Below are 288358 nucleotides of genomic sequence, written 5' to 3'. Positions count from 1 at the left end.
AGCTGGTAAGCGAGATGGGTCGATAACTGGGCGGCAAATGCTTGTCCGTCCGCGGCCTTAGGAATCTGTACAACAATAGACTCGCGCCAGCATGCGGGAACATGTCCCTCAATCCAGATGCGATTATAAGTACAAAGAAGGAAACCTTTACCCACAGGAGAAAGGTTCTTCAGCATCTGAATATGAATAGAATCAGGCCCTGGAGCGGAGGACCGTGACCAGGCAAGTGCATTTTCGAGTTCCCGCATGGTGAATGGGGCATTATAATTTTCACGTTTCGAGGAGCGGAAGTTAGGTGGCCTAGTCTCCTCTGCCTGTTTTCGGAGGAGGAAGGCAGGGTGGTAATGAGCGGAGCTCGAAACCTCTGCGAAAAAGCGGCCGAAGGCATTGGAGACATCCTCAGGGGCCACAAGGACGTCATTAGCTACCGTCAAGCCAGAAACTGGTGAGTGGACCTTAGTGCTAGATAGCCGGCGCAGGCTACCCCAAACACCAGGAGGAGTGAAACTGTTGAAGATGTTTGTGAAAGCAGCCCAACTGGCTTTCTTGCTTTCTTTAATAATACGACGACACTAAGCACATAATCGTTTATAATTGATACAATTCGCCGTGGCGTTTAAAGATGCGTAAAGCACGTCGACGAGCACGTAAAGCGTCTCTACATGCTGCGGTCCACCAGGGGACCGGAACGCGACGTGGAGAAGAAGTAGTGTGAGGGATGGAATATTCAGCAGCAGTGAGAATGACTTCCATGAGGTGTGCGGCCTGACTATCGCAGCTTGTGAGGGTTTGATCCTGAAAGGTTGCCCTGCAACAGAAGAGCCCCCAGTCTGCTTTGGAGATGTTCCAACTAGTTGAGCACGTAGTGGGGGTATCATGCAGGAGATGGATAACACACGGGAAGTGGTCGCTCGAATATGTATCAGAAAGTGCATACCACTCAAACCGGCACACAAGTTGGGTAGTACATATAGAGGTATAAATGGGAATAGGTGTGAGATGTGTCTGAAAGAAAAGTAGGGGCGCCAGTATTGAGGCAGACGAGTGAGCTGGTTGAAAAGGTCTGCTAACAGGGAGCCCCTCGGACAGGATGCTGGAAACCCCGAAAGGGATGGTGGGCACTGAAGTCTCCAGTTAACAAAAATGGTGCAGGGAGCTGAGCAATAATTTGCAGCATGTCTGCCCTGGTAACGGCAGACGACGATGGAGTGTAAACGGTGCAAATGGAAAATGTAAAAGTGGGGAGAGTAATTCGGAAGGCAACTGCCTGCAGGCCAGTGTGCAATGTGATGGGATCATAGTAGATATCATCCCGGACCAGCAACATAACCCCTCCATGAGCCGGAATACCTGCGACAGGGGTAGGTCAAAACACACAGAGGTGTAGTGTGCCAAGGCAATGTGATCGCATGGGCGTAGCTTCGTTTCCTGGAGGACTACGACGAGCAAACGGTGCAAACGGAGCAGCAACGTCAAGTCCTCTCGGTTGGAGCGAATGCTGCGAATATTCCAGTGAATAAGTGCCATCGTGAGACGAAAAAGGAAAAGAAGATGCAAGAAGGGGTCACCTCTAAGGCCGCTGAGGGCCTGGCTTTGAGAGAGCATTGCCACCGCTATCAGTAGGCGGACAGTCATCGTCCATTGGTTCTATAGGTTCATCGGCCATCTTGTTAAGATGGCTGAGAGGGAGAGCTTCCTCCGCCAGTGAACGGCCAGATGCTCGGCTACCAGCGGTGCGACCAGGTGAAATGGATGACGGCCTGGGGCGGCAACCGCTGGGTGGCATAGGAGAAGAAATGCGCCGTGGCGGAGAAGGAGAACTGTGCTTCCTATGAGCCTTCTTGGAAGGTAGTTTTGTGGAAGTACTGGTCGATGGTTGGGAGTTCGATGTACGTAGGAAGTCTGCAGGGGACGGTTCCTTCTTCAAGGCCCGTGCATCTCACTTCTGCATCTTCATCTTGGCAGAAGCTGTTTGTGTTTGAGGGGTGACGGGAGGAAGAGGAGACGCCGACTGGGCGATCTTAGCACTGGCCAAACGGACGACCGTAGTGCTGAAGGTCAGATCGCATGTCTGTGTCGCCACCTCCCTGGTAGTCTGAGGACAGGCGAGGACAGTACTGTATTTCCCCGCGTGGGCTTCCTACTTGCAAATAGCTTTCGAGCAGCCGAGATGGACACTTTCTCTTTGACCCGAATTTCCTGTATACAGCGTTCTTCCTTGTAGATGCGACAGTCGCGGGAGGACGCTGCATTGTCACCCTGACAGTTCACACAACGAGGAGACGGAGGTGGACAGTCACCCTCATGGGCTTCCCTGCCACAAATGACACATTTAGCCGCATTGGAACAAGACTGGCAAGTGTGATTAAAACGCTGACACTGGTAGCATCGCGTAGGTGTCGGGACATAGGGGCGAACAGAAATAACCTTGTAGCCCGCTTTGATGCACGACAGCAGCCAAGAAAAGTGTCCGGCTCGGTACAAGGTCATTGTTGACCTTTTTCATGACCCTATGGGCAGCCGTCATGCCCTGCTCACTGAGGAAAGACTGATTCTCCTCGTCAGTCAATCCGTCGAGTGATGTAGTATATACCACACCACGAGACGAATTTAAAGTGTGGTGAGCCTCCACCCGGACAGGGAACGTGTACAGGAGCGTGGCCCGAAGCAGTTTTTGTGCCTGAAAGGCGCTCTCAGTTTCTAGTAACAAGGTACCATTATGCAACCTGGTACAAGACTTGACAGATGTGGCTATGGCATATACGCCCTTCTGGATAACAAAAGGGTCGACAGAGGAAAAATCCTTTCCGTCCTCAGATCGAGAAACTACGAGGAACTGTGGCTGGTCAAGTTTCCGTTTTTGGGCAGAAGTCGAGAGAAGAAGAGAAATCCATTGCGGAGGAATCCCCCATGATTGCCAGCATCTCCGATGCTGCGCTCCTTCCTTGTGGGGAACCTCTCAGAGGGCACTCCCGCCTTAAGTGAATGTTTACACCTCAGGTCACACCTCCCGAGAAACAGACGGAGGGACCAATCGGCATGGTCGTAAGGTGTCAGCTCAGGCAATCACCCCTCCCTGGGCCTGGCCTTTACCAGGGGGTACGTGCATGCCTTACTTGTCTACCCAGGTCGTGGAATTACGCGTTACCCCGGCCTTTGCTAACGAGTGGGTCGGCCTTCAGGCACGCACAGGGAGGAAGGAAGAAGTGGAAAATGAAGAGAGAGAGGGAGAGAGAGGACAGACTGTCTCAAACGCCGATGCAGGGGATAGGAGGCGGGAGAAAGGAGGCAGGGGAAAGGAGGCGGTGGAAAGGAGGCGGGGGAAAGGAGGCGGGGGAAAGGAGGCGGGGGAAAGGAGGCGGGGGAAAGGAGGCGGGGGAAAGGAGGCGGGGGAAAGGAGGCGGGGGAAAGGAGGCTCGACCCTGAGGAGAGTGGGACGTAGTAATGCCCACATTGCTACCTCACTGACACTACCAGATGCCAGTGTCCCCAGTGGTGACTCCTCCGACGAGTACTGCCACCACCCGTCACTCAAAGTACGCACAGTTAAAATGTGGCCAGTTTAACAGCTTCGCTCTCTTTCCACCTTTTGCTACTATACCACACTACGTCATAAATGCTCTTTCGCCATCCGACAGCATTCGTCTCAGAGCTAGCGCCTTTGATCTACTACTGAGCTTCATTTTGCGATTACTCTGTTCGGCTCAATTGTTTCGCCAGATATTGTACTTATGGTGTCAATAAATAAGTTTTTAACTACTTTTCAGGTTGTTCCCTGCCAGCTGAGACAAAGATATTGGCATGTGTGTTGCAATGCAGGGTGCAAAGTAGTTTCTCCACAAAAGTACATATTGTTCTGTTAGTAGCACTCTGGCAGAGTGTGAAGCAATGATCAATGTAATATAAAGGGATTTAACAAGTACAGGCACATAAGATTATTATGATGGTAATGGTACACAATGACTTAGAAAGTTCCCAGGGAATTTTAGAAGACATCTAAAATATGAGCAGCAGCACAAATCCTCACTGCAGATAACATCTGAATATATGATTTTGGAGATAAGAGGCTGGAAAAGTAGCTTCAACGATGGACAAGTTGGAAAACAATCCACGGAACTGAGAGCTATATTGTTCCTACAGCACTGCCTGCATTCATAAATACATCTGCATCTGCGTCTATTCAGCCTTGTGAGTCAACATGTGTAAACAGATTTGATTTGCAGATGTACAGTTGAGAAAGCTGGTAGCAAATCTGAGTCCTCAGCAGTGGTTTACCTGTGGGGAAGGTAGTGGTGATAATCAACAAATCATAATAAAGGACTTGCCACATCCTGGGACAGCATGACTGTGTGAAACCCCGAAACGCACAGGAAATAACAGTTCCTGTGACAGTTTAATCTCTAGGGATGAAGCAAAATGTTCATGGGCGAGTGAAGTCAGCAGAAAATAAATGTTCTCTCTGATGTCAACATTTCAAACTATGCAATATTCGACAACTTTTCCTCCACTTTCGAAGAGCAAAATTTCTAAACATGAGCCTAAGAAAAGATCTGTGGTTACCAAACAGAAACAGGAGGCAAAGTGCTTGCATATCACGACACCTTCCCACTCAGAAGGGAAAAGTATTGTCACGCGCTAATTACTCTAGGCCCTAGTTGCTAACCAAATATGTCTTCTCTCGTTTTGTTTCTGTAAGCAAATTTCTTTCTGAGGTTAACACTTTAAAATATTTTCTTCATGAAAATGAAGGTAAAGTATACAAAGATAATAAAGGAATCTATTTCAAGATCAGGCAAACAACAGGAAAAAAGGAACAGTCAGAGACCACAGTCTGATACACAAAGTGGGGAAGTGTTCCCATAAGAAATATGTGGAATTTGCCACTAAAAATTTTAAACTGTAGCCAGATGATTATGGCTAGGGCAAAACAACTTGCACATCAGCAAAGGAAATCTTTCAGCAGCTTGGTGCGATTATTTGCAACAAAACATATATAAGGTGTTCATAAATTTCATTTTAGAGGATATTTGCAACAAGTTTGCATAGTGATTAGTAACTTCTCAATTTACAGAGATTTCACACCAGGCTATCTTCAGCACTAATCAGTTCACATTCAATGCTCTATTCACTAATGCTACAGCATCCTCACAGTATTATGAATATTTCCTTTGTTTATTATGACTGAAATAGAGTCTACCACCAGCAAAATCTGAGGGTTGAATATACACTTACATATGTGTACCATAATTGCTGATTTGGGCTATAAACCAAAGTACCCGAGTATTTGTTGCATTAGGCGTACTTTGTCCGATTCATTTTCAATGGAATGACGTTTCCTCCTCACTATTTACGTTAATACATGTAACAGTAATATCACTTAACCCACGCTGTGAAGAAGTTTACACCAGTGCGTACTAACACCACTGTCCAGTATTTTACTGAATGAATTAACAGTTTTGGATTAAATTCGGTTAACTGGAGATTGTCAATTATGAAACTTTGATATCAATCACATAGCTTATGACAGTACTCAGCAGAGAATGATAAGTACTACCTCTGCACATGGCTTTTATGGAGATAACTGCAGTGTGTGTGTTTATGTGTGTGTGTTTTTAGGCGAGCTAGTCGTGCCCACCATTTTGATGACATCACAGATCAGTGCTGATGCCCAATACCAAATGGATCACTATATCCATCCAATTTGGAAGAGACAGAGGATCTAGCAGCAGGAATACCAATAATGAAATCAGAAGCTAATCATAGCACAGACGTGTGATGTTAACAGGGGAAATTTACTCAATTTTATGTAACTCAAATGAGAGAGAACAAAACAGTCAGAAAGTTCTTTTCAATTTGAGTTCAATCCAAACAAATACCAGCAAAAAAACTTCTCTATAATCTCAACAAATCCTTTGATATGTTTCACAAATATGCATCATGAAGTTGGAAGAAGGTCAACATAGCACAACCTCAATCTACGTCCCCTACTAGTGTACATGTAATGTCCACTGACATAGAAAAAAATACAACACAAAAAAAATAATTAGAGTAACAAAATTTTGTGAAAAAATTTGTCCAAGTAACATATTTAAATGATTAACATTGCAAGATCACAAGTTAGTGTAAGCACGAGATAAGTGATTGCAAATGTAAAATGCTGGTACATTAATAACCAGTGTAACCACCAGATTGTTGAAATCAGTCATGCAAACACACATGTGATGTGTTGTGCAGGTGCTAGACACCAGATTGTGGAATCAAGTTCCGTACCTGTAGCATTTGGTCAGCAATACTTGGACTGTTAATGTTGTTTGTGGATGACACTGGAAATGTCGTCCAATGATATCCAATACATGCTCGATTGGAGGCAGATTTGTTGATCGAGCAGGCCAAGGCAACATGCCGACACTCAATAGAGCATGTTGTGTAACAACAGTCGTATGTGGCAGAGAATTATCCTGCTGGAAAAACCCCCGTAACGCTTTTTTTGTTATGGTTTTAGGGCGCAAAGCTGCTATGGACATTGGTGCCCGGCCCTGTAACGCTGTTCATCAATGGCAATACAACAGGTTGAATCACAGATTGAGGTACAATTTTGCAGTCAGGGTGAGTTGGATAACCACGAAAGCATGCCTGCTGTCAAACAAAATCGCAAACCGGACCATAACTCCAGGCGCAAGTCCAGCAAGTCTAGTACGCAGGCAGATTGGTTGACGGCCTCAACTTCGCTGCTTCTAACAAACACATGGCCGTCACTGAGACAGAACAAGCTTTCATCAGGAAACACAACAGGCCTCCACCCTGCCCTCTAATGACCTCTCGCTTGACACCACTGAAGTCATAAATGGCAGTGGTTTGGGATCAGTGGATTGCATACTACAGGGCATCTGGCTGTGAGTCATCCTTTGAGTACCTGATTTTTAACAGTTAGTTGTCACTGTGGTGCCAACTGCTGCTCAAATGGCTTTTGCAGATGCAGCATGATGCACCAGAGCCGTAAGCTGAACATGAGGATCTTCCCTACCAGCAGTGCCTCGCGACCTCCACGCTCGCGACCATTACTGCCAGCAATCAAGTACAGTGGCTACATTACTTTCAAGTCATTCTGCAGTACTGGATTACGAACATCCTGCTTCTCGTTGCCCTATTGCACAACCTCTTTCAAACTCACAAAAGCGTTGATAATTACTTCTTTGTTGTCTTAAAGGCATTCTTGACATCAATTTACCATGTTCAATCTGGGGGGTAACTAACACTCACAACCATTACAGCATGTATTTAGAGCAAACCTGATTTGCATCATCTTAGTGTCACTACTAGTGCCACTCTTGTGCAACTGGCACGAAATTGGAGAATAATCGTTTTTGAGATGTAGCAACAAGCCTACCAACTTTCATTTATGTTGCAAAAGTCTTTCTTGGTGTTGTAATTTTGCTTTTCCGTCATTGTGTGTACATTCCAAGCGTTGCGAAGTTCAGAAAATAGACACACACAGGTAAAATGTCTTCTCGTATTCTGGACAGGTTTTTGTTTCACAAATTTCCACAAACAAAATTATCACTAAATAAAATTTTCTCTGCTCACCCTCAGTTGCCTGTTTCAACAAACTGGAGTGATTTTACAGTTGCTTGCAGATAATTTCACCATTGGGCAGCCTACTCACGACTTCGGCAGGTGCCCGGCATTCCCTGATGCTCTGTTTACAGTACATACGTCATCACTAGTTGATGCACATGCTGGGAATGAGGTTCACGTACTACTGTCAGGACGCAATGTCGCAGCCACTAGATGTCACCAAGTAGCATAAATATCTGACCACTTGCAACAAAAGATACCATAGTTAACACTATCTGGGGAAACGGAGGAGGAGATTCAGGAACAACTGGATGCTTGTGAAGAAACTGTGAGAGAGTATGGAATGAACTTTAATAAACGAATGTGGGATCGGGTTACAACAAGAAACAAAAATAGGCCAACTAGCACACTAGGGATTGAAGGCAAACCGTTGCAGAAGGTGGAAAATCTCAAGTACTTGGGAAATGTGACATGTGAAAATGGAAGAAATGAGGAGGAGATCAGGGAACATAGAAGTCAGGTAGAAGTAACACTGCTATGTGTTAGGAGCCTTGTTTGGAACAAAGGCATCACACAAAAAAAGCAAAGAAGTAACATATAGAAGTTACTGACCTTTGCATCTGAACTTTGGTACTAAAGATGTACATAGAATTACAGGCTTGTGAAATGAAGTTCCTCAGAAATAGGAAAGGAGTAACAAAGAGAGAGAGGATGAGGAATGAAAGAGTAATGGAAACAGTGGAAGAGGAACCCTTACACAGCAGGATAGAAACATCAGGCTAAGATGGTATGTGCAGTCAAAGAGAATGGAAAACAAGAGGATTTCCAAGAAGATACACAAAATGCAGACACAAAGGAAATGATCAAGAGGAATACTAAGGGATAGATGGTTGAGGACTGGATCACAGTGGACACAGACAGTGGGAAAACAAAACTACATGTTGCAGGTTGTGTTCTAAACAGACCTGGCCTGGGCCTGTAAACTGTTCAAGTTGTTGTTGTTGATGAATATGCAGGGATTTCATGAACGCAGATTATGGAAAATTTCTGGGAGTCCATGAATTTCAATATCTTGGTGAGCTAATACAGAAGAATGGTTGTGACAGGAAGGCTAATAAACTTAGATCACAGAAGATAGAAGCTGCCTCTCAGTTTCGTAAAGACATGCATAATGAGACCTAACTCCTCTCAATAAAGCTACGGCTTTATATTCTAAATCAGTGGATTACTTCTGTTTCTTTTCTTATGTACTGTTGTGACCTGCACAACTTTCCAATTGAGTGGGTGACTGCATAGGATTGCTAAATATGTAGAATATTCTCAGTATTATTCTGAAAGAAAACAACCTAATTGGCATACAGTGTGGTTTTAACTGAAGTTCCACTACTTGCCCCAGTGCAGACTGAAAACTGTCTACTGTAAGGGTACCCCACTTTGTAAGAATGGTTTTCAGACTGCACTGCACGATTTGTGTTAGTAGTTTTAGTGCCCCGACTTGCCATTAGACGCCGCTACTGGTACGGCTAAGTATGGTTAAAACACGCATTAGTGTGCATTACAGTTGCAGGCAGTCAACATGGGTCTGGACAAGGTGAGTACGTCTTTAGTCGTAAAGCTGTTTCATCAAAACAGCAACAACAAAAAAAATGGTTCCAATGGGACTTAACTTCTGAGGTCATCAGTCCCCTAGAACTTAGAACTACTTAAACCTAACTAACGTAAGGACATCAAACACATCCATGCCCGTGGCAGGATTCGAACCTGCGACCGTAGCGGTCGCGCAGCTCCAGACTGTAGCGCCTAGAACCGCTCGGCCACTTCGGCCAGCAAAACAGCAACAGTGTTACAGCTGCTCTCCTCTACTATCGATATGTATAGAGAGGTTCCCTTCCGTAATGGGGTTGAAGAACAAGATCGGCAGTTTGAATTAATTCACAATTTGGGGATTGCTCCTGTGAGAGTCAGAGGACCAACTGTGACAAAAATTGTTCAAGATGTTCCTGAGAGTGCGGGATGCGATGTCTGATCTCCATGCAGTTCATGAGCTGTGTCACAACAGCTGAATATTCCACGGCTCACAGTTTGAAAAGCACTGTTAACAGCTGTGAAATGGCATCTACACAGAGTGCACATAACTCACAGAACCAGGTGGTCACCACACTGAGCAACGGTTGTAACCTGGAATGTTAATGTGGTACACAATGAACAGATATTACTGTCTCATGTGGAAATCAAAATATGTCCCCTTCGGTGTTTCATCCTTTCTCTAAATCAGGTCCTCAAAGACGTTTCCACTAAGTGTCATTGTCCTACGACCATTCAGAGTTTAATTATAACGACCCTGTAAAATCTGAACCAGAAGACAACAGCAGTAATGTAAATGTCTATACACAGTCAAATGGCTGGATTTGACTAAGACAGGAGAAACAAGAAACATGGAAAACAGCTACATCTGAAGACTAACATCTGACAACACAATTGAACAACTATGTGTCACAAAAAGAGAATGTAGAGTAACAGATACACGAGAATTTTTGAACATGTCAGCCAGAAAAAAATCTCCCTGGTGCAAGCTGCTCCAAGCCATGGCAGAGGCATTTCTACTCAGGAGATTCATGTGACGAGACTGATATGATTATGGCCATAGGACAGAAACTAATAGACTGAACACAGAGTGGTAGTTGGAGCTAGAAGTAAGCGACATTTCGTTTTGGAAATCATTACGGAATTCAATATTCCAAGACCCACAATGTCAAGAGCATGCTCAGAAAACCCTATTTCAAGCAATACCTCTTACCACAGACAACGCAGTGACAGACGGCATTCACTTAGCAACCGAGAGCAGCGGTGTTTACGTAGAGTTGTCAGTGCTTATAGACAAGCAACACTGTGTGAATTAACAGCAGAAATCAATGTGGGACGTATGACGAACGTATCTGATAGGGTAATGCGGTGAAATTTGGTGTTAATGGCTACAAACAACCAGCATTATTGCCTTCGCTAACGACACATTATCGCCTGCAGTACCTCTGGCTGAACTCTTGTCCATTTTGATTGGACCATAGACGACTGGGAAACTGTGGCCTTTTAAGACGAGTCCCGATCTCAGCTGGTAAGGGCTGACGGAAGGATTGGTGTGTAGCGCCGACCCCACAAATCCACGGATCCAAGTTGTCAAGGATGCACTGCAGAAGCTGGCAGTGGCTCCATAATGGTGTGCCCTGTGCTTACACGGAATGGAATGGGCCCTCTGGTCCTAATGAACCTATCATTGACTGCAAATGGTCATATTTGTATACTTTGAGACCATCTGTAGCCATTCATACGCTTCACGTTCCCAACAACGATGTCATGTCACCAGACCACAAAGGTTCACGATTGGTTCGAAGAACATTTTGGACAACTCGAGCAAAAGATTTGGCCACCCAGCTTTCACAACATGAATCCCATTGAAAATTTATGCAACGTAATAGAGAGGTCAGTTCGTGCACAAAATCTTGCACTGGCAACACTTTCACAATTACGGGCAACTACTACGGGGGCAGCACGGCTCAATACCTCTGCCGGGACTTCCGACGACTTCTTGCGTTCGTGCCATGCCGAGCATCTGCACTACGCCTTGCAAAGGGAGGTCCGACACCGTATCCGTGACTTGCCGTCACAGTGTATCAGAACAGTTAACACAGTGAAATGTGAGAAGACCCAATATGCAGCCTCAGACAAAGAGGAATATGCAGTGTGAGTTGTAGACTTCGACCAGTGATGTAGCAAACACGTGAGAAGCAGGGTAAACAACAAGGTGACTATTGTGACACCAGCGGAAATTTTTCAAATGAGATATGTTATACAACAGTGTTGTCACAACCAATCTTTTGCTTCCACATCCATTGGCTCTGGCAACTAACAACAAAACTCAATATACGCACCAAAATGTGACTTAACAGCAGCTATTAACATTATGTCACTGGTCAAAGCCAATAACTCATATCGAATATACCTTTTGTCCCACAATCTCCCATAATACTACGCAATGTACCATAATCAACCTCATTCCACTTGGTTCAGCCAGAACAAACCCTTATGCTGCAATGTCTTGAAATTTCTTTATGGTAGTGGTTCTTGTCAGATACACAGGATATGGGAGTAAAGACTGTTTCAAGTCTGATAGAAAAGAATGCTGAAAGATCACCCAATGCAACGCAAATGGAAACTTTTTAAAAAGACTATCAACTGAACAAAATGTCAATGTTTCCTAGGAAAAAAGTTTTGATGTTGAAATTTCTGTGGGGAGAGCCACATTGTCTACTGCTGTCAGACGCTCTAACAAACTGCCACCTTCAAGCATAACCTAGACCTCTGGCTAAAATACAGATCAGTGTGTCACAAGATCTAGTCTTTTTCCCTAATTCATTGCCTTCGTCGACTAACAACAGAACTGAATACATGCACCAAAGGGCATACCACAACAGCGATTACACCCTAGCCAAAGCTGATGGCTCATACTGAACATTCCTCTTGACCCAAAAAGATCTATCAAATGAAAAAAATACAATTAGTTCTTACGTTATCTGGCTACAAAAAACAAAGCATCACAGGATAAATGGGGGGTTTCTTTTTGTAACAGTAGTATATACACTACTGGCCATTAAAATTGCTACACCACGAAGATGACGTGCTACAGACACGAAATTTAACCGACAGGAAGGAGATGCTGTGACATGCAAATCATTAGCTTTTCAGAGCATTCACACAAGGTTGGCACTGGTGGCGTCACCTACAACGTGCTGACTTGAGGAAAGTTTCCAACCGATTTCTCATGCACAAACAGTAGTTGACCGGCGTGCCTGGAGAAACGTTGTTGTGATGCCTCGTATAAGGATGAGAAGTGCTTACCATCACATTTCCGACTTTCATAAAGGTCGGATTGTAGCGTATCGTGATTGCAGTTTACCGTATCGCGACATTGCTGCTCACATTGGTCGATATCCAATTACTGTTAGCAGCAAATGGAATCGGTGGGTTCAGGAGGGTAATACGGAACGCCGCCCCAACGGCCTCATATCACCATCAGTCTAGATGACAGACATCTTATCCGCATGGCTGTGGATCGTGCAGCCACGCCTCGATCCCTGAGTCAACATATGCGGACATTTGCAAGACAAAAACCATCTGCACGAACAGTTCGATGACATTTGCAGCAGCATGGACTATCAGCTCGGAGACCATGGCTGCGGTTACCCTTGACGCTGCATCACAGACAGGAACACCTGCGATGGTGTACTCATCGACGAACCTGGGTGCACAAATGGCAAAATGTCATTTTTTCGGATGAATCCAGGTTCTGTTTACAGCAACCCGATGGTCGCATCCGTATGTGGCAACATCGCTGTGAACGCACATTGGAAGCGTGTATTCGTCATCACCATACTGGCGTATCACCCGGCGTGATGGCATGGGGTGCCATTGGTTACACGTCTCGGTCACCTCTTGTTTGCAATGACGGCACTTTGAACAGTAGACGTTACATTTCAGATGTGTTACGACCCGTGGCTCTACCCTTCATTCGATCCCTGTGAAACGCTACATTCCAGCAGGATAATGTAGGACCACATGTTGCAGGTCCTGTACAGGCCTTTCTGGATACAGAAAATGTTCGACTGCTGCCCTGGCCAGCACATTTTCCAGATCTCACCAATTGCAAACGTCTGGTCAATGGTGGGCGAGCAACTGGCTCGTCACAATACACCAGTCACTACTCTTGATGAACTGTGGTATCGTGATGATGCTGCATGGGCAGCTGTACATGTACACGCCATCCAAGCTCTGACTCAATGCCCAGGCGTATCAAGGACGTTATTGCGGCCAGAGGTGGTTGTTCTGGGTACTGATTTCTCAGGATCTATGCACCCAAATTGTGTGAAAATGTAATCACATGTCAGTTCTAGTATAATATATGTCTCCAATGAATATCCGTTTAGCTTCTGCCTTTCTTCTTGGTGTAGCAATTTTAATGACCAGTAGTGTATTTACTCCAGCACACAAATATTGATGTTCTGAAATAGTCAGATGGCATTTTTTCTTTTCTTTCACTTCTCAGCAATGTGGAAAATTTACCGTACAACCTTTGTGAAGAACATCGATCAAGAGTATTGTTTTGGCCTATTATAATCTTTATCACTGTTACATCCTTAATTCTGATACTGTATTCAGCTTCCTGTATCACATCTTTTATTATAAACTGTACTTTCACCATTCGGTACTGGGCTAAGTGAAGTGTGTGTTTATGTTCTGCTCAGTGTGAAAACATCACCATTTGACAGTGATGCTCCTTTCAGAGTGAATTGACCTTAAAAGTGCACAAATGTTAGCATCAAATTAGGCAAACACTCACTTCATGTGACACTAGAAACTGGTTACAAAGTGACAGAATGACTTGACAGCAGATACCTACTCAGCTTCAGAAGGCAGGATTCCATGTACTGTTGATACATACATTTAGAAGTAGGGAAAAACTATTAGGTATCTTTTGGAAATGTTAGTTCATTCTTCAAGGAGGGACGGTTGAGAGGGAGCCAGCTGTTGTAAGGACAAGTCGAACAAAGTTGTTGGAGGAAGAAAACACCTACTTCCCATGTACAGTCTCAAACTCTGAACTTTCTCGTATGTTGAAAGCATTAGTAACAAGAACACTCCAACTGAAATCCTGATGTTCACATTCCTGCAAAAGTCCCGATAATTGTACATAAAATACATGTGACAGATTTGTGGCAGTCACCATCTTTATGAAGTGGTCACAAATGCAGTCTCGACACTGCCACTGGTCAAAGCTGATGGTCCTGCGGGCAAAAAAGGCTGTTGAATATTGGAGGGCAAAACACTGTGCTGAAACTTAATTTTAGTTACCTCCAACAAAGTACTTTGCACACAAAAGAAGAAACAGTACATCTACTTATCCGCACCGCAAAGCCGTAAAGCAAAGGAACTTAAGAAGATGTGTAACATGCAGCTTCCCAGGTAACTTCTTATCAATATAAATGGCACCATATATCTATCATACCTGCACTGTGACTGTGGAAGGTGAAATTCATGATAGTGTTACAAGGCAAAGCTGGCGTTTCTTGACGGGACTCAATTTCTACCCACATGGAAAGAAAATACAGTGAAGTCATAATGGTGGGAGAGGGAAGGTATAATTTCATGGCTAATCTTCAAAAGAAAAATGTAAAAGTGTCTTTTTAATGTTCATAGGACACGCACATCTGTTGCTTCTAATATGTTAATAACTTTTACCTTGTGTTGAACTGTGTACAACTGAATATACACAAATTACATTTTGGTGGACATGTTTCCCCTTAATTTATACGACAAAATTAGTCCAGGAAAATAAAACTGTACACACAAAGATATCTGGAAATGTTAAGTCACCAGTAATTTAGATACCATAATTAACACCACAACAATTATATTTAATTTTAACCCTTCATGACAGGAAATTTTTTCTTTATGTGGCAATGTGACTTTTTAATGATTTAAGATGCAAGATTTAAACAAAGAGAAGTACCCATTTTCAAAACACATTTTGTACACTTGGCTTCATTTTATGGAATGAAGTATAGTGAAAACGCACTTTTGTAATTTTCAAAAGACTTCAAAAAATGCTGAAAAATGCGGGGAAAATGTAAAATGTGGGTAATGACGTTTTAAGGTGTACAAGTTACATATAGGACACCCCCTTACATTGTCACACCTTATCTATGATATATGTACGTAACAAGCATAAAAAGACTTGTCATACACTTGTTTATCACCTAATGAAGGTTTATTATCTAATAAAAACTGCTGATGTAACGAACAGATAGCTGTCTGGGAAGTAGGAACATTTGACTCAATTTATACATAATAGATCCAGAATGAGATTTTCACTCTGCAGCGGACGTGCGCTGATATGAAACTTTCTGGCGGATTGAAACTGTGTGCCGGACCGAGCTCGAACTCAGGACCTTTGCATTTCACGGGCAAGTGCTCTACCAACTGAGCTACTCAAGCATGACTCACGCCCCGTCCTCACAGCTTTATTTCTGCCAGTACCTTGTTTCCTACCTTCCAAACTTTACAGAAGCTTTCCTGGTAGAGCACTTGCCCGCGAAAGGCAAAGGTCCCGAGTTCGAGTCTCGGCCAGGCACACGGTTTTAATCTTCCAGAAAGTTTCGTAATAGATGTTTCTGCAAGCTTGCAGCTGTCATTCATTATTTAAAGAAATATTGCACAAGTTACACATTTTTTTTTTGTTCTTAATACAACGTGTTTCAAGATTTTCTCTCATTAAGTGCAAATATGTACATAAATATTTTGTGTCATGTTTTAATGTGTGTTATTCTGAGTCTCTTCCACTGTAGTCATCTTTTTGAGGTTATCATTGACTGTTAACATCACAAAAAATACATATGTAAATACTGCATCTGACAAGAATAAATTTTCTGTAAAGGAGAGCTTCAATTTTAAGTTGGACACATTTTATTTCAAAAAATAATTTTTTTTAACTTTCAATGATAATGTTTGTCTTCAATAAAGTTGTTTCGAATCAATTTCTTTGTTACAATGTTTATTTCTATTGTCTTTGTTGCAGTTACTTCTTACACTTTGTTGTAGTTTCATCTCAGTTTCTTTGTCGTAGTTGTTCATTGCTGGTTTCTGTAATGTAGCTCTCCAATGCTAATTTTTTATTGAAGAGGCTTCTAAGAAATCTGAGACCATCCAGCAAGTTCTGTGTTTTCGTGACGAATTTGCCAGTTGACACAGTTACAGTGTGTTTTATGAAAAGGACTGTTTGAAATGTCTTCTGACTGGGGCCACCAGGGAAGTGTGCTAACTGTTTGCATATCCATAACAGAGTGATAGATAAGACAAACAAAAAACAGACTTCGTTCAGGCTGGGAATAAGTGTCTTCATTTTCAAAGTGAATAGATTCCCAGTGATGACTGTGCTAAATGTTTTGACAGAATAACAACAATGATAGTATCTGAACAAGGTGAAGCATCGCATGGTGCAGATTTTCCATCAATAGAGGAAGAATTGAATACCCTGAATCAGTCTACTACAGAGGTAGGTGTTAGCCCTGTTGAGAAACCACGGTCAATGAAGTCGAGTCATAAGCTCTATGCATCAAGAATACGCACAGAAATTACTAAAGCTATGGATGAATACACAACAGCAAAACTGAACACACTCTTCGAATTAGAAATTCGATCTTCAGAAGAAAATTAACCAAAGCACTCTTTCCAGGAATTTTTCACAAATATCAATTCAGCTGTTGAATATTGCGCATCCTACAGTGAAAAGGTACAAGTTTTAACTATTATTCCAGGGACACTTGGAAAGAAAATAATTTCGAACCACATTGCATCAATATCAAAAGTACACGGTAGACAAATCAAGAAACGTGGGGTCTGTAAAAGGAGTCTTTGGAAGACCAGATCCCTATTACGGTCATCCTGTAGAAGCAGTTCAAGTTCAAATAGCACAGTCACTTTCTCTGGGATGATAAATGGGATTGTTCTCACCAGAGTGCCAACAAAAAAAAAACCACTATAACTGTAACAGTTGAAGATCAAGAAGTTGTGAAAGTGAAGTGGTAACTGACTTTCAGTATTAAAGAAAGTTTTGCAATTTCTAAGTGCAATACAACTCCACATATTGGAAGATCAAACTCCTATGCACTACGACTTAAGTGGGTAGTTCCACAGCCACCTAGAGATGTCCGTTTATGTGTGTACTGCGCTATTTTTGAACTTTGTGTGGTAACTTCGAAGAACTTACTGGAGCATGTGACATGACACCTTGTTGGACGTGTGAAGTAAAGTGAGATACTTGTTTGTTTCCAGAATGTGGTGACTGCCCAGGAAAGGGAGGACTGTGTTTATGGACACTTTGCACGAAAGACGTAGCGGATAACTCTGCAGAAATTACGTATGCGACATGTGAGGAAAATAAACTAATTAAGATAACTGTTGCGTTTGACAGTTTCATTGATGAACTTGGTAAATGGTCAGTGAAAGCTGTAACACACCAGCATCTGAAGAACTTTCAACAACAACATATTGCAGAAATTAAAGTGTGTATAGAGACTGAAGAACTATGTTTAGTGCTTCACTCTAATTTTACTGAGAACTGGTCTGTAATTCCCCCACAAGTACAAGGGAATCATTGGAAGGTGGCTAGGTTTCAATTTTTACATAAGTGACATTTTCAAAACAAGGCCACACGTGTTGCAGTTATAAGTGATGACATAGGACATTACTCAGCAAATGCTTTGCTAGCAATGCGCAAAATAGTTGAACTGCAAACAAGGGCAGAAAAGGTTATTTTTGATTGTGCTCCTAGTCATTTTAAAAATCGTTACCAGCTGTTTGAATTGAGAAAGTCGCCTGTGCCAACTGACTGAGTATACAGTGCTACTGGTCATGGGAAGGTGCATTGTGACAGTGTAGGAGGCCTGTTGAAGCACCACGCTACAAAGCATAATCTTTCCAGACCAAATACAGCTGTGATTCAGAATGCTGAGGATTTTATGAGAGTCATGAAATCTTACATATCTCCAGCCATCATTCTTTTGTCCAAAGAGGAAATCTAAGAACTCCATGAGCAGAAAGAAGAAGAATGGCCCCAACAAACTACTCTTGTGAAAGGAATTCAGAAGACACATTTTTGAACTCAAAGTGATGGGCGAACTCATACTGTACGCACTTCAGAGAGCAAGAAAGAAGAAACTTCGTTCATTCAGCCAACATCTCAGAAATAGCAGTAAAATATTCAGGTACACAACCTGAGAAGGGAGATGTTTGTGACGTGGGACTGACTGGTGGTTTGTACAGATTATTGACACCAGTTATAAATTAAACGAAATTGTAGTGAACTTTATGCTACTACATGGACCAGCTACTGGATATAGGTTTCCAGATGAAAGATAGCAACAATGCCATCAGTGCTCACTTGCCGTATACAGTGTGATGCAGTTCCTATTGGTTCAACAGGAAGGCTATATCAAAGGAAGATACGGAAGCAGTGGCACACATTTTTAGTTCACTGACTTGCTAATTTCAGTACAAAACAAAGCGCACAGAAGTTGTATAAACTGAACCTTTAGGTCTTTGGACCGTTTACATACATTTTGGAACCAATTAAAAAGCTTAAAAATGAGTTACTCATCTTTCAAAACTACAATTATGTTAAACAAGGATAGGTTTTGATTTTTATGAGCATGTTATGTGATAATAAAACAGGTTTTACGCATGGCAAAAATTTCAGTTGTTTATAACAAAATGTTCAACCTAAAAGTGGAAGCTCACCTTTTCAGGGAATGTAGAACTATGTGACACTAATCAACAGAAAGAAGAAAAAAACAAGGAAAAATCAATTTCACGGATTGGCAACTGTAAATTTTTTTTTCCATAAATTATTAAAAAGTTCAGAATGTTATGGTAAAAACTTTGACAGGTAAGACTACACAGAGGATTTCTTTGTAATCATAAAGCAATTATCTTTTAAATAAAAACAACAAAATATCTGGAACTGTGCTAGAGATAGAGCATTTTAATTTTTTTTCCAAAATTTGCATCTTCAAATTGGTATGCAGTCTCATCTTTGGAGGGCTGTATCACCGAGCAGAAACTTTTTGGAGTAAACAAAAACTGATACTTGTTCCTTACTTAGTTCTTAACTTTAACATATGCTATATTCAATAACATCTGAGACCTTGAAAGTAAGATTGTTTTTCCTAGCCTGCCTGGACTGATATGAACTACGCTTTATAAATATGTCACTTAAACAATAATTTTATGAAGACCTCTTTTTCTATCCACACAAGATTAAAGCTAATACATAAGCAGTTTAATCCAGAAGGCACAAAGGTCAACATAGGCTAAACAAGCTATCAATAAACTGAGGTCCATTCTTTGGTCAGATAAAATAAACAAAAAGACAAGATTTAATGAATCAATAATACATAGCAGTTGTTTACATGGGGCGCGATCCTGGGAAACAACAACAAGATTGAAGAAGCCAAAGACATACAAATGGATTTTTTGAGAAGTTGTAGAGTTTCAATGCGAGAGAAGATAACAAATAAAATTGTGAAGCAAAAGAAAACTCGCATGCGCGTCACTGAAGAGGTGAAAAAACGGAGTTTCAAATGGTATGGGCATGTGATGTGGTTAGGTGATGAACGGCTGGGGAATACACAGTTAAGATGTAGAAACTGAACTTCATGAAATCGATTAACGTTGGCTAAGTTACATGAAAACACAGCTAACTGTGGAAGTCACTCAAAAATTTGGTCTTTAATATACTGACAATGAAGAAAGTTACGTCACACAATATACCACCTGTCAGAGCAACCGATTAATAGTAGGCAATAAATTTTAATTTATTCCACCAAGTTTCATATAACCGATCATGACAGCACTAAATGCTGTCAACACTCTAAAAAAAAATATTTATTAGAAACAGATTCATTTTACTTTTAATGCGAAATATTTTAGATTTTACAAAATGGTCAATTAAAATCTACCGGTACGGGTGTTATTAAGCAATGAATGTCACACTGAGGTAATTACTTTTTTCTCATAAATTATTAAACCACATTTATTTTCATGTAGAACAGATCGTCAAAGTCTGGCTATACTGTTACCACAAACACAGCTTGCGGGATGTGTCGATAAAATAAAATTATGTACTGTAGACAGTACACTTACCTACAGCAGCGAACGACTGTTTCAACTCTGTCAAATGAAACACAGAACCCCGCCACGCCCTTCGTGTTCATACCACGTGACCAGCGGGTTCACACCACTGGTCCACATTGACTTTAAATAAGTGAATATCGTAATCAAAATAAGAACGATGCCGCGAAACTAAATGTCACGCACGTATTTTATAAATGAAACTCTAAATATGAGATGGAATCAATGAAATAATCTCAATGAGAAATAACTCTACTATGACACTGTAGTAGCATAAAAATATCTATTGCCCAATTCACAAAAAAAAAGTTGTCACTAGTTCAGAATCGCTATACGGTGTTCATCATAAGAATAAACCTGATGTAAACGTTACACTATGTATTCTTCAGCGTTTCCCGTGATCTCATTGGATTACGTTCCACGTGAAGCGTAAGCCAAGCTGTCTCGAGTATAATCAAACTCAATAGTAAGTATTAGTTCTATTTTGTGCGTTACACGCTCATCGATACGGCGATAATGTCAACAGCTTTACCGGCGCATTTAAACTACATCTACATCTACATGACTACTCTGCAATTCACATTTAAGTGCTTGGCAGACGGTTCATCGAACCACAATCATACTATCTCTCTACTATTCCACTCCCGAAAAGCGAGCGGGAAAAACGAACACCTAAACCTTTCTGTTCGAGCTCTGATTTCTCTTATTTTATTTTGATGATCATTCCTACCTATGTAGGTTGGGCTCAACAAAATATTTTCGCATTCGGAAGAGAAAGTTGGTGACTGAAATTTCGTAAAAAGGTCTCGCCGCGATGAAAAACGTCTATGCTGTAATGACTTCCATCCCAACTCGTGTATCATATCTGCCACACTCTCTCCCCTATAACGTGATAATACGAAACGAGCTGCCCTTTTTTGCACCCTTTCGATGTCCTCCGTCAATCCCACCTGGTAAGGATCCCACACCGCGCAGCAATATTCTAATAGAGGACGAACGAGTGTAGTTAAGCTCTCTCTTTAGTGGACTTGTTGCATCTTCTAAGTGTCCTGCCAATGAAACACAACATTTGACTCGCCTTCCCGACGATATTATCTATGTGGTCCTTCCAACTGAAGTTGTTCGTAATTTAACACCCAGGTACTTAGTTGAATTGACAGCCTTGAGAATTGTACTATTTATCGAATTCCAACGGATTTCTTTTGGAACTCATGTGGATCATCTCAGACTTTTCGTTATTTAGCGTCAACTGCCACCTGACACACCATACAGCAATCTTTTCTAAATCGCTTTGCAACTGATACTGGTCTTCGGATGACCTTACTAGACGGTAAATTACAGCACCATCTGCGAACAACCTAAGAGAACTGCTCAGATTGTCACCCAGGTCATTTATATAGATCAGGAACAGCAAAGGTCCCAGGACGCTTCCCTGGGGAACACCTGATATCACTTCAGTTTTACTCGATGATCTGCCGTCTATTACTACGAACTGCGACCTTCCTGACAGGAAATCACGAATCCAGTCGCACAACTGAGACGATACCCCATAGCTCCGCAGCTTGATTAGAAGTCGCTTGTGAGGAACGGTGTCAAAAGCTTTCCGGAAATCTAGAAATACGGAATCAACTTGAGATCCCCTGTCGATAGCGGCCATTACTTCGTGCGAATAAAGAGCTAGCTGCGTTGCACAAGAGCGATGTTTTCTGAAACCATGCTGATTACGTGTCAATAGATCGTTCCCTTCGAGGTGATTCATAATGTTTGAATACAGTATATGCTCCAAAACCCTACTGCAACCCGACGTCAATGATATAGGTCTGTAGTTAAATGGATTACTCCTACTACCCTTCTTGAACACTAGTGCGACCTGCGCAATTTTCCAATCTGTAGGTACAGATCTATCGGTGAGCGAGCGGTTGTATATGAGTGCTAAGCAGGGAGTTATAGTATCAGCGTAATCTGAAAGGAACCTAATCGGTATACAATCTGGACCTGAAGACTTGCCCGTATCAAGCGATTTGAGTTGCTTCGCAACCCCTAAGGTATCTATTTCTAAGAAACTCATGCTAGCAAATGTTCGTGTTTCAAATTCTGGAATATTCCATTCGTCTTCCCTGGTGAAGGAATTTCGGAAAACTGCGTTCAATAACTCCGCTTTAGCGGCACAGTCGTCGATAACAGTACCATCGGCACTGCGCAGCGACGGTATTGACTGCTTCTTGCCGCTTGTGTACTTTACATACGACCAGAATTTCTTCGGATTTTCTATAAAATTTCGAGACAATGTTTCGTTGTGGAACCTATTAAAGGCATCTCGCATCGAAGTGCGTGCCAAATTTTGCGCGTCTGTAAATTTTAGCCCATCTTCGGGATTTCGCGTTCTTCTGAACTTCGCATACTTTTTCCGTTGCCTCTGCAACAGCGTTCGGACCTTTTTTGTGTACCACGGGGGATCCGTTCCATCTCTTACCAATTTATGAGGTATGAATATCTCAATTGCTGTTGCTACTATATCTTTGAATTTGAGCCACATCTCGTCTACATTCGCATAGTCAGTTCGGAAGGAACGGAAATTGTCTTTTAGGAAGGCTTCTAGTGACACTTTATCCGCTTTTTTAAATAAAATTATTTTGCGTTTGTTTCTGATGGATTTGGAAGAAATGGTATTGAGCCTAGCTACAACGACCTTGTGATCACTAATCCCTGTATCAGTCATGATGCTCTCTATCAGCTCTGGATTGTTTGTGGCTACGAGATCAAGTGTGTTTTCGCAACCATTTACAATTCGCGTGGGTTCGTGGACTAACTGCTCGAAATAATTTTCGGAGAAAGCATTTAGGACAATCTCGGAAGACGTCTTCTGCCTACCACCGGTTTTGAACAAGTATTTTTGCCAACATAACCGTATGAGTGGGGTATTTATTTGTTACAAGACTCAAACTTTATCTGAACTGTTCCGCAACTGTATCATCGGAGTCGGGGGGTCGGTAGAAGGAGCCAATTAGTAACTTAATTCGGCCTCCACGCATACCAATTCGCACGGAGTATCTGCTTCGACTTCACTACAAGATAAACCACTACTGACAGACACAAACACTCCACCACCAATTCTGCCTAATCTATCTTTCCTGAACACCGTCTGAGACTTCGTAAAATTTCTGCAGAACTTATTTCAGGCTTTAGCCAGCTTTCTGTACCTATAACTATATCAGCTTCTGTGCTTTCTATTAGCACTTGAAGCTCAGGGACTTTTCCAGCGCAACTACAACAATTTACAACTACAATTCCGACTGTTCCTTGATCCAAGCACGTCCTGTAATTGCCATGCACCCTTTGACATTGCAGCCCACCCCGTACTTTCCCGAGACCTTCTAACCTAAAAAACCGCCCAGTCCATGCCACACAGCCACCGCTATCCGTGTAGCCGTCAGCTGAGTGTAGTGAACTCCTGACCTATTCAGCGGAACCCGAAACCCCACCACCCTATGGCGCAAGTCAAGGAATCTGCAGCCAATACGGTCGCAAAACCGTCTGAGCCTCTGATTAAGACCCTCCACCCGGCTCTGCACCAAAGGTCCGCAGTCGGTTCTGTCAACGATACTGCAGATGGTGAGCTCTGCCTTCATCTCGTAAGCAAGACCGGCAGCCTTCACCAAATCAGGTAGCCGCTGGAATCCAGAGAGAATTTCCTCAGATCCAAAGCGACACACGTCATTAGTGCCGACATGTGCCACCACCTGCAGCTGGCTGCAACCTGTGCTCTTCATGGCATCCGGAAGGACCCTTTCCACATCAGGAATGACTCCTCCCGGAATGCACACGGAGTGCACACTGGATTTCTTCCCCTCCTTAGCCGCCGTATCCTTAAGGGGCCCCATTACGCGCCTAACATTGGAGCTCCCAACTACCAGTAAGCCCACCCTCTGCGATTGCCCAGACCTTGAAGGCTGAGATTGATCCTCTGAAACAGGGCAGGCAGCTGCATCTGGCTCAGCCAGAGACAGTGCCTGAAACCGGTTTGTCAGACGCACCGGGGAGGCTTTCTGATCAGCCGCCGGGGACGCCTTTCGTTGCGTGCCACGCCTTGGAACGACCTCCCAATCAACCACAGGCGACGGCTCAGCCCCACTGCGGGCAGCAACCGGGACAACCACAGCGGCAGACCGATCTGGGGACAGACGGGACGAGGTTGACATCCCCGTGATACCCAAGTTCGGCTCCCCACAGTGGTGCCCATTGGCAACAGCCTCAAGCTGCGCGACCGAAGTCAGCGCCGATTGCAGCTGTGAGCGAAGGGATGCCAAGTCAGCCCTCATCCGAACACAGCAATCGCAGTCCCTGTCCATTCTAATCGATGTTGAACAACAGGTACTGAAACACGAGTCCGTGCCTAGATAACGCAAGCGAAACACTCAAAGAATCTATCAACTAACCTGTACAAATGCCTAACGACTGCGCTACAATCTGCTGAATTTACGATTACAGTAACTAAAACTCGAAATTGCACCTCCTATACGAAACTCACACGCAATTTAAATAAGAATCTACGAAGTAAACACTAAAGCGCGATGCTACAACTGTCAAATACTATAATACGCCCGAAATATATGAATTAAACAATGCAAGCACCCAAAAACACGCAAAGAAATTAATTAAACTATCTAACAAATAAGTAAGCTAGGGTTATACGACTTGCTGCTGCAGCTGCTTATCCAACGGCGGCAGGGAGCACAATGGCTGTGACCAACCGACACTGGCTGTTCAAAACAAAAACAGAAGACAGACGACTACGCGAATTTGCACTATTCAGGTTCTAAGGCGCGATGCTACAACCCTCAAATACTATAATACGCCCGAAATATATGAATTAAACAATGCAAGTACCCAAAAACACGCAAAGAAATTAATTAAACTATCTAACAAATAAGTAAGCTAGGGTTATACGACTTGCTGCTGCAGCTGCTTATCCAACGGCGGCAGGGAGCACAATGGCTGTGACCAACCGACACTGGCTGTTCAAAACAAAAACAGAAGACAGACGACTACGCGAATTTGCACTATTCAGGTACTAAGGCGCAATGCTACAACCCTCAAATACTATAATACGCCCGAAATATATGAATTAAACAATGCAAGTACCCAAAAACACGCAAAGAAATTAATTAAACTATCTAACAAATAAGTAAGCTAGGGTTATACGACTTGCTGCTGCAGCTGCTTATCCAACGGCGGCAGGGAGCACAATGGCTGTGACCAACCGACACTGGCTGTTCAAAACAAAAACAGAAGACAGACGACTACGCGAATTTGCACTATTCAGGTACTAAGGCGCGATGCTACAACCCTCAAATACTATAATACGCCCGAAATATATGAATTAAACAATGCAAGTACCTAAAAACACGCAAAGAAATTAATTAAACTATCTAACAAATAAGTAAGCTAGGGTTATACGAGTTGCTGCTGCAGCTGCTTATCCAACGGCGGCAGGGAGCACTAGGACAGCACTGGCCAATCAGTTAGTCTGGCTAACCTGCAGTTGTAAATAGAGACGAGCACACAAATAATACAGCTTCGAATATCGTTTAATGTTTAAATAGAATGAAATAATGTAAGGGAAAACTCCGGCAGTATACTCCGGAGGAGACATACGGAAACTTCCCACAGAAATGTAATGTAATACAAGAGTGATGAAAATTGCCAACTTAAGCACAGGGTAACTTTTCTGCGTAAGCTAGGTGTGACGAAAAAGCGTATTGCAGATATTTCAGCGCATAGTTAAATACTGAGGCCAGTGAAGGTATTATTTATAGTCAGTCGTTAGGTAATCTCTGAACTCCTTCCATATCTGAATCCGGGGAATCCATTTCAGCACTGGAAGCGTCATCTGCAATGTTGATAACGAGGCGATCAACAACATATTTCATGTAGCCAGCCAGGTGTTACGTCTTCTCCTCTATTTTTATGACTTGCACACCTCCAGCGTTTGGCAGTGACGACTGACGAAGGTTCGTACATTAGTTCCAGCTTAAACGTCTAGTTATTTGTCGCCACAAATCCGTTAGCTTGGCTCCAGATAATTTCTGACCGGTTCAAATTGCAAATGATAAGGCGGCAAGGGTAAAAATGCAGCATTTGAACGGTGTGTTCGATGCTGTGACAATTATTGTTTTTCGTATTTCTACGATGCTTAGTGTGGTGTCATTTGCTAGGTGGTAGCCCTTTAAATCGGGCGCGGTCCGTTAGTATACGTCGGACCCGTGTGTCGCCACTATCAGTGATTGCAGACCGCGCGCCACCACACGGCAGGTCTAGTCTAGAGAGACTCCCTAGCACTCGCCCCACTTGTACAGCCGACTTTGCTAGCGATGGTTCACTGACTACTTACGCTCTCATTTGCAGAGACGATAGTTTAACATAGCCTTCAGCTACGTCATTTGCTACGACCTAGCAAGGCGCTATATTCAGTTACTATAAGTACTATGTGAACAGATAATATTGTGACTCATGTACCATCAAGAGCGAAGTTCATCATTAATGGATTAAAGTTAAGTATCAAACTAGCTACGTCTGCTTTCTGAATTCTAATTCCTTATCATGTTCCAGACGTCACCTCAGTATAGTTCTTCCTTCCTCACGCCAGCCTGCGTGAGCTAAAACGCGTGCATTTCTGCCTCTTCTAGTAACACGGTGTTGGCTTTTCGGCCAACACAACATTTAGCACGCTGGATCGCGTGTAACCATACATGTGGTAAAAACAGTGGATAGAGTCCAAACAAAGAGTCTTTAAATTTTCATTTGTGTCTCAGAAATTTTGTTTGTAAAACTTTCTTAATTTAACCATTCTAAATTAACAATCTTTTATAAAATATCGATAACTAATAAATTATATTTGCAATTAAAACTGGAATTTTCCGATCAATATGTAATTAACAAAGACAAGAATTCCATGCAAATGCATGTTTTTATAGAATCATTGAGCATAGCTCAAACTTTGTAGTTACTTTCTGATTCCAAATAGGAACACTTCCCATTCATATTTTGACCTTTTTGGGAATAAAAACATAAAAGGATTGAAGAAAAAAGGTGGAACGGGAGGGTGGAGGGGGTGGGGTGCTTAGTTACAGGATCAGATATCTAAGATTCTCACGATAGACCGACAGCCCTATGCTGAATGTGTCATAAACAGCTGCAAGCGGTCTTGTGGAACCTCACTAGCAAATTTCGATTCTTAAACAAAAATCATTCTGTAAACTGGTGCAAGTCTTTCGATGTGACACCTCTGCTGCGACTTTCGCGTCAATCGGGATGAAGCGGAGAAAATCTCTGACCCAGCTGGGAATCAAACCTGGGCCCTTAGGATTCGAAGCCTTTCGTGCTGACCACTCAGCTACCGGGGGATGCTAGTATTGGGGCAAGGGGGTTCTGCCCCAAAGTACCGTTATCCAAGATGGCGGCGATGACATCATCCAAGATGGCGGCTGTTACGTCAGTTAATGACAACATCTAAGATGGTGGCCTGATGTTATTCAAGATGGCGGATTTTGATGGGGAGATAGGTCATTTGGGCTACCTCCACTAACTTAACCCCCTCCCACAGAAAATGGTGGGAAGTTCAAATTCCATCAGGACAATCAACTCACCTCTACTATCCTAAGAAAATGGCTTGAAGATAGGTCTCTTGGGCCACCCCCACTAACCTAAGTCACCCAACCGCCACCTCCTCCTAGTAGGGATTGGTTGGGGAGAGGACTCGACCAGTGCTGGACGTAAGTATTTATTTAAACTATTTATTGCAGTACAGCCATCCAGTGTGTTCACCATGAGGTCCGGACTCCAACTGTCCCAGTATACAGTACTGCCACCAGAGGGCGCTCTCATCCATGACATAATCCAAGATGGCTGCCATGATGTCAGCTGATGACACGAGTACTGTTATCCAAGACGGTGGGAAACAGTGTGTTTGCCTAGAGGTCTAGTACACAGTACCACAACCAGAGAGTACTGTTGTCCATTCTGTGATGTAATCCAAGATGGTGGGGGAAAATGGTGGGAGCCAATAGGAGCCCTTAATCCTGTCACATGTTAGATTTCAACCAGTAGGATGGCAGTATCTGGTGACGTCATTGGAGGGGGTATAGGGGAGGCTCAGCAGCTCTGGGACCTCAGTCTTGTTCAGTCAGTCAACAGCAGCAGCAGAAGAAGAAGAAGGAGAAGGAGAAGGAGAACAACAATGGAGCATCAACAGCAGTTGCACTCCAGCACAGCCATGCAGAACAGGAGGAAAAGGAAAAGTAAGCATCCCATATTACATCTTTCTCCCTGGTTAGCCTTATTATTTTTATTATCATTATTCATTGTTTCCTCGTATTGGTCCATGTCTAATGCTTCCTTGTCTTTGTCCAGTAGTAACCATCGACGTGTCCAAGTGAGGAGGGTCGAGCCCCAACTTGCCAATCTCTGCCATGTCCAGACCTGTAGCAACCTCACCTACCATCCTGTCAAGACCTGCAGTGACCTCTAGGCCTGTGGTGGTAACAACCTCCAGCACGTCTGAACCAGTAGCGGCCACGTGGGATCCGGTAGCCCACATAGCCCACTTGATGGAGCAGGGAAAGGACTGCTGTTGTCCATCCCATTCATTGATTTGTGTGATGAGGACGCGCAATCTGCCCCCAACACTTCGAATGCTGTCACTGGCGGTGGTCCTAAACAACAAGATGCAGGTCAGTACTGGTCACCCATCCCACCAGAACATCCCTGTGATAGTGCAACCACAGAATGCAGATACTGTAGATAAGAAGGCGTCGAGTGCACCTATGCTTTTCATCTCCACATACAATTTAACTCCCAGTGGATCGCAACTTGTGAACATTGCTATAGAAGCACATAATGTCTGGGGCTTGCAAGTGAGAATAGAGAGTGGAAATGTGTCAAAATGTATTAAAGTGCCAATTCCCAACTTCGACTGGGATGAAATATGTCGTACAGAGTGCTACTTCATTCAGGAGATGACTACAGAGTATTATCCAATTCTTTCTCGCCCAGGCATTGGCCTTACTGGTGTGACACTTTCTATTGCAACTGTATTTGATGACTGTGCATTATGTGTGAAACCGGGGGACAACTGTGTTTATCTAAGGCATGCTTCAGTTATGAAGTTATATGATCTGGACACTGCCATGTGTCTTGCGTTGGAGAAACTGGACCGTTAGTTGCCTAGCATAGACTGTGCATGCAATTATGTAAACTCCCTACGTGTGCATAGTGTACATGTTGATGATTTGAAGCAGCACCTTCGTTTGCACATGAAGGCTGACCCAAAAGAGAAACAGATTAAATGTGTGTGTGAAAAACCTGAGTACTGTGAGGCATCTATTGGCTTGAGGGAGATATGTACTGAATTTATTGCATGTCAAAAAGCTTTATTTGGCAAATACTGTACAGGTGCAAAAGAGAAGATACATACGAATTGCAATGATATTCCTGAAATACTACACCCCATGTATGATATTTAAATAAATAAATAATTTATGTATACATAATCTCAAACTGTGTTTGTGTTTTATTTCATACCTCTCTCATTATAGTCAAAGTATGAAAATTATTAATTTTTTTCCAATGTTCTACGAGTTAATTGAGATGATGATTAATCAAGTTACTCTTCATGAGTAAAATACATAGTTGTTTTCTCTGTGTAGTCAATATAGCTCAGTCAGTTAAGTGATGGAATTATAGTGGCTACACATACTATTATTATCCTTTCCAATGTATCATGGCGTAGTTAGTATCATGGCAGCGTGGGTGAAATATTCTCATCACAAGGTCTTTGTTATCAGTGACTGGTCCTGTGAATATGCGAAAGAAGACCTGAAGGAGAACAAGAAGAACGGAATTCTCTTTCCTGATAATATACTAGCAATTATTGTAGGTCCATCCAATTGGGGGAAGATTAATGTCCTCATGACTCTGCTGACACATGTAGATGGAGAACGATTTGAGCATTTCTTTTTTAATTCTTAAAAACACTGTTTCAACCCAAGTATCAGCTATTGCAGGGGATATTGCACGGTGTAGAACGTGTTACATACACGGTATTCAGTGAAAGTGGTGAAATCCCTCCAGCTGAAAAAGCAAAACCAAACACTATCTTCACATTTGACAACGTTGCTGTGGAAAACCAAGACCAAATTCCAAAATATTTCTGTTTCGGTCGTCATATGGCTGCTGTTGTATTGTTTATAAACCGAACATATTCCAGAATCCCCAAACAGTTGGTTACAGATAACGCAAACCTCTTCGAACAAGACAATCTGAATTTAAAAAAAAACATTTACCAGGCACATGTCGGAACTGACACATCGTTCAATGATTTTGTAAAGATATGTGCTGATTGATGGAATCATTCACAATATGGGTTTCTCGTTATTGATAAAAGAAGAAAACTGAGTGATGGTAGGTAAAAGCGAAACTACCAAGAGTTTTTGCATACATATCACGGTAAGAGAGGTTAGTGCATCAGTATACGCTGCACCATGGACAAATTCCCGCGTATGTCTAGCTCTCAACCTGAGAGAATGGGTGTACACAGACAGGACATTCGCCTGTACATCGATGCGAAACTTCAGGCTATTGTGCATAAAGTTGGAGGTATACGCAGGGAACTAGAAACATATTACCAGACTCTTTTGAGAATGGTGAATGCGTCAAATGAGTTAGTTAATGAAGTTGGTAATAAAGCAGCTGACTTAACGGAAAAGGTCGAGGCTATTGAGGGGGAAATAGATGTAGATTTCCTTGTTGTTGAGAAGGGGGAGCATGTACATAGTAAGAGGAAGAAGAAAATGGCCGGATATATAAAGCCTCACACTGTAAAGATGTCTGATTAGTATACATCGAGATGTCAATGTAGCAGAAAGTGATTCAATCACGGAAAGCAGATCCTGAGAAATTATGGTTGCTGAGGTTAGAGCATATGGATCGACAGCAGACACTAAGAGAGACCTTTAAGCCGGTTACTGAATCTCTCTTACAGCTCTCAGCTAAAACAAAAACACACGATAACAAGGGTGTTGACAGTGGCGAATTCATTATCTGTCATACCCCCGGTCAGATAGATAGAACATTTGGCGTTAGCAGGGAAAGACCATACGTGTTGGGTACGCATCCTATAACTGTAACTGATGACACAATACAGATTGGTGATAGACGGTTTGAGAGAACACCCAGCTTAATGAATCTTATTTTCTTAAGACGTACCAAAAAACTTATAAATTATTTAGTTAATGACAGGGAAACATACTGTGAAATACAGCACATGACTGGTGTACATACGATCACGAGAAACCTGAGCAACAAGAAATATAAAACCATTATAAAAGAAATACTTGAAGGCAGAAACAGCAACAACAGGAGCAGCATCAGTGGTGATGGTATCGATATTGAGCATAAAGCAGTGAACAATCGAATCCCACAGTATATACAGCTCACTCGAATGAAGTTGTTTCAGTAATCTCTGAGCTTAGAGAGAGAGGAATCATCGAATAAGTATGGAGACAAGTAGTTTGAGAACTGCACAAACTAGCACACAAAACGTACCCTCATAGCATATTGTGATTAAAGATTTGGATAACTTGTGGCAAGCTGATCTTGTAGATATGAGGGGATATTCACATGAGAGTAATGGATTCAAATATATTTTAATGGTTATTGATACATACTCAAAATTTGCCTGGAAATTACCTGGCAAAACAAAAACAAGTAGAAATGTCACGGATGTTTCTGAGCATCTGCCACATACAGGGACTAATCGCTGCCCAGACAACCTCCAAACCGATCACGGTGGGGAGTTCTACGATAGGTATTTCAAGACCGTGATGCAGCGGTACGGAATACATCACTGCTCAACATTTACTCACCTGAAGGCAAATATCGTGGAGTGACTGAAAAGAATAATAAAAGGTCGAATGTGGGTGCGTTTTAACCTTCGTGTCTCATACAAATGGACAAATATCCCCCCAGAAATAATTGCTCAGTATAATCGAACCAAACATACCACAATAAAAATGAGACCAATCGATGTTCATGATAATGGACTCATGGATACGATTTACTGTCGCATTAAGATGCTGGATCCACACAGACAGAAATTTAATGTATGTGATTTGGTGTGAATCTCAAAACATGAGACAGCATTTGAGAAATCATACCTACCGAATTGGTCAACTGAGATATTTATAGTTTCAAAGGCGCAACAAACGAATCCTAGAATTTATATACCGAAGGATAGTAAAGGTTAAGAAATTGCAGGCTGGTTCTACATCGAGGAGTTTCAGAAAAGCTCAGAACCGGATATTTTTCCGTGGAGAGAGTCATAAGATATCGTGGAAATAAAGCACTAGTCAAATGGCTTGGTTTTCCTACTTCACAAAACAGTTGGATTGATGCCGGCGATTTGCTATATAATGGGCGTGCATAGTCCACAACCATCACAGTAGCATAACATCCGTGCTAGGAGACGCATTAGAGGAGGTGGTGGTATTATAGACAAACTGCCAGTGGAATTGCACATCCCTGGGTATAGCTGCTGTGGACCTGGGACAAAGCTTCAGAAACGCTTGACACAAGGTGATAAGGGGGTTAATCTGCTCGACGAAGCGTGTGTGGAACACGACATTGCACATACGGTTCACGTCCACGCTGTCGCGGCATGCTACCAGTGTTAAAGACTGCGATGGAGCTCCGAATGAAACGGCAAACTGGCTGACACTGACGGCGGCCGCGCACAAATGCTGCGCAGCTAGCGCCATTCGACGACCAACACTGCGGTTCCTGGTGTGTCCGCTGTGCCGTGTGTGTGATCATTGCTTGTACAGCCCTCTCGCAGTGTCCGGAGCAAGTATGGTGGGTGACACACCGGTGTCAATGTGTTCTTTTTTCCATTTCCAGGAGTGTATATTCATGCATATTCTTCACTCACACAAACACGCACACATATTCATACATAATTTCTACACTCTCACACACACACACACACACACACACACACACACACACACAAACACACACACACACACAAACCATGTAACACACACAAACAATAAGTACACTATGATAAAAGATATATTTAATAGATATTTTAATAGATAAAATCCCCAACCCACTCACTCACTCATTCTCTCTCATCTCTCAGTCACAGCCCCAACCCCTACTTTCACATCAAGTAAATAGTGTGAGGATAGGAGGATTTCTACCCCATACTCACAAATAACTCTTTTATCATCATGAGGAGACAATCAGATTTTAGATTGCAGTACAGTGTATACCTTGTGACCTCGTGATCAAGTACTAGTTAGCCAAATGATGTGGAGAGGAGCGTCCTGAACGCTGCGACCATACAAACAATGCAAATAGTCTTACACAGTGAGGGCAGGTGATGCCGCCCGTCGAACACCCTTTGCCAGCCTCTGGGTGTCCCCGACTGTTGTACAATATGCATACATTTTGGACCTCAGTCCCACAAACTCTACAATCGGTAAACAATATGCCTCAAATCCGCCGACGTTTCTATGGTACTGAGGCGATAACGGTAATCAACTGAAACCTCTACTGAGCAAAAAGAAAAACTTGTAACCGATGCACTTTTGCCTGTTTACTCTAGCCTTGGCACCTTCATATTGAGGATTGGGCACAGAAATTGATTCGCCACTGCATACTACAGGGTGTGCGCTGACGTTTCACTGGTTTGGGGGCGATAACGGTAAGCAAATAAAACTTCTCACGAGTACAAATAAATTGTAAGCGAGGCATTTCTGAATGTTTATTTTACTCTTGGCGCCCTCACATTGACGATGGAACACAGAAATTGCATCGCTATCGCATAATACAGTCTCCGACGAGGTTTCTATGGTACTGAGGCGATTACGGTAAGCAAATTACACATCTCCTGAGTATAAATAACTTGCAATTGATGCACTTTTGCATGCTTGTACTAGCCTTGGGACCCTCACATTGACGATAGGACATAGAAATTGCTTCGCCGTTGCACACTACAGGGTCTACGCCGACGTTTCTGTGGTACTGAGGCGATAATGTTCAGCGCAAGAAACCTCTCCTGAGTATAAATAACTTGTAACCGATGCACGTTTGCATGTTTATTCCAGGCTTGACACCCTCACATTGATGATGGGACACAGAAATTGCTTCGACACTGCGTACTACAGAGTCTCCGTCAACTCTTCTATGGTACTGATATGATTACGTTGATCAAATGAAACCTTATAATGTTACTTAAAAACCGTCTTGATTGCAATTTTTTTTTATTCATATGACCGGTTTCGGTTCATTCAGAACCATCTTCAGAGCTGTAAAAATAATGATACTAATTTGCTATTTCACGGAAGCAAATCTTTTTCATCCTATCTAATGAACATCAAATGTACCAGAGCGTACCTGATATTTCAGTTACAGGAGTAACCCGTCCAAATCCAGCAGTTTTCATATGCTACGTCACATAAAATTGGTTGGCAGAGTGCACGTCATTTATATTAATTATAACACTATTACCGACAGGTGGCGTCTGGTACATTTGTTACATTCCATTTGCACATACTATATTCAGTAGATCTTTTTTTATTAATTAAAAATACTTAATTAAAATATGTAGATGTCCAGGTTAAAATCTGTACTTGTCAGCATTAATAAAAAAACAGTAAAATTATCATTTTTATACGATCTAAAAACATAGGGCGATTTATATATCTATGGTGATGGTGTGAGAGATGGTGCGCGGTGGAGAAGCCGGAAGACGCGTGCAGCGCCTGGCGTCGTTGACGGGGCCCTCCTGTGCGGCCCTCTTCCCCGCGGCGATGGACATCAGACGACTGAGCGGACCGCGGCACAACACCGAAATGGCGGGAAATACGGAAGCAGACCGTAAAGGAAAACTGAGACTTAATACCTTGTAAACGATGCGCTTTTGTATGTTTATTCTAGCTTTGGTACCCTCACATTGTCGATGGCACACAGAAATTGCTTTGCCATTCCATACTACAGGGTCTGCGACGGCCTTTCTATGGAGCTGAGGCGATTACGGTGAGCAAATGAAGCCTCATCTGAGTATTAATAACTTGTAATCGATGCTCTTTTGCATGTTTATTTTAACCTTGGCACCCTCACATTGATGATGCGACACAGAAGGTGCTTCGCCATTACTTACTACAGGGTCTCCGCCCACGGTTCTATGGTACTGACGCGATAACGGTAAGCAACTGAAATGTCTCCTGAGTATAAATAACTAATAATCGTTGCATTTTTGTATGTTTAAAACACCCCCTCACATTACGGTCCCAGTCGACTTTCCATGGTACTGAAGCGAAATCAATAAGGAAATGAGACCTCTCCTGATTATAAATAACTTGTAGCCAATGAACTTTTTCATGTTCATTCTAGCCCTGGCACCCTCTCATTGACAATGTGACAGAGAAATTGATCCGCTATTTCGTACTACGGAGTCTGTTCAAATGTGATTGAATTCCTAAGGGACCAAACTGCTGAGGTCACGCTACTTAAACGAACTTAAACTAGCTTATAACGCCAAGGACAACATACACACCCACGCCTGAGGGAGGACTCCAACCTATGGTGGGTGAGGCCTGCAGAGTCTCCGCCCCCGTTTCGATGGTACTTAGGCGATAATGGTAAGTAAATGAAATCTGTCCTGAAAATAAATAAACTTGTAACCGATGCAGTTTTTCGTATTTATTCTAACCCTCGCACCCTCAAATTCACGATGTGACACAGAAATTTGCTTCGCCATTGTATACTACAGGGTCTCCACCGACGTTTCTACGGCACTGAGGCGATAACGCTAAGATAATAAAACCTCTCCAGATTATAAATAACTTATAGCCGATGACCGTTTTCATACTTATTCGAGCCTTGGCACAGAAATTGCTTCGCCATAGCATATTACAGTGTCTCCAAAGTCGTTTCCATGGTGCTGAGGCGTTAGCGGTAACCAAATGAAACCTCTCCAGACTTTAAATAACTTATAACCGATGTACTTTTGATGCTTATTGTAGCCGATGGACCATGACATAGACGTAGGGACACACAAATTGCTTCGCTATTGAATACTACGTGGTGTCCACCGACCACTCTATGGTATTGAGGCGATAACAGGAAGCAAATGAAACCTCTCCTTAGTATAAATAACTTGTAACCGATGCACTTTTGCATGTTTATTTATGTTTTGAACCCTCACATTGAGGATAGAACTACAGGGTCCCCGCCGACGTTTCTATGGTACTGGGACAATTGCGGTAAGCAAATGAAACCTCTCATGACTATAAATAATTGTAACTGATGCACCTTTGCATGTTTATTTTAGTTTTTCTCCCTCACCTTGACGACGGAACAACACGGTCCCAATCGACATTTACATGGTACTGAAGCGAAATCAATAAGGAAATGAAACCTCTTCTGATTATAAATAACTTGTAGGCGATGAACTTTTTCATGTTCATTCTAGCCCTGGCACCCTCACATTGACGATGTGACACAGAAATTGCTTCGCCATTGTGTACTACAGGGTACCCGCCGACGTTTCTATGGTACTGACGCTATAACGGTAAGCAGATGAAAGCTCCCCTCAGTGTAAAGAACGTGTAAACGATGCGCTTTTGCGTGTTTATTGTAGCCTTAGTACTCTCATATTGACGATGTGACATAGAAAATGTGTCGCCATTACATACCACTGGGTCTGTTCAAATGTGTGTGAATTCCTAACTACCAGCGGAGGTAGCAAGCGGTTCTGGCGCTTCAGTCTCGAACCGCGCGACGGCTACGCTCGCAGGTTCGAATCCTGCCTCGGGCATGGTTGTGTGTGAGGTTCTTAGGTTAGTTAGGTTTAAGTAGTTCTAAGTTCTACGCGACTGATGACCTCAGATGTGCTCAGGACCATTTGAACCATTTTTGAATTCCTAACTGTCCAAACTGCTGGGGTCATTGGTACCCAGACTTACACACTGCTTAAAGGAACTTAAACTAAATTACGCTAAGGACAACATAGACACCCATGCCCGTTGGAGGACTCGAACCTCCAGCTGGAGGGGACAACATTGTCCCCACTAACGTTTCTATCGTACTGAGGCGATGACGGAGAGCAAAAGAGATCACTAATTGGTATAAATAACTTGTAAACGATGCTCTTCTTCATGTTTATACAAGCCTTGGAACCCTCACATTGACGATCTGACAAAGAAATTACTTCGCCACTGCATACTACAGGGATCCCGCCAAAGTTTCTATGGTACTGATTCGATAACAGTTAGCAACTGAAGAGAAACTGAGCATAAATAACTTGTAACTGATGCACTTTTGCATGTTTATTCTAGCCTTGGAACCCTCACATTGACGATGGAATACACAAGTTTCTTGCCATTGCATACCACACTGTCTCCACTGAAGTTTCTGTGGTACTGAGGCGATAATGGTAAACAGATGAAACGTCTCCTGAGTATAAATAACTCGTAGCCGATGAACTGTTGCATGTTTCTTTTAGTTTTGGCAGCCTCACATTGACTATGGTACACAGGAATTGCTGCACCATTGCATTCTAAAGGGTCTCTGGCGACATATCTATGTTACTGAGTCAATAACAGTAAGTGTTGTGTACATAGTTCCGCATAGTCAGCGCGTACACAACTTTCCACTAGAGCGCGCCCCGCTAAGCACAACAGCACAGGCGCAGCGCTTGTCCGTCTCTGCACTACTAGATGGCGCTGCCTTAGAGACGGACCAAATTCTGCTTCCGCCGATCCGCATATTAATATATAACGCAGCCAATGAGATTGCTGCTAACGTAGAACCTTTTCTCCTCGCAGATCACACTCGCGCAGTGATACCTGAACGTGCGAGGTATTATAACGAGTGTACAGACCTCCAATCAGTCAGTCTGCATTACTCTGCATATAACTGCACCTGTCTGTACCAGGCTACATTAGTCTGTACCAGTCTATAGTCAAGTTTTAGTCTGCGCCTAATAAGATTACCATATTCCTGTACATAGCCATGACGATAAATGTGTAGACACTTTTGTCAAGTATCAGAGATATATGTGAGAATAAGATTAACGTACCAATACAAAAGGAGTTTCAGATTGTCAGTTGTAAACAGCATCCAGAATCAAGTTACATAATGTCTATGCTTTTTATTATTTTAATAAATGTGTGTGAAAATTAATCAAGTTCTGTTTAAAGTTGGTCACCGTCAATATGCTACTCTAAGTGTGCAAGTGGCATTTCTATCGTCTGACTTAACGGCAGAAGATAAACACGCCACGATAAGACCACGAGACATATTGCTGACACTCGCCTACTTCGTTAGAGTGACAAGTCAAATAATCTGATGGTGTGTGTACCGAAGGTCTTACAGTACGCACACCACAGTAAGCAAATAAAACCTTTGCAGGCAATAAATAATTTGTAACCGATGCACTTTTGCATGTTAATTTTATCCTCACCACCCTCAAATTGACGATGGGACACATAAATCGCTTCGCCATTGGATACTGCAGGGCCTCCACCGACGTTTGAATGGTACTGAGGCGATATCAGTAAGCAAATGAAACCTCTCGTAAGTACAAATAACTCGTAACCGATGATCTTTTGCATGTTTATTCTAGCCTCTGCACCCTCACATTGACGTTGGGACACAGAAATTGTTCGCCACTGCATACTAAGCCAATGTCTCAATGTACTGAGCTGTAAGCAAATGAAACCACTCCTGAATGTAAATAACTTGTAACCGATGCAACTTCTGCATGTTTATTCTAGCCTTGGCACCCTGACATTGATGATGGGACACAGAAATTGCTTGCGTCGGCGATTCTGTGGTACTGAGGCACTTACGGTAAGCAACTGAAACCTCCCCTGAGTATAAAGAATTTGTAACCGATGCACTTTTGTATGTTTATTCTAGCCTTGGCAAACTCACATTAACGATGGGACTCAGCCATTTGATACTACTGGGACTGTTCACTGTGTGTGAATTTCTAAGGGACCAAACCGCTGAGGTGTTTGGTCCCAATTCTTACACACTACTTAAAGGATCGTAAACTAATTTACACTAAGGACAACATACACATCCATGCCTGAGGGAGGACTCCAACCTCTGGCGGTATGGTACTACATGGTCTCCACTCACGTTTCTATAGTACTGATGGTAAGTAAATGAGACCTCTCCTTAGTGTGAATAACTTGAAACCGATGCACTTTTTCATGTTTATTCTAGCCTTGGCACCCTCACATTAACGATGGGACACAGAAACTGCTTCGTCATTGCATAGTATAGGGTCTCCACCGACGTTTCCATGGTACTGAGGCCATAACGGTAAGCAAATGTAAGATTTCCTGTGTATAGATAAGTTGCAACAGATGGACTTTTGCATTTGTATTCTAGTCTTGACGCCCTCAGATTGACGACGGGGTACGGAAATTGTTTGGCCATTTCATACTACAGTGTCTGTTCAAATGTGTTTGATTTCCTAAGGGTCCAAAGTGCTCAGATTTTCGGTCCCTAGACTTGCACACTACTTAAACTTCAACTAAGTTACACTGAGGATAACACACATACCCATACCCGGGAGAGGACTCCAAACTCCAGCGAGAGAGACCTAAAATGTCTCCGCCCACGTTTCTACTGTACTGATGTGATAACGGTAAGATAACGGTAAGCAAATGAACCTCTGCAGGGTGTAAATAACTTATGACCGATTCACTTTTGAATGTTTATTGTAGCCTATGCACCCTGACATAGACGATGGGACACACAAATTGCTTCGCCACGGCATAGTACAGGGTCTCCGCCGACGTTTCTATGGTACTGAGGCGACAACGATAAGCAAATGAAGCCTCTCCTGAGCATAAATTACTTGTAACCGATGCACTTATGCATGTTTATTTTTGTTTTATCACCCTCACATTGACGATGGAACTACAAGGTCCCAGCCGACGTTTCTGTGGTACTGAGGCAATTACGTTAAGCAGATGAAACCTCTCCTGATTATGAATGACTTGTATCCGATGAACTTTTTAAAGTTTATAGTATCCTTGGGTCAGGATGTCCGCCCCCTTTTCTATGGTGCTGACGCGATTACGGACAGCATATGAAACCTCTTCTGATTATAAATAACTTGAGACCCATGAACTTTTTCATGTTTATTCTAGCCATGGAACCCTCACATTGATAATGGAACACCGAAATAGCTTCATCATTGCATTCTACAGGGTTTCTGCCGACGTTTCTATGGTACTGAGTTGATAATGGTAAGCAAATGAAACCTATCCTGATCATGAATAACTTGTAACCGATGCACTTTTGCGTGTTTATTCTAGTTTTGGCACCCTCACATTGACGATGTGATACAGAAATATCTTTGCCATTGTGTACGACAGGGTATCCGCCGACTTTTCTTTGGTACTGAGGCGATAACGGTAAGCAAATGAAACCTATCCTGATCATAAGTAATTTGTAACCATTGCACTTTTTCACGTTTATTGTAGCGCTGGCACCCTCACATTGACGATGTGATACAGAAATATCTTTGCCATTGTGTACGACAGGGTATCCGCCGACTTTTCTTTGGTACTGAGGCGATAACGGTAAGCAAATGAAACCTATCCTGATCATAAGTAATTTGTAACCATTGCACTTTTTCACGTTTATTGTAGCGCTGGCACCATCACATTGACGATGTGACAAGGAAATATCTTTGCCATTGCATACTACAGTGTCTCCGCCGGCGTTTCTATGGTACTGAGGCGATAATGGTAAGCAAATGAAACCTATCCTGAGTATAAATAACTTGTAACCGATTCACTTTTGAAGGGAGGATTCGAACCTCCAACGGGGGAAGCCGCGCAAACCGTGACAAGGAGCCTGAGACCGTACGTTTACCCCGCGTGGCGAATATAGATTTAAGTGTTAGGAAGTCTTTTCTGAAAGTATTTGTCTGGAGCGAAGCCATGTATGGAAGTGGAACATGGACGATAAGAATTTTAGACAATGCGTCGTGCTGCAGAAGAATGTTGAAGTTTAGATGGTTCGTTCACGTAACTAATGAGGAAGTAATTAATAAAATTGGGGAGACAAGAAATTTGTGGCAGAACTTGAAAAGAGGAAGGGGTGGCTTATAGAAAGCGTCTGAGATATCAAGGGATCACTAATTTACTACTGGAAGGATGTGTGGGGGTAAAAATCGTAGAGGGAGGCCAGGAGATGAATATAGTAAGCAGATTTAGAGGGATGGACGTTGCAGTAGTTATTCAGAGATGATAAGGCTCTCGCAGGATAGAGCAGCGTGTAGAGCTGCAACAAACCAATCCTCAAAATGTAGAGCACAACAACAATTATATGAAATAATGAAACTTAGATTATTGTTGCCCTTAGAAGCCGTGAGGTGGGCAACCTGCTACTGGGATTGTGCACCATGAACCATGAACCGGGTTAACTGTTTAGTGGTATTGACACCAGTTAGTACTTCGAACATCACGAAGCCGTTTAAGTACGTCAGTGCAGTGTGGAGCATGCTGTTACATAGAGGGAAATTGTTATATTATGGTGTGTGTGGTACAGGAAATGAAAACAGGAGTAGAAAAGAGAACTTAGGTGAAGCGGGACAGATAACAGCACATTCAGGCAGAAGACATACCGCTCTGAGAATATTTGTACCAGAAACTCGGCCTTTGAGAGAGACAGGTCACTATGCACCTGTTAGGGCGAGTACTGACATACAGCGACGTCACAGGATAGCTGCAGCAGAGAGGCAGTCCTGCATTCTCTGGAATGCTCAGCGAATGCCAGTGCACGGAGATTAACTTCACGCTGTCAAGTGTCATAGCAGTCTAGGTGGAGAACAGGACATCCTTATTTTCAACGTGCTACAATATTCTACGATTAGCTGCTAAACCAACACATCTAGTAAATTTCTGGCAACGGACGAAGGAACATTTACTAGGAATGACACTTTCAGTCGGTACAATTACCATGTTAGGGTTAATGAAGATTCACACACCATCTTGGAGGTGTATACCCATCACAAGTCCTCCATCGTTTGGGCAAGAATCGTTGGTGATTACATACTTGAACATCCCGAACGACTACGAGACATCAACTACTTGCAGCTTCTTCAGACTGTTCTTCCTGATCTAATGGAGAGTGTTCCTCTGGCAATGTGACAGAGCACGCGGCCGCTTCACGGCGGAGCCCCTACACGATATCAGCGTACTGAATGGGCACAATACCCTGTGACTCAAGGTTGTGGGCGACATGGAAGCGTTTGCGCACACCCTACGGCAATAGCACAAGAAGAAACCAGAAGAATGCAGCTGTGGCTGTCCCAAGTGTGGTCTACGGCATAACACAAACTTTTCAATGCACACGACAGCCATGGGGTAGAAGGGCAGGGCTGTGTTCTGGATGTAATCGTGGATAGTTTGAACATCTCAGTAGACGCTTTCAGCATCCTGTAAATCTGGAATGTGATCTGTCGGTACGAAGAATAAATTACCTTCCCTTTCTTAGCTTTCTTGGCTATAGATTGCCATACCTATTATGATGACGCCTTTAGTTTATATCTTGCTTTCGATTCCACTTTATCATTCAGTAGGTTTATTCACTCTATGGAAGAATCGAATGAAACTAGTGCCTGGTGCCAGGTAAGCTATGTGAGTGTTTTCGCTCACTGTCTGTTTCTGAGTGTTTTCAAAGTGAGATAACCGACTGACTTTAGTCTCTGAAATTTATATCACCTTTTATGAATGTTTTCACTCAATCTCCAGATTTGAGTTATTTTACAAAATGCTTTCCAGACTTTTCGGTTATACATGATCCATGACCGGGATTCTCAAGCTTTTTAGACACAAATACTGCTTCTCATTTTAAGGAGAGGTGAATAAAAAGCGTATTTATAAAAATGAAATATTTTGAAATTTTAAGTATTTATTTAATTAAAGTTTTTGGTTGCTTTTAAAAGGTTAATAATAGGTGCTACATTTTAAATTTACCAACAAATCCCTGACTCTTTAAAGAGCAAAGCTCCCATGTTCGTAACGGCTTCAGACTTTTAATTACTTCACAATGCCTTCATTTATTAAATATTTGACGTATAAGCGAGAAAACTGGAAAAGATTTCAAATTATATAAAGAATTCTTCTTGTGGGGTGGTTGCAAATATATAAGCCCATTTTGTAAAATGAAGAAACAGCACAACCGTTGTTCAATCCGTAATCTTTTACTGTGTTCACAACCGGTTTAGGAACGTGCAAAGTTCCATCACCTGGTGTATACTGTAATAACGAAACTATTCCGTTACACGTCAATGAGAGGCGATCCTCAAATATCAAATGTCAGATAAGGAACTATGCGGCTAAAATGTCTAAAATGAATTACAGATAATTAAAAGAGAGAACAGAAGTTACTTACAAATAAAATCACGTATCCACCTGAGATTATCCTCACCCCAATGTTGTCATCGAATCGAAGGCTCCGTGTCAAAAAGGTAAAAGGGTACTAATTCCAGGTCAACTCTGACAAAGCATTTGACTGACAACCAGCATCACCTGCAACAGCCTGGTGATAACTGTCTTCCATATTGCAGACAAAGGTCAGATACGCAATGTCTTGGAATAAATTGTAATCTTAAGAGGCATTCTCGATACAATTAATGAATCCACTGATCTGCATCACAAAAATATTTTAGTTACTTATGACATTATATAGCCACGATAAGATGACCATACGATGTAAAACAAGTCAATGTGCTATAATAAACTGAAATCTTAAGAAGTGTTCCCAATACCATTAATGAACGCATTCTCCTGTATAAAAAAATGTTTTGTTTAGTTATGACATTATTTGGGCAGGTTAAGGTGCCTATATGACTTAAAATTACTCGGGGTGCTTGAAGAAATTGAAATCTTAAGAAATCTTCAGATGCATTTAATTAACGCATTGACCTGTGTCACAAAAATATTTTAGTTAATCTTGACATTATTCAGGCAGGTTAAGGTGTCCATATAAGATAATATTTTTTCTTTATTTTATTTTTGTAAAGTGCAGGTCCTCTTCTCTCTTAATGATGCGATGGTTTCGTCTCATTTTCGCTGTTACTTCCCGCTTTTCCAATGTAAAGAGTACACCAGTCACATATGTTTCCCCTCCCTCCCTCCTCTCCCCCCCCCCCCCCACCCCAGGATGTCACTGTTCTTTTGTGAGTACGCGCCTTGCTACCATGGGTTCCTAGCCTTTGTAGTACTACTTACCGTTACGTGCTGCCGGCCTATACTTCCACTCTCCCTTTCCTCTATTTGTTTTCCATTGGATGGTCTGGTGTAGACCCCACTTGGATCTGGTATGTGATTAAGAGCCTGATTTTCCGTTTCACTTCCTGTGCTCTCTACACCTTTTCATTAATAAATACATGGTCCCCATTGTTGGGTTTTCCAAATTTCTCAAAAGCGCGGATCGTTGAGTGAAGGTCACCCAATGCGGTTACTGTTCCATCTTTCTGCCTTTCCATCTACGCACCCTTCCTACCAATAAGGTTGTACGCCATCCTGTTGTGTATGATTGGGGAGAGGGGATGTGGTGAAGTACCTGCATGGTAGTAGCCCCCTGATCCCCTGTTCAGCAGGTATTGCGGTGTGGGGGCCTGAGCTGGTACTTCCCCATGTATTATGAGGATTATGTGCCCATCATGACCAGGACTCTGAGCAACAGATTACCGGCCAGTTGCTCATTGGTGAGGCTGGGCGTTGCCCGTGAGGGGAGCTCCTGTTCAGGGTGGGTGGCACCGTGGTGGATGACTTGCATATAAAGCGGATGAAGCTTTCAGCGGCTGGTGGTCACACAGCCCTAGCAGTCTCTTCAGAAGGAAGGAACATGTTCATAGCACAGAGATGTGGCCCTGAAGTCTTTCCTTCCTTGGCTATGCCATGGGAAGCATGTCGAGTTATGTGACCAGCAGAGAAATACACTCCTGGAAATGGAAAAAAGAACACATTGACACCGGTGTGTCAGACCCACCATACTTGCTCCGGACACTGCGAGAGGGCTGTACAAGCAATGATCACACGTACGGCACAGCGGACACACCAGGAACCGCGGTGTTGGCCGTCGAATGGCGCTAGCTGCGCAGCATTTGTGCACCGCCACCGTCAGTGTCAGCCAGTTTGCCGTGTCATACGGAGCTCCATCGCAGTCTTTAACACTGGTAGCATGCCGCGACAGCGTGGACGTGAACCGTATGTGCAGTTGAAGGACTTTGAGCGAGGGCGTATAGTGGGCATGCGGGAAGCCGGGTGGACGTACCGCCGAATTGCTCAACACGTGGGGCGTGAGGTCTCCACAGTACATCGATGTTGTCGCCAGTGGTCGGCGGAAGGTGCACGTGCCCGTCGACCTGGGACCGGACCGCAGCGACGCACGGATGCACGCCAAGACCGTAGGATCCTACGCAGTGCCGTAGGGGACCGCACCGCCACTTCCCAGCAAATTAGGGACACTGTTGCTCCTGGGGTATCGGCGAGGACCATTCGCAACCGTCTCCATGAAGCTGGGCTACGGTCCCGCACACCGTTAGGCCGTCTTCCGTTCACGCCCCCACATCGTGCAGCCCGCCTCCAGTGGTGTCGCGACAGGCTTGAATGGAGGGACAAATGGAGACCTGTCGTCTTCAGCGATGAGAGTCGCTTCTGCCTTGGCGCCGATGATGGTCGTATGCGTGTTTGGCACCGTGCAGGTGAGCGCCACAATCAGGACTGCATACGACCGAGGCACACAGGGCCAACACCCGGCATCATGGTGTGGGGAGCGATCTCTTACACTGGCCGTACACCTCTGGTGATCGTCGAGAGGACACTGAATGGTGCACGGTACATCCAAACCGTCATCGAACCCATCGTTCTACCATTCCTAGACCGGCAAGGGAACTTGCTGTTCCAACAGGACAATGCACGTCCGCATGTATCCCGTGCCACCTAACGTGCTCTAGAAGGTGTAAGTCAACTACCCTGGCCAGCAAGATCTCCGGATCTGTCCCCCATTGAGTATGTTTGGGACTGGATGAAGCGTCGTCTCACGCGGTCTGCACGTCCAGCACGAACGCTGGTCCAACTGAGGCGCCAGGTGGAAATGGCATGGCAAGACGTTCCACAGGACTACATCCAGCATCTCTACGATCGTCTCCATGGGAGAATAGCAGCCTGCATTGCTGCGAAAGGTGGATATACACTGTACTAGTGCCGACATTGTGCATGCTCTTTTGCCTGTGTCTATGTGCCTGTGGTTCTGTCAGTGTGATCATGTGATGTATCTGACCCCAGGAATGTGTCAATAAAGTTTCCCCTTCCTGGGACAATGAATTCACGGTGTTCTTATTTCAATTTCCAGGAGTGTACTTCCCCAAATAAATGGTTTTTGCAACGGCAGATGGGGATTCTTCTTTGGCAACAAAGGCTTTATTACTTGTGGAAAATATAGAGGACAAATTTGAAGAAGTTGTAGCCATCTCAAAAATGAAGAGTTTGTCACTTTTGATTTAAACAGCATCCTCTGCCCAGTCATGGGCGTTGTTTGCTAGTGACACGATGAGAAACATTCTGGAGACTAATACTCCCCACAATAGTGTAAACATGGCTTAAGGCATGATTTTCAACGGTGACCTCCTCTTGTAGTCGGATGATGAGCTATTCGCCCACTTGGAGTGACAGGGTGTATATTTTGTCCGTTGTGTCCATAGGGGACCATAGGCCAATAGGGTTGCGACCCTGGACTTCATCTTGTCCTTTGAGGACGATTCGTTGCGTTCCTTGTATCGCTGCGGAGAGCACAATTCTCCCTGTTCACCAGACTTCATTGTCTTTCAGGGAGAGAAAAAAGCATGCCAAATTTAAACGAACGTCAATTCTCCAAGACTGGCGATGTTTCACAGAAGCTCGAAATTTAGCGCAGAGATCATGCGAGATGGTTCTGATAGTTTCCACAACGAAACATTAACTCGAAACTGGGCAGAAAATCTAAAGAGATTCTGGTCGTATGTAAAGTATGCTGACAGCAACACACAGTCAATGTCTTCTCTGCGCGATAGCAATGGAAATACTATCGACGACAGTGCTGGGAAAGCAGCTACTAAACACAGCCTTTCGAAATTCCTTCACCAAATAATACGAAGTAAATGTTCCAGAACTGGAACCAAGAACAGCTGCGAACATGAGTAACTTCGACAATGCCGGAGTAGTGAACCAACTTATCACTTCATGAAAGCAAGTCTTCAGGTCCAGACTGTATACGAATTAGCTTCCTTTCAGAGCATGCTGGTGCAATACCTCCATATTTAACAATCATATACAACCGCTCTCTTGACGAAAGATTTGTACCCAAAGACTGGAAAGTTGCACAGTACTCAACAAAGGTAGTAGGCGGGATCCACTAAATTACAAACTCATATTATTAATGTCGATATGCAGCAGCATTCTGGAACATACATTATGCTCGAAAATTATGAATTACCTCGAAGAGAATGGTTTATTGATACACTGTCTACACGGGTTTAGAAAACATAGTTCTTGAGAAACACAACAAGTTCCTTCCTTGTCTATATAAGCAATCTGAGACAATCTGAGCAGCCGTTTTAGGGTGTTTGCAGATGACGCTACGTTTATCGACTAGTAAAGTCATCAAAAGATCAAAACAAATAGCAAAACGATTTAGAAAAGATAATTGACAGTTGACAATTGACCCTAAATAACAAAAAGTGTGAGGACATCCATATGACTGCTGAAAGTAATCAATTAAACTTCGGATACAGGATAAATCAGTCAGACCTAAAGGCCGTAAATTCAACTAAATACCTAGGAATTACAATTACTGAAATTTGAAAGAACACGTAGAAAATGTTGTGGGGAAGGCTTACCAAAGACTGCGTTTTATTGGCAGGACACTTAGGAAATGTAACAGATCTACTAAAGATACTACCAACACTACGCTTGTCCGTCCTCTTTTAGAAGACTGCTACCCAGTGTGGGATCCTTATCAAATAGGATTGACGGAGTACATAGAAAAAGTTCAAAGAAGGGCAGCACGTTTTGTATTATGGCGAAATAGGGAAGAGAGTATCACTGAAATGTTACAGGATTTGGAATGGACATCATTAAAACAAAGGCGTTTTTTGCTGTGGCAGAATCTTCTCACAAAATTTCAATCACCAACTTTATCCTCCGAATGCGAAAATATTTTGTTGGCGCCGACCTGCAAAGGGAGAATCGATCACCATAATAAAATAAGGGAAATCAGAGCTCGCACGGAAAGGCGGAGGTGTTTGTTTTTTCCAGGCGCTGTTCGAGACTGCAATAATACAAAATTATTATGAACGTGGTTCCGTGAACACTCTGCCTGGCACTTGAGTGTCATTTGCAGCGTATTGATGTAGATGTAGCTCTAGAGAAAACATACGAGACTCTGCACAGACAGATAAACAAAGGGGGCAAGGAAAACAACGAGCGTCTATATTCCATGCACATGACAATGCTGTATGCTACAGCTACGACGACGACGCCCTCTCCACTGACGGTACTTCCCTCCATCCTACAGCAAGCCCTCACGGCTGCTTGACCGTGTGTGCCACCCTGATGGATGGAGGCTCTCCTCTTGCTGCTTCACCCACACCCACTTTGGGAGCAATGACTTCTTGTACACTGGGGACGCCGATCCTCATTCCCCAGCCAGAGATGCATCACCCTCGTTTCTCACAGCAGGAGGGAGTCCCTTGGGACACTGTCCCCCAAGGTTTTTGTCGGTCTGCTACGAGACACAAGCTAGTGGCTGAGGGAGCCACAGGCTGTTGGTCTTAGGCGTCCATGATCTTCTTCAGCCTCACAAACTAATTCAGGGAAGCCCTTTCAAACACCATAAAGAAAAGAAAGACAAAAAAGAACTCTTCCAAGACAAAGAAAATTCGAGTGGTCTCCATGCCACCAGATTCCGTATGTTCTGCTTGTGTGATTACGGCAGTGATCCCGGTGGCCACCACAGGTTACCAACACCATGATTCTCCAGTGAAAATGTAGTGTGTTTTTGCACCATCTGCTGAGCTACAACATCTGTTAAGCTCCTCCCTTGCTCTGTGCACTGCCCTTCAGGAAACTTAGTTTCCAAGAACAGGGAACTCTGCTCTTCATGGATACCAGGGATATTTTAAGAATCATGCAAATTATGATAGGGTGTCAGATGGAGTTTGCACATATGTTATGAACTCTATATATAGTTGACCAGTGACTCTTGATACAACTCTGGAGGCTGTGGCTGCTTGGTAAGGGTATTTCTGGATTTAACCATCTGTAATGTTTATTCCTCTCTCGATGGTGGAGTGTCTCAGAATGTATTGTCTGCATTGGTTTCTCAGCTCCCTTCACGTTTCCAGATCTTGGGTGACTTCACTGCCCAAAACCTTTGTTGGGTGGAACCACAATGACTGGCTATGGTAGAGACATCAGTAACTTCCTCGCAGACCTCGATCTCTGTCGCTTGAATACATTCTTCAGCGTGGCACAAGGAACTTACTTGGCCATTAATGTTTCTACTTGCAGCAGTGGGATTCTCCCATCCACCCATTGAAGGGTCCATGATGAATGACCACTTCCCAGTCTTTCAGTCCTCCATTAGTGTCAGTCCTCTGGGTGCCTATCTAGATGGGCTCTCCACAATTCTGACTAGAATGTTTCACCTCCACCACTGTGCTGAGCTCTCCACTAAATAAGAGGCAGTGATGAGGTTGTCCAGAATGCGCCAGCAGCCATTCTATTTGCTGCTGACTTAGCCATCTCCTGTTCTTCAAGAACTTCCCATCAGAAGGTTGGACCTCAGAAGTCACTAAGGCCATTAGAGACTGTAGGCAGGATCTCCAATGCCACAACCAGCATCCACCAATTGAGCACCTCAGTGCCTTTAAATGACTTTGTTCCCAGATCTGCCACTTAATAAAATAATGAAAACAAGAATGCTGGGAACAATATTTTGCAACCATTGGATCATATATGCCCTCCTTCACAGGTTTGGAAAATGATCAGACATCTCTATGGGTGCCATTCCTCTGCAGGTATACTTGGTATTTCCTTGAATAGTGCTGTTGTCACTGACGCAAATGCCAAGGTGAACATTTTGCTCTGAATTATGCTTAAGCCTCGGCATCTAAGAACTATCAACCTCTTTTGTGTCATTAAACAGCAGATTAAGTGATCTTTCACTGCACACCATATGGAGCCCTATAATTTCCATTCGGTGAGTGGAAATTGTTCAGCGTGCTAATCCTTTACCTTGATATAGCCCCAGGACCAGACCGAATCCATAACAAAATGCTCAAACACATATCATTGGATTGTCAACGTCATCTCCTTACCATCTTTAAGGGTGAGCTCCTACCTCAATGGCTGGAGAGCATCATCGTCCCATTGCTAAAACAGGTGACTATAGAGATGGTGAACTGTCACCCAGTTAGTCTAACCAATTATCTCTGTAATTTGCTCAAACACATTGTGATCCAGTGGCTGTGTTGACTCCTTGAGTCTCGGGGCCTTCTAACTATATCTCAGGCTGGTTTTTGCCAAGGCTGTTGCACTACTGATAATTTGGTATACGTGGAGTCTGCCAACCAGACAGCTTTTGAATAATGTCAACAGCATATTGCTGTTTTCTTCCACGTACAAAAGGTTTACAAGGTCACATGGAGACATCACATGTCGCCACCTTACGTGAGTGGGGTCTCTGGGGTCTCCTTCCCATTTTTGTCCAGGGCTTCTTGTTGTACCATACTTTCCACTATCAGGTTGGTGCTTCCCAAAGTACCCCCCCCCCCCCATATCCAAGAGAATGAGGTCCTACTAGACCTCTAGTGTGGGTGTCGCGTAATGCTGACTGCTGGGCGCCATTTTATAGAGGCAGTGTGAACAGCCTACTCACAGACGGTGGGGTCCCTCCGCTACAGATCATGTGCCAACAACAGCTACTCAGCTACACTATGTGTGTTCACATCTCCCCTAAGCGTCCTTTTTCTAGTAGGGAGGTCCATCTCCCACAACATCGACCCACAGCTATCATCACAATTGCAATTTGACTAAGGGTCTCTGCTCCTAACTCCAACCTCCTCCACAGTCACAATCGCCGATACCCCTATGATGTATACACCAACCTTGCATCTATTTCCATTTATGCATTGGACCGAAAGATTCAGTTGATCCCACCTGTTCCTGATTATTCTCAATGCATTTCAAGGCTTGGAGTGTAGTATCAACGTTCGATACCACACTTGTTAGGGGTTGCAGTTATCAACTGCAGTCCTTATTAGTATCGTTGGACCCGTGAGTCGCGACCAGCGCCGCTCCGCATCTCGTATCAGGTTTCTAGCGAGCTCTCGTCCACTCTTGCTTGGGATGTCAAGTAGTAAAGTAGCATAGCCTTCAGCTGATAGGAAGCAACCTCTAACAAGGCGCTTAGTAATGTATGGCCTAAGTGAGGCCTCAATAGCTATCTGTTTATAATTATATGTATGCAGCCAAGAAGAATCATGTACAACCAGTTAAGTACAATATATATTATTTTTTTACCAACGACTTCTAATTATTTTAGTCGTTGCAGATCCAGACCATGCAGCCAGCATCTTATTGACGATACTGTGATTTATAAGTATCTATTTAGGATTGGCCACCAGTCAACATTGGCTACGACTCGTTCGTTGTCATCATAACATGGAATGGTGTACACTAATGGCTCAATGATCGATGAATGAATCGTTTTTGCACACAAATGTACAAGTTGGAGTGAACTACACTCCTTGCTGAATGGATGAATTGTCTTCAGTGCTGAATTGGTAGCCATCAAACGAGTTCTTAGCCATTCTCATTCCTTCACTGACAACATACTTATAATCTGCAGTGCTACAGCAACTCTCTGAGCAGCCTTCAGGCTGTGGACCAGTGCTACTCTGGTCGCCCATTACTGACAACTATCCAAGATCTTTTTTCTGACCTCCATCAAGCTGGATGGCCAGCCATTTTTGTTTGGATCTCTGGACATATTGTGACCTCAGGGAACGAACATGCTGATCACTTGGCTTCCATGATGGCTATTTTAAAAATTTGGGTCCCAGAACTGGACCTTTGATCGACTCTACGCCATCAATTCTTGGATGTCTGAAACTCACAGTGTTTCGCCCTGGGCTCCCTAAACAAACTAAGGACAATAACCGCAACCACGACAATGTGGCAGCTTCCCTTCGCCCTTCTTGCTGTAAATCCCCTGTCCTTTGTTGGCTGCACATTGTCCACATTTGGCTGACCCACACCCAAGTTCTCCCACGTGAGGACTCACCCTACTGCGATATGATGCCCACCTGATAGTGGGCCGCATCCTACTAGGCTGCCCAAATTTGGATGCTTTGTGGTATACCTTAAACTTCCTGACACCCTACCTCTGCTGCTAGCACACGACGCCAAAGCAGCTCACCTGGTTTTACATTTCACTCGAGAAGATCGTTTCCACTTGTCTCTGTCATATGGGGCACATTGGCCTCATTGACAGTCTGAGAATTGGAGGGGCACCCTCGCTTGCCCATGGTGGGCACCCATGGCAGTCTGCTCTGGCCCCTACGCTTCCAAACTTCATAATCTCTTCTACCTTAGAAGTTTTCAATGTTTTATCTTTCCTAAACTTTTATCATCTTGTCTGTAATGCTCATTTCCTTGGGGTACAGATGGTGAGGTGATGCTGGTTGGACGCAGAGGGAGCATCTCCCACTGCATACCATGCTCCATGGAGCTCCAACTGCATTCTGGCCAGAGAAGCTCGCACACCTAATCCCCACTCACTCGCCTTCTCCTTGATTTTAACTTCTCTTGTTGTGTCTTGCATACAGCCGGGCTGCCAAGGATTTGCCTTTCTATCCTTCTTAGGGCTATTTCTGGTTCTATAGATACAAGATGAAGGGACTGGTGACATCGCAGTTTGGTCCCTTGAACTCCAACGACGAACCAATCAACATATCTGTTTCACACTGTGCCTACACTATGGCTCATGTGCTGCCTCAGTGCTCACTGCTAATATTTACCGTCACGTAATTTTCGTTTTTGCTTTCCCAGTCACGCAGCACAGGAAAACAGTTTGTATGGAATTTTGTGGGAGTACTAGAACGCAGTATGTGATCTCTCTCCCATCCCCCTTTGATTGAATTTACATATCTCAAGAATATGGTGACTTTTGCTGTCCAATTGTGATATACGTTTTTTCGGGTTCTTCTGGGTCCCTTTTGTCCTTTTGACACCACTGGGGTGAGAATGATCTCATATGCTTCAGTGATTTTATTTGTAATTAACGTCCTGTACTCTCTTTTCATTTGCTTCATTTTAGAAATTTTCGCCGCCTAGTTCCTTATCTGACATTTTAGACTTGAGGATCGTTCCCCGCTGTCATATAACGCAATATTTTCGTTATTACAGTTTGCACCAATGATGGAGCTTTAAGTTTTCAGGAACCCATCGAGTACACAATAAAAGATAGTGATTTAAGCAACTGTTGTACGGTTTCTTAATTTTACAAAATGGGCCATCTGCTCTCATTATTAAACATTGAATGATTATACACTACTGGCCATTAAAATCACTACACCACGAAGACAACGTGCTGCAGACGTGAAATTTAACCCACAGGAAGAAGATGCTGTGATATGCAAATGATTAACTTTTCAGAGCATTCACACAAGGTTGGCGATGGTGGCGACACCTGCAACGTGCTGACATGAGGAAAGTCTCCACCCGATTTCTCATACACAAACACCAGTTGACCGGCGTTGCCTGGTGAAACGTTGTTGAGATGCCTCGTGTAAGGAGGAGAAATACGTACCATCACGTTTCCGACTTTGATAAAGGTCAGATTGTATAGCCTATCGCGATTGCGGTTTATCGTATCGCCACATTGCTGCTCGCGTTGGTCGAGATCTAATGACTGTTAGCAGGATATGGAATCAGTGGGTTCAGGATGTTAATACGGTACGCTGTGCTGGATCCCAACAGCCTCGTATCACTAGCAGTCGAGATGACAGGCATCTTATCCGCATGGCTGTAACGGATCGTGCAGCCACGTCTCGATCCCTGAGTCAACAGATGGGGACGTTTGCAAGACAACAACCATCTGCACGAACAGTTCAACGAAGTTTTCAGCAGCATGTACTATCAGCTCGTAGACCACGGCTGCGGTTAGCCTTGACGCTGCATCACAGACAGGAGCGCCTGCAATGTTGTACTCAACGACGAAGCTGGGTGCACGAATGGCAAAACGTCATTTTTACGGATGAATCCAGGTTCGTTCTGTTTACAGCATCATGATGGTCGCATCCGTATTTGGCGACATCGCGGTGAACACATATTGGAAGCGTGTACTCGTCATCGCCATACTGGCGTATCACCCGGCATGATGGTATGGGGTGCCATTGGTTACACGTCTCGGTCACCTCTTGTTCGCATTGACGGCACTTTGAACAGTGGACGTTACATTTCAGATGTGTTACGACCCGTGGCTCTACCCTTCATTCGATCCCTGCGAAACTCTACATTTCACCAGGACAATGCAGATCGTGTACGGGCCTTTCTGGATACAGACAATGTGCGACTGCTGCCCTGGCCAGCACATTCTCCAAATCTCTCACCAATTGGAAACGGCCGGTCAATGGTGGCCGAGCAACTGGCTCGTCACAATACGCCAATCACTGCTCTTGATGAACTGTGGCATCGTGTTGAAGCTGCACGGGCAGCTGTACCTGTACACGCCATCCAAGCTCTGTTTGACTGAGGTGGTAGTTCTGGGTACTGATTTCTCAGGATCTATGCATCCAAATTGCGTGAAAATGTAATCACATGTCAGTTATAGTATAATATATTTGTCCAATTAATACCCGTTTATCATCTGCATTTCTTCTTGGTGCAGCAATTTTAATGGCCAGTAGTGTAGTATGGGTGATTTGCTCTCCGTCTTAACTAGAAGGTAATTTTTCACGCATCTTAATATTTGGGATGTCATACCTCCTAAACTATGCGCCGTGCAGCGATATAATTTTGCTTCTAAATTCCTTGATATTTGTTGTTACTGTGTGGAAAATTGTGTTGAATGTGGTAGTAATAGATTAAAACAACAGACCTGATGCAACAGTTTTCAGCAGCTGAAATGTAATACGGTATTTATTTTTCTCCTTTCATGATTTTGGGAGGAGAGGGAAGAGGGCGTTTATAGCGAGAAGAAGTTTCATAAATGTTTGAAATTATGTGCAGAGTTTGCTGCAAGTCACCAAGCGCTCGCCCTCTGAAGTACTGGATGAATATAATCTGTATATTTGCGCATGATGAGTTGCACTGCCTCAATACAGACGTACGGTCTCTAAATGTAGTACACTATTGTTTGTAAAAAGTGGAACCCTCAAAAGTAACGGTCTGCAACACGCCACAACAGGCCATGTAGAACAGGGGAACCATACTAAGCGACTTAAATGGAACAAAGGTGGGGTGCACGTAGACCTAACTGCGCCGTATCTTGTGTGACCCGGCAGGTCAGTGTTACGCAACAGTGAGGCGTATGTGGATCCGGTAGAGAGAAGAGGGCAGCACACAGCGCCGGCAGAAGTACTGGGCGACAAGATGTGACTACACCGCGAGAGATGACTGCCATCTTGTCCGCCTGGCCCTAACGGACAGAGCAGCGCCGTCCACTGTATTGTTGCGACGTCAGAGCAATGCGAAAGGTGTGGACTTGTCTGCGACGAGGGTATGACGCCACAATCTATGGGCTTGGCTGGTGCCATTGCGTAGGCTTCCACTGACCACAACCCATCGATGCTGCAGTCTGCAATGGGCACGTGAACGCCAACGCTGGCGTGCTGAGTGGCAAAATGCAGTCTTCTTGGACGAGTCCCACTTCAGCTTGTCCTACAGTGATGGCCAGACGTGCGTTCGGCGCTGCCTAGATGAACGCAGTCGTGCAACCGTATTGGTGAGTAGCATAGTGGAGGAATACCAAGCGTAATGGTTTGGGACGAAATTGCCTGTAACACGTGATCTCGCCTCGTTCGCCTTGAGGGCAGTCTGAACAGCTACCACTACATCAGGCAAGTTTTACAGTCCGAGGCCGCTCCTGCGATTCGTTCCACATGCCATATTTCAGGAGTACAATGCACAGCCGCATGTGGCGAAGGATCTGCATGCCACGTTGAAAGAACGATGGTCTTTCAGGTCATCCTGTAGCCACTGTGGACGCATTGTGGACGCGCCCACAAACCGCGTAGCAGAGTATTCCCTGGCAACATATTCAGACGCCCTTACATTCCATGCCCAACATCTAACGGCTCTGCATGCAGTACGTGGTGGCGCTATTCCGTTCTGAATTTCCACAGCCAAAGTACATGTACAGGCCTGTAATGCAATCATTAGTGTGGTGTCATGTCCTTAATCAATGGAATACATTTCCATGTGATCCCATCTCTCGGGCTTTGTGTTTCACTTTCTCCAACCATTAGTGTACTTGTCTTACTGTTTTAAACCTATAATGCCAGACTATACCTCTTAATAAATAGTTTACAATAGCATTTTAAATTCTTAAATATGGTCAACAATTATATGACTTATTGAAAATCAAAATTCTGCTGTCCCTGGGTGATGTTAGGCAGACAACCTGCCACTCAGACAGAGTTAGCTATTTAGTGACAAAATTGTTCAAATAGAAGGATAACTACTGTTTATTCAAAATTCTCTTCCTATTCATTTGCAACCATCACCGAGGATTCTGTTACTGTAAATGCCGAAATGACTTGAGGAAAAAGAATATAATATACTTTTTTTAATTTATCGGAGACTTCTTTTTAAGCATATAAACGAATGGAAAAACTGGTAGAAGTTGATCTCAGGGAAGATCAGTTTGGATTCCGTAGAAATGTTGGAATACTCGAGGCAATATTGACCATACGACTTATCGTAGAAGATAGGTTAAGGAAAGGGAAACCTACGTTTCTAACATTTGTAAACTTAGAAAAAGCTTTTAACAATGTTGACTGGAATACTCTCTTTCAAATTCTGAAGGTGGCAGGGGCCAAATATAGTTAGCGAAAGGCTATTTACAATTTGCTCAGAAACTACATGGCAGTCATAAGAGTCGAAAGGCATGAAAGGGAAGCAGTGGTTGGGAAGGAAGTGAGACAGGGTTGTAGCCTCTCCCTGATGTTATTCAATCTGTATACTGAGCAAGCAGTGAAGGAAACAAAAGACAAATTCGGTGTAGGTATTAAAATCCATGGAGAAGAAATAAAAACTTTGAGGCTTGCCGATGACACTGTTATTCTGTCAGAGACAGCAAAGGACTTGGAAGAGCAGCTGAACGGAATGGATAGTGTCTTGAATGGAGGATATAAGATGAACATCAACAAAATCAAAACGAGGATAATGGAATTTAGTCGAATTAAGTCGGGTGATGCTGAGGGAATTAGATTACGAAATGAGACACTTAAAATAGTAAATGAGTTTTGCTATTTGGGAAGCAAAATAACTGATAATAGTCGAAGTAGAGAGTATAGAAAATGTAGAATGGCTATGTAAAGGTAAGCGTTTCTGAAGAAGAGAAATTTGCTAACATTGAGTATACATTTAAATGTGAGGAAGTCTTATGAAAGTATTTGTATGAAGTGTAGCCATGTATGGAAGTGAACTTGGACGGTAAACAGTTTAGACAAAAAGAGAATAGAAGCTTTCGAAATGTGGTGCTACAGAAGAATGCTGAAGATTAAATGGGCAGAGTACGTGACTAACTAGGACGTAATTAATAGAATTGGGAAGAAGAGAAATTTGTGACATAACATGATTAGAAGAAGGGATCGGTTACCAGGGTACGTTCTGAGGCGTCAAGGGATCACCAGTTTAGTACTGAAGGAGAGCGTGGAGAGTAAAAAATCGTAGAAGGAGACCAAGAGATGAATACACTAAGCAGATTCAGAAGGATGTAGGTTGCAGTAATTATCTGGAGATGAAGAGACTTGCATAGGATAGAGTAGCATGGAGAACTGCATCAAACTGGCCTCTGAACTGAAGACCACAACAGCATTGGTACTTGTCGCAGGTTGTTTTTTTGAGAAATATTTCTCATCATTCGTTAATTTCCTTTAATTACTTTAGTTAGTACATTCTCAGAATATTAATCATCCTTGCAGGTACTGTACATCACGCTAAATTTATCTTGAGCATCTCCTTCAGTGATAATTCTGATTTCTTGCAGTCCCATGCCACTGTGTGTTTCGACATTCTGAGCCAGAACTTGGTGGTTGTGGGCAGTAAGATACATTCGGAGGACGACGGTTCAATCCCGCTTCCGGCCATACTGATTTGGGTTTTCCGTGATTTCCTTAAATCGCTCCAGGCAAATGCTGGGATGGTTCCTTTGAAAGAGCACGGCCGACTTCCTTCCCCGTCCTTCCCTAATCCGATGAGACCGATGACCTCTCTGTCTGGTCACTTTCCCAAACAACCCAACCCAGCAGTAAGATAAAGGGGCAAAGTCGATTGATTGAATTTTAATTTCCAAACTAATAATTACAAGTGCATTTTCAACACAAGGAACACAAAAAAGATATCACAGTTTTCAGGCACAGATTTTAACTTGATCTCATATGACCAAACTAGCAAGGTGTTCCTGTTAACAAGAATTAAAATACCATATTTAGAAACAGCATGCTATTAATAAAAATAAAAAGGAGCTAAATAATGATGCAGCAAAGTTACAAAACAGACCTCAGAAATTCTCATTCTAGTACGGGGATCAAATGTTTAACATGGAGAAATGTAAAAGAACAGAAGCTTTCCTTATGGAAAAATCATCGACGTTTGCCTTTTCTGTTGGCTGTCATTAACATACGCTTTGGTACAAGACAGGCTGCCTGCATTCTCACATAGAGCTTATATGAAAGTTAACAATGGAATGATTTACATGAAACAGTTTAATGTGAAGCATAGTAGACAGCAACCCTTTATCAGCATCCATAACGTGAATAGTGAATCATGAACTATGGCCAGTGTTTTTAAAACACTGGGAAAAGTCTGCATTCAAGAATTTGCGAAATATGCCCTAATGTCTCATATCAAAAATTATAGAAACCACAGGACAGCTGAAACCTAACGTCCACCACTGTGTCCACTTGGCCACTAGTGACCTGTCCACCATCGACGAGCCAGCACCCGGCTCGCTGCAGACTCTACAGTGAGCAGACAAGCAGTTCGGTTCACTTTGGCCTCCCCACTTCCCCACCCCACTCGGCGAGGCCAGACATTAGAGCTTCCAGCTTCCACCATCTAGGGCATATCATTGCTTCCAGTGGCTTCTCTGTATACATTTAGTATTCGTAAGTTTATTTTAATATCCTGTGTCATATATGTACATTCATGGCATGCACTACACATTTTCTGTAATGACTAATACTGTATGGTGGCTTAAACAATTTTAACCCCCATCCATGAAGATGGTCCAAGACCGAAACCGGTAGATACGAGGCGTGAAAAAAAGACATGCTAAGATATCTCAATAATTTTATTTTTACATGAAAGCCTGTACCTTATTCTACTTTACCACATAATTTCCGTATATATTGAGGCACTTGTCATAACGTTGAATCAGTTTTTGAATACCCTCCTGATAGAAGTCTGCTGCCTGACTTGTCAACCACTGCATCACCACTGTTTTGACTTCGTCATCGTCTTGAAGACGCTGACCGCCCAGGTGGTAGTCATTGGGTGCAAGATCGGGACTGTACGGAGTATGATCTAGAGGTTCCCATCGAAAAGATGTGATGGTATCTTTTGTCTGATTCGCCACATGCGGACGGGCGTTGTTGTCTTGGAGCAAAACGATGCCCTTGCTCAACTTCCATGGACTGGTGTGACGTAGGCCACCCATGTTTCATCACCCGTAACAATTTGGCTTAAGAAATCATCACCGTCGATGTGGTACCGCTCAAGGAAAGTCAATGCACTGTCTAAACGTTGGGTTTTGTGCACATTCCTCAACATTTTCGGTACCCAACGTGAGCACAAATTTCGGTAATTCAAGTGCTCGGTCACAATGCCATACAAAACACTACGAGAAACATTAGGAAACTCATCCCGCAAGGAGTAAATCGTAAAGCGTCTGTTTTCTCTCACCTTATTGTCCACTTCCTGCACCAAACTTTCATTAACGACCGAAGGACGCCCACTCCGTTGTTCATCATCCACATTTGTGCGGCCATCTTTAAATGCTCTCACCCACTTTCTTACCATTCCATCACTCATAATGTTTTCTCCGTAAACTACACAGATCTCACGATGCATATCGATCGCTTTTAGGCCTTTAGCACTAAGAAATCTTATAACAGTTGGCGGGCCTCACGATTATCGGAGGCATCTTAAACACTCACAACGAAACAAGGAAGAATCAGACTGTAATGGCGTCAGTGCGTAGATCAAGGTACAGGCTTTCGTGTAAAAATAAAATTATTGATATATCTTAACACGTCTTTTTTTAATTTCAGAATGATACGCCTCATATTTGGGTTCAAAATAATATTTGGGTTTAAAACAAGAACAGCTGATGGTTCAGACATGCATTTTATGCAAATGATTGTCTTCAGATTCAATATTTGTTCAGAATGTGGACCGCCCTTTTTAAAACCACCTTGATATTCACCTAAATTGCTCTCCAGAGCTGTTTCTGTCCTGTTAAGAACAATAATGGAAAATATGTTATATGCAACTGGCTACAAGAAAATTCTTCTGTTTTGTTACATTCTTGTATTACCTTTCTTACGTAGTGTATCAAGGCCATCTTCCGCTCTCCGGAGAGTTTTTCCGTTTTCCAAGTTTACTCAAAGATTAATTTTAACTCTCTTTTTTTTAATTTATGGTAGAGACCATTTAGAAAGTTCTCCTGTAACAGGGTTCTCCATTAGCTTTATAAGGTTTTCATAATTTCTTCAATGTCTTAGATAGTTTGGGTAAATTTTCCTCTAGAATTTCATGAGTGTTTAAATATTCGAGCTTATGAATTGATTTTGGACAACTGAGAAGCTGATCAAAATATTTCGGTGCGCCTGGTCCCGTGGCTTGTATTATATTTGAAGTACATCTACCCAACTCTCTAAATTACAATTTCTCATCCACAGACGTAATTGAGAAAAGCCTCTTTATCAGATCATCTAAAGGAAACAGTTTCCTAATAAACTTAGTTGTATAATCGTTTGTTTTATCACCATGTAATCTATAGCCTTTTTACTTTCAAGGGTAGTAACCGTCACTAAAACGAATCAATTAATTTTACATCTGTAAACTGAACTTTAAATTTTGTAATAAACACTTCAACATACTGAGGAAAAAAACAAAATACAAAGTAACTGCTATCAGCGAGAACTGAACATTTTAAGGTTACATGCCCCAATGGGCAAAAACGGAATCTTTATAGGACAGCATTGTTTACGTTTGTCCGTCCGACCGTTGGAAACTCCTTTTCGCAGGAACTGGTGGACGTTTCGTGTTGAAATTTATGTCACATACTGATGTCTATGGTCCCTCGGTGATGTACAAAATTCAAGCTTCTAAGTCGGTGCAGTCAAAAGACACGGCCATGCATGTCACATGTTTTGAAACTCGCAAACTCACACATCAAAACCTATAGGATACTGCCCCTTGGCCTAGTGTCATGAAATTTGGCAAAAGGAAGGTTTCGCAGTACAAGTAAAGGGGAAAAATCCGAAAATTGTTAATATATAATTACATCAGACGAAAAAAAATTCTTTTTACATTTGTCAGCAGAGATCAAACTTGAAATTAAAACGGTCAGTAGTTCTGTATTCAGGCTGACTGGGTCGCAATACTAAGGATCAGATATCAGGTAAAGAATGACTTTATTGCTCATATGACGCGTTTCGGAAGTTATCCATCGTCAGCTATCCAGGAGCGATTACTGCACGCAGACATGGCGTTTCGAGTTTTACGTGACACAAACATTCGCATACTACTCTGCAGAGTAGTCTGAGAATGTTCGTTTCACATAAAACTTGAAACGCCATATCTGCTGTGAGCAACGTAGCACACATCAGAACACGCGCAGTGGAAAACAGGCGGCTGCGTCGCTTCTCTCTGATTCAATTGTAGCTCGGCCAGCCATCATTTTAGCGCTCGAGACTGGTTTCCAGTTGTCGTGGAGAGAGCGCTACGAAACGTGTTTTCGTCCGTTTTATTTGCAGACCAGTACACATTTGAGGAGAGTGGCCATAATTTTAACGCGATCTCTGCCTCGCATTGCAAGAAAATCGCTCATATGGCTCTAAGGACTATGGGACATAACATCTGACGTCATCAGTCCCCTAGATTTCTTAATGGGACCGCACCCTGCCTATCTAACCCATGTTAATTTAGGCAAGTATCTGACCCATTTCTGAAAAAAACTATTTGATGCAAGACCCTAATATTTTTACTGTATGTTACATGATGCTAATAGAGTCAACTGTACTAAAATCTACTTTATCCATTTTATAGTTTTAAGAAATACTTTTTAAAATTTATTAACAAACAATTTTAAGTTTTTTTCTACAGAAAATATTTTTTGTGACCTTTCTAATGCAGGAATATTAATAAATTTAGTACCAGAGGTGGCTTTTTATGTTATGGAGAGTCTCTGAAAATTTCATTCATTTACCTATAATAGTTTCTGATATAATGGGGCACATGTACTGAAAATTGACTTTAAAGAAACACTTTTGAAATTCTTTACTTACAATTGATTAAAACTTTCCTGTTGCATATGATGGTCTTCTTTGGCCTCTAGCAGGTGTTTCAGCTTCTTATTCACCTTCCTGGATGTTTGTCTTGCTTTCTTGGCCATATTAGATGCAGACCTGTCTGCATCGGCTATCCTCATTCATTTTATTGTAGTGTTGCAGCTGAGTGATAATATTTTCACCAGGATTAATTCCCAGCTTTTTCAGTACCCAACACTTTCCAATATTGCCACAATTGAATGTAATAACAGTATCATGAACTCCTAGTTTCATAGTATACATGCCTACAAATACAGTTTTAGGAAGGCGGTTCGAAATTATGCTGTTGAAACATTCATTTGGGTTCTGTGTCTGCCCATGCAGACCTTGCCTTAGAAGGTCAGGATGAGCCAAGTCTCTGTTAACAGGTTTATTTGCTGTAATAACAGCAGCGGGAAGAGAATGCTGATGGGAATAAGATTCTCCGCTGCCTGAGCCCTATTGTATTTGCACCACGAATTTTCTCCTGATGGACGCAATCTATGACATGGCTTATCGTCGGTAGGGGACTTATGGAAGAATATGGTCCAAACATCTCTCTTCATTGCCTCCAGATTTTCTTTATTTCTCCTAATTGCCTGCCCATAGTATACCTGCAAGTTTTCTGTAACAACTACTCGCAATCACACTTGAACAAAACTAACCGCATGTTTGAAAGTGTGTTGTTTACACACAAGAGAAACAAAAGAATACCGACTGTTGCATTCCACGGATAGGCAACACACTCGGGAGTAAAAAAAAAAAAAACCAAACGTGCAATGTCGGGGATATAAAGATCTAAAATATATGCAGAAAAGTGGGTGACAGAAAAGTGGGCGTGGCACATAAACACACGTGGTAGGAAAATGCTCTTTAAATGCTAGAAAAAAATTATTTCAGCAAAATACTTTTCAGAGTACTTAAATAAAACCTTAATCTATCGAAATATGATGAGAATCGAAAATCGATTTTTTTTTACTTGAACCACGGTGTGGCCCCCTTAAACCTAACTAACCTAAGGACATCACACACATCCATGTCCGAGGCTGGATTAGAACCAGCTATCGTAGCAAGCGCGCGGTTCCGGACTGAGGCGCCTAGAACCGCTCGCCCACAGCGGCCGGCGCATTGCAAGAGAAATAGCATAATTTTAGTGCGATTTAAGCCCCGTATTCGAAGCGAAATGCCATACTTTAGTACGATATTGCCAGTGTGCCACAACGCATTAGCACATGATAACCAGCCGCCGCTGATGCCAAATCTCTGCACTGAAATGAAACGTACTGCTACACTTGGCACAAGATACGATGGTCAGCAGTAAGAAAACGTCTCCTCAATAAACATGGACAGAACACTGAACTAAAAGCTAGTTATTGGCGCTCAGTGAAAAGCAAAGACTGAACCGAGAATAGCAGCGAATACAAGTGGTAACAGAGAGCAGTCAGCAATAATGATTAAACAATGCCAAAATGACCGAATGTGTCTGGACTGCATCCGGTGCTTCCGTTCAGCTGTTCCCACGACTTGCTTCACATAAAAGAAATTACCTAATAATTCAGCGTGCACATAAAACTGCGACCTAATTAAGCGACTGTCTTCTTTTGGATTTTCCCACTACCGTATCACACGTCCCTTGAGCAGACTACTTCCAGTTTTAACCAAGGTCGCCATCACCTGTGTAACAGCCAATACGTAACAGGCAAGGTCAAGGCTGGGACTACATCTTGCAACATTGTGGCACGCTGCGGAATTGTGGCGTGCGTCGTCTTGTCTATGCTACAAAAGGCAACATCATGCGGGCTACGCTGCATACGGTAGGTTAATTTATATCAAAGCAACAGAATTTGTGCTGAACTGAGTTAGTCTCGCATGAGAATGGGCGATGAAAGTGATTGCAGCGGCTGTTTACTTGGTCATCGCACGTGCCACTAACAACAGAAATGAAAATAAACGGAAAAGGAAACGGTGGTGGAAGACAAGAATATTTGAAGAAGGCCGACGAACGAGTATACTAGTACGTCTAGTACCAGACGATGGTGTGTTATTTATAAATTTTACGAGAATGTCCACAGAAGACTTCAATTATTTACTACAGTTAACTACACCTCTTATTCCAAAGAAAGATACCAACTGCCAAGACAGTATTTCGTAATTCAGTAATTACATAAAGTCAAGTACACAACATTCAATACTCACTTTATGTAAATAATTTTTTATTTTCGTTTTTAAGTAAGTTATAACAGAAATTAAATAATTCGTACAAATTATTTCACTTACTTTTTAAATTGCAAAAAATGTTGGGCTCTTGTGATGTACCTGGTACTTCAATGAATTCTTCACTCTCACCAGTATCGCTGTCAACGGAAATAATTTCACAATTAGCTTATGGATAGCTTATTTCTGCACTGTCTTCCAATATGACAACCGATAACGATTTGTCGCTGGAAGTTCGTTTCTCATATTCCACCAATGCTCCTTTGAAAAGCACATTTGTAGTGATGTGATTCACATACGTTTATGTTGCTGGGGGAAATTTTCTAACCTAATTGGCGATGAACTCCAACATCTCTCTCCGTTTCCTGAGCAGTTCTTTTTTTTGGTTTAGTAATTCTTTTCTCCCCACCATGAACCATAGACCTTGCTGTTGGTGGGGAGGCTTGCATGCCTCAGCGATACAGATAGCTCTACCCAAGGTGCAATCACAATGGAGGGGTGTCTGTTGAGAGGTCAGACAAACATATGGTTCCTGAAGAGGGGCAGCAGCCTTTTCAGTAGTTGCAGGGACAACAGTCTGGATGATTGACTGATATGGCCTTGTAACATTAACCAAAACAGCCTTGCTGTGCTGGTACTGCGAATGGCTGAAAGCAAGGGAAAACTACGGCCGTAACTTTTTCCCTAGGGCATGCAGCTTTACTGTATGGATAAATGATGATGGCGTCCTCTTGGGTAAAATATTCCCGGAGGTAAAATAGTCCCTCATTCGGATCACTGGGCGGGGACTACTCAAGAGCATGTCGTTATTAGGAGAAAGAAACCTGGCGTTCTATGGGTCGGAGCGTGGAATGTCAGATCCCTTAATTGGGCAGGTAGATTAGAAAACTTAAAAAGGGAAATGGATAGGTTAAAGTTAGATATAGTGGGAATTAGCGAAGTTCGATGGCAGGGTTATAAATACAAAATCAAATAGGGGTAATGCAGGAGTAGGTTTAATAATGAGTAAAAAAATAGGAGTTCGGGTAAGCTACTACAAACAGCATAGTGAACGCATTATAGTGACCAAGATAAACACGTAGCCCATGCCTAAGACAATAGTACAAGATGCGTGTTAACCACCAAAACGCGCGGGGTTTCTTCGTCCACCAGTATTTGCAAGTACGCATTTGCTAGGTCCAACTTCGAAAACTATGTGCCTGGGCACAGTTTGTCAAAAAGATCTTCCGGGCGGGGTAAAGGAAAAGTTGCAGTCACTAGTTGTGGATTCACTGTTGCCTTGAAGTCCACACAAAGTCTCAATTTTCCCGAATGTTTTGGCAAGATTACTAAGGCATCACGCCCAGAGAGAAGCCTGCACATGTTAAATTACACCTTGTGATTCCAAATCGTGTAATGTTTTTGCGACCTCATCACACAATGCGTGTGGAACATTGCGCGCTCTGAAAAATTTCGGTTGCGCGTGTCCTTTCAGTTCCAAATGTGCTTTATAGTTCTTAGCGCAACCGAGGTCCGCTGTAGAAATGTCTGCAAATTATTCACATAGACGAGAAACACTGTCTGAAGGCACAGTCTGGTTCACTGTTAGAGAGAGTGGCACTGGGCGGAGTGGAAGGAGCGTCATGACTTTCCATGGTCGAAGTTTCGCGAGCCTGAGTATCCTTGGTTCGATTCTGATTCCGGAGCGAAACAAAGGGCCTGGAATGGTTTTGAGGTTCCGATCTGAGCTTTTTCTGGCAAACACTATGAACATGTCATTTTTTATTACAGTGAAAGCAAATATCTTGGCGTGACGGGCAATTCTCATGCGAATGTTTAGTAGCGCACCGCGGGCATGATTTGAGCAGTGTATTTGCTTGCCGGCGCTGCACACATGGCTCAGAGCCTGGCGGCAGCGGCGCGGCCGGGCGCGAGGGCTGTTTACTGCCCCGTGCAGCTCGCGCGGCGGGCCGGTTAACCTGACACACTACTGGCGAAGTTCCAAATGATTCCTGAGCAAAGTCAAGTGTGTCCTGCCGATCCAATATGTCCATCACTTGTTGAAGGGAGGAATTGACTAGTTTCAAAATCTGTTCCCTTTTACGAACATCAGAAATGTTCTGTGCAATTGCATCACGTAGCAAAATATCTCAATATGAGAGTCCACATTGACACTTAAAAGCACAATCCCTAGTAATGGCTTGCAAGGTTGCAACCCACTCTCGATTAGTCTGACCTGCTGTACGTTTTGTACGAAAGAAGGTATGCCGCTTCGCAACTACATTGACTGATTGTTTGAAATATGCATCTAATGCAGACAAAATATCTTCGTAGGACAGAGTTGCTACGTCGCGTCGGGGAAATAAATTGACTACCACATGGTAGGTTTGCACACCGATGGACGACAAAAGAAAAGGCTGCCGCTCGTTACCTTGAATTCTGTAGGCGGCGAGATGGAATCCAAATTGGCGTGAAGGCCTGAAGGTCGATGCAACTGCGTGTTGTTGCTGATTAGCGGTGGAGCGGCGGCTGCCGCATCGTTTTCCATTGCACGTTGACCCTGGACGATCTGTCCAAGGGCATCCAGTATTGCCTGCGTCTGCTGCTTCTGTAAGCGATAACATTCTGACAGTACATCTGGCGATTGTGGTAAAGCTGAAATGTGAATACCAAAACAATTTATTAACCCACTCATCAGGAATGCAAACTAACCAAACAGAGTTGTTGTGGTGTCACCACCAGACACCACACTTGCTAGGTGCTAGCCTTTAAATCGGCCGCAGTCCGTTAGTATACGTCGGACCCGCGTGTCGCCACTATCAGTGATTGCAGGCCGAGCGCCGCCACACGGCAGGTCTAATCTAGAGAGATTCCCTAGCACACGCCGCAGTTGTACAGCCAGCCGACTTTGCTAGCGATGCTTCACTGTCTACATACGCTCTCATTTGCCGAGACGACTGTTTAGCATAGCCTTCAGCTACATCATTTGCTGCGACCTAGCAAGGCGCCATATTCAGTTACTATAACTCTGAACAGATAATATTGTGAATCATGTACCGTCAAGAGCGACGTTCATCATTAATGGATTAAAGTTAAGTATCAAACTAATTACGTCCGCTTTCTGGATTCTAATTCCTTGTCATGTTCCAGACCTCACGTCAGTAGAGTCCTTCGCTCCTCACGCCAGCCTGCGTGAGCTAAAACGCGTGCATTTTAGCCCCCACTAGTAACACGTTGTTGGTTCTTCTGTCAACACAACAGTTGTCAACCGATTTTCCTTTAAAAAGAATATCATTACGAACTAAATAAAACTGTCTACTCGCGACGCTTTCCTTTCTTCTCCAATTCTCCTTAATGTCCTTCCAGAGTGGATCCTCGTTTTGATCCTTAGCGATGTCCTGGAACGAAGACGAAATGAAATTTTCAAACGCAACACCTTGAATATACATCAAACAGTAATTGTATTCTTTTCAGTCTTCCTCAGCACTTTGTTTCAAACCCACACGTGCACGTGATAAAGCATTAGCAATAATATTAGAAAAACCCTGTATGTAAACAATACTAAAATTAAATTCCTATAGGTGTAGTGCCCATAGTGATAATCTTCCATGTGTTAATTTTGTTGACATAAGAAATTCCAGAGCTCGATGATCGGTGTAAACCTTAGTATGTCTGCCATACAAAAAGATGCGAAATTTTGTGAAAGCCCAAACAACAGCCAATGCTTCAAGCTCTGTAATCTAATAATTCTTTTCTGATTTAGAGAGAACACGTCTTCCAAATGCAGTAGTTTTCTGTACTGCAACGCCGTTTTCTTGTATCTCTTGAAATAAGTGTGCACCTAGGCCTTTGTATGATGAGTCCGTTACCAAATAAAAATCTTTAGATAAATCCGGGTGTGAAAGAAGTGGAGCAGCAACTAAAGCATCACGAAGTTGTTCAAATTTTAGTTGAGCTTCCTCATCCCAACACCAATTATAATTCTTTCCAGAAAGTTCACATAAACGAGGTGTGGCCAAATTGTCCAACCTAACAAAGCGTCTAAGAAAACTACAGACACCAAGGAAACTACGAACATCTCGTTTTGTAGTAGGAACAGCATAAATACGAATAGCGTCTCGTTTCTCTGGATCAGGAAGAATACCTTGTGCTAAAATAATATGACCAAGAAATTTCGCCTGAGAACGACCAAGTTCGGATTTTTTCAAGTTCACTGTAATGCCAACTCTTGCAAAAATACGTAATAATAAATCCAAAATTCTGTTATGCTCATTCCAAGAACGTTTAGCAATAAGAATATCGTGAACATGTGAAGTAATATTGTTACGAAGATAAACAGGTAAAATTTCATTTAAACCACGAATGAATGCTGCTGAAGATACAGCAAGACCCATCGGTAATTTCCGAAATTGATAACAGTTACCAATGGCTAAAAAAGCCGTCTATTTTCTACAATCAGAGTGGAGTTCTATTTGCCAAAAACTTGCACGGAGATCAATTGTGGATAAAACTTCAACTCCATGGAAATGTTGAAGAAGTTCATCTAAATTTTGTGGACGGTCAGTTTCAGGAATGATGATATTATTTATCTGTCTGGAATCCAGAACCAAACGAATTGTCCCATCCTTTTTAAGAATGACTTGTAATGGACTGGTATTAGGACTGACTGCTGGCTCAATAATGCCTTGATCTAACATGGATTGAAGTTCATTCTTAGCCTTGTCTCTATAAGCCAAAGGAATAGCGTACGTTTTTCCCCCAAATGGCGTGTGTTCTTTTACTTTAAATAAATATTGTAGGCCTTGTATAGTCCCTGTGTGATGACTAAATACTATAGCATGTGAAGTCAAAATCTGATGTAATTCTTCTCTTGCAACGTCATCTGTCACTTCAGCTTTGTTAACCTTTTCATTAATTAATTCTTCACTATTAATCATATCATCCATCGCGTCTCTGTATCTATTGTCGTTGTCATGAATGAACACATTGTCGTCATAATACTCAGCGGAAACATCAGAAGCAAGAAACCTTAAACAATTTGTGTCTGATTCAGATTTCGTTACACACTAGAAAAATTTCAAACATCTCGGCATTCCGGCAACAGTCAAGTTCGCACTTCCTTCCTCAAAGCTTAAAATTGTTTTATATGTGTTAAGAATACTGTACTGAGTAATGGAAAACTAATAAAATTAGCAAAAAAATAGCTCTGAGCACTATGGGACTTAACATCTATGGTCATCAGTCCCCTAGAACAACTTAAACCTAACTAACCTAAGGACATCACACAACACCCAGCCATCACCAGGCAGAGAAAATCCCTAACCCCGCCGGGAATCGAACCCGGGAACCCGGGCGTGGGAAGCGAGAACGCTACCGCACGACCACGAGATGCGGGCAATAATATTAGCAGAATAATTGATATCCTTGACAAATGAAATTTAAGTTGGCCTGTTGTTTGTTTTCCACACTTTTTCCAGAAACAGCTTCTCGAATTGTGGTTTTAGGAACAGGGGATGCCAATTAGGTCCCTCCTGTTTGTTAGGTGTAAATTCTTGGTTGTGTCTGTTATTAAAATTTCAATTTTCATGGCTATCTGCATGAATACTTCTTGTGTAATTTCGACTGTGACTTCTGAAATTATTGTTAGGTCTACAACCCTGGTTATTTCTGTAGTAAGAATTTCTATTATTGTATGAATAATTTCTGTCTTGACTGTACCGATTGCTGTTTCCGTATGATTGATCATTCCGGTAAGAGTTTCTGTTATTATAATTGTCTATGTAATTTCTGTTAGAACGTCTGTTTTTGTCATAAGGCTGGTATCTATTGTACTGTCTGATTCGTCTGTCATTTCCAAAATTGCCGTTATAACGTCCGTTCCGATCATTATCCCTTTTCTCTGAAAATCTATTGCGATTATCGTTACTGAAAAAATTACAAGAAGTTCCGTCGTCGTTGTCATACTCAAGTTCTTGTAGCAAAGTCTTAAAAGTTTCAATGTCGTCTTTACATCTTCCGGCTAAAGCAATGTACCTTACTGATTGTAGCAGCTTAGTTAAACAAATACGAATTATTTCAGTCGGGATTCTTTCGAATCATGTCTTCAAAGTATTCTGCCGGCGTGTGGAGCTCAAGACTGTTTAAAATTACGCTGCATATGTTTGACTCTGTCTTGCGTGTTTTCGGACCAATATGTGATAAAAATAATTTAAATTATTACAATCTCTAATAAATGCGCGCAAGCGCGTCGCCGGTTCGTTTTCTAAATATCCGCACATAAATTCCAGTTTGTGACTTAGTGGCCAATTCGGCGAAAGTGTGTACATAAATTTATCTAACCATGAACATGGATGTATGTCATTATTAGAATTGCGAAAGATTTTAAATTTCTGAACAGTTAAGAAGTGTTTATAGTCAAAGTTTTCGCCTCGTGGCGACAAAAACCTACCGCGTCTGTCCCAGTCCGAATGTTGATTATTGTCAAGTTCGCGCGCCTGGCGCTCTCTTGTTGCATCTCGTAAATGAAATAAATTATTTTCTTCAGAACCCCCGCTATCGGTGATTCTAAATTTCTTCTACTGTCTTTTCCTGCTATTTCGCTTTCAATTTGTTTAACTTGCTTTCGTAAAGCCTCAAATTCCCTTTTAGCGCATTCACTAAATTTTCCCTGATTTTCAAGTTTTTTTCGTATATTCTGATACTCTTCTGTTTTTGCAAATGACAATGGAGCTGTATCATCTGAATCTCTTTTCCCATTTAAACTAAGACTTGTCCATTTATCTGAAATTCCTCAACTTTTTCCGTTAAGTCACCTATTTGTTCTTTCTGTTTATTTACGTCTTCCGTAAGTGTAGCGACTCGGGTTTCAATATTGACACTTTTAGTACTTAACTGTTCATATTGTTGTGTTAGGTTATTTACCCTGTCATTTGGTACGGATTCCTCGATTCTTTTAAATTTTTCTTCCTTATCGTGTAAATTAACACTAAAATTTTTTGTACTATCACGCGACTCTTTCTCCCTGTTCTCTATCCTGTTCCTTTTGTCGATTTTCTATTGAAGTCAATGAATTATTGTGCGAATTCAAAATCTGTCGTACTTCTCTACTTTCTTTCTTTAATTCATCTTTTATGTTTTCAATATATGTCCCTACTCGTGAGTCTAACCGTGTTGCCATTGTTCTCATCTCTGTTTTAAATTCAGATCCTAACTGTGTTTCCATTGTTCCCATATCAGTTTTAATTGTTCTATTAGTGATCCCAAATTTAATATTGCACCCATCAACTGCTCCATATTAACTGGTTCGAAATTCCTTTCGCCCCTAACATTCCCCGTAAAACTAACTTCCTTTGTCATAGCCGTAAAGCTATCTGTGTTCGATACTATTCCAGAATCTTCTATCGTTAATCTCGTATTCTGAAAATTTTCCGATTGTGAAAAAATTCGTACTGGTTCCGGACTATTTTCCCGGCTTATTAAATTGTTTTCTACTTCATTATTCACCATGCTGTTCTCCTGTGTTGGTGAGTTCGCCATGTTAACAATTTCATTATTCTGACTATCTATCATTCTTGCCTTTTTCATCGATCGCGTAATCATTTACAAAACATGCAAAACTCGTCACTATACGAAAATTACACACAATATAACACTTTATCCCCAACAATACCATTCACAAGAAATGCTTCCCGCCTAACACGATTAACAAACAATTAAGACCTTCACAATTGCACAAAATTGTCAAACCCGTATACGACACATCAAAAATTAAATTCTGCAAAAATACCATTAGAAGAATGACAAGACAACTACAAATGTTCAATTACAAAATCTACACATGCAGTATAGACTACAATTACTAAACTACAAATTACTATAGCAATACTACTGTTTACTATTTTTACTATGAAAAGAGTTCCAAGGGACGATCCGAAGCAGCGGTCGCCACGTGCATGGGGGCCCTGACTATTATTAGCACGCAATCTGACTGCGTAAAATAAAAATAAAGAATGACAAGGAATTTCCATTGATTAATTGATTAAGTAAGTCCCCTGCAACTATAAAAGCTACGAAACTACAAAGCACAAGTGTAACTGTTCTGTGTGTGGTAGTGTGACTCAACGTACATGTATCTGGCTCGGTTCTTTCTCAATACGACAAAATATTTTAAACACCATTTACAATGAACTAATTGAAAACCCATAAATACTATAATTGCACATAGAAACCAGAATTACAAGTCTAATAAATGAACACGAGCCAGATGCTTTGTTGACTGTACCTGTGAGCAAGGGGGATTGTTATTAAAGAAAACTGTAATACCTTTTCTCCTCATTATATATCGACAAAAATATCCATTACCCCAGCATCATAAATCAAAAACCCATCTCCTTTCTCAAACATATTCTGACAATTGCATCTTCTTCTATCTACACATTACACCAACCGAACAGTACAACATTTCAGTCAGATCGTCTACTCCCTCGCCCAACAGAACAACTGCTGCTGTTGACACCCTCTGAACTACTACTGCACCCAGTGGAGGCGGCGGAATAATAATCTTTGGCGCAATCTCTGGCGCTGTGACTCAGTGTAGCCACCTTTCAGCAGTTCTGAAGCGAATGCCGTGAAGTGTTTCCTTCAGTTTAGAAATCGAGGTGAACTTACGAGGGCTTAAGTCAGGGGTGTGCAGTAGGCGGTATAGCACTTAGCAACCCCATCCGTCAAATAAATCAGTAACAGCTTGCACTATACATGCTTGATCATTGTCCTGCAAAATGATGGTAAGGTCCTGCAGAAAGCGTCATCACTTCTGTCTCTATGCTGTTCATTTTTGGAACACAACCTACGACCAGCTTAGAGACAGAAGTGATGACACTTTCTGCAGGACCTTACCATCATTTTGCAGGACAATGCTCAAGCATCTACAGTGGAAGCTGTTACTGATTTGTTTGACTGATGGGACTGCTAAGTGCTATACCACCTCCTGAAGTCCCCTGAATTAAGCCCTTGTAAGTTCAACTCGATTTCTAAACCGAAGGAAAGAATTTGCGGCATTCTCTTCAGAACTGCTACAAATTCGGCGGGCAACAGAGCGCACCGCTCGAACTCTCAACACAACTGGCACTGCTAAGGGTATCCTACAACTTCCACACCGCTGGCAACGGCTTATACATAATGCTGGTGACTACTTTGAAGGTCAGTAAAACTTTGAAACAAGTATTTTTTTACGAGCTGTAAATAAATAGTTGCCACTATTAAAGTTCCAACCCTCGTAAACACGAGCCCAGTGAAGTTATTTTATCCACGCAAGTAAGAGAACTGGAAAGGAAATGCAGGGGAGAGATAGTCTGTCTGTAAACCGAGAAGCGAGCAGCGTTCCTAGTAGGCAAGTTGCCTTTCCCCTAACAACGCTACAGCTGCTGTACAGCATGACTAAGAATCAATATGTCTTCTGGTAGTGTAGAACAGTGAGCAAAAATTTGTGCATTTTCTGTCGATATGCGTTAATTGCGTTATTTTAGGTGTACCATGTAATAAAACTGAATAAACTCTAATAAATATATTGAATTTTCCTCTGTTTTGTATATATTTTCTCAGGGCTCAAAATAGCATACATCACAAAACAGTATCCCAAAGAATTCAGTCCTTACACGTTGGTGCCACAAGCTATTCATAACCGCAATCAAATCGATTCCGCCACGTTAGTCGCTCCGCGTCCTTGTGCAGTAGCTGGTCTAACAATATACATAGAAACAGAATGCAAATTACAAATTTCAAGAAATGTTTGTAAGAATAGGTGCCCCTGATACTTTGGCTACTGACATACAATATTTCTACCTAACCGAGTTTGAATAACACGTGGTAGATTTACTTTTAAAGGAGTTTGATGTACACTACTGGTTAACATGGAACAGTTCCCAAGTTGCTATCGCAACTTTACGCGATCAGTTGTAACCGCATCTGGTTTGCCGTTCCTTTGAATCATAAATACCTTGTCGTCACGCTTTAGGACCCTGAAAGAGCCCGAATAGTGAGGGGTACGGAGAAATCTGATACCATCATCACATAACCAAAAATAGTGACACGTGTTCAAGTCCTTATGTACAAAAACAAGTTTTGTCCAAGTAGTGTTCCTGGGAACCAGACATTGCACAAGTTTTCGTAGTTTGTTTATAAAATCGGCAAGCTCCCCATACTGCAACGAAGAAAGTTTAGATGGCGGAAAAAATGAGCAGGTACCTTTATTGGTTCACCATAAACCAGCTGTGCAGGGTTGCATTGGGTGCCCTCCTTAATACTAGTAGGTAACCCCAAGAAAACTAAAGGCACTGACAAAACCCTAGATGCTGGACGGCATGCCAACACTGTCTTGAAGGTCCAGTGCAAACCCTCTACCATCCCGCTACTGGGGGAATGGTGGCTCGTAGTACAGACATGCTTACAACCAGAAATATGCAATGGTTCTGTGTATAACTGGCATTCAAATTGGCGTCCCTGTCTGACGTAATGACCTGTGGGGTAACAAAACCGGCGAACGACACAGATACTGTATCAAAATGCGAGCAATAGATGCTGCAGAAATATCCTGAGCAGATACAGCCTCTGGCCAAGGAATAAATTGCTCGATCATCCTTCAGAATGAGTAGGGGCCCAGCTGCGTCGACGTGCAAGTGAGAAAATCTCCTGCATGGGTGGGAAAATCAGCAGTAGGAGCATCCAATTGTCTGATAATGTTGCATGTTTGACACTTGATACATTCCCTCCCTTCGAAATAGATAGTTTCGGGAACTAATCTTTTATTCTGCTTTCCGGTCATCGATATCTTGGTATTGCCATGGAATCGATGTAAAATATTAAGCAAAAGAATCTCATACTTCCACACCTACTTAATTACTTCTTAGACCTGCTGATTGTATACGTCGTAATGCACTATCAAACAATGTATCACCAAATCCCATATTTAATTCTGACAGAATTGTTTAACACACATCATGCTGTAACTAACAACTGATATTGTGCAATTGAGTTGAATATCTATAGCTGTAGTTGCAATTCGCAACTTGTTTGAAAGAGTACCAAAAGTACATTGAATCATTCTTTCTTGTGTAAGTCGTCTTTTTAAATATGTTGTTGCACAGATAAGTTGCTATTCGGATACGGGCTTATAACATGTCTAGATAAATACAAATGCCCTTAGTTTTCTGTTCGGATCATTACGTAGTTTTCTCGGTTCTGGTAAACTGAATTGCCCCAATTCCAGTCTCCTGTTAAACGAAGCATTTTTAAATACATTTGGGTCAGCGGAAACACCATATGCTCCTACTTTAATGCAAGGAAAGCAACAGTTTGCATTGCAAATTGCCATTAAATTAATAGAAAAGTAATTCTAACAATTGTAGCACAGGGAACTAATTAGACCGGGCTTTGTATTCCAATTAGTTTGCCGTCTACAGGCCTGAGCACATTAGAAAAATTACTGTTGTGATAAATGTCTTCCGAAATTTTTAAAGGTCATCCTTGTTTTTTTTCAGCTTATACTTAGTCATTAAGTAATACAATATTGCGCCACAAACTTGCTTACCAACAGAATGTATGGCAGACACTCCATGTAGAAACTTAATGTAAATGTTGTCTGAGACTATAAATCTGTAACAAATCAAATTCAGCTACGAGTAGGTAAATAAATAGTCTCAGTTTTTTACATTTACTCAAAGACATTCAAGCAAAGTTGAAACACACAAGAGACAATTTTCAGCGCATCAAGCCCAGAAAGCTGTTACATCGGGAAATGGTGCAAAGAAGAGAAAAAATTAGAGATATTACGACGAATTGCTATTTCTTGTTCCACATGTCAAAGATGCCGAAACTTTCGCAAACTACAACACTCCAGGAAGTCAACACATCGAAGTGCTGAAAACTACGTATGGGTATCGCAAAGTTCTGGAAATTCACTAGATTGCCATCCACTTTCTTTATTAAGGTTCAAGAACTACAATTAATAAGAAAAAGAAAATGTTTACGTCTTTTGAAGACGAGGTTATAAAAACTATAATAAATGACGCGGCATCATCTGATGAAAAGGGAATATTTCGTCTCCCCTTCATCAAATCGCCGAAAAAGATGGATGATGGCTCTGAAGTGCCAGAAAAAACGGATACATTACATTCAATTTGAGCATCCAGTATGGTTGGAGACGTGCGCGCAAGTACCGACATGGCCAGCAAGGGTGCGAGACTCAGTCCTCTTCTGGCAGCCGTGGGCAGTCGGTGGACGGTGAGCGAGCGTGGCTGTGTGTGCGTATGCGTGATCGGAAGGTTTTTTTCTGCCAGGTATGTTTGGCTGGGCTAGAAGCGTTGGAGCAAGGTGCTAGTGTTCTCAAACGTCAGTGCATAGAAGACCTTGGATAGATTAGCGCTAAGATCTATTTATGGCGCAAATTTATATTTAGATGTGATTCACAAACGTTGAAAATATGTTTTATTATGAAGAAGAGTCTCCATAAGGTGATGGTGAATGTCTTAAGCTATCTATTTGTCTTTTGTAAATTGTTAAACAATTAATCTGATAAGATAGTGCAAGTTTATTTGCAGCCATTTTCGATATTGCAATTGCTACGATCTTGCAGTCGGGAGCTTGTGGAGTCACGCGTTATGTATTTATAACGCATTTCACTTAGCTCTCTTTTGCTTACTATTAGCGACAGGCTAGATCACACCTGAAGAACTGGTATCTCTAGCTACCGGACGACGAGCAGGAGGGAGCAGGGGAGGTAGGCTGGGACGTGAAGCCGTCGGCACACGGAGCGTCCTGTCGAACGTTAACGTTGAACGTGCCAAGATCAACGTGCTGCTGAACGCTCAGGAACGATCCGACTTGTGCATACGGTACGTGGGCCACAACGTGGTATACGCGATCGCAACACACTCCAGCGGCAGTCGAGGGATTTTTTTAGTTTGTAAATCACACTGTTTACTCAACGGCCGCGCGTACAAATCCCACGTTAGCTGTATTAAAACGCACATTTCCTCCATCGTCCACGAAAAGGAAAGTACCATGTCCAATCAGTACAAACAGTGCAGTACAAATTTGGAATACTTCTCCGCAAAAGATAAACATTATTTCATCTTTCCCACATTTTAGTAAAACCCCAAGGTCAGTCTTACTTGATCACTGTTCCTACCCAGTAGCAGAATCTTTGCAACAAGTGAATTACGAAGCGTAAAAGGAAAAGGAGAAAAATATCTTTGTACAAGCAGCGAAAGCTGTCCTGTAGATTAAGCCAATCGAACAAAGTCACCCCTCAAAAACATGTGACCTTATATTTACATAACATTAAATATTATAGCATACACTTATATTAAACTAATAATAAAGTATGAGAACCTAAAAATACGCGAATGTTAGGAAAAAAATTTGGTAGTGTTCAGATGTGAATCACCGCCCCAATAAAGGTCTTATCAGCAGTCAGCGACCTATCTATTTTTGTTTTAATTCTCGTTTTGTTCGTTTTCGTTCGTTGTATGTGCTCGGGAAGGACGTCGCAAGACACCCGTTTCAGTTCGTCGGTGATCCATTAACTCAGTTTTTTTTATTATAGAGGGTAGCTAACACTCTGACCGAACACGCTGAGTTACCGTGTCGGCAATTTCATTTTGTTCGTTTTCGTTCGTTGCATTTGCTCGGGGCGGACGCCGCAAGGTACCCGTTTCACTTCGTCGTTGATACATTAAATCAGTTTTTTTATTACAGATGGCAGGGAAACCCCTGACCGAACACGCTGAGTTACCGTGCCGGCTATTCATCACGCTAAACCAACAACATACAGTCTTTATCTAATCATATTATGTTACCCTACGTTAATCGTAGATGATTATGTTACGAACTGAAATTTAATTATAACAAATTGTACCGTGAACAATGCGTTATGGGTGGATCTTCAGTGTGTCTCTGCCTTCAAATAGCCTGCTCTCATAATACGCAAGTTACAATAATTCTATTGCCACTAATAGGATGTTTCTCATTATTTTATTGGAACGAATCACATAGTTAACAACGGGTTTTCCAGTGATTCTCAGTTTGCTGGTGCTCAGAAACGGCATATATACATATAGGCTTGAAATGATTGCCAATATGGCGCCTCACGACTCTGTACTGAAGGGAGACGGCGTGCGTGTGAGGTAGGTGGCGCTGTGCCATCTCATTGGTCAACGCTCAGACGTACGCTCAGAATATCTGACATGCCAGATATTGCTCTGCACGTTCGGAAAGACTCCCTAACGTGCTATTCCACGCTATGACGTCAGAAACTCGGCACGCTCAACGCTCAACGTTCGGATGCACGGTCCGTGTGCCGACAGCGTAAGTGTGAGTTATAGTCTGTAAACTCAAGAGTGAGCAGCGCTTTTGGTGGGGGGAGTGGCCTTTCCCGGAAGAACGCTGCCATCGGACTACAGGGGCACCCAAAATCTGTTGCCCTTTACCTGTTTAGCGGTTTAGATCGGCGTGCAGTGATATACGTCGTTTCTGTTCGTGCTATCTTAGTTGCCAGTGATGGATAATCGTCTAGCATAGCAAGAAAATGTGCAGAATACGCACAAGAGCAGGTATTTGCGGAGTAACGAGCGTTCGATCGTCACTAAAGTTATTACAGCGGGAATTAAAGAGGCGACACAAAAAGAACTGTTGGCTAATATTACCAGAGCCAATCAAAGGGTTGCAATTTATGCAAACGTGAGCCTCGCTCAATAGGACGCATAAGGAAGGAACGCGAAAATAAGCCGCATGGTTTACTGGCATCGTCACGAATGATATCTAATAACTTTGGGAGGACACCCATCGTTACAGACAGTTTCAAAATCACGTAAAACCTTTATGCTTCTGGAACACTAAATCTCTATCTCGGCCACTGTTCACCTGATACTAAGACATATTGCTTAAAACATGTGCGCAATAGCTAGTCTAGAAACTGCTGAAATTTCCTTCGAAACACGTACCCCGATTCTGAACTTCTAAGCAGATAGCTTGACATATGATGTGTGTTTACATACTAATTTTTATTTTTTGGTTGAACTTTATTTGTTAATCTACAGCAATGTTATATTCTTCAAAATATTCCGCATTACATAATATACACCTATGCCAATGCTTTTTCCAGTTCCCGAAACACTTTAGGAACTGTTTCTTCGTGATAGTTTATAGGTCTTTTAACTGCGCATTTTTAATCTCGTCCATACTTGTAAGACCGCTGCCCTTTAAGGCCTGCTTTGACATGTTTATACCACTTATGTCCTTAGTTTTCTCATCGCAATTCTAAAAATTTCATACACTTTATTCCATGCTTACAACAAAATTTAATACAGATTCTCTAATCTATTTCTATACAAAACAAATAATCGTTGATGCTAGAAAAACACTTGTAACCTTTTTGACAGCTCACAACAGAGTGAAAACCAAATATGCATAACATTGTACACATTCTTTTGAGACATGTTTACGAAGACAGTGACAAAAACGTAGAGAAAATCGGACTACTACAACATATAAAATTATAAATTTCTGCTTACGTTTTAAACACTCTTCGTGTTCAAGAATTGTTAAGTTTCAGTACAGTTCTTCAAAGAAAACTTCTACCTTTCAATAGAAAAGCAAAGTAAGAACAAGCCTTAAATTCTACAGATTAATTGCATGACATGGGATTCGTTTTACGAATAGCAATAGAGGAATATACATTCACATGAACAGGCGTTCGGTTCTATGTATGTAGTAGAATCCTGACTTCCGTTCTTGTGTTAATATTATTTACTCTATAACGTTGTGTTTCGGAAGAAGCTATCGTTTTTGGTATTCCTTATGGCCTTAATGCATTTGTCTAAAAATGAACGTAGCCGAAACGTATCTGTACACGGCTTCGCCGTAGATTTGAAGCGCGCGCAGCGGTAGGGCCGGTACTTCGTTGTGAAACAGCCTGTTCAAATGGCTCTGAGCGCTATGGGACTTAACATCTGTGGTCATCAGTCCCCTAGAACTTAGAACTACTAAAACCTAACTAACCTAAGGAAATCATACACATCCATGCCCGAGGCAGGATTCGAACCTGCGACCGCAGCAGTCGCGCGGTTCCGGACTGAGCGCCTAGAACCGCGAGACCAAGGCGACCGGCAAACAGCCTCGTGACGTAACTGGAAACAGGCTCGTGACGTAACTGGGTTGGCAGAGTGGGGACTCGCTCGCTCGCTCTTCAGTTTACCGACAGACTATAGTCAGTAGCTGCACATCGAGCTGAACGCATCAGCAGCTGCAGCCACTCTGACCTGGTAACGTCTTTTGGAATCAGTTTTTCAGGTGGTTAGTTGTGTTATTACAATTATTTTTCTTAATTCCTAGTGCGTGTGTCGCACTATGATCTGCTGTTTACGAGTACGTTTTCTTTTTGTTTTCCATGACAATTTTGATATGTAATTAGGGCCGTGAAGCATTTTCCGTCAGTTGTGGCAGTGTGTACTGACCTTCCAATATTTCAGTGGTAGTTTGCTGCCCAACCTCTTCTTATCACGTATCTGTGTACAAGTTCCTCAGCAGCTACACACTTGTAGGTCGGTAGGAGGCAAGTCTTCCGGCGGCAACTGTAGGACTGTTCCCTGCCAATTTTGAGTAGTCCTGTGGACAAGATCACACATTAAGGTGAACACATACACACACGTGATATAAAAGGCGACCAAAATCTGTTTCAAGCTTTTCTTACACACGAAGGCGAGCAGCCCTGGTGCATTCAGTCTGGGGTAGGGGGTTAGGACGAAACTGTCTCCTGTACTGTGGGTTTATGGGCCATTTGATATAGGTAAGAAGCGAGGGTTACTATACTTTCAACTACTTAGTTTCAACTACATTTCAAGGTCAGTCCCACTCTATTTTTCCCTGTCCTCTGCATGCAAAAGGCACACTCACACAGATAACTGTAAATAAGAGATCCTGGTAGGATGTTTGACAGAGTAGAGAATACGAAAGCAAATATTCCTGTACAAAAACTTTTATTAATGTTGGTATATACATTTATACACAGAAAATAACTATTTCTTTATTTTTGTTTGTTGTAGTTTTAATAATATCCAGCAAAAATTTTAAGTTATTAGTTATGTCTACATCTGAATTATATATTTCATTCTCCAGCCAGTAATTTGACAAGTACAAATAAGGTATGTTTTTGGTTTCCAATACATACCTAGTTTTTTCCTGTAGAATACCTCATTTATGGCTTTATCAATTAGTTCTATTCCGTATTGCAGTTCTTCTAGCTGAAAGTGTGGTGTCACCGCCAAACACCACACTTGCTAGGTGTTGTTGTTGTTGCGGTCTTCAGTCCTGAGACTGGTTTGATGCAGCTCTCCATGCTACTCTATCGTGTGCAAGCTTCTTCATCTCCCAGTACCTACTGCAACCTACATCCTTCTGAATCTGCTTAGTGTATTCATCTCTTGGTCTCCCTCTACAATTTTTACCCTCCACGCTGCCCTCCAATACGAAATTGGTGATCCCATGATGCCTCAGAACATGTCCTACCAACCGATCCCTTCTTCTGGTCAAGTTGTGCCACAAACTTCTCTTCTCCCCAATCCTATTCAGTACTTCCTCATTAGTTATGTGATCTACCCACCTAATCCTCAGCATTCTTGTGTTAGCACCATCAAAACGGTTAGCCATAAATTACCCATTGTTGATCATAACGCAGAATATGCTATCGGCCAAGATGGCGGTGATTTGCACGAAAGATAAATGGAAACGAAGCGTAGCTAGCAGAAAGCTGACATACATCAGAGATAGATGTAACAAATGATAGCACAGATACACAGATAAACTGTCACGATACCATGATTACTATCGATGAGTCTGTTTCACGCATCTCCCGAAGCGACATATTGCTGCCAAACGAAGCAGAGGAACAGGAAACAGCATGTACTTTGACAACATAAGACGACACCGATTGTCGGTAATCCGAACATTAACGTGCAAAGTACAGCTGATAGCAACGGCAATAGTACCACCAATGCGCTGTTGCAGCTTATTAACTTGAACAAAAAATGAAGCGATTTGTCACAAGGTTTGTCGGATTTCAAAACAGAACAGAAACAGGTGTTGGAAGATTTCCAAAACAGTGTCACACCAAAATCTACACACAGGGATACCTGAAAATTTTAAAGAAATGAGAATACAATTAAAACAGATGGTTATTTCTGACGTTAAAGAGAGTATTGATGTTTTGGACGAAAAGGTAAGTTCAGTTAGTGACAATCAAGAACACGCAGGAAGTGGATCAAAGAAAATCACGGAAACGAATAATAGTATAAGAGCAAATCAAAACCAAAATGTAATACTGTAAAGACAGTGACCACTGTTGTCAACAAGCTACACAAGGACTATGAAGGTTTACCATTGGCAGGAGAGGAGATAACGAAAGAGTAGAAAGCTTGGAATGTGCCAAAAGAGAAAGAAGTCCGATAGGGTTGCTTAGACATAGGCCGTTTCCCACATATTCTACTTCAACATCTACATAGATACACTACAAATCACATTTGAGTGCCTGGCAGAGGGTTCACCGAACCACATTCACTATTATCTCGTACAGCGCATGGAAAGAACGAACACCTATATCTTTCCGAACAAGCTCTGATTTCTTTTATTTGATCATGGTAATCGTTTCTCCCTATGTAGGTCAGTGTCAACAAAATATTTTCGCATTTGGAGGCGAAAGTTGGTGATTGGAATTTCGTGAGAAGATTCCGCCGCTACGAAAAAAGCCTTTGTTTTAATGATGTCTACCCCAATTCCTGTATCATTTCAGTGACACTCTCTCTCCTATTTTGCGATAATACAGAACGTGATGCCCTTCTCTGAACTTTTTCGATGTAGTCCGTCAATCCAATCTGTTAAGGATCCCACACAGCGAAGCACTATTCTAAAAGAGGACAGACAAGCGTGGTGTAGACAGTCTCCTTGGCAGATCTGTTACGTTTTCTAAGTGTGCAACCAATAAAACGCAGTCTTTGGTTAGCCTACCCCACAACGTTTTCTATGTATTCCTTCCAATTTAATTTGTTCATATTGTAATTCCTAGGTATTATTGGATTTACGACTTTTAGATTTGACAGAAGATTTCAGGAAGAGAAGTGGGTGAGATATCCATATGGGTGAATTTTATGTAAATTGCTTGTTCACCACACTCGTTTGATTTTTTGCTTGAACTTTTTGTATACATCCACTCTATAAACTGCAGACCACTGTGGAATGCATGGCAGAAGGAATGTTACATTGTGTTAGTTTTTTGGGCTTCTTCCTGATCCTTTCATGTATGGAGCATGGGAAAAATGATTGTTTAAATGCCTCTGTGCATGATCTATTTGATCTAATCTTATCCTCACCATCATATGGGAGCAGTATGTAGATGGTTGTGGTATATTCCTAGAGTTCTTCGACAGATGGAAAGCGGATGAACCTGGTAGTTCTTATCATTGTGTTCCGCGACGTGCTTCCGAGCAACTAGACAGAAGCTCAAAAGATAAGATTTGTTGTTGGTTACGCCCAAGATGACGTTCTTTTGTGGGCCACTGAACTGGCAGAACGTTGTCACAATTACGAGCAATGTGAACGTGCGTTCTTGGACAAGAACTGGTCAGGAGCGGTTCAAGAAAGATTAAGACGTAAAGTCACTAACCCGGTTCCATTTAATAGCAAGCATGGATGCTTGGGGGTTATTTCGAAAAGTATTTAAGTAAAACCCAGATATTGGACCAACCCCTTATCACAGATAGATGTTACTGAAGATATTAAAGAGCCGACTTCCGCCACACATAAGGAAAAAAAATAGTAACCACACCAGAACACGGCACTGAGTACTTTTTGTCGGTTGATTTATGAAGAGGCACCATGGCAACATAAAGCAGCAGATAAGCAAACACCTCAACCCGTCTTTGGGAACCAACTTGTAAATAATAATGTTACTGCACAACAAGCATGACAACCGTATCCCACACAGTACGTACAAAAAGGGAGTGGATATGGTAATGGAAATGGAAAAAATAAGAGAGTTAAGCGAGGGTATCAGAACGACAGGACAACGAACTACGAGCGCCAGAGCAAGGCTGCCCGCCGCCCGTGACACACACCGTACAGCTCGCTGAAATGACTCCGGCTATCGAGGTAAGCGCTCCCGCACCGTGAGAAGTCTCCATCCGGTGGCAGTGAGACCCCACACTGCTGACCAGGTAAGTAGTGGGGGCAGTACACTTACAAACACACGTTCTGTGAGATACGAGAACAAAACGACAATTTATATCGAAATGAGGAGCAAGTTCAGGAAAACTCGTACGGGGAGCAGGTGCAGCCAGTTATAAAGACAACTATATCTGACTTGGAAGTACACTTTTAGTTCTGGATCAGAATGTCGAAACACACAGTGGCATGGGACTGCAAGAAATCAGAATTATCACTGAATGAGATGCTCAAGATAAATTTAGCGTGATGTACAGTACCTGCAAGGATGATTAATATTCTGAGAATGTACTAACTAAAGTAAGTAATGGAAATTAACGAATGATGAGAAATATTTCTCACAAAAACAACCTGCGACAAGTACCAATGCTGTTGTGGTCTTCAGTTCAAAGGCCAGTTTGATGCAGTTCTCCATGCTACTCTATACTATGCAAGTCTCTTCATCTCCAGATAACTACTGCAACGTACATCCTTCTGAATCTGCTTAGTGTATTCATCTCTTGGTCTCCTTCTACGATTTTTTACTCTCCACGCTCTCCTTCAGTACTAAACTGGTGATCCCTTGACGCCTCAGAACGTACCCTGGTAACCGATCCCTTCTTCTAATCATGTTATGTCACAAATTTCTCTTCTTCCCAATTCTATTAATTACGTCCTCGTTAGTCACGTGCTCTACCCATCTAATCTTCAGCATTCTTCTGTAGCACCACATTTCGAAAGCTTCTATTCTCTTCTTGTCCAAACTATTTATCGTCCGTATTTCACTTCCATACATGCCTACACTCCATAGAAATAATTTCAGAAATGACTTAAATCTATACTCGATGTTAACAAATTTCTCTTCTTCAGAAACGCTTTCGTTGCCATTGCCAGTCTACATTTTATATCCTCTCTACTTCGACCATCATCAGTTATTTTGCTCCCCAAATAGCAAAACTCCTTTACTACTTTACGTGTCTCATTTCCTAATCTAATTCCCTCAGCATCACTCGACTTAATTTGACTACATTCCATTATCCTCGTTTTGCTTTTGTTGATGTTCATCTTATATCTTCCTTTCAAGACACTGTCTATTCCATTCAACTGCTCTTCCAAGTCCTTTGCTGTCACTGACAGAATTACAATGTCATCGGCAAACCTCAGAGTTTTTATTTCTTCTCCGTGGATTTTAATATCTACTCTGAATTTTTCTTTTGTTTCCTTTACTGCTTGCTCAATATACAGATTGAATAGCATCAGGGAGAGGCTACAGCCCTGTCTTACTCCCTTCCCGACCACTGCTTCCCTTTCATGTCTCACGGCTCTTATAACTGCCATCTGGTTTCTGTACAAATTGTAAATTGCCTTTCGCTCCCTGTATTTTACCCCTGCCACCTGTAGAAGTTGAAAGAGAGTATTCCAGTCGACATTGTTAAAAGCTTTTTCTAAGTCTACAAATGCTAGAAATGTAGGTTTGCCTTTCCTTAATCTTTCTTCTAAGACAAGTCGTAGGGTCAGTATTGCCTCACGTGTTCCAGTGTTTCTACGGAATCCAAACTGATCTTCCCCGAGGTCGGCTTCTACTTGTTTTTCCATTCGTCTGTAAAGAATTCGTGTTAGTCTTTTGCAGCTGTGGCTTATTAAATTGATTGTTCGGCAATTTTCACATCTGTCAACACCTGCTTTCTTTGGGATTTGAATTATTATATTCATCTTGAAGTCTGAGGGTATTTCGCCTGTTTCATACATCTTGCTCACCAGATGGTAGAGTTTTGTCAGGACTGGCTCTCCGAAGGCCGTCAGTAGTTCCAATGGAATGTTGTCTACTCTGGGGGCCTTGTTTCGACTCAGGTCTTTCAGTGCTCTGTCAAACTCTTCACGCAATATCATATCTCCCATTTCATCTCCATCTACATCGTCTTCCATTTCCATAATATTGTCCTCAAGTGCATTGCATAGACCCTCTATATACTCCTTCCACCTTTCTGCTTTGCCTTCTTTGCTTAGAACTGGGTTTCCATCTCAGCTCTTGAAGTTCATACAAGTGGTTCTCTTATCTCCAAAGGTCTCTTTAATTTTCCTATAGGCAGTATCTATCTTACCCCTAGTGAGATAAGCCTCTAAATCCTTACATTTGTCATCTAGCCATCCCTGCTTAGCCATTTTGCTCTTCCTGTCGATCTCATTTTTGAGGCGTTTGTATTCCTTTTTGCCTGCTTCATTTATAGCATTTTTATATTTTCTCCTTTCATAAATTAAATTCAATATTTCTTCTGTTACCCAAGGATTTCTACTAGCTCTCGTATTTTTACCTACTTGATCCTCTGCTTTCACTACTTCATTCCTCAAAGCTACCCATTCTTCTTCTACTGTATTTCTTTCCCCCATTCCTGCCAGTTGTTCCCTTATGCTCTCCCTGAAACTCTGTACAACCTCTGGTTCTTTCAGTTTATCCAGGTCCCATCTCCTTAATTTCCCACATTTTTGCAGTTTCTTCAGTTTTAATCTACAGGTCATAACCAATAGATTGTGGTCCGAGTCCACATCTGCCCCTGGAAATGTCTTACAATTTAAAACCTGGGGTAGCCTTTAAATCGGCCGCGGTTCGTTAGTGTACGTCGGACCCGCGTGTCGCCACTATCAGTGATTGCAGTCCGAGCGCCGACACACGGCAGTTCTAGTCGAGAGAGACTCCCTAGGACACGCCCCAGTTGTACAGCCGACTTTGTTAGCGATGTTTCACTGTCTACATACGCTCTCATTTGCAGAGACGACAGTTTAGCATAGCCTTCAGCTACGTCATTTGCTACGATCTAGCAAGGCGCCATTTCCAGTTACTACTAATGTATTCCGAACAGATAATATTATGAATCATGTACTGTCAAGAGCGACGTTCATTATTAATGGATTAAAGTTAAGTATCAAACTAATTACGTCCGCTTTCTGAATTCTAATTCCTTGTCATGTTCCAGACCTCACGTCAGTATAGTTCTTCCCTCCTCACGCCAGCCTAACGCGTACCTTTCGTCCTCCACTAGAAACACGATGTTGGCTCTTCTGCCAACACAACAGAGAACATTCGGGAATTTTAATTTTCCCTCTTATTTTCGGCATAACACAGTTGTTTAAACACTCCACATCATCCTGAGTATATGTTGACAGATCATCAGCTCCATATACTTTCGGAATTTCCATACTGAACTTAACTTTACAATTTTTACAAACTAATTCTCATTGATGATATTACTCCCTCAGTTTGAAACTCTGCAAACGGTTTTTCTGTTACCAAGTGCACAAAACTGAGTCCAAAAGATTCAGAAGCAATGTAACCATCCTTTTTCAACAGATCCAGATGAGAATGGGGCTTTAGAAACAGATTTTTTTCTGTCCTTTAATGTAGTAAACGTTCTCGATGCCGACATTTTCAGCCAGTACTCCAACATATGGTCGCTTACCACAGCTATTTACAGTAAATGCTAACAGCTTATATTCTCCACTTTCTATACGCTGTGTGTAAAGTAAATTGTTAGTCTTGCCTGTACATCCGCAATGGCAGGAGCAGTTTATACTCCTTGTTTGTGGCAGTTGTTATATCCATGTATTCCAGTTTTCGTTTTATGTTTCGATCTCTTCTATTTCCAGTTTTTTTCGTACACTGAGTACATTAACACGACAGAATGGAGTAATTTCATTAGTGGGGAATGATTTAAGCCCGTTCGAAATGGTTCAAATGGCTCTGACCACTGTGCGACTTAACTTCTGAGGTCACAAGTCGCCTAAAACTTAGAACTAATTAAACCTAACAATCCTAAGGATATCACACATCCATGCCCGAGGCAGGATTCGAACCTGCGACCGTATCGGTCGCTTGGTTCCAGACTGCAGCGCCTAGAACCGCACGGCCACTCCGGCCGGCAAGCCCGTTTCATAGATTGGTTGTTTTTCTTAAGACTTATGATATAATACTATTTGTAGGAACAAATCTCAATTCGACCATGTCTGTATACGACGATATTGTGGAGAAAATGTCCCGGATTGAGACAAATATGTTTCTGCTGCTTTAATATAGCTCTTCTGTGTAGTACTTACATTGACTTTGTTGAAGTCAGTTTTAAGAATCTCCACGCAATTTACAGATGGATAATTAAAACTGTATGCCGGCAGAGCATAACCTAGAAAGCTCTTCTCGGTCTTGAGAGTCGGCCAGGCTTACTTGCACATCAACCAATTTTCGGATATTCTTATTACCCCAGTAAACAAGCTGCTCTGTTAGCTGACACCACATGGGTGTGATTGGCACAGTGTACAGTGGCACACATTGTAAATACTCTTTGTAAGATTTTAAAAGACGTCAACAGTTTTACACAGGGTCAAACACACAGTCCATTCTGTAGTTGTAGACTGTAACCTCCAGTCTGGTAGTATCATGTTGTTTAGACAAGAAGAATGTGAATGTGAAAACACACTTGACCTCTTAGCAACAAATAATCCTGAGTTAATAATCAGCACCAAAGCCGATATAGGGATTAGTGAACACAGGCTGTCGCAGCGAGATTGAATATTGAAATCCTCAAATTCTCGAAAAATAATCGAAAAATATACCTATTCAAAAAAGCAGATAAAAATTCACTTCACGCCTTCCTGAGAGACGATCTCCACTCATTCCAAATTAATAAATAAGTGTAGACCAGATGTGACTTAAATTCAAAGAAATAGTTTCGGGAGCAGTTGAGAGGTTTATACCAAATAAACTAACAAACGACGGAGCTGGTCCTCCTTGGTACACCAAACAGGTTGCAACACTGCTGCAGAAACAACAAAACAAACCTGCAAATTTAAACATCCCCGAGATTGGCGATCCTTTACAGAAGCTCGAAACTTAGCGCGGAATTCAATGCGAGACGCCTATAACAGTTTCCACAAGGAAATTTTGTCTCGAAACCTGGTAGAAAATCCAAAGAGATTCTGGTAGAAGTATGTTAGCGGCAAGAAACACTCAATGCCTTCTCTGTGCGATAACAACGGAGATACTATCGAAGACAGTGCTGCCACAGCAGATTTACTAAACACAGTCTTCCGAAATGCCTTCACAAAAGAAGACGAAGTAAATATTCCAGAATTCGAATCGAGAACAGCTGCCAACATGAGTAACGTAGAAGTAAATATCCTCGGGGTAGTGAAGCAACTCAAATCACTTAATAAAAGAAAGTCTTCTGGTCCAGACTGTATATCAATTAAGTTAGTTTCGGAGTATGCTGATGCATTAGCTCCATACTTGACAATCATATACAACCGTTCGCTCGACGAAAGGTCCGTACCCAAAGACTGGAAAGTTGCACAGGTCACACCAATATTCAAGAAAGGTAGTAGGAGTAATCCACTAAATTACAGGCCCATATCGTTAACGTCGATATGCAGCAGGATTTTAGAACATATATTGTGTTCGAACATAATGAATTACCTCGAAGGAAACGGTCTATTGACACACAGTCAACATGGGTTTAGAGAACATCGTTCCTGTGAAACACAACTAGCTCTTTTTCACATCAAGTGCTGAGTGCTATTGACAAGGGATTTCAGATCGATTCCGTATTCCTGGATTTCCGAAAGGCTTTTGACACTGTACCACACAAGTGGCTCGTAGTAAAATTGCGTGCTTATGAAATATCGTCTAAGTTATGTGAGTGGATTTGCGATTTCCTGCAAGAGAGGTCACAGTTCGTAGTAATTGACGGAAAAGTCACCGAGTAAAACAGAAGTGATTTCTGGCGTTCCCCAAGGTAGTGTTATAGGCCCTTTGCTGTTCTTTATCTATATAAACGATTTGGGAGACAATCTGAGCAGCCGTTTTCGGTTGTTTGCAGATAACGCTGTCGTTTATAGACTACTAAAGTCATCAGAAGATCAAAACAGACTGCAAAACGATTTAGAAAAAATATCTGAATGGTGCGAAAAGTGGCAATTGACCCTAAATAACGAAAAGTGTGAGCTCATCCACATGAGTGCTAAAAAAACTCGTTAAACTTCGGTTACACGATAAATCAGTCTAATCTAAAAGTCGTAAATTCAACTAAATACCTAGGTATTACGATTACGAACAACTTAAATTGGAAAGAACACATAGAAAACTTTGTGGGGAAGGCTAACCAAAGGCTGCGTTTTATTGACAGGACACTTAGAAAATGTAACATACCTACGCAGGAGACTGCCTACACTACACTTGTCCGTCCTCTTTTAGAATACTGCTGCGCGGTGTGGGATCTTTACCAGGTAGGACTGACGGAGTACATCGAAAACGTTCAAAGGAAGGCAGCACGTTTTGTATTATAGCGAAATATGGGAGAGAGTGTCACAGAAATGGTATAGGATTTGTTCTGAAATCATTAAAAGAAAGGCGTTTTTCGTTGCGACGGAATCTTCTCACGAAATTCCAATCACCAACATTCCCCTCCGAACGCGAAAATATTTTGTTGATACCGACCTACGTAGGGCGGAACGATCACCAAGATAAAATAAGGGAAATCAGAGCTCGTACGGAAAGATATAGGTGTTCGTTCTTTCCGCGCGCTATACGAGATTGGAATAATAGAGAATTGTGAAGGTGGTTCGATAACCCTCTGCCAGCCACTTAAATGTGATTTGCAGAGTATCCATGTTGGTGTAGATGTAAAAATTTCTCGTGGTTTCATGTCTGGACACTCACACCTGGGCTTGTGTTTTTACATTTACATTTGTGATAAATCTTTAGGCTGCTGTTGTACACTATGTGATGAAAAGTATCCGGACACCCATAAAAACATACGTTTTTCATATTACGTGCATTGTGCTGCCACTTACTGCCAGGTACTTCATATCAGAGACCTCACTAGTCATTAGACATCGTGAGAGAGCAGAATGGGGCGCTCCGCGGAACTCACGGACTTCGAACGTGGTCAGGTGATTGGGTGCCACTTGTGTCATACGTCTGTACGCGAGATTTACACACTCCTAAACATCTCTAGGTCCACTATCTGCGATGTGATAGTGAAGTGGAAACGAGAATGGACCCATACAGAACAAACCGTACAGGCCGGCCTTGTCTGTGGACTGACAGAGAGTTGTAATGTGTAATAGGTGCATCTATCCAGACCAGTTGAAGAGGGCTGTAATCTGTAATAGGCGCATCTATCCAGACCATCACACAGGAATTCCAGTCTGAATCAGAATCCACTGCAAGTGCTACGACAGTTAGGCGGGAGGTCAATACCTCTCCTCACCGCAGCACTCCGTGAAAAATGGGCTGCCATTCCCCCAAGAAACGTTCCAGCACCTGATTGAACGTCTGCCTGCGAGAGTGTAAGCTGTCATCAAGGCTAAGGGTGGGCCAACACCATACTGAATTCCAGCATTACCGATGAAGGGCGCCACTAACTTGTAAGTCATTTTCAGCCAGGTGTCCGGGTACTTTTGATCACATAGTGTAGGTCACCCACGTTAAACAGTCTATTCCAGCGTTCTTATCCTTTTCCATAGTCACACTGCTGCTTCCCTGGCGTTCTGCTTCCATGAAGAAGTCGCGGATTTATATTAGGTAGTGGCAAATTTCGATTTTATTACAGATCCTGGAGAAAACTTGCTTTATGTACATTTCTTTTCTGTTTCATTTTATTTGTGGCCTTCAGAAATGATCCATTCTGCCAGTCTCCGATATATGATGTGCTAAAAACTAAGACACATTCGATCACACACACATGCAACCACTAATCGCACAGAATAATTACATTCGTTGGAACCATATTAGTTAAATCGTGATGTGCTCTCATCACGAGAGTCACTTCATACGCCACTTGACGTATGGAAAGGATAATATTCACGTCTCCTGAGAACTTTCCTGGCATCTGCTGCATTAAACGTTTCAGTTATATGAAAGCGATTATATTCACTTCCCTAGCGTTGTTCTCTGAATCTATACACAACCCTACGCAGCGGGCCATAAACAAATTTACTGGTATGCCAGACAACTCTTACAACCGTAGATACTCATCTTTAGTGCAATCCGTGTGATGCGGAATGGGCCGCCAGTTTTTAATATTTTGGAAGACGAATGGCGACTTCTAAGTAGCCATAAAAAATTCCATTTCTGCCTCGGTTAATAAGTTTGTCCTGTTACTTAAATACTAGGACGCAGTACTCATATTCTATAAAAAATAACAAGCTATTTTAACTGTTTCATTGAAACCAGGAAATATATAACAACACAAATGGAGGATGAAGGTCCTTAAAATGTATACAGCAATTAATTGTAAATGCCGTCTCAGCAGGTTTTATGTTAGTATTGATCAAAAAGCATAAGTTACTTTACTGATTCGACATTGATATTTATTTTCAGAAGAAAACTGTGAACTTTTTTCTTTTTTCCGAACAAGTCAACCACTTTATCTTCGAAATCAAGATTTTTCGCTTTTTTCCTGTGGACCCTAAGAAGACACGTCTGACGGAGAGTCCACGCCAGTTGCACTTCCGATCCACATCTTTACCCTACGCAGTGTGTTCAAAGCACGCTCTATATTATAGGCTGTTGGGGGTATTGTTTGGCAGCATGTAAGCAATCTCCTAACTGCTGGATGAAACCAAGTTTCTGCAAGTATATCATGGAGCTTTGTTTTCTCCATATACTGTTTATTGGTCCAGGCTTCGTACTATAATCTGGCTCCTGCTTCCACGTTATTGATTTGATAAAACGTTTGCGATCTTTTTAGTCTCTCAGTAAATCTTCTTTCTTCTACATTTTCGTTAAATATGGGGAAAAATTCAACATTGAAGGTATGTCTTTACCTTTTTCGAATCTAATGATAATTGACGAGATTATAGAATCGATGTACCGAATGTAAACTGTCGCTTTGAAGTAGTCGCATCTGTGGGGCTGTCTTCCTACGAGTCTTGGGATTTTTATATCTGTGTCAAAATCCTTACAGTTTTCTTTCACTGCCTCGAAACTGTTCGAGAATTTTTTCATTGCTTCCTCTCAGCTTTTGAAAATTAACTAGCACCTCAGTGATGTATCTATAGACAGATTGGAGATCAATATCAGTGTCCTGAACTTCGTTTACTACTGGTTCCAGATACGATGACTACCTTGAGATAATGTGTAGGCAAATAATAAAAGCAGCTGACGGATTTGTACTATCTAGTTGCCTGGCATGTGATCTGATGCGCTGATTGTTTTCACCGTCGTTTGCAAGTTGACTGAGGCTACCCTTTATTGCCAAGACGCTCTCTCTGAAAACCTTTATTGATGTATATTTGTGTGGCCACCTAGTTTCGCAGAACACTGTAATGTTAGGTATTGTTTTCCTGCGAATTACGAATTTCCTGCAAACTCTTAAGGTCGTTAACACTAAGTTAAGTATGTGCAATGCGCAGTGGAAGTAGCAGCTCAAGGATACTTTTCTCTGATCCTGACCTGGAATGCAATTTGATGGCCTGCGGTTGTCGCACAGCCATCACAGCCCAAGCCAATTAACTTATTCATATCAATACCCAAATTTTCTACAAATTTTAACATAGATGAAAAAATTCTCTCATCTTCCAATGCAGATAGCTCTGCAAACGCTTCTTTTAGTGTTAAGTTTAATTTCTCGTCTACAAATCGTAGTCCTAGCGACAGCTGTTCTTTCCGGCTAACATCAGCCATTTCATCAGCCAATAAGGAAACGACGGCTGATCAGTTTACCTCAACAACTATCTCGTGATATAACATGCACTTGTTAAAATGTTTTGAACTCTTTGCAATGTATATTTTGCTTTTGCTCTGTGGTTTTGTAATTGATCCTCCAACACTTTGTCACCCACACCTACTCTAAAAGAAAATTAAATCTTGAAAATTTATTTCACTCGAATTCTTTCCTCTAATGGACATGTCATGAGTGGCACAAAATACTAAGGTAGCAAGAATTGATTTCAGTATTTTCTATTGATATTTACAAGAGGTCTGTGATCCCACTGTCTGACTGTTCGATCACATGTCTCTCTCTCATTCCTACGATTTCACAAACCTCTGTGGCCTCATGTATATTCGTGGTGCCCACAGCTTTTCTCATGGCCTCAAGCATCACCATGAAAGTGTTTATAATGTTGTGAGCCTTAAACACGTAAGTACCGAATATTCCTCTTTTTAAGACTGGTTTGAAAAGACTGAAAACGTTACAAAGCGCTCCATTCAACTTGGGTGAGTATATTAGCCACGAATACTTTCCTAGCCAAGTTTTCTGAACAAGGCCTTTTTATAGATTTGTTTGACGTCAACATCCTTTTTGACATCACGAGAAGAACTTATAGCATGTAGGCGTGGTAGCAACACTTGACTTAGCCTGGCACTTAATTGTTTGCGCATTCGCCCGAATCAAAGCAGTGATTGATTGCTAATGAATGTGACTCCCCTGGCTTGTTGACAGTAGGTACTGAAGTTGATAGGCTGACGGCATCCAACTCAGTCGCGTCAAGAGTACTGATACCAGAACACTCAACACTAACGGTGAAAGAACACTGCAACAATGACACTTTAGATGACTGGCAGTGCTGAGGATTCTTCTCGACAAACATTGTGAAGTCAGAAGCTTGTGTTGGTAATAAACTAGTTGTTGTGGGACGCATTGTAGAAGGTACTGGTCTCGGCCCTTCTAATGCCTCATTCAGGTTCCTTTTCTCTGTAGCAGAACACCTTTCTTTTGAAACAAATTCATGATATCCATTTGTGAAATAAATAAAAGAAAACTGGACTCCAGATTAAGTTAATAGTAAAACCCATCAGAGGATCCTCAACCTCCCATAGTAAACCGACAGAAGAATTTAGTGTCCTTTTTATTATAAACAATAGTAGGATTATTCATAATGGAATATACTCACCTGAAATACTGTAAATATTTTGAGCCGATCCAATGAAACAGGAAAACTTAAGAACATTGCACAATAACCATAACGTTTTCATTTTTACACTTCTCATCAATTTATTCGCACTACTTTGAACGTTATTTCCACCGACAGAATACACTGAACTAAGTCCAGACCAGACGTTGGGATGAAAAATCTTGATACTAAGACGTGTTTTATATATTGTGATGTCATAAACTTCTTCCATTTCTGCCCTATAAAATATGAGGCATTATCAGTAAGTATTACTCGTGGCTTTACTATCCTCTTCAATTAATCTTCTTCGATCCTTTTCCTGATGGAGCTCGCTGTTGCACTACGTACAGTGTACACAGTAACATGTTTTGTGAAAACGTCATATAGTGCTACTACGTATCTTACTCCACCCTTATCTCTTGGATAGGCTTTTTATTTAAAATCGGGTGAAGCTCTATATTTTTGGAAGAGTTAAAATCTTTTGCCTTCTGACACACTATACATTTTCATAGTACATGAAGTACTCGTCTCAAATTTGAAAAGTAACAATGTTAACCTATCTCCTCAATAGATTTATTTACCCCATAGTGTCTCCATACTTCAATGTACTTCACAGGAAGACAAACGCACTATTGGTCTGAGTCAGGATATTTGCAATGGACTAAAACACCCTTATATTCCCTGTAGCACAATTGTATCTTTTTTTTACCTTCCTCTGTTATCTTTTTGGACTTTGCTCCATCTTAGGTCCTGTTGTTGCATGGTTTTCATTTGTTTACCAAACTTACTGTAGTCAGATTGCGGTACTTTACTTTGTATAAGAGGAGTTCTTATTTCAGAATCCTGTTCCAAAAATTCACTAAATTCATCTAGATCTTCAGGTAACCTTGACAGGACATCGGCAATGATGTTCTGACTGCCCTTGATATAAATAATTTCGAAGTTGAATTCTTGCAGATATAGACACTACAACCTTGCCAATCCACTGTGCAGCAATCTGCATGTCAAAAAGAAATGGATGGGTGATCACAATATACATTTGGCTCTTACACTATAAAAAGTACCCAAATTTTTTCAATGCGTAGACTAATGCCAAACTTTCTAATTCTGATAGAGAGCATGAAGTTTCTCCCTCAGTTAATGTGCGGCTAGCAAAACTAATTACCTCTGACAGTATCTTGCCGTCTTCTTCTCTCATCAGGAACAGACATGCCCCCAAACCCTGAGAGGAGGCATCTGTGCATTGTGGACAGACAGAAGCCCTTCTCTATATTGGGGTGACTAAGTATATTTGCATTCAATAATGCCTCTTTAATATCACTGAAATCCTCTTGGCACTTGTCATGGCATAGACATGGTTTGTTTTTGCGTAATAAATTAAGCAGGGCGTCACTGTTCATCAGTTGTTTCAGTATGAGCTTACGGAAGAATGGCGCTGATCCGGAATAAGCTTTAAGCTGTTTCTAGTTCCTATGTGTTCGGCATCGGGTTTCTTACGATGAGGGAGGATACCTTGATCGAAGTCAATGTGACCAAGAAATTTCAGCCTCTCTCAGCCGAAGACAGACTTTTTTAAATTGGCTGTCACCCTGTATTCTGAAAAATGTTGTAAAATCTTCTCAGTCAGCTGAATGTGTTCTGACCAAGTGCGGGTGGCGATTAACAAGTCGCCAACATAGACCATAATCTTGCTAAGTAGCTCTGGTCCTAATACTTCATCTCACGCTGCGATGAATACATCTGCACTTGTATTTAGACCAAATTGCAGGACGAAAATACAAAGCTTCTTACCGCCACACACAAAAGCTGTATACTTTCTACTTTTTCGATGGAGTTGGATTTGCCAGTATGACACTCAGAGGTCCCATGTGGTAAAATACCGGGTATTATGGAACTTCAACAGTTGTTCGCCCAGGTTGTCAGGCCTGATTCGAAATGGTACTAGGATCTTATTAATACCTCGAGCATCCAGAAACAATCTTCCTGATCCGTCTGGTTCACTTACAGACAATATGGGGATAGAATAAGGTGAAAAGGAAGGTTGAATGATTCCCCATTTAATCATTCGATTGATCTCTTTTGTACTGCCTCTCTTTTCGACCAAGGAATGGGATATGACGAAACACAAAATATTTCATGTGTGTAAACATCCATTTTATACTTATAATCCTTGAAAACTCTAGGTTGTTTTCCAAATACATGTGCATCTGTAGACAACAGATCTGTAAATTCCTGTTGCTCCTGTTCATTTAAAGTGCTGGACTCACTTACCTCTTGCTCTACGATTTCATAGTTTACATCTGATTCTGGCGCTTTTTCATTATAGTGAGTGTTTAGAAATAATGCAGTAGGAAATACAAATTGCAGTATCACATCAGACTCTTCCTTCTGCTTGACCTCGTCTGACGTTTATATTAAATCGACAGAAAATACCTGTTCGTTTACACTGAAGTAGCATTTGCCACGTCCTATGTCAATTTGCGTCTTAAAAGTTCTAAATGTGCCCATCCCAACCAAACAATTAACTATTAATTTCTCAATGATGAGGAAATTATATTTGACAGTGAACTATTTTCAATGGAATAATTGCGTGTAACTTCACTACTTTTATTAGTTTCCAGTGGCTATCTGTATTCTACAAAGCCGCACTGGGAACCTGGGAATTTTACCTCTTTTCCTTAACTCTTGGAAAAATTGAGTTGCCATTATGTTAGTGCTTGCACCTGTGTCTAGAACTAAAAGTGTACTTCCAAGTCAGATATAGTTGTCCTTATAACTGGCTGCACCTGCTCTCCGTACGAGTTTTCCTGAACTTGCTCCTCATTTCGATATAAATTATCGTTTTGTTCTCGTATCTCACAGAACGTGTGTTTGTAAGTGTACTGCCCCCACTACTTACCTGGTCAGCAGTGTGGGGTCTCACTGCCACCGGATGGAGACTTCTCACGGTGCGGGAGCGCTTACCTCGATAGCCGGAGTCATTTCAGCGAGCTGTACGGTGTGTGTCACGGGCGGCGGGCAGCCTTGCTCTGGCGCTCGTAGTTCGTTGTCCTGTCGTTCTGATACCCTCGCTTAACTCTCTTATTTTTTCCATTTCCATTACCATATCCACTCCCTTTTTGTACGTACTGTGTGGGATACGGTTGTCATGCTTGTTGTGCAGTAACATTATTATTTACAAGTTGGTTCCCAAAGACGGGTTGAGGTGTTTGCTTATCTGCTGCTTTATGTTGCCATGGTGCCTCTTCATAAATCAACCGACAAAAAGTACTCAGTGCCGTGTTCTGGTGTGGTTACTATTTTTTTTCCTTATGTGTGGCGGAAGTCGGCTCTTTAATATCTTCAGTAACATCTACCTGTGATAAGGGGTTGGTCCAATATCTGGGTTTTACTTAAATACTTTTCGAAATAACCCCCAAGCATCCATGCTTGCTATTAAATGGAACCGGGTTAGTGACTTTACGTCTTAATCTTTCTTGAACCGCTCCCGACCAGTTCTTGTCCAAGAAAGCACGTTCACATTGCTCGTAACTGTGACAACGTTCTGCCAGTTCAGTGGCCCACAAAAGAACGTCATCTTGGGCGTAACCAACAACAAATCTTATCTTTTGAGCTTCTGTCTAGTTGCTCGGAAGCACGTCGCGGAACACAATGGTAAGAACTACCAGGTTCATCCGCTTTCCATCTGTCGAAGAACTCTAGGAATATACCACAACCATCTACATACTGCTCCCATATGATGGTGAGGATAAGATTAGATCAAATAGATCATGCACAGAGGCATTTAAACAATCATTTTTCCCATGCTCCATACATGAAAGGAACAGGAAGAAGCCCAAAAAACTAACACAATGTAACATTACTTCTGTCATGCATTCCACAGTGGTCTGCAGTTTATAGAGTGGATGTATACAAAAAGTTCAAGCAAAAAATCAAACGAGTGTGGTGAACAAGCAATTTACATAAAATTCACCCATATGGATATCTCACCCACTTCTCTTCCTGAGATCTTCTGTCAAATCTAAAAGTCGTAAATCCAATAATACCTAGGAATTACAATATGAACAAATTAAATTGGAAGGAAAACATAGAAAACGTTGTGGGGTAGGCTAACCAAAGATTGCGTTTTATTGGCTGCATACTTAGAAACGTAACAGATCTGCCAAGGAGACTGTCTACACCACGCTTGTCTGTCCTCTTTTAGAATAGTGCTTCGCGGTGTGGGATCCTTAACAGATAGGATTGACGGACTACATCGAAAAAGTTCAGAGAAGGGCATCACGTTCTGTATTATCGCAAAATAGGAGAGAGAGTGTCACTGAAATGATACAGGAATTGGGGTAGACATCATTAAAACAAAGGCTTTTTTCGTAGCGGCGGAATCTTCTCACGAAATTCCAATCACCAACTTTCCCCTGCAAATGCGAAAATATTTTGTTGACACTGACCTACATAGGGAGAAACGATTACCATGATCAAATAAAAGAAATCAGAGCTTGTTCGGAAAGATATAGGTGTTCGTTCTTTCCATGCGCTGTACGAGATAATAGAGAATAGTGAATGTGGTTCGGTGAACCCTTTGCCAGGCACTCAAATGTGATTTGTAGTGTATCTATGTAGATGTTGAAGTAGAATACGTGGGAAACGGCCTATGTCTAAGCAACCCTATCGGACTTCTTTCTCTTTTGGCACATTCAGACTCTAATTCCAAGCTTTCTACTCTTTCGTTATCTCCTCTCCTGCCAATGGTAAACCTTCATAGTCCTTGTGTAGCTTGTTGACAACAGTGGTCACTGTCTTTACAGTATTACATTTTGGTTTTGATTTGCTCTTATACTATTATTCGTTTCCGTGATTTTCTTTGATCCACTTCCTGCGTGTTCTTGATTGTCACTAACTGAACTTACCTTTTCGTCCAAAACATCAATACTCTCTTTAACGTCAGAAATAACCATCTGTTTTAATTGTATTCTCATTTCTTTAAAATTTTCAGGTATCCCTGTGTGTAGATTTTGGTGTGACACTGTTTTGGAAATCTTCCAACACCTGTTTCTGTTCTGTTTTGAAATCCGACAAACCTTGTGACAAATCGCTTCATTTTTGTTCAAGTTACTAAGCTGCAACAGCGCATTGGTGGTACTATTGCCGTTGCTATCAGCTGTACTTTGCATGTTAATGTTCGGATTACCGACAATCGGTGTCGTCTTATGTTGTCAAAGTACATGCTGTTTCCTGTTCCTCTGCTTCGTTTGGCAGCAATATGTCGCTTCGGGAGATGCGTGAAACAGACTCATCGATAGTAATCATGGTATCGTGACAGTTTATCTGTGTATCTGTGCTATCATTTGTTACATCTATCTCTGATGTATGTCAGCTTTCTGCTAGCTACGCTTCGTTTTCATTTATCTTTCGTGCAAATCACCGCTATCTTGGCCGATAGCATATTCTGCATTATGATCAACAATGGGTAATTTATGGCTAACCGTTTTGATGGTGCTAACAAAAGAATGCTGAGGATTAGGTGGGTAGATCACATAACTAATGAGGAAGTACTGAATAGGATTGGGGAGAAGAGAAGTTTGTGGCACAACTTGACCAGAAGAAGGGATCGGTTGGTAGGACATGTTCTGAGGCATCAAGGGATCACCAATTTAGTATTGGAGGGCAGCGTGGAGGGTAAAAATCGTAGAGGGAGACCAAGAGATGAATACACTAAGCAGATTCAGAAGGATGCAGTAGGTACTGGGAGATAAAGAAGCTTGCACAGGATAGAGTAGCATGGAGAGCTGCTTCAAACCAGTCTCTAGACTGAAGACCACAAAAACAACAACAATTACAAAAAAAATAATTAGTAAAAATCAGTAGAAAATTTTTATTCAAATAAATCTGCTACCTGAAACCTACAATTTCCTGTGAAATTGCGTTTCGATAAATTCCTGTCAATTTATCGAATAGTATTATGACACAAATGACGGTAATTTTTGCAATTATTTACACTATACTGATGAGTTAAAGTTTGGTATAATTTTTGAGTCCTTTACATTAATAAGTTTCCTACTAGGGAAACGGTGAGGCAAAAGGAAGAAAGTTAATACGGGAAGTGGGGCGCCAATAAGGTCAATCATGCAAGCTATTGCGCAAATTTCTTACCTTCTCTGCGTAGTCAAGTAGCTCACTTATGTCTTCCGTTGGTGGATAAATTGGTTCTTTTAATTCTCTGTTCCTCGTTTTTATATAATATGGCTTTTATGACGTTCGTATCCATGCTATACGGAAACAGATAAAAATTTGTTTTTCCTTTACACAACAATGACAAAAGTATTGCGTATGTTCATTTAACATTCGCTAGAAAAAGTCTGTTCATGTTTAACTATCACTTTGTCCCGGAAAATCGGACGCCAGTTGTGTTAGTTCTGTTGGTCGATATAACCCTGCCGGGAGGCAGCCCAGCAGCTAACACAAAGAGTATGAATCGGCATGAAATTTAAGTAATGAGAGATAATTACATACTTGCACTACTGCAATTAAAGCACAAATTCTTCCTCGAAACCTAAGAAAAATACAATGCAACGTCACACAAACCGTATTTTACAGCAAACTTGCTTCACAAAAAGTCAATTGTTCTGATCATTACACAGACTATTAAGTTACGCTGACGTTACCTCTAATTTTTTGTGGTTGGCGATCATACAGTCCACCCACTAAATCTTGATGATTATCACATATATATTTTGATATATCCTGCAAGATGGAAGAAATTACTGCCTCTTCTTATGATTGCAGGCGAAAGTCAAGCTTGTGAACAGTGTTGGCGTAATAAATAAACTCGACTGCGCTCTTTCTCGGCGTATTCCAATAATGAATTCTTCTCAGGTTATGGCAACAAGACGACGCCACCAGTCGACCGATAACCCTAGAAGAATTAATCATCGTAATATATAAAACTATTCTTCATCTATGATAACTCTTAATATATATTTTTTCTTTTGCATTTTTATGACACGTAGCATTTACTAAAGATATTGTTGACACACAAGCAAAAATTAAAAATCCTTTTCGTATCAGATCTAAAACATAAGTACTGCCAACGAGATTGAAACAAAAGTTGTTACAAAAATCGATTATTGTCCTGACATTGTTCTTTCGTACAATGATAATTTTAAAAGCCTATCTTTGCCATTTTCTGCTGCGATGTACCACTTTCTTATTACTAATGCGGAAAACATTCATTTAAACTGATATTGTTAGAAAATAAAATAAAAAGGTATTGCACAAGGTGAAACGTACAATGGGAAGGCTGTGGAGTGAGGAGGACTAATGATGGTGTGGAGGGTAGTGGTACAAGAAGAAAGGGACGTGGGTGGATGGAGAGGGGAAAGGAGAGAGGAGCCCTGACGCGGAATGAGACACGTGGAGATGGGTTAAAGGGATAAATTTCAGAGCAGATCTCATTGTCTGAGCGAGGGAGTTGACTGACGATGCAGTTAGATAGGACATGGAGTGTGTGTAGGTGCAGGGATCGAGGGATATGTTTGTTAAGGCCCAGCAGCGTACCAGGGTTGGTGATCAGAGGCAAGACATTGAGGTTACCAGAATCTAATTTTGGATAGTATCAGAGACGTGTAGGTGTACAGCGTGGGTGAGGAGAGAAGGGAATTAGATAAAATGGTAGAGGATCCAGGTTGGGGAAGGTGAACGGATGCGGAAGACGAGAGGGAGTGCATGGTGTACACATGTTTGGGTGATTCCCCATCTTAAATTCTGTGCTCTCTTCACATGCTCACGGGTAACGAACTGATGGTTGATGCTTCGTTATAGATATTTGGGATGTGCAGGCACCCACAGAAAGTTGGGATGGTTCTGTTGGCCAGCAAACTCGCTCACTATTGGGGTCACCACATTAGGTACACTACGTAATGCCATCGCTATTAAACGCTATTAAATATACTGAAATTTCTTCAATTTATTATATACTTTCTTCAGGGCACGTACAAAAGAATACATCACAAAAATATATCCCAAAGTACTCAGCCCTTACACATAGCTATCACATTTTATTCTAACTTCATAACTTGATCCAAATCGATTCCGCGGCATTAATATTATTAGTATATATGTCATTCCATAACCTGCTAGGTTAGCCAAGCGTGCTAATGCGGTGCTTCCTGGACTCGGGTAGGCGCGCCGGTCTCGTATCAAATCCGCCCGGCGGATTAACGACGAGGGCCGGTGTGCCAGCCAGCCTGGATGTGGTTTTAGGTGGTTTCCCACATCCCCCTAGGCGAATACCAGACTGGTTCCCACGTCCCGCCTCAGTTACACGGCTCGCAGACATCTGAACACTCTTGCACTATTCCATGGTTTACACTAGTCTCAGACAGTTGGGGTACACTAATTCCTTCTTGGGGGTTATGGGGTGGCGGCAGGAAGGAAATCCGGCCACCCTTCCAACTAACAGTGCCACATCCAATTAACCATGCCGACCCTGCGTATCCGCGCGAAGAACGGCACAAGCCAAAGAATATGTGCATTCCATACAATGTTAACACATTTTGTGGGAAATAAATATTTACTGGCGACGCAGTGTGCAGATGTACTGGCGGGATGTTAAGTTAAGCCAGTTGAGAAGGAAACACAAACTCATAGCGTTCGAATACAGCATTCGTAATGTGCTGTTCCTTTCGATTAGATGTCTAGGCGCAACGTTGCAAAGCTACATTGAATGGAATGAGCATCTACGGGCCGTAATAGGGAAGGCGAATGACCGATTTCTGTTTTTTGGGAGAATTTTAGGAAAGGGTGGTTCACCTGTTAAGGAGACCTCGGATAGGACTCTAGTGCGAGATATTCTTGACTTCTGCTCGAGTATTTGAGATCGGTACCAGGTCAGATTACAGGAAGACATCGAAGCAGTTCAAAGGCGGGCTGCTAGGTTTGTTACCAGTAGGTTCGAACAACACGCAGGTATTATGGAGATGTTTTGAGAACTCAAATGGGAATCGCTGGAGGAAAGGAGACTTTTTTTCTAGGAGCTCTGTTGAGAAAATTTAGAGAACAGACGTTTGAGGCTGACTGCAGAATGAATCTATTCCGGCAACGTACATTTTTCGCAATGCCCATGAACTTAAGATTTGTATAAATTACTGCTGATTCGGAGGCCTACTCTGTTTGCGAGTGGAGCAGGGAAGGAAACAACTAGTAGTGATACAGGGTACCCTCCTCCATATGGTGGCTTGCGGAGTATGTATGGAGGTGTAGATGTAAATGTTTCATAAAGTGCGATGTAGAGGGGCGGCACAGTTTCGTGAGACATACTGTCGTTATTTCTGTAGCAGCCTAGCTTACGGATGGTGCCAGAGCTGGTGCGTCGGTGAAGATCCTGCGAATGCAGCGAGCGGAGCTTTGAAGATCGCCACGAGCAGGATGATCAGACCAATGAAGAGCCTCCAGGACCCCAGGATGGCATTATAGTTGATGGGCACCTGGGCTAGCTCGGGATTAGTTTCGTATTGCTAAATGGCGCCAAACGTTACACCAGACTGTTGACAGCTACCTCTACCGGCTATCATTTGGTGTACTTAGACGCATGTCCGTATCAGGCTTCTGCTTATACCTACCCACGGCCGCCCCAAGTTGTCAACAGCGTAGCAGTTCTTCAGCAACACATCGAGTAAAGTAATTGATGAGTCTGGAAGGACCTTACAGATTTGAGATGATATAGAAATTTATTGAGATAACTTACAGAATCGCTAGATGTGTCATTTTGTAACAATCATGCTCAACTTTCACATAAAAATCTAGAGGGGAACTTGGTTCGATGTGACTACCATTTGTGGTGCGGCAAACATCCGACTGGTAATCAATTTTGTCCCACACTCGTTGCACAAAATCGGGCGTAACGTGTGCAACAGCAGCGTAGATTCGATTTTTCACATAAGCTGTACGTCTGTTTGCAGGTTCTATAGCGTATTCGGTGCGACATTTACGCCGAACAGTTGTTGCAGAGCTCGTTTCGTGAAACCAAAACACCCAGTGAGCACGTGCCGCACCAACGAAAGTAGCCATTTTAATTATGCACTATACTAGCGCTCACGGTGGCGGAATTGGGTACTGATGCACTACGTGAATCAAACTTGAGGTTTCTTGCTACAGAATGGCTCCTCTACCGATTCTATAAGTTATCTCAATAAATCTCTATATCATTCCAAAGTTGTATAGTCGTTTGTGACTCACCCTGTATATTTAAAGTGCACTTGTGTCACCTAACCTTTTCCTTGTCTGTCCACATCCCTATGGCGACAGATCTCTTCCACCTATTTATCATTAGCAATAAGGACATATCGTTTGGCTTCTCGGAAGATAACGGTTGCCAGCTCCTATAACAACAGTTTCCTGTGACATAGTGGGGAATCACTTGCTGCATTTTCAGTTTGCTGTTGAAGGAGGGAAGTATATGAAGACAGTGTGGCGACCTACCTTACCTCACACCTCCGCCCTATACACACCGCTCTTCAGCTGGTTGCACCTCTGGGACACAGAGTACCTCTTAATACGGTTCTAGTGCACTTAAATGCTGTACACACATCCCATATACTTCGTTTAAAGATGAATGTGAATCCTACCCATTAAAACAGTATTTCTACCGATCTGCAGTTTTCCGTCCCCTGCAACGCGGAAACTATTAGCCACAGAGAAGCAAAGAATGGGACATCTTAGTAGGAAACGAAATGCAGAGTAATTTTGCACTGGGAAACATTTTCTCTAGGAACCGCGGATTTCAATTTATGCGAGAAAAACGCAACAAAGTGTATTTAAAAATCCTCCACGCCTACCCCGCAGCCCCTCCTAATCCCACACTTCCCCCCTTTCAGGTTTTTTAGTATGTTGTTCACGACACTCCCTCTTAGCACTGTGCAAAATTTGGAGCCTCCATGATTTTTCCGACAACATTCCATAGTTGACTGCAAGTCAGTGTTGGCGACAACTTCGAGGCTCCAAGCTAATCTTGAATATGTTTCGAGAGCATACTTTATTTCAGGTTCGTTCATGAACAGGTGTTAGGATTTACGAAGTGAGGTTTTGCATCTTGACAACACGTGTTCTTGCAGTAAGGAAACATACTGATATACTTCTAGATTTTCCCAGGAAATTAGACGTTACTATAAAGTTGCACTCATTTATGCACTTATGCACTACGTTTCAAACTCTGTAAGGATTCTTCGTTGCGATATGAAAGCGTTTCTGCTTCTTAATGTCAGATCGAAGCCAGACCGCTTTGATATTAACGCTCGGATAAAAATTTTCCATGAAAATTTGAATATTTTCATGACATTTTCACTGAAGTCATATCAGTTAAGTTTATTCAGTTTAGTTCAACAGAAGCTCGCCACGTGCGAGTAGGGCTCACGCACTGATAGTCCCGCGCAAACTTAATTATGTATACAGACAGTACGTCCATTCCAGGAATCGAGAGTCTCTACCATTTTTGCCTGTTTCCGTCATAGATACTGCCAAGATATCGGTCACAGGTACTCCAAGATTTTCAAGAATGTTTTAATTTCAAAAATATAAATGTGGCATACACTCATGCAGGAGGCAGTCAACCATTATTATAATAACCAGTAGTTCTCTGTTCAGGCTAATCCGGTTAGAATGGTAAAAGTGAAACATCAGTCAATGAATGACTCTATTCCTCATATGACGCGTTTCGGAATTTATCTATCATCATATATCCAGCAGTGAATAATGGACATAGATACGGCGTTTCAACTTGTCTGCGACACAAACATTAGCAGAGAGTCTCGAAACGCCATATCTACGTGTAGTAATCACTCCTGGATGTCTGACAATGGATAAATTTAGAAACACATCATGTGAGCAATAAAGTCATTCCTTGCCTGATGTTTGACTTTTAGAATTGCCACTCAGTCAGGGAGAATGGATAACTACTGATCGTTTTAATTTCAAGTTTTTCGGCGGATAACAAATGAGAAACGATTTTTTTTCCTGTGATTTAATTAAATAATAATAATTTTCGGATTTTTCCGTTACTTGTAGTGTGAAACCTTTCTTCTTACCAGATTTCGACATTCTAGATCAACAGGAGCTACCCTATAGGTTTTGATGAGTGAGTTTCCAACTATCAAAGTGTCCGGCATAAACGGCCGTTCCATTTGATTGCACAAGACTTAGAAGCTTCAGTTTTCTACACCGCCACGGCACCATTGACCTCAATATGTGACATGAACTTGAACTTGATACATCTATTCCTGAGAAAAATGGTTTTGAATAGTCAAGCAGAAAGACATGTACACAGACAGATGGACAACAAACCGATCCTATGAGGGTCCCTTTCTTACCGCTTGAGGCCTAATCCGATCAGCATGGAACCCTTTTGCAGCGCTTTGGGCGCAAGTTCCGCGTACAAAAACCGTTAGCCATAATTAACAGGGCACTGTGTGACATGTTGGTAGGCCTGTCTGGTGGCGCAGACATCCAGAAACCTACCGGGGACTCGTCAGTGGCATCCATGCCACGCGGGATCGCCGCTGAACTGCGCTCCGCTACTGAGCGTGTGGCCAGCGCCTTTTCGCTACTCAGTGTTCAATGGCAGGCCTCACTGCCAGCAGCCACATATGAAGACGCTTTGAAAGGGCCGTGATCACTGTAGAAAGTTTTAATAGATGACATGAGAATCACAGTGCACTACGTTTGCAATGAATGTGCAACACGAGCTCATTTCTCATGTAATGTTCGTGAAACTGTCGTGAATTTCTCTCTGTAGATCTTCTTTATACGTCTATAATGGTAGTAACTATTTATATTTATGTGTCTACCGTCGATAAATCTACATTAACATTACTTTTTACTCAAAAAGAATTTTCTTTACTTCACAGACGGATTTCTGTGTGGTCAGTGGCGCTAACCACAGCCATTCTTCTTCATCTATTGTTGTTGTTGTTGTTGTTGTTGTTGTGGTGGTCGTCAGTCCTGAAACTGGTTTGATGCAGCTCTCCATGCTACTCTATCCTGTGCAAGCTGCTTCATCTCCCAGTACGTACTGCAGCCTACATCCTTCTGAATCTGCTTAGTGTATTCATCTCTTGGTCTCCCTCTACGACTTTTTTCCCTCCACGCTACCCTCCAATACTAAACTGCTGATTTCTTGATGCCTCAGAATATGTCCTACCAACCGCTCCCTTCTTCTAGTCAAGTTATGCCACAAACTCCTCTTCTCCTCAATTCTATTCAATACCACCTCATTAGTTATGTGATCTACCCATAAAATCTTCAGCATTCTTCTGTAGCACCACATTTGGAAACCTTCTATTCTCTTCTGGCCCAAACAATTCATCGTCCATGTTTCACTTCCATACAGGGCTACAATCCATACAAATACTTTCAGAAATGACTTCCTGACACTTAAATCTATACTCGATGTTAACAAATTTCTCTTCTTCAGAAACGCTTTCCTTGCCATTGCCAGTCTACATTTTATATCCTCTCTACTTCGACCATCATCAGTTAGTTTGCTCCCCAAATAGCAAAACTCCTTTACTACTTTACGTGTCTCATTTCCTAATCTAATTCCCTCAGCATCACCCGACTTAATCCTACTACATTCCATTATTCTAATTTTACTTTTCTTGATGTTCATCTTACATCCTCCCTTCAAGATACTGTCCATTCCGTTCAACTACTCTTCCAAGTCTTTTGCTGTCTCTGATGTTCGCCAATGACATTGTAATTCTGTCAGTTTCTATTTCTCCTCCATGGATTTTAATACCTACTCCTAACTTTTCTATTGTTTCCTGTACTGCTTGCTCTATATACAGATTGAATAGCATCGGAGAGAGGCTACAGCCCTGTCTCACTCCCTTCCCTTTCATATCCCTCGACTCTTAAAACTGCCATCTGGTTTCTGTACAACTTGTAAATGCCATTTCGCTCCCTATATTTTACCCCTGCCACCTTCAGAATTTGAAAGAGAGTATTCCAGTCAACAATGTCAAAAGCTTTCTCTAAGTCTACAAATGGTAGAAACGTAGGTTTGCCTTTCCTTCATCTAGCTTCTAAGATAAGTCGTAGGGTCAGTATTGCCTCACGTGTTCCAATATTTCTACGGAATCCAAACTGATCTTCCCCGAGGTCGGCTTCTACCAGTTTTTCCATTCGTCTGTAAAGAATTCGCGTTAGTGTTTTGCAGCCGTGACTTATTAAACTGATAGTTCGGTAATTTTCACATCTGTCAACACCTGCTTTCTTTGGGATTGAAATTATTATATTCTTCTTGAAGTCTGAGGGTATTTCGCCTGTCTCATACATTTTGCTCACCAAATGGCAGAGTTCTTTATGTCACCCCAAAAAGGAGTAACGGAGCCAGAAGGTTACCGAATATCATTTGATGAAATTCCTTATAGTGACAACGGTGTTGACAGTGATGACAGTGACTCGACATTCCCTTTCATCGAGAGATGTAAAAAAAAAAAAAAAAAAAAAAAGCCTCTTGGCTCCAAAAATAGTTCCAGTGGCTGCCGCGACATCCTCTGTATACAAAAATTATTTATCATCTCAGATCAAGGCACACAAGCCATACACAAACGAAAGTAATCGCCACGAAAACAGTAGACATCAGCCTACTCACTCATCATCTAGAAGACGTGCAGTCTGTAGTTCGCGGAAAACCCTGGTCCAAATTGTGAGGTCGTGTTCAATGTGCAAAGTACTTTTCTGCTGTGAGCAGGTAAAAACTGATTCGAGAGATAGCAAGAAAATTAAAAGTAAGTTATAGCAAGAAGAACCACCAATTATTGAACTTACATACTGTAATGGGGTGATGCTTATCTGTATTTAATAATATGTTGTTGTTCCCCCATGAACCACGGACCTTGCCGTGGGTGGGGAGGTGGCGTGCCTCAGCGATACAGATAGCCATGCTGTAGGTGCAAACCCATCAGAAAGGCATCTGTTGAGAGGCCAGACAAATGCACGGTTCCTGAAGAGGAGCAGCAGACGTTTCAGTAGTTGCAAGGGCAACAGTCTGGATGATTGGCTGATCTGGCCTTCTAACATCAACCAAAACGGCCCTGCTGTGCTGGTACTACGAACAGCTGAAAGCAAGAGCAAACTACACTCGTAATTTTTCCCGAGGGCATGTAGCTCTACTGTATGGTTAAATGGTAATTCCATCCTCTTGAGTAAAATATTCCGAAGGTAAAATAGTCCCCCATTTGTATCTCTGGGTGGGACTACACAGGAAAACGTCATTATCAGGAGAAACAAAACTGACGTCCTACAGATCAGACCGTGGAATATCAGGCAAGTAGGTTAGAAAATTTAAAAAGGGAAACTGATAAGTTAAAGTTAGATATAGTGGGAATTAGTGAAGTTCGGTGGAAGGAGGAACAAAACTTCTGGACAGGTGAATATAGGGTTATAAATACAAAATCAAATAGGGATAATGCAGGAGTAGTTTTAATAATGAGTAAAAAATAGGAACGCAGATAAGCTGCTAAGAACACCATAGCGAACACATTATTGTAGCCAAGATAGACACCCACCACAATAGTACAAGTTTATATACCAACTAGCTCCGCAGATAAGGAGGTAATTGAGGAAATGTATGATGAGATAAAATAAATTATTCATATGGTGAAAGGAGTTAAAAATTTAACAGTCGTGGGAGACTGAAATTCCGTAGTAGGAAAAGGAAGAGAAGGAAAAGTCGTAGGTGAATATGGTCTGGGGAAAAGGAATGAAAGAGGAAGCCGCCTTGTAGAATTTTGCACAGAGTATAAATGAATCATAGCTAACGCTTGCTTCAAGAATTATGAGAGGAAGTTTTATATGTGGAAGAGACCTGGAGATACTGGAAGATTCTAGATTGGTTAGACAGGGCAGATGTGGACTCTGACAATAATTTATTTATTATGAAAGGCAGATTAAAACTGAAGAAACGGTAAAGAGGTAGTAATTTAAGGAGATGAGACTTAGATAAACTGAAAGAACCAGAGGTTTTAGAGGGTCTCAGGGGGAGTAGTAGGGAACGGTTAACAAGAAAAGAGGAAAGGAATACAGTAGAAGCTGGTTAGCTGTGAGAGATGAAATAGTGAAGGCAGCAGAGGATCAAGCAGGTAAAAAGACGAGGGTTAGTAGAAATCCTTGGGTAACACAAGAGATATTGAAATTAATCAATGGAAGAAGAGATTATAAAAACGTAATAAATGAGGGGCGCAAGGAAATACAAATGTTTAAAAACTTAGATCGATAGGAAGTGAAAAATGGCTAAGCAGAGATGGCTAGAGGACAGATATAAGAATGTAAAAGCATATATCACTAGGGGTAAGATAGATACTGCCTACAGGAAAATTAAAGAGACCATTGGAGAAAAGAAAACCACCTGTATGATTATCAGATGGAAAACCAGTCCTAAGCAAAGAAGGGAAAAGATGGAAAGAGTATATATGTAGTCTGTAGAAAGGAGATGTACTTGAAGGCGATGTTATGGAAATGGAAGACGACGAAGAGAAAGTTGACTGAAAGACTTAAGTCGAAACGAGGCCCCAGGAGCAGCCAACATTCCGTATAGCTACAGACAGCCTTGGGAGAGCCAGCCACGACAAAAATCTTCCATTTGGTGAGCAAGATGTGTGAGATAGGCGACGTATTCCAAGAAGAATATAATAATCCCGATTCCAAAGAAAGCAGGTGCTGGCATATGTGAAAATTACCAAACTATCAGTTTAAGGGAGGGGTGGTACGGAGGGTGTAGGAAGTCAAACGGGTCGACTTGGAGCAGGAGAGGCACCACTGGACATTTTAATTTACACTGTCTATACTTTTACAAATGAAATCATAAAACTTCGTCAGCATGACCAGGAAGGATTCGGGATTCACACTCATAACAGTGCAAGTTCAAAAACATAAGAATATAATTTTTTTTACATGTGAAATTTCATCATTTTTTCGGTAACTATTGGCTGCATTCGTTGCTATAGGTACATTTTTCTCCACAAGTAAGAGAGATTCTTTAATGAATTTTGCACAGTATACAAACCATACTTACAGCTGTATGAAATTCTAGAATTTTCCAAATCTATTAAAAACTGCCGTAAAAATTTAGATAATTAACTACAAAAATGATTTTTTTCTAAACATAAAGTTTAAAACGTAACAGCTCAATCACAAATTAAATAGCTTCTAGAGTTTGACACCTGTAAGTATGGTTTGTATGCTGTGCAAAATTCATCGAACAGTCTCTCTTACTTATGAAGAAAAGTGTACCTATAGCAACAAATGCAGCCAATAGTAAGTAAAAAATGATGAAATTTCACATGTAAAAAGATTATTTTCTTATGTTTTTGAACTTCCACTGCTACAAGTGTGAATCCTGAATCCTTCCTGGTCACGCTGACAGAGTTTTGAATTAACTTGTAAAAGTATAGACAGTGGAAATTAAAATGTCCTGTGGTGCCTCTCCTGCACCAAGTCGGCGCATTGGACGTCCTACTCCTCTTAATAAGTCACAGCATCAAAATATTAACACAGATCATTTACAGGAGAATTGAAATACTGGTAGAAACCGATCTTGGGGAAGATCAGTTTGGATTCTGCAGAAAAGCAGGGACACACGTGGCAGTACTGACTTCTCATGGTAGATAGGTTAAGGAAAGGAAAAACATACATTTATAGCATTTATAAACTTACAGAAAATTTTTGATGATGTTAATTGTAACATTCTCTCTCAAGTTCTAAAGGTGGCAGGGGTAAAATATAAGGAACGATGAGCTGTTTGCAACTTCTACAGAAATCATACTGCACTTATAAGTGTTGAGGGACAGAAAAAGGCGGCAGTGGTTGAGAGGGGAGTGAGACAGGGTTGCAGCCTATTCCCGACATTATTCAACCTGTACTTTTAGGAAGCAGTAAAAAAAAAAAAGAAAAATTAGGAGTAGGAATTAAAGTAGAGGGAGGAAAATAAAAACTTTGAGGCTTGCCGATGGCACTGTAATTCTATCAGAGACAGCTAAGGACTAGGAAGAGCAGGTGAACGGAAAGGACACAGGTTGAAAGGAGGATATAAGATGGACATCAACAAAAGCAAAACAAGGATAATGGAATGTAGTCGAACCAAATCAGGCGATGCTGAGGGAATTAGATGAGGAAATGAGAGACTTGAAGTAATAAACGAGTTTTGCTATGTGGAAAGCAAAATAACAGATGGTGGTCGAAGCAGTGAGGATATAAAATGTACACTGCCAATGCCAAAAAAAGCGTTTTTGAAGATGAGAAATTTGTTAACATCGAGTATAGATGTATCAGGAAGTCCTTTCTGAAAGTAGATGTATGGAGTATAGCCATGCATGGAAGTGAAGCATGGATGATACACAGCTTAGAGAAGAAGAGAATAGAACTTTTGAAATGTGGTGCTACAGAAGAAAGCTGAAGATTAGTTGGTAGATCACATAACTAATGAAAGGGTACTGAACAGAACTGAGGAGAAAAATTTGTGGCCGTACCTGACTAGAAGAAGGGATCGGTTAGTAAGACACATTCTGAGACATCAAGGGATCACCAGTTCAGTACTGGAGGGAAGCGTAGGGGGTGAAAATCTTAGACAGAGACCAAGAGATAAATACAGTGAACATATTCAGAAGGATACAGGTTGCAGTTGTTACTCAGAGATGAAGAGGCTGCACAGGATAGAGTAGCATAGAGAGCTGTATCAAACCAGTCTGGACTGAATACGACAACAACAATAGTTTGTTGTAATTAACATTACCTAAAGTGTTACAAGTGAATCAAATTTAAAATATGTTAATTACTGTTCATGCCCCTCTATGATAAAATTTTATTACGTTTACCTCCTCTCAAAGAGTTAAGTGGCCTTTTATAAATAAATATTTTTAATTTCATGCACTATTTATAGGGGGCGAACAAAATTTTTCCGTTTGGCGGCGTTTCTGGAGCCCATATGCAACACAGCGCGACGTCCATGCGGGTATATAAGAACCGCTACGTAGGCAAGAGAATAGCAGGGCACTCGTAACTTTTTCAGGTGAGTCTGCAGTAAATGCAGAAACGACAGCAATGGTGACGCTGTTACCAAATGCTTACAAACAGGGCCAACGAGGTGTTATTCTTTTCTTGGTTGCCAAATGACAAGCGGGGGTCAAGTTCATCAGATGATGAAAAATGTGTACGGAGCAGTATATCTGCCGCAAAACACCGCTCTGGAATAGTGTGCCAAGGGCCGTGCTGGTCGTGGTTCCAAAAAGGATTCTGGTTGGCCTGGGAGGCGAGCCGCGTCCAGCCAACTCAAGTGAGAGGCAGTCGAGCACCCACCCAGCAGTCCTGGTCTCTCACCGTGTGATTATCGCGCCTTCGGTCGTTTAGAAAAGGCCTTGAAGGGACGCTGAATCGTGCTGGGACAGGCTGTACATTTGGCAGTTACTGACTTATTCACGCAACAGGACACTATGTTTTACCAAATGGGTATTCTCAACACGGTACTTCAGCTGGATGAGTGCCTCACTGACTATGGCGATGTTGCCATACCGATTCTGGACTGTATGCCTTCTAACAGAAACGTTTTGATCGCCCCTTACATGAACGCAATACTTTTAAAACGCGAGGATTGTTGACGAAACATCTGGTGCTGACGACTATTTCTCAACGTCCTTGTACACAGTACCGAGAAACATGACAATATGTGACCCACTGTGCTTCTGACTGCAGGTCGGTTATTGGGAGATCTGATTACCTGTTGACCAATGGCGTGGTGGCTGTGGCTGTTGGTGCAGTTGGTGGTGTGGTGCTGTGCTGGCTTGGTGGCAGTGTTGTGGTGGAAGTGGGCCACCAAGCCCCACATCGACGCTCCAGGGCCGCCAACACTGCCGCTAATTGGGAACATTCTGGACTTCCTCGAAATGCCACTGACCCTTCATAAGATATTCGACCTCCACCGCCAGTATGGGGACTTGACGAGGTAAGCTTATGGTATCTGGTGGGAGAGTGGTCGGCCTCAACAAAATATACAGACTGAAACATGACGTCTAATCTCTGGAAATCTCTTAGCATAACTTTGGGTGATGCAATAATTTAACATAATTTGAGGCATTACGGTATTAATGAAGTGTACAATGGTTCTTTTAACACCTATAAACTAAAACTGAAGGTGAATGTTACTGAAGTGGGGTAGCCCTCAAGGTTCTCTTCAGATACATCACTGTTATTAACAACCTAAGGCGTAGTCCTGAAGGACTGATGATCCCTTCAAAAAGTAGAGTCCGCAGCTCGTGGTCTCACGGTCGCGTTCTCGCCTCCTGAGCACGAGTTCGATTCCCGGAGGGGTTAGGAATTTTCACCTGTCTCTAGATGACTGGGTGTTTGTGTTGTCCTCATCATTTCGTCATCATTCATGAAAGTGGCGAGACTGGACTGAGCAAAGGTTGGGAATTTGTCTGGGCGCTGATAACTGCACAGTTGAGTGCCCCACCAAACAAACATCATCATCATCATCATCATCATCATCATCAAAAAGTAGAGTTATGTGGTTAAGTATTTTGTAGAGGCAATTTTATGGTGATGTGCCCACCTGAGTAGATATGTATTGGGGACACAGGCGCAATTTTACAAATAGGGGCTTTTTATATACAGATAAATGTTTAAAAAAATTTCCCATTTTTTTAGAAAAAAACAGAAGGTAATTACATGCACATAAAATGACATTTTTATATGTAAATAACCACAAAAACACAATTTACTCTCTCTTCACACCCAAGAGCGCTAATTGACAGATCGTTGAAATTGTACTTTAAACTTAAAGCCAAATTCAGAGTAAAAATTCCAGATCATAAAACTCATTATTTTTAATCTTCTTCAGTCCATCTAAGTTTAATATTTCGTTCTTCAAGAAACTGAAAAACGCACCCAGTAATTAATTAATATCTAATTGGTAAATTGCTCTTAAATTTATCATCAAGTTCCACACAACCTTTTTCCCCATATATGGGTTTTAAATATTAGCAATCCCTAACATTCATTAATTTCTACCCCACTAATATTTATAAACAAATTGGAGTTGCTTGCATTATTAAACTTCTTCTGAAGAGTATCCACTAATTTAGATTAGAATTTAATAGGTTTATAAAATTTTAGTCTTATAACTATGACTAATGTGTGTAACCAATTTCAATTTCATGTTTTTGTTGAATGAAATATTAAACCAAGAGAGAGACAAGTTGTATGTAATATTTGCAAAGAATATTTTAAACTATCATTAATTGTAGAACATTTGAGAGGCCAGGACCATATTGTCAGTATTGATGTATTAAAGGAAACTTACAAAGAACAAGAATACAAAATAGGATTTTTTGGTTATTATGAAAGTGATATAGAAATATGAGTAGAAATAGAAAACACAGATTTTCTCTTTTTATGGTTGTCAAACAAATTGAGAATAGTTATTGCACAATAAATAATTTATCAAAAGTATTACAAAAATATATAAAAGCCTGTTGATTATTTTTAAACGTTTTTCTCCCAATAACTAGAGGTTTAGGAAACAGAGTACAACAAAAATCAACTAATAAACGTATTCCACTTGTATAATAAATATGGTATGAATTTTATGCTTATGTTAGAAGAGATAGAAGATCTTTTTCAATATGCAGAGTCTCTATTTATATAGAACATTTTATATTTATATTTTGCTTACTAGATTTTGAATGTTATAAATGGACTCAGAAAACAACATTTCTACAGGAGTTTATACTGCGGAAAAGATAGCAGAAATGATATATAATACACATGAATTAAGTATTCACTTTTTAAAGAAGATAATGACTATGAATGTGTAAGCTTTACTGAAGGTGATAATAATGAATAATGACCATATGGGAATGTATTTATTTTATTTTTTAGTACATATCGTTTATCATGATGAGGCACAATGCTTTATTGTTTACTTCATGTGTAGATTTCATGTTTTTGACTTTGAATCCAATTTTTGTAGTTCCATATTGTTCTACTATTGTTAAATAAACAATCGTTACACTCCTATATAGTTATTCTGTTTTTAACAACACATTTCTTCGCACCTTTAGATTTTTTTCCCTATTGAACACCAACTTTATAAGCATACCTCTTTGGTCTGAAACCACAGAACTGTTCCATTATTTTTCTGTTACATTCATGTTTCACATTTCCTAAAACTTTTTCATTTACTTGTGGAATACCTTAACTGTTAACTGTTGGATAATCACTCATATCAGAGATCAATCATCAATTTTATGTCTTCATTCAAATCTTTATTCTGTATGTTGTAAATGTAACTGTCTCTATCTTGAGAATGCAATACAATACCTTCTCCATATTTCAGTTTCATTGTTCTGTAGTGAAAATCATAGAACAGTTCTTTAGATAGATCGAGTATGCACATGCTGACAGATTGGTTTATTAATTAGCATTTTTGTCTTATTCATATGAATAGCAGCGAGATTATATCCAATCTGTTTCTCATATTTTCGATTGTCTTACCAAATACTGAATTATTCACTACCTTGTAGAAATATGTTTCAAAATCGTTCTCTGATCACATCCCCATTTAAACATTCTAATCTACACTCCTGGAAATGGAAAAAAGAACACATTGACACCGATGTGTCAGACCCACCATACTTGCTCCGGACACTGCGAGAGGGCTGTACAAGCACTGATCACACGCTCGGCACAGTGGACACACCAGGAAACGCAGTGTTGGCCGTCGAATGGCGCTAGCTGCGCAGCATTTGTGCACCGCCGCCGTCAGTGTCAGCCAGTTTGCCGTGGCATACGGAGCTCCATCGCAGTCTTTAACACTGGTAGCATGCCGCGACAGCGTGGACGTGAACCGTATGTGCAGTTGAAGGACTTTGAGCGAGGGCGTATAGTGGGCATGCGGGAGGCCGGGTGGACGTACCGCCGAATTGCTCAACACGTGGGGCGTGATGTCTCCACAGTACATCGATGTTGTCGCCAGTGGTCGGCGGAAGGTGCACGTGCCCGTCGACCTGGGACCGGACCGCAGCGATGCACGGATGCACGCCAAGACCGTAGGATCCTACGCAGTGCCGTAGGGGACCGCACCGCCACTTCCCAGCAAATTAGGGACACTGTTGCTCCTGGGGTATCGGCGAGGACCATTCGCAACCGTCTCCCTGAAGCTGGGCTACGGTCCCGCACACCGTTAGGCCGTCTTCCGCTCACGCCCCAACATCGTGCAGCCCGCCTCCAGTGGTGTCGCGACAGGCGTGAATGGAGGGACGAATGGAGATGTGTCGTCTTCAGCGATGAGAGTCACTTCTGCCTTGGTGCCAATGATGGTCGTATGCGTGTTTGGCGCCGTGCAGGTGAGCGCCACAATCAGGACTGCATCCGACCAAGGCACACAGGGCCAACACCCGGCATCATGGTGTGGGGAGCGATCACCTACACTGGCCGTAAACCTCTGGTGATCGTCGAGGGGACACTGAATAGTAGACGGTACATCCAAACCGTCATCGAACCCATCGTTCTACCATTCCTAGACCGGCAAGGGAACTTGCTGTTCCAACAGGACAATGCACGTCCGCATGTATCCCGTGCCACCCAACGTGCTCTAGAAGGTGTAAGTCAACTACCCTGGCCAGCAAGATCTCCGGATCTGTCCCCCATTGAGCATGTTTGGGACTGGATGAAGCGTCGTCTCACGCGGTCTGCACGTCCAGCACGAACGCTGGTCCAACTGAGGCGCCAGGTGGAAATGGCATGGCAAGCCGTTCCACAGGACTAAATCCGGCATCTCTACGATCGTCTCCATGGGAGAATAGCAGCCTGCATTGCTGCGAAAGGTGGATATACACTGTACTAGTGCCGACATTGTGCATGCTCTGTTGCCTGTGCCTATGTGCCTGTGGTTCTGTCAGTGTGATCATGTGATGTATCTGACCCCAGGAATGTGTCAATAAAGTTTCCCCTTCCTGGGACAATGAATTCACGGTGTTCTTATTTCAATTTCCAGGTGTGTATATGCAATTAGATTATTTAAATTTTAAAACTCTGTGCATTTTTGTCAACGACATTCCTAGATACATGTAGTGGGTTAAGATTACTGTGGTGAACTATATAATTACTTTTATCATTCAGAGACTCAACGACTTAGTTTCCTATGTTCCTGGTACAATTTTATTTTCAGGAGTGAAGGGTAAATCTTCATGTAGATCATGTAATTCTTTTGTATATTCTAAGTTCACTTCAAATATATGTACAATTTTAGCAGTGTCTGATATGTTACCTATTTTTGTACAATCAGAATTATTTGTTTCATCTCATTTAGATCCAGAATGTGGTAAATATTGATTCAAAGCATAACCATGTACATTGTTTGCATCTAAATATGCTACATAATTTAATATCTTTTTATCATCAAAGTCTTTCATATATTTATTATCTGCTTTGAGATATCTTTTACAACTTTGAGACACTCCTTCTCTTATTCCTTTTTCACCATTAAAATCATATCATCATTTTGTAACCATTCACACAGTTGTTCAGTCATTTTCAACTGCGTATCCCTTGATAAACAAGGTACAGTTTTTCTAAAATTTTCAAATTCACTAGCCAATTACAAAACATCACTTTTCAGGTAGAGATCATGATATTGAGAACATTTTTAATAAATTTTTTCCGCACCAATTGAGCATGATTGTAGGCTTTATCAGATATGTCATACTATTTCAGATTACTGTAAAATTCTTCTTTTGGTGGATACCACTCTTCTTCAAATTATTTCTATAAATCCATGTAATTGTATAGATGTACACTTTGTCGGATCACAAGATTGAATATCTCTTCTGGAAAATTTTTTCAGATGTTATTCATTTGATTTCCCTACAGATATGATGAAAGTTTGTCAAGCAGAAAAGCCATGAACCTAAATGTGTCAATAAATCTCATAGTCAAACATTCTGTCTTCTTTCAAAAAATAATACATCTATTTTCATTGCTTGGTATTAAATCTACGTCTTTATTATCATAGCCAAGTTCTTTTACAAACAAATAAGAATTATTAAATTATATGTTATGTAAATAAATTGGTATAAAACTCATATGTTTTAAATGTAAATTACAATTATTATGTAATGGATTTATACATTTTTCAGTTAAGCGATCATAATGACAAACCTCTTTGTTATTCCTTGTATAATGATGTCTACACAATGTACAAGTTTTTCATTTTTCGTTTCTTGATTGTTCTTCAGGAGTTAATCTCATTTCTTCAGTTTCAAAATAAATTCTTCCAGTTTCTTTAGCCTCTTTTTTTTTAAACATTCATAAGATTTTTTTTGAAAGTGTGATCCTGAGAATACAATTGACTGTTTCTAATGTCTATTAATGTGTTACATATAATAATAAATTAGACTTGGTTCATGTTTCTCATATTTCATTGCTTACGAATATTCTGAATTTTGTTGAGAATGGTCCATCTTTTTAAAGCACTCTCAAAATCTGCGTAAATAAGAAATGGGCCTTTATACGTGTTTCCATAATTTTCAAATCTTATATATGAACCATTCTCTGGTAATTCTACTTTTAGTTGTTGGTTAAATAAGTAACTTGGTGTGTGACTAATTTTTCTTTACAATTGAAGTCGAGTAGACACATGTTGTTGTTGTCTTCAGTCCTGAGACTGGTTTGATGCAGCTCTCCATGCTACTCTATCCTGTGCAAGCTGCTTCATCTCCCAGTACCTACTGCAACCTACATCCTTCTGAATCTGCTTAGTGTATTCATCTCTTGGTCTCCCTCTACGATTTTTATCCTCCATGCTGCCCTCCAGTACTAAATTGGTGATCCCTTGATGCCTCAAAACATGTCCTACCAACCGATCCCTTCTTCTCGTCAAGTAGTGCCACAAACTTCTCTTCTCCCCAATCCTATTCAATACCTCCTCATTAGTTACGTGATCTACCCGTCTAATCTTCAGCATTCTTCTGTAGCACCACATTTCGAAGGCCTCTATTCTCTTCTTGTCCAAACTAGTTATCGTCCGTGTTTCACTTCCATACATGGCTACACTCCAAACAAATACTTTCATAAACGACTTCCTGATACATAAATCTATATTCGATGTTAACAAATATCTCTTCTTGAGAAACGCTTTCCTTGCCATTGCCAGTCTACATTTTATATCCTCTCTACTTCGACCATCATCAGTTATTTTACTTCCTAAATAGCAAAACTCCTTTACTGCTTTAAGTGTCTCATTTCCTAATCTAATTCCCTTAGCATCACCCGATTTAATTTGACTACATTCCATTATCCTTGTTTTGCTTTTGTTGATGTTCATCTTATATCCTCCTTTCAAGACCCTGTCCATTCCGTTCAACTGCTCTTCCAAGTCCTTTGCCGTCTCTGACAGAATTACAATGTCATCGGCGAACCTCAAAGTTTTTATTTCTTCTCCATGAATTTTAATACCTACTCCAAATTTTTCTTTTGTTTCCTTTACTGCTTGCTCAATATACAGATTGAATAACATCAGGGAGAGGCTACAACCCTGTCTCACTCCCTTTCCCAACCACCGCTTCCCTTTCATGCCCCTCGACTCTTATGACTGCCATCTGGTTTCTGTACAAATTGTAAATAGCCTTTCGCTCCCTGTATTTTACCCCTGCCACCTTCAGAATTTGAAAGAGAGTATTCCAGTCAACATTGTCAAAAGCTTTCTCTAAGTCTACAAATGCAAGAAACGTAGGTTTGCCTTTTCTTAATCTTTCTTCTAAGATAAGTCGTAAGGTCAGTATTGCCTCACGTGTTCCAACATTTCGACGGAATCCAAACTGATCCCCCCCCGAGGTCCGCATCTACCAGTTTTTCCATTCGTCTGTAAAGAATTCGCGTTAGTATTTTGCAGCTGTGACTTATTAAACAGATAGTTCGGTAATTTTCTCATCTGTCAGCACCTGCTTTCTTTGGGATTGGAATTATTATATTCTTCTTGAAGTCTGAGGGTATTTCACCTGTCTCATACATCTTGCTCACCAGCTGGTAAAGTTTTGTCATGACTGGCTCTCCCAGGGCCGTCAGTAGTTCTAATGGAATGTTGTCTACTCCGGGGGCCTTGTTTCGACTCGGGTCTTTCAGTGCTCTTTCAAACTCTTCACGCAGTATCTTACCTCCCATTTCGTCTTCATCTACATCCTCTTCCATTTCCATAATATTGTCCTCAAGTACATCGCCCTTGTATAAACCTTCTATATACTCCTTCCACCTTTCTGCCTTCCCTTCTTTGCTTAGAACTGGATTGCCATCTGAGCTCTTGATATTCATACACGTGGTTCTCTTCTCTCCAAAGGTCTCTTTAATTTTTCTGTAGGCAGTATCTATCTTACCCCTAGTGAGATAAGCTTCTACATCCTTACATTTGTCCTCTAGCCATCCCTGCTTAGCCATTTTGCACTTCCTGTCGATCTCATTTTTGAGATGTTTGTATTCCTTTTTGCCTGCTTCATTTACTGCATTTTTATATTTTCTCCTTTCATCAATTAAATTCAATATTTCTTCTGTTACCCAAGGATTTCTAGCAACCCTCGTCTTTTTACCTACTTTATCCTCTGCTGCCTTCACTACTTCATCCCTCAGAGCTACCCATTCTTCATCAACTGTGTTTCTTTCCCCCATTGCTGCCAATTGTACCCTTATGTTCTCCTTGAAACTCTGTACAACCTCTGGTTCTTTCAGCTTATCCAGATCCCATGTCCTTAAATTCCCACCTTTTTGCAGTTTCTTCAGTTTTAACCTACAGGTCATAACCAATAGATTGTGGTCAGAGTCCACATCTGCCCCTGGAAATGTCCTACAATTTAAAACCTGATTCCTAAATCTCTGTCTTACCATTATATAATCTATCTGATACCTTTTAGTATCTCCAGGATTCTTCCATGTATACAACCTTCTTTTATGATTCTTGAACCAAGTGTTAGCTACGATTAAGTTATGCTCTGTGCAAAATTCTACCAGACGGCTTCCTCTTTCATTTCTTAGCCCCAATCCATAATCACCTACTATGTTTCCTTCTCTCCCTTGTCCTACTGACGAATTCCAGTCGCCCATGACTATTAAATTTTCGTCTCCCTTCACTACCTGAATAATTTCTTTTATCTCATCATACATTTCATCAATTTCTTCATCATCTGCAGAGCTAGTTGGCATATAAACTTGTACTACTGTCGTAGGCATGGGCTTTGTGTCTATCTTGGCCACAATAATGCGTTCACTATACTGTTTGTAGTAGCTTACCCGCATTCCTATTTTCCTATTCATTATTAAACCTACTCCTGCATTACCCCTATTTGATTTTGTATTTATAACCCTGTATTTACCTGACCAAAAGTCTTGTTCCTCCTGCCACCGAACTTCACTAATTCCCACTATATCTAACTTTAACCTATCCATTTCCCTTTTTAAATTTTCTAACCTACCTACCCGATTAAGGGATCTGACATTCCACGCTCCGATCCGTAGAATGCCAGTTTTCTTTCTCGTGATAACGACGTCCTCCTGAGTAGTCCCCGCCCGGAGATCCGAATGGGGGACTATTTTACCTCCGGAATATTTTACCCAAGAGGACGTCATCATTTAATCATACAGTAAAGCTGCATGTCCTCGGGATAAATTACGGCTGTAGTTTCCCCTTGCTTTCAGCCGTTCGCAGTACCAGCACAGCTAGGCCGTTTTGGTTAATGTTGCAAGGCCAGATCAGTCAATCATCCAGACTGTTGCCCCTGCAACTACTGAAAAGGCTGCTGCCCCTCTTCAGGAACCACATGTTTGTCTGGCCTCTCAACAGATACTCCTCCGTTGTGGTTGCACCTACGGTACGGCCATCTGTATCGCTGAGGCACGCAAGCCTCCCCACCAACGGCAAGGTCCATGGTTCATGGGGAAGAGTAGACACATATCACAAATAAATTTTGATTCATTATGTTTTGCGATTCGAGCTGAAAAAAGTCAAGGAAAAATGTTTAATTCTGAGTTTCTATTGTTTTTAAAATGTGATAAATGTACATGTTTTTCTTTCTTGCTTTCTGTAATTTTTAATGGATACACTTGATATTTATTATCAAATGAATAAACATTAATAACTGAAGCTCAATAATTCTATTTAATATCCATCCTGATTATCATGCTTGAAAATTAGAATATTTTGTTAAAATATCTCGCATTCCACTCTCGAATTTTTTAATCAAATCTTATTCCATAATGATAGTGTAGATTTGTGTTTGTTGTCCAAATTTCTGAACATTATCAATTTCTGCAGTTTGTACTCACAAAATAAATTAATTTACTTCTATACATTAAATACTTTTAAAAAGTCTCTAAATATTTCAATAATTTTTGGTTTTGCTGCATTTAAGAAATGATGAGGCTTTATTCAATTACCGTTATTTTTATAAGTTATAGTTAACGATCTGTTTTTAAATGCTTTATGAGCTAGATAATCTCGGATTGTTTTTCTGACTGTTTCTTCTCAAATAACTTTTTATAAAATGGAAATATTTATTTCAGTGGTATTTTCTGAAAAATTTCATCATTATTTTCGATTTTTTGAAATGGTAATTGTATCCAAAGATTTTTCGAGTCTTATGATGTCTAATAATAAATGTAATTGAATCAGCTTTTCTTAATTTAAAATATTCCTGCAAATTATTTCGTCTACAATGGTCATGAAATTAAGCAACTGTAAATTGCTCTATTTCTAAAAATAAAAAAAAAACATTAGACTCTTGAAAAATGACTTTAGTTTTCAGCTAATTTTTTATGCTTGTATGTCCATAAACTTTTTTGAGACTACTTGTAATTATCTCTTTTCCACATAAACACAACATTTTTAACTTATCTTCTAAGTGGCAAATCTTGTATTTACTTGAGAGCTTGTCCCTGGATGTGGGATTTAACTAAAAAAACTGAACTCTTTAATTTTTTGGCAACCTATACATTGTTGTTGAACTATCAAAGTCATCAGTTTTCATAAATAACAATATTTTAGAATTCTTTTCACATCAAATTAAATGTTTCTTATAATATTCAGATGTCATATTTTTTCCACACACACAATGCACTTTAATACATGTATTTCCTTGATAATTTCTAATTCATGCTTTACACATATGTGAATATTTATCCTTTGTATATTTCAGTGTGTGAAATTTATGAATTGACTTCTACCTTTCAAAAATTCTACACTTCTTGGATATAAACACTTCCATTTATTGAGATTATCTTTCATTAGTTTAATTAAAATTATTATTTAATAAGTACAATCGAACCTCTAAGTTGTTACAGTTGGTAACAAAACATCGAAAAACATATAAATTATAAAAGCATCATTGTGTTATTGAAGAAACAAAAATTAGAGAATGTTTTGAGAAAGAATTTGGAAGAATTAAAGATGAATTATGTAACATTTACTCATGAAAAGAATGTGTACTGATATAAGAAACATATTGGATATTTGGAAAAAAAAACATAATAATTATCATCATCATGGGAAAACTATCATTTCGTGTGGTCTGTTACAAGTGGATAAAATATGATTTTCATGCAAGAGAAAGCAGAAGATTTAGGTAAATGCTATGATTTTTATTGCCAACCATCTGGGTACTTTAAAATGTTAGCTTCATTTTACACTATCTAAGGAATCATTCATATTAATAATTGAATCCCCTTTCATGTTGCTTCAAAGTAGATAAATATATAAATGAAAATTTTTTTCTTTCTATCAGTAGGTTTTCTATTACGTATTTTTTATTTCAGTTAGAAGTTTTTAATGCAATACATGTATCATGAAAAACAAATTGTGACCTATAGTGACACTCTTAATGAAATTACTGAAATCAGTAATTTTTATTCTATGTAAATTAAATCTGTGACAGTTGAAACAGCCTATGAACTACATGAAATACCGCAACAACCACATCTATGATGAATATATTTTAGTCTGTCAACAACAACAATTAGCTGAATCTAGGAAACAGGTTGAAATACATTTGGTTTCTATTGTTTGAAGAGAAACTGAATAATTACAAATGAATTTTTTTAATTTTTACGTGGAATTTCGAAAGGATCTATTTATGCTTGAGGAAATTTTAAACAAATGGAAAAGGTTCATATTAATTTTCTTACAGACAACGAAATATAATACACCAAAATAAAATACGATGAGCCTTTGGCTCTAGAATATGAATTTATTCAAATGGAAATTAAAACATTAAGACCTAATAATCTTGTTCAAAAGAAATGGATTTTATTAACTGTTAAAAATTTAAAAAATTCGGTAATGACACAATGTTAACCTTATTATAGAAAAAAATTTACTCCATTATCTGAAGTATATGAGAACAGTTAAAAAAATAAATCCCAAAAATTATTGAATAACAGGCAATAGAAATACAAGCAAAAGACGAAGTATGTGTACAACTCGGAAGTATACTTTCTGATGTAGTAGAGATGAAGAAAGAGCGAAATATTTACGGTATAACTTCTAAGCAGTATACCAAGAAAAAAGTTGGTGCTGCATTGTCTAAAAATCGTCTTTCAGGAAGATAAATGGGGTCGATCATGGACCAGGTTATAAAGAAACATGCATATACTGGCAACCAAGTCTATGTGATAACTGCTGATCAGAATAATCCATGGTTTCAATGAACAGATGTAGCTAGAATTTTACAATATAAAAGTCCTAGAGATGCTATTTATGAGAATATAGTTAAAAATGACACAAAGAAACATCAAATTAGGCATCGGTCATTCACTGATACCTTGGAATATACAATGAAACACAGCATTCAACAAACTTATATTAAAATGTAACGTGTTTCCAGCTGAAAAATTTACAGATCTGGTGACTAAAGAAGTTTTACTGTCCTTTATAAGATAATATTTAAAAATAAACAGTAATTTCATACAGAAATCAAATAAAATATTTACAAGAAATATGTAAATTGGATGAAAAATGAATAAAAAATTGGATGAAACAGTTGTTCTGGCTTTCGATGTATCAAAAGAATAAACAGAGAAATAGATGTATTGTTACCTTATGTTGTTTCTGAAACTGAAAACTGTAATTTAAGACCAACTTCTGTTCTTTTAAGGTTATTTAATGATGACAGTGATTATATCTACTACATCATTAGAACACAAAGGTAAAATTTACAAAAGCAGTTGCACCCTACTCAAGATAGACATATAAACTGTGAAGAAATGTTAAGATTAATTATGTTCCTAATTCAGTAAACTTGAATGAAAGAATGAAATAAAATTAACACATTGTTTGCTATCATAATTGTTTTAATATTTCAAATGATTACACAGAAGAAGGTCAGTGCAGCATCAGAGCGGCAAGCGGCAGCTGAGGGGTGAAGCTGAGGCGTCATGCGACTGTCAAATGTCGCACGCAGCGAGCATGTGCGCGGCGCAGGAAGCATGGGTCAAGTTTAAGAGCGAGAGAGATGAAGCTTACCGACGCTATTCACTGCTCTGTCTGTACTTTTCACTCTCTCCACATGTTCTTGGGCTCCTGTATTGCGTATTTGTGTGTTTCAAAGTGAGAGTGACGAATGTTAATGTCACAAAAGGGGTATACTATTACTGAATAAAGCGGAATAGATATGCGTGATCGATATGGTTTATTCACCGAAGACCAACAAAATAGAAGTAGGGTTATGCATGACATCATGCGAGATGCGTTGTTTCAGTGGGTTATGTTTAAAATTACATTATGCATTAGTAAATTATTTCACAACAAAGTTCCTATGAAACCCATTTGCGCCCAAACATAATTGTTACATTAACATGAAAATATAAAAATGAGGTACCCAAGTATCCTATGTGTTTCCATTCTCAGACATGAAGATTGTGCTGATGAATGTCAACGCTGTTGACAGCAAGAGAAAAACAGAACTCGACAAGAATCTAGAGATTTCCACAGTGGACACAGAAAGTGTGAGGATTTGAATTAGAAACATCTAAGTTGAACATAATTTCTGAAGATATAGTACACGGCGCATCGTTGACACGATGGTATCGCCTATTTAACTGTGTATATGACAATGCTGCGACTGCAAGATAGCTACTTCATACTTCTTCTTCAAACTCGATTTCTCTCACATAAAAAATAACTTTACTGTGCGACAAAATTCGCCGTCTTTATCCTCTCAACATCTTGCGACTAACTTTACTTTGCGACCAATTTCGCCGTCTTCACCATCTCAACATATTGCGACTAAACTTTCTGTCTCAGTAGTCTGGCCTCCTTGGGCCCAGCTGGTTGCTTAAAACTCCATCTATTCTTGGATACATCGTAGTGTCCTGGGACATGTCATACAGTTAAATGCTAGTACTTCAATAGTCGGTATTCCTTCGGAAAATACAACGGAAAAACAGTGTCAGAGAAGGCTCAAGGTTTTGAACATAGATTCCGCCTTACTGGTGTTTAGCTGCTGGCTAGACGCGGTTTGCGTCTGATGGTACCTGATCGGCTGTCGTCAGAGAGCATGGAACACTGTTCTCGTGAACTCTTCTTCAACATGAAATATTCAAGTCTAACTGTGTTAATACACATGGGCTGAATAGTTTTGGGTTAGGATACTCCCGGCTAATAGACTGCAAAAGGCGTTGTTCTGTTGAAAGTTGACGGATGAAAGTGGTTAGGATAGTCTAAGCCGTGAAAGCGAATTCTGAAGGAATGACTTTAGACAGCTAGGGTTCCGCGCGATCGCCATTCGCGTCACGTGAGGTACGTGCCCCTGTGGGTGGTGCATGACTCTTCATGTGTTGTCTTGAGAGAGGAAAGATGAAAGTGGGAATGATGGACTATGTCGCGAAACGGAAAAGTGAAGGAACGACACATATGGCTAGGTTTCTGTCTGCCAAAACTAAGTCTACAGCACTGCAGCACCGGGAGAAGTGGGAGATGTTAACTGCTACAGGGTGCGGACCTGCCTCACGGGTGAACAAGAATACAAGAGAGTGAGCCCGGGGACGAGCTGCTGGGTTTATTCGACGCACCACGCGGCTTCCTCGGCCCTGATTGGTCAGGACCGAGCAAACTGTGCGGACAGCATGGAACTTTCCAGAGCGTTGCCTGCTAAGCAATGCCTGGGGCAGCGTTCCTTCGTAAGCACATGAAAGAGGCACGTGATCAAGGTGTCCTTCCTTAGTGCTGACTTCCTGTTACTAGACCATGGGATGAAAGAATTTACAGGCAGCTAACACTGCCAGCCGTGGCTTGGCCGCAATAGAAAAATGAAGTTACCGTTTCGGGCTCGTTTAATAAAGTAAAATCCCTTATTGTCTTTCTCATCCTTTACATTATTTGTCTACCATGTATTATGTTTTCTCATCTATTATATTTATCTAAAGCAAATGATTTCATATTTTTCTCAAGATTTGTTCTATAGTTATAGTTATCACTACAAAGTTGATTAATCCCTTTATCAATATTTGTTTTAGTGACATAATTAACGAATTTTGTTAGGATACATGTGTATTCAGGTTTTGTAAGAAGATTTAATAATTCCTTTTCTGAGTACTGACGGAATCATATCCACTTACTGGCTCTTCTATCTTTAAGATCAGTATATCATTTACTTAAATTGAAAATGGCTGAGTACACCATGAAACAGTTTAATTATGTTTTCAATTTCTGGCTCTGAGCACTATGGGACTTAACATCTATGGTCAACAGTCCCCTAGAACTTAGAACTACTTAAACCCAACTAACCTAAGGACATCACACAACACCCAGTCATCACGAGGCAGAGAAAATCCATGACCCCGCCAGGAATCGAACCCGGGCATGGGATTCAATTTTTGGATCATTTATTGCTACTACATTAACTGCTTCAGTGATACGAATTCATTAATTTGTTTATTTATCTTATTTCCAAAAATGCCCATCTATTAAAGCCAAAATAACATTGAATTTATATTTATCCAATAACAGTTTTGAAACAAACCGACACAAATATAAATTACTTTATGAAATTTGCATTCTCTCAGTTTTATAGTATAGATCATTTTTTGCAAATAGTGAACTAGTCGTTTAGGCATATTTCCTCCAAATGAATCAGCAACAAATTGTATATCTTCACTCTTGTAATAACAAATCCAGTGACTAAAAACATGGTCAGATGTATCTAAATGTACTATTTCACATTCATATTCTCTGGGATGATTAGGTAATACATCAGTCATACATCCTCCATGAAAGTATTTATTTTTTATTGCTTACCAAGTTTCTGTGTATCAAAATTAAATAAAGGATTATTATCATTTTTTATTATTTGTACAATTTTTTTTCTTTTTTATTCCAGTACTAGATTTTTTCTCTATTGCTAGGATGTGCCTTTTTACTCATCTAATACTTTATCAGCTTTTTCTTGATTATTACTGCATTTACGATAGCAGCTGTTTCATTTGCTGCTCCATCTCCAGCAGCTGTATGTGGTAAAGCTGTACTTAATGCTGCAAGAAATAATGATAGAAATTCTCCCTCATGTTTTGTTAATCCATGTCATCTTTCTTTTTTAAAAGAAAAAGATTGTAATACAACTCTATTGCAATAAGTATAGGCCCTATTAGAGCTAAAATACCACCTTTTTAAAATTTTATCATCGTTCTGCTTCTTTAGAGTGTCATTTAAATGTGGATAAGAAAATTATATTCTTCTAATTCTGTATTTGGATTCTTAATGTTAATTCCTTTTGCTTGAGTTTTGCCACTTGGTAGCCTTGCATAAACTATGCTGAAGTTATTCATTTATATAGAAAATAATTTATAAGGATTAATATTTTTATAGTCCCCAATCATTTTCATTCACACCTAAGCCAATACCTATTTTTCGTTTCCATACGTGTTTCCTCTAATTGCAGTTACAGCTAATTTTTCACATAAAGTAGAAGCGTAAACTCTTTAATGAAATTTTCACTCTACAGCGGAGTGTGCACTGATATGAAAGGCACTGATATGAGACTCGAACTCGGGACCTTTCCCTTTCGCAGGAAAGTGCTCTACCAACTGAGCTACCCAAGCACCACTCACGCCCTGTCCTCACAGCTTTAATTCTGCCAGTACCTCGTCTCCTACCTTCCTAATTTCACAGAAGCTCTCCTGCGAACCTAGCAGAACTAGCACTCCTGGAAGAAAGGATATTATGAAGACATGGCTTAGTCACAGTCTAGGGGATGTTTTCAGAATGAGATTTTCACTCTACAGCGGAGTGTGACCTCCAGGTCGTATTTTGGAAACATTTATTAGAGGTGACAAACATTAAAACATTATTTTTTTAAATTTATATTTAACCTTCTTGCTCAACATTCATGAAATGTTGTGTTTGGTCTCTGAACTCACTTTTTTTGTATTCTACTTATGTTTGTCATAAAAAATGCAAACTGGTCATTCCAACTTTTACTACACATTTCTTTAAAATCGTTGAACATTAAATTTCCTCCAACAAACTTGTGCGGATATGATTTACGTTTGTGTCATCTCACCTGAAAATATTTAAAGATTTAAGATTATCTCTGACTAATTGTTTTGGTATTTTTGAGTAAGTATGAGCTAAATAAAAAATCTATTCATTTATGTCTACCTCTAGTAAAATATTTTCGCATTTGTCTAGAGGTATAATTTCATCATTACTTTAGGTAAAAGTAGTAATGTTCTCATTAAGGTTATCTTCAATTTTATTTGCACAGTTTTATAAGTTCTCTACATTTTAGTTGATCCATACTTTTAAAGTAAATGTACAAATGATTAATTTTTTTCAGTTTAACCATCCTGGAGTTATACCATAGTTGGCAATCATTAACTTCGTTTTTCCACAACCACTTGGTCCTATTCCTACATCTAATAGTATTTGTTAAAAGCTTACCATGTTTACATTTCGGTTTCTTCTCTAGAATTCTTATTTTTGATTCCCAGTCGGGTTTCATTTAATTATATCAAAAATTTATTAATAAATGAGTAGAAGATTTCAGTTGAGTGGTAAGTCATTTGTTCCGGAAAAAGTTTGACTGTACCTATAAGAGACAGCTTTAGTAATGTTCCACTGGTTGGTTTTTTATTCAACTTTTGTAACCCTGAAAATTATATTGATAAACAGTAAACTGTATTGTGATAGAGAAATAATAGAATTCTGTATGTCAGTGTAGGTTGAAAAATTTGTAAAAATTTATTCATCTGAAAAAGCTTAATATAAACATTAAACCATGTGAATTCTAAACAGTATTGGAAGTGTGCTTGGATTTATGGAGCACATTCTCGAAGCTATTGAAAAGACTGTTGCCAATGACGTGCCTAACATTATTTCATTCGAATTAATCAACACAGACATTAATCTAGCTAATGTAATGATTGTAAATCGTTTTTCCATCGATAAACTAATATTATTGTTTTTTTAAGCCTAGTGCTGAATTTGGTGGACCAGTGATTCATGAACTACATTATCCTGTATATGTTCAAGCCTTTGATGCTATTCAAGATTTAGAAATTACTGTAGCTGATGAGAATGTGCTGTAAATGGGCGACCAGGTCTGGGATCATCTTGCACTGACTCTCTGCCTTCACAAAACCTTCTGTGCCACTCGAAATCACAACTTCTTGAAATTGTTCGAAACCACGACTTGTTGAAAGTGCTCGAAACCACGATTTCTTGAAAGTGCCTTGCATGCGTATGCGTGCTTAATTATTGTTCACGTTTCGCTAGGGATTTTCCTGAGCTTAAAGCAGAACTTGAAGTTCACTCTTTGCTCACAATCAGCATTCACTGTGTCACCGTAAGTAATGCGCCTATAACCCACGCAGTGTGTTGCTAATCACAGCCCTGCCACCTAATGAGTTTGTGCAGAAACATGGCCAAAGTCATCTAGGTTGCACAGATACTAGGAAACATAAAAATAACATTTGTTCCTTTTTCGTACTGCAAACTCTGAAATAAAAAATCTCTTCTGGAAATTTTCTGACAATGGAGCATGTTGGATTATATATGCATGTGTATTATTTTGACATTGATGCAAGATATTGCCATTTCTTAGTTGTCATATAACATTTTTATGTGCTATATGAAGAAGCATAGGATTAGTTACGATTTGTACCATTGACTGCAGGTGCCTGTATGAATGCCAAGTGAGAAGCGTGACACCATGTGTTTCTTTTCTTTTTCTTTTTTCTTTTAATTTGAATATTACGAGTTTCATCAAAGGCTGTAGCTTCGAAAAGGGCAATTATTGTTGTTAACAGGATATCCTCATTTATGATCTCACATTATGTAAAGTTAAACTTCTGCTTGTCCAACTCTTTGTGTTTCAGAAGGGTGAGTATACCACCCTCTACTTTGGAAAACAATTTTTTATTTCCAGGTTTCTTGATCACATTGGGTGGAGGAACAACATTTCACCAGTTCCGAATCTTATGAGCTATTATCTTCTTATAAAAATAATACGTTGGATAGTCAGCTCACACTCATCTTGGTGTCTTGACATCTTGATTCACTAGCAGCATTCATGTTACTCTTTTCTCTGGATATCTTGTTTGAAGGCATTCTCTGGAGGCTGGATATGTATCACATATACTATTGGGTCAACTTCTGCTTTCAACAAATCACAAGCTACGTACTGTTCGAGATGCACATGAACGCCAGTTCTCACTTGCTGAGGTAAGGGTCGTGTTTTACTATTGTTAATCATTTCAAAATGTCTTACAGTGATGGTTCTATACATATTAGGTGTGAGTGCAGTCCTAGTACAATAAGTTGTTCAGTGGCCTGCCAAACGAACTCCCAATGGAATTGGCTTGGGGCAACATACAATCTGACCTCCTACGGGGAGGATTTCGATCATGACTTACCTTCTTGAGGTAACATCATATGGCATACCTCATCAAGACAATGCCCAGATAGGAGCACGAGGAATGATAAAATAATCTTTGAAAAATGTAAGCATCGCAATTCTGTTGACCTGCATGTTTACTCCATAGTTAGTGCGTCGAGTATGGCTACCATGAGACACTGGAGAGACATTCTCACTTAATTTCGATCTGCAGCCTTCTCCTCAGAATGCGAAAATACTTTGAATATTTTGTTGACCCCGACCTATGTGGGAGAAACGGTCATCATAATAAAATAATGGAAATCAGAGCTCTCACAGATAGATATAGCTGTTCATTTTGTGTGTGCGCTGTTCGAGAGTGGAATATTAGAGAGTTATTGTGAAACTGGTTTGACGAACACTCTGCTAGGCATTTAAGTGTGACTTTCGGAATATCCATGTGCATGTAGATATAGACTGTTTGGCAGCGTTTGTTCATTGCAAACCGCCATTGCTACTATTGAATGTTTGTGGGCAAAGACGAATGAATTATTTATAGAAATCTCCAGATACAAATGCACTCCATCTTTGACTTGTTGCCAAGACGTTTACAGACTTTGATTAGAGAATCTGAATACATTAAATCATAATGAATTCTTAGCGCGTTTTACTGATCTTATACAGTCGTGTACACTTTCTCACTGGTCTATTGTCGTCTTCCTCAACATTTGTGTCACACTCATTAGTTATACATGTACAGGATTTTGTCTTCCATGCCAACACATGAACATGTGGTTACCCTGGTTATCCTGCGGCAGGCTGTATGTGGGGCCAATGCTATTGGTGATGGTGGCACACCCAGACGATGTCCAGCACATCCTGCTGACGTCCAAGCTGGTAGACCGTGGCACCTTATGCACCAACGCTATGCGGGCCTTCGTCGGTGATGGGTTAGTCACCGTTGATGTTAGCCGGTGGAAGGTGCACCGCAAACTTATCAACCCCACATTCCACTCTGAGGTCAGTTAACCAGCCCAGGTAAGGTGCATCCTTTAACAGCAGCTGCTGGAAAACCTATTGGGTACTCAACAACCTCACAATCAGCTCTGAGGTGAACAAGCTAGCTTTCATTGTTCGAGATAGGCAGTTTTCGTTGTTTGTAGGGACTTGCAGGAATGGGCAAAATACACAAGCAGGAAATGAAAAAGGAGCTTCTTGTCCCAATGGGTGCATGTGAAAGAACATTTATTCACAACATACAGAGATTGTAGGTTGCTTAAATCAAAAGCTCAAGGTCATACTTCAGAGGACTGAAACCCTTCGACTATACTGTCATTGTCTTGTTCATCATATCATATGCACAACACGTAAGATTGGAATCCAAAATAAACAAAGTTAAAATTTATACTCTGAAAACGTAGTCATTCTGATCGAGATGAAAAATATTAGGTTGTGGCATAAGTTCGATGCGTTTTTGTTTTGTATTTTGGTATTCCAATAGCTATGAGCTTTTTATCGATTGCATTTTTTATTTGTAGTTCAGTATTCCCTTCTGAGTTTACATGTTATCAATTTGTCATTTGGAGATAGTGAGTGGAGCTGTGGGTGCGTTAAAATGGGATTCTGAGTACAGAATAGGAACATTTCCATCATAATTTTTTTTGTTTTTTTTCAGTAGAGGGGTGACAGCTGGGGAGGCAGCCAGAAACAGCATGTATGGGGAAAATGCCATTGGACAGAGCATGGCAAGATAATGGTTTTCTCGTTTTAAGCAGGATTGTTTTTATGTTAGTGACTCTCCACATTTAAGAAGATGTTAGATGCTTGATGAAGATCGTTTAAATGCACTAATCCACAATGATCCTGGTCAGTGTACTTGAGAACTGGAAAAAGTTATGAACTTTGATCGTTCCACCATGGTGCGATATTTGCATGCAATGGCAAAGGTTCAAAAATCTGATTTATGGGTACCATGTGCTCTTATATAGCATCACAAGAATCTGAGGTTGACCATCTTGCTTGTCATCAATTGGCCTCTGGACAACAGTGACCATTACTATCATTTACTAGTACTGGTGACGACAAATGGTAGCCCTATGCTAAGATAATAACCCTGGGCTCGATGTGGGGCAGCGATGGTGGGTGGACTACTGTGGCCTGTTGTGGGGTTCTGAACCACTGAGGGCTACAGCGGGATGTAGCCTCTCCATCGTTTCTAGGTCCTTGGTTTAATACATAGTACATACATACATACATACATACATACATACATAATGCTAAGACAAGGAAAAGGGAGAAAAGTCTGAGTCCAAATAATGTAGAATCTGCCCATACAAAGACCTGCATGCATTCAAAAAAGATAATATGTGTCTGGTGGAACATACCATGAATTCCTTCCCTGAAGTTTAACATTACTGCCGACATTTATTGTCAACAACTGAGACGTCTTACAGACGTAATCCAAGAACAACGACCGGGAAGACTGTGTGAAGTGATACTACTCCACAATAACGCCTGCCTGCGTCTCGCTAGACTGGCAAAAAACACTATACAGGAGTTGGGCGCAGAAGTCACTCTGTGCTCATGTTATTCACCTGATCTTGTGCTCTGACATATTTCGCTCTCAGTCGAACAGACTTCAAGGAACTTCCTTTCTGAATGAGAATGCGCTCCAAACATGGCTTCACGAATACTTCTCCTCAAAACCATGTGATTTCGAAGGTCGTGGAATCGAAAAGTTGTTCCAGTGTTGGTAGACTTGTAAATAATGAAGGATTATATATTATTGGTGACTCTGTTGTGTATAACTGTAGGGTTTATTAAGCTTACGGGAAATGCTGCGCAAAAAACAATATTATACAAGTAGTGCGGCTAGGCTGATGCCACCCCACATTCCTTTGTTGCCAGATGTATCCAAGATGCAGCGATGGTGTCATCCAACATGGCAGTGTGTATACTTGGCAACAGCGCATGACGTCATCCAAGATGGCGGGAAGTTTGCATTTTGGTGGGAAGATAGGTCAACTGGGATACCTCCACTAACCTAACTGCATCCCCTGGAAAATGGCGGGATGTTCAAATTCCTTCAGGGCATTGCAACACACCTCTACCAACATAAGAAAATGGCGGGAAAACAGGTCACTTTGGTCGTCAGACCGTCACCTCTTCCTAGGAACTGGTAGGAAGTCTAAATTTTGAAGGGAAGATAGGTCTATCCACTATTTCTACTAACATAAGAAAATGGCAGGAAAGAAAGGGCAGTTGGGCTACCTCCACTAACATATGTCATCCAACCGCCATCTCTTCCTAGGGATTGGCAGGGAAAAGGACCCAGCCTGTGTGGGGCATAAGTCTTTATTTTGCATGCAGTCTTTGTTTGAACAATTTACAGCACTACCGTCATCTAGTGTGGTCGCCATGGGGTCCGGAGTCCAACTGATCTAGTACACAGTACCACCACCAGAGGGAGCTGTCGTCCACTCTGTGATGTAATCCAAGATGGCTTTCTGGAGGGAGGAAAGAGTGTACTTTATATGTTTTGGAACAATTTACTTAGGGATCTGTTATATTTATCACACTGATACAAAACACTTGCTCTGACATGCTTGGGGTCATACCACACAGCCCACAGACATATAAAATACTCCTAAATAACGCACTATAAACAACTCCTAAATTACTGAAATAATTTCAGTACAGACCTGCAAACTGCTCCTAAATATTGCAGTACACTAATGTGCAGACACGAAATCAACTTTTAAACTGTCCAAATAATGCATAGCACAGCCTACAGAACTGCTCGCAAAATAATACAATATACACTCAAACAATGTATGCAAGCACTGCTTGGCGCCCCCTGTCCCCTGGAACGCACAGGCTACAGGTGTCCCTCATGAAGTGACACGGCTGTCAGCTTCCAAGTCACGCACAGGTGCCCACAAGCATAAGGTGGCAGCATCCCTTTCATAGTAGACACCTGAGAAATTCCTCTCGAAATATGTGATCACCTGGGCACCGTTGCTGATGCGACAGGACGGAATCAAAGACCTATTTGCAGAGTGCAGATGCTCCAAGGTGAGCGCGTCGAGGACACAGCTCTCATGCCACTGCTGCCTGCAGCGAGCATGTGAGAGTTGCGTCGTTTTCGGGTATACCGTTAGAGTTCTCCAAGTGTTATACTGACGTCACAGAACACCATGTCGCACTCATGCTAGCCCCATATGCGAGACACATCTAGCTGCACTTACCTGCCCAGGATGACAACACACCATCGCATGCGCATCTAACAAGGTTCTCAATATTATACTGCTGTCACATCGCTACGTAAAAAATAACAACCGGGTCGACCTCTCCGAAATTGTATAGTGTCCCAGGAATAGCAGCTGTTCTTGATGTCTCAGCTTGTCCACATGGAACTTTTTTTTTCCCTAACAGAACCTGTTCACGAAAATAGCGCAGAATAATGTCGAATGCATTCTTCCTCGAGCTCCTAACGTGGCACCCCATCCATCACATGCTACCCTTACTGCTTTCAACATACGCGAACGTTCTTACAGCCATGTAGAGACTCTCATATCCCGGCACAAAGGATGAATCGAGCATTATGATTGGTTCTTATCGAATTTTCCCTCCAGATTACTAATTCAGCCGGTGTGGAGGCATCATCCACTTTTTCTTTCTTTCTGCAGGCGGGACTTTCAGCGGTAATAAAACTATTTTACACAGATCGTCACATTGCACCGACAATTAAACCCTGAAAAGTGCCCCTACATATCGTCAAACACAGAAAGACTCTTAGTCAATTACACCACGATTCCACTGAGGACAGGAGTTTGTATATTAGAGCTTGAAATCTACCCCCAAACCATGAATGTACCACCATGTACCTTGTCGATGTAGTAAAGGTACAATTCTTATCCTCAGCCATACAGAATCACCCCTTTTACATCATTCGTGCATATACCGCTAAGACAGACAGCACTCTATTTACTCCCCACAACACTAGGTATTTTCCCATGAGGTCGGGTGGTCATCCTACCCCAACGCATGACCAGAGTTACCTCAGCGGATCAAAGTCTCTCTCAAAACCGTTTTATAGATTCAGGCTCGTTTCCCCTCTGCACAAACGTGTTACTGTTTCTGTCCGGACCTGCTTGCTTGCTTTTCTACACCCGTCTCCAGACTCTGGTATTACAAGAACACATGTGTTTTCGCATGGTTTGCCCGAATAGCATACCATTTTCGCGCTACTTCTCGATATCAAGCACACAGCAGTATTCTACCAATCGCTCACGCAACGTTATTACAAAGATATAGACTGGAAATTATTTCTGTACAAACCCGAAACTTTAGCACTTATCCCGCCTGCGAAGACCTTCACATGAGAACTAGAAACAAATATACGAAAATGAAATTTCCATTCGCGAATACCGCTCTCACTGATGTAATAGATTCGAAATCATCACTATAATTTACAGAGTCAACTAAGGTGTTTCTCATGTCTAGAGAACCAGAAAACGTGTCCTACACCTGCTAGATGCGGACATGACAATCGCTGTTCTCTCAACTACATAAAGATGTGAGATGTGAAGAAGCACTCAACCGAATAATTTACATGGAAGGGAATAACATGTCCACATTCAATCTTCTCGGTTTTTAGCCTGATCACGACAGCTATCCAATACATACTGAGTATTAGTTCGCTATTTGGCCGTCTAGAGGATGACACATTTAACTCAGCAACATTCCTGCATTCCAACAGACCTCTCCATACGGACGATTCCTACAGTTAACGGGACATGTGAATCATTCAGGCACAAGTCACTGGCGCTGCAGGCCAAGCACGCATAAACAGAATCATCCTACGAAATTGACCTTATACAGGGTGAGTCAGCTAACATTACCGCTGGATATATTTCATAAACCACATCAAATACTGACGAACCGATTCCACAGAACGTGAGGAGAGGGGCTAGTGTAAATGGTTAATACAAACCATAAAAAAATGCACGGAAGTATGTTTTTTAACACAAACCTGCGTTTGTTTTTAAATGGAACCCCGTTAGTTTCGTTAGCACATCTGAACATATAAACTAATACGTAATCAGTGCCGTTTGTTGCATTGTAAAATGTTAATTACATCCGGAGATATATTAACCTAAAGTTGACGCTTGAGTACTACTCCTCCGCTGTTCGATCGTGTGTATCAGGGAGCACCGAATTACGTAAGGATCCAAAGGGAACGGTGATGGACCTTAGGTACAGAAGAGACTGGAACAGCACATTACGTCCACATGCTAACACCTTTTTATTGGTCTTTTTCACTGACCCACATGTACATTACCATGAGGGGTGAGGTACACGTACACACGTGGTTTCCGTTTTCAATTACGGAGTGGAAAAGAGTGTGTCCCGACATGTCAGGTCAATAGATGTTCAATGTGGTGGCCATCATTTGCGGCACACAATTGCAATCTCTGGCGTAATGAATGTCGTACACGCCGCAGTACATGTGGTGTAATGTCGCCGCAGTACGTTGTTTCATATCCTCAGGGGTTGTAGGCACATCACGGTACACATTCTCCTTTAACGTACCCCACAGAAATAAGTCTAGAGGTGTAAGATCAGGAGAACGGGCTGGCCAATTTATGCGTCCTCCACGTCCTATGAAACGCCCGTCGAACATCCTGTCAAGGGTCAGCCTAGTGTTAATTGCGGAATGTGCAGGTGCACCATTATGCTGATACCACATACGTCGACGCGTTTCCAGTGGGACATTTTCGAGCAACGTTGGCAGATAATTCTGTAGAAACGCGATGTATGTTGCAGCTGTTTGGGCCCCTGCAATGAAGTGAGGACCAATGAAGTGGTCGCCAATGTTTCCGCACCATACATTTACAGTGTCCACGGTCGCTGTCGCTCTACCTGTCTGAGCCAGCGAGGATTGTCCACGGACCAGTAATGCATGTTCCGTAGATTCACTGCCCCGTGGTTTGTAAAACCCGCTTCATCGGTAAACAGGCAGAACTATAACGCATTCTCTGTTAATGCCCATTGACAGAATTGCACGATTAAAGTCATCACCATGTAATTGGTGATGTAGCGACACATGAAACGGGTGAAAGCGGTGACGATGCACTATGCTTGTTGTGATTGGCAGGAGAGCCAACACCGTGTTACTAAAGGAGGCCGATATGCACGCGTTTTAGGTCACGCCGGCTGGCGTGAGGTCTGGAACATGACAACGGAAATAGAAGTGAGAAAAACGGACGTAGCTGGTGGAATATTTAAATTTAATCCATTAATGACGAACGTCGCTCTTTATGGTACATGATTCACAATATCAATAGTACGGATACTGGCGCCTTGCTAGGTCGTAGCAAATAACGTAGCTGAAGGCTATGCTAACTATCGTCTCGGCAAATGAGAGCGTAGAAGTCAGTGAACCATCGCTAACAAAGTCGGCTGTACAACTGGGCGAGTGCTAGGAAGTCTCTCTAGACCTGCCGTGTGGCGGCGCTCGGTCTGCAATCACTGATAGTGGCGACACGCGGGTCCGACGTATACTACCGGACCGCGGCCGATTTAAAGGCTACCACCTAGCAAGTGCGGTGTCTGGCAGTGACACCACATTCCTCCCCCGCAAATCGGCGTACGGTTGTGCAATAAGGCTTCCGCCTGCCGTGGGGAGGACCCCATGTTGACGTATGCGACGAGGTGGGGAGCCTAACAACAGGCGAGGCTGTGCCACTCGCACCCTGCCATTCGGACCGCGTGGAGCTAGGAAACGCCCGAAAACCTGCTCCAGGGTGCACGCCAACATGCGGTGTATGCGCCCGTAGAGAGACAGGAGGGGCCGAAGGGTCGACCTCCATCGGGCCGGGGCACCCGACGGGCCAAGACGACATACGGTCAGGAGCGGGCAAGAGTTCCATGTCAGAGGACAACTGGTCACGGGAAGCGATCGGAGGCGCGTGACCCAGGGAGGCGCCCGACGGCTGCAGCGGTGCGTCCACTGCGGGCGTCGCCGGCGGGAGAACAGGCGGCGCCGGTGGCGGCAGCGGCGCGTCGCCATGGGGCAAAATGGAAGGCAGCGTCGGTAACACCTGGGGCTGAGGCGAGCCAGTAGATGGGTCCCCGGGGCGCTGACCGGACGGCACCGTCGCTGAAAGGAGGCGGTGAGCGGCAGATCCCGTGCGACGACAGAGACGCAGCTGATTGAGATGCCGACGCACCTCACCAGAGGCCCCCAAAATCAGATACATAGCGCGTCCGAGGCAGCGAAGAATGCGCCCTTCGAGCCAACACCGTGAACCTTTGTAGTGGCGATAGTAGACAACGTCGCCTGGAGCAAAAGCAGGTGTCTGCCGCCGCACAGGAACCTGATGCGGCGGATGTAGCAAAGACATCAAGGTTCGGTGATGACCGTGGAGCTACTCAGCCGGCGAGCGACCATCTCGGGGCTGAGAGCGATACGAGGACAAAAAGAGCAATAACGCGTCCTCCCGAGAATGCGACTCTTTCAACTTCAACATGAGTGACTTGAAAGTCCTGACCAATCGTTCAGCGGCACCGTTTGACTGTGGCGAAAACGGCGCGGAAGTCAGATGTTGAATACCATTGGCTCTGCAGAATGACTGACATTCTACTGACATGAATTGTGGGCCATTGTCGGAAACAATAGTCTTTGGAAGACTTTCAATGCAAAAGATAGCGGATAACGCTTGGATGGTGGCAGATGACGTCGTGGAAGACATCCGGACAACAAAAGGAAAATTACTGAATGAATCTACCACAACAAACTATCGAGCATTCCAGAATGGACCAGCAAAATCGATGTGTAAGCGTTGCCAAGGGGAAGTGGCTTTTGGGCATGCAAAGAATTTCCGCGGTGGTGCTGATTGTTGTTCGCCACACACCATGCAAGAAGAGCACATAGTCGTAATCGCGGCATCGATTCCGAACCAAGTACAGTGCTGACGAGCAAGTTGTTTCGTTCTCACTATACCCCAATGCCCTTGGTGGAGAAGCTGTAAGACAGAGGACTGTAACGAACGGGGTACCACGACCCTGGACTGATCATTATCAGAACGCAACAGCAAAACACCACGTCGTTCAAAAAGGCTCTCCTTGTGAGCAAAAAAGCGGCGAACCAACGGGTCCCCGATCCGTGAGTTTGACAAGGGCCATTGCGTATCAACAAAACGCAGAACGGGAGCAAGGACAGGGTCGGCAACTGTGGCTGTAGCTACACGACGAAAATCAGTCGGAAACGATTCGACCACGTCATCGGTTTCCGCATCAATGAACATGCAAGCAAGTTCGGAGGAATCGAATGCCCTATCCTCAGCAACAGGCAACCGGGACAACGCATCGGCGTTTCCGTGCTTAGCAGTGGACCGATACAAGATATCGTAGCGGTACTGCGAGAGGAAAATAGACCAGCGAATGAATTTCTGTGCTGTACGTGGAGGTACAGGCTTGGTCGGATGAAAATGCGATGTCAAAGGTTTGTGGTCTGTGATTATGGGAAAGTGACGACCATACAAGAAATCATGAAACTTTGTAACACCAAATACGAGCCAATGCTTCTTTCTCGATCTGTAAATAATTTATTTGCGCAGACGAGAGCAATTTGGACGCAAAGGCAATAGGGCGATCGTGCGATCCATTTTTGTGCGCAAGCATAGCAACGATCCCGAAATCCGAGGCATCCACCATGAACAAAATGGGTTTCCGGGGATCGAATGGCGTAAGGCAAGTATTGGAAAGCAACGCCGATTTCAACTGGCGAAAGGCGCGTTCGCATTCCGTCGTCCAGACGAACTGAACACCCTTACTGCGTAAACGATGAAGCGGAGCTGAAATGGAAGAGGCATGCGGAATATAGCGATGGTAGTAATTTATTTTTCCCAGCACACTCTGTAGCTGCTTCAAATTTTGCGGCGACGGCAAGTCTTGTATGGCACGAAGGTGCGTGGGACTGGGATGTATGCCTTGGGCATTGAGTACATGTCCCAGGTATGGCAAGTCCCGAGCAAAAAACACACATTTGTCCTTCCGCAAGCGAAGACCATTTTGTCGCAAGACCTGAAATAATGTTCTGAGACTGGCCAAATGTTCTTCTTCCGTCTTTCCAGAGATCACAATATCGTCCAAATAATTTGCTGCAGTAGGGACCGACACACAAACAGTTTGTAGATATTGCTGAAACAATGCAGGGGCGGATGCACACCCGAATGGCAGTCGTTTGAAGTGATAAAACCCAAGACGCGTGTTAACCACCAAAAGGTGCTGCGATTCTTCGTCCACCGGTATTTGCAAGTACGCATCTGCTAGGTCCAACTTCGAAAAAGATTTACTCGGGCACAGTTTGTCAAAAAGATCTTCCCGGCGGGGTAAAGGAAAAGTTGCAACCACTAGTTGTGGATTCACTTTTGCCTTGAACTCCACACAAAGTCTCAACTTTCCGGAAGGTTTTGGCAAAATTACTAAGGGTGATGCCCAGAGAAGCCTGCACACGTTCGATTACACCTTGTGATTCCAAATCGTGTAATGTTTTTGCGACCTCATCACGCAATGCGTGGGGAACATTGCACGCTCTGAAAAATTTCGGTTGCGCGTTTACTTTCAGTTCCAAATGTGCTTTATAGTTCTTAGCGCAACCGAGGCCCGGTGCAAAAATGTCTGCAAATTCCTCACATAGAAGAAAAACACTGTCTGAAGGCACAGTCTGGTTCACTGATAGGACCTGATTTACTGTAGACAAGTTAAACAACTGAAATAAATCGAAACCAAACAAGTTCACTGCAGAAGAAGGACGAAGGACGTAAAATGACACAAGTTTTGTGTGTCCTCTGTATGTTGCAAGAAGGCTGCACTGTCCTAACACAGGGATCGTTTGTCCTGAATAGCTGTGTAGCTCAATATTTGTGGCACGCAACGGAGGTGTGCCCAGCAATTTGTAAGTGTCTTGATTGATCAGTGAAACTTCAGCTCCTGTATCGAGCTGGAATGGTATTACTTTGCCGTTAATGTCCAAGTCTACAAAAAGTTTATTGTCCTGCTGACGACAAGAGCGACTGTCTCGTGCAACGTGAACTGACACTGGTACATAATCACTTGCGACTTGACGGGAGTTCCGGCGATGTCGACGCACACTATTTTTGGGACGAACACAGTCAAAGTTAGAGAGAGTGGCACTTTGCGGAGTGGAATGAACTACATGAATTTCCATGGGCGAAGTTTCGCGAGCCTGAGTGTCCTTGGTTCGATTCCGATTCCGGCGCGAAGCAAAGGGCCTGGAACGGTTTTGAGCTTCCGATCTGAGCTTTTTCTGGCAAACACTATGAACATGCCCTTGTTTATTACAATAAAAGCAAATAGCTTGGCGTGACGGGAAATTCTCACGCGAATGTTTAGTAGCACACCGTGGGCATGATTTGAGAACTGAATTTGCTTGCCAGCGCGGCACACGTAGCTGAGAGCCTGGCGGCAGCGGCGCGGCCGGGCGCGAGGGCTGTTTACAGCTCCATGCAGCTCGCCCGGCGGGCCGGCTAACCTGACACACTGCTGGCGAAGTTTCAAATGATTCCTGAGCAAAGTCAAGTGTGTCCTGCCGATCCAATATGTCCATCACTTGTTGAAGAGAGGGATTTGCTAGTTTCAAAATCTGTTCCCTTATATGAACATCAGAAACGTTCTGTGCAATTGCATCACGTACCATAGTGTCTGAATAAGGGAGTCCACATTGACACTCAAAAGCACAATCCCTAGAAAGGCTTTGGAAGGTTGCAACCCACTCCTGATTAGTCTGACCTGCCGTACGTTTTGTACGAAAGAAGGTATAGCTTTTCGCAACTACATTGACTGAGTCTTTGAAATATGCATCTAATGTAGACAAAATTTCTTCGTAGGACAGAGTTGCTACGTCACGTCGGGGAAATAATTTGACTAACACACGGTACGTGGTCCCCTCTACTGACGATAACAAAAAAGGCTGCCGCTCGTTACCTTGAATTCTGTAGGCGGCGAGATGGAATCCAAATTAGCGTGTCCACCCCGTCCAGCTTTCGAGTACAGCATCAAAAGGTCGAAAAGTGGGTGCAACAGCGTGTTGTGGCTGCGTTAGCGGTGAAGCGGCTGCTGCCACATCGTTTTGCATCGCACGTTGACCATGGACGAGCTGTCCAAGGGCATCCAGTAAGGCCTGCGTCTGCTGATTCTGTAAGCGATAATATTCGGACAGTACATCTGGAGATTGTGGCGAAGCCATTACACAAGTAAATCAGGGCAATTTAGATAAGAACACTTTTACTCTCGTCGCCAATGTTGTTGTTGGCAGGAGGCCAATATGCACGTGTTTTAGCTCACGCAGGCTGGCGTGAGGTCTGGAACATGAACAAGGGATATAGAAGTGAAAAAAACGGACGTAGCTGGTGGAATACTTAACTTTAATCCATTAATGACGAACGTCGCACATTATGGTACATGATTCACAATATCAATAGTACGGATACTGGCGCCTTGCTAGGTCGTAGCAAATAACGTAGCTGAAGGCTTTGCTAACTATCGTCTCGGAAAATGAGAACGTAGAAGTCGGTGAACATTCGCTAGCAAAGTCGGCTGTACAACTGGGCGAGTGCTAGGAAGTCTCTCTAGACCTGCCGTGTGGCGGCGCTCGGTCTGCAATGACTGATAGTGGCGACACACGGGTCCGACGTATACTACCGGACCGCGGCCGATTTAAAGGGTACCACCTAGCAAGTGTGGTGTCTGGCGGTGACACCACAATGCGCATGACACTACTTTGACTCAGTCCACCGGCTCTCGCAATGTCCCATGTACTCATGTGTGGGTTCATGGCAACAGTAGCTAACACACCAACTGCAACCGCTTCCCCTGTGACGGGCCTGTTACGGACCCGTTTGCGTGCTACGACCATACCTGTTGCATACAGCTGGCGGTAGATGTTTTGCAATGTGCGGCACGTTGGATGCTCTCTGTCCGGGTACCGTTCTGCATACACCCTGCAGGCTTCAGCTGCATTTCGTCGACAGTCGCCATAGATGAGTATCATCTTCGCCTTTTCGGAGTTCGAATTCACCAGGGTCACAGTTCCTACAACACTACACGCTCACAGACGTCTGGTAACTACTACAGTTGGTCTGCGTGCGGAGACGAATGCAGAATAACAATAGCAGCAAGCGCTACATGCGGACACTGCGACAGCTAGACCAAACCACAACAGTGCACTACAGCCACACTCGTAAACACGGTCGTCATCGTAAAGATGTCCCTGCAGATGCTGCTCGCCGACCGTGGCCCGTGTTTGTTACAATACGCAACTGAACGTCGGAGGTTTCAAGCGTCAACTTTAGGTTACAATAATTAACATGTAACAATGCAACAAACGGCACTGATTACGTATTTGTTTATATGTTCAGATGTGCTAACAAAACTAACGTGGTTCCATTTTAAAATACGTAGGTTTGTGTTAGAAAACATACTTCCCTGCATTTTTGTATGGTTTGTAGTAAACAATTAAACTAGCCCCTCTCCTCACGTTCTGAGTGTGGAATCGGTTCGTCAGTATTTGATGTGGTTTACGAATTATATCCAGCGGTAACGTTAGGTGACTCACCCTGTAAATATTTTATCCCTGTACTTACAACTAAATGTTATGATTGCGGTCTCAGTTGAACGACATTCGACAATGAGCGAAGTACTGGAAATACACCCTGCTGTCGGCAGTGACTCTGAAAATAGAAATATCACTACCTTTCTTATGACTTACATACTCCTCCCTTTGCTATCACAGTATTCCAAGTCAAACCCATACCCTCCTTACGACGGGACATAGTCATTTCCTTTCCACATATACATTTTTTATAAGCCTGATGCTCAATGGAAACCTATCACACAACCCCCTACTACTAAGTATAATACTTCATCAATAACTGTTTGCTAGTGATACGACATAATACTTACCGAGAATCAATGATGGGTCGAGATTTCCATAAGTTTATCTTGTAATTGCTACTACCGTGTCCTAGAAAGAGATGCATAATCGTCTTATAGCGGATGTTTTTTTAAACACAACCATATTACATCACAAGAGGTCTTGGTTGTACAGACACATACAAGTATCAGTGTTAAAAGTTATACTCGCTTTATAAATCGAGGTATGGCATTACCTACGAATCACGTGTTTTTTTTTTTTTTTTTTTTTTTTGCCAAGACAAGTACCATGATGGTGAATTTTGAAAGTGATTCGGCTAAGGAACGTGGTATGAAACTGATATTTGCGAATCCGTTGCGACACCACAGCTAGATATTTCTACAGTATTTGTAATGCATTCTGTCTCGATGCCACGTCAGAGGTTTGGTGATATATCCACTGGTCTATAGGCAATAGTTGATTGAGAAGGATCTCAACAGTAGTAGATGGTGTGATGAGGTCGTAAGAAATCTAGACTAACTTTTCAAATCTTTAATGCTACGCTATCCACTAGAAATGCTGTCTGTGATTTGGAATCAAGTCTCTCCATTCAAGCACATACCTATGTTGGATCCTATAGAGAAGCCATTTAAGGTCCACCAGTGCATGTGACATCCATCAGTATAAGATTAAGAACCTTGTTAGATGCGCTTGTGATGGTGTGTAGCTACGCACGCGCATTTTACGGCGTTGCATCAGTCATGCAGGGCAGGCAAGTGGGGCTAGATGCGTCTCACATATGGGGCTGGCGTGAGAACGTCTTGGAGTTCTGTGACATCAGTGTAACACTTGGAGAGCTCTGACTGTATACTCGAAAATAGAGGCAACTTTCAGATGCTCGCTGCAGGCAGCAGCAGCGTGTGACCGGTGACCTTGACGTGTGCACACCTTGGAGTATCTGCACTCTGAAAACATTCTGTTTGCTCCCGTCCAGTCACTTCAGCAACGGTGCCTAGGTCATCAGGTATTTAAAGAAGAATTTCTCAGGAGTCAAATATGAAAGGGGTGCTGCCGCCTCCTGCTTGCGGGCACCTGTGTGTGACTTAGCAGCTGACGTCCGTGTCACTCCACGATCCAGTGGGCAGGATGTGGCAAGCAGTGCTTGCACGCATTGGTTGAGTGTATATTGCATTATATTGCAAGCAGGTCTGTAGGCTGTGCTATGCATTATTTGGACAGTTTATGAGTTGATTTCATGTCTGCCCATTAGTGTACTGTATTGTTTAGTAGGAGTTTGCAAGTCTGTACTGAAATTATTTCAGCAATTTAGGAGTTGTTTGTAGTGCATTATTTAGGCATAGTTTACATGTCTGTAGGCTGTGTGGGGTGACCCCAAGCATGTCAGAGCATGTGTTTTATATCAGTGTGGTAAATATAATAGATCCCTAAATAAATTGTTCCAAAATAAATAAAGTACACTCCTTCCTCTCTCCAGCCAGTCATCTTGGGTCACATCACAGAACAGATGACAGCTCCTCTGGTGGTGGTACTGTGTACTAGGTCAGTTGGACTCTGGAGCCCATGGTGACCACACGATTTCCCACCATTTCCCCCCCCCCCCCACCATCTTGGATTACATCACACAAGGGATGACAGCACACTCTGGTGCTGGTACTGCGTACTAGATCAGTTGGAGTCTGGATCTGTGGTGAACACACTTAATGGCTGTACTGAATCAAATTCTTTAAATAAATAGTGCATGCAAAATAATAAAGACTTAAGTCAAACACAGGCCGAGTCCTCTCCCCACCATTTCCTAGGACGATGTGACGGTCGGGTGACTTAGGTTCATGGAGGTGGCCCAATCGCCCTTTCATTCCCGCCATTTTTTTAGGTTAATAGAGATAGTCTGATTGACCTATCTTCCCTCCAAAATTCAGACTTTCTGCCTCTCTCTAGAAAGAGGTGGCGGTTGGATGACTTAGGTTAGTAGAGGTATCCCAAGTGACCTATTTTCCTGTCATTTTCTTAGGTTAGTAGAGGTGTGTTGCATTGTCCTGATGGAATTTGAGCTTCCCATCATTTTCTGTGGGAAGGGGTTAGGTTAGTGGAGGTAGCCCAGTTGACCTATCTTCCCACCAAAATTCAAACTTCCCACCAAAATCTGCTATCTTAGATGATGTCATGCGCTGTTGCCAAGTCTACACGCCGCCATCATGGATGTCGTCATCGTCGCCATCTTGGATACATCTGGCAACAATGGAATGTGAGGTGGCATTGACCTAGCCCCTAGTACTTGTATAATATTGGTTTTTTGCACAGCATTTTCCATAAGCTTAATAAACGCTGCAGATATACACAACAGAGTCACCAATAATATACGATGCTGGAAAGAAGTTAGTACAACTGGAATGCCGAAGTCGATTGTGATGCGATGAGAGTATATGCCACCTACAGAATGGTAGATGTAATGTTAATGGTTTCAACCATGTCTGCCAACAGATAGAGTAGTGGCACAGCTGCCAGAGTGTCGTCTGTGGTACTCTTTAATAGGGAATGGTCACACCAAGAGGGCTCCATGTGGTGCAAAATTGTGATGCAAGCAGCACCCATGCCACAGAGACATACTCATGCTTCCACACCCAACTGAGACAGTTTGAAAGGGGTCAAATTGTGATCTTCCAAGTGGAGAGATGATCCTTTCGCAGACAGGCCACGTAAGTTGGATGTGCTGCTCAGGTATTGCAGCCGTTTGCTATCGGTGGTCACATGGACACACTCACACTGCAGATGATGTTCTTGATGTCCACGCAGCACAGACGTCCGCCAGGATCGTCGTATTGTAAGAGCAGACATAACACATCATACAGCAACCACAGCACAGATAAAAGGGCTCGGGTGCCCAGACATGTCAACATGAACCAATGCAAATCAGTTGTGACAATACAGGCATACACACCTTAAGCCTTCTTCCTCTCGCCCCACAGCACAGAAGTGATCAGGTCGACTGGTGGCATCAAAGAAGGGCATTTGAGATGGAATGACGTGCTGCGGTGTTCAGCGATGAAAACAGATTCTGTCTGCAGGCAAATGATGGTCGTTTGCGCTACGATGTACTCCAGGTGAGCACTGTCGCATAGAATGGATTTGTCCAAGACACACTAGTCCGACTGCAGGCCTTATGGTCTGGGGTGTGATAAGCTACAACTCTCATTCACCTTTTATGTTTCTCGAGAGGGCGCTAACCAGCAGCTGGTATGTCCAGAAGGTTGTTATCATTGTTCTTTTGCTGTGTTTGCAACACAAAGGTGATGTGTTCTTCCAATAGGATAATGTCGCCACACATACTGCCCATGATCTTGAATGTGCTCTACAAGATGTGCAGAAACTTGCCTGGAGAGCAATATCCTCAGACTTGTCTTCAATGAAGCATATGTGGGAGTGATATGATAAGATGAGAAGTGAATTGTGCTGCTGGTCAGCTAACAACCGCTGCAGAGGTATGTGAGCTGGTCAAGCAGGCATGACATAATGTTTCGCCAGACAGTACTGGCAATCTGTACTGCCGAGTGGATGCCAGAGTCAGTGCCTGCATTGGGCCCATGGCTGCTACAGCAAATACTAATATGGTGTTTCAGCATAGGTCGATATGTGGTATGTCAGAACTGCTTGTACTACTTATCTGTAAATGTAATCATTTCATATACTGCATATGCAATGTTGCAACAATAAATCTTGAGCGAATTGGAAACTTCTAGAGGACTATACTAATTTTTTTTCGGTAGAGTATATTAGAAACTATAAGGAACCCAAGATAGAACCCTGCGGTACACAACTCCTGATTCCTTGCAGCTCAGATTGCATGCTGTGGGCTAGACAAACAAGCGAGACACTCTGAATTCTAGCATGCAAATGGGATAAATGGGTTTTTCTGCCAATTATAATTTGAGAGTAAGCACGCTAAAAGTGTGCTGCTGGGTTACAGATTCTGGAGGGATTTCTGGAGGCTTTCCACGACGGTGGTCTCTTCGTGAGCGAGCGCCTAGCCAGGACTAGAGGCGCAGCTACCGAGGTTCATCCTCCAGTGTTCTTGGCAGCCTTCCGTAGCTTCTGCAGCACCGTCATTGGCATGAACCCCGACCTTCTCATACCAAACGCCTTGGCAGAGGAGATGTCTGCCGCAGTGAACGATGGCGTGACCACCGTGCAGGTAAGATCGACTGAAACAGTGAGTTTACTGACTATGAAAGTACACATGTGGACTTGCTGTTCAGAAGAAACTAATAAATGAATCGTGGTTACTGAGTGGCGAATTGATACAAGTTCAGAGTGGTCGTACTGTGACTTCACTACATCAACTAGAAGACACAAGTTCAGAGACACTTATTGATACAGTTCTGATAGCAATGGCGCGTAGGCACAGTCCACAGGAGACGTGAGCCTCTTCACTCCCCGACGGTGTGACCGCGAGTAGGCTGCACAGTGACGCCACTCTGACAGAACTTCCCGGAAGTGGGCAGGGTCCGACCTCAGACTGAACTGCCCTCCTGACCTCTGACGACGCTGTTTCAGTGCAGAGGCGCAGTGTTGGCCTCTCGGAACGAAGGGAGGCGTGGCTTCTTCCTATCATCTCATAGGCATCTCGTGATACCGCTTTGCTGTGCTGTACCTCTGCGGTGGTCGATACTTCTTGCGCCACTCTCTATAATCAGTGACACCACATTTGTACCGCCAAACCTTGAGGAACAAAATGAGCATACGAATCTGTCATCCAGAGACGTTAAAGAGCATCAAAGTTATAGACATTCGCACTTGTATATGTGTATACGTGGTAATTCCATGATGAAGCTACAAACTTTCTGGACTGATGAAATATGGTAAATGTATCAATACGAGGTAAGGGTCTGTGGTCCGGAAACAAAATCCAGGCGGGGTCAGGGATTTTCTGTCTCGTGATGACTGGGTGTTGTGTGAAGTCCTTAGGTTAGTTAGGTTTTAGTAGTTCTAAGTTCTAGGGGACTGATGATTATGGATGTTAAGTCCCATAGTGCTCAGTAGCATTTGAACCTCACAACAGTGGAAATAGTGCACGAAGCCAAGAAGTGGATTATTGCCTTGTTATACGCGCAGTACCCGCATGACATTGAACCATATCTCAGTTACATCAAGGACGTTGTCGAGTATACCAATAACAGAAACGTGCTAAAACCTGTAGATATAAATGCTAGGGCGACGATACGGCACTTTGACACAACGGACGACCAGTAGCACCGAGTGTATGAGGTGATAAACGAACACAACCTCTACATCGTTAACAATCCGAATCATCCACCCACTTACATAGCGCCATCGGGAGCCAGCAGCAGGATTGGCAAAACAATTGCAATTGCAAATGCACTACCACTTGACCTCTCATCTGTTACATTGTCAGATGCTAAGTTTCTTTTGTTTGCAGATGATACAAACATTGTAATAAGCAGCAAGTCAAGTACAGATTTAGAAATAGCTGATAATCAAATTTTCACTGACTTTAATAAATGGTTTAAAGCTAATTCACTGTCTTTAAACTTTGAGAAGACCCGCTATATGCAGTTCAGAACCTGTAAGAGATTTCTTCCCAGCATGTGTATAACATATGAAGACACGCAGATCGAAGAGGGTGACAGTGTTAAATTTCTGGGATTACAACCCGATAATAAACTGAGTTGGGAAGGGCATACCACAGAATTGCTTAAGTGCCTAAATAAGTCTGTACTTGCAGTGGAATGAAGTCAGATGTAGGAGATATAAATATTAAAAAACTTGCATACTTTGGTTACTTTCATTCTGTTATGTCATATGTGATAATATTCTGGGGCAACTCAACAACCCGAGCAAAAGCCTTTAGGGTACAAAAGCATATGATAAGAATAATTTGTGGTGTAAATTCAAGAACTTCATGCAGAAACTTGTTCAAGGAACTTTGTATTCTGACCACTGCAGATCAGTATATTTATTCCTTAATGAAATTTGTTCTAAGTAATACATCTCTATTTCCTACCAATAGCTCAATACACAGTATCAATACTAGGAATAAAAACAATCTACATGAAGACCTAAAATCACTTACCTTTGTCCAAAAAGTGGTCCAATATTCAGGAACACACATTTTCAATAAACTGGCAGCAACCATTAAAAATTTGGTTTCAGATAATGCACGGTTTAGACTGAGTTTGAAAGACTTTTTGATAGGCAGCTCCTTTTACTCTATAGCTGAATATCTTAACAGAGACTGTAGGCCAGCTTAAGTAAAACTGTCTGTTAGATTTCAGTTTTGAGAGCAATTGGTCACAACAGTCAAGATTAGCTACTTTGTATATGATAAATTTATTAACAGTGCATAACAGTGTTTCATTCTGAGAGCGTGTTAATTCTGTAAATATTAGGTGTTCCACTTTACCGCATTGTATTTACCTATTTCGACAACCTCCTGACAAATAATCGGGGTTGTAAGTATTATATTAATATATTTTATGTTTTGATGTTATACTATCTGACATGTTCGACTCCCACGAGAATCATCTCATTTTGTGTGTCTATTGAACGAAAACTGAATCTAATGTAATGATGAACATAGACACACAGGTACACACACCTACACAGCACAGACATCGGTGATTCTTATTTCTTATGGCTCACTGGGCAAAACTAAGACAGATGATTGAGGCCTTCCCCCCTACATGCAGTTGCTGCAAAACATACTCCTCCTTTGGCGAGCAACAGTCGGATGAACAGATTCAAGCTGTACAGTGGACCTTAATGAAATCTTGCTATGAATGTGGTACCGTCATTATTCCCTTTGCATGTGAGGAGGTCACGCTAGCGATTGCCAAACTAAAGAACAAAACGGACCCTGAGCTAGATTGTATTCATTCGGAGACTCTGAAAATTGTCGTTCCACTGATTGTTCCATATCTGATGCATCTTCTCAACGAAGCGCTATGGCTGGGACGCGTACCTGCCGTCTATAAAACAGCAAATGCTGTCATAATTAAAAATCAGAGGACAAGGACCCCTCAGATCAAAAAAAAAAAAACCGTATAGACTTATACGCTTAATTGACACCTTGGCCAAGGTCCAGGAACGATTTCTGCCCTCCTTGGCCATAGTCCGCACCAGTCCGATTTCAAGACGGGAAAATCTATAGATGACGCATTAAATAAAGTTCTAACCGCTGTTCATAATGCAGAAAACAAATACGTAGTTGCTATTCTTATAGACATTCCGGGCACCTTTGATAATCTCTGGTGGCCGCAATGTTTGCAACACTCAGAGAGATGCCGGTACATAAGGCCCTCTGCGACAGCCTCTCGGACTACTGTAGAAAGAGGATGCTTGAATGGCGTGCGGGAAGTCAGAAACTGATTAAAAGAATCACCAAAGGTTGCCCACAGGGTTCAATCTGTGGGCCCATCGTTTGGAATATCGCCTTTGAACCCCTCCTACATTAACTGGATTGGAACAGCCGTGTCAACGGGGCGACAGCATACGTAGACGACATCCTGGTGGAATCTCTGTGCATTGGTGCGCAACTTGAACACCGGTCAACACAGCTACTAGCAAGCATCAGCCAGTGGTGCAAACATAATGAACTTTAGATGGCTCTACAAAAAACAGTTTATATGCTGCTCAAAGGAACACTAAAAAGTAATCCAACCATAAAACTACACGACATTGGCATATGCAGCCAACGGAAAGCACAATACCTTGGTGTGCTACTCGACGAACGATTGTCCTTTGACGAACACATCAGAACAACCACTGACAGGGCTGCCACGATCATGCACAAGCTGGCCAGACTCAGCATAACACACTTTGGGGTACCATTACACACATCGAGAACTTACCATTGTGTGCTCTTTGAGTCTGTAGTCTGTTTTGCAGCCAGTGCGTGGGCCCACCGAGTTCGTCTGGTGACGAATAGGACCCATGCGTCAAGGGCAGAGAAGTGCATGGTAAGGCAGTCGCGAGCTTTCAACACTAAGTCAATGGAATCACTGCGTGTGGTGCTTGAAACTTCCTTATCGACATAACCATTCGGTTTTGGGCTGCAATGGACTGGCTGAGGAGGGAAGACGGGATAAGGTTATCGAGATTACCGGACAGGACATCAAAGAGAAGCGCCAACTCGTTAAATGGCGGATGGATACCTGACGAAGTGAATGGGAGTTAAGTGATAAGCGCCTTAGAGTATATCATTTCTTTCGTGGACATCAGGGAACGTCTGAGACTAAGCCATATCAATCCCAGGCGGCGCAGTTATACTACATAGGCTGCATACAGACTGCTATTTGTACATGTGGGAAACATAGATCCCCAGAAGACATATTTTTACACTGTCACCGATATAGAACAACACAACAGACACCCATGCAGTATAACAATAACATGATACGGTCAACTAGAGACAAAGACGCGTGGGAGATAATGAAATCGGTGATGACGTCTCAAGGACATTACATGAGACATACAGACAGACACGGCCGTATGAGAGAACCCCGCAACACAGACGAAGCATGTAAGGCAGGAGTTCCAAATTGTACACCAACACACACAGCAGTACCGAAACACACAAACACTCAAACAGCAAACACTTTTACCAACGCGTACTGCAGACAACCTTACACAACATCTAGAACGATTAAACTGTATTCCAATAAAGAGTGTAATGCCATCAACGCTGTAAACCAGTTATACCGCTGTTGGGATGTAACACTTGTAACTGAATACTTAGTATACAAGCAACGTTATAGGTAAAATTCAAGACACATGATATAGGAACTGAAAGTTAATTAATAACCCCAAGAAATAACATACTTTACAGACCAATGTACATAATAGTTATTGTTTTTGTAAACAGACTTTGGAAATATTAATCTGTAAATTAAATTGTAGTGAACCAGGACTGCAAGACTCAAAGTAGTTCTGAGGCTGCAGGTAAGGCTGGCTCAGATGGGGCAACATTTTTCTCTCTCTCTCTTTCTGTCAAAGTCTTTCCTATCATCTATCATCATAGCTCCTTAAAATTTGAATATTTTTGTGTTCCTTTTCATTTTCTAATCTATTTTTAATTTATTATTACTTCCATTCTAATTTCCGAAAACAATAATCGCTGTTTGTAAAGGGAACGTGTTTTGTAATGTCCACCAAAAGCTGTAAAATGAACTACCTATTATAAAATGTAAGGCAACATATCTGTAAATGATCAATAAATGAAAGCAAATTAAATCCCCTTTAACGTCCAGACGCATCTCGATAGTGTCTTCTGCGGTCGATGGATCAGATGAGGGGGTCCAGTTGCATGCCCTGCTCATTCATCGGATCTCAACCCCTTCGATTTCTGGTTATGGGGCCATCTCAAATGTATCGTGTATGCAGAGCCCATCCAGATGTGGAGACACTGTAGCAGCGTATTAATGTTGCCTTTGACAATGTTCCGATGCAGCCTGGCTGATGTGAACGTCTGAGACAGAACATGCTACGACATGTACAAGCATCAGTTGAAACACATGGAAACCAATTTCAAGACATGCAGTAACTGCAGTTGCATGGTACAGAATGAATTAGACTGCAGTCTCTGCAACAACATGTGAGTGAGTAAATGGTGTCTAGCGTGGATACCATGAATTTCCGGACATTAGTTCATTAGAACTTTTTTGTTCTGTATCCTTTCATCGATCAATCCGTAAAGTTTGCACATGGTAGAATAAATCGTCCTGTATAGAGTGGTCCCAACATACATGATCTTGGTACATACACAGAGACAACGACATTTTTATTCGAAGACAATAACTACACAGAAGTCAGCGCTATTTATGGAGGTCCGCTCTACTAAATAAAGGTGGGACATGGTCCGTAACACAGTGCGCGATCACCATGGACGGCAGTGCATGCTGTGCAGGATGCTCTCATGATGGCCGCGAGGTTGGTAGGGGCTCTTGTGGTAGGGCGTCCCATTCCTGCACCAGCCCCACTTGCTATGTCTCAAGGTGTTTTCAGTGGTCGTTCAGGTGGCCTCTGCGATGAGGCCAAATAATAACAGTAGCGTCTACATATCAGAACATTCACGCAGGTTCCAAAGCCGCTGACTCCGAGGTACTTTCCTCGAAGTCTTCCGTAAACAAATTGTCAATAACAGGAAGCAAGCGGCCACCCATCGCAACTCCACCTGACTGCTCCTAGTACTTGTCATTCAATAGAAAGGAAGTCGAAGTCAACACATACCGAAAAGGGGTACGTTAATACGACAAACCTCACCTCAGTTGAACGTAAAGAATGAGAGGAGCACGAGTGAAGAGAGAAACCACATTAAAAGTTACTAGCATATCACAGTCATTTCAGACGCATTGCCTCTAATCTACGAAAGCAATTCGACCAGTTCTTAATGTGACGCCCACACCGACCTACTAATGGGCTCAACAGGATAGTGAGGTGTTTTGCTACACGCTGTGTCGAAGCACCTACATTACTCACAATCAGCCTAAGAGGGACCATTCCTCCTGACCTTTAGAAAGCCGTATAACGTAGAGGGAACAACACAGTAAGACAGTAAGAATTATGACTCTTGGTAGTCTCCTGCGAGAAGAAACTTTTCTTCAGGAGCCTGTTTTTTTTTTTTTTTTAACACTTTTTGTGTGTCAGCACCGACCCGGCGATACGCTGAGTCAGACAGCAAACATTGCATCTTTCGGGCGTAACCCTGTTTTCCAAAACAACTGTAACATTACCCTTGACCTTGAGTAAAATGACAGTTTCCTGATCAAGTGAAAGTGAACGTGAGGCAGCCGTCTGGGCCGCAGCCACATTACACTCGGGCGGACGCGACCCAGCCAGCACACGACATGGCTCCCTCCTCACCTCCTCTGCAGCATCAGAAGGCAGTTTAAAGACAGCCTCTTCAATAGAACTAATAAAAACCAACCAATGGCAAGCGCTTGGGAGTCGTTGCAAAATTTAAACTCTTCCGTAACACGGATGTAGCTGTGTCATCAAGAGCTTCCTCCGTGAGATTTATCACAGATTTCTCGAGATGTATGATTAGACGCCGAGTCACAGAAACGTTCAAACTTCACAAAATGTCGAACGCTTATAGAAAGAAATTCCCAGTCAAACAGCACCGTCCAGCCAATCCCAAGAAAAAGCTGAAGTTTTTTAAGTAATCATTAAATGATGCCGAAGCAGTGTCATGTAAACAATATCCAACTGCCGGTGACTGTAATGGATCCTTTCACGAACAAGGGACTGGAGGCAGGAGAATTAATGTAGTGTACAAGCTTAGCAAAGTTTGGAACAGTATTTTGATGGCGACACCTCATCAAATGCGACAACGCGCATTGTTCTCTTACTGTACTACTTAGAAGTTTATCCCACCTTCGCAAGCAAGGATACATTTGTGACTACGAAGGCTTTCCCGGCGTAATAATTGATAATATTCTTCTCGGGTATGCAGCCGGATCATAACGTCTTCATGACACAATATTTCCGCGATCCAACTGGCCGCCATCTTCAGGTGAGAGTGCTGGTGCACGATCTCGCCGGAACTGACTTCCCAGGGCAAGCGGCGGCCTCTATATAGGCCGCAGAAGACCCACAACGCGTGCGCGAGAAGGTGCCGTAACCGCCCTCTAGCACAGTAGACATACCCCGTCGCCAGTGATGGAAAGAGGCGAAATCGAGATATCGCTGTCAGAAATTAAAAAATAAAAATAAATAAAAATTTTTATTCCGACGATAGAACCACAGACCGTTGTTTTTTAATGTCAGATAACACTGGGTCCCAAGTCTTACTTAAAAGAAAACCCTTGTCTCTATTAATAAGATTGTCAGATAACCGAATCTCTATGGATTCTTTTAAAATACAGTCCCAATAGCGAGATGCAGGGGCAACCATTTGTGTCTCGTCATATAGTATTCTGTGTTCCTCGGTGAGACAGTGTTCCGCCACTGCAGACTTCTCAGGTTGAAGCAGCCTTGTGTGCCGCTGATGTTCAACACATCGCTCCTGAATGGTCCGGATTGTCTGACCAATATAAGCCTTTCCTCAGTGGCAAGGGATCTTGTACACACCGGGCTTCCTCAAACCCAAGTCATCCTTAACAGAGCCAAGGAGCGCTCTAATCTTAGCTGGCGGGGGAAAAATAATTTTGATGTGATATCTTTTCAGAATCCTTCCTATCTTCGAGGAAATGCTCCCAGCAAAAGGCAGAAAAGCTACCGATTTGCAGGTATCTTCTGGTGGTTCAGGCGAAGGTCCAAACTGGAAAGCACGACGGATCTGTTTATCTGTATAGCCATTCTGCTTGAACACAATCTTAAGATGGTCCAATTCTTGTGTCAAGCTTTCTCCATCTGAAATGGCATAAGCTCTTCTCGCCAACGTCCGCAGGACCCCCGTACGCTGGAACGATGGATGACAGCTAGAAGCATGTAAGTAACGGTCCGTGTGCGTAGGCTTTCGATAAACGCCTCCACGGAGTAACATCTCCTCTCTCGAAAGGGCAGCCGTCCGGTCCATTAGAGAAGACGAAGATCTGATAGTTCTACCAGCGGACAAAGGGAACGCAACTGTTCTTCTGTCACGTGATGACTATCTGGGAAAGATGGATCTCTTACTTGAAGACTCAGCATACAGAACATTGCAGGACGACCCAACTGAACGGATAAAACGGAAGACGCTTTCACTGTTGAAGAAGAGTTCTTTACCTGACGACGTTCTCAAAAAAGCTTCGTCCTGGTGCTGCCGTGCCACCGAGATTATACGGTCTACCCAAGATTCATAAGAAAGGGGTCCCGCTCCGTCCGATCGTGAGTAATTTGGGTGCTACTACCTACAATCTAGCCAAGTATTTAGCATCTGTTCTTGGCCCTCACGTCGGTAAATGCGAACATCACATTTCCAATTCTATGGTGTTTATTCAGAGATTGAAGTCCTTGTCTCTTAGTCCCTGGGATTTGCTTGTGAGCTTTGATGTCGTGTCGCTTTTTACCCGGGTTCCTCTGGAAGAATCCTTGCAATTAATTGGTGAGAAACTGGATGAGGAAACAACCAGGCTTTGTCGCCACGTGTTAACGTCGACGTACTTTTTATTCAATGACAAATATTTTGAACAGACTGACGGAGTGGCTATGGGGAGCCCTTTGTCCCCAATAGTCGCCAATCTTTTTATGGAAGATTTTGAGGACATGGCGCTGAAGACGGCGTCCTTAAAACCAACCTGTTTCTGGAGGTACGTTGACGATACGTTTATGGTGTGGCCTCATGGGAGAGAAGCTCTGGACCGCCTCCTACATCATTTCAATTCCCTGCATCCTAGCATCAAATTTACCATGGAGGTGGAAAATGATGGAAAGCTTCCGTTTCTGGATGTTCTGGTGTACAGAAAGGATGATGGGACACTGGGACACAGCGTTTATCGAAAGCCTACGCACACGGACCGTTACTTACATGCTTCTAGCTGTCATCCATCGTTCCAGCGTACGGGGGTCCTGCGGACGTTGGCGAGAAGAGCTTATGCCATTTCAGATGGAGAAAGCTTGACACAAGAATTGGACCATCTTAAGATTGTGTTCAAGCAGAATGGCTATACAGATAAACAGATCCGTCGTGCTTTCCAGTTTGGACCTTCGCCTGAACCACCAGAAGATACCTGCAAATCGGTAGCTTTTCTGCCTTTTGCTGGGAGCATTTCCTCGAAGATAGGAAGGATTCTGAAAAGATATCACATCAAAATTATTTTTCCCCCGCCAGCTAAGATTAGAGCGCTCCTTGGCTCTGTTAAGGATGACTTGGGTTTGAGGAAGCCCGGTGTGTACAAGATCCCTTGCCACTGAGGAAAGGCTTATATTGGTCAGACAATCCGGACCATTCAGGAGCGATGTGTTGAACATCAGCGGCACACAAGGCTGCTTCAACCTGAGAAGTCTGCAGTGGCGGAACACTGTCTCACCGAGGGACACAGAATACTATATGACGAGACACAAATGTTTGCCCCTGCATCTCGCTATTGGGACTGTATTTTAAAAGAATCCATAGAGATTCGGTTATCTGACAATCTTATTAATAGAGACAAGGGTTTTCTTTTAAGTAAGACTTGGGACCCAGTGTTATCTGACATTAAAAAACAACGGTCTGTGGTTCTATCGTCGGAATTTTTTTTTTATTTTTATTTTTTAATTTCTCGATTTCGCCTCTTTCCATCACTGGCGACGGGGTATGTCTACTGTGCTAGAGGGCGGTTACGGCACCTTCTCGCGCACGCGTTGTGGGTCTTCTGCGGCCTATATAGAGGCCGCCGCTTGCCCTGGGAAGTCAGTTCCGGCGAGATCGTGCACCAGCACTCTCTCCTGAAGATGGCGGCCAGTTGGACCGCGGAAATATTGTGTCACGAAGACGTTATGATCCGGCTGCATACCCGAGAAGAATATTACCAAGGATACATTTGCTCCCTGTAGGGGTAAATGATGCAGGACCTGGGTGTCTCCCGGCACATAGAATGCTCAAATTAATTACAGGTGTACAACTGGGTGACATCGTCGGCACTTTTGCCTTGAAAATGGCAGCGTGTTTACCTCTCGAAATATCGGCGGTTGTCGTCGACGTCACCCGGTTGCATTTCTGTAACGTATTTGAACGTTGTTTATGCCCAGAAAAACCCAGGACCCACATTATTTACGTGTGATTTACACAATTTTTACCCAAATATAATAATGTAAAACTATACTTTCACGTAAGAATTTGAACAGTGAATGAGAAAACTCGAGTTAAAGAGAGTCGCATGGTAACGTCGACATAGCAGTAGGAGCGAACGAGTAAGAAGCGAAAATTCAGTGTCGCGCGCAACAGTGGGAGTGAATATTCGTGGTCGTTATTTTGTGACTCTAGTTTTTGTGTTGCATATACAGTTTAGGCACATACCGCAGACGAGGAAGCTAAACTGTAGACGTATTACAGTGCATATAGTAGGCCGACGCTTCGGAAATTGAATCTGAAAATACGACTTGCAGGCAGCAGAGTCACGTGGGTGCAGCGTGGAAGGTTTTCAGTGCGCACAACTCCAACTGTTTAAATTCATATGGAGGACCGCAAATTTCAAATACAAACGTGGTGCACTGAGGTGACGAATTTCATCGGGTCCGACCTTTTGTCCGGAGGACTGTAGCAACTCGACATGGCGTCGACTCGACACGTGTGTCGATGTTACTCAAGGGTGCGTTCAAGGTGACAAAGACGTCATCATCATTACCTCACTGAGTTTGAACGACTCATAGACAAGGACTACAATATACCCCGATATTACAGAAAGACGTGGAACGAATGTACCCACTTTACTTCACTGCTGGGTCCGGTGATCACGCGAATGTACTGTCGCAAAAAGACCGAACTCCGGACGACAACGAGGCACTACCGAGAGGGAAGACCATCGTGTTCAGCATACGGCTCTGTCATATGGTACTGCATCTACAGCTGCAATGTGAACAGCAGCTGGTATCCCAGTGACACAACAAACTGTTACAAATCGGTTGCCTCAAGGACAGCTCCGAGCCACACGTCCTGTAGCATGCATTTTACTGACGCCAAACCATCCGTGACTTCAATGGTGTCAAACAAGAGCTGATTGGACAGCGAGGAGGTCTGTTTTGTTTTCTGATGAAATCTGGTTCTGCCTCGTTGCTCGTGAGGGCTGTGTGATGCGTAGAGTCTTGTTGAAGGCCTGCAACCACCCTGTCTGTGTGCTTGTAATTTTTCCTTCTATCTATGTAATTATGTAGTTCTCAATACGTTTGAGCAATCAATCATTCATAATAGGAAACACAGTCATAACTCAGTCACTCAAAATGACTCAGAAATTTTACTTCTTAGAATGAAATCAGGCGATGATTCTTCTGCTCTGCAGGCTCGTGCTTTGCGGCAGTGTGCTAATCTGTACAAATAAAATGCCTCGTAATTTTGGGAGCGTTGTATAATCAGTCGAGATACCTCAGATCAAGCGGATATTTGGCTTTGATGAAGTTTAACCTTCCGAAGAAGTAATGTAGCTTTTGGATTATTAAATGCAGGTTCGTATCCAGTCTTTCGGAAGTTCCCTTCTGATTAACACTACGCAATATATCGATTAATATCATTAATTCTCAAATGTCAAATACACTCCTTTTGTATGAAGGAGCAATATATATATATATATATATATATATATATATATATATATATATATATATATATATATATATTGCTGAAATATATATTGCTGAATCACTACCGGGTGCCATCACTGTGTATGCATTCAGCAGTCCGTTGTATACGCGAATTATATGGCCCGTGCATGGACATCTAATGCAACATACTTACACAAACCTGCTTACTAATTGTTGGATCTATGATACACAGAATCAGTGATGTATTTTGTTGCAAAGACGGATAAGCAAACTAGGAAGCAGGTGGTATTCGGCTATGTCCCAGAAATGCTTATACTACTTATTGAAAGATGCTCCTTTCTGTCAGTCCTCTGAGAAGTTTCTTTTTCAAAAGCGTATGGCGAAAAACTAGCGTTTCTGTGGAAATCACTCGCCTCTGCAAAGAGGAAGCTCGAGCCAGACAACCGCCTTTTAACTAGATAAAGGAAATGATGAGCCATCATACAAAATTGTTAAGGCTTTCGTGGCCACTTCTTGACAAACTGCTTATTGGCTTCTGTCTCGGGTTCTTCGGCCGACTTTCATCTAATGACTTTACTGACGTTTCGCCAGCACGAGTGGCTGGAATTGTCAAAGCTTCACCCTCCATTGCCGTTGGTGAACTGGAGCCGAGCTGGCTTCTCCGCCGTCATTTCCGGTGCAGTTCTCCTCTTGCTCCCTGCGACGGTCGTTCGCTGCAGTACGGGAAGCCAGGATACGTTTACCGTAAGGCTTGCCTCTTTCTTGTTCAAACTGTTCGCGTGATTTTGTATTTCTACAGCTTCTCTGAACAAGCGCGTGTGATAGTGCTTCTCTACAGCCAGAACTTCCGTGTCGCCGAATTTTATTACGTGGTCGGTCTCATTCAGTGCGTGCTCTGCCACGGCCGATTTCTCGACCTGCCCCAACCTGCATTGTCGCTTATGCTCTTTGATCCTGGTGTTAATGAATCGTCCAGTCATTCCGACATAATCTTTCCGCATGTGCATGGTATACGGTATATTCCCGCCATTGCAAGTGGGTCTCATTTGTCCTTCGCCGATCTAAGACACTCTTTGATCTTCCTTGTCGCTTTTAAAATCGTCTTTACGCCATGTTTGCGCAATATACGGCCGATTCTGTCCGTCACTCTGGGAATGTACGGCAGAAAGGCCGTACGCGACATTTCTTTTTCTGGTTCCTTACTTCGCCGAGTGTTTGGCTCTGTTACACTTCTAATATAATTTGTGGAGTACCCATTGTTCCTCAGGACAGTTTCCAGGTGTCGCATTTCTCGTTTGAGGTGTTGCGGCTCACATATTCGTCCTGCTCTCGTTACGAGCGTACTAATCATGCCTCTTTTCTGGCTCGGGTGGTGGTTTGACAGTTTGTGCAGATATCGGTCCGTGTGTGTCTGTTTTCGATAAACGCCGTGTCCCAGGTTTTCGCCGTCCCTCGTGACTAGCACATCCAGAAATGACAGTTTCTTGTCCTTTTCTACCTCCATGGTAAATGTTATGTTGGCATGGAGGCTGTTCAAGTGTCTTAGAAAGTCACCGAGCTGTTCTTCACCATGGCTCCACACCACGACAGTATCATCGACGTACCTGTACCACACCTTAGGTTTGCAAGTCGCCGAGTCCAGCGCCTGTGCTTCGAATTGTTCCATGAAGAAGTTGGCCACCACTGGACTGAGAGGACTACCCATGGCGACGCCTTCCGGCTGTTCGTAGAAATCGCCATTTCACGTGAAATAGCTCGCGGTGAGACATGCATGGAAGAGTTTTCTGATGTCTTGCGGCAAAACGGAACCGATGTGCTCCAGAACGTCACTGAGTGGCACTTTCGTAAATAACGAAACAACATCAAAGCTGACCAGGATGTCGTTTGGCGCAAGTTTCAGTTTCTTCAGCTTCTCAATGAAATGTCCTGAGTCCTTTATGTATGTGTCCGTCTTCCCCACATGTGGCTGGAGCCACGTGTGGCTTCCCGTACTGTAGCGAACGACCGTCGCAGGTAGCAAGAGGAGAATCGCACCGGAAATAACCGCGGAGAAGCCCTCGGACGTTGGCGCGCCAGGTACATATAGTCTGCGCCCGCGAGGTTGGCTCCAGTTCACCACCGGCAATGGAGGGCGAAGCTTTGACAATGCCAGCCACTCATGCTGGCGAAACGTCAATAAAATCATCAGATCAACGTCGGCCGAAGAACCCGAGACAGAAGCCAATAGGCACGATGGTTTGTTCAAGTTCGTGAAAATGATGCAGGACTGGGCCCTTAAGTGCATCGCCATGAGGTCGGCAGCCACAGAGGATGGACCTACAAAGACACGCCAGCGTCTGCTGGAAGCTCTGCTCAAGCCAGGCGGTCAGACTGCAATGCCACTCGATGAGGTTCAGGGAGAGGTGAGTCATAGGCAGAGACAATCATCCGCCCTACATTTTCTTATTGTTTTCCTCTTCCTGCTAATTCTCTACTACCTTGTCCCTTTATACTTCATCCACATCTGTAGCTCTCTTCCTCATCCCTGTTCTTCTCCTTCCATCTACCTGTTTTTCCCACTTCTATCCTTCTGAACTTCCACCTTCTTTTCCTCATCTGCACTTGTCTTCCTCCTCTCTCACTTTAGCTTCATCACTACATCATTTCTACTTCTTTTTCATTCTTGCTTCATCACTTCATCCAACTCTTCATCCTCCTGGTCATCTTCCATTGTTTTACTCCCCATCATTTTATCTGACGTCCATTCCGTTTTCCTCATCCACACTACTCTCTCTCTTGCATCACATTGTCATACTCATATTTCCAGTTTGCCTACATTTTCCCTCAACCACTTCATCCAATTCTTCCCCTTTCTGTTCATCTTTCTCTGTCTCATTCTCCTTCATTTCTTCAGCCCCTATTTCTGCTCTATTTCCATCTCACTTCTTTCATCCTCACCTTTCTTCCTCCTCCTTCACTTCATCCTCCTCTCTCTCCTAGTTCTACACCTCTTTCAGTTTTCCTCAGACAATTCATCAAAATCCTCCTCCACCTGTCCACCCACCTCTACTTTATTCCCCTCAGCTACTTCCTCATATTGATCCTTCACCTTCTTTTTCTTCTTCCATGCTGTGTTCTCCTTTTGATCCTTTTTTCTTCTTCACTTCTTTTGAATCTTTGGTTCAGTATCACCTTTATTTGCCTCTTTTTATACCTTTTTGTTTCAGCCTACCTTCACATAATACTGCCTTCTTTGAGTTTTATTATCTCTTACTTTTTTTGCTTAGTTTTCGTCCCTTACCCCCATTATCTTTCTTCTTCTCCTCCCTTTCTTCCCTATCCCAGTTCTTTCCTCCTTCTTGTTCTCCCTAATCTTTCCCTTCACTCCCATCGTTATATTTCTCTGCTGTCTGTTACACATTTCATTCTACTTTCTTCTCTCACTTCTTTTCTTGTCTTTTTTCTTCATCTTGTTCTTCTGTTCTTATCCTATATCATTTACACTCTTATGTCCTCATTCACATCTCCATTCACTATCGCTCTATTCTTAGATTTGTCCTGGTTTTTTGTCTTATCTTTCATTCCCCTCCTACCCCTTTTTTCTTTGTTGTCCTACTCATTCGCTTCATCCTTCTTTTCCTACGACCTTTTCTCCCTTATTCTTGCAATTTTTCTCCAGACAATTTTTCTCATAGAAGGAAAATATGCTCTAACAAACTAAATCGGCAGGGTGAAAATTTCTCAGATTGACAATGCATATTTTTAAAGGAAAAACACATTTCTTTTTTATGTTGTTCACATAATTATTTTAGTCAGTAGATTCCATTAATGACGAGCAATTTGTTACAATCTGTGAATAAAACCATCTTTCCACTTTCATCAACACTGTCCCTGCAATGTGAGAAATTTTCACTTTGATCTACTAACATAGAGTTTATTAATGAAACACTTAAAATAAGAACAACCAACTTAGAAGCAGAAAGACTCTTTCATTTGTCAAGATACGTGTTTATTGTAGAAAACATTAACTTAACAGTAACCTGTTAGTGATCATAAAATGTGTATTCATTGGAGGTACAAGAAAAGACGAACCTCAAGTACTTGTTGGTTGTCAGTTCTTTTATTTTACCAAAAATATTAGATAGCATAGCTCAGAAAAGTTCACGTCTTTCGAGTGCTTGACATCTGCCCATTTTAATCACATTAATATGATGGATATGATTTACCAGTGCTATCATTTGTTTCAATGTCATTTGGTTGCAATAGCCTGCGAACTAATATATATATATATATATATATATATATATATATATATATATATATATATCTTCATGAAAGAGATATTTTTAAAAAAGTGGTTTCCTTTCTCAACTAGCATGACATATTTGCTATAATTTTGCAAATCCACAATACATAATCACAAAAATTCTCAAACTGAAGATGCATGTTTAAGAAAGATGTTACTAAATTGAAAATTTCTTCCACAAATACAAAGTATTTTATATTGTTAGCATATCAGCTCTGAACTGCTAGTGCTAATTTAGTATGCTCTCTGCAAGATGGGTCCAAAGCTTCAGTCTCGTCCAGGAGATTGCGATATCGAATGTTGAACACTTTCTGTTTTTCTCTTGTCTGTCCTTTTGGTACTTGAGGTTAGGGTGTGGAACGAAATCAGGTTCAAAAAATGGCTATGAGCACTATGGGACTTAACTGCTTAGGTCATCAGTCCCGTAGAACTTAGAACTGCTTAAACCTAATTAACCTAAGGACCTCACACACATCCATGCCCGAGGCAGGATTCGAACCTGCGACCGTATCGGTCGCGCGTTTTCAGAGTATAGCGCCTAGAACCGCTCGGCCACTCCGGCCGGCGAACGAAATCAGGGTGTACAGCGATTCAGCCTAATTTTCTGCTGCTGGTAGCCTTCTAGCAGACTTACCTGCTTACCCTATAACAGGAAGAGTACGTAGCGACCCTCCCTCTGTTTTTACGAAAAACCATTTAAATTTTTCGAATTTCAAACATATCTAATGGATTACACATTTTTAGCTACTTAACTGTTACTAAAGTGCAGCTAATAAATCACTGAGAACAGAGCTATGATAAATTATATTTTACTTATCTGTTTCTTGTGGCTCCTCACAGAAAGTGTGGCTCACTGAAAAATATGGCTCATTGGAAGAGTACTTTGTGTCCATGAAGTATAAAAACAGGTTTGGTTATTTCAATTAGAACACTGAGTATGATTCTGCCATTTTAATTAACTTTTAAGTACAAAATCTTCACTTTAAAATCGTTTAGGCATATGCAACAACTATAAGCACATCATTTATAAAAGGTCAGAACAGGCTCTACAACAGAGTCCAGCAATCATTTTATAACAGCGCAGATCAGAGTCGAATTATTAATGCATATCAAAAGATGTTAGGTCAAGAAGAACAAAGATATGAAAGCGACCAATATGATAGTACACAGAAGTTGTTGTTTAAACATCGACTTTTTACATTCATTTGGTTATCTGAGTGAACTTTTTACTCCGATTGTATGTACATATTGAGCACTCCAGTTGTTCGTGTGCACCGTCAAATACAAACATAACGAAAATGAGCCATTCATCGGTTCCATGCAACATCCAGACTTCTTGGTTTCCCCTTTCACATTTTAATTACATTCTCTAATTTAAATCTGTGACGGAAATCGTTAAGCCTCCTGACAACAAGAAAATCAAATATAGAATAAGACAATTTAGTGTGGAGACTCAGTGGCAAAGTCTCCCTTTGAAAATGGTATTATCACTACCCAAAGTCTGCACCTGACACCATAGAATCAGAACATGCCTTCCCTAAGCGTCTTACATGAAGTTATGAAGTTTATGGAAATTTTATCTTGATATAAAATGAGAGCTTCACCTTATTCACACTAATAACACTCTTCAAAACATATTTTATGTGCCACGTGGGTCTCGAAATATAAATATTTGAACACTGAGTGTCCATAAAATGGTTCACAGAACAGATTTCAAAATGGTTCAAATGGCTCTGAACACTATGGGACTTAACGTCTGAGGTCATCAGTCCCCTAGACTTAGGATTACTTAAACCTAACTAACCTAAGGGCCACACACATCCGTGACCGAGGCAGGATTCTAACCTGCGACCGTAGCAGCAGCGCGGTTCCGGACTGAAGCGCCTAGAACCGCTCGGTCACAATGGCCAGCGAACACATTCACAGCTTGAAGGTAATACTAACCACATACGGCGCACTGTGCCGTCGCAATTTCGTTATCAGCAATAAAGTCATACTGAAAAGGTGACAACACATATCCTGTACATAGCACAGACATACTTGTTCAGGTGGGACCAAGTTGCATTCCTTTTCACATTACTAATCGTTTCAGAATAGACCTTAAACGAAACTCGTGAAGTGAATTTGAATGGCAGGAACTCATGGTCCTTTGAACTTCGGCTCTTACAGAGTGTGCACACTTAAACAGCTGCTGTGTGACAGACTCAGCCGCCTGGCTTACCTCTGGGATGTCCGACCCCGCCTGAGGCTCATTCCGCCACCATTCATTTCTTTACCCTCTCAACGTTACATTTAGGCGTACCCTGCAGCTTCTTTCATCATTCCTTACTGTCGCATCTGATGCAGTTTTACATATCTGTAACATATTTTTTCCCTGAAATGTCAAACTTCCCTATAGCGTTGTAATTTTCTGCTCCACTATTTTTCATTCTGGCCCCATCCAAGTCAGAGGCATAAGTCCACCCACGTACCTGAGGACTGTCTTCGTTGGTTTACTGCATCTTAACAATTCTGTAGACTTGAAGTGTACCTACTCACAATGTTCTGTAGGATTCTCGAATCCCACATAGTCCATACATGTGGACACCTTCCTATTTATGTGCTGACTGCGTATCTCTCCTTGGTTAAGGGTGTAACATATATCGATAATTGGCCATTTGCTACCTAAAAAATATCAGATATCACCTTGGTTTACTGCGAGACAATTACCAGAAGACAACTAATTCAGGAAACTGTAACTGTATCATAGCACAATGTGGTATAAACTCATGATACACTGGGTACGTGGACGATCATGTGGAACAACTGAGAAATTCGTTTTTTCATCTACCACTGGCTGTCGAGAGCATGCCCTTATAGGGACACGTTGCCCATTCTGGCCTCTTATTGGCTACCATTCGAGGACAGAGACCCCCAGACACCGTGACACAAAGAGTTGTGCCAATCTGAGGGTGAATTTGCGTGGAGAAAGAAGTACATAGTATGACAGTGCGTTATATCCTGTTTCAATTCTGTGAAAACATTTTCAAGTGGCTTGTGATAAGCTGTGGTGCACATTGCACAGTGACAAATTAATGAAAAATAGTGTGCCATCCTTCAAAAATACTCATTGCTGGTAGATCAGCAGACTGCTAAAATCATTCCGACCCTCGCTGCAGTCAAGGTCAGTGTGATCAATGGACCTACAATCATGCGATATACAGGGTGATTCACAAAGATAAGCATGTATTTTAATATGTTATTCTACAACTAAAACTAAAGAAAAAAATTCATTTAAACATAGGTCCGAAAATGTTTAGTTAGGGAATTATGGCTAATGAAAGATTTTGACTGAAATTTAACAACTTCGCTAATATGAATCCATCGCAAAACTGGACGAGGTTAAAGTAAAGCAAGATTTCCATTTATTTTGTTGTTATCGGTCTGATGAATCTAATAATGCATGTCCCAGACGTGTAGGTGCAGTAGTTTACCAGAACATCCAGAGAAACAAAGATTATTATAAAAGTAAACTTGTTTACTTTCCATTAAGATGGCAGAAACGTTTATGTCATTGTTGGCAACCGTTAGTGAGTTGTTTCAGAGTTTCCTAACCTTCAAACGAGTTAGTTTTCTGTATTGTTTAGTGAAAGAACATAATAAAAACAGTGTATTTAATTGAAGCCACATAGTAACTGTTGTACTTTGTAGATTGTTTATGAAACAGGGGTGCCTTTCAAATTTATATCAGAGGAATACGCCGATATGGTGTTTATTTTTTATTTTATTTTTCCAGGATTAAATTGTCTACAACTTCTGTTGAAACCTTTGCGCAGTTATCTGAAATTTAGAAAACAAATTGGGTCAAGTAGTCAATAAATTAAAAATTTTACGAAATTACTTCTTTGCTTCTCTGGATGTTCTGGAAAACTGCTGCAGATACACGTGTGGGACATGTTTTGTTAGTTTCACCAGACCAATAACAACAAAATAAATGGAAATCGTGCTTTGCTTTAACCTCGCACAGTTTTGCGATGGCTTCATGTTAGCGAAGTTGCTAAATTTGAGGCAAAATCTTTTATTAGCCGCAACTCTGTACGTAAACATTTGCGGACCTATGTTTATATGAAATTTTTTCTTTAGTTTTACTTATAGAATATCATATTAAAATATTTCCATATCTTCGTGAATCACCCTGCATTTTGCATAAGGGACACGACGTGAGAGAACGAAACGTAAGTGAAGTGGGCCTGACGAGTACACATTCACTTGCAATGCCCGTGTGAAACGTCTGGCTCTTATATACAGTCCACGCAGTCACGTTTTCGGCTGTAGCATTGATTTGAGATGACCCAAAGAATGAACCTACGTCATACTCTGAACTCTGTCGCACTGCTTAAGACAAATATAAAAATTGGTTCTTGGATAATTCTTTGCAGCCTGTGGTCTTGTAGATTTACTGTAAATAAATTACCAGAATATTTTTCTCGTTTCACTTAATAAAGATTACATAAATCTACATGCAAATAAGTACTCTTTCATATAGCTGTAAAGCGATTGTTTCATCTATTACATTAGAATAATATTAAGACAAATATGAAGCGTTAGATATGTAATGGAGTGCGAATGCTAAGATTATGCAAGGGGGCAAATCCTGAAAAACTCCAGTCGATCCCATTCATAAGAAATAGCGATCTGGAGGCCCCCATTTCTCGATTCACACCTGGCCCATTATAAGGACACGTTTATGCAGGCACCTCAGGAACGCTACTCTTGATGAACTGTGGCATCGTGATGAAGCTGCATGGGCAGCTGTACCTGTACACGCCATCCAAGCTCTGTTTGACTCAATGCCCAGGCGTATCAAGGCCGTTATTACGGCCAGAGGTGGTTGTTCTGGGTACTGATTTCTCAGGATCTATGCACCCAAATTCCGTGAAAATGTAATCGTATGTCAGTTCTAGTATAATATATTTGTCCGATGAATACCCGTTTATCGTCTGCATTTGTTCTTGGTGTAGCAAGTTTAATGGTCAGCAGTGTATTTCAATAGTGATAACGTTAATGTCACTCAGGATACCGTGTCCCCAGTGCGCAGACAACTGCAGTAATCCTCAGATCGACAGTTGTAGAAATCAGTACCACTGGTTTCGGAAAATTTGAAATTTGTGGTAAGTTCCAATGAGACCAAGCTCCTGAGGTCATCAGTCTCTAGGCTTACACGCTACTTAATCTAACTTAAAATAACTTACCCTACGGACAACACGCACACATGCCCAAGGGAAGATCGAACCTCCAACAGGGGAAGCCATGTGAACTGTGGCAAGGTGCCCTAGACCACACACCTACCCTGTGAGTCATCAGTCCACTGATTGGTGTGATGCAGCCAGCCATCAATTCCTGTCTTTGTACCAACATCTTCATCTCAGAGCGGCATTTCCAATCTCTTTCCAACCCTACAGTTTTTACACTCTACATTTTCCTCTACAACTACAGAAGTTTTTATCTGATGTCTTCTGTCCCATGAACCAAATACATTAATGAGATGGGGTGGCCTGCATGTCTCAACGATACAGATAGTGATACTGTAGATGGAACCAAAACAGAGGGATATCTATGGAGAGATCAAGCAAACTTTGGTTGCTGGATGAGAGACTGATCTGGCCTTGTAATGTTAGCCGTCACGGCCTTGCTGTAGTGGTACTGTGAATAGCTGATAGCTATGAGAAACTACTGGTTACATTTCCCAAAAACATATTGAATGGTAAAATGATGATGGCATCTTGTTGAGTAAAATATTCTAGAGGTAAAATACTCCTCTGTTTGGATCTCTATGTGGGGAGTACTCAGGAGGATGTTGACATTAGGAAAGCAAAAGTGCTATTCTACAGATAGGAAGTGATGTTAGATTCCTTAAGCTCGTAGGTTGATTACAAAGTATAATAGGGAAATGGATAGGCTGTGTGCTGGCGTAAGTTGTCGCCGGCACACCAGGCAGCAAAGAGGTTGCGAGAAGATCGATAGAGGCTGAAGATGGAGTCGTAAGAAAAGCGCCGCCAACGCCCTCTCAGCCGGCTATATTTAGATCGCCGCCACGGACCGGATTGCTAGTCAGTCATCCAGCGAGTCATTTGCAGTCGCAGACAGCCGCAGTCGGAAGCAGAGTCTCAATATCAGGCAGCACATAGAGACCAGATATTATTTTTAGCTGGAATTTTACTTCTCCTGAAGTGTGGCTATTATGAAAGAACTTGTACCACAACCCCTGGACTCTCTGTTTAAGTTAATAAAGAACCCAGTTAATACATTCATGCAGTTGTGTTACAGAAAAGGATACTGGCCACCAATCAACATCCTCTCCTTACTTTCCATGGTACAAGCCTCCAGTGACGATATGACACAAAAGGTTGAAGTAATATATAGTGATCATTAGTAAAATTCAGTGACAGGATGGATAGGGCTTCTCATCACTCGAGTACAGGCTATAAATACAGAAACAAACAGAGGTAACACAGGTGCAGGTTACCAATGAACAAGAAAATAGGAATGCAGGTAAGCTACTATGAGCAACATAGTGAAAGCATTATCGTAGCCAAGACAATCACAAAGCCAACACTGGACGCAGTAATACAAGTTTGTATGTCATGTAGCTCTACAGATGATGAAGACAAATATGTTGAATTAAAAGACTTCATGCAGATAGTTAAGGAAGAAGAAAATTTAAGTGCGACAAGTGATTAGAATTCGGTAGTAGGAAGACAAGGAAAAACAGTGTGAGAATATGGACTGGGGGAAACGAATGAAAGCGGAAGCTGTCTGGTAATACTATTAACAGAAGACAATTTAATCGTCGTTATGATTTGGTTTAAGAAGCGTAAAAAAATGGTCGTATGTGTGGAACAGACCTGGAGACACCATAAGGTTTCATATTGATTATATAATGGTAGAACAGAGATTTCAGAGCCAGACTTCAAGCTGTACGGCACTTCTAGGCAGTTATGGACTCTGACCATAACTGATTGGTTACGAAATGTAGATTAATTCTGAGTCACTTGCAGAATCTTAGGAAAGTAAGGAGATGGAACCTGGATAAGTTGAAAGAAGGAGAAACTGATGAGAGTTTCAAAGGAAAACAATGGAGACAAATACAGTAGATTGGGCAGCTTTGAATTATATAATAGTGAAGGCAGCAGTGAATCAAACAGCCAAAATAAAACAACGTCCAGTAAAAACTCTTGTGTATCGCAGGAGACACTGAATTTATTTGATGGAAGGAGAAATTATAAAAATGCAGCACATGAAGTAGAAGAAAAGTGATGCAAATGGCTAAAAAACGAGATTAGTAGATAGTGTAAAATGGCTAAGCAGTAATGACACGAGGACAAATGTAAGCCCATAGATACTTCTATAATTAGGGGAAAGACGGACATCACCTAGAAAAAAATTAAAAAGGCCTTTGGAGAAAAGGGAAGCAGCTGCATGAGTATCAAGATGTCAGATGGAAAACCAGTATTAAGCAAAGATAGGTAAGCTGAAAGGCAGAAGGAGTACATAGAGGGGCTATAAAAGATAAATGAACTTGAAGGCAATATTACATACAGAGAAGAAGACTTACATGAAGGTTAGATTGTACATATGATGCTGAGAAGAGAATTTGACACAGCACTTAAAGTGATAAGCCAAAATAATGGCTCTGGAGTGAATGGCGTTCCCTCAGAACTGCTGATATCTTTGGGATAGGCAGCCATCACAAAACTCTCATACGAAATAGAGAATGGGGAAGAAAGGGAAGGGATGGATGAGGATTCGTGACTCCCAGCCGCACAGGGCACTGTTGTAATGCAATTGCGGAAGTTGAAAAATGGTGTCAGACCGGAACTCGAGCCCAGAAATATCGCTACTCATGAGTGGTTGCCTTAACCACTTCAAATCCTGGACACAACCCCAGACTAAAATTTTCAAGCTTTTGCAAGCTGTAATACATCAAATCAGTTTTCGGACTGAGAAGTACAACAGTAACAACGTCCTACGTCTGAACACTTTTCCTATCGCCTGGTTCCTTCTTGTTATCAGTATTTCGTTATACTCCTTCCTCGCCCATTCTTCGGGGCACATCACGATTCCCCATCTGTCCACGTAATTTTCAACATCCTTCCATAGCACGATATTTCAAACGCTTAGTTTCTCTTTTTTCTGTTTTCCCTCAGTCCATGACTCACTTTTATATAACGCTCTTCTCCAAACGCATTTTACAAAAACCTGTTCCTCTTATTTAATCCGATGTTCGACACTGGTAGAATTCTTTTGTCCAGGAATATATTCTTTGCTTGTGGTGGTCTTCTTTTTGTGTCCTGTTTACTTCGTCTGCCATGTGTTATTTTCTTTCCCAGGTAGCAAAATTGTTTCACGTAATCTATTCCTTCGTCACCAATACTGATGTTATGTTTACGCCTAATCTCATTTGTACAACTCCTTATTACTTCTGTCTTTCCTTAATTTACTATCAGTCAGTATTCTGTACTGACCAGAATGTTAATTTTATTCCAAGCACATTCCATTCTCATCGCTCCCTCTTGGTTCTCGCACATATCAACCGTCATTCCTTATTCTTTGATGCGCCATGATTAAGTATTGGGGAATTCTTGTAAATTTCGCACAGCTATGGCTAGAAGGGGCCAATGGCCTTGCCGCAGTGGTAACACCAGTTCCGTCAGATCACTGAAGTTAAGCGCTACCCTTTGGAAGGATGACCATCCGGTCCGCCGTGCACTTTTGGCAAGTGGGGTGCACTCAGCCCTTGTGAGGCAAACTGAGGAGCGACTTGAAAAGTAGCGGCTCCGGTCTCGGAAATTATTATACGAACTGGAGAGCAGTGAGTTTACCACATGCCCCTCCATATCCGCATCCAGTGACGCCTATGAGCTGAGGATAACACGGCGGCCGGTCGGTACCGTTGCGCTTTCGTGACCTGTTCAGGAGGAGTTTAGATTTTTTATGCCTAGAAGGTAGTCGGATGGCAACCGCGAGCAATGTTGTTATTTAGCAAATGATTCTGCGAGGCAGGTTTACGACACAATTTGCAGGCGAGAAGGCATGGCCCGGAGGCATCTGTACGCATGTGTGAAGTAATCAGAGCAGCACAGGACACTGACGAGCTCTGAAAAACCCATACGTTGCCGTTACAGCAGTGCCTAATGATCCATGTCTAGCGGAAGCAGCACCTAGTGACATCTGTGTAGGGGCGGAAGTGGACTGAGGAAAGCTGTCGTTGTAATTATCAAAGAGCACTCCATTTGTCCCCTCCAGAGGAACTATGTCAGAGGTGTATGGAAAAAACGTATAGATAAGAAAACCCGGAGGCTCAAAGCAAGCATTCGTGTCACCACTCAGTTTTGCGTCTAGAACTGGAGAGTATGACGATTGTATAAGTTGCAGGTCAACCACGACGACCTTCTGGTGAGAGACATTGGCGGCCCATTGAAATTACCACCAACCTCCACTGCACGGACGCACCATAGCTGCAGAGGGGAAGGCCACACCGTGGAGCTCCACAGGCCTGGGGAGCGAGAGGCCTGCTAGCCTCTTCTCTGTGGGTGACATTGGTCGGTAGACAGCAACTGCCATTCACAGAAGTTGGTCCAGGGACTCGAACACACGGCCTCCAAGGTGCAGATCTATCAGCTATCACGGACCGATGTGTACTGGGCGGACGACAGGAGCTTCTAAGGCTCACTATGGCGGCGGTTGACTTTTGCCCTTCGGCGCTCTGCATGGGGTCTCTGAGTTGCGCTTGAGGGAGCAGGCAACCGGGTCCCAGGCTAGCGGCGCATGCGAAACACACGGCGGTCGCTTAGCCATGTCGTGAGTAGTAACGCCACATCTGGAGGGCTCGGCAGATTCTGTCATTGGCATTGGCGCTGACCCAAGCATGCACGCTGTGCAGCGCTATCAGCTGGGTCGGTGGAAGGCTGCTGTGTACCTTCCATGCAATTGATGTCAGTGACAAACTTTCTAATGTTTCTCTGCATGCTTCGGCATGAGTCACTCCTCTCTCCCAAACCACATCTTTCGGTCGCTCAGACAAATTACCACTCCTGAGCTCAGGGGGTTGTAACAATTTGGTTTCAGGAAGTGGTCATTCTGCTTTCCAACACAGTATGTTGAGTCTCGTCTCAGACTTAGTTGTGTGAGCTACAGTACACGAAGTTAACAATTGTTTTTCTGAAGCCACAGTAATATGTGGTCTTACAATTGTTTAGAGGGATTGGTGAACACGATAATTTAGTGCCAGTGAGGCGTCCATCTTTTGTCTGGCACGAGTTGCTGTTAACCATTGCTGTAGCAGGTGTGGGTTCTGTAAGTAGGCATACTGGTCATCTGTCTAGTAGTTGTACTAAGTGTAGATGGGCGATGATTCGTCCAAGGAATTCTTTGAGTAGGGTTAAAGGCAAGTTAGTGTTTCATTTCTCTTTTTTTTTTTAAAAAAAAAAGTTGAGTTAAGGTGGAAGTAGAGTAATCAAAATGGTGGAAACAGGTGCTTATACCTCAGGCGTTGCTGCTGCTTTAACTCAGCAGGTGCATTAACAGAGCAGTGTGAGAGCATGAAACAGAGAAATTTCGAACTTAATTGGGAGTTAGAGGTTCATAATGACACTCACGATCAGTCACAATTGGACTCATGGGGAAGCAAGTCTGGATTGAGAGCGCCTTCTGTTCCATATGACCCGGCGGTGGTCATAATGATTAATCTATTCTCGGGCAAGGCAACGGAGGATGCGAAAGTTTTCGTTAAGTTTATTAGGGATACTGTGGAAGAATATGGGTAGTCAGATGAAGTAAGCCCGTACATTGCTAACATGTGTTTGGCGGGGAACGCAAAGGCATATGTTGTGTACCACGGAACATTAAGTAAATCACATACGTCCCAGGACTGGGCCACTGGATTGTGCCAGCATTACCAGAGCCGAACAGTGCGCCGTCTTTTCGGGAGAATTTAAGTACGTTTCCGATGCAGCGCAATGAGTCTGCAGAAGCGTTCTCGGACAGAACCTGTTAGCTAAATGCAGACACAGAATGCAGCAGCTAATAAGGTACAATTACAGGAGGTAGAAAATAGGGCGGTAGATGGTTCTTTGCATGCTATACTAGCTGAAATGTCACAGAAAGTGAATGGAGAATAGCAACAGTTATAGAGGGGGTTGTTATGGTCACAAGGCGGAGAGTGGACCACTGTGTGTTCGCTTCTGAAGTCAAGTGTTACAGACGTGGTCGAGAGGATCATGTAAGGAAGCAGTGTAAGCAACCATAGTGCTATGCATGTGGCATAGTGGGCCACCAGGCATTTGAGTGTAGAGGTGGGAAGGGTGGAAAGCACCAGCAAGGGAAGCAGCCGTTAAACGCAAATGGCATTGTTTCAACCGTCGCGAGGCAGTTCCTGTAGACTGTAATATGGCACAGGAGTAGAGGTATTTTGTAGTTTCTCGCCCACTTTTTCCCAAGTTCACTTCGTGAGTAAAAAAGTTCGCTATCTTGTAAAAAACTTACCCAGAACCTACATAATACTTCTACAATAACCCCAATTCTAGGTCACAATCGCGTATTTTCATTTAAAATAGCCTGTTTTACATTAAATTACTTAAAAATTAATAAAAGTAAGTATTTTTTGCTATAACATTCACTTACTGTAAATTAATTCTTTTTCGCACAAAACCTGAACGTGAGAAAATAAATTTGATACTTCTTTTACAAAAGGTGAACGTCAGAATATAAATAGAATGAATTAAGGTGGACATAGAAATCCATTTCTTACCTAAAATTTATCTAATTATTTCTTCTTGAGTAGCCATAAGATTTTTATTAACAATTGTTTGCAAATGTTTTCTGAGATGATTCTTCACTGTACTTCCACCATGTTCACATGTACCTTTAATTTTGAGATATTCTTTATAGCATTCCTTGAATATGAAGGGTTTATTTCAATAGTAGTACAAGTCCATTACCTCCACTTCTCTGTCTATAATGCTTCTGAAATTAATAAGCCAAACAAACAGAAAGAAAGGTTCATCTCTAGCAAGAAGTCCTATGCTTGAATATTTCTGGTATCTCAACTGCAGATTTTTCAGCGCTCATTTAACTTTAGGACTCAATATCTCAATATGAACAAAAGTGGATTTGTTCCACTATTTAAATAAGCCCTTCATATATTACGATATCCATCTTTCTGAAACGTTTATGAAATTCTTCAATTTTTTCTTAGCCATGATATTACTACAATGCTTTAGCTGTTTGGTGTTGTTGATTTAAAAGATATAAAATTTAATAGGAGAAATAAATTTTTTAAAATAAGTTTCTCTATGTGAATTCCTGATAATGAAATTAATTATTTCTATTTTTAAGTTTCTTCATACCATTATATTCCAGTTTCCTCTGTTCTTTTTCAGTTAATCGTAAATCCCACTTAGTAATTATATTATAATATCTGTCTGGTTTCTGATAGATTATATAATGGTAAGACAGAGATTTAGGAAACATATTTTAAATTGTAAGACATTTCCAGGGCCAAAGGTGGACTCTGACCACAATCTACTGGTTATGAACTCTAGATTAAAACTGAAGAAACTGCAAAAAGGTGAGAATGAAAGAAGATGGAACCTGGATAAACTGAAAGAACCAGAGGTTGTACAGAGTTTCAGGGACAGCATAAGGGAACAATTGACAGGAATGGGGGAAAGAAATACAGTAGAAGAAGAACGGGTAGCTTTGAGAGATGAAGTAGTGAAGGTAGCAGAGGATCAAGTAGGTAAAAAGACGAGGGCTAGTAGAAGTCCTTGGGTAACAGAAGAAATATTGAATTTAATTGATTGAAGGAGAAAATATAAAAATGCAGTAAATGAAGCTGGCAAAACGGCATACAAACGTCTCAAAAATGAGATCGACAGGAAGTGCAAAATGGCTAAGCAGGGATGTCAAGACGACAAATGTAAGGATGTAGAGGCTCATCTAAGTAGGGGTAAGATAGATACAGGAAAATTAAAGAGACCTTTGGAGAAAAGAGAACCACTTGTATGAATATCAAGAGCTGAGATGGAAACCCAGTTTTAAGCAAAGAAAGGAAAGCAGAAAGGTGGAAGGAGTATGTAGAAGGTCTATACAAGGGCAATGTACTTGAGGACAATATTATGGAAATGGAAGAGGATGTAGATGAAGATGAAATGGGAGATATGATACTGCGTGAAGAGTTTGACAGAGCACTGAAAGACCTAGGTCGAAACAAGGACCCGGGAGTAGACAACATTCCATTAGAACTACTGACGGCTTTTGGAGGGCCAGTCCTGACAAAACTCTACCGTCTGGTGAGCAAAATGTATGAGACAGGCGAAATACCCTCCAACTTCAAGAAGAATATAATTATTCCAATCCCAAAGAAAGCAGCTGCTGACAGATGTGAAAATTACCGAACAATCAGTTTAATAAGTCACGGATGCAAAATACTAATGAGAATTCTTTACAGACGAATGGAAAAACTGGTAGAAGCCGACCTCGAGGAATATCAGTTTGGATTCCGTAGAAATATGGGAACACATGAGGCAATACTGACCTTACGACTTATCTTAGAAGAAAGATTAAGAAAAGGCAAACCTACGTTTCTAGCATTTGTAGACTTAGAGAAAGCTTTTAACAATGTTGACTGGTATACTCTCTTTCAAATTCTGAAGGTGGCAGTGGTAAAATAGAGGGAGCGAAAGGCTATTTACAATTTCTACAGAGAAGGGAGTAAGACAGGGTTGTAGCCTCTCCCCGATGTTATACAATCTGTATATTGAGCAAGCAGTGAAGGAAACAAAAGAAAAATTCGGAGAAGTTGTTAAAGTCCATTGAGAACAAATAAAAACTTTGAGGTTCACCGATGACGTTGTAATTCTGTCAGAGACAGATTCCGTATTTCTAGACTTCCGGAAAGCTTTTGACACCGTTCCTCACAAGCGACTTCTAATCAAGCTGCGGAGCTATGGGGTATCGTCTCAGTTGTGCGACTGGATTCGTGATTTCCTGTCAGGAAGGTCGCAGTTCGTAGTAATAGACGGCAAATCATCGAGTAAAACTGAAGTGATATCAGGTGTTCCCCAGGGAAGCGTCCTGGGACCTCTACTGTTCCTGATCTATATAAATGACCTGGGTGACAATCTGAGCAGTTCTCTTAGACTGTTCGCAGATGATGTTGTAATTTACCGTCTAGTAAGGTCATCCGAAGACCAGTATCAGCTGCAAAGCGATTTAGAAAAGATTGCTGTATGGTGTGTCAGGTGGCAGTTGACGCTAAATAACGAAAAGTGTGAGATGATCCACATGAGTTCCAAAAGAAATCCGTTGGAATTCGATTACTCGATAAATACTACAATTCTCAAGGCTGTCAATTCAACTAAGTACCTGGGTGTTAAAATTACGAACAACTTCAGTTGGAAGGACCACATAGATAATATTGTCGGAAAGGCGAGCCAAAGGTTGCGTTTCATTGGCAGGACACTTAGAATATGCAACAAGTCCACTAAAGAGACAGCTTACACTACACTCGTCGGCCTCTGTTAGAATATTGCTGCGCGCTGTGGGATCCTTACCAGGTGGGATTGACGGAGGACATCGAAAGGGTGCAAAAAAGGGCACCTCGTTTTGTATTATCGCGTTATAGGGGAGAGAGTGTGGCAGATATGATACACGAGTTGGGATGGAAGTCATTACAGCATAGACGTTTTTCGTCGCGGCGAGACCTTTTTACGAAATTTCAGTCACCAACTTTCTCTTCCGAATGCGAAAATATTTTGTTGAGCCCAACCTACATAGGAAGGAATGATCATCAAAATAAAATAAGAGAAATCAGAGCTCGAACAGAAAGGTTTAGGTGTTCGTTTTTCCCGCTCGCTGTTCGGGAGTGGAATAGTAGAGAGATAGTATGATTGTGGTTCGATGAACCCTCTGCCAAGCACTTAAATGTGAATTGCAGAGTAGTCATGTAGATGTAGATGTAGAAAGGACTTGGAAGAGCAGTTGAACGGAATGGACAGTGTCATGAAAGGAGGGTATGAAATGAACATCAACAAAAGCGAAATGAGGATAATGGAATGTAGTCGAATTAAGTCAGATGATGCTGAGGGAATTAGATTAGGAAATGAGACACTTATAGTAGTAAAGGAGTTTTGCTATTTGGGGATCAAAATAACTGATGATGGTAGAAGTAGAGAGGATATAAAATGTAGACTGGCAATGGCAAGTATAGCGTTTCTGAAGAAGAGAAATTTGTTAACATCGAGTACTGATTTAAGTGTCAGGAAGTCGTTTTTGAAAGTATTTGTATGGAGTTTAGCCATGTATGGAAGTGAATCATGGACAATAAATAGTTTGGACAAGAAGAGAATAGAAGCTTTCAAAATGTGGTGCTACAGAAATATGCTGAAGATTAGATGGGTAGATCATATAACTAATGAGGAGGTATTGAATAGGATTGGGGAGAAGAGTAGAGTGTGGCACAACTTGACTAGAAGAAGGGATCGGTTGGTAGGACATGTTCTGAGGCATCAAGGGATCACAGATTTAGCTTTGGAGGGCAGCGTGGAAGGTAAAAATCGTATAGAAAGACCAAGAGATGAATACACTAAACAGATTCAGAAGGATGTAGGTTGCAGTAGGAACTGGGAGATGAAGAAGCTTGCACAGGATAGAGTAGCTTGGAGAGCTGCATCAAACCCGTATCGGGACCAAAGACCACAATAACAACAACAACATCTGGTAAAATAATCTTAAAGTCATTATTAAGCTCCTAAAATTTTCTTGTTAACTTGTGGAATACAATAAATACTGTCTTCGAGGTAATAATTTCCATGAAAGTAATCAGTCATTGATTTCATGTCTTCATAGAAATCTTCCGTTTTTATATTTCAGATATAGCTGTTTGTATCTTGATAACACAACTCAACATTTTCTCCATATTTCAGTTTCCTTATACTATAGAGAAACTCATAAACCAGTTCTTTAGATAAAAAAAAGAAACATGCATACTCATACCAACATAGATGGGTCTATGAAACACAATTTTTGTTTTATTCATATCAATAGCAAGAACATTATCATCAAATATAGTTCTTCCATGAAAGTGTGATTTAGCTTTAAGTTTACCACATTTATCTCCATGTGACATGAATTTTGTACCAACTATATCTCTTATGTTTCACATCCCTTTTTTCAAACACAGAATTATTTATCAGTTTATAGAAACCTTTTTCAAAATCATTTTCTGCTGTAGTTCTCCATTTTGTATTTAAATTTATATATTATTCAGCCAATCTAATTCTTTAAATTTGATAACTGTATGTATTTTTGTTAATTTTATTCCTAATGCCAAGTATTCTTTGAGATTTCTATAATTAATTGCATATTTATTTTTATCATTCATGGTACTCAACAACTTGCTTACTTTAGCTCATAGTACAATTTTATTTTCAGAGGGTTTATGGTAAGTCTTTATATAAGTTATGTAATTCTTGTGGATATTCTAAATCTACCCCAAAATGTATCCGGATTTAGCAGTATGTAATATTTCAATTATTTCTGTACAGTCAAAATTATTTCATTCATTCCATTCAAATTCACCATATCGTAGATATCAGCTCATTCCTTAACCATATAAATTATTCACATCTAAAGTTGCCAGATTATGTAATTTGATGTCTTTATACTACCAAAATCCTTCACATATTCCTTGTTTGCTTTCACGTATCATTCACAACACTGAATTATTCCTCCTCTTGCTCCCTTTTCAAATATTAAAATCATTTCATAACGATGTAATAAATCAAGTCTTTCTTTACCTATTTTCAACATTGTATCCCCAGATAAACTTGGTGGTGTAAAATACAGAGATGGATATAAATCATAAGCTTTAGTACAAGTTTTTCTAAGATTTTCAGATATCTCAGTGAGTAACAATACATCAATTTTACGCTACAGATCACGATATTCATCAAGATTTGTCAAATTAAATTTTTCTGAAACCAAGTTTGCATGTTTATAATTTTCACCATTTATTGCACAGTCTCCAAGTTTATAATAAAATTCTTCTTTTGCTGATATCTGTGATTCTTCAAACTTTTTTCCAGGAGTTCTTTTAATCACAAATCACTAAATTTTGCTTCTTCCTGTTTAGTAATATTACTCAAAATAAGTCTAGATTAATTCTTTATATAACAGTAACGTGAATTATTTCTGTTTTTGAAATAAAGGAGGTTTACATGTTTCTCTCTCTTACATTTCGTAATTTTAATGAGTGCACTTCATTTTCCATCAGATGATTAAACATTAATAGATACATTAATTCTGAAACTTCCTGGCAGATTAAAACTGTGTGCCCGACCGAGACTCGAACTCGGGACCTTTGCCTTTCGCGGGCAAGTGCTCTACCATCTGAGCTACCGAAGCATGACTCACGCCCGGTACTCACAGCTTTACTTCTGCCAGTACCTCGTCTCCTACCTTCCAAACTTTACAGAAGCTCTTCTGCGAACCTGCTGTTCTGCTCTCGATGTTTTTAATATTATCAATCACTATGGGAAATCAAAATTTTTAAATTTCTGATCAAGATGAAGATCTACACTTTTATATTTTTTAGCTCTTTCTGAATTTTCATCTACATGACATTATGGAGGTTTTATAGCCCACAGATAATATTTTTGATCCTCATTTTTTTCATTAATACATGCTTTTTAAATTTTATCTGGTTATTCAGAGTTAGATGATCCTCTCAATGGAACATTACTATGAGTTCCTACTTGTAAACCAATAATTCCATTTAACATGCATCCTGATCCAAATGCATGAAAATCACCTACTCTATATAAACTATTTTGTTAGCCAATATCAAAATTTTAATTATCCCTCATTCATATGTGAACCTATAGGTCTGTCTCTGCAACTGAAATTCCATAATATTTCTCTTTGTCTGCATTTGGTACTCATAAAAAGTCTTGAAGTTATTTTCAATCCTTACGTTTATTTTCAATCCTTGATGTATTCCTAGTTTGTCTTTTACGATTTTCATAATATTCGGTTTTATTGCAGGCAAGAAATGATTAGGTGCAACTGAGTTCATATTATTTTCCAAATTTATAGTTTGTAATCTGTTTGCAAATACAGTACAACTACATAATCTCTAACTTTTCTGGAGTCTCTTGGTTTTTTAAATAAATTAGTATAAAAAAGTAATACTTCTTCATTAGTTACAGTTTTTGTTTTACAAACTCAATGGTAGAAAACAGAAATATTTCTTTCAATGGTTTAGTATCATTATTTTGAAACATTTCGTCATTGCTTCTAGTATTATAATAAGGCAATTGAGACAAACACTCCTACCTCACTTAAGATAATGTCTTTTAGTACATCTAATTAAATCAACTTCAATTAGATTACTAACATCTCTCAAATTATTTCTTTCGCAATAATCATGAAGCTCAACAATCGTGAATTTCTCCTTTTTGGGTCGCCTATTTACATAAAATAAAATTTATTACAGTTGTAACAAATAGACCTCTGAGCTTTATTATTTAACAGATATAAAGATGATTTTGCTTTCCTATTTTTTATATATTCGTAAGTACATTTTTACATTTATTATTGTGTTGATCTGAATGAGATGGATTAACATAGAAACAAGTCAAATTTTACATTCATTGACGAGAATTACATTTTTTTGTAAACGTATTGGTTTCTTGGTTTTCATTGTTATTCACTAATAATAATATTTTCGAATGTTCTTCACTCAGGATTCATCATTGCTGACAATATCTAGAAATATTGTTTCCACAGACACAAGGAATTCGTTTACTGTTGTAACTGTTATCTGATATTCATTTATACATTGACTACACATCGCTCTATATCCAACTTAGGTATATTTTCATGAAGTAAAATTATCAATTGTCTCATTGTTACAATAGTTACACTATTTGAATTTGACACAAGACTGCTCTGGTTGTTGTTGGAAATGCTCCATTTATATAGAACAAAATTTATTAAGAAATAGTAATGAAACATCTGCAATATTTATTAATGAAGCTGGCTGCATCTTTGTTTAATATACACTCCTGGAAATTGAAATAAGAACACCGTGAATTCATTGTCCCAGGAAGGGGAAACTTTATTGACACATTCCTGGGGTCAGATACATCACATGCTCACACTGACAGAACCACAGGCTCAATGGGGGACAGATCCGGAGATCTTGCTGGCCAGGGTAGTTGACTTACACCTTCTAGAGCATGTTGGGTGGCACGGGATACATGCGGATGTGCATTGTCCTGTTGGAACAGCAAGTTCCCTTGCTGGTCTAGGAATGATAGAACGATGGGTTCGATGACAGTTAGGATGTACCGTGCACTATTCAGTGTCCCCTCGACGATCACCAGAGGTGTGCGGCCAGTGTAGGAGATCGCTCCCCACACCATGATGCCGGGTGTTGGCCCTGTGTGCCTCGGTCGTATGCAGTCCTGATTGTGGCGCTCACCTGCACGGCGCCAAACACGCATACGACCATTGTTGGTACCAAGGCAGAAGCGACTCTCATCGCTGAAGACGACACGTCTCCATTCGTCCCTCCATTCACGCCTGTCGCGACACCACTGGAGGCTGGCTCCACGATGTTGGGGCGTGAGCGGAAGACGGCCTAACGGTGTGCGGGACCGTAGCCCAGCTTCATGGAGACGGTTGCGAATGGTCTTCGCCAATACCCCAGGAGCAACAGTGTCCCTAATTTGCTGGGAAGTGGCGGTGCGGCCCCCTACGGCACAGCGTAGGATCCTACGGTCTTGGCGTGCATCCGTGCGTCGCTGCGGTCCGGTCCCAGGTCGACGGGCACGTGCACCTTCCGCCGACCACTGGCGACAACATCGATGTACTGTGGAGACCTCACGCCCCACGTGTTGAGCAATTCGGCGATACGTCCACCCGGCCTCCCACATGCCCACTATACTCCCTCGCTCAAAGTCCGTCAACTGCACATACGGTTCACGTCCACGGTGTCGCGGCATGCTACCAGTGTTAAAGACTGCGATGGGGCTCCGTATGCCACGGCAAACTGGCTGACACTGATGGCGGCGGTGCACAAATGCTGCGCAGCTAGCGCCATTCGACGGCCAACACCGCGGTTCCTGGTGTGTCCGCTGTGCCGTGCGTGTGATCATTGCTTGTACAGCCCCCTCACAGTGTCCGGAGCAAGTATAGTGGGTCTGACACACCGGTGTCAATGTGTTCTTTTTTCCATTTCCAGGAGTGTATTTATTAATTATAATAAAAATCTAATAATTTTTCTATTGAATGGAGCCAATTAGAGATATTATTGATCTATTGAGCAGCAAGCTTAGATATAATAATATCCAAGTCTTTATGATTATGCAAATGTTTTATACGGTTGAAGTTACTGATCATTTAGGCCTAGGAAAGCAATTGAAGACTTAGTTAAACAAAAATATTGTAAATCTTGTTTCATGACTCTCTAAATATATACAAAATTCAACAAAATTTATCATTCAAGCTGATTCATGCACTTCAGTTGTGAGTTCCAAAATGTCTTTTGTTGAAAATTTCAAAAAATGGGTTTATGGAGGAGTTTTACCAACAGTTAAAATACATGGAGTATATAAAATTAAAAAAGAAATAAAAAGGATATATAAAGGCCAAATATCTCACTTAAGAAAACTTAAAAGAATTTGAGAAGATCACATTCAAAATTTAAATGCAGTTAAGGTAGAGCTATTGAAAGTTTACATGAAAGAAATGTAGAAATAAATACATTATCACATCATGTTTTTCCTCAAACAATTACTGACAATTTAAGACCACTTTCGTTCTTTAAAATTATTTGACAATAATTGTGAATACCCTTACTTTGTAATTATAACATAAAGCAAAAATTAAAAAAAACAAATGTATAGGATTAAAGATAGACACCCAAATTGTGAAGAAATATTAAATCTTAATAGCAAACATAATTCAGTTCATTTATATCAATTAATGAGATAAATCTTAAAATTATTTGTAGGCATAATTATTTTAATATTTTAAATGATTACATACAAGTACAATTGATTAATGATTTAAATACATTGTATCAAAATTAACTGCACCTAATTATATACTTCTAATAATTTTCTACATATTGACATTCCAGATTTTCCTTTAACCATTCAATAATACACTTATGAGAAATATGAATCCAGCTTGTTTTTACAAATTGATAATTTGCGTTACGTAAACATGTACAACAATCATTATCTGCAGTTTACTCTATTGTGTCATAAAGTTTAATTACATTTCGTATAAATGATCAGGTATATATCGACATTGTAAAATATAATTCCAGTTAAGTTTATCTTTAAATCTATTATCTAGTTTAATTATCTTTAGATACTTGAATAAAATTTTCAGATAAATGTTGTGTGCTTTACGTATCTCCCCAATATAATCTGTCTTTAAATACTTTATTTAAGTCTTCAGATACATTTTCACATAAGGATATAAATCTCCAGTGTACTTTATCTTGAAATTCTCGAATACTATTTTCAGGCATGTTTTTTTGGCGTGATATATCACACCAGTTTAATCTTTGTTGACGTTTTTTCATGAGACCATCAAACAAATAACCTTTTCATATGATACACTAAAGTTCTTTATTCTGATAATGTCTTATAAATTTTCCACATTTGTTTTCATTACTTGTTGTAATATTCAAATCTAGTTTCTCTTCAATATATCTGATGATACTTTTAGGTAATCTACATTGAGGTATATGTCCCTAGTTTTATCTCTCTGCAAATTTTCTAATTAAATTGGTAATTAAACTCGAAGATAGTATTTTATTTGTTATTAAATTATTTTGAATTCTCAGGTAATCGTTCATAATTTGATGTAAAAGTCTAATCTAATTTATCTTTAAATTCCGTCACTAAATCTTCACACAAATCGAAATGTCCTGAATGTATTTTCAGTTTCCTTTACCAAATGAATCTTTATTTTTAATATACTTAACAATTTTACTTCCATGTGCATCAATTGTTGTTGGATGCAAATCATACAAATTTCCTTAAATTTATATTTTTAAAATTATATTTAATCAATGCATCAAGTTTTCCTTTCCCATTTTAGATTATTTTTTAATTCCTATTTTTTAACTTTTAATTCCTTAAGGGTATAAGTTTTCACTTCATTGTTGTTGTTTTTCATTTCTTCAATATTATTGTTGTGGTTGTCAGGAGAGCCAACCATGTTAGTGAAGGAGGCCGAAATGCACGAATTTCAGCTCACGCAGCCTGGCGTGAGGTCTGGAACATGACAAGGGAATTAGAATTGAGAAAAACGGACGTAGCTGGTGGAATACTTAACTTTAATCCATTAATGGAGAACGTCGCTCTTTATGGTACATGATTCACAATATCAATAGTACGGATACTGGCACCTTGCTAGGTTGTAGCAAATAACGTAGCTGAAGGCTATGCTAACTATCGTCTCGGCAAATGAGAGCGTAGAAGTCAGTGAACCATCGCTAGCAAAATCGGCTGTACAACTGGGGCGAGTGCTAGGAAGACTCTCTAGACCTGCTGTGTGGCGGCGCTCGGTCTGCTTTTGATAGTGGTGACACGCAGGTCCGACGTATACTACCGGACCGCAGCCGATATAAAGGCTTCCACCCAGCAAGTATGGTGTCTGGTGGTGACACCACAATTACAGTTATTAATAAGTTCAATACTTTGATATTTTCTCAGTTCTGAAAAACCTTTAGGTCTCAATTGTTTGTATCTAGCTTTCACATCGCTGAATTTTAGACTATTTAGACTCCTCATTGATTAACAAATAAAGTTTTAAACAAATCAAAAATGATTATATTGATTGTAATGTTATTTTATCTTTTCTGTCTGCAATATTTATTTTCTGGAGATTTTATACAAATGATATTTTATATTTAATTAAATATTGTATTTCATGGCCTACAATAAATGAAAATAAATTATAGTGCATACTTATGATATTTTATATTTTATTCATTATGGGTCTGTGACGAATGGCCCTAGAAAAATTAGAAATGTGACATTTTTTTGGCGACTGTAATCATCCCATGAAAATTTATTGTTTTTTGTTGTTGTTTTTGTTAAATCTTATGGGACTTAACTCCTAAGGTCATCATTACCTAAGCTTACACAGTACTTAACCTAAATTATCCTAAGGACAAACACACACTCACCTGCCCAAGGCAGGACTCGAACCTCTGCCAGGACCAGTCGCACAGTTCATGACTGAAAATTAAACATTATTCATTTCACTATTTCAGGGTATGGGAAACTGAGCTGTGAAGAAAACTGAAAAATACAGAAATAATTTCAAATAATCTTTTCTATATGTGAATCCAGAGATTAGAAGTTTCCTCCCTGAATATCTGAAAGAAAATAAGAACAATCACTAATGATATTTTATAATTTTCACATGTTATCCCATGGTTAATTATCTGAGCAATGAAAATCTTATATAAAAGAAATTTAATCCTTTATTTATTTATGAAATTTTTGAAGTGTGTAAATACTTACACACTTGGACGAATATTATGTGGCATCACGGAGATACTACTAACACTTAATTCTATTACAGGTCTGAAATTAAATAATCAGTTTAAATCAAATTTTATTAAATCCTAAAAACTGACACAAAATAGTATAAGTAAAATTCTAGGGATCGAATATTATGACCGCTAAAATAAGAATGAAAAAAGCCAACATTTTTATTGAAAAACACTTTTCAAATATATTTCTTAATAAATATGAGAAATTCCAAGTACTTCTAATGCAGTTGTCACTTTATCATAAACAAATATTGTGAATATAATTGAATTTATTAATAAAAATAATTATATACTAAAATTAGGTTCTAGGTTTAAAGATATTTGGGTATAAGTATTTGAAGTGTAAAACGTTTTGGTTACAAATGATGTTTTTTCTGTTATATATAATGTTAGTAATAATGTTTATGTACATCTATTACACAAAATCAACAAAACCGTCTGTTTGCCGCAACTCAAATTTAAGATCTGCAAATGATTGTGGCAGTAATTCGTATTTCAGTATCAAAGTATACTGTATCTTCTTTAAAAAAACAGTTGGTAGAATGAGCAGTACAATCAATACAATCCAGATTTAAAGTTTCAATAGTGGCTTACATTTAAATATAAAGTTTTTTAAAAAATAATAATATGTTTATTTATATAACTATTATGTGCACTATGATATCCTAACCAATCAACATACACTTTATCTCCTTTGTTTTTCTAAAGTTTCTCAACAGGGTACAGATCAGAATATACTGTTTTCGATAATTCATACTTATGACAATTTCCTTTTACTTCTTCAGCATTAAAATCTCTTAATACATTTGTTATTGAATTAGAATTAATAAACCAATTTCAAAATTACAGTTGAACAATTGGCTGTATATTCTTTCTCGAATATTCCTTTTAATTTAGTAATTCAGACCTTATCACCTATTTTAAATTTCGTTTTTTCATTAGTAACAGCAGTATTTCATTTATAATGCTTTTCATTAACGTCTGTTAGCGTCATTTTAATTGTTAATCATTTGTGTTATTATATTTGTCAAGTTTGAGACTAGATCAGTCCATTTATAATTTCCTTGTAATTCAAATTTTTCTAGATATTTTTTATTATTTCTTTTAAAACTTGCAATGACAGATGCTTATAATTTTGTAAAAGATTAATAATGATTAATATTATATTTCTGCATAAATTCTTGAGAATCTTTATTATAAAATGCTTTACCAATATCTGCTTGTTAATTTTTTGGATTTCTTTCTCCATATATTTTTGCAATGGCATAAACTACATTCTTACCTGCTTTCTGTTTAGCTGGAATATATGCATCAAATTTTGAAACACTCATCTATAACAGTTAATACATATTTATATCCTTTATTTATTGTTGAAATTTCTTTCAAATTATCTGAATCCATTTCTACTAAATCTGCTGGTTGTAAATCGTCTATACTACTATCTTTCTTCTATTAAAGGTTTCCCTATTGGTTGATGAAATTCATCAATAATTTCATCACACATGTTGGAAGGTTATAGTGATTTGCTACCCCCTTCACCTACAAAACGCTTTGGATGAATTTACTCTTTTTACATTTACAAATTAAACAAACCTTTAATTCCCTGTCTTCCGTTTTTAGTTGTTACTGTGTGAGGATTATGTGTTTCAGTAATTTTTTACAACTAAAACACATCTGTTTATATTGATGAAAAATTTAATAAGATTTGAATTATTTTTCCATTCTATGATCATTTGATTCTAATGTGAGTTCACCAAACATAATTAATACACCTGAAACAGCTACAGTTTTAACTCATTGATTGAAGGTTATAAATATTTTATCTTTCATTTTCATTTCATTTAATGGACAACTGAAATGTGTTGGATACAAAATTTGTAATTCATCGTTATTATGCCTTTTTATCTCTACTTCAAAATCAGAACTTGGTAAATCACCATCTATATTACCCCAAGTAAAAGAATTCTTTTGATTTTTACATCATATTCTAAAATATATTTCAACTATAACAAAACGAAATTTTAGTTTTTATTTTGTTGTACATCCTTTTCGGAAGATTATTTTGTGGTTGGCAGGAGAGCCAACACAGTGTTACTAGAGGAGGCTGAAAGGCATGCATTTTAGCTCACGCAGGCTGGCGTGAGGTCTGGAACAGGGCAAGGAAATTAGAATTTAGAAAAACGGACGTAGCAGGTGGAATACTTAACTATAATCCATTAATGATGAATGTCGCTCTTGATGGTACATAGTTCACAATATCAATAGTAACTGTTAATGGCACCTTGCTAGGTCGTAGCAAATGACGTAACTGAAGGCTGTGCTGAACAATCTTCTCGGCAAATGACAACGTAAGTAGACAGTGAACCATCGCTAGCAAAGTCGGCTGTACAACTGGGGCGAGTGCTAGGAAGTCTCTCTAGACCTGCCGTGTGGCGGCGCTCGGTCTGCAATCACTGATAGTGGCGACACACGGGTCCGATGTATACTACTGGATGGCGGCCGATTTGAAGGCTACCACCTAGCAAGTGTGGTGTCTAGCGGTGACACCACAGATTGCTTATCTGACTTAGCTACCATTTTAAACATGCCTTTGAGAAATAATCTCTTAAAGCTTTTTCTATTGGCTTTTTTTTGTATTGTAATTAGTTTTTCAGTTGTTTAGTAGTGTCATAATTACTGAGCTTTGTTCAAGTTTTAAAACAAGATTGGATAACTAATTTTCTAAATACTGTTTTGCAACTGCATCATAACCGTTTACTAAAACTTTTAAACCTACTATTCTTCTACCTTTAAAATCAATATATCCTTTAGTTGTTTAAAGTGGCTTGTAATTCTTTATGAAATTGTTTAATTGATTTTTCTATTTTTGGATCAATTTATTTTTTATGTTTTCTAAATCTATCTGACCATTAAATGTGTGACCTTCAGTCTGCAGCTTATCTCCAAAAATGTCAATTTATTAGATTCAAAATATTAAATTTATAATCATCTGATAACAGTTTTCTAACAGAGAGATAGAAATGACAGCAAATTATTTCATTGTAGTTTTGTATTCTGTTGATATTGTAGTACAGATCATTTATTCCCAAATAGTTAACTAGTTGTCTTGGTATATTATCTCCAAATGAATCCAAAATAAATTTTATATCTTTATTCTTGTAATAAATCCCATGAGTACCCAGATGTTCAGATGTATCTAAATTAACTATTCCAAAATAATTATTGTTTGGTTGTTTAGGTAATTTATCAGTCATAAAAACAGCTGTGAAATATGTAATTTTTAATTCTGTAGCAAGTTTTTCTATATCAAAATTAGATAAATGATTTTATATTTTTCGATTACATTTACGAATTTTTTTTGCTACATCCACTTACTTTCTTTTCCATTGTTTAATTATGTCTCTTTTGTTCTTATAATACTTAATCAGTTATTTTCTTGTTTATTACTGTGTTTCTGATTGCTGCAGAACCACCAGCAAGTGAACCAATAGTTTAAGATAGTAGTAACAGTAAAAATCCACCTTCATGTTTTATCAATTGGTAACCTTCTTTCTTCTTTCTTAGATGTTCTATAATCTTTTACACAACAGGAATATCTAATGTAATGAGTAAATTTCTGTCAGTTGTTTTATCTCTTTTTCTTTCTTGTGCATCAGTTAAAAATTGATCAATGCTATGAGTTTTGCCACTTGGTAGCAAAATTGTTACCAATATTAAAACTATTCAGTTACATATATAAAAGATTTATAAAGATTAATAATTTTACAATCCTCAACCATTTTGATTGACATCCAAATTTTCGTTTTCCATACATTATTACTCTAATTGTAGCGGCAGCTAATTTTTCATCAGTTGAAGCATCAGAAGCATGCATTCTTTTTTTTGCAGCTAACTAAAGTTCTTTATCAGCTTCATGTCGAGATTCTAAAATCTTTATGATCATGATATGTGATATCATGGTGATTGCATACTTCATCTAGTGGATTAATTCCTTTATCTCCACATGTTAGCTTTTCTTCAAGCTCCGTAAATGGTCTGCAGTAATTATACACTCCTGGAAATGGAAAAAAGAACACATTGACACCGGTGTGTCAGACCCACCATACTTGCTCCGGACACTGCGAGAGGGCTGTACAAGCAATGATCACACGCACGGCACAGCGGACACACCAGGAACCGCGGTGTTGGCCGTCGAACGGCGCTAGCTGCGCAGCATTTGTGCACCGCCGCCGTCAGTGTCAGCCAGTTTGCCGTGGCATACGGAGCTCCATCGCAGTCTTTAACACTGGTAGCATGCCGCGACAGCGTGGACGTGAACCGTATTTGCATTTGACGGACTTTGAGCGAGGGCATATAGTGGGCATGCGGGAGGCCGGGTGGACGTACCGCCGAATTGCTCAACACGTGGGGCGTGAGGTCTCCACAGTACATCGATGTTGTCGCCAGTGGTCGGCAGAAGATGCACGTGCCCGTCGACCTGGGACCGGACCGCAGCGACGCACGGATGCACGCCAAGACCGTAGGATCCTACGCAGTGCCGTACGGGACCGCACCGCCACTTCCCAGCAAATTAGGGACACTGTTGCTCCTGGGGAATCGCCGAGGACCATTCGCAACCGTCTCCATGAAGCTGGGCTACGGTCCCGCACACCGTTAGGCCGTCTTCCGCTCACGCCCCAACATCGTGCAGCCCGCCTCCAGTGGTGTCGCGACAGGCGTGAATGGAGGGACGAATGGAGACGTGTCGTCTTCAGCGATGAGAGTCGCTTCTGCCTTGGTGCCAATGATGGTCGCATGCGTGATTGGCGCCGTGCAGGTGAGCGCCACAATCAGGACTGCATACGACCGAGGCACACAGGGCCAACACCCGGCATCATGGTGTGGGGAGCGATCTTCTACACTGGCAATACACCTCTGGTGATCGTCGAGGGGACACTGAATAGTGTATGGTACATCCAAACCGTCATCGAACCCATCGTTCTACCATTCCTAGACCGGCAAGGGAACTTGCTGTTCCAACAGGACAATGCACGTCCGCATGTATCCTGTGCCACCCAACGTGCTCTAGAAGGTGTAAGTCAACTACCCTGGCCAGGAAGATCTCCGGATCTGTCCCCCATTGAGCATGTTTGGGACTGGATGAAGCGTCGTCTCACGCGGTCTGCACGTCCAGCACGAACGCTGGTCCAAATGAGGCGCCAGGTGGAAATGGCATGGCAAGCCGTTCCACAGGACTACATCCAGCATCTCTGTGATCGTCTCCATGGGAGAATAGCAGCCTGCATTGCTGCGAAAGGTGGATATACACTGTACTAGTGCTGGCATTGTGCATACTCTGTTGCCTGTGTCTATGTGCCTGTGGTTCTGTCAGTGTGATCATGTGATGTATCTGACCCCAGGAATGTGTCAATAAAGTTTCCCCTTCCTGGGACAATGAATTCACGGTGTTCTAATTTCAATTTCCAGGAGTGTATTTTGATAGATGCATCTCTGGTATTGGTAAATTATTTAAAGATAGTGTAGTTTCTCGTGGATACCGAATTGCTGAGGAAAACATTATATGTGGTTCAGCCGCTTTTAAACAATGAAGAGTTGGATAATTCATGTTGCTTTATCCGCAAGGGTTTGGTGCATGCGAACAACATTAATTGGTAACAGATTATTGTGGTTAGTGTGGATAACTCTGGCAGAGGGGAGGTAACTTTATCAAAGGGTGCAATGATAGCCACCCTGGAGGTCTTGGAAAATGAGGATTTCGATGGATCGAGGGTAGAGGGAAGCCACAGGGAAACTGTTGACACAGATGTATGGCAGGGGAAAGTAGGGTATTTAAAGGGCAGTGGTTGAATGGCCATCAAGAACTTGTTGCTGAAGTTTACTGATTTACTTTGTGAGAAAAGGGGTTACAGGCCTGCTGATGAAATATCACATACTGACAGGGGATAGTGCACCAATTTATAGAGAGCCATAATGTATAGTAAAACAGCTGAAGCCATTGATAGAAGAATTTACTGAACAACAACTATGGGTTGGGATTGTAGAATCGAGTTATCATCCCTGGAGCACAAACATTGCCATCGTGTCGACAAATTCATCTGATGGGACACAAAAAAAATAGATTTTGCTGTGATTACAGATACCCAAATGCGCAAACCATTTCCGACGCATATCCAATTCCAAACATCACGGAAAGTTTAGACAATCTGGGTCAGGGACGGTTCCTTACAATTACAGACCTCAGCAGTTGATACCATCAGTTGGAGGTAGCGCCTGAAGCTACGTCAAAAACAGTGTTGACCATTTCAACAGGACGTTTTCGTCACAAACGCGTGACATTTGGACTAAAGAACCTGCTGGCAACTATTCAACGGTTGTTAGATGGGGTACTGAGAGGATTAAAGCGAAAAATTTCTTTACGTCGATTACGTAACTGTCAATTCAAGGGATTTACCACCATATGTGAGACGTTCAGAAGGTGTTTTTAGTAAACTACGATCCGCACATTTGACGTTAAGTGCGGAGAAGAGTAATTTTTCGCAAACTCAGATACACTATCGGGGGCATGTGATTTGTGAGCGTGACATACAGACCAATCCTCATCTTACAGATGCAGTTCAGAATTACCCGATGCCACAAACAACTAAGTAGTTACAGTCTTTCATCGACGGCTATAATTATTATAGACAGTTCGTGAAGGAAATAGCAGGACCGTTGAACAAGCTACTGAAGAAGGGGCGAAATTTAGTTAGTCTCAGGAATGTCAGTGGAGTGGTAGGCATTTGGATGTTATACATACATCCACTGCCAACACTTGTCAGTGATCGATATGAATCGCTCAATTTTACACAAAGAATACATGCAACACATGCGATTGCAGACAGCCCAATGCATACTGAATATTAGTTTGCTATTCATATTACCTGACAGAGCCACCACTGGCACTTGCCCCATCAACTGCGAGCAAGAACCGAATAGCCAGCTAGTTGGAACTTCTCTCTGTACCAAAGTTAGCGACATCCTGTAGTCGGAAATGTCCTTTCGTTCCAGCTCCTCTATTTAACTAAAAAAGAAGAATATGTTTGAAATGCTCCAATATATCCACTTGGCACTCCATTTTCTATCATCCACAGCTCCATCCACTATCTTCAAATGACTATTTGCAAGCTAAAATAGCAATAGTGAACCAAAAATAAAAAAATGACGATCGATAAATAAACCCTTGGCAACCGAAATACCAATATGCAAAACAGAAACACTATGAATCTATGCACCAACCAAACATGTTGGTGTTGTTAAGATAGAACTATAAGATATTTTCATGGTTTGTACCCTATTTATACATCAGTAAGTCTTTAAATAGTATGTTGTTAATAAAATTGAAAAAGAGTTATCGAACTTTGTGTTTTCTAGGTTTGATAGTTGATGCTTTGGCAACACATCCACAAGAATTACAGTAACACCGTCCCAAAAAATTGCCACGATTTTTGTCAGCATAGGGAGTTGGGCTGATTGGGTCTTTTTTCGTGAATGCAGGTGTGCCACTACAATGACTGCATATTCATTTCTGGCTCCGTGTAATGCGCCGAAGTTGCATCATCTGTAATGGTCCGTGACAATAAGGCCTCTCCATTGCCCTCAGACTGCTCCAATAATTGAGACGAAAAGGTTTTTTTATATGTTGTGGTTTCTTTTGAGCATTTGCGGAGGAGAACTTTGAATATCCAAGAGACTCAGTTACTGCACACACACTTAGGCAATGCTCATTGAGAGCCATAGGGCCTACTGTTGAGTTGTGATGCGCCATTCTGCACGAATGACGGCATTTGCCTGATTCACCATGTCGCACACGTGCAGAAAAGAAACATCAAATTTGAAGCATGTAAAGTAAATTTTTCTATATATTACGTTGTTGGTACGTAGGTTCATAGCGTTTTTGTTTTGTATGGTGGTATTCCGGTTGCTGTGGGTTTATTTATCGAATTTAATTTTTTATTTGTAGTTCACTGTTGCTGTTTGAGTTTACATATTGTCATTTTGTCATTTGGAGATAGTGAGTGGAATTGTGGACGCTAAGAGATGGAGTCCCAACTGCAGAAATCGGAACATTCGCGACATGTACTTCTGTTTGAGTTCAGTGCAGGGATGATAAAAGCGGAGGCAGCCAGAAACATGTATGCTGCATATGGGGATAATGTCATCGGACACAGCACGAGAGGAACATGGTTTTCTCGTTTTGTGATATTATTGACCCTCCACGTTGAGGAAGAACTTGAGGGTTTGATGAAGATTGTTTAAACGCATTAATCCACAATGACCCACGTCAGTGGAGTCGATAGCTGGCAGACGTGATGAATTTTGATTATTCCACTAGTGTGTGACATTTGCGTGCAGAGGGGGAGCCTCAAAACTGGAGTGTATGGATACCATGTTTTAAGCCAAAATCACCATGTGTGCATCTCTACTTGCTCGCGATCAATTTTCTTGTAAACAACAACGACCACCCCCGTCCCGCGCCCTTACTGGAGATGGTAGATCGTGTTTTTACACGAGGATAAGGCAGGAAGGGTTGAGCTCAAAGAAAGCAGCAACTCCCCATACAAAGACCTGTGCGCATCCACAAAAGATAATGTTAAGCATCTGGTGGAACAGCGACGGTGCAATGTACTAAGAGTTACTTCTCTGAGGTCATCACTGCTGACGTTTACTGTCAACAACTGGGACGTCTTGCAGCCGCAGTCCGAGAACAACGACCAGGAAGGTTGCGTGAAGTGACGCTACTACACCACAACGTGTCCCCCCCCCCCCCAAATAGTGCTAGGCTGACAAAAACCACTATACAGGGGTTGGGGTGTCATTCCGCAGCCACCATATTCATCTGAACTTGTGGCATCAGAATTTCACATTTCGTTGCGCTCTGTCGAACATAGTTTGCAAATAAACCATGAACATGTGATTTATTGTGATTCTTCGGTTTCTCCCGACATATTTGTTGCTATAACAGTCCGCAGGCGCCGCCCGGCGTGGCCGAGCGGTTCTAGGCGCTTCAGTTTGGAACCGAACGACCGCTACGGTCGCTGGTTCGAATACTGCCTCGGGAATGGACGCGTGTGATGTCCTTAGGTTAGTAAGGTTTAAGTAGTTCTAAGTTCTCATGACCTCGGATGTTAAGTCCCATAGCGCTCAGAGCCATTTAGTCCGCAGGTGTACACCGTCAAAGTCGTTGTCGAGAACACCACGAGTTAAGTCTACTAACGTATTCCAGATAGTGAGCGGTCACAGAGGACTGTTCGATGGAGCACTAACGTAGCAGGAACTTGGAACAGACTTCCAATACTGGGACAGAGGCCACAGAAGTTCGCACCAGGGACGATCTCATCAGTCGAGATCGCGCCTATAATCTTGGGAAGGTTTGGGAAGCAGCACTGAGTTTAATTAAAGAGACTCTCGGCAACCAAATCCATCTGGCGACCAGGGCGGACAGAGAAATTCCATCACTGCTGCCGACGCGCGGCTGCGGTCGCGGACCGCGGATGGAGCTGTCTGCGGGGCAGGGGATACTGGTCCGCCGCGCGCCCTCAGGAGCTGAGCGGTCGCCATCGCACCTGGCGACAGCGAAGTGTCTGAGCGCCGAAGTATTGTGCCCGTTGGACGCCATGAACTGGCACTACACTCGTGGACTGCTCGATCATATCATTTTGCAATTCTCGTCTGTTCTTGCATGGGTAGGTTTCAGCTAATGGTGTGTTCTGGATTCCCCACGCTCACGAACATTCCTTGATGTGGTCCTACAGAATGAAAAGTGCATGCAAGCTAATCTAACTGAAATACCTTACAGCTCATGAATCTTCTGATAGCCGGCACGGAGACGACGGCCGTGGCCGTCAGCTACACCCTGGCTCTGCTGGCCCTCCACCCTGAGTGGCAGGATGCAGCCCACCAGGAGCTGAAGGACGTCTTTGGCGAGGGTGACGACTACCTGCGGGCACCCGGCCTTGCAGACCTAGGCAGACTCAGGGTGCTGGAGAGCATCATCAAGGTGAGCCGCTGTCCACGGGCTGTCTGTGCGGTCGCAAGGCATGCTACTTTACCATATGTGTACCGACATAGTAGGACCCCCTATTCTACACTTACTGGCGCTTGGAACACCGACCGGTACAATAGAACTAATATATGTTTCAGTCTACAATCGCAATCTTTTATTCTGCCAACTGGCTACCAGTTTCGATAAAATGTGCCATCCTCAGGCCAACCCCCAGCACAGAGTCATCCTGCTCACTTTCAAAGTAGATGCATCAAATACTGAATACACTGACGTGACAAAATCCATGAGATATCGATATGCACACAAACAGATTGCGGTAGTATCACGCACACACGACGGAAAATAACTGAACACATAATGGTAGTTGGAGTTAGACACACTGTACATTTCATTTCAGAAATCTTTAGAGAATTCAATACCCGAGATCCACAGTGTCAAGTGTGTCCTGACAATACCAAATTTAAGGCACTAACTCTCACCACAGACAAAGCAGTGCACAACAGTCTTCACTTAACGACCGAGAGCGGCAACGTTTGCGTAGAAGCATCAGTGCTAATAGACAAGCAACGCTGTACGACAGTCTGACGAAACTTGGCGTTAATGGGTTGTGGTAGCAGACTACCGACGACATTGCTTTTACTGGCAGCACGCCATTGCCTGCAGTTCCTCTCCTGGGCTCGTGACTGTATCAGTTGGATCCCAGACCATAGGAAAACAGTGGCCTTGTTAGGTGAGTCCCGACTTCAGTTGGTAACAACTGATGCTACCCTTCGAGTGCAGCACAGGTCCCATGAAGTAAGGGACCCAAGTCTTCAACACGGCACTGTGCAAGATGGTGGTGCCTCCTTGACGGTGTTGGCTCTTAACATCTAATCGACTGACTCCACTGGTCCAACTGAATCGATAATTGACTGGAAATGGTTATGATTGGCTACCTGTTCCCAAACAATGATGTAATTTATATGCACGACAATGCGCCATTTCACCAGATCACTACTCTTCGCGATTGGTTTGGAGAACATTCTGCACAGTTCAGGTGGATGATTTGGTCACCAAGATCGCCTGACATGAATCCCATCATACATTTATGGGACGTAACCGAAAGATCAGTTCAGGCACAAACTCCTGCACTGGCAACACCTCCAGAATTGTGGACGTCTACAGGGGCAGCAGGGCTCAGTATCTCTGCAGGGGACTTCCAACAACCTGTTGAATTCGTGTCAGAAGTCGAGCCTCAGCACTACACTGAGCAAAAGGCACTCTGGCACCACACTAGCAGATAACCTATGACTTTTGTTCACTTGGAGAGTGATTGTGACGACTGCGTGCCAGGGGATGGCCGGAGCAGGTACTCTGTAAAGAAACCAGTTGCCAGAGTCCAAAATAAGAACTGCTACTATAGACTGAAATCCCTGGACTATCAGGACAGAGCAGGTGAGGTTACATTTGTGGAAAGGGAGTACAAAAAAGTTGCTGTCAGTTACACTCAACATATAAATTATATTACTCAAAATACAATAACATAAGCAAGAATTAAAAAGTCTCGAGGTTTTAACGAAAGAGCTCCTTGATTTGATTTAATCAGGGCCCAAGGCGTAAGCAAGGAATTGAGGTACAGAAGTCTGGAAGTTTCACTTCTTTCAATAAAATCTTTTTTTTACTTGAAGAAAAAAGAGGCTGAAGGCCACACAATAGCAAGAACAGTGTTACAGCTTAAGGCCAAAACTAAGATTTTCAACGTTAATTCAAGCCGAAAACTCGGCTGAAGGCCGCATATCCACAAAACAACTTAACTGTTTAGCAAGAAGAGCTTTCAATTTAAAAAGGCTGAGGGCCTTAGGTCAAAATATTTCATATAACACTCGGCTGAAGGCCTCATACTAAAGAATAACAATGTTATGGCTTAAGGGCAAGACCAAGATATTGATATTTAGCTTCAGAGAGATTAAAACTCGGCTGAACCCCGATCACACCCAGCAGAAAACAATTTCACGGCTTAAGGCCTAAAAGAACAGCCTTGCAATTTAAATAAGCTAAAACTCGGCTGAAGGCCACAAAGTACCTAAAAATAAAAGTAAATCACTATGTAAAACGGAAGGAGCGGCGAACAGAAGGTTGCAAGGGTCGGCCTGGGAAGTAACACTAACGCACTCTTACGTGAGGCAAAAAAATGGTTCAAATGGCTCTGAGCACTATGGGACTTAACATCTATGGTCATCAGTCCGCTAGAACTTAGAACTACTTAAACCTACCTAACCTAAGGACATCACACAACACCCAGCCATCACGAGGCAGAGAAAATCCCTGACCCCGCCGGGAATCGCACCCGGGAACCCGGGCGTGGGAAGCGAGAACGCTACCGCACGACCACGAGATGCGGGCTACGTGAGGCAGGCAGCCCCACCGACAAGCTCTTAATGGGAACACAAATCAACGAAAGGACGGTTCACGGTCGACTGACAATCTGACCGATTTCAAATGGTCAGATCCACCCGCGCTTATAATGGAAAATATGGCCGATGAAGAGTTAATCTGGTTCTCACAAAGATCAAGGCATCAAACATCACTCAAGACGTGTTTAAAAGAACCCAAAAACACAAGTCACAACTGTCAAGTCAGTAGCAGGGGCTGAAACTCCTAGTCAAGAAAACACACGACTTGTTATCATACATGTCATGGACTGAGAAAACAACACTCCAGAAATAACGAACAAATCTTAACAGTCAAGTTTTAAGAATGGGTAACTAATAACTCAGCTTGAGGATCCTGCTTCGGAAGAAAGCGAAAAGTCACTCACACAGCTAGCGCCTCCAGATGCAGCAGCATGTGCTCGCTGCCAAAAGCGCCGGCCTGGCTTCGCGCTGTGGAGACTGCGTCAAGTCGAGGCTCCCCCGGCTGACCGCTGACCGGGCAGTGCCAGGCGAGGCTCGCCCTGCTGACCGCTGACCGGGCAGTGCCAGGCGAGGCTCGCCCTGCTGACTGCTGACCGGGCAGTACCAGGCGAGACTCGCCCTGCTGACTGCTGACAGGACAGCACGAGTCGAGGCTGTGTACTCAGCTGCGCCGTGCAGGCTTGGTACACGCCTCTGGTCGCCGGTGCACGTTACCGGGCAGTGCCACGGGTGATGGGTCGGATATTACCCTATTCTCGGAGCATATAGAGACGGTGCTCTGCAGCGCGATGTCGTGGTGTGGGTGAAAACAGGAACATTTTGCGCGCAAGCTTCACAATCAGCGATGCTTCGCAGCACGCTCGCAAATGAGCGCACAAGCGAACTGACTAACCTAGCATCGAGTGTACGCCATGTTTCTCCCAGACAAGAATTATCCAAACAAAGGCAGCGACGTTAGGCAGCATCCAGTACACGAGATTTCGCACGGGACTGAGTCGCCACTCGGAATGTGCCACACAGGGTCACTACAATGTTCGATTGACTTTTATACCAAACGAGTTTTGTGCAGGTTTTGTTTATTTCGGTATCTCTGAACAATAAGTGCACTTTAAGCTGTAACTTAGATAAGCGGTACTAGTAATGTCTGTTTTGTATTGTTATAGAACCTACATTTTTAATAAATTTCATGTATGGTACCAATGCACAGCACAAAGATCGAACTACGCTCGTCTACTAACTTACAATTTATTTCTGTAGTGCCAATAAGAAAGCAGTGTGTAATTTAGTAAGTAATAGAAGCAGTTTATATGTGGAAATACACACATCAATAAAAGTTTCGCATCACCCCAGTTCCCAGAACTCCTGAAGATAGATGTTGACTGTGGATATTGTATCACAGTCACAGTCCCTTTGACTGTTCAGAGATGTCACTAAACCCGCCCAAAGATGTAAACAACCATGCATGAGCAGTGCTTATTAGACGGAGGGGTCCGACAGCCGATCAGTTCCAGTCATTCCACCAGGAAGGAGGTACACGGCTCGTGTTGTCTGTAGTTCAACCATGCCTAGACCGTAAATAACGCAGTTCGATCACGTCCGTATTGTTACTTCGTGCCAGGAAGGCCTCTCAACAAGAGAAGTGTCCAGGCGTCTCGGTGTGAACCAGAGCGATGTTGTTCGGATATGGAGATACAGAGAGACAGGAACTGTCGATGACATGCCTCGCTCAGGCCGCCCAATGGCTACTACTGCAGTGGATGACTGCTACCTATGGATTATGGCTCGGAGGAACCCTGACAGCAACACCCCCATGTTGAATATTGCTTTTTGTGAAGCCACAGGACGTCGTGTTACAACTCAAACAGTGTGCAATAAACTGCATGATGTGCAACATCACTCCTGACGCCCATGGCGATATCCATCTTTGCAAGCACAACACCATGCAGCGCGGTGCAGATGGGCCCAACAGCATGCCAAATGGACCACTCAGGATAGGCATCACTTTCTCTGCTGGCCGCGGTGGTCTGGCGGTTCTAGGCGCTCAGTCCGGAACCGCGCGACTGCTACGGTCGCAGGTTCGAATCCTGCCTCGGGCATGGATGTGTGTGATGTCCTTAGGTTAGTTAGGTTTAAGTAGTTCTACGTTCTAGGGGACTGATGACCTCAGATGTTAAGTCCCATAGTGCTCAGAGCCATTTGAACCATCACTTTCTCTTCACCGTGGAGTGTCGTATATGCCTTCAACCTGACAATCGTCGGAGACTTGTTTGGAGGCAACCTGGTCAGGCTGAACGCCTTAGACACACTGTCCAGTGTCCAGCGGGTGCAGCAAGGTGAAAGTTCCTTGATGTTTAGGCGTGCCATTATGTGGGGCCGACGTACGCCGCTGGTAGTCATGAAAGGTGCCGTAACGGCTGTGCGATACGTGAATGCCATTCTCCGACCAATAGTGCAAACATATTGGCAGCATACTGGCGAGGCGTTCGTCTTCATGGACGACAATTCGCGCCCCCTTCAGGAAAGCCCACAATGCAAAAAATTTGACGTCATAGTACTGGCAGATGTAGTAGAAGACATAGGCACAACAAAACGAAAGTTGCTGTACGCATCAATAACTATCAACCAGCGGTTGTCACAGAAAGGACCCGCGAAATCAATATGAACGCGCTGCCAGGGCGCAGTAGGAGTCGGCCATACAAAGAAGCGCTGGCGGGGAGCACATTGATGCTCCGCGCAAGAGCGACAATTAGCAAGCAAATTCTTAATTTGTTTATCAATGCTGCTGAGTTCGCAACGGTTGTATACAGACAAGTTGTGACGTTGCGCAAAGTAACGTCGAACAAGTGGATCACGAAACTACGTCGGAGATGGAGGCCATTGAGCACGAATATACTGCAAAGGAATCTGCAAAGAAGCAACGGCGACTGTCGCTGAAGCTATGCGACGAAAATCCACCGGCAAACCATCAGCTAATTGCTCATCTTTCCAATCAGTGAACAAACAGGACAGTTCGGAAGAATCAACCACTTCGTCAGGACCGACAGGTAGACGAGACAAAGCATCAGCATTGCCATGCCGGGCCGTAGGCCGAAGCAAGATTTCACAATTGCAGTTAGACAAAAGAAAGACCAACATTGAAACTTTTGTGCCGTACGGGCTGGAACTGGCTTTGACGGGTAGAACAACGACGTCAAAGGGCTGTGGTCGGTGACCAATTAGAACTTGCGACCGTACAAAAAATCATGAAACTTTGTCATTCCATAGGCAGTAGCTAACGCTTCTTTCTCTATTTGCGAATAGTTTTGCTGGGTAGAATTGAGCAACTTAGACGCAAAAGCTATCGGGCGATCGACAGAATTGATGCGGTGCGAGAGAACCGCTCCGATGCCGTGAGAAGATGCATCGACAGCCAAAACAACTGGTTTGGAGGGATCAATAGGAATAAGACAACGATCACTCAATGAAGCAGACTTGAGCTTGTGGAAAGCAGCGTCACATTTTGAAGACCAAACAAAAGGAATGTTTTTACGCCGAAGGCGCTGCAAACGCGGTGCAGTCTGTGCTGCATTTGGTATAAATCGAATATAATATGAAATTTTGCCCAACACAGACTGAAGTTCTTTCAAGTTCCTGGGTGCTGGCAAGTCTCTAATCGCACTGAGATGTGGCGGTGAGGGGTGGATACCCTATCCGTTAATCATACGTCCTAAATACTGAATCTCAGTTTGAAAAAATTTGCACTTGTCTCTGTTACACTTTAGCCCTGCCTACAAAAGTACAGTAAACAAGGCACGCAAATTCTGCAAATGTTCGTCAGGGGTGCGACCTGATACAACTATATCGTCCAGATAATTGGCACAACCAGGGACAGTGGCACACAACTGCAGCAAATAAGACTGATAAATAGCCGGAGCCGAAGCACAACAGAACGGAACTCGGCGAATCGTGAACAAGCCAAGGTGGGTGTGGATCAAAAAATAGCACTGCGACTGTTCGTCTAGCGAAAACTGAAAGTATGCGTCCCGCAAGTCAATTGTGGGAAAGAATTTTCCCGCACCAAGCTTATCAAAAATGTCTTCAGGGTGCGGTAAGGGAAATGTAGCTACCACTGTCTGGGGATTTACTGTAGACTTAAAGTCAGCACAAATGCGGAGACGACCATTTGTTTTTTTCAGACACACTATAGGCGAAGTCCATGGCGAAGGAGAAACAGGGTCAATCACACCACTGTCTTGCAAATGCTTAAGTTCAGCGGCCATGGCGTCGCTCAGTGTGTGAGGTATCGGGCGTGCGCGCCGGAAAATAGGCACGGCATTGTCTTTAACTGTAACATTACTCTGTGGCACAAGCAAGGTCATCAGAAAAGAGTTCAGCAAAATCATAACATAGTGCGGCAACATTGCCTGCATGATCACTGGTGTCGATGCAAAGTACATTGTCCTGAGTTACAAGTCCAAAAAGTGCAAATGCGTCCATGCCAAAAATGTTCGTAGCATCACTAGAGCGGAGCACATGGAAAGACACTGCACGGGTTGTTGCACCATATGTTGCTTGCAAACTACACACGCTGAGCACTGGACTTCCTGTCCAGTAAAAGCAGTCAGCGTGTAATGCGAAGGCGGAGCGGGGGCGAACCAAGCAAGTCAAACGTTGGTTTGTTCAGTGAAGGAACTGACGCACCAGTGTCCAGCTGCATTCGAACAGAATGTCCACGAATGTTCAAAGGCACAAAAAGTTTCCTCGCATGGCGCTGCATGCAAGAGGAAGTGTCTCGCAAGACTGGATTCACACGAGGAACTGTTGACGCACGTGAAGCAGAAGGCTTTGAATAAAAGGCCTTGACGTCCACAGGCTGATGTGAATCGTGATTGCCGGCCGAAGTGGCCGAGCGGTTCTGGCGCTACAGTCTGGAGCCGCGCGACCGCTACGGTCGCAGGTTCGAATCCTGCCTCGGGCATGGATGTGTGTGATGTCCTTAGGTTAGTTAGGTTTAAGTAGTTCTAAGTTCTAGGGGACTGATGACCTCAGATGTTGAGTCCCATAGTGCTCAGAGCCATTTGAACCATTTTTTTTTTTTTTTTTTTTTGAATCGTGACCACGGCGGTTTCTGTTGCGGTGACGCCCACGCATGTCACGCGAACGGGAGACAGGTTATGAATTAGAGTTTCTCTTCCTACACACAGCTTACACATGTCCTTTCTTACTACAAAAGTAACACTGTCCTTGACGGGATGGGCAACTGTCCCGTGGGTGGGCACGAAAGCAGTTCGGACATGATTTCAGTTTCTGAGTGGGTGCCTGGTTGAAAACTCGTTTACTGGCGCGCGAGCGGTACGTGTTGTGCCTTGCAGACATACTCACACCCAGGATGACGTCGAACGCGAAAGTTGCCATGTCGAATGTATCTCGTCTGTCTAGCAAGTCCACTACTTCCTGAAAAGACGGGTTTTTAAATTTGAGGATTTGCTTGCGGATGTAGTGGTCTGCCAAATTCTGCTCAATAGCGTCTCTGATCATTATATCTGCATATGAGCGTCCACATGAGCAATTAAAGTCACAATCAGAAGTTAGTTTCTGAAGGTCCGCTAACCGTGATTTATGTGAGTGACTAGGACCACGACGAAGACGAAAGAATTTGTAGCGTGCAGTTACCACTTTTACACTGTCATGGAAGTGGGAGTTCAAAGCATGAATCACTTTATCGCAAGTTTTAGTTTCTGGGCGGCTGGTGGGAAACAATTTTACGAGCACACAATTTTAAAAAAACCCGCGCTGGCAGTGAAAAAGGCAAGCCGCGCTGTACCTGGTATGTTGTTTGCTGCGAAGTGTGCCTCGAGCTGGGCAATGTATTCTGACCAGCGTTCAATGTCAGGATTGAAGGCACGAAATGGCGGCGCCAGAGGCGTCGTAGGCGGTGGTACAGGCGGAGACGCCGGAGGTGTCGAAGTAGCTGCGGTTTGTCGTGTGACCAGGACACTGACGGCAGCAAGCGGTTGCATCATTTGCTGAGCCTAAAAACGTACAAGATCGGACAGCGACGCGTGTTCCTGTGGCGAAGCCATGGTTGATACAAATGAAAGTCTTAGAGTGAAGGGCGGAAACACTAGCAGACGTAGTCACACTGGGCTAGCAGGAAGAGAAAACAGCACCGGGCAAATAAACAGATAAGAGGAGAGGGAAAAAAATTCAGTACCTGCTCGTCGCCAGTTCTTTTATCCCGCCTGGAAGGCGGCGCGATGGTCTGCTCCTGTAAACTGAAGGGTAGGCCGAATGTAGGAAGCGAGTAGGAGCAGGTGAGGTAAAGATCTCGGTACTGCTTTTAACGTAAAAGTATATTTAACAGAGGATAATAGTCAATGATATACGTAACTTTTTGTAAAGATGAGCCCGTAGGTGCGAAGCCGGATGTATCAAAGCTAACAGTTCTAGTAGTAGGACAAACTATCATTCATGGCCAGCTAGCCCCCAATGAAGTAGAAGCTAAGTTTCTTGGCCGTCTGCTCTTCATCAGATGGGCAGACTCTGGAGCGGAGCTCGTAGAGCTGCACAGCTAGAGGGCGCTGTCGTTGTGTCGGTGTTGTAGTTCCAACCTACTAACTTGCACCTACGCCGTGGCATCGTAGCTATCGATACCACAGTAACAGCAGTTGCAAGAGGGCTTCCGTAAGATGCAGCCTCTAAGAACTAAGGCAACCTAGAAGCAATTGTGTCATTCATGTTTAGCCCATTAGTGCCTAGATTTCTCCAAAATGGTCAGTGCTCAAACACACACACACACACACACACACACACACAAACAAACACACACACACAGGTATGCATTTTACACCAACAAGTCACCTTTCGGTCGCATTACTTCTCTTTGCCTCAGCTGACAACTTCTTACAAGAGGACCTCCCCATCGCACCTCCCTCAGATTTAGTTATACGTTGGAACAGTGGATAGGCCTTGAAAAACTGAACCCAGACCACTCGAGAAAACAGGAAGAAGTTGTGTGGAACTATGAAAAAATAAGCAAAATATACAAACAGAGTAGTCCATGTGCAAGATAGGCAACATCAAGGTTAATATGAGCTCAGGAGCACCGTGGTCCCGTGGTTAGCGTGAGCAGCTGCGGAATGAAAGGTCTTTGGTTCAAGTCTTCCCTCAAGTGAAGAGTTTAATTTTTTATTTTCAGACAATCGTTCGATCCCTTAAGGAACTTTCCGATTCCTTACAGTTCGGAAAATATTCATTGACCTTGTTACTGAAGTCGCGAGCTATATTTGCTGGATTCATATTGTCCACGGAATAAATCTCACGTATTTAATGCGCTCTCGTCCAAAGTAGCGAACAGTCAACTGGCAGCCAGGGAGCCTCATTAGCAGGAATACTCTCTCTTCTGTGCGCTGTAGTCGACTGACGTCGTGTGTTTCGATGTTTGTTTAGGTGTAGCGTCCCCATACTACGGCGCAGTTACCTCGCATCGGACGGACCGACGGACAGATAATAACTGTCTGAAAATAAAAAATTAAACTTTTCACTGGAGGGAAGACTTGAACCAAGGACCTCTCGTTCCACAATTGCTCACGCTAACCACGGGACCACGGCGATCCTGAGCTCGCGTCCTCCTTCATATTGCCTATCTTGCGCCTGGACTACTCAGTTAGTATATTTTGCTTATTTTTTTCATGGATCCACACAACTTCTTTTGTTTTCTCGATTGATCTGTGTTCAGTTTTTCAAGGCCTATCCACTGTGCCAACTTATAACTAAATCTGACGGGGGCGCGATGGAGAGGTTCCCTTGTTAGCAGCAAGGTGGTGGTAAATAACATTGTGACTCTTGGGTAAACATTGCGTTTTATATTTTGATGACGTATTTTTGAAGATATTTTAAGCAGTATTAGAACACTGTGAAACTAGCCAAGTACTATAGACATCCCTCACTGATTGTTATTTACTCTTTTAATTTATAGGAGTGGGTCAAAAACAAAGAGGTATGAGTACACTTATTCCAGTATAGACAAAGCTTCAGTTAAAGTTCACAAGGTTTCGGAATTCTAATGAGATTTCCAAATGGAAATTCAATGTTTTTGCATATTAGACACAAAAATAGTTTATAGCATTTTCCTGTTGCCTGTTGGAATAACATGTTAACATAAACGATCAGTTTTGTATCACAAATCGTGGAAGTTTATATGCACTTTTATCCCTTTGCTTACAGAATATTGCCATTTAAGAAAAATCTGATTTACATTTTCTCTATAATGCTTTATCATAGGTTGTTATCATTTCAGTTACCATATAATTGCTATTTAGAGCTATAACAAAACATTTAGGTAATGCTACATCAATACCATGCCTTTTATGGCTACTATAGAGAAACAAAATAACGAAGAGTACTGTTTACTACATTATCCCATTATTGAAAATATTCCGCATCTTTTGCGTCACTTTCCTCTTTCACGTATGATAAATACGTTATTTTGATAACATGCTGCATCAAAAATCAGTATAAGACTACATCAATATAACTGTTTCGTGACACATTACAAATAGTTTTCTTCTTGATCACTGGTGAGCAGCAAAGAGTGGGATTTCACTTGTATTCCTTTGCCAGAACAATTTTAGACGTCTTACCATGCTCTGGATGCACTTATCTCATTTTTATGGGAAAAGTCACTTTTACCTTTTTGTTTCCGATATCCTGATATGTTCACGGTGATCGTTTCTTAGGAACCATCTTTACAAAAAAATTATTGTATATTCTGTATGATAATTTCTTATCATTATTTGTTCTTTGTGCATCATGACTTTCAAATCGTAAATCAAAATTTTAAAAGGGCACTCCCAAACAAACACCAGCCGATTTTCTTGTGGAAGCAAGCGAAACACCATCTCTTAGACCAAGAGTATCAACATTACCCAATAACGTGATATACATTTCAAAGAAGTTTGAACTCATTTAAGATAAGACAGAATGCTAAACCTCTATCCATTATTCAGGTATTTCAAAACGAATGACCTGGTTTCAAAACTCCACATTTATTGATAATATCATAATAAAACACTGGATGAATTTCAAAATATTCACAAAATCTTAAATTTTTACCTACGCTATAGCAAACGCTCTTTGTGTCCACCAGCAGCAGCACAAACAACATCTAGAGGTGACCCTGGGCCACTGTCCTGTATTATTGGTCATTGCCGAACATGACTCCATGAGATTTCCGTGTGGGGATATCTGAATGAAAGTGTGATCATCTCCCATTTACTTCTAAAATCATTAGGTGGAGTGGCAATATAGCGACTATTCACTTCGATGTGTAGAGTGTATGAGTCTAGCAGTATATCGTCTGACTTTCCGAAAAATATCATCCACACAATTCCGAAGACGGCATGAGCTGACAAATGCGAGAATTATCGCACAATCAGCTTAACAGGTCATGCATCCAAGTTGCTGGCAAGGTTAATATACAGAAGAACGGAGAAGAAAATTGAGGATGTCTCAGTTGAGGATCAGTTTGGCTTTGGGAAAGTTAAAGGCACCAGAGGGGCAATTCTGACGTTGCCATTGATAATGGAAGCAAAACTAAAGAAAAATCAAGACACGTTCATAGGATTTGTCGACCTGGAAAAGCTCTCACCAATGTAAAATTGTGGAAGATGTTCGAATTTCTGAAAAAAATAGCGGTACGCTATAGGGAGAGACGGGTAATATACAATGTTACAAGAGCCAAGATGTAATAATAAGAGTAGACGACGAAATACTCGAATAAAAAAGGTTGTAAAACAGGGCTGTAGTCTTTCCCCCCTTCTGTTCAATCTGTACATCGAAGAAGCAATGATGGAAATAACAGAAACGTCCAGGAGTGGAATTAAAAATTCAAGGTGAAAGGACGTCAGTGATACGATTCGCTGATGACATTGCTATCCTGAGTGAAAGTGAAGAAGAATTACATGATCTGCTGAGTGGTATGGACAGTCTAATGGGTACAGAATACGGACTGAGAGTAAATCGAAGAAAGACAAAAGTAATGAGAACTAGCAGGAATGACAATAGCGGGAAACTTAACATTAGGATTGATGGTCACGAAGTAGACGAAGATAAGGAATTCTGTTACCTAGGCAGCAAAATAACCAGTGACGGACGGAACAAGGCGGACATCAAAAGCAGACTAGCAATGGCAAAAAGGCCAACATAAATCTACTAGTATCAAACGTAGGCCTAATTTGAGGAAGAAATTTCTGAGAATGTACGGTTGGAGCTCAGCACTGTATGGTAGTGAGCATGGGCTGTGGGGATACAGGATCAGGAGAGAATCGAAGCATTTTAGATGTGGTGCTATAGACGAATGTTGGAAATTAGGTGGACTGGTAAGGTAAGAAATAAGGAGGTTCTGCATAGTATCGTAGAGGAAAAGAATATGAAGAAAACATTGACAAGGAGAAGGAACAGGTTGATAGGACATCTGTTAAGACATCAGGGACTGACTTCCATGGTACTAGAAGGAGCTGTAGAGGGCAAAAACTGCAGAGGAAGACAGAGATTGGAATACATGCAGCAGATAACTGAGTACGTAGGTCGCAAGTGCTACTGAGACGAAGAGGTTGTCACAGGAGATAACTTTGTGGCAGGCCGCATCAAACCATTCAGAAGACAGTTGACTAAAAAAAATTTTTTAAAAAAGAGAGAGAGAAAGAGAGAGAGAGAAAGCTTTTCAGAAAGCAGAGAATTTAACTCTCGCCTAGATGTTGTTCATGCTACTGCTAATGCACACATACATCATTTGTAATGATGTAGCTAAGACTTTAAGCTTTTGTGTGTATTTTACAATTCACCCCATGTACTATATTTTTATCGATAAATATGGAGTATTGAAATAATGTAATTTTTCCTGAAACGCCCTGTACTTGCAGCAACTATATTTGCGCTCAGACACGAATATTGGTCACAATAGGAATTTGATAATGACAAATAGTGCTCACTGCTGAGAGGAATATGTGCAACACAAATGCGGCAGAGAGTTGGTTGTGCATTGTCATGCAATCTAGATCAGATTAAGACACATTATTTCAGAAAATTTCTCACGTAGGTAACTGTGACTCAGTTAATGAGATTCGAGTGATGTAAATATACTAATTTATCACAGGTTTTCCGCGTACTGACTCTTCAGGAACAATATTGATCATATTCGTCATTTGTGTGACTTTGGTTTCAGGATCTGCCATACTTTGTGCGAAATTTCATAAATGCGTTTTTTATTTTTATTTAAAATGTCGTCAGTGGCAGATGTTTCCACATTTTTTTGATGTTTATTAATGGGACATAAAGTCTGAATACGTGTTTAACAAGAATTTCCCTCTTTGGCACTGAAGCTGTAAATAAAAGACAAAAGGAGACAGGCAACCACACAGACACAGCAACAGCGAAACACACTAGTGTGGCACAGAATTGTTCTAGGAAGGCAACTGATTTGGATGGCGAACAATAGCTCTGGGGCTGAAGGGAGCAGGGTGCGAGGGGAAGGACGGTCCACCTTCCCCCCCCCCCACGCCCCCCCCCCCCCCCCATCGCAATGCATCACTCACAGGCATTTGTCTCAGCTACTGCTATAGTAAGCTTTTGCCCAGCAGTCGGCAACGGCATTGGGCATTTATGCTCACAGAACATCGTCGTAATTGCGCGACGTAATTTAGCGACTGAGTATATACTCGTATTTAACACACCTATGGTAAAAGACTTGTATTACATCCAGAACTAAGGAATTTGTTTACCTGTCCATCTGGTGGTGGAAACACGGTGTAAAACTTGAGATCCTACACAGACGGGAAAAAATTGTTGCTCAAAGAAGGAGTTGTGCGACATAAACCAAAGTTGGTAGGCGTGTTTCTCCATCTGAAAGATGACGTCTATTAAAATTTTGCTCCAGTCGCATAAGTGTGGCACCAGTACCACCACTATGAGGCTGCAAATCGGGTTAACACTAAATACACACTGTAACGGTCGTGAGAGTTAATCAACGTTAAGATTAGACGTAGTGAGATGATGGTGGTGAAGAATGCCTTTCAGGCGACAAAGATGACATTGTCAACAGCTCACTGACTTTGAACGAGGTCGAGTAATAGGGCTTTAAGAAGCTCGGTGTTTCTTTGCAATATTGCTTAAAGGTTTGGCAGGAATGTAGGCACTGTACATGATTACTAGGAAGGGTGGGCAAAAGAATGTACGGTCACAAGAAGTCTGGGCTCCAGATAGCCATGTGGCACTACTGGGAGGAAAGACCATTGTGTTTGGCGTGTGGTTCTGGCATATCACACTGCATCTGCAACAGCAATTTGAGCAGCAGTTGGCTGTGTGTTGGTTAGAAGGAGCGTGCAACCAACCTGTCAGCATGCAAGACACGCTGGACCTATACTTGGATAAGTTCGTTATGGTACGACGGCAGGAGCACTCTCAACGTTATACCACACACCCTGACTCCAAATATGAGCGTCAGTCTGATAGTACGACCTGTTGTGTCGCCATTCATGAACAGCTTTCCAAGGCGTGTTTTCCAAAGGGATAATACTCGCCCTCATATCGAATAGTCTCCAGGCTATCGACAGGTTGCCTTGGTCTGCTCATTTACGAGTTGTGTCTGCAATCGAGCACGTATGTGACATCATCTTGCAAAATCTTCATCGATCCACAACCAGCGTTAATCGTTCCTGCATTGACCGACCAAATACGTCAGGCATGAAGCCTCATCCAAAAAATTAAAATTTGTCACCTCCACATACAATACTAGCATATTTGCATACTTGCATTCAATACTCTGTGCTTTCCATCAGGCTACAGACCATTAAGTCTATTATTAATACATCGGCATTTCACATTTGCAATCGCTCATCTCGCGCTTACATTATCCTGTGGTCTTGCAATGTTAATCACTTAAACATATTCCGTACACAAATGTATTCTCGACCTTTGATTACTCTATATTAATTATTTTTTTGAGCTACGATCGATCAGTGTATCTTCAGTCTCTTCTGGTGTGACCTACAGGAGACACTGAGACTGTTCCCAACGGTCCCAATACTTCCTCGGATGGTCACAGAAGACCTCTGGCTGTCTGGAGGGTCCGGACGGAAGGTTTTCGTCCCTGAGGGTACCCTGCTTCTTGTGATGCCCTTCCTCACACACCGCCTGCCGCAGTTCTTCCAGGACCCACAGCAGTTCGACCCTTCGCGCTTCTTGGAGGACCGCGTCAACAAGGATCATGCATGCAGCTACCTGCCATTTGGGTTGGGCGCGCGCAGCTGTGTGGGTTCCCAATACAGTCGCCTGCAGCTCAAAGTCTTCCTGGCAGACGTACTGCGGCGCTTCCGCTTCCTGCCATGTAGCCAGCGGGAGGACCTGGATGACAGTGCGCTCGCCTTCAGCCTAAATCCTGTCAAGCCAATCAGAGTCTCATGCATTCCTGTGGATGGCCGTAACACATAGGACCACCCTTAACATTGGTGATCGTCATATTGGCCAATGTCCTGAGATGGTTTTCATTCCTGGTCCTGACAATGTCAATACAGTTTCTGTCAGTGACACTGTCAAATGTAGCACAGTCTCCTGCAAGCGTCTGCATGTTCGAGCACACTGGGCCACCCTCCTAACGGCTGAAAATTAATATATTCCAGGCCATTATCCTGAGACACTTCACCTTTCTGCTTCTCAGTCACTGGGATGACTCAATGGACAATGTGCTCTCCATCAGGCTACAGATCACTAAGTCTAAACAGCTTGATATCTTTCACACTATAGTACATCTGTCTACAAATGCTTCTAAACCTCCTAAATGTGCATACATACCTACTACTATCACCATAGCCATCCACCTCCAGAAAGTGAACTTATAATAACATTAAAATCAAAATGACACACTCTGAATACATTGGGACCTCTAATAAATTGTTGTTCATTGGGTATTTCAGTAACTTTAGTTATAACTGTTCCCAAGACCCTGTATACTGTGAAGTATGATCGATGACAATTTTATCTGCTTGGCTTTGCAGATGTCTGCTAACTTGCGAAAATTTTGATTTTTATATTTTTGTAAGTTGAATTTTTGGAGGTAGTACTTAGATGGCTGTAGAGATAGTCGCTGGCAGCCTGTAAAAATCTTTTCGGAGATGTAATGTTGTATTGTCGCCAATAAAGAGATATTTAATGGAAAGGATTCCACTGACCTGACCAAAAGTCAAGGGCCTCTGCTTGATTGTAGGACATATGGCCACACACCACAGTCCTAGATCTGGAGGTCTTCCTCAACATTTTTCTTCGCTGCTTCCGCTTTTCCTCCAAATTGCTGCTGTGAGAACCTATCAGCTACACACCATCCAGATTTTTAGGCCTCCTACGTGCATCTGCAGGGTTCCAGCATAGAGAACCATTCGCTGTAACACTGAAGGTCTTTTTGGTAAATATTCCACAGTGGTTCTGATCTCTCCTGCGTGCCTCTGCAGAGGTCCAGCAGCTAAGGACTACCCATCGCACTGCTGCAGCTGAAGGACTTTCTAGGCAATATACTGAGGTGATTTTTCTTGCTGCTGCACACTTCCTGAGAGAACCTTGAGGACAACGACCTCGCCACCTACACACCATTCAGCTGATCAGTCGCCTGCATGCCTCTGCAGGATCACAGCACTGCTGATGATGTATATCCTCCTGGCCAACATCCTGAGGTCGCTCGGAGTACCTGGAGGACAGTCCATTGTCCAACACCCTTTTTTTTTTGGTCATCAGTCTACTGACTGGTTTGATGCGGCCCGCCACGAATTCCTTTCCTGTGCTAAACTCTTCATCTCAGAGTAGTACTTGCAACCTACGTCCTCAATTATTTGCTTGACGTATTCTAATCTCTGTCTTCCTCTACAGTTTTTTTCCTCTACAGTTCCCTCTAGTACCATGGAAGTCATTCCCTCATGTCTTAGCAGATGTCCTATCATCCTGTCCCTTCTCCTTATCAGTGTTTTCCACATATTCCTTCCCTCTCCGATTCTGCGTAGAACCTCCTCATTCCTTACCTTATCAGTCCACCTAATTTTCAACATTCGTCTATAGCACCACATCTCAAATGCTTAGATTCTCTTCTGTCCCGTTTTTCCCACAGTCCATGTTTCACTACCATACAATGCTGTACTCCAGACGTACATCCTCAGAAATTTCTTCCTCAAATTAAGGCCGATATTAGTGGACTTCTCTTGGCCACAAATTCCTTTTTTGCCATAGCGAGTCTGCTTTTGATGTCTTCCTTGCTCCGTCCGTCATTGGTTATTTTACTGTCTAGGTAGCAGAATTCCTTAACTTCATTGAATTTGTGGCCATCAACCCTGATGTTAAGTTTCTAGCTGTTCTCATTTCTACTACTTCTCATTACCTTCGTCTTTCTCCGATTTATTCTCAAACCATACTGTGCACTCATTAGACTGTTCATTCCGTTCAGCAGATCATTTGATTCTTCTTCACTTTCACTCAGGATAGCAATGTCATAAGCGAATCGTATCATTGATATCCTTTCACCTTGTATTTTAATTCCACTCCTGAACCTTTCTTTTATTTCCATCATTGCTTCCTCGATGTACAGATTCTTAATACGAGCACTTCGTTCTTGATCGTCAACTCTTATTATTCCCTCTTGGTTGTTGTACATATTGTATATGACCCGTCCCTCCCTATAGCTTACCACTACTTTTTTCCAGTATCCGAACAGTTTGCACCATTTTATATTGTCGAACGCTTTTTCCACGTCGACAAATCCTATGAACGCGTCTTGATTATTCTTTACCCTTGCTTCCATTATTAGTCGTAACGTCAGAATTGCCTCTCTCCTGCGTTACTTTTCCTAAAGCCAAACTGATCGTCACCTAGCGCATTCTCAATTTTCTTATCTATTCTTCTGTATATTATTCTTGTAAGCAGCTTCGATGCATGAGCTGTTAAGCTGATTGTGCGATAATTCTCGCACTTGTCAGCTCTTGCCGTCTTCGGAATTGTGTGGATGATGCTTTTCCGAAAGTCAGATGGTATGTCGCCAGACTCATATATTCTACACACCAACGTGAATAGTCGTTTTGTTGTCACTTCCCCTAATGATTTTAGAAATTCTCATGGAATGTTATCTATCCCTTCTGCCTTATTTGACTGTAAGTCCTCCAAAGCTCTTATAAATTCCGATTCTAATACTGGATCCCCTATCTCTTCTAAATCGACTCCTGTTTCTTCTTCTATCACGTCAGACAAATCTTTACGCTCTTTCCACCTATCTGCTCTCTCCTCTGCATTTAACAGTGGAATTCCCGTTGCACTCTTAATATTACCACCGTTGCTTTTAATGTCACCAAAGGTTGTTTTGACTTCCTGTATGCTGAGTCTGTCCTTCCGACAATCATATCTTTTTCGGTGTCTTCATATTTTTCCTGCAACCATTTCGTCTTAGCTTCCCTGCACTTCCTATTTATTTCATTCCTCAGCGACTTGTATTTCTGTATTCCTGATTTTCCCGGAACATGTTTGTACTTCCTCCTTTCATCAATCGACTGAAGTATTTCTTCTGTTACCCATGGTTTCTTCGCAGCTACCTTCTTTGTAACTATGTTTTCCTTCCCAACTTCTGTGATGGCCCTTTTTAGAGTTGTCCATACCTCTTCAACTGTAATGCCTACTGCGCTATTCCTTATTGCTGTGTCTATAGCGTTAGAGAACTTCAAACGTATCTCGTCATTCCTTAGAACTTCCGTATCCCACTTCATTGCGTATTGATTTTTCCTGGCTAATGCCTTGAACTTCAGCCTACTCTTCATCACTACTGTATTGTGATCTGAGTCTATATCTGGATACGCCTTACAATCCAGTATCTGATTTCGGAATCTCTGTCTGACCATGATGTAATCTAATTGAAATCTTCCCGTATCTCCCGGCCTTTTCCAAGTATACCTCCTCCTCCTCTTGTGATCCTTGAACAGGGTATTCGCTATTACTAGCTGAAACATGTTACAGAACTCAATTAGTCTTTCTCCTCTTTCATTCCTTGTCCCAAGCCCATATTCTCCTGTAACCTTTTCTTCTACTCCTTCCCCTACAACTGCATTCCAGTCGCCCATGACTATTAGAATTTCGTCCCACTTTACATACTGCATTGTCCTTTCAATATCCTCATACACTTTCTCTATCTGTTCATCTTCAGCTTGCGACGTCGGCATGTATACCTGAACTATCGTTGTCGTTGTTGGTCTGCTGTCGATTCTGATTAGAGCAACCCGGTCACGGAACTGTTCACAGTAACACACCCTCTGCCCTACCTTCCTATTCATAACGAATCCTACACCTGTTATACCATTTTCTGGTGCTGTTGATACTACCCGATACACATCTGACCAAAAATCCTTGTCTTCCTTCCACTTCACTTCACTGACCCCTCCTATATCTAGATTGAGCCTTTGCATTTCCCTTTCCAGATTTTCTAGTTTCCCTACCACGTTCAAGCTTCTGACATTCCACGTCCCGACTCGTAGAACTTTATTGTTTCGTTGATTATTCAATCTTTTTCTCATGGTAACTTCCCCCTTGGCAGTCCCCTCCCAGAGATCCGAATGGGGGACTATTCCGGAATCTTTTGCCAATGGAGAGATCACCATGACACTTCTTCAACTACAGGCCACATGTCCTGTGGATACACGTTACGTGTCTTTAATGCAGTGGTTTCCATTGCCTTCTGCATCCTCATGTCGTTGATCATTGCTGATTCTTCCGCCTTTAGGGACAATTTCCCACCCCTAGGACAAAAGAGTGACCTGAACCTCCATCCGCTCCTCCGCCCTCTTTGACAAGGCCGTTGGCTGAATGAGGATGACTTCTTATGCCGGAAGTCTTCGGCCGCCAATGCTGATTATTTATCAAAATTTAGGCAGTGGCGGGGATCGAACCCGGGACCGAAGACTTTTTGATTATGAATCAAAGACGCTACCCCTACACCACGGGTACTGTCCACCAACCCACACATCATCGAATCGAACAGGTCCTCTTTTGTGTCTGTTCATAATTTCAGCACATAAGACCACCCTGCAAACTACTGAAACTGAAGGTGTTCCAGGTGAACATCATGATGGTGTTTCTGCACAGTGTAGATGCTGGACAAACTTGGAGGACAATATGCTCTCCATCAGCCAACACATCATCCAATCGATCAGTGTGTGCTCTGAGCCTCAGCAAGGCCCTAGCATATAGGATTATTCGCCACACTGACAGAGATGGAAGTACTTCTGTTCCATATCCCGAGGCTTTCCCAGTTCCTCCCACATACCTACTGAGAGGACCTGGAGGAAAAGCTCCCCACAAGCCAATATACCATCCAGCTGATCAGAGTTTCCTTCATGTCTGCATGATATTATGTCAAATAGGATCACCTTCCACACAGCTGAAGCTTGTAGTTCTAATATCCTGAGGTTCCCTCGCGTTATTCCACAGTCTAGGTGGTTATAATTCAAGTGGAGCTGGTCATGGAGCTCTAGTGTGGGCCATGATTATCATATGGCAGTGAAACATGGTACATATGCTAACGCCTTAATGAAGAACCAATTTACGCTGGAGAACACATTAGTTCCGATTGTGGGCGCTGGGTCCTGTACACTTTTGTTCAGAGTTATGAGGTCCACGCTGTCATTTGACAAGCCATAACGTGAGTGAACAATATGGCTATAGAGAAGGGATTGTGAACTATTAGTGAAAGTGTTTTATGTGAATGGCAATCATTACAGTATTGCATTGAGAGAGTCTTCATGAATGAAAGGTCTCAGCAGAGGTCCGACACCATTAAATAGTTCAGATGAGTTTGCTGTTGCTGTAACTGACCAAGCAGCATGTGGCCCAGGTAGCGCTAGTGTTCGATGAATGTAATGAGAATTATCTATCCCATGGCCAACAATATGGAAATTTTTACGGTCTATTTCACAATGGGACCTGTACAACGTACAAACGGTGCAGCAACTAAAATGTCATGATCTGCAGCAATGTTCTGAATTTCCTGTTCAGTTTGATGACATGTAGCCAGGCAATGTTCTATGGAGTGGTGAGCCACATTTTACACTACAGGCTACAGTGAATACACAGAAGTGCCCAATTTTGGGAACTGTTAAACTGTGTTGTGCATGAAGAGCCATTATATTCGCCATACTGATTTACTGATCCATTTCATTTACAACTGGACAATGCGCAAGAGATATTTGGATTTTTATGTCAATATTAACAGTTTTACACATAATATAGCTTTCTACATAATAGCACACATTAATATTATGTCAATATTAACAGTTTTACACATAATATAGCTTTCTACATAATAGCACACATTAATATATGAATTAATGATGAATACTTAAATAAATGTTGTTACGCTACATACAGAGAGATAAAATACAAATGTTCTTCTGAATAAGACTACATTGGTTTCGCATGGAAAAATTTATTTTTGTAGGCATTCATTTACTGTGTAAATGCAGTGATCAACGAAGTACGACTTCAATTTAGATTTGAAGTGGCCAATGTTTTGTATGTGTTTAATGGTATCTGGTAAGGCATTGTATAGCTTGATAGTAGAATGGATAAGACCGTTTTGAAATAACTTTGTGTTGGCGCTTTGAACAAGTACATCTAATTTTTGTATTGTATAATTTTTATATTGTATCACAGCTGTGTATTATTTGATTTTCAGTGATGAGTGGTTTTTTTGTATGTACATTTTGCTTTAAATACATTATATTTTCAAGTATATATACGCAAGGAAGTGGCAGGATCACCCTTTTTACATGGTTTGCGTTTATCTACCCCTTTCATTATTCTTATAATTTTTTTTAAATTTTGGATGTTTTGATGTCATCTCCAGAACATAATCCCATACCAGAGGCGAGAGTGTACATCTGCATAATATACACATTGAAGGGTGGTGCAGCTGGTGCAATTTTTTAATATATATAACACAAAACAAGAAGAATATTTGCTCAATATGTGCTTTCCATTTCAAGTTGTCTTGTAGATGAAGTCCAAGAAACATGGTACAGGCTGTTTTGGCAATTGTCTGTCCATATAGCTCTACACTGAGTAATATCAGATTTTTTATTTGTGCTGTGTGTATATCCATAGCTACAGTTTTTCCATTGTTTAAGTCACTGTCATCAAAGTAACATGTTAGCTTGTCCGTGAGTTCTTTTATATTTTTTACAAGATTTTCTTCTGTTTTTCCTGTATTTAGAACACTCGTATCATGAGAAAATTGAAATTCTTTCTGCTGTCATTGCTTCCCTGCATCCCCTCACGTTTAATGTCTTCTCCCACGGCGATGTCATCTTTCAGCAGTATAAACTACTGGCCATTAAAATTGCTACACCAAGAAGAAATACAGATGATAAACGGGTATTCATTGGACAAATATATTATACTAGAACTCACACGTGATTACATTTTCACGCAATTTGGGTGCATAATTCTGAGAAATCAGTACCCAGAACAACCACCTCTGGCCGTAATAACGGCCTTGATACGCCTGGGCATTGAGTCAAACAGAGCTTGGATGGCGTGTACAGGTACACCTGCACATACAGCTTCAACACGACACCACAGTTCATCAAGAGTAGTGACTGGCGTATTGTGACGAGCCAGTTACTCGATCACCATTGACCAGACGTTTTCAATTGGTGAGAGATGTGGAGAATATCCTGGCCAGGGCAGCAGTCGAACATTTTCTCTATCGAGAAAGGCCCGTACAGGATCTGCAACATGCGGTCGTGCATTATCCTGCTGAAATGTAAGGTTTCGCAGGGATAGAATTAAGGGTAGAGCAACGGGTCGTAACAAATCTGAAATGTAATGTCCATTGTTCAAAGTGCCGTCAGTGCGAACAAGATGTGACCGAGACGTGTAACCAATGGCACCCCATACCATCACGCCGAGTGATGCGCCAGTATGGCGATGACGAGTACACGCTTCCAATGTGCATTCACCGCGATGTCGCCAAACACGAATGCGACCATCATGATGCTGTAAACAGAACCTGGATTCATCCGAAAAAATGAAGTTTTGCCATTCATGCACCCAGGTTCGTCGTCGAGTACACGCTCCTGTCTGTGATGCAGCGTCAAGGGCAACCGCAGCCATGGTCCCCGAGCTGATAGCCCATGCTGCTGCAAACGTCGTCGAACTATTCGACCAGATGGATGTTGTCTTGCAAACGTCCCCATCTGTTGACTTAGGGATCGAGACGTGGCTGCAGGATCCGTTACAGCCATGCGGGTAAGATGCCTGTCATTTCGACTGCTAGTGATACAAGGCCGTTGGGATCCAGCACGGCGTTCCGTATTACCCTCCTGAACCCTCCGAGTCCATATTCTGCTAGCAGTCATTGGATGTCGACCAGCGCGAGCAGCAATGTCGCGATACGATAAACCGCAATCGCGGCAGGCTACCATCCGACCTTCTTCAAAGTCGGAAACGTGATGGTACGCATTTCTCCTCCTTACACGAGGCATCACAACAATGTTTCGCCAGGCAACGCCGGTCAACTGTTGTTTTTGTATGAGAAATCGGACGGAAACTTTCCTTATGTCCGCACATTGTTTGTGTCGCCACCGGCGCCAACCTTGTGTGAATGCTCTGGAAAGCTTATCACAGCATCTTCTTCCTGTCGTTTAAATGTCGCGTCTGTAGCACGTCATCTTCGTGGTGTAGCAATTTCAATGGCCAGTAGTGTAACAGATGAAAGAAGAAAATAAAAAAATGCAGCAAATGAAGCAGGCGAGAGGGAACACAACCGTCTAAGAAGTGAGACTGATAGGAAACGCAAGATGGCTAAGCAGAAATGGCTAGAGGACAAATGTAAAGTTTTAGGACCATACTCTGATCAGCCAGAACATTATGAGCACCTACCTACTAGCCGGTATGTCCGCCTTTGGCACGGATAACAGCGGCAACGCGTCGTGGCATGGAAGTATCGTGAGCTTTGAAGGCCCCTAGAGGGAGCTCGCAAAATATCTGCACACACAAGTCACCTAATTCCAGTGAGTACCGGCGAGACGGGCGATGAGCTCTGACGCCACGTTCATTTACACTCCAGATGTGTTCGATCGGATTCACATGTGGCGAGTTACGGGTCCAGAACATCAACTGGAACTCGCCAATGCGTTCCTCCAACCACTCAATCACACTCCTGGCCTTATGACATCGCGCATTATTTTGCTGGAAAATGCCAGTGGCGTTAGGAAACACGATCGTCATTAAAGGGTGTACGTGGTCTGCAACCTGTTTACGATACTTGTTGGCCGTCATGGTGCCTCGGACGAGCTCCGTTAGACCCATGAATGCTAACGTGGATGTTCCCTAGAGCACAATGGAGCCGCCGCGAGCTTGTCTCTGTCCCGCAGTACAGGTGTCAAAGAGCTGTTCCGCTGGAAGACGACCGATTCGCACTGTGCCGCCGGCATGATGAAGAAGGTATAGGAATTCATCAGACCCTGCAACGCTCTGTTACGGCGCCAACGTTCAGTGCCATTGGTCACGCGCCCATGTCAATCGCAGTTGCTGATGCCATTGCGTTAAGATTGGCGTGTGCATGGGTCATCGGCTATGGAGGCCGGTCTTTAGGAATGTTCAGTACACTGTGTCTTCAGACACACTTGTACTCTGCCCAGCAGTGAAATCTGTTGTTAGTTGCGCCATAGTTCGCCGCTTTGAGTCTGTACAGTCTGCTACGTCAGACATCTGTAATGACAGATGGCCGCCCAGTCTCGCGAAGTCTGGACGTGGTTTCACCTTTATACTTACATGGATATGGTGTCTGTTCTTTCGGACATGGCCATATCCAAGTAAGCACATCCATACCATATCCATATAAGTATATAGTTCTGGCAACACCGGCCATGACCTTCTTCTTCTGTGCAGATGCACACATATTCCCCGAACTCTTACGAGACTTGGTAAGAATGTCTTCCACGAGTAATGAGTGTGTTGGGGTGGGACACTACGAATGTAGTGTGTGGACAAACAAGGTGAGAATGTGGGTCTCGCGGGGGGCGTGCGCGAGATAGTCCCTGTAGTCGCGCTATCCTCTGTGTCCTCGGTGGCTCAGATGGATAGAGTGTCTGCCATGTAAGCAGGAGATCCCGGGTTCAAGTCCCATCACTCGGCGTGATGGTATGGGGTGTCATTGGTTACACGTCTCGGTCACATCTTGTTCGCATTGGCGGCACTTTGAACAGTGGACGTTACATTTCAGATGTGGTAAGACCTGTGGCTCTACTCTTCATTCGATCCCCGCAACACCCTACATTTCAGCAGGATAATTGCAGGTCCTGTACGGGCCTTTCTGGATACAGAAAATGTTCGACTGCTGCCCTGGCCAGTATATTCTCCAGATCTCTCACCAATTGAAAACGTCTGGTCAATGGTGGCCGAGCAACTGGCTCGTCACAATCGCCAGTCACTACTCTTGATGAACTGTGGTATCGTGTTGAAACTGCATGGGCAGCTGTACCTGTACAAGCCATCCAAGCTCTGTTTCACTCAATACCCAGGCGTATCAAGGCCGTTATTGCGGCCAGAGTTGGTTGTTCTGGGTACTGATTTCTAAGGATCTATGTACCCCAATTGCTTGAAAATATAATCAGATGTCAGTTCTAGTGTAATATGTTTGTCCAATGATTACCCGTTTATTATCCGCATTTCTTCTTGGTGTAGCAGTTTTAATAGCCTGTAGTGTACGTATGCACACGAGTAATTATATTCAAAGTGTCTGCTGTTAAAGCAAGAGCAAACTTGAAATATTGTGAGCACTATGCTCTATGCTATTGAAATGCAACTGAAACATTACTCAAATTTAGGGTATTTCCAAAAGACATTATAGTATGTAAACATCTCTCAGTTATCTATTATGTGTAAGTAGTAATCGCTCTATCAGCAGATATTATGAGATATATGGTTTTCGTGTTCTCCTAAACCACTCCACGCAAATGTGTTAAGCTGAGCAGCTGCTATCTATTTATGATCGCACCACCGACGGCACATTTAACTCTAACCTTCCTCCATTTGTGTGGTGCCTGAGGTCCGTAAAGCATTTTGTTTGAGGCCTTATAAGGGTAGAGAGATGGTGACTCTTGCTCTTCCTCTCTAGTGATGAGGCAGTTGGTGGGCCTCCTACAGCAGTTCGTCCATTTCTGCTTACCTTTGTTCTACGGAAGCAATTCATCCTCAGTCCTCTATAGGTATCTTAGTATTGCCGCCAAGGACCACTGTGCCCGGGTGCCCACGCGTGTCTGTAGTCATCACTGCCATCATGGATGTCGCTGTCGTTGTGGTCTTCGTCATATTCTGGAAGGGAATACAAACATCCATTGTTAACTACTATAACGTTTGTTACACTCATCTCGTCGTCAATTTTATGTTTTATCCTAAAACACACACACACACACACACACACACACACAGGAAGCGTAAGGTCATACACTCCACAAGAATGGAAAAGAAGTGTGTAACAATACATAGGAAAAAAGAAAAGAAGTAAGAGTAGTCGAGGAGGCAGGCAGATCAGATTTACCCGAGTTAGTATATCTAACAAGGGAACCTCCCCATCGCACCCCCCTCAGATTTAGTTATAAGTTGCCACAGTGGATGTGGCTTGAAAAACTGAACACAGATCACTCGAGAAAACAGGAAGAAGTTGTGTGGAACTATGAAAAAAAATAAGCAAAACATACAAACTGAGTAGTCCACGGGCAAGATAGGCAACATCAAGGAGGGTGACTTGAGGAGCGCCAAGGTCCCGTGGTAAGCGTGAGCAACTGTGGAACGAGAGGTCCTTGGTTCAAGTCTTCCCTCCAGTGAAAAGTTTAATTTTTTATTTTCAGACAGTTATTATCTGTCCGTCGGTCCGTCCGATGCGAGGTAACTGCGCCGTAGTATGGGGACGCTACACCTAAACAAACATCGAAACACACGGCGTCAGTCGACTACAGAAAACGGAAGAGAGAGGAATCGGTTGACCTATGACCTTGCGATCAAATGTTTTCGGTTCCCATTGGAGAGGCACGTCCTTTCGTCTACTAATCGCACGGTTTTGCGGTGCGGTCCCAAAACACAGACACTAAACTTATTACAGTGAACAGAGACGTCAATGAACGAACGGACAGATCATAACTTTGCGAGAATAAATAAAGTAAACTTTCTTCCTCGAAGGAAGACTTGAACCAAAGACCTCTCGTTACGCAGCTGCTCACGCTAACCACGGGACCACGGCGATCGTGAGCTCTTACTATCCTTGATGTTGCCTATGTTACGCATGGACTACTCAGTTTGTATATTTCGCTTATTTTTTCATAGTTACACACAACTGCTTCCTGTTTTTTCGATTGATCTGTGTTCAGTTCTTCAAGGCCTATCCACTGTGCCAACTTATAACTGAATCTGAGGGGGGTGCGATGGGGAGGTTCCCTTGTAAGGATGCGATCGTTTCGTTATAAAACTCCCTTAAGTGAGGGTATACCTTAGCTACAGTTCTCTATCTTTTTGAAACTTATTTTGAAGCGAAAATTTTCAGTAATAGCAGTATAAAGTAAATGAAAAGAGACTATCAAGGTTCGCACGCAACCAGTGACCATATTGTGTTAACGTTTTGTTGCTGAGTGTTAATCTGAGAACTACGTATGATATTCCGAAAGTGCCTCTTCAAGAAAGATTTGATGCCGCATGAACGTTACTACTGAAGAATGACGAGGTGTAAATGTTTCATTTCGGAGTAAAATTGTTAACAATTCCGGGTAGAAGAATATTGGTTCACACTTTTGGCATTTCTCAAGAAGTGGTATGCCTCCCACTCGATTAATAGCAGCCCAATGTCTATGCATTCCTCACGTTCAAATGAGCATAAGGGCTACGTCACCGCCTCGATACGGCGCGCATCAGTCCTTACTGAACAAATTTACGATGTCACAAGAAAAAGAGTCAGTTGCATTTCATTACTTTCTTCTGCTGACAGTAGGACACAATATTTACAAGTTTAGACGGTAGGAGACGAGAAACTGGGTGAAAATACAGTTGTGATGAGAGCTCGTGAGTCCTGCTTGGGTAGCTCAGCCAGCAGGGCACTTTCCTGCGAAAGGCAAAGGTCCCAGGTATTAATCTGCCAACAAGTTTCACCATATTTACAAATATATCTTAGTTCATGTTCTAAAAGCGTTTCTCTTATGAAAAACTAAAGACAGGTACTTCTGAGCAATCGTAAACAAATTACACCATATTTTAATGACTTGGGTTTTTTTCATACTCACGAAAGACGTCATGTTGAAGATTCGGTGCGGGGAATTATCGTTAAACACAATACACTAGAGTATTCGTCGTGTTACACAGTAGAAGATGAATGAACGATGTACATGTAATTGTATGGTTTCAGTATATGAGAAACTTTTTGTGAACTGACAACAAAATATTGTACACACATAAATCTGGAGTCTGTTCGTTTGATGTTCTTAGTTTTTCATTTATATGTCACATTTATAAGTTTCTTTGACACATTGCCTATTTTTTCAGGAATAAAACCATTTTCAGTGCCATTTGTGTAATTATTCCAATTACAGTTTCATGGATTTTGGTGCTAATTGGTATTTTGTATGCTGTGTATAACACGGGTCTATACGTTCCTTGTTTGTGTGTGTGTGTATTAAAGTCGTATGAAGATGAACCGATGTTTATATTTGTGGTTATAAGTTTTCTGGAATATGTTTAGTGTTTTTATCTGGAGGTAGAGAAATCAATAAACTTTATTGAATTTCAACTTCGTGTTCACACATGACGTGAATTTCCTCATGAGCGCTATTGCATAGTTTAAGTAGTGCAAGCACTTCTTGTTATTTCCCCCTCTATTGTTAATATTGTTTCGTTAATGTATCTTTCTCAGAACTTAATGATTTGTAAGCATCGTGTACACTTCTGCTCATGGTCGTTTGAGAACATGTCAGCTATGGTCCCAGACAAGCTGAAGTCAAATGCTAGGATATTGAGTTTTTTTGTAATGTACCATTGAAAGTGAAATAATTGTACTTAGTGCCATTTCAAACAAGTCAAAGAATTCAGTTGTTTCAGCAATTGACAGCCTTTTATGTTTTATAAACGGCGGTTGATAAATTCCAGTTCTTCACCAACGGGATGTTTGTATACGAACTGTTGGCTTTTAGTGCTAACAAGAACCACTTGTCGAAAACAGAAAATATTTTGTCGGTCTTGAGCTACTCTGCTGCAGTTTTCTACACGGTAGGTTTCATCATATGCCTATTTGTTCCTTGTATCTCATTTACTTTATGCATCATCTGACAAACAGAAATATATATTAATTAGACTGTGTTGTTTTAGGTTAAAACCTATTGTTTTCTTGAGTTCCTAATTGCTAATGAACTTTTATTAATGGTTTTCGTGACTAAATAAACTAAAAACAGTTAAGTTTATAGCACCTAAAACAGCCTATTGGGAAGTTATGTTTAATGTAACATAAAATTCATGTATTTTTAAAAGGTCAGATTTGCTTTAAAAAATCGAAGATGGGAATCCAGAAGGCGATATTGGAAAAAGAAAGGTCTGTAGCTCATAGAAGCCTGGGTAACAGGCTGTTTCCACAAATAAAGATGTTCATAGGTCTTGAACTGACTTCAGACGAAAAGAACACATAGACAAGGGGAGAATTAAGGCTGCGTAACCATTGCAGTATAAAAAAACAACACCTCTCACCTTGATTCTCGTCGGATTCTCATTGTAGGAAAGCGAGGGCATTGTCAAATTTTTGCTTCCAAACTAAACAAGTGCGTGATGTACCGATGAATGTATGAAGTGCAACATGTTCATTGTTCTAAATCGATTCTAGTACCAGCTCGTGAATAGTTAAACAGAAGATAACACCGAAAATAGCTAGTTGTAGTTCAAAGTCTAGTCATATAAGACTGTGGCTAACAGATAGAAAAAAAATATATGTTCTTAGATATTCGTGCCATTTCGGAACTGTGAATTTCTCATCACATCTTTCGACACCAGAACACCCCTGAAACACATTATATTGTGAATATTTCTTAAAATTATGCTAAAAGACCCCCCCCCCCCCCCCATGAACCATGGACGTGGCCGTTGGTGGGGAGGCTTGCGTGCCTCAGCGATAAAGATAGCCGTACCATAGGTGCAACCACAACGGAGGGGCATCTGTTGAGAGGCAAGACAAACATGTGGTTCCTGAAGAGGGGCAGCCTTGTAACAATAACCAAAACAGCCTTGCTGTGCTGGTACTGCGAACGGCTTAAGGCAAGGGGAAACTACAGCCGTAATTTTTCCCGAGGGCATGCAGCTTTACTGTATGATTAAATGATGATGGCGTCCTCTTGGGTAAAATATTCCGGAGATAAAATAGCCCCCATTCGGATCTCCGGGCGGGAACTACTCAAGAGAATGTCGTTATCAGGAGAAAGAAAACTGGCGTTCTACGGATCGGAGCGTGGAATGTCAGATCCCTTAATCGAGCAGGTAGGTTAGAAAATTTAAAAAGGGAAGTGGATAGGTTAAAGTTAGATACAGTGGGAATTAGTGAAGTTCGGTGGCAGGAGAAACAAGACTTCTGGTCAGGTGACTACAGGGTTATAAACACACAATCAAATAGGGGTAATGCAGGAGTAGGTTTAATAATGAATAGGAAAATAGGAAAGCGGGTAAGCTACTACAAACAACATCGTGAACGCATTATTGTGGCCAAGATAGATACAAAGCCCACACCTACTGCAGTAGTACAAGTTTATATGCCACAACTAGCTCTGCAGATGACGAAGAAATTGAAGAAATGTATGATCAAATAAAAGAAATTATTCAGATAGTGAAGGGTGACGACAATTTAATAGTCATGGGTGACTGGAATTCGGTAGTAGGAAACGGGAGAGAAGGAAACGTAGTAGGTGAAAATGGACTGGGGCAAAGAAATGAAAGAGGAAGCCGCCTGGTAGAATTTTGCACAGAGCACAACTTAATCATAGCTAACACTTGGTTCAAGAATCATAAAAGAAGGTTGTATACATGAAAGAAGCCTGGAGATACCTGCAGGTTTCAGATAGATTATATAATGGTACGACAGAGATTTAGGAACCAGGTTTTAAATTGTAAGACATTTCCAGAGGCATATGTGGATTCTGACCACAATCTATTGGTTATGACCTGTAGATTAAAACTGAAGAAACTGCAAAAAGGTGGGAATTTAAGGAGATGGGACCTGGATAAACTGAAAGAACAAGAGGTTGTACGGAGTTTCAAGAAGAGCATAAGGGAGCAATTGACAGGAATGGGGGAAAGAAATACAATAGAAGAAGAGTGGGTAGCTTTGAGGGATGAAGTAGTGAAGGCAGCAGAGGATTAAGTAGGTAAAAAGACGAGGGCTAGTAGAAATCCTTGGGTAACAGAAGAAATACTGAATTTAATTGATGAAAGGAGAAAATATAAAAATGCAGTAAATGAAGCAGGCAGAAAGAAATATAAACGTCTCAAAAATGAGATCGACAGGAAGTGCAAAATGGCTAAGCAGGGATACCTAGAGGACAAATGTAAGGATGTAGAGGCTTATCTCACTAGGGGTAAGATAGATACTGCCTACAGGAAAATTAAAGAGACCTTTGGAGAAAAGAGGACCGCTTGTATGAACATCAAGAGCTCAGATGGAAACCCAGTTCTAAGCAAAGAAGGGAAAGCAGAAAGGTGGAAGCAGTATATAGAGGGTCTATACAAGAGCAATGTACTTGAGGACAATATTACGGAAATGGAAGAGGATGTAGATGCAGATGAAATTGGAGATACGATATTGTGTGAAGAGTTTAACAGAGCACTGAAAGACATGAATAGAAACAAAGCCCCCAGAGTAGACAACATTCCATTGGAACTACTGACGGTCTTGGGAGAGCCAGGCCTAACAAAACTCTACCATCTGGTGAGCAAGATGTATGAGACAGATGAAATAACCTCAGACTTCAAGAAGAATATAATAATTCCAATCCCAAAGAAAGCAGGTGTTAACAGGTGTGAAAATTACCGAACTATCAATTTAATAAGTCACAGCTGCAAAATACTAACGCGAATTCCTTACAGACGAATGGAGAAACTAGTAGAAGCCGACCTCGGGGAAGATCAGTTTGGATTCCGTAGAAATGTTGGAACACGTGAGGCAATACTGTCCCTACGACTTATCTTAGAAGCTAGATTAAGGAAGGGTAAACCTACGTTTCTAGCATTTGTAGACTTAGAGAAAGCTTTTGACAATGTTGACTGGAATACTCTCTTTCAAATTCTGAAGGTGGAAGGGGTAAAATACAGGGAGCGAAAGGCTATTTACAATTTGTACAGAAACCATATGGCAGTTATAAGAGTTGAGGGACATGAAAGGGAAGCAGTGGTTGGGAAGGGAGTGAGACAGGGTTGTAGTCTCTCCCCGATGTTATTCAATCTGTATGTTGAGCAAGCATTGAAGAAAACAAAAGAAAAATTCGGAGTAGGTATTAAAATCCATGGAGAAGAAATAAAAACTTTGAAGTTCGCCGATGACATCGTAACTCTGTCAGAGACAACAAAGGGCTTGGAAGAACATTTGAACGGAATGGATAGTGTCTCGAAAGGAGGATATAAGACGATCATCAATAAAAGCAAAACGAGGATAATGGAATGTAGTCGAATTAAGTCGGGTGATGCTGAGAAAATTAGATTAGTAAGTGAGACACTTAAAGTAGTAAAAGAGTTTTGCTATTTGGGGATCAAAATAACTGATGATGGTCGAAGTAGAGAGGATATAAAATGTAGACTGGCAATGGCAAGGAAAGCGTTTCTGAAGAAGAGAAATTTGCTAACATCGAGTATAGATTTAAGTGTCAGGAAGTCATTTCTGAATGTATTTGTATGGAGTGTAGCCATGTATGGAAGTGAATCATGGACGATAAATAGTATGGACAAGAAGAGAATAGAAGCTTTCGAAATGTGGTGCTACAGAAGAATGCTGAAGATTAGATGGGTAGATCACATAACCAATGAGGAAGTATTGAATCGGATTGGGGAGAAGAGAAGTTTGTGGCGCAACTTGAGCAGAAGAAGGAATTGGTTAGTAGGACATGTTCTGAGGCATCAAGGGATCACCAATTTCGTATTGGAGGGCAGCGTGGAGGGTAAAAATCTAGAGGGAGACCAAGAGATGACTACACTAAGCAGATTCAGAAGGATGTAGGTTTCAGTAGATACTGGGAGATGAAGAAGCTTGCACAGGATAGAGTAGCATGGAGAGCTGCATCAAACCAGTCTCAGGACTGAAGACCACAACAACATGCTAAAAGACACAAGAACGCAACTGTTCACTTTTATTATAATTTTTAAGTTACTGAGTTCAATTTTGGTATAAAGCAAAAGTGAGGAGTGTGAAAATGTCAAACCTATAGGTCAAACCATACATGTTCCTAAACGGATGCGCCAAGTTTTGATTTCCTTAAAGTATTGAAATAACAGGAATCTGTAACACGATGTCTGGGAAACCAAAACTGCTAAATTTTATTGTACCTTTTTCTATTTCATTTTTTATATTTTTCTAAAAGTAACTGTCTCTCAACTGTATCAAATAGTTTTTATAAGCACTTTTGCACAGCATCTTGTTTCCTTCTTGTACTAGGTTTAGAGTCATAAAAAGTCCCATTTACTACTCGGGGGTGAGTGGTACTTTATGCCACCTCGCGAAAAAACTGTAATCCAGTCCGTTACCTTTTTTTTTAATTTTGAAAAATATTTATTGTTCCTAATGAGTTCTTCTGTCAGATTTCATGTACTTTTAAAAATTTTCAGTTCAACTTAACCTGAAAATTTAACTCATAGTAGTTGTTTTCACTTTCCTGTGAATATGATATTCAATATTTCATTGCTCAGGGCCTTAGTTACACCCCGTATACCTCTAAGAAGTATGTTGAGAGCAAAAGTCAAAAACAATGAACGAAATTGGCGTTTACAAAGTTTTTTGCAGCGGTCATGAAGTCGTAGTACATGTTATTGAAAGTGCGTTGATATTGCTAAGAGTGTGCTAAGAGGTATTGTCAGATCCTGGAGCGTAATTAAAATTCAGTATCTTTTTAAATGGTATGTTGTTAATATCAATCAACTACAATAACGAATTTTGTTTTGTAATTTTTTCGGCTTGGCACAAAGTACTACATCCCCCCCTGTACAGCGTGTTATGAAGAATGCCTTGGTATGCAGATGGGCAGGTGGAGCAGATGGAGTGTTACTTAAGGCGACAGTTGAACGAAAATCAGAATTGAAGCAAACGCTTTTAACAAATACATCTGTTGAATCCACCAAGAAGAACCATTTCTGCAGTTGATTGTTTCATGCTATTGTGGCATCAAACATTCCTTTCTAGAAAATTATATTTTCAGAGGTTTTTTTTAGAAGTACTGTTATCAATCCGTTGCTGCAAAGGAGACTTTGCGTAAAAATTATGTGGATTCAGTTTACACTGACGCACTGCATAACATCCAAGAAAATATTGGGGATCTTTGCATATGGATTTATGTTGATGAAACTACTGACACTCTTGGTCAGTACACTACAAATCTGACTGTTGACAAGTTGGAGCCAGATGCAACACCTAGGGCTTATTTGATTTATTCAAAATAACTCACAAAGACTAACCAGAAAACAATTGCACACTTTGTCAACAATGAGCTGAATATTCTTCATCCAAATGGCGTGGTTGTAAACAAGGTGTTTCTGGCCTTCACAGATGCCTCTGTATAGACATGGTTGCAGTGTTTCAAATTTTCTACCCTTTGATGTTACATGTAACTTATGTTGTATATGGTATCAACCGCATTGCAGAGCAAGTAAGGCTGTAATTCTCTCAGTTAAATGAATGAATCACTACACTAAAGAAAATTTTTGTTAAAGCATCGTCAAGGTTACAGGCATTCAAAGAACAACTTCCAGGCGTCTCCTAGCCATCTGAAACTGCCATTAATCGCATTAATCGCTGAGACACGTGGTTAGCACCAGCGAAATACTACAACAAAGATCTCCCAACAATCCAAAAGGAAACTGAAAATCTACTGTACGATGCCGCTTCTGTAACTTCACGAAAACAATTTCTCAAAAATCCCTTACTCCAACGGGACTTGCCATATATTAGAGCCAGCTACACGTTTGTGTCAATGATTATTTCCGAATTAGAAGGTTTAGGAAGACCGATCTACGAGAACATATCAGTATTAGAGTAAGATAAAAAGAAAGTTACTGAATCGCCAGGTGAAGCAGGATAAAAAGAATGGACGAAAATGCATGTGGTTTTGCATAAGAACACCTGCCTCAGTGACTTATGTACAGCAGCTTACATACTTAATGGACAATCTAGCTACCCTGATTGCAGCATACCTGTCCAACAGTAGACGAAAGTGAAATACACCCCTGTCACACCTGTTGTTGTAGAAGATTTTTTCGACTCAAAAATTAATATAACGCCATAGGTTTTCTGTTAAAAACATAGATAAGGTTTTAGTTATTTGCTGTGAAGGCAACTATACTGCATAATACTTTTAGGGCCTATTTTAGATTTTATGTAGCCTAAATGAGGTTCTGAAGAGCCTTATTGTAGGCGTCAGAATTGCACTTTTTACGAGCTAAAAATTTGCTGTCTAGTAATAATCAGTTGTACAAATGTGTACACATGACAGCATACAGTGTGCTTTTTGATGGTTCCTCTTGTAAGTAGCTTTGTCATCGATTATACTGAATGGCCTCAGTGCCATATTATAATAATAATAAGTGACACACAACAACTCATTTAACGAAAAGAAGCAAAGGGAAAACTACTAGCTATATCCATGGAAAGAAATACTAATGTAAATTACTTAAGTACCAGAAAATGAAGGTGTAAATCCTCTAAACGATCATGGAAAAATATAAAATTTACTGATACAGATAACAGTTTTGATATACCTTTTGTATAATAAATAGTTTCAGTTTACAAATAAACATCCAATACGGAAGAAGTAACATTACTATAGGATGGATCAATGAGCCTGAAATGCCGTCTGATGTGTTAAAGAAGAGAAAAGACAGTGACTTGTAAGAGTTTCTTTTTTCTTCCGTTATCAGTTAATATCTACTGCCAAATAACAAGTAACGAACAGATGAACAAGAGCATATTAGACAAGTCTTACATAGTGCAGAAATTACAATATGCTGCAAAGACAACTTATCGAAAGAAGAAACTATCTAAGAACCACCAAAGCGCGAAATCATACATCAACAATCAGAAATGTCGAGCTATACGGGTCGGAGGCAACCATGTTGGGCAAGGGAATCTGCATACGACTGGAGAAAAAGCGCCTGAAATTCAGAAGTGACATTTCGGGAAAGAAAGAACAGGGTGAATTTTGGATACAGGGAGCAAGAAAAAATTGTTTCAAGTATATTACGGAAGAGAAGATTGGATTTTTGAGCACATCATGATTCTGAACGACAAGACTTTGACTAAAAGATGTAGAATGAAACGTGCTTCACCTGGAAGAACTGAGCGAAAGAAGTCGGCAAGGAATGGAAAGCAATTGCAATAATGAACAGAAATTCATACATAGCAGTAGAGGAGAGGTTCTGTGACAGGAAAAAGATAGTCTATCCCAGGTGGACTAATAGTGGGCTCAAAAACACGATAGCAGTAGTGAGAACCAAGAGGAAGGAGTGGTATCGTTTATAAGGATGAAGTGATTGTAAGGTGTCAGGCGGAACACAGTAAAAGAGAATTAGAGAGTATTTTACGAGATAAAGCACAGGTATTTTTACCTAAGACTGGCAGTATTAAACACTTTCAGTACAAGTTTGAAGTAAAACGGCACAAACTATTTAGAGTGCCACCCTATACAATCCCATTAAGCTACAGGAATAAAGTATTCCAGGAGATATCTAAAATGTTAGATGACGATATTATTGAACCAGCTACCTCCACATATAACAGCCCGCTGCATATTGTACAAAAACGAGATGGGAGCATCAGGTTAGTGATCGATTCCAGACAGATCAACACAATCATAGTCACTAAGCAAGATCGCCCAGAAAAATTAGAGGAATTGCTACAAAACTTCCACGGTGCTAAGATATTTTCATCAGTTGATTTACGGAGTAATTTCTGGCAAATAGAATTGGCCCCAGCATGTAGAAAATTTACGGCATTTATCGTATTCGGTAGATGTTACCAGTTTAAACGATTGCCATTTGGTTTAAACATATCATCAGCAGCGCTTATTAGGGTATTTAATACTATACTCAGTCCTGAAACTTTTACAAAAAATTACTTGTTATGTTGATGATGTGATTATAGCAGAACCCTCTTAGGAACATCACAGCGACACATTAAATAAGTTTTTACAGATCATGAAAGAGCATGGGATCACAGTAAATAGAACAAAATCCAAATTTGGAAGGCGAGGGTCAAATTTCTAGGACACATAATTTCCGAGAAAGGGGTAATGCCCGACCCAGAAAAACTAACGGCAATCAAAGAATTCTGTACTCCATATAATAAGAAAACTCCCAGAGGATCTCTACGTCTCACCGGATTCTATAAAAAATTTATTTGGATCGACTCTCTCGCAACACCACGCCTATGTGCATTGACTGGAAAAAACACGTCATGGGTATGGAATCAACACGCCAATGAAGAATTTTTAAAAGTGAAAAACGGTACTAACAACAGCACCAATTTTAGCACATCCTGATCTAACACAAAATTTTTGTATGGCCACTGATAGCGCGAAAACAGGTTTAGGAGTTGTTTTATTCCAAGAATACGAACAGGCACGGCTAAGATCATATAGAACAATTGCACTTGCCACTCGGGTACTCACAAAAAGCGAGAAAAAATATTCAGTCACGCAGCTGGGGCTTCCAACGTTTTCGATACTTCCTATTCGGAAGAAAAACAAAAGTATACACTGACCACAAAGCATTCGAATTTCTGTTATCCGCCAAACTAACTCATGGGAGGTTAGCCAGGTGGATGTTAATACTACAAGAATTTGACTTCACTATTACATACATACCAGGACCAGCGACGATGTCCACAGGGTGCATTCAATAACATAGATTTGGAAGCAGCAGAAGACCAGTTTACAATGTACTATATGAAACAAGTACCTTTCGAAAACTACATTACGACAGCATTGAAAAACATAGGCAAAGAACAGAACAAGGATCCCGAAATACTAGAAATCAAACACAAGTGGAGAAGTAAGGATTTTCCAGAGATTCGACAGCACTATCTCGTAAAAAACAATGTTTTATTTTTTAGACGAAATGTTGCAACGAATGAATGGTTAATTTATACCCCAGATGAACCGATTAATAAGTACATATGGTATACACATTTAAGTAATGGCCACTTTGGACCAAAGAATTGCTTTTTAAAAATAAAACAAACAAGCCATTTTCCTAATATGGAAAGACGAATTAGAACAGTATTAGTCGAATGCAATAAATGTATGAGGGCTAAACACATCACTTTCCAAACCAAACCACCTATGTTTCCAATAATCCCCAAAAGATTAAAACAAATAGCTGCAACAGATATGATGGGGGCCCCTCCCACGCAAAAAAAATATGATATATTTTCATATTTGTCATTTTGTAACTTACTTCTAAATATGTTACCTTGACACCATTAAAACGGGCAACAGGTCTTACTATAAGTAAAGCATTTAGACAAGATTTTCTCAGACAAGTAGGTTTAGTGGAACAAATAATTTCTGATAATGGCCCACAATACAAATCAGTGCAATGGCAGAACACGTTAAAACAACACAAAACAAAACCCATCTATATATCTAAGTACAAACCTAGCGTAAATCCAGCAAAACGATCTATGAAGGACATACGCACTTTATGCCGATTATATGCAGGCAAAAGACACAACACTTGGGATATATACCTTAAAGATGTTCAAGAAGTAATAAATGAAATGCCACATAGCACTACATTACTACCTCCAGTTACTGTACTTAAAAATATAGAACCCCCAAACATAACAAGAGAAAATGTTAGATTTCCTATTGTACCACGTAGACAGCACAAAAAAGTCATTGCAAAAGCACTCTCCGACATCAGAAAGGCAGCCATTAAAAGAAAAGAAAGAGGAGATAGAACAGCAATTAAAAGAACATTCTCAGTAGGCGAGAAAGTATTTGTAAAAACACACCATCTCTCCAGCAAACAGAAACACTAAATACATAAGTTTTATGCTGTATACAAAGGACCTATCATAATTAGCGGTATTGCTCATGATAATGCTGTGGAACTAATGAACCCAAACACAGGATAAACCTTAGGACTTCACCATGTAAGCCATATCAAAAAGTTTGAAGATTAATTTTATTACTGGTAAATAATCAGCACAATATTTCAAGATTATGTTGCAGATAAGATCGTCAGGAGAAAGAAGAATGAAGAGAGAGGAAGGTGCGAAAAAGAAAGTAGTTTCGATAATAACACCAGTAGTACCATAGATTAAGGTGAAGGTATAAAGTATAGATAGTCTAACAGCATGAAATACTAAAATGCAATACACCCCGACACTACACAAAAATAACAGACGAATTTGATGATTCTTGAGTAGATGTTAAGACTCAAAACATCCCAGAATTGTAACATGGAAAGGGTGCCGAAATTTGTAAAGCATTTTAAGAAGGTGTAAAACAATGTAGGTACTAGACATATGTCAGATGATTATAAGTAAAACTTTTTGTAAGAACCATTGTAAAAAACTCCAGCAAAAACCAGATGCAACGACCTACAAGTTGCTACCAGAGAAGTATCAAGAAAGCAAAGGACGTAATTAGCAAGACACGATTCCTACAAGGCAGAAGAGAAGGGAAAGGACAGTGAGACCAACAAAGAGCGCTTGTAAATCTACTGCTGAAGGGACCAGTGCACAGACAGACAAGCAAACACAGGACATTCACTGCTCGTAAACCCCGGACCACCACCGACTCAGCAGAGCGAGCAAAAAACGGCCTGGCGAGAAGACTGCATGGGCAAGGTACCACTGGCAAAAATATGTGTAAAAGTCACACTACTGCTATTAAACAACACGATGAAGCACTAAACTGAAGAAAACTTCCACAAAGTAAAAATGACATGCCCAAACAATTTATCAAACTGTTACAAGGAGGAGAACTTCAAAGCGACTAGTTATCAATAAATATTTCCATATCCTGCCCACAGAAGAACCAAGAAGCAAGTAAGAAGCAGAGAGAAAGCAGGAAGAACAGAAGTTGAAGATTCGCAAGATTGAAACCAAGAAAGAAGATGGATGAAGAATAGACGACATACCTTCCCAAATCCCTATCCTATTGTAAACTAGTCGTCTGCAAATTATTACAACGAAAAACGACCGCTTTCAGCGACACATAACGATGACTTTCACTCATACAAAGCCAGTAAACCACGAGATTCTGCACTCACAGCTCCATTCCATTATGGGACCTCCACAACAGCTACACACACTTGCAAAGCCAACAAGGAACGACGAACGAAGCTGTACATCAAATACTTGCCCACATCCATCTTGCTCAAGTCCATCACCTTCGTGCAAAAACATTCGCCAACCTCATGCTTAAACATTCATAGGATTGTGTAATATGTGAAACCAAATTATGTGATGCAGGAAATGTGCAAAAGAAACGTGTGAAAAACTAAATAAGTTAAACACACCAGACAGCTAATAAACTACAAAATAACAGTCATTGACTATGGACTTAAGTAAAAAATAGACTATCGATACAAATAAGTCATTAGTTTGGAAATGGACAGTATATAAAGAACAAAAGTAAGGCATAATAAACACTAAAACTATATACCACTTATTTTCTCCTCATAAAAATAAAAGAATAACTATATTTTACTTATTTCCTCCTTATAAAAACAAAGAAACAAAAAATTATCTTGTTTGATGTTTTCCCGTTTTTTTTAACATTTGTGCCATTGGTTAGGATAATATCTCAATACTTGTTTATGTATATTTCTTTGTCAAAGCAGTTCTTCGAAATAATTCTTATTTGTTACTGTAAAAATGTTGAAATGAGTGTCTAGAAACAAAAACATTTTGCTTGTACATTATGTTTAGAAAATGTGTTAGGAATACATTTTACTTAATTACTACATTTATAAAAACAATATTTCTAAGAAAATCAATGTGAAAGACTCCTCACTTTCGACAACAAACTCTTTAAAAAACAAACTTCCCACTTAAATAAAGAAAATAATTGTTGTTGTTGTTGTTGTGCTCTTCAGTTCTGAGACTGGTTTGATGCAGCTCTGCATGCTACTCTATCCTGTGCAAGCTTCTTCATCTCCCAGTACCTACTGCAACCTACATCCTTCTGAATCTGCTTAGTTTACTCATCTCTTGGTCTCCCTCTATGATTTTTACTCTCCACGCTGCCCTCCAATACTAAATTGGTGATCCCTTGATGCCTCAGAACATGTCCTACCAACCGATCCCTTCTTCTGGTCAAGTTGTGCCACAAACTTCTCTTCTCCCCAATCTGATTCAATACCTCCTCATTAGTTATGTGATCTACCCATCTAATCTTCAGCAATCTTCTGTAGCACCATATTTCGAAGGCCTCTATTCTCTTCTTGTCCAAACTATTTATCGTCCATGTTTAACTTCCATACATGGCTACACTCCATACAAATACTTTCAGAAATGACTTCCTGACACTTAAATCTATACTCGATGTTAACTAATTTCTCTTCTTCAGAAACGCTTTCCTTGTCATTGCCAGTCTACATTTTATATCCTCTCTACTTTGACCATCATCAGTTACTTTGCTCCCCAAATAGCAAAACTCCTTTACTACTTTAAGTGTCTCATTTCCTAATCTAATTCTCTCAGCATCACCTGACTTAATTCGACTACATTCCATTATCCTCGTTTTGCTTTTGTTGATGTTCATCTTATATCCTCCTTTCAAGACACTATCCATTCCGTTCAACTGCTATTCCAAGTCCTTTGCTGTCTCTGACAGAATTACGATATCATCGGCGAACCTCAAAGTTTTTATTTCTTCTCCATGGATTTTAATACCTACTCCAAATTTTTCTTTTGTTTCCTTCACTGCGTGCTCAATATACAGATTGAATAACACCAGGGAGAGACTACAACGCTGTCTCATTCTCTTCCCAACCACTGCTTCACTTTTATGTCCCTCGACTCTTATGACTGCCATCTGGTTTCTGTACAAATTGTAAATAGCCTTTCACTCCCTGTATTTTACCCCTGCCACCTTCAGAATTTGAAAGAGACAATTCCAGTCAACATTGTCAAAAGCTTTCTCTAAGTCTAGAAATGCTAGAAACGTAGGTTTGCCTTTCCTTAATCTTTCTTCTAAGATAAGTCGTAAGGTCAGTATTGCCTCACGTGTTCCAGTATTTATACGGAATCCAAACTGATCTTCCCCGAGGTCGGCTTCTACCAGTTTTTCTATTCGTCTGTAAAGAATTCGTGTTAGTATTTTGCAGCTATGGCTTATTAAACTGATTGTTCGGTATTTTTCACATCTGTCAACACCTGCTTTCTTTGGGATTGGAATTATTATATTCTTCTTGAAGTCTGAGGGTATTTCGCCTGTTTCATACATCTTGCTCACCAGATGGTAGAGTTTTGTCAGTACTGGCTCTCCCAAGGCCTTCAGTAGTTCCAATGGAATGTTGTCTACTCCAGGTCTTTCAGTGCTCTGTCAAACTCTTCACGCAGTATCGTTTCCCCCATTTCATCTTCATCTACGTCCTCTTCCATTTCCATAATATTGTCTTCAAGTACATCGCCCTTGTATAGACCCTCTATAAAAATAATTAAAAATTAATAATAGCATAAAAATATTCTTCTCTTGTCATTTTTAATTACAATGTGGAAGAATATAAAAATATAAATTAGTAATACAAACTAGCATAGAACAGAATAACATGGCTGAACAGTATGCAACAAAATTTAGATAAATCAGAACATTTTTGACTGACTTAGACAACGATTCAATCATTGCCTAAATTCAGTGCAAAAATTAAGTTCGAAGGGTGGTGATATGTGAGGTGTCAGGCAAATCCAACACCTTCGATGAAAACCCTGACATGATAAGCAAATCCAGTAGTATGTCACATACCCCCTCCGAATAAAACGAGACATTAAATTAACCAAAGTAATACGAGTAATGAGTGAGCAAATGGAATACCACAGACTAACACAAGAATGCCTAAATGCAAGTCATACCTTCCCACCCACACATACGCAGTTCCGAGGGGAGAAACGAGAACAGAAGCCGAGAGCAGAACCGTGTTAAGCTAGAAGGTCCTACAATAAGGGACGGACTGGACACCCACGTCGCCAGCTAACCCCTAGGACCACACAACCCGCATGTTTTAGCGTGAGACTGTTTTGCGTCTCTGTTACGTCAAGGACCACCCCCCAGCCCATGTTAAAAGCTAAAGCCCTCCAGAAAACAGTATAGATCTTACGATAACGCTGAAAGGACCACACCAGCTGCAAGTTTTAGCGTGAGACTTTTTCGCGTCTCTGTTACGTTGCAAACTTTAAAAACATTGCCCCACCACGAAAAGTATAACGTTTCTCATTGGATAGACAGAATTTTTGTAGGCAGAGCTTGAGACCCTAATTGGTCAGATGAAAACACAGCCAAACAGTTTTTTTTAACCAACTTTGGTAAATTGTAGTAAGGAGAACTTAGGAGAGAGTTGCTTGCGAGACGGCGAGGTGAGCGGAGCTGTGGTGCCTGCCGCCCTCTGACGAACACCAACAAGGTAATGAACGCACGCAATGTCGCATATCAGCACATAAAGCTTCACTCAAAACTGCAGAAGTCTCATCTGTTACACCCATTTTTGCGTAATACTGGTGTCGATCGTCAATTAAAGCTCATGGTGTTCACATTTGCCACTTGAAGTAAAAATCTGAAACGCGATAATTTTTCTGTTATATAGTTATTGAGAAGCCACATCAGCCACTGTAATTTACGACAAGTTAGATAAGTAATTAAAGATAATTGAGGATCACTGTAGACCATTTTGATAGTTTTCTCTTTTGTGAAACTTAATTTAAACCTAGATTATAGATGTGAAATGGCATAGGTCATCCTTCAATCCATTGTAGAACTTAGAAACCCACTGAGGGAATATTCGTTCGCAATTTTGTTGAACGCAGTTGGTTTTTCCATCCTGTATTAAAACATTTCCTTTTATCAATAGAGCAATTTATAAACAATGTTTTGTGAATAGAATAAAATTTCCATTGGTAAACTTAACTGCTTTTTCGACGTTATTTTACCAGCTAACTAAAAATAGGAAAGTCTTGAACCCATTCCACTAAATTTCGTAAGTATTAAGATTCTCTTACAGGGGTGCAGTGGAGCTGACGCTGAAATCATTAAGTATTTGGTTATATCATGGCTAGTCTCACTGAACTCTTCTGAATTCTACATGTCATGTGTGGTCTGGCGTCTCCTTACCAGCAACAGGTCCCAGGTTCAAACTAGTCAATTCCCTAAAAAACACGCTCAGAGTGTCGTTGCACGAAAGTGGTAGGGAGACAGGATATAGAACAAACAGATACCACGCAGAATGTTAGATGATGAATAATTCGTTCGAGAATCTAAGCGATTGATACCAAAGAAATAAGTTAGCTGTCACTAGCAGGCTGCTTATAGTAAAAATATCCTTTTCCACTCCGTGATTTTTTGAAAATTGCATAATAGTAGTAGAATCGTTCAAATTATTCACTTTTGCCTTTCTTCCGTTACTCTTCGATCCTTTGGTATTTCGCTTAAGTCTCCTGGACATAAGGAAGAATGAAATTAGATCTATAACTCAAAAGATCTTTAAAAAATAAAATAATAAATGATATGTAGCGGTCATATAAGTATTCCCTCCAATTCCTTAACTGCATCACGCTGTATACAATAGTGCACAACATGAACTTCATCTGTGAACGTCGACAAATAACCTGTCAATCCTGTGTCATCACGATATCAATACATACACGTAGCGTATCATTCCTGGTGTTAAACACAAGATGAAGCATACAACGTCGACAGAATAAAGGTCAAACAGGAGTTACAAAATTTTACTTGAGGTGCAAGATAAATTTCTAGCCCTGGAAATTCATCATTAAGTGCCTAGCATATTTATTTGACGTTGTTTCTACTTATTAGTTGCTGTTGTTTTAGTAGCATTTGTATAGGGTTGAGGACTAGTAGAGCTACCTTTCTATGACCCCAATCTCCACTGTTGCCAGATGTATCCAAGATGGCGGCGATGACATCATCCAAGATGGCGACATGTAGACTTGTCAACAGCACACGTCATCCAGATGGTGGCCGTGACATCAGTTGATGCCACAAGTGCCACACCCACTGTCACACCCCCCTGGTGGGAAGTTTGAATTTTGGCGGGAAGTTGGGACAATTAGGCTACCTCCACTAACCTAACCTCTGCCCCAGAAAAATGGCAGTAAGTTCAAATTCCAACAGGATAATGCATCACACCTCTACTAACCTAAGAAAATCGTTGGAAGATAGGTCATTTGGGCTACCTCCACTAACCTAAGTCACCCGACCACCACCTCTTTCTAGGAACTGGCGCCAAGTTGGAATTTTGGCGGTAAAGAAAGGCCACTTGGGGTTTCTCTACAAAGCTAAGAAAATGGCAAGAAAGAAGGGTTACCTCCTCTAACCTAAGTCACCTGACCACCACCTCTTCCTAGGGATTGGTGAGAAAAGGACTCAACCTGCACTGGGCTGGTGGAGAGGGGAAGGAGTGTACCTTATTTATTTTTTAACAGTTTATTTAGCGATCGAGTATATTCATTACACATACAAAACACACACTCTGACATGCTTGGGGTCATGTCACACCGTCTACAGACATGTGAAGCAATAAAAGATCTTCCAACATACTTGCTAATCGTCAACTGACGAAATCATGCACCAGTCTTTATTTAAACAATATGAGCCACTACCACAGTCCAGTGTGTTCGCCACGAGGTCCAGAGCCCCATTGACCTAGTAAACAGTACCAACACCAGAGGGCGCTATTGTCTGTTCTGTGACGTGATCCAAGATGGCACCCATGGCATCAGCTGATGATGCAAGTACCATTATCCAAGATGGCGGCAAACAGTTAGTTCACCACGAAGTATGGACCTAGTACACAGTACCACCACCAGAGAGCGCTGTCGTCCGTTCCATGACGTAATCCAAGACAGTAGCCATGATATCAGCTAATGAAGCAAGTACTATTATCCAAGATGGCGGCAGTGTGTTCACCAGTGTGTGGCATGTTATGGTAGCCGTCATAACAATATGATTTATACCGTACAAAGTCTAGTTTCCTGTGAGAGGCCATGGATCAGATTGTCTTAATATCAGTTTACAATCTGACACAGGTCTCGAAGTTGTGACAGAAAAAGAAAATGTTTGGCAGTGTAGAAAAGCGTGTTAGAAAACAATATTTCAAACAACAACATAGGGTCACAGGGAGCTTCCCTTGTGACTTACAGTATAGTCTGTGGAATACAATCATCATCCTACAGTATGGGTGATGAAACCTTTAACTGTCCTCTGCAGTGGATCAAAAGCTGAATATTTAACTGCAAAGACAACAGCTGCAGTGTGGCAAGTAAATTCGATGACTGATGGGGTGACTTGTTAGGAATGCTATTCTGGGGAGCATCGCAAAATCTCTTTGTCCCCACTGGACCACACTGCAGCTATGTGTCATTGCGCCAGCATCGGTGCCTAGGTGACTTCTAGATTGGATGAAGTTAGTGGAGCTTTTATAGTTCGTGATTTTTCTCGGCTGGGGGTAGAGAGTAACGATTATAGCCTGTTGGGCTGATTGATCTGAATGGACACGGATGTGCTTCGGAGTGTAGTATCTGTATCTAGTTTGGATACGTACCACATTGTGCGCATTTCCACCACATGGTCAAAACATGGTCTTGTTGCACTAACTCAGGTCATTCTGTTTCTCGAGCGGTCTAAGGCGCTGCAGTCATGGACTGTGTGGCTGGTCCCGGTGGAGGTTCGAGTCCTCCCTCGGGCATGGGTGCGTGTGTTTGACCTTAGGATAATTTAGGTTAAGTAGTGTATATGCTTAGGGATTGATGACCTTAGTAGTTAAGTCTCATAAGATTTCACATACATTTGAACATTTTTTTGTTCTGTTTCTACACGGGTTGCAGAAGATGGAAGATATATCTTTCTCCAACAGTTCCGACCTAAATTGGAACGATCGCATGCAGAAAGCTGTCGAAATGGGAGAAGTAGCGAGATGCATAGGGGGTGACTAACACCACACTGGAATTTTACTGTAGGAGCTAGGTTCAGGAAAGGTGACTCGTTTCGAAAAATGGAAATGCCAGAAATATTATTGAAAAGTGGTTGTAATCATTAAAGGAATTGTTAATACGATCCAACACAGGTATGGGCTTGAATGGAAAGACCTGATTCCAAATCATGGACGTCATTTCTAGCAGATAGCATAACACTAGAGATCTGAGAAGCTACTGTATGTTTTCTTACTACATCAATGAGCACACCATCTACTACTGTTTGTGATCCTTCTCAATCAACAATGACGTGCTGGTCCAATACTATATACTCCTGCGATCGCTGTCACGGTATTTGTCTAGCCAAAAAAACACCTCATTCAGAGGTAATATCGTACCTTGATTTGTAAAGCGGGTATAGCTTTAAACATTGATACTTGTATGCATCTGTAGAACCAAGACCGATTGTGACAGCAAAGGGAAGAGTATGTTAAGTCATAAGAATGGTACTGATATTTCTATTTCCAGAGCTATAGCCGTCAACAGGGGGTATTTCTGACACTTCGCTCATTGTCGAATGTCATTCAACTGACACCGCTATCAGAACATTTAGTTGTAACTGCAGGGATGAAATATATATGTGACCGATTTCTCAGGGATGATTGATTCTACCTGTGCGTGCTCAGCCTGCAGCGTTAGTGACCTGTGTGGGGGTGATTTACATTTCCCTTTAACGGTAAGGGCTGTCAGAATGCGGAGGCCTGTTGGAGTGTAGGAATGTAGATGAATTAAGGTGTTGTCCTCTAGACTACCGATAGCGAACTAGTACTTAGCATGTGTTGGATAGCTTTCGTGATCGCGAGGAAATTTGAGAATGAATATGGAGGTGCATTTGCACTGGACCATTATTCCCTCCCATGTAAATTGTTCAGTTGACTGCTTCTGCACATTTCACGCCTTTATTTAGTTGAGAGAAGATCGACTGTGAGGAGTGCATATAGCATGTGGAAGACATGTTAGCCAGTTCTCTAGACATGAGAAACACCTTGGTTGAACTTGTAAATTATAGGGATGATTTCGAATCTGTTACATCACCGAGATTGGTACTGGTGGGTGGAAATATCATTTTTCATCTGTTTGTTTCTAGTCACTCAGTGGTCTAGAGCATGATCCACCTAGCTAAATTTTTGTGTTTGTATAGAAATAATTCCCAGTCTATATCTTCGGAATTATGTTGCATGAGTGATCGGTAGGATACTGTTGTGTGCGAATCATGCGGAATTAGATATGTTCTTGTAATCCCAGAGTCTGGAGATGGGTGCAGAAAGGCGAGCAAGAAGGTCTGGACCAGAAACAGTAACACGTTTGTACTGAGGGGGGAAATGAGCCAGTCTTTGCACAGCAGTTCTGAGAGTGAGTTCGATCCATTGACAGCTTTCTGATGTAAAAGGGATGATTGTGTATGGGGGAGGATATGAATTGTATGTTTACCACATCGACACAGTACACGGTGATATATTGCTGGGATGGAGATTTGTTTCATACTCTAATATTCAAGCTCCTGTTCTCAGTGGGAGAGCAGTGTAATTGAGTAAGAGTCTTTCCATATTTGACGATATGAATGGCACATTGCGAGGTTTAGTTGTCGGTGCAATATGGTGATCAGTGTAAAATAGTTTATTGCCGCTGAAAGTCACGTCTGTAGAAAGAAAGTAAAGGCTGACAATGCCTCCCTGGGACTGAGGACCATCATGGCATATAGCCAGCGTGAATGTAGGCATACCATAATTTTTTTGGGTGCTGTACAGATATAAAAGATAACTGCAGTGTTTGTGTAAAATGCGTACATATTTATTGTAAAGTTACTGTGGCTTATGTTGTTTAAAATGTGTATATACTGCATTGTAAAGTTACTGTGGTTTATGTTGTGACATGACAGGAGGGGATCACTATGTGTCCTATTGACAGAGACATGTAGATTCAGCACATCGATAACCGCGAGGTTATGAGAAAGATTTTTTACGTGGGAAAGTATGTGCGCTATAGATACTGAAATTCGCTCCATAAGCACAGTCGTCAAGAGGAGACATTACATGTTCATTGATCGGTGTCAGAGTGTAGAGGGAATCGTAATGTTTAATTGTAGTTACACTGGTAAATATCTTCCTGGCTTCCAATATTCTTGTGAGTCTCATTTGTTTTTCATGTTCTGTAGACAACTTTGCGGAATTAACTGTTAATGCAATTTAACGATCTGTGCAAAATAATTTTACCACTGAAAGGCTCATCTGCAGAAAGAAAAAGAGGTGGATGGTGCTTCAATATAGGTGGCATCAGTAATTCAGGGGGTAAATTCGATAAGAGCCAATCATAATACTGGATTCATTCACAAGACATTCTTTGTGCTGGGATATAGGAGTCTCTACATAGTGGTGAGAATGTTTACGTATGTTGAGAGCAGGACGGGTAACACGTGATTGAGTGGTTTAGTATGCGCCATTTTCATAAACAGGTTCTGTTAGGGCAAGAATTTCCGTGCATACAGGCTGAGACTTACAAAAGCGACCATTAACTATTTCTGGTAAACTATACAATTTACTAGAGTCCGACTTGGCTCTTATTTTACATACCCATGTGATATCAGTATGACATTGAGAACATTGCTAGATGTGCTTGTGCTGGTATGTAGCTGTGTGGCGGTGTGTCAGCCACACGTTACGCATGGCCCATTAGAATCGCTAGGAGGAAAGCAGCCTGTGCTATTCTTGAACGAATTGCTGCAGCATTGCTCGGCAATTACCTCTTTGCCGGACTGCAAGTAGAGGGAGGGTTCACACCAGCAGCGACAAACACAAGTGCATGCGGACCACCTTGGAATATCTGCACTTTTTAAATAGGTCTTCACTCCTGTCTGCTTTCGTCATCAGTGGTGCGTAGGTGATTATGTACTTTCAAGAGGAATTTCTCAGATATCAAGTATGAAAGGGATGTCACCGCCTCAATGTGCAGACATCTGTGTGTGATTTGATAGCTGATGACCGTGTCACTACGCAGGGCTGCAGGTAGCCTCCTGTGCAGTAGTGTGAAATCTTTTAGATGGCAGACCTCTCCCTAGTCCTGAATCAGTAGAAGTCGGTAAGCGTCAAGAGGCTTCGGTACGCACGCAGTTTCAACTGCTGCTAACATTACGTAGCTGACTGTGTTGTACAAGGTAGCCATTGTCGTCTGCTTCGTTATTGTTTGACGCTGTACTGTTCTGCGTGTTTTTATTGTGCAGTTGAGCTAACATTATCAAAATGAGTGAAGAGGCAGTTGCTGGGCATTCTCGGGAGTCGCCAACAACCCCTACCGGTAGGCTTATGGTTAGAAGAAAACCAGTATTACGTAGCGATGCTTGCAAAATTATATTGTGTGTGATTGAATGCTGCGAAAGGGAAAAGGAGCAGAAAATATTGCTTCACCCCATGCACAAATCTTCAGTGAGAGCTGCTACGTACACAGGACAAAGCACGCATAGCATTGGAAGATTCAAACAGTTTTCCAAGAATCATCCTGGCGTATCACCACAAACGCCTGGCAGGAAAAGGTGAGTTTCCATTTCAGATATTTTGTTCGCGATCACTTTGAAAGAGCCCCCTATTTCGTCCAAATTACCTTATATTTCATTTTTCCTTGCTGCCGTATTGCTTTGTATGGAAACACGACTGGTTACTGTATTATTTCGAAACACATTCATATTACAGTACATTTCCAAATACAAAAAAATACATGCAGTGCAGAAGGCATTTTCTTATAAATCTCTCTCTCTCTCTTTTAACTTAGGAAAAGAAGTGGAGAAATCGAAGTAATGATCGATGATTTCAACCAGCGTGTCATTCGTGATAAGATAGCGGAATTTTATTCAGTGCGGAAGATTGTGTCGAGCCTGCGAACACTGCTTCCAGTTTTGCACGACAAAATAGGCTGGAAGTGGAGTATTGTCTCGCTGAGAAAAGTACTTTTGTCTATGGGATTCATATGGCGTAAGGTGGAAAACAAGAGGAATGTGTTGTTAGAACGTCCAGACATTGTGCACTGGTGATCTCGTTTCATTGTTCACATGAAGTACTTTAGGGAAGCAGACAGATAAATATTTTATCTCGATGAATCGTGGATCTATAATAACCTAACGTTTAATAAATGTTGACAGAGGAAGGGTGACTTACGTGAAGAGAGTGTCATTGGTGTCACTGCATGGGGGAGCTCATCGAGAAGACTGATAGTTGCAAGTGTCGGATCCAAGAATGAGTTCGTCAAGGAAGGGCAACTTGTGTTCTGGGCAAAGTCGACAAAGGGCGATTATCACTCAGATGAATTCGGCAAACTTTGAGAGGTGGTTTGGAGAGAAGGTACTGCCAAAGCTCCCGACTAATTCAGTAATAGTTATGGATAACGCTCCTTACGAGGGCTATGCCGAAAGTTTTTAGCAGCCCGTAAACCGTAAGGCGGAGGACAATGGGGTTGTTTTCATTCGAAAGAGCGATGTTTTTCGACCTTGGGACGTGCGGGCGCAGGCCCTGGCTAGCGGTGATCCCCCCACAGCGCGGTAAGAAAGCACAGGCAGTGCTGAGTCAGAGACGGTGCAGGATGGAGCTGTCGCGCCGCGACTTTCGCGTCATGATTTTTTACGATTATAAAAAGGGTGTAAGTGCCGAAGAATTCCATTCTTCTTTGCTGCGTGTTTTTGGTGGGGCTTCCCCTTCTAGGGCCACAGTTGGAAATTGGTTTCGCGAGTTTTCGAGGGGTCTGCAGTCAATTGAAGATGAACCTCGTCCCGGTCGACCAGCAACAGCTGTGACTCCTGAAAACACTGATGCTGTGAGGAAAATGATCAAAGAAGATCCACATCTTACTTTTTGTGACATTGAAGGAACCCTAAATATTGGATCAACAGCAGCACATACCATCGTTCATAGTCACTTAGGCCTTCCTAAGAGATGTGCCCATTGGGTGCTGCATTCCCTGATAGAAAACCAAAAGGAGGCAAGAGTGGACTGGTGTCATTTCATGCTCGAAAAATTCAATGGAGGGAAGTCCCAAGATACCTACAATATCGTCTCAGGTGATGAAACGTGGGTCTACCATTATGACCCTGAAACGAAGAGACAGTCTTCTGTGTGGTGCTTTCCAGGGGAGGAACCACCCACAAAAGTTCGACAAAGTCGCAGCTCTGGAAAAAAGATGGTGGCAACTTTTTCCACAAAGACCGGGCATCTCATCTCTGTGACCTTGGACACACATCGTACAGTCAAATCTGAATGGTACGTGAACGGTTGTCTTCTAAAAGCCATCGCCACATGGAAGTCACAGCATCGAAAGTCCAAGAGTGGGCACATTCTGCTGCATCCCAATGCATCTGCGCACAGGGCTGCCAGAACGATGGACTTTCTGGAGAAGGAAAAAGTGCGAGTGTTACCCCATCTCCCCTATTCACCCGACCTGGCCTCCTGTGACTTCTTTCTGTTCCCTAAGACGAAGGAAAAAATTCGAGGGCAACGGTTTTCATCAGATCAAGAGGCCATTGCAGCGTACGAGAGTGCACTAAGTGACATCCCAAAAGAAGCTTGGACTGACACATTTTCTAAGTGGTTTCAGAAAATGGGAAAATGTATACATGCTAATGGAGAGTACTTTGAAAAGTTGTAAACGTTTTTTCGCAAATAACTTTTTTTTCACACATTCTGCTAAGAACTTTCGGCATAGACCTTGTACCATAACAGGCAAACGCAGAGAACTCCAACGAAGTTTGACACGAAAGTGCGAATGCTGGAGTGGCCCACAACGAAGAAATATCCCCTGTGATGAGAGTATGAGGAAGGACGAGCTGTGTGCAAAAGTACGAGCGAATAAGCCAGCTGAGAAGTGTTTTGCTGTAAACCTGTTGGCTGAAAGCAAAGACTACCAGGTCGTTCGCTCGCCACCTTACAACTCCGACTTAATCGCAATAGAATTAGCATGGGCGAAGATAAAAAGGCATGTTACGGAACACAACATATCAGGTGACTGGGCTGCCACAAACGTGCTGAATCTTGTGGGCGTAGCTTTCCAGTCGGTTAGTGCCAATGACTGGAAGGGATATTGCAAGAAAGTTAAAGAAACAGAAGAAGAATATTGAGTACGTGATGGTGTCGTCGAAATTGCTGTGGACGAAATTCTCATTAACACAGCCACTGTGGTGTCACCGCCAGACACCACACTTGCTAGGTGGTAGCCTTTAAATCGGCCGCGGTCCGTTAGTATGCATCGGACCCGCGTGTCGCCACTATTAGTGATTGCAGACCGAGCGCCGCCACACGACAGGTCTAGTCTAGAGCAGGGCTTCACAACACACGTACTCGCGGAGCAAGCTGTGAGAAGCAAGGCGCGAGCACGCTACCCCCACTACCGGACCAGAGCGGGAGTGGGGAGAGTCACGTGGGGCACACAGCAGCTGCCGCCAGTCAATGTAAATCCGCGGCCACCTTCAGGGATATCACTCACGAATTATTACTGTGACAAATGAAACAAATAAAGGAGAATGTACACGTGCCACATAATTTTACTACCTTAGTGTATGCCTCTACATTCGTATTAATTTGTGAACTGTTGCACAATAAAAGGTGTCACTGAAGTATGGGATTCTCGGTTATCTTTTACTTTTTGCCCTTTACAATTGCGTCTATGTTCGGAGTAATTGTTCTTGTGCATTGTAGGCGCGCGTCTTACATTTCGTTGCAGAGAACAGTTGTTCACAAAGATACGTGGAACCGAACATTGATATTATTGTAGCCGCCAGTTTGTGCAAACGAGGAAATCTATCCTGAGTGAAGTGTCTGTAGAATTCCAAAATGTTTTTCTTGTTCTGAAATTTGTCTCTGTATTCTCTGTCACATTGCAGGTCAATAATTTCTAGTTGCAGCTCAGGACGAATCTCTTCAATATTCGCTGAATATGGAGAGGAGAACAGATCAGAATCACTGTCTAGTGCTGTCAGATCTTGAAAGCGTTGATCAAATTCTTCCTTAAGGGTAACTAAACTATGTGAATAACGTTCGCAGTCTTTGTGAACATCTTGCATGGATGATAATTTAGGAAAATGAGCTAGATTTCCTGTATCCAGCTGACTCACCCAAAGTGTCAATTTCATTTTAAAATCTCGTATTCGATCTATGAAATGAGTAATTAGCAGATGTTTACCTTGTAGTGAAATGTTCAAAGCATTCAGATGGCTAGTTAAATCTACTAAGAACGCGAGATCACATTTCCATGAAGGCTCTTTCAATTCAGGAACACACATGTTATTTATTTCCATCAACATATTTATCTCATCTAATGGGCAAAAAAATCGATTTAATAATTAACCACGACTAAGCCAGCGGACCTCGCTGTAATAAGGCAGGCTACCATACTGGCTTTCTACATCCTCAAGAAAGCCTTTAAACTGTCTTGTGTTGTAGCCCATGCTTCCTTATACAATTGGTTGTACGAACAACAACACTCAACACATTTTTTAGAGTGATACTCTTTGCACATAAGTTTTCCTCGTGGATCACACAGTGAACGCCTCTTATTTCATTCGGCACGATCAGTTTTTGCATTTTCTCCTTCAACAGCGTAACGAAACCTGATTTTTCCCTGTCATCGCTGGTGCTCCTTCTGTAGACACTGAAACTAAAGAATTCCACGACAACCCTATATTTTCAACACTTTCTTCAACACTACTTAAAATATCACCTCCAGTTGTAGTGTTCTTCATGGCTACTACATCGAGGAGCTCCTCCCTCACCTGAAGATCTCCACGCTGCCCTCCAATACTAAATTGGTGATCCCTTGATGCCTCAGAGCATGTCCTACCAACCGATCCCTTCTTCTGGTCAAGTTGTGCCACAAACTTCTCTTCTCCCCAATCCTATTCAATACCTCCTCGTTAGTTATGTGATCTACCCATCTAATCTTCAGCATTCTTCTGTAGCACCACATTTCTAAAGCTTCTATTATCTTCTTGTCCAAACTATTTATCGTCCATGTTTAACTTCCATACATGGCTACACTCCATACAAATACTTTCAGAAAAGACTTCCTGACACTTAAATCTATACTCGATGTTAACAAATTTCTCTTCTTCAGAAACGCTTTCTTTGCCATTGCCAGTCTACATTTTATGTCCTCTCTACTTCGACCATCATCAGTTATTTTGCTCCCCAAATAGCAAAACTCCTTTACTACTTTAAGTGTCTCATTTCGTAATCTAATTCCCTCAGCATCACCAGAGTTAATTCGACTACATTCCGTTATCCTCGTTTAGCTTTTGTTGATGCTCATCTTATATGTGTCCTCTCAAGACACTGTCCATTCCATTCAACTGCTCTTCCAAGTCCTTTGCTGTCTCAGACAGAATTACAATGTCATCGGCGAACCTCAAAGTTTTTATTTCTTCTCCATGGATTTTAATACCTACTCCGAATTTTTCTTTTGCTTCCTTTACTGCTTACTCAATATACAGATTGAATAACATCGGGGAGAGGCTACTACCCTGTCTTACTCCCTTCTCAACAACTGCTTCCCTTTCCTGTCCCTCGACTCTTATAACTGCCATCTAGTTTCTGTACAAATTGTAAATAGCCTTTCACTCCCTGTATTTTACCCCTGCCACCTTCAGAATTTGAAAGAGACTATTCCAGTCAACATTGTCAAAAGCTTTCTCTAAGTCTACAAATGGTAGAAACGTAGGTTTGCCTTTCCTTAATCTTTCTTCTAAGATAAGTCGTAAGGTCAGTATTGCCTCACGTGTTCCAGTATTTCTACGGAATCCAAACTGATCTTCCCCGAGGTCGGCTTCTACCAGTTTTTCCATTCGTCTGTAAAGAATTCGCGTTAGTATTTTGCAGCTATGGCTTATTAAACTGATTGTTCGGTATTTTTCACATCTGTCAACACCTGCTTTCTTTGGGACTGGAATTATTATATTCTTCTTGAAGTCTGAGGGTATGTCGCCTGTTTCATACATCTTGCTCACCAGATGATAGAGTTTTGTCAGGACTGGCTCTCCCAAGGCCGTCAGTAGTTCTAATGGAATGTTTTCTACTCTGGGGGCCTTGTTTCGACTCAGGTCTTTCAGTGCTCTGTCAAACTCTTCACGCAGTATCGTATCTCCCATTTCATCTTCATCTACATCCTCTTCCTTTTCCATAAAATTGTCCTCAAGTACATCGCCCTTGTATAGACCCTCTATCTACTCCTTCCACCTTTCTGCTTTCCCTTCTTTGCTTAGCACTGGGTTTCCATCTGAGCTCTTGATGTTCATACAAGTGGTTCTCTTATCTCCAAAGGTCTCTTTAATTTTCCTGTAGGCAGTATCTATCTTACCCCTAGTGGGATGAGCCTCTACATCCTTACATTTGTCCTCTAGCCATGCTTGCTTAGCCATTTTGCACTTCCTGTCGATCTCATTTTTGAGGCGTTTGTATTCCTTTTTGCGTGCTTCATTTATTGCATTTTTATATTTTCTCCTTTCATAAATTAAATTCAATATTTCTTCTGTTGCCCAAGGATTTCTACTAGCTCTCGTCTTTTTACCTACTTGATCCTCTGCTGCCTTCACTACTTCATCCCTCAAAGCTACCCATTCTTCTTCTACTGTATTTCTTTCCCCCATTCCTGTCAAATGTTCCCTTATGCTCTCCCTGAAACTCTGTACAACCTCTTGTTCTTTCAGTTTATCCAGGTCCCATCTCCTTAAATTCCCGCCTTTTTGCAGTTTCTTCAGTTTTAATCTACAGGTCATAACCAATAGATTGTGGTCAGAGTCCACATCTGCCCCTGGAAAAGTCTTACAATTTCTCCATTAACACCTCTAATAAATATGGCAAGCTGCGCCTTTCCAGTGATATCAACACTTTCGTCCAGAGCTAGAGAATACGCAATAAAATCTTTACAGATATTTGCAAGCTGGCTCTGGACGTCGTCTGCCATGTCCTGTATTCGACGCATAATGGTCATGTTAGGTAAAGGCACAATCCGAAACTGTTCAACTTGAGATGGACACAAATGTTCCGTTGCAACTACCAAACATTCTTTTATTAAATCGCCGTCAGTGAAGGGGCGTAGGGATTTTCCTAAAAGCAAAGCAATTTTGTAACTCACTCTGAGAGCTGCCTCAGTTGATTTTTCTTTGTCGTCCAGATCTTCTTCGGATAGCTTCCTTTTAAGCTCAAAAACTTCCTGTGCACGATCTGGTCCATCACATTTTCCACTTCCGTAGTCTTTCGCGTGGTACGACATATAATGTCGCTGCAAATTAAATTTCGTAAAAGAATTCAACGTTTTGTGACATCCTAAACATTTTGCAACACCATCTCTTTATGTAAACAGATACAATTCCTCCCAATGGGGGTTGAACTGCGAAAGCATGGTTGGGGTTACACAACGGCAACTTGACATGATTCTTAACCAGCAAAGTGACTGTAGAGCTGATCGTAGTATTTTAAACGTTACACAGTCGGCGCGAATTCAATAGGCACGCTGCGGCCCTATTGAAACGTGAGCGCGCATATCCCCTCCCTCCCTATTCCACAACCTTGCACATGCTCGCGAGCACGTGCCTGAGCAGACGCGAGTACTCGCGCTCAAAACCGGCCAGTTGTTCTAGGCGCAAATTGAGAAGCGTATAGCACGTGTGACGTGACACGACACTACAGCGCTACACGCACGTGCCGCACGAGTCGCGCGGGTCCACCGCATATTGCGACGCGTACACCATACTTCTCACGCGCCGACTGGCGACGCTCTGCGCTGACAGAACCGAAGCGCGAGCAACGTCTTATCTTCCTGAAGCGATTTTACAGAAACTATTCTCTCAAAATATATGATTTTTGCCTTACTTGTAGCGTTACATGTCAGCTTCGTGACGAAGTGCTGATCACCTTGCTAATGACCATTCTTATTGTGATGTACACATTTTAGTAAGACACTACGCAAAACTCAAAAAGTTTGCAACGAAAATTAGGGGTCGCGTATTACACCATATGTTTCTGCGTATGAAATTTAGCTAACATGCTTAATTTTTGTTTAGACTTGGGAGGAGATCTCTATCTGCCTCCGATCTCGAGAAAATGGATCCCATGTAGCGCGCTCACTTCCGATCTCACGCCCGCGAGAATGAAATACTCGCAACAGCTCTCGTATCTCCTAAACCGCTCGAGACATCGAAACGAAAGTTCGGCGAATGATAGCACACAAGGAGGAGAGTGTTTTGCCAATTATTAAACACACGGAACTTTCTTGTCTGTGGCGATATATCACTACTTATACTTCTTTTTTTATTTATTTCACTCCAGTGACTGAAATTTTTTAGAGTTATTGACAGCAAGAGCTTCCTACTATGAAAATAATCATGAAATTTCTTTTTTGATGTTACTGCAAACCGATAGTATGAGGTTTTTCGTAAGCTATTGAAGTCTGTGATTGCCAATTACTTGTTTAATGAGGCCCTCCGTTTCGGAATTCTGTCTCAATAGCTGCTGTGAGATGAGTTGGGCAAATTACATTGTGACAAAGGAAGTACAATTAAACCAGTCACCAAGAGAAATGTGCCCTTTAATCATAAATTATGATGCTCCTTCGAATGAGAAAACAGATTGGCAATTCTGTTGGAATTTTGGTGGAATCCCTGTAACCCATCGCATTTTTAACACTGAGCGAGTAGAATGGAAATTTAGCAAAGGATTTTATTCCTTCTCTTGATGTGAGCAGTATTAAAATAATGACGAGCGTTCCTTCAGACGGAATGATAGGCACGTGACAGATACTGTTTACTCACCTAGGGGGTACCAAACTGACGCGTGATCGCGAATAAAATAGTTGTTATTGAGAAAAATAAACAATTGCTCTGTCGCACAACACAATGGTCAGTGTATTGTCAGCAGCGAAGGATAATACGGGCGACAGGAATGCACAAGCTGGCCATGTGTGCCTTGTGAGATGGAGTTCGAAAAACATTGTCATGAAAGTAGATCTGCCTTTGGCAGCAGCACATTTCAACAAATTAAATATATCTAATCACAACACTCTTTTAGGATATTCCTACTTTCGTAATCACACCGACCATTTTCTTCATTTGTGTAGCCTGTTGTATAATTAGTTTATTAATGCTGATAATGTCCATGCAACAATTGAAATGCTTTTTCTCATCAAAACGAACCAATAAAACATTGTTATTTGTGACTGCTTTTCGACTGTTTCCAGCTTGTAGTTGAAATAGGTTGTTCACATGCATGTAGCACAGTGTGTCGTATTACATTATTACATCCATACCAGAGTAATCACAGTGAAACTTCTATACTTCAGATCTTGGACGCTTTTTACCACAAGCACACCTGTGGAGATTATCCCTTTCTAACTTTTTGTAACAGATCGGATAGATACGCTAGCTTACTAGGGAGCGAGAATATAACCTTCCCTTACTTCCCTGCCTTGATTCTTAATCACATGATTTTATAATATGCCTTGTTTCCTTATTCACTACCCCCTGTCCCTTCTTGCGATCTGAAAACTTCGCGGAGGCATATGGTGCAATTTCAGCGGCCAATGGCTCATCAGTTACTGAAGTATACATTTTTCTTGACAGAAGAAAAACAAAATAAAACTATGCAGATATAAATAACAGAAAAGTATGATGTGCTAACGAAGAAAGCTGGAGCGTTTAAATGGCGAAAAACGAAACTCTGCCCAAAGGGTATAAAGTTCAGTACACAGTAAGGCAAAATTTATCGTATTGGCAATACTACCACTGCTGATATGCGCCGTTCCGATGTGAGCACATGGCCGGGCTACTTTTCTGCTCCCCGCCTCAAATCTCCCACGGTGCCAGCGAGGCAAGCGCGACGCGCGGCGCGAGAAACTGTGCCCCAACCACAACGCCACGCGACCTGGCGCAGGCGCGTGTAGCGTCCCAGTCGCGTCGCGTCACAATTTGCGTGGTCCCATTTGAACCTGTGATACATATGTTTTTGCATAGGGTCCGCCTTTAGCAAAACACAGTTTTGTTTTATAACCCAAACATGTTTCACTGCAGTGGGCTTTTATTTTGCATCTTTTTACCACATGGTGTGGTTTTTCTGACTTGTGTTTCTACAGTGACTGTTTGTTCCACGGTTTGTCATCTGCAACCACTTATACTCTTTTTTCGTCTTCATCACTGTCAAACACTGAATATACAGTTGCCACTGACACTGTCGCTGTCACTCACTGTTTCACTGTTTATCAGCTGTTTTTTTTTTTTTGTTTTGTTTTTACAGCTGTGCAGTGTTTGACAGTGATGAAGACGAAAAAAGAGTATAAGTGGTTGCAGATGACAAACCGTGGAACAAACAGTCACTGTAGAAACTCAAGTCAGAAAAACCACACCATGTGGTAAAAAGATGTAAAATAAAAGCCCACTGAGGATGCTGCAACTGCAGTGAAACATGTTTGGGTTACAAACAAAACTGTGTTTTGCTAAAGGCGGACCCTATCCAAAAACATATGTATTGTTAAAGCAAACACGGGAAAAAAAGAGCTTCAATACCAAGATGAACCTGCGATGTTACAAAAACGCGCAGCGCTGCGTCGCGCCACACGCACTATACGCGTCTCAATTTGCGCCTAGCCTATAGCCCTGGTTTATGAGACTCCTTAGCGCTCGCCCCAGTTGTACAGCCGACTTTGCTAGCGATGGTTCACTGTCTACATACGCTCTCGTTTGCAAAGACAATAGTTTAGCATAGTCTTCAGCTACGTCATTTGCTACGACCTAGCAAGGCTCCATATTCAGTTACTATGAATGTACTGTGCACAGATAATATTGTGACTCATGTACCGTCAAGAGCGGCGTTCATCATTAATGGATTAAAGTTAAATATCAAACTAGTTATGTCCGCTTTCTGAATTCTCATTCCTTATCATGTGCCAGACCTCACGTCAGTATAGTCCTTCCCTCCTCACGCCAGCCTGCGTGAGCTAAAATGCGTGCATTTTGGCCTCCACTAGTAACACGGTGTTGGCTCTTCTGCCAACACAACAGCCACATCAGATGTAAGTGAGGCACACAAACGGAAAACAGTGACAGTGAAAGCGAAAGCGATTGATCACATGGCGTGAGATGTTTTTACAAAAGATCACAGCTTGAATAAATAACAAAACCAATCTCCTATTACTTTGTTCCAAATTGTATTTCTGTTCTATTTTAATCAAACACAGAAACGGAACATAGTGACAGTGAAAGCGGTGGACCACATGGCTTTAAATGTTTTTACAAAAGTATGACATCTCGAATAACTACGAAAAACAATCTGCCATTCACTGCGTCGTAAATTTTATTTCTATTTCAGACTGTCTCCTTTCCTTGCGATAAGCGTACTTCATTGCTGCAGTTAAGATATTTATTAAACACTAAGTGTACGCCCGTGCTTCGCAACGGAAGATATCTCGGAAAGTTGTTTACCGATTGATTTAAAATTTTGGCACAACGCTTTTTTAGGAATACGCCCGTGGTTTTACACACTTTTTTAACACGTTTGCGAAATGTGTTGCGAATAGTGTTAGTAGTGAAGAAATAACAGAACAAAACGTCATGCCTGACGCTGCACTTTTTCACGCATCTTGATGTTTACCAAGTCTTATCTCCTGAATTATATGTCGTAAAGAGACATAAATTTGCCGGCGCATTTACTGGTATATGTGGATACTGTATGCGAAATATGTTGCTATTAGAGTTAATAGTAACGAAATAATACATTAAAACGTCATGTCTACTGCGGCAGATTTACTGTATGTACTGAGAAAATGTAGTAAGCGACAACCTTTTTTCCTTTCATTATCTTGTGGGGGGTGTCAGCGGGAAAATGTTTCGTAAAGGTTTGAAATTGTATGCAACGTTTGTTGCTAGTCGCTAAGTGCTCTCATTCTCAAATAGTGGATGCATAAATCTGGGTATTTTCCCACAGTGGCATATCATTGTTTATGACGTCATATCTCCTCAAGAATGTGTCTTATGTCCTTTTTTCCGGCTAGAAACCTTCGTGGGCGTACGGAGAACAAATCACCAAAATTTCATCGCAATCGGATGAATGGTTTGGGAACGCACAGAGGGCAGACATACATACATTCATTGTTATATATAGAGATTGACAGTTACGCCAAGTACCTGTTTAAGTATATTTAAATTTTATAATTAATAGTTTAACATTGCGAGGGATGAAATAAAATGAAAAAAATAACGAACAGTGGGAATCGAACCCGGGTCCGCTGCATGACAATCCTTCACCAATTTCTTTTCTTTGTTTTTAATCTCGTTTTCGTCGCTTTTGTTCGTTGTACCTGCTCGGGGCGGACGCCGTAAGACATCCGATTACGTGCGTTGATGATCGATTAACGCAGTTTTTTTTTTTATACAGAACAACTCACCAAAGTTTCATTACAGTGGGATGAATTATATATATATATATATATATATATATATATATATATATATATATATATATATATATAAATATATATCCTCCCCTCCGTGAACCATGGACCTTGCCGTTGGTGGGGGGGTTGCGTGCCTCAGCGATACAGATAGCCGTACCATAGGTGCAACCACAATGGAGGGGTATCTGTTGAGAGGCCAGACAAACGTGAGGTTCCTGAAGAGGGGCACCAGCCTTTTCAGTAGTTGCTGGGGCAACAGTCTGGATGATTGACTGATCTGGCCTTGTAACAATAACCAAAACGGCCTTGCTGTGCTGGTACTGAGAAAGGCTTAAAGCAAGGGGAAACTACGACCGTAATTTTTCCCGAGGGCATGCAGCTTTACTGTATGATTAAATGATGATGGCGTCCTCTTGGGTAAAATATTCCGGAGGTAAAATAGTCCCCCATTCGGATCTCCAGGCGGGGACTTCTAAAGAGGATGTCGTTATCAGGAGAAAGAAAACTGGCGTTCTACAGATCGGAGCGAGGAATGTCAGATCCCTTAATCGGGCAGGTAGGTTAGAAAATTTAAAAAGGGAAATGCATAGGTTAAAGTTACATATAGTGGGAATTAGTGAAGTTCGGTGGCAGGAGGAACAAGACTTCTGGTCAGGTGACTACAGGGTTATAAACACACAATCAAATAGGGGTAATGCAGGAGTAGGTTTAATAATGAATAGGAAAATAGGAAAGCGGGTAAGCTACTACAAACAACATCGTGAACGCATTATTGTGGCCAAGATAGATACAAAGCCCACACCTACTGCAGTAGTACAAGTTTATATGCCAACTAGCTCTGCAAATGACGAAGAAATTGAAGAAATGTATGATCAAATAAAAGAAATTATTCAGATAGTGAAGGGTGATGAAAATTTAATAGTCATGGGTGACTGGAATTCGGTAGTAGGAAAAGGGAGAGAAGGAAATGTAGCAGGTGAATATGAATTGGGGGAGAGAAATGAAAGAGGAAGCCGCCTGGTAGAATTTTGCACAGAGCACAACTTAATCATAGCTAACACTTGGTTTAAGAACCATGAAAGAAGGTTGTATACATGGAAGAACCCTGGAGATACTAAAAGGTATCAGATAGATTATATAATGGTAAGACAGAGATTTAGGAACCAGGTTTTAAATTGTAAGACATTTCAAGGTGCAGATGTGGACTCTGACCACAATCTATTGGTTATGACCTGTAGATTAAAACTGAAGAAACGGCAAAAAAGTGGGAATTTAAGGAGATGGGACCTGGATAAACTGAAAGAACAAGAGGTTGTACAGAGTTTCAGGGAGAGCATAAAGGAACAATTGCAGTAAAGGGGGAAAGAAATACAGTAGAAGAAGAATGGGTAACTTTGAGGGATGAAGTAGTGAAGGCAGAAAAGGATCAAGTAGGTAAGAAGACGAGGGCTAGTAGAAATCCTTGGGTAACAGAAGAAATATTGAATTTAATAGATGAAACGAGAAAATATAAAAATGCAGTAAATGAGGCAGGCAAAAGGAATACAAACGTCTCAAAAATGAGATCGACAGGAAGTGCAAAATGGCTAAACAAGCATGGCTAGAGAACAAATGTAAGGATGTAGAGGCTTATCTCACTAGGGGTAAGATAGATACTGCCTCCAGGAAAATTAAAGAGACCTTTGGAGATAAGAGACCACTTGGATAAATATCAAGAGCTCAGATGGAAACCCAGTTCTAAGCAAAGAAGGGAAAGCAGAAAGGTGGACGGAGTATATAGAGGGTCTATACAAGGTCGATGTACTTGAGGCAATATTATGGAAATGGAAGAGGATGTAGATGAAGATGAAATGGGAGATACAATACTGCCTAAGCGTTTGATAGAGCACTGAAAGACCTGAGTCGAAACAAGGCCCCCGGAGTAGACAACATTCCATTAGAACTACTGACGGCCTTGGGAGAGCCAGTACTGACAAAACTCTACCATCTGGTGAGCAAGATGTATGAAAAAGGCGAAATACCTTCAGACTTCAACAAGTATATAATAATTCCAATCCCAAAGAAAGCAGGTGTTGACAGATGTGAAAAATACCGAACAATCAGTTTAATAAGCCATAGCTGCAAAATACTAACGCGAATTCTTTACAGACGAATGGAAAAACTGGTAGAAGCCGACCTCGGGGAAGATCAGTTTGGATTCCGTAGAAATACTGGAACACGTGAGGCAATACTGACCTTACGACTTATCTTAGAAGAAAGATTAAGGAAAGGCAAACCTACGTTTCTACCATTTGTAGACTTAGAGAAAGATTTTGACAATGTTGACTGGAGTACTCTCTTTTAAATTCTAAAGGTGGCAGGGGTAAAATACAGGGAGCAAAAGGCCATTTACAATTTGTACAGAAACCAGATGGCAGTTATAAGAGTCGAGGGACATGAAAGGGAAGCAGTTGTTGAGAAGGGAGTAAGACAGGGTAGTAGCCTCTCCCCGATGTTATACAATCTGTATATTGAGCAAGCAGTAAAGGAAACAAAAGAAAAATTTGGAGTAGGTATTAAAATACATGGAGAAGAAATAAAAATATTGAGGTTCGCCGATGACATTGTAATACTGTCAGAGACAGCAAAGGACTTGGAAGAGCAGTTGAATGGAATGGATAGCCTCTTGAAAGGAGGCTATAAGATGAACATCAACAAAAGCAAAACCAGGATAATGGAGTGTAGTCGAATTAAGTCGGGTGATGCTGAGGGAATTAGATTAGGAAATGAGACACTTAAAGTAGTAAAGGAGTTTTGCTATTTGGGAAGCAAAATAACTGATGATGGTCGAAGTAGGGAGGATATAAAATGTAGACTGGCAATGGCAAGGAAAGCGTTTCTTAAGAAGAGAAATTTGTCAACATCGAGTAATGATTTAAGTGTCAGGAAGTCATTTCTGAAAGTATTGGTATGGAGTGTAGCCATGTATGAAAGTGAAACTTGGACGGTAAGTAGTTTGGACAAGAAGAGAACAGAAGCTTTCGAAATGTGGTGCTACAGAAGAATGCTGAAGATTAGATGGGTAGATCACATAACTAACGAGGAGGTATTGAATAGGATTGGGGGGAAGAGAAGTTTGTGGCACTACTTGACGAGAAGAAGGGATCGGTTGGTAGGACATGTTCTAAGGCATCAAGAGATCACCAATTTAGTATTGGAGGGCAGCGTGGAGGGTAAAAATCGTAGAGGGAGACCAAGAGATGAATACACTAAGCAGATTCAAAAGGATGTAGGTTGCAGTAGGTACTGGGAGATGAAGAGGCTTGCACAGGATAGAGTGACATGGAGAGCTGCATCAAACCAGTCTCAGGACTGAAGACCGCAACAACATTATATGACGATTTCAGTTTCGTTTACGATCTACATTTAAAGTGAGTTTTACTTCCAAGCCTTTCGTCTGCTTTCGTGTAAGCATGACGCGTAATTTGTAGTGCCCGCACTGCAACTGGTAGGCGTGCTTCCCTCCCCCCCCCCCCCCCCCCTCCCGCAACGGCTCCCCTTCCCTTTATAGCCAATGCTTGCTTCCTCCTCTCCCCGCACTCCCCTCACAACTCCGCCATCTTACAGTTAACACACTGTACAAGGGGTTGCAGATGCTGTCTGCGTATGTTGTTTGTATGTCTGTTGCATTATTTTGCTAGCAGGTCTGTACACTGTGCTATGTGTTATTTGGTCAGTTTACGAGTTGGTTTCATGTCTGTATTATTTAGGAGGATTCTGCATGTCTGTACTGAAACTATTTCGGTAAATTAGGAGTTGTTTGCCTGTCTGCAGAGCGTTATTTAGGAGTAGTTTACAAGTCTGTTGGCTGTGTGGCATGACCCAAAGTATGTGTCTTGTAACAATGTGATAAATTTACTCCATCCCTATATAAATTATTCCAAAATAAATGAAGTACACTCCTTCCTTACACTATCCTGCAGCCCAGCGCAGGCTGAGTCATTTTCGAGCCATTTTCCCCCACCAGACCACCATCTAGGATTACATCACAGGCAGTATTGTGTACTAGGCCAGGTGGAGGCTACATCTCATGGTGGAGACCATTGTCTGCAAAATAAAAACTTATGTCCAGAACAGACAGAGTCGTTTTCGCGCTATTTCCCCCTACCATCTTGGATTACATCAGAGAACAGACAACAGTGCCCTTTGGTGATGGTACTGTGTACTAGGTCAGTTGGCGTCTGGACCTCATGGTGAACACTCTGGACTGCGGTAGTGGATCAAATTGTTTAAATAAAGACTGGTGCATGATTTTGACAGTTGACGATTAGCAAGCATGTCTGCAGAGTCTTTTAGTGGTTCACATGTCTGTAGGCTGTGTGATGTGTTTTGTATCAGTGTAATAAATATACGCGATCCCTAAATAAATTGTTCGAAAATACATAAAGTACACTTCTTCCTCTCTCCACCAGACCAGTGCAGACTGAGTCCCTTTCTCACCAATCCCTAGGAAGCGGTGGCAGTCAGATGACTTAGGTTAGTGGAGGTAACCTTTCTTTCACGCCATTTTTTTAGGTTAGTAAAGAAACCCCAAGTGAACTGTTGGAATTTGAACTTCCCGCCATTTTTCTGGAGTGAGGGTTGCATTAGTGGAGATAGCCCAATTGTTCCATCTTCCCACAAAAATTCAAACTTCTCACAAGGGTGGGGGGGGGGGGGGGGTCGGGGCACAGGGAGTGTGGCCCTTGTGTCATCAACTGACGTCATGGCCGCCATCTTGGATGACAACATTTACTGTTGCCAAGTCTACACGCCGCCATCTTGGATGACGTCATCGCCGCAATCTTGGATATATCTGGCAACAATGGAGAGCGAGGCCATACAAATGTAGCTCTACTACTTTGACACACGGTTCATTTACGTTTTTTAGCGGAGTTCTTCACATTACATTTGTTTCCTTGCTCATGATTATATTTTAGTTACCTACCTTATAACAATTAAATAAGAACTTTCGGTTGAGTGTCTTCCACTGTAACTCAAGACAGGTTTGTGGGTAACAGACAGAACTGAGCTGAAACCGTATATGATTACATAATTACGTAAGTAAGGTCCCGTGTTTGGTAGCAGATCCAACTGACGCTCGTGTTCCGCGTGATCTACCAAATAGCTGCAAAGCGTTCGCCAGCTGTTAGAAATTCAGCGGTGTGAACGGCACTTCACACATGTCAGCTACGTCATGAATAGGTACATTAATAAGGAGAGCCTGTCAATGTTCTGGAGGTTCGTTTGAACTCCACTGTGTGTTACAGCTCGTGATCCTACTGTACATGTTACGCCCTTGCCCTCGTCCTACTTTTGAACTTACTGACACAACCAACCATAAGGAGGCCAATAAGTCAATAAGAACTCCAAGCTATGGTGCAACAACGCCTTTTTTACATTACCAAATAATTGCTGGGGGTGAAATAAGAAACAAACTTATCCATAAACTCTGTAGTACTGAGTGGAGGGCGTTGAACATTGTACTCCAATGTACTTCAACAGCTGTCACGTAAATAAGACAGACAATCATCTCAATGCAGCCACGAGAATCATCTCTGAATGGACAAGAACTACTTCACCACACTGGCTTCCAACACCCAACCACACAGCCCCTCCTCCGGAAAGAAGACAAGAAGAACGGTTAAAAGCATATTGCAAAACAATGAGTAACCTTCAACTTCCCACCAGGAAGATAATCATGAGTTGACGATAAACCGACTTGGTTACAGATGTCCATGCCGGCGACTGGCCCAAAGACTTGCTGATAACAGCTTCATCATTAATAGCAATGGCGTGAAACCTGGACTACGAATGATCCTCATGAAGTGCGACATATTATTTACCATCTACAGAGACAGAAGGGTTTTAAATTAACACAGCGTTAGTGGAAGTACACAAGTCACATCCGAACAGAACACAGTGTTTGCACATACAGTCTGTACAAATGGGATAAGCAGTCCAGGCCAAGCTGCGACGGTGGGGTAGCGAAGCGGCACACAGTCGAGGAGTGTAGACAGAGAGGCTTCCTGTGTGATCCAAACGTCTTGTTCGTAATTACATCATCAAGCTTCGACTTGGTAAGGGGGCTAGACATTAGCGCATAACAGCTGTTTGTTAGTGTGACGGATCATTTGCGCTTTTTCTTGTATTTTTGTTGGTATTTGATGTGATTATTAAATAAATAAATTCTTAAACGTACCATAAAGTTCATTACATTTGATATACCTTTCATTCCGTAGATCCGTAGTGAGGAGGTACTCTATGGCGTAGCATCTCATGAAAGAAGAATGCATAATAAATATTTACGATGACAAGAAAAGCTGTGCTACTTTTCATTCCTTAGAACCCAGGTGGACTCTACGCTGCCCGCTACCTTACTTAAGTGGAATATTGCGTTGGTTTCCTTCGTAGGTTAACTGAAACTATTTTCCAACATCCAACGTATTAAGTCACGTCGAATAGTTCAGATTTAAATTAATACGCTGTTAAGTACCAGAATCCGAGACTCTTCGTATCAAAATAAACATCCGATATCGACAATCGCTATTGGGAAGTCTGCCGTGAGAGTTTGCTCCCGATATGTAGATTGCGAGTGTTGTTTGGTATCGAGCAGTAATTCGTGTCGATGCCTGGCACGGAGGGCGCCACAGTCGATACGCGTAGCGTTGAATGCGGTAGGCCGAGGCGTATGGTTGTCTTTAGCCGCGGAAATCTCAGCAGCGACCCCCCAGAACGACGGCCTTGCGGTGGTGAGGCAGTCGTCGGCACCTCGTTGCAGTGTTGTGTTCGACGTTGCAGTGTTTTTTTGCAGTGTTTGGTGAGTGCAAAACATATGTTGATGTCCTGCGCAGAGTAGTTGTTACAAAATATTGTTGACTTCTTACGGACAGACGACAGATAAGGTAAGTCGTGACGCTGATACGTATTTCGTGTAACGAACTTTAATTACATCCTGAAAGAATTTTTAGTTTTTATTCGGAGAAAAAAAGGTGTGGCGTTAGTTGCTTCAATATCCTGATAGTAGTTAAATGCAAAAGATTTTCTCGGAACAAATGTGGATTTCGGATTTGATGGTTTGTGCAGTAACTGCCGAGGGAACTTTAGTATCGTGCTTCCGCTCTGCAGTAAAATGTAGGCTTTTGCGTACGTAGGCTTTCTTTAGATAAACCAAAGTTGGTAACGGTTTTGTAAGCCAGGTGCAAAAGGTGTACCATTATTACAAGTATTAGGGTGCAATACTTACGTTTAGACTCTGATTGTATGAATAGCTATTGCGCGGTCACTAGAACGTGTCAGTTTAAAGGCCGCTACATACACACCAGTTTATTGGCCTGCCAACAGAACCACCAGTGTTGTGGCTGCCTACACAGGTCTCGACTGATTGCACGCGGTGGTTACACCGCCGCCTTGTTATTTACAAGCATAGAATTTGTTCTAAAAGCCCCCCCCCCTCTCCACCCCTTTTACACACAAATTCGGGAGTTTTAGAGGTAAGGCAAAAAGCGAAGAAAGCTGTGGGCAAAGAAGCGGCTAAAGCAAGGAAAGGAATTCATCAAAGTTCTGCTACTTAAGCAATTGCAAGGTGATGATTTTTGTAATTATGTAAGAATGGAGGAATCGTGCATTTTGTAGCTGCTGACATCGAACCATTATCGTTGACGGTAAAGAATGGTCACGGGAGGATTTTAGTTCTACATCTACATCTACATCTACATCCATACTCCGCAAGCCACCTGACGGTGTGTGGCGGAGGGTACCCTGAGTACCTCTATCGGTTCTCCCTTCTATTCCAGTCTCGTATTGTACGTGGAAAGAAGGATTGTCGGTATGCTTCTGTGTGGGCTCTAATCTCTCTGATTTTATCCTCATGGTCTCTTCGCGAGATATACGTAGGAGGGAGCAATATACTGCTTGACTCTTCGGTGAAGGTATGTTCTCGAAACTTCAACAAAAGCCCGTACCGAGCTACTGAGCGTCTCTCCTGCAGAGTCTTCCACTGGAGTTTATCTATCATCTCCGTAACGCTTTCGCAATTACTGAATGATCCTGTAACAAAGCGCGCTGCTCTCCGTTGGATCTTCTCTATCTCTTCTATCAACCCTACCTGGTGCGGATCCCACACTGCTGAGCAGTATTCAAGCATTACGTTAACTTATACCGAATTTCAGAAATTGGTCTCAAAATCAGGGCTGTTGCAGCCCCATAACTAAAATAATTCCTGAAATCTGCAACTTGATTTATACTTCACTAACGAAATGAATCATGACAATGCAATGTAAACAAAACACGTCTAGGTAAAGGTTACTAATTCATGTATGTAGCGTAAAATGACATTTAAGCTTACTCATTTAAAATTCGAAGAAATCTACTCATGATTGCGCATTTGATCTAATAAACGCAGAAGACAAACCAACCATTTATCAACTGGTAGGGCTAAAAAAGTCCAAAAAATTGGTCTTCGTTAATTTGAAGTCTGGGAAGGTAATGTGGCCAGGAGGTTAAGTGAAAAAGCCGAATAACATTCTAACATGGAGTTTTTGTGACATAAGATACTGACGGTGAGTGCTTGGATTTTTAGTGAAACTAACAAATCTGTGGAAAGTTGTATGTAGTCCATACTCGCAGTTCCGTTGTTTCGTTAGATTACTTTGACTTGCAAGAAATTTGAACATTTTGTTGCTCGTGGTTTAACGGGAAATTCGTCTTCACTCTATTTGTCTGGGTCAACGGAGGCGTCCGATCCCACCCTTCGGCTTTGACCTGCGACGGCGCGGGATTTAGTTTGTGTGTTTGTAAATGTCGTCTTGTTGTGGTTGGTGGCGTCCTCTGCTGGTGTATTGGATTCATTTGGTGTCGGTGCTTGAATTGTGCGTTTATCGGTCGTGGCTGTCATAGAACGGAAATTAGTGAGTTAAGAATTGTTTCCGTTGTTTGTTATTGCGGTGTCGTTTGATGTTCTTGGTTTGCTGTTTGCCGCGCGGTAAGTCGTTTAATTCAGTTTGTGGCTTTTGTTAGGTATGGATTTGGCTTCTAAGTTTAATAGCGCGCGTCTGCGGGCTGAAAGGGGGAGCGACATGTTGTCAAAGTTTCTGCAAATTTTTGGGTTTGTAACGGAGACGGTGAAACGCGGCGTATGCAAGCAGAATATGCGAGTTGGGGGTTAGGGTTTAGCGCCAGAAGTTTTTTATGGTTATTAGTCGTTTTTTTTGGTCTATTGTTCGCGTGTTATGATCGGTGGTTTTTTTGTTGGGACGGTGTTATTTACTGCATGTGTCGGTGGCTGATGTTTCTGTATCGGCACTTGAGGTTGCGTTATGTATCTTAGGGAGAAGTACTCGATTTAATTTTTTTTATCGTCAGTTGTGTTTGAGCTGCATAGGTTATAGGAAGTGACAGACTGCAATTCATCGTAGCTATGTGTTTTGGTATCGTGAGCTGCTGTTGACCTATATCGGTCAAGGGAAGTGTCAAATTACAATTTTTGATGTTTTAGGTGTTGGTTTTATGGTATAGATAGTTGCGGTGTGATTATAATCTATGGAGTAGTTGGTTTTTAAAAACTTTCGGCATGGCAGCATGAGCGTTTACTGGCCGCGCGCATGCGCAGTGATTTCGATAGCCGCGCATGTGAGCAGCCTGCGGTGCCTCAGTTCTGAGGAGAGCCTGTGACCATCGCACGTTGGCTGGGGCGAGGCCGCACTCACAGGGTTGAGATGAGTAATATTGACTTTGTACATATGTACCGTGTATTTGTAAAAAATTTATGGGGGCTTGCCGCTGTAAGTGTTGATTTTAGCCTTTGACTATGCCTATTTAGGCAAGCTGTTTTATATTTGTTCTGAAGGTGTGGTTACCCACGCTGAAACCTAGGTAAACACCATGTGGTTTGTGCAATCGAGGCGGATTTTTCAGAATTAATTAGTTGGTTTTTATTTTGTGGTATCAACAATTGAGGTTGAGCTATGTAGGTGAAGTGATCGATTCTTGTCGATATTGTACGTGTACAGGAACATGGGAATTTTGTGTTTTTATGTCGCCGTTTCGTGTGGTTTGGGATTTTTTTTGTGTGTGTGTGTGTGTGTATTTAGTCCCCACCCAGAAGCAACCAATTTCGCGGGCTGGTCTCGGTAGTTCGATTATATTTTTGGATAGAGATGTGTTGGTTTTATATGTATTTTCGTGTTTGTTGTTTACGTAATGTCATGTTTCAAAGGATTGATAAGTTTTACAGTTCCGAGGGGAAATCTACGGAAAACCTACTGTCACTTAGCACCGGAAGTGTATTTTCGCCCGGGAAAAAAACATTTTTTTAATTGGGATATCCGGGAGAAATCGGGGAATAATCCGGGAATTTTTTCCTTGTCCCCGTATAAATCCAGAAAAATTAAAGTGCTTAATTTCTTGCATTTACATTGCTAAATTCGCACGACGTATCCCACAAACATACGCAGTCCTTAAATTTCTTGACACATTCGTCCGCCTCGCACCCTGTCGCGTATATTAAAACAGCGTTTAATCCTGCGCTCAGTGAAAAGACAGCTTTTGTCGGCACAGTTTTCTGGGTGGAGGGGCGTGCGGGTCGGTTGTCGGATGTGATCCTACACGCCCCACATCCCGACAAAGAATGTTAGTCGGTCGGCCTCCAAATATGAAATACAGTAAAGCCAACAGTGATTGCTGTGAAATTGTATATAAACTAAACATATTTTTGTATGACGGACAACTGATAGGTAAAAATGCATGGAATTTTGCACTGAAAGTGTATGGGACTGAGTCAGTTGTAAATATCATTGATGAAACTGTTTTACGCCATGGTTACAATAGCCTTCTTACGAGTTAACTGGTTTTTCGGTACACATTCGCTTACGTTTTGACATGACTGCTCTGCTGAACATAACGTTACACCGTGACTTTAAAAATGATACCGGATGCGAGTGGAAGGGTAAGAAAGTTTACTGTAATGAGTTTCCTGTGGTGGAGGCAGTGGGGAATCTGTAACCTGTTGCCATGATTAGTAGTCATCGGCGAATGGAGTGCCGATTCTCATGTTCTTAATGCCGGGATCGGTTCTTAATTCCGGGCGTAGGCTGCGCAATGCCTCGTCTTGGGCTCTGAAAGGGCAAACGCGAAGTCCGCTCTCTCTGTTCATAGAGGTTTCAGCATTTCGGTGGCCTCTCTGATCGTGCGTTTCATCGTCTCCGGCTGCTTGGCAAATACACAGGTTTCGCTGAACTTCATTTGACTGCCGTGGTCTTCTGCCACATTAGATGGATTGTGCTGCCGAAGGCGCATGTATCGTTCCTGCTCCTGAATACGCGTCTTCTATTGGCCTGCCAGTTCCTTCGATACAGACGTCACGAGACTCGCAGGGAGTTGCCATACACCCCGCGTGTGTAGAGTGTTTACCACGAACTTAATGGAGCTTAGCACATTCTCCATCTTGAGACTGCTGTCGAAGATGGACTGGACACCAACACGGCGAAAGTGTTTACCACTCTGTTCTCCACAAGGTAAGCGCGCTGCTGGCTGCGGTTTCTCCCTGACCTGCCTACTTTGCGTTTGTTTTGTTGCCATGGCTGTGCATGTGGATACTGAATTGTAACCATCGACGAAGAGTTGTTAGAAACCTTTAAAATTATAGCGTTAAGTTGTGAGCAACTCGGACGCCCCCGGCTGATAGAACGCATGTTAGTTATGGGCAACAATAACACCCACTACAAAAAATGGAAAAATGTAAGTTAATGAGGATGAGTAGGAAGAACAGATGTGTCAAGTTACGTTCCAGGATACGCAATGTTTGCTGCGGATGATTTGTACCTGTATCAATTAGATTGTAAACAGTTTTGTAATAGAAAGATCAGTGGCCCTGATGTGTGTGCTCTTATTCAGCAGTAACTGTGCTGCCCGAAACTTACAGAAGGGCTAGTCAGTATTTTGGTGTCTGGTGCACCTCAAATAGATACTGTTATTTGCCACCTTTATTTTAAAAACTTTTTCAACTAAGTAAACTCCTTTATCAGAAGTAAAAACAATTCCAAGACATAAGTTAATCTTAGGGTTGCAGCATATTCGTAGTTGGATTCGTATATTTGGAAAGCTTCAACGTGACTTTGAAGGCAGTTAGTATGGAAGCATTAAATTCAAAGCTCACAGCTGTATGAGCAGGTGAAGGTTCTGTTTGATGTTGGCTTGCAGTCTGGCATGTCTTGTGCAGTCGTTCAAACGGCTGAGGCACTTCAGGTGTGTTAATAGGAATGATGAATTTCATGTGGTTCATTCATTACACTGATACAAAACACTCCGTCTGCTTGGGGGGCAAGAGTACACTGTTTTGACCATTGTGTGGAAATGGGAACATGTTATTGTAGCTCTGGCAACAGTGTACAATCTGTAAGGCTATCGCCAAATTAAGCTCGCTCCTGCAAAGTTAGACTGAAAGGTTACCTCTCACTGTCTTCGAGCAACCTGCCCTCCAGCACCATAACCGATACAATCTGCAGCTGTCCAGAAGTGGAATTAACAACTGTGGAGGAATCAAGTGGTGTATTTCGAAAGCATCAAACACGTCCGTTCCAGTGGTATACTCTGATGTTGGATATTAGGTGAGAGGTTTTCTTTGTTTATTGAAAAATACAGTCCTTCTAATTTATATTTGTTACTTCATACAAGAATAGAACACTGCCCTCAACTTCATACTCAGAACACACCACCTTGGTGGTGGGTTCTGAGGTGGTAGTGACGGCGACGCTGGGCTATCTAGTATGGCTTCTGTAACACAAATCAAATAAGGAACATAGAATTAAAATTTTGAACATGGCCGATAATGCAGCAACCGTAGACGAACTTAATATTACTTGAAAATATAGTTCTCCGTTTGCGCAGGTAAAAAAATAACCTTATCCATAATTTAAAACAAAGACGGTAGTCTCTGCAAAACTCAGGCGTTTATAAAATCACCTGTGACACTTGCTCAGCTTATTACATAGGACAGACTGGACGAGCTTTTTCGGTTAGATATAAAGAGCATCTATTAGGGAAAAATGGTACGAACGTACATAATTCGGCATCACAGGACACAAACCTAAAGATGTTTATGATTAGTATCCTACATACGGAAAAGAAAGGCATCAGACTTGACATTCTTGAACAGTTGGAAATTTTCAAGCAATTTTCCTGTAACGACCATTTAATCATCAATGAGCAATTACAATTACGTGATAAAAATTTCTTTGGTGTAAAGTCCTTGCTTAAAATTACTTAACGCGGAATATTGCTGTTATGCTTCCCGTACTGTAGCCTTAAATATTCTCTCTCTCTCTCTCTCTCTCTCTCTCTCTCTCTCTCTCTCTCTCTCTCTCTCTCTCTCTCTCTCTCTCTCTCTCTGTTTTACAGTATATTTTGTTCAACTTTCGATCTGTTACATACTATCTGACATAATGTGATCAGCACATTACGTGCACTCCTGTTCCGATGCTTCTGACAGCTGTTGTCGCTGTAAATTACAAGCCTTTAATACTAGATGGCGCGACACAAGGTGCCGACTGGCTAACATCGACGGCGCGCGCGCCTCTGATGCTGCTTACAGTGCCGGCCGCACACGTGACCCTTAGCGGCGGGTCTTAATCAAGTTGTGCACTCCCAGGAATATTTTAGTGTTCAAATATATTTTTATCTTTAACGTGAGCATTGTTGCTCTAAACCATTTCATAACTATTTACTCTATGTAAGTATGCTTTCTTTGTCTACTGTACCGTAGCATTTAGCTATGATGTAATTTTATTACATATGTTTAATTTAATAATTTTTATATTATTCCAAAACTGTTATAGGCAGTGTAATTTTTTTTACTTCTGATGAAGGCTGCCTTAGAGCAGTTGAAACCTAGGTAAGTTGGAAATGTTTTTATCTGCGCAACCGAAGAGCTGTATTTCAAAGTAATATTATGAACATAGAATTAATTAGTTCCATGAATCACATAGACAAAGAATCAGTTATGCACTGACATCCGCCACAAGTTTTCTGTGTATTAGCAGACCCTGTCATACATACCCGTCACTTTGACTCGGACAATATCACTTTTATAATGAACCTCGTACTGCAAGGAGCACTAAATACCACATGTAAGTTGTGAATTCGGGAATAAAGTACCATCGGCATTAAGGGAAAACGAGGATGACGTATAATTTGACTTCCATTTGCTGTCTGTAAGCTGTAGGGAAAATGATCCACTCAAGCATGTTTAATAGATAGAATTGAGGTCTTGTAAGCCATTAGACTAGCAAGATTAATGCGTGGAGCACGTAAGTGCCACCTTAGCAAGGGGGCTGAGAAAATTCAGGTCGTACGTAAAATCTGATATCATTCAGTCCCTTCTTGACGAGTCTGATGCGGCAGTTGAAGAAAGCAAAACCAAAGCCTGAGTTTTAAATTTCACGTTTAAGAAGTGATTCACGCATAAAAACCGTACAACATGCAGTCTCTTGACCTTCAGACACCAGTATGGACCACATATGACATCGAGAAGCAACTTCAGGTTATGAACAAACATAAAAATCATCTGGTCCGTATGTCATCCCAGTTAGATTTTACAAGGAATTCTCTAAGGCATTGATCCGTTAGTCTGCATTTATCACGAATCTATCGTCCAACACAAAGCCCCAAACGACTGAAAAAAAGTGTGGGTGACTCCATTATATATCCCCCCCCCCTGCGGGTCTGGGGATTAGAATAGGCCCGAGGTATTCCTGCCTGTCGTAAGAGGCGACTTAAAGGAGCCCCTCCCCCTCAAGGGGGTAGTTAGCGCCTGCGCCCAGAGACGGACGGTTCCATGACCTATCTTTGCGGTCATTTTGGTTTGTTCACTTTTTCTGGTTTCTTCCTTCCTTAGGTTGGTTCCTTCCTGTGTTCTCCATCTCACTGTCTTCCTGGCCTCCTTCTCCTGGCCTCTGCGTTTGAGACACTCTCATTTCTTTCCCCCTCTCCTTTTTCCTCTTCTTCCTTCCTCCCTGTGCGTGCCTGAAGGCCGACACACGCGTTCGCACGCGTAGCCGGTGACGGCGTAACGCGTAATTCCCCGCCCTGGGTAGACAAGTAAGCCACGCACGTACCCCCTGGTAAAGGCCAGGCCCAGGGAGGGGTGATTGCCTGAGCTGACACCTTCCGACCGTGCCGATTGGTCCCTCCGTCCGTTTCTCGGGAGGTGTGACCTGAGGTGTGAACAATCGCCTAAGGCGGGAGTGCCCTCTGAGAGGGTCCCCACAAGGAAGGAGCGCAGCATCGGAGACGCTGGCAATCATGGGGAATTCCTCCGCAATGGATTTTTCTCCTTCCCTCTCGACTTCTGCCCACAAACGGAAACTTGACCAGCCACCAGTGACAAAAGTACTACCGCCTGCCCAACAGTTCCTCATAGTTTCTTGATCTGAGGACGGAAGGGATATTTCCTCTGTCAACTCTTTCGTTATCCAGAAGGGCGTAGATGCCATAGCCGGATCGGTCAAGTCTTGTACCAGGTTGCGTAACGTTACCAGAAACTGAGACCACCTTTCAGGCACAAAAACTGCTTCGGGCCACACTCCTGTACACGTTCCCTGTCTGGGTGGAGGCTCACCGCACTTTGAATTCGTCTCGTGGAGTGGTCTATACTAGATCACTCGACGGATTGACTGACGAGATTCTTTCCACGCTGAGCAGGGCGTGACGGCTGTCCCTAGGCTCATGAAAAAGGTCAACAATGACATTGTCCTGACCCGGACACTTTTCTTGACCTTTGATAGTGTTCAGCTGCCGTCGCGCAGCAAAGCGGGCTACGAGGTTATTTCTGTTCGCCCCTATGTCCCGACACCTACGCGCTGCTACCAGTGTCAGCATTTCAATCACACTCGCCATTCTTGTTCCAATGCGGCTACATGTGACTTGTGGCAGGGATGCCCATGGAGGGTGACTGTCCACCTCCGTCTCCTCATTGTGTGAACTGTCGCGGTGACCATGCAGTGTCCTCCCTCGACTGTCCATCTACATGGAAGAACGCTGTATCCAAGAAATTCGGGTCAAAGAGAGTCTCCACCTCGGTTGCTCGCAAGCTATTTGCTCGTAGGAAGCACACGCTGCTCCCAGCGGGGAAATACAGTACTGTCCTCGCCTCTCCTTGCACTACCAGGGAGGTGGCGACGCAGACATGCGATCTGACCTTCAGCACTACGGTCGTCCGTTCGGCCAGTGCTAAGATCGCCCGGTCGACGTCTCCTCTTCCTCCCGTCGCCCCTCCGACACAAGCACTTTTATCAGCTTCTGCCAGGACGAAGACCCAGAAGTCAGATGCACGGGCCTTCAAGAAGGAATCGTCTCGTGCAGACCTTCTACGTACCTTGAACCCTCAGCCATTGACCAATCCTTCCACAAAACGACCTTCCAAGAAGGCTCATAGGAAGCACAGTTCTCCTTCACGGCCACGGCGCATTTCTTCTCCTGTGCCACCCAGTGGTTGCCGCCCCAGGCCGTCATCAGTTTCGCCTGGCCGCACCGTTAGTAGCCGAACATCTGGTCGTTCACCAGCGGAGGAAGCTCCCCCTCCCGGCCATCTTAAAGAGATGGCTGATGAACCTATAGAACAAATGGACGATGACTGTCCGCCTCCTGCTAGCGGCGGCAGTGCTCGCTCGAAGCCGGGCCCTCAGCGGCCTTCGAGATGACCCCTTCTTGCATCTTCTTCTCACGATGGCACTTACTCACTGGAATATTCGCAGCACTCGCTCCAACCGAGAGGACTTAAATTGCTGCTCCGCTCGCACCGTCCGCTCGTCGTAGCCCTCCAGGAAACAAAGCTACGCCCATGCGATCACATTGCCTTGGCACACTACACCTCTGTGCGTTTTGACCTACCCCCTGTGGCAGGTATTCCGGCTCATGGAGGGGTTATGTTGCTGGTCCGGGATGATATCTACTATGATCCCATCACATTGCACACCGGCCTGCAGGCAGTTGCCTTCCGAATTACTCTCCCCACTTTTACATTTTCCACTTGTACTGTTTACACTCCATCGTCGTCCGCCGTTACCAGGGCAGTTATGATCCATGTTATTGCTCAGCTACCTGCACCATTTTTGTTAACTGGAGACTTCAATGCTCACCATCCTCTTTGGGGCTCTCCAGCATCCTGTCCGAGGGGCTCCCTGTTAGCAGACGTTTTCAACCAGCTCAATCTTGTCTGCCTCAATACTGGCGCCCCCCTACTTTTCTTTCAGACACCTCACACCTATTCCCATTTAGACCTCTCTGTATGTACTACCCAACTTGCACGCCGGTTTCAGTGGTATGCACTTTCTGATACATATTCGAGCGACCACTTCCCATGTGTTATCCATCTCCTGCATCATACCCCCTCTCCGTGCTAACTAGTTGGAACATCTCCAAAGCAGACTGGGGCCTTTCCTCTTCCAGGGTGACCTTTCAGGATCAAACCCTCACAAGCTGCGATAGTCAGGCCGCACACCTCACGCCATTCTCACTGCTGCTGAATATTCCATCCCTCACACTACTTCCTCTCCACGTCCCGTGCCGGTCCCCCTGTGGACCGCAGCATGTAGAGACGCTTTACGTGGTCGTCGTGGTTCAAGCACCTTTAAACGCCACCCTACAGTGGCGAATTGCATCAGTTACGTGCGCAGTGCCGTCGTATTTTTAAAGAAAGCAAGAAAGCCAGCTGGGCTGCTTTCACAAGCACCTTCAACAGTTTTACTCCTTTTTCTGTTGTCTGGGGTAGCCTGCGCCGGCTATGTCTCCAATGCCTTCGGCCGCCTTTTCGCAGAGGTTTCGAGCTCCACTCATTACCCCCCTACCTTCCTCCCCCGAAAACAGGCAGAGGAGGCTCGGTCACCTAACTTCCACTCCTCGAATCGTGAAAGTTATAATGCCCCATTCACCATATGGGAATGGAAAATGCACTTGCCCGGTCACGGTCCACCGTTCCAGGGCCTGATTCTATTCATATTCAGATGCTGAAGAATCTTTATCCTGCGGGTAAAGGTTTCCTTCTTCGTACTTCCAATCGCATCTGGATTGAGGGACATGTTCCCGCATGCTGGCGCGAGTCTATTGTTGTACCGATTCCGAAGCCGGGGAAGGCCAAGCACTTGTCTTCCAGTTATCGACTCATCTCGCTTACCAGCTGTGTCTGTAAGCTGATGGAGCGAATGGTTAACTCTCGTTTAGTTTGGCTGCTCGAATCTCGACGCCTACTTACCAATGTACAATGTGGATTTCGTAGGCGCCGCTCTGCTGTTGACAATCTGGTTACCTTGTCGACCTTCATTATGAATAACTTCTTGTGGAAGCGCCCGGCCGCGGCTGTGTTCTTTGATTTGCCGAAGGCTTACGACACCTGTTGGAGGGCGGGCATTCTCCCCACCATGCATACATGGGGCCTTCGCGGTCGCCTCCCTCTTTTTATTCCTTCCTTTTTAATGGATCGACAGTTCAGGGTACGTGTGGGTTCTGTCCTGTCACACTTTCGTCAGGAGAACGGGGTGCCACAGGGCCTACTAGTTTTGTGCGTCCATCTCTTCGCCATAGCGATCAATCCAATAATGGATTGCCTCTCAGCTGATGTATCAGGCTCGCTTTTCGTGGACGATTTTACCATCTACTGCAGCGCGCAGCGTACATGTTTCCTGGAGCGGTATCTTCAGCGTTCTCTTGACCGTCTTTACTCCTGGACTGTCGCCAATGGCTTCCGTTTTTCTGCCGAGAAGACGGTCTGTATTAACTTCTGGCGCTGCAAAGAGTTTCTCCCACCGTCCTTACGACTCGGTCCCATTCGTGAAGACAACAAAATTTTTAGGTCTTACATTTGACAGGAAATCTAGCTGGTCTCTATATGTCATATTTGGCTTCCCGTTGTACCCGTTCTCTAAATGTCCTCCGTGTTCTCAGTGGCACGTCGTGGGGAGCGGATCGAACCGTCCTACTTCGCCTATATCGGTCGATCGTCCGCTCCAAGCTTGATTATGGGAGCATCGTAGACTCCTCTGCACGGCCGTCCATCTTACGCCGCCTCACCTCCATACAACATCGGGGATTACGTCTTGCGATCGGAGAGTTTTATACTAGTCCCGTCGAGAGTCTTAATGCTGAAGCCGGTGAATTGCCACTCACCTACCGGCGCGATATACTGCTTTGTCGTTATGCCTGTCGGCTACTGTCAATGCCCGACCACCCATCGTATCGTTCCTGTTCTGACGACTCTCTCGACAGTCAATACGGGTTGTATGTTTCTGCCCTGCTACCCCCTGGAGATCGCTTTCGTCGCATACTTCAACACCTCGATTTTTCACTCCCTGCAACCTTTAGTGGGCGAGAGCCACACTCCACCTTGGCTCCAGGCTCAGGTTCGCGTTCACCTTGACCTCCGCTCGCTCCCAAAGGATGTTACCCCCTGTTCGGTATACCACTCCCGTTTCGTCGAACTTCGTTCCAAGTTCATTAATATGACCTTCATTTATACAGAAGACCAATGACGGGTTCGGGTGTTCTTTTAATGTCGGGGCACAAAGTTTCAAATACCGGCTACATGGCCATTGTTCGGTCTTCACAGCTGAGCTCTTTGCCCTCTACCAGGCTGTTCTTTACGTCTGCCGCCACCGACATTCTGCTTATGTCATCTTCTCCGATTCTCTGAGCGCCATCCAGAGCCTCAGTGATCCGTATCCGGTTCACCCTTTCGTGCACCGGATCCAACGCTCTCTTCAGCAGCTGGTGGACGACGGGTCTCCAGTTAGCTTTATGTGGGTTCCTGGCCATGTCGGTATCCCAGGGAACGAATCTGCAGATGCCGCGGCCAAGGCTGCGGTTCTCCAGCCTCGGACGGCTTCTTTTTGTGTCCCTTCATCAGATTGTAGCAGGGTCATTTGTCGGCGCATTTTATCGCTGTGGCACGCCGATTGTGCTGCACTTCCGGTCAACAAGCTTCGGGCTTTGAAACCTCTTCCCGCGGCTTGGACGACGTCCTCACGTCCTTCTCGGCGGGAGGAGGTCGTTTTGGCCCGGTTACGAATTGGACACTGCCGGTTCAGCCATCGCCATCTGCTGACGGCTGCGCCGGCGCCGTTCTGTCCATGTGGGCAATTGCTAACCGTCCGCCACATTTTAACGTCCTGTCCGGATTTTACTACACTGCGTCTTGATCTTGGCCTGCCATGTACTCTGGATGCCATTTTAGCGGATGACCCAGGAGCTGCTGCTCGTGTTCTTCGTTTTATCAACTTGACATACCTGTCTAAGGACGTTTGATTATGCTGTTTTTTTAATCCTATGCCTGTTAATACGTTTTTTATAGTGTTGTCCCTTTTAGTTGCTGTTTTAACCTTGTGCCTCGCGGTACATTCCTAACTTAGTCAGGGCGCTAATGATCATTGTAGTTGTGCGCCCTAAAACCACAAAAAAAGTGGCGTTCTATGCAAATGTTATTGCCAAGCACTTCGCTGTGCACTTTGCTTGAGCCTCTGCGTCAGAGGACGACCCCCCAGCCTTTCGCACACTCAAACAGCGGCTCGAAGGGAATGTTCTCTCATTCACTACACGCCGCAGTGAATCCTACAACTTCTCACTTTTGGAGTGGGAGCTCCTCAGGGCACTTGCACAGTGCTACGACCCAGCTCCTGGGCCGGTTTGGATCCACAATCAAATGCATCATCTGGTACGATGGCGTCTTTCCATCGCAATGACGTGAGAGTACAATCGTCCAGGTGCTCAAACTCGGTAAAAAACCACTTGATGTGGGTAGCTATCGGGAATCAGCCTCACCAACATTCTCTGTAAGCTGCTGGACCGTATGGTATGTTGATGGTTGGGTTGGGTCCTGGAGTCACATGGCCCTCTGGCTCCATCAGGCTGGCTTTCGCCAGGGTCGCTCTACTACTGATAATCTTGTGTCCATCTTGTGTCAATAGTGTGCCATTCGAACAGCCTTCTTTTTTGATTTGCGAAAGCATGTGACACCACCTGGCGACATCATATCCTTTCCACATTGTGTGAGTGGGTTTCTGGGGCCTGCTCCAGATTTTTATCCAAAACTCCCTGTTGTTCCATACTTAGTGTCAAAGTTGGTGACTCGCATAGTTCCATACATATCCAGAAGAATGGAGTCCTGCATAGCTCTGTATTAAGTGTCTCAATTTGTAGTGGCCATTAACGGTCTTGCAGCAGCTGTTGGGCCCTCCGTCTCACCTTCTCTGTATGCTGACAACTTCTGCATTTCGTACTGCTGCTCCAGTACTGGTGTTGCTGAGCAGTGCCTACAGGGAGCCATCCACAAGGTGCAGTCATGGGCTCTAGCCCAGGGCTTCGTTTTCAGCTGCAAAGTCGTTTTTCATGCACTTCTGTCGTCGTCGTACCATTCATCCGGAACCAGCACTTTACCTTAATAATGATGCACTCACAGTAGTAGACGCATATCAATTCTTAAGACTGGTTTTCGATATTCGATTGACTTGGCTCTCTCATCTTCGTCAGCTTAAGCAGTTGCTGGCAGCACGTCAATGCACTCTGTTGCCTGAGCAA

General features: G+C 41.9%; 1 protein-coding gene and 1 long non-coding RNA gene across 2 annotated transcripts; both read left to right on the top strand.

The window, feature by feature from the left end:
• The first annotated feature begins 81668 nt into the window (after positions 1-81668).
• On the top strand, positions 81669-125649 carry LOC126281907 (uncharacterized). Its single transcript, XR_007551310.1, has 3 exons — positions 81669-81751; positions 116273-116522; positions 125261-125649. It is a non-coding gene; the product is annotated as an uncharacterized LOC126281907 (long non-coding RNA).
• A 10608-nt stretch (positions 125650-136257) lies between these two features.
• LOC126281830 (cytochrome P450 4g1-like) lies at positions 136258-219366 on the top strand. Its single transcript, XM_049981064.1, has 5 exons — positions 136258-136443; positions 153348-153572; positions 167818-167955; positions 203300-203500; positions 218929-219366. Exons 1-5 carry the CDS (start codon positions 136258-136260, stop codon positions 219364-219366), a joined length of 1188 nt encoding a protein of 395 aa, XP_049837021.1.
• The last annotated feature ends 68992 nt before the right edge of the window (positions 219367-288358 follow it).

Source organism: Schistocerca gregaria, chromosome 7 (genome assembly GCF_023897955.1).
Source record: "Schistocerca gregaria isolate iqSchGreg1 chromosome 7, iqSchGreg1.2, whole genome shotgun sequence".
NCBI lineage: Eukaryota > Metazoa > Arthropoda > Insecta > Orthoptera > Acrididae > Schistocerca > Schistocerca gregaria.
This window is presented reverse-complemented; position numbering and strand designations above follow the sequence as displayed.

Excerpts from the sequence above, each read along its gene's own strand:
- LOC126281830 (XM_049981064.1), top strand. The coding sequence starts at position 136,258 with ATGCTATTGGTGATGGTGGCACACCCAGACGATGTCCAGCACATCCTG. Across the intron at positions 136,444-153,347 it reads ACCCCACATTCCACTCTGAG|ATTCTGGAGGGATTTCTGGA; the intron begins GTCAGTTAACCA and ends GCTGGGTTACAG. Across the intron at positions 167,956-203,299 it reads TCGATGAGGTTCAGGGAGAG|CTCATGAATCTTCTGATAGC; the intron begins GTGAGTCATAGG and ends AATACCTTACAG.